At 52.9% G+C, this 275,088-nt stretch overlaps 18 protein-coding genes and 1 pseudogene across 30 annotated transcripts in view; 10 read left to right on the forward strand and 9 right to left on the reverse strand.

The window, feature by feature from the left end:
• Window positions 1-8,017, forward strand: part of LOC308224854 (semaphorin-3B-like) — a gene marked incomplete at its 5' end in the record, with an annotated part of 13,317 nt that extends 5,300 nt beyond the window's left edge. The window contains 20 exons of the mRNA XM_080625155.1: window positions 447-530; window positions 766-1,029; window positions 1,131-1,295; window positions 3,044-3,177; window positions 4,049-4,206; window positions 4,282-4,344; window positions 4,429-4,548; window positions 4,630-4,723; window positions 4,812-4,931; window positions 5,235-5,380; window positions 5,463-5,577; window positions 5,666-5,735; window positions 5,817-5,961; window positions 6,073-6,292; window positions 6,374-6,465; window positions 6,619-6,660; window positions 6,761-6,918; window positions 7,030-7,085; window positions 7,165-7,304; window positions 7,382-8,017. Coding sequence (XP_080481281.1) covers window positions 447-530; window positions 766-1,029; window positions 1,131-1,295; window positions 3,044-3,177; window positions 4,049-4,206; window positions 4,282-4,344; window positions 4,429-4,548; window positions 4,630-4,723; window positions 4,812-4,931; window positions 5,235-5,380; window positions 5,463-5,577; window positions 5,666-5,735; window positions 5,817-5,961; window positions 6,073-6,292; window positions 6,374-6,465; window positions 6,619-6,660; window positions 6,761-6,918; window positions 7,030-7,085; window positions 7,165-7,304; window positions 7,382-7,822 — 2,827 coding nt within the window. The 3' untranslated portion in view covers window positions 7,823-8,017. The remainder of the gene's footprint in view (window positions 1-446; window positions 531-765; window positions 1,030-1,130; window positions 1,296-3,043; window positions 3,178-4,048; window positions 4,207-4,281; window positions 4,345-4,428; window positions 4,549-4,629; window positions 4,724-4,811; window positions 4,932-5,234; window positions 5,381-5,462; window positions 5,578-5,665; window positions 5,736-5,816; window positions 5,962-6,072; window positions 6,293-6,373; window positions 6,466-6,618; window positions 6,661-6,760; window positions 6,919-7,029; window positions 7,086-7,164; window positions 7,305-7,381) is intronic.
• A 1,175-nt stretch (window positions 8,018-9,192) lies between these two features.
• On the reverse strand, window positions 9,193-11,398 carry LOC308225007 (2'-5'-oligoadenylate synthase 1-like). Its single transcript, XM_080625453.1, has 6 exons — window positions 11,162-11,398; window positions 10,682-10,976; window positions 10,427-10,602; window positions 10,103-10,344; window positions 9,883-10,015; window positions 9,193-9,804 (listed from the first exon to the last, which is right to left on the reverse strand). Exons 1-6 carry the CDS (start codon window positions 11,354-11,356, stop codon window positions 9,280-9,282), a joined length of 1,566 nt encoding a protein of 521 aa, XP_080481579.1. The 5' UTR covers window positions 11,357-11,398; the 3' UTR covers window positions 9,193-9,279.
• Window positions 11,399-13,562: 2,164 nt separating this feature from the next.
• On the forward strand, window positions 13,563-17,246 carry IFRD2 (interferon related developmental regulator 2). Its single transcript, XM_080625490.1, has 12 exons — window positions 13,563-13,704; window positions 13,865-13,981; window positions 14,067-14,151; window positions 14,282-14,406; window positions 14,489-14,646; window positions 14,864-14,914; window positions 15,234-15,403; window positions 15,498-15,603; window positions 15,821-15,958; window positions 16,103-16,231; window positions 16,319-16,414; window positions 16,559-17,246. Exons 1-12 carry the CDS (start codon window positions 13,677-13,679, stop codon window positions 16,637-16,639), a joined length of 1,284 nt encoding a protein of 427 aa, XP_080481616.1. The 5' UTR covers window positions 13,563-13,676; the 3' UTR covers window positions 16,640-17,246.
• A 403-nt stretch (window positions 17,247-17,649) lies between these two features.
• On the reverse strand, window positions 17,650-19,436 carry LSMEM2 (leucine rich single-pass membrane protein 2; the record flags this gene model as incomplete). The annotated part of the gene is made up of 4 exons (XM_080625653.1): window positions 17,650-17,786; window positions 17,878-18,075; window positions 18,158-18,298; window positions 19,415-19,436. The coding sequence occupies 4 exons, from the start codon at window positions 19,434-19,436 to the stop codon at window positions 17,650-17,652; spliced, it is 498 nt and encodes a 165-aa protein (XP_080481779.1).
• Window positions 19,437-19,957: 521 nt separating this feature from the next.
• On the reverse strand, window positions 19,958-21,556 carry LOC308225046 (hyaluronidase-3-like; the record flags this gene model as incomplete). Its single annotated transcript, XM_080625507.1, has 3 exons — window positions 20,645-21,556; window positions 20,447-20,536; window positions 19,958-20,311 (listed from the first exon to the last, which is right to left on the reverse strand). Exons 1-3 carry the CDS (start codon window positions 21,539-21,541, stop codon window positions 19,958-19,960), a joined length of 1,341 nt encoding a protein of 446 aa, XP_080481633.1. The 5' UTR covers window positions 21,542-21,556.
• Window positions 21,557-23,003: 1,447 nt separating this feature from the next.
• NAA80 (N-alpha-acetyltransferase 80, NatH catalytic subunit) lies at window positions 23,004-24,709 on the reverse strand (the record flags this gene model as incomplete). Its single annotated transcript, XM_080625520.1, is given in 3 exon segments — window positions 23,004-23,713; window positions 24,624-24,661; window positions 24,663-24,709. Coding segments are annotated over 3 exon segments (774 nt in total). The 5' UTR covers window positions 24,689-24,709.
• A 15,434-nt stretch (window positions 24,710-40,143) lies between these two features.
• LOC308225146 (putative G-protein coupled receptor) lies at window positions 40,144-41,373 on the forward strand (the record flags this gene model as incomplete). The annotated part of the gene is made up of 1 exon (XM_080625666.1): window positions 40,144-41,373. The coding sequence occupies one exon, from the start codon at window positions 40,144-40,146 to the stop codon at window positions 41,371-41,373; it is 1,230 nt and encodes a 409-aa protein (XP_080481792.1).
• A 1,787-nt stretch (window positions 41,374-43,160) lies between these two features.
• On the reverse strand, window positions 43,161-47,037 carry PCBP4 (poly(rC) binding protein 4; the record flags this gene model as incomplete). Its single annotated transcript, XM_080625895.1, has 12 exons — window positions 43,161-43,476; window positions 43,781-43,950; window positions 44,385-44,437; window positions 44,793-44,868; window positions 45,025-45,069; window positions 45,232-45,306; window positions 45,565-45,693; window positions 45,932-46,060; window positions 46,145-46,261; window positions 46,521-46,553; window positions 46,632-46,655; window positions 46,942-47,037. 12 exons carry the CDS (start codon window positions 47,035-47,037, stop codon window positions 43,161-43,163), a joined length of 1,263 nt encoding a protein of 420 aa, XP_080482021.1.
• A 2,994-nt stretch (window positions 47,038-50,031) lies between these two features.
• LOC308224952 (putative protein-lysine deacylase ABHD14B) lies at window positions 50,032-51,175 on the reverse strand (the record flags this gene model as incomplete). The annotated part of the gene is made up of 3 exons (XM_080625349.1): window positions 50,965-51,175; window positions 50,549-50,790; window positions 50,032-50,214 (listed from the first exon to the last, which is right to left on the reverse strand). The coding sequence occupies exons 1-3, from the start codon at window positions 51,170-51,172 to the stop codon at window positions 50,032-50,034; spliced, it is 633 nt and encodes a 210-aa protein (XP_080481475.1). The 5' UTR covers window positions 51,173-51,175.
• Window positions 51,176-52,158: 983 nt separating this feature from the next.
• Window positions 52,159-53,677, forward strand: ABHD14A (abhydrolase domain containing 14A; the record flags this gene model as incomplete). Its single annotated transcript, XM_080625436.1, has 4 exons — window positions 52,159-52,406; window positions 52,559-52,674; window positions 52,990-53,225; window positions 53,495-53,677. 4 exons carry the CDS (start codon window positions 52,159-52,161, stop codon window positions 53,675-53,677), a joined length of 783 nt encoding a protein of 260 aa, XP_080481562.1.
• A 391-nt stretch (window positions 53,678-54,068) lies between these two features.
• LOC308225008 (aminoacylase-1-like) lies at window positions 54,069-59,391 on the forward strand (the record flags this gene model as incomplete). Its single annotated transcript, XM_080625454.1, has 15 exons — window positions 54,069-54,101; window positions 55,169-55,301; window positions 55,926-55,990; window positions 56,554-56,658; window positions 56,772-56,866; window positions 57,092-57,168; window positions 57,411-57,500; window positions 57,743-57,799; window positions 57,895-57,968; window positions 58,070-58,119; window positions 58,316-58,460; window positions 58,541-58,609; window positions 58,704-58,783; window positions 59,059-59,119; window positions 59,227-59,391. Exons 2-15 carry the CDS (start codon window positions 55,193-55,195, stop codon window positions 59,389-59,391), a joined length of 1,242 nt encoding a protein of 413 aa, XP_080481580.1. The 5' UTR covers window positions 54,069-54,101; window positions 55,169-55,192.
• A 1,630-nt stretch (window positions 59,392-61,021) lies between these two features.
• On the forward strand, window positions 61,022-71,524 carry SEMA3G (semaphorin 3G; the record flags this gene model as incomplete). The annotated part of the gene is made up of 16 exons (XM_080625491.1): window positions 61,022-61,121; window positions 64,396-64,556; window positions 65,494-65,556; window positions 67,002-67,121; window positions 67,787-67,877; window positions 67,984-68,100; window positions 68,330-68,472; window positions 68,552-68,666; window positions 68,772-68,841; window positions 69,045-69,189; window positions 69,449-69,680; window positions 69,790-69,881; window positions 70,119-70,160; window positions 70,333-70,558; window positions 70,818-70,957; window positions 71,060-71,524. The coding sequence occupies 16 exons, from the start codon at window positions 61,022-61,024 to the stop codon at window positions 71,522-71,524; spliced, it is 2,322 nt and encodes a 773-aa protein (XP_080481617.1).
• A 3,128-nt stretch (window positions 71,525-74,652) lies between these two features.
• Window positions 74,653-87,305, forward strand: BAP1 (BRCA1 associated deubiquitinase 1). 3 transcript variants are annotated; one of them, XM_080625758.1, is made up of 17 exons: window positions 74,653-74,747; window positions 78,160-78,189; window positions 78,285-78,339; window positions 78,536-78,668; window positions 78,992-79,111; window positions 79,584-79,645; window positions 79,729-79,871; window positions 80,734-80,812; window positions 81,456-81,579; window positions 81,887-82,004; window positions 82,374-82,561; window positions 82,908-83,041; window positions 83,615-84,087; window positions 84,214-84,374; window positions 84,967-85,059; window positions 85,590-85,662; window positions 85,967-87,305. In XM_080625758.1, exons 1-17 carry the CDS (start codon window positions 74,711-74,713, stop codon window positions 86,098-86,100), a joined length of 2,157 nt encoding a protein of 718 aa, XP_080481884.1. In that variant the 5' UTR covers window positions 74,653-74,710; the 3' UTR covers window positions 86,101-87,305. The 3 variants fall into 3 exon arrangements, 2 of the variants coding, with proteins under 2 accessions (XP_080481884.1, XP_080481885.1); XM_080625759.1 differs by having other exon boundaries at window positions 84,214-84,320; XR_013957682.1 differs by lacking the exon at window positions 85,967-87,305 and having other exon boundaries at window positions 84,214-85,059; window positions 85,590-85,636.
• Window positions 87,306-87,541: 236 nt separating this feature from the next.
• On the reverse strand, window positions 87,542-157,924 carry DNAH1 (dynein axonemal heavy chain 1; the record flags this gene model as incomplete). The annotated part of the gene is given in 88 exon segments (XM_080625156.1): window positions 87,542-87,619; window positions 87,621-87,664; window positions 87,991-88,069; window positions 88,073-88,225; window positions 88,649-88,752; window positions 88,755-88,854; window positions 89,321-89,443; window positions 89,619-89,789; window positions 90,576-90,665; window positions 90,669-90,709; window positions 90,712-90,730; window positions 90,819-90,992; window positions 91,413-91,583; window positions 91,764-91,895; window positions 92,309-92,467; window positions 92,901-93,045; window positions 93,441-93,637; window positions 94,138-94,289; window positions 94,918-95,056; window positions 95,060-95,113; window positions 95,506-95,625; window positions 96,040-96,165; window positions 96,413-96,544; window positions 96,968-97,026; window positions 97,029-97,146; window positions 97,791-97,955; window positions 98,415-98,599; window positions 100,573-100,762; window positions 101,870-101,967; window positions 101,970-101,979; window positions 102,497-102,688; window positions 103,009-103,143; window positions 103,147-103,180; window positions 103,984-104,192; window positions 105,347-105,482; window positions 106,322-106,518; window positions 107,870-107,935; window positions 107,937-108,101; window positions 108,944-109,122; window positions 110,220-110,258; window positions 110,627-110,673; window positions 110,675-110,798; window positions 111,377-111,534; window positions 112,169-112,329; window positions 112,783-112,923; window positions 114,137-114,235; window positions 114,535-114,693; window positions 115,339-115,458; window positions 116,133-116,165; window positions 116,169-116,204; window positions 116,208-116,327; window positions 116,591-116,768; window positions 118,397-118,431; window positions 118,435-118,551; window positions 119,018-119,062; window positions 119,066-119,109; window positions 119,221-119,407; window positions 119,534-119,620; window positions 120,110-120,265; window positions 120,585-120,698; window positions 121,730-121,835; window positions 122,894-123,082; window positions 123,660-123,773; window positions 124,469-124,487; window positions 125,108-125,309; window positions 126,429-126,534; window positions 131,422-131,543; window positions 132,248-132,412; window positions 134,605-134,817; window positions 135,644-135,897; window positions 137,747-137,945; window positions 138,949-139,104; window positions 140,237-140,378; window positions 141,834-141,916; window positions 142,712-142,831; window positions 143,479-143,704; window positions 145,025-145,218; window positions 145,777-145,927; window positions 146,936-147,234; window positions 148,377-148,588; window positions 149,393-149,550; window positions 150,807-151,062; window positions 151,587-151,745; window positions 153,173-153,305; window positions 153,839-153,995; window positions 154,475-154,649; window positions 157,060-157,132; window positions 157,679-157,924. Coding segments are annotated over 88 exon segments (11,637 nt in total). The 5' UTR covers window positions 157,892-157,924.
• On the forward strand, window positions 99,017-99,987 carry LOC308225064 (annotated as a pseudogene). The gene is made up of 2 exons: window positions 99,017-99,419; window positions 99,565-99,987. The product of its transcript is annotated as an uncharacterized misc_RNA (transcript).
• A 51,320-nt stretch (window positions 157,925-209,244) lies between the features above and the next one.
• Window positions 209,245-213,219, reverse strand: GLYCTK (glycerate kinase; the record flags this gene model as incomplete). Its single annotated transcript, XM_080625547.1, has 4 exons — window positions 209,245-210,144; window positions 210,757-210,932; window positions 212,438-212,589; window positions 212,933-213,219. The coding sequence occupies 4 exons, from the start codon at window positions 213,217-213,219 to the stop codon at window positions 209,245-209,247; spliced, it is 1,515 nt and encodes a 504-aa protein (XP_080481673.1).
• An 8,924-nt stretch (window positions 213,220-222,143) lies between these two features.
• WDR82 (WD repeat domain 82) lies at window positions 222,144-244,571 on the forward strand. Of its 4 annotated transcripts, none has more exons than XR_013957617.1 (10): window positions 222,144-222,554; window positions 227,646-227,743; window positions 230,964-231,030; window positions 231,226-231,325; window positions 233,897-234,013; window positions 234,776-234,931; window positions 235,056-235,125; window positions 236,906-237,048; window positions 237,534-237,675; window positions 243,827-244,571. XR_013957617.1 is itself a non-coding variant. In XM_080625267.1 (9 exons), the coding sequence occupies exons 1-9, from the start codon at window positions 222,394-222,396 to the stop codon at window positions 237,561-237,563; spliced, it is 942 nt and encodes a 313-aa protein (XP_080481393.1). In that variant the 5' UTR covers window positions 222,144-222,393; the 3' UTR covers window positions 237,564-240,865. The 4 variants fall into 4 exon arrangements, 2 of the variants coding, with proteins under 2 accessions (XP_080481393.1, XP_080481392.1); XR_013957618.1 differs by lacking the exon at window positions 243,827-244,571 and adding an exon at window positions 238,640-240,865; XM_080625267.1 differs by lacking the exon at window positions 243,827-244,571 and having other exon boundaries at window positions 237,534-240,865.
• Window positions 242,616-249,539, reverse strand: PPM1M (protein phosphatase, Mg2+/Mn2+ dependent 1M; the record flags this gene model as incomplete). Of its 3 annotated transcripts, XM_080625258.1 has the most annotated exons (10): window positions 242,616-242,893; window positions 243,170-243,318; window positions 243,619-243,726; window positions 244,578-244,641; window positions 245,122-245,240; window positions 245,525-245,609; window positions 246,417-246,529; window positions 247,047-247,301; window positions 247,957-248,080; window positions 249,325-249,539. In XM_080625258.1, the coding sequence occupies 10 exons, from the start codon at window positions 249,537-249,539 to the stop codon at window positions 242,749-242,751; spliced, it is 1,377 nt and encodes a 458-aa protein (XP_080481384.1). In that variant the 3' UTR covers window positions 242,616-242,748. The 3 variants fall into 3 exon arrangements, with proteins under 3 accessions (XP_080481384.1, XP_080481385.1, XP_080481386.1); XM_080625259.1 differs by lacking the exon at window positions 243,619-243,726; XM_080625260.1 differs by lacking the exons at window positions 242,616-242,893; window positions 243,170-243,318; window positions 244,578-244,641 and having other exon boundaries at window positions 243,334-243,726.
• Window positions 249,540-249,629: 90 nt separating this feature from the next.
• TWF2 (twinfilin actin binding protein 2) overlaps window positions 249,630-275,088 on the forward strand; it is a 37,041-nt gene continuing 11,582 nt past the window's right edge. For 2 of the 5 annotated variants that reach the window (XM_080625263.1, XM_080625262.1), the window contains exons 1-8: window positions 257,768-258,271; window positions 260,000-260,077; window positions 264,016-264,194; window positions 265,695-265,790; window positions 266,368-266,472; window positions 271,390-271,515; window positions 271,604-271,754; window positions 272,133-272,254. In XM_080625263.1, the coding sequence (XP_080481389.1) occupies window positions 257,992-258,271; window positions 260,000-260,077; window positions 264,016-264,194; window positions 265,695-265,790; window positions 266,368-266,472; window positions 271,390-271,515; window positions 271,604-271,754; window positions 272,133-272,254 (1,137 nt within the window). In that variant the 5' untranslated portion in view covers window positions 257,768-257,991. Of the gene's footprint in view, window positions 249,793-256,110; window positions 257,169-257,767; window positions 258,272-259,999; window positions 260,078-264,015; window positions 264,195-265,694; window positions 265,791-266,367; window positions 266,473-271,389; window positions 271,516-271,603; window positions 271,755-272,132; window positions 272,255-272,426; window positions 273,772-275,088 lie in introns of those variants that run through there. The other 3 variants (XM_080625264.1, XM_080625265.1, XM_080625261.1) reach the window with 3 other exon arrangements.

Raw genomic sequence — 275,088 nt, forward strand, 5'->3', positions numbered from 1 at the left:
GTGCACAACCCCGTGGGGGCCACCCAGCCCAAAGTCCTACTGCTGTGCCTGGGCAAAGTCTTAGGGCAGAGTAACCCCTGCCATCCTGGTGTCAGTGGATCACCTGGCATCCAAACCATCACTTGCTGTTCCTATCCACCTTGCCACCTTGGATTCTGGATTGGCACTCGGCACCGTGGCAGAACTAGGAGGGGAACAAGCAGTGGTGCTGGGGCAGAGCCTGCTGCCAGCATACCAGTGAAACCAGGCCGGCAGGAGGAGGGTTACCAGCAGTAAGACAGAAGGGCATTGCCCTGCCTGGCATGGCTCCTCCTGCCTGCTGCTGGCCTGCCTGTACCTGCCTGCACCCACTGTCTGCCTGCACCCGCTGCCTGCTGCTACCTGCTGCTACCTGCTGCTGCCTACATTCTCAGCCTCCCCACTCACCCTGCACCTGTCTGCACCAGCTGCTGCCTGCACTGCCTGTCTGCCTTCACTCCCTGCCTCCCCACTCATGCCAGACCTACCTTCCCTGACGCCTGCACTCACAGGTAGGGACAGCCAGTGACAAGGTGGGGACAAAGTAGGGGGTGGCCCCAGGACAGCCGTTGTTCCCCCCCATCCCAAGCCCTTCCTGCCAAGACGCGCGTGGCCTCGCTGCCGGCACCACTAGGCACTTGCTATTCTTGGCAGCCGCGGCTGGAAAATGGGAGGCAGCAGAGAAATTTTGTTTGCTCCGGGCTGGGCTCGGGCCAGACATCTGGGCTGCAGCTGAGCGGGGTGCAGTACCGGCCCCCCGCCGGCCCCGACACGGCCCCCGGTGCCCCCGGCACTGCCCCAGCACACCCCGGCACCCCACACGGGGACAGCCAGCACCCTGCCGGCAGCTGCCTGTCCTAAGGACGAGGTGTCCGAGGCCTCCGCATGCCGAGCCCCTCGTGTGCTGAGCGCGGCGTGCCCTGAGGACAGCGCGTGTCACTGCGGGCGTCACCGTGGGCCGTATGGACTCTGTGTGTGCATGTGCGTGTCCCTCAGTGACTGCGTGTGCTTGTGAGCGGCTGTGTTTGCACGTGTCTGTGCGTGTCCAAGCGTGTGCCTGCTCGCACACGTCTGTTCGCACACGTGCGTGTGCGCGCGTGCCCGCGTGCCAGTGCACACGAGTGTGCGTGTGCCCTCACGTGCGTACGCGCGTGTCTGCGTGCCCGCGCCCCGGGCCGCGCCCCCGCCGCCCCGCCCCGCCCGCAGGGGACGTCCCGCTCCCTCTCGGCGGACGCGGAGGGCGGGGTCGGGCCGGGCCAAGCCGAGCTGGGACACAGGTGGGTGCCGGGGAAGTAGGCAGGGGGTGATTCTGGTTGGGTCCCTGCGCTGCCGTCGAGAGGGTTTGCCCGAGGTGGCAGCGGGGCACTGGCGGTGGGGTCCGTGTCCCGGACGGTCACCGGGAGGCTGGCGGCTGGGGCTGCCCGGCGGTCTCGGGGGGACTGGGGCCCTGTCGGAGCTGGCACCGGGGAGCCAGGGGCTGCGTCTGTGCCGGGGCTGGCATCGAAGGAATTGAGGCTGTTGGCACCGGGGGTCTCGGGGCTGGAGCTAACAGTGCTGGCACCGGGGAGTCTCTGGTGCTGCCGCTACTGGCGCCCCCCCCCCCCAACCTGCCACCCTGTGCCGGCATCAGGCCGGAACAGTCGGCGGGAGGGTCCGTGCCCAGGGCTCTGCTCGTGCTCCTTGGCGGCGCTGGCAGGTGCCGGGCGGGCGGGAGGACCCTGGTGCACCCGGGGCATGGCTGGCAGCAGCCGGAGGGGCTGGCAGGGCCTGGCGGGTCCGCGCCTTGTTCCGGCGCCTCTGGAAATGCCATTAGCGCCTGCTGCCCTCTCACCCGGCCGCCGGGCAGCCCAGCCGTGCGGCACTGCTCCCGGCCGAGGCCGTGCCCGCTGCCTGTTGCCCGCCCGGGACTCACTCCCCACGCTTCCCGCCCGGGAGCTGCGGCCGCTTCCCGTAGGAGCCGAGGGCAAGCCCCATCCGGCCGTGCCGGGCAGCGGGCAGACGTGCCCAGATCTGTGCTGGGCAGTGCCATGAGCACGGGTCCCTCTGCCCGTGCACCCACCTCGGCCTAGCACACACCTCAAGACCTGGGGCGGTTGCACTGAGCCCTGGTGCAGCGGTGGGGCTTTGGTTGGCAGCGGTGTCCCAGCTGTGGCACAGGTGAAACCAGCCAGCTGTGTCCAGGGCTGGTGGCCGGGCTTGTGCTTTGCACGTGGTGCAGGGAGGTCCTGGTTGGCAGGTCCCGGCTGCCTGGGGGTGCTGCAGTGTGGCTAGCGGGCAAGGTGGGGAGCTGTGGGTTGGCACAGTGTTCAAGATAACCATCACCTCTTGCTTCTCAGAGGAGAGGGTGCCAGAGCTGGAGGAGTTCTTCCTTGCTCTGAGTGCCCATGAGGGTGATGGCGTGGCAGCATGGGCCCCTCTGGGGACTGAGGGCACCTGCTTGGCTAGACCCCCCCAAACCCAGCTCCTGTTTGCAGGGTGGTACAAGGAGAGCCTGGGGCTGAATGGCAGGGTCTGTAGCCTGAGGGAAACTGAGGCAAAAGACCCTATGACTCCCATGATTCCCATGATGGCCAGGTTGCGCAGTGCTCAGGAGCCTTATGTCTGGCCAGGGTGCCCTGGCTGGCTGGCACTACCCTGATGCTTGCCCTGTCCTTGTCCCTGTCCCCTCACAGGACAGCTCTGTGCTTGCAGGCAGGAATGGGCAGGTTTGGGGATGGCTGGTTGCTGCTTGGCCAAGATGCCTCTGTTTCCTCATGGGCAGGAGTCGGAGAGCTGCTCCCAGAGCCCGTGGTTCAGGGTTGGATTAATGGGGGTTAAAACCATGAGGGATGCAAGCTGGCCCGTGTCCCCAGCTGCAATCACCAGGTCGAGCCCAGTGGTGGGTCCCCTCTTGTGGTGTCAGGGCTGCCCTGTGCAGATGCTCAGGGCTCTTCGGATCCCACCAGCAGTGCTGGGGAGGGATCATGGTTTGGGGGTTGTGGGGAGGGGGCTGTAACCGAGCTGAGGTCTCGCTTCTCTGCCCCAGCCACCGCTTCGGGGCCCCCAGCCAGGCCCCAGCTATGATCCCCATGCTGCTCCTGCTGCTGCTCCTGCTGCACAGCACTGCCGCCGGCCGCCCTCTGCCTACTGCCAGTCCCCGTCTCAAGTTGGCTTTCCCTGGTGAGCATGGGCCATGGACAGGGGGGATATGGGTGCTCCAGTTCATGTCAGCATCATCCCAGGGGATAGGAGCAGCATGGTGGGGGCTGGCATGGCGGGAGGTATACAAAACCCCTGCAGTGCTGCTGCACTGGCACTGGTGCTGCCCTCCCTGTGGGCTGCCAGGCATTGGCAGGGGCTGCCAGGTTCCTACCTGCTACCAGCCCCACCAGGACCACCTGCCTGCCCTCGGGGCTGTGCGGGCACTTGAGCTTTCACTCTGCCTCTAGCATGTGCCAGCTCAGGTATCCATCCCCGCACAGTGCACCATGGTGGCACTCTCAAGCCACGCTGTGCCATGCCTGGTGGGGGCCACTGTGCCAGCCAGCAAGCTAGTGCCGTCTCCCCACTTGCCACTCTGTGGGTTCTAGCACGGTGCAGAGGGCTTTGTCCAGTGGTGAGTCCCAGCGAGCTCTCTCCTCCCACTGGACAAAGGGCTGTTTGTTCCTGCTGCAGTGGGATTAGCTCTGTGGGGCAGGGAATGGCCCCTTCTGCCCCACCAACTGCCACCGGGGTGGGCTGTGCAGGGATGAGTACAGAGAGCACAGAATGGGTTCTGGGAGGAGCATGGGATTGGTGCTGGGGGCATGGAATAGGTTCTGGGGGGGCATGGGATGGGTGTTGGGTGGTGTGGGGATGGGTGCTGGGCCAGCACGGGGTTGTGAACCTGGTCAAGCCAGTGGAACAGGTTTGGGGGAGGAGGTGGCACAGCGGGGCGGGGGGGCCCATGGCCAGCCCCAGGTGTCCCTGGATGTGTGTCTGAGGCAGGGGAGTGTGCTGGGCAGCAGCTAGTGCTATGGCGGGGCTGAGCAGTGCCGGTGGATCCTGGCAGAGCTGCGGGCTCGCCATGGGCTGCGCCTCTTTGCACTGGAGCGGTCGTGCTGTTACGAGGCCCTGCTGCTGGATGAGGAGCGTGGCCGCCTCTTCGTCGGCGCCCAGAACCATCTCCTCTCCCTGGCCCTGGATGACATCAGCCAGCGGGACAGGAAGGTAACGGGGTTGGGGGGATACGGTGGGACAGCCCCGAGTGCATGGGGCTGTGAGTGTCCCTCTCTCCCCCTGCAGATCTACTGGCCAGCACCTGTGGAGTGGAGGGAGGAGTGCAACTGGGCCGGCAAGGACATCACTGTGAGTGCCAGTGGGTGCTGGGGGGTACCGTGGGGTGCTGCGGGGCCACCCCAGTGCCACCACCCCATGCCCTCTGTCCCCCAGGCCGAGTGCATGAACTTTATAAAGATCCTGCACCCCTACAACCGGACCCACCTCTACGCCTGCGGCACTGGTGCCTTCCACCCTGTCTGTGCCTTCGTGGAGGCTGGCCAGCATGCGGAGGTGAGCCCCCACCTCCCTAGCATGGCCATAGCCCCCGGCTGCTGCTGCCTGCCCACCTCTGGTCTTTACCCCTCTCTCCAGGAGCCCATCTTCAAGCTGGACCCCCGGCACGTTGAGGACGGCAAAGGGAAGAGCCCCTATGGCCCCCAGCATGCGGCTGCCTCCGTCCTCGTGGGTAAGGCAGAGCTGAGCCAGTGCCGGGGAGCAGTGCGGCAGTGGGGTGCTGGGGGGTCCCCCATAACACTTCCCTTGGTGCCTGCCAGGAGAGGAGCTCTACTCCGGGGTGGCCACCGATCTGATGGGCCGTGACTTTACCATCTTCCGCAGCCTGGGCCAGCGTCCCTCCATCCGCACGGAGCAGCATGACTCCCGCTGGCTCAACGGTCAGTGCTGGGCAGTGGGAGGGTGGCAGAGCTGCGGGACCCCAGCACGGCATCATTGTTCCCTGGAGGCATGGGGCCATGAGTCCTCCAAGCTTGGCCTGTGATGCATGTGGAGGGTGATCTGGGGGGTCCCCATGCCATCTGCAGACCCCGGTGCTTGATGGGGTCCCAGCCTTACCCTGCCTCTGCCCTGCAGGTGGGCACAGAGGGGTCTGCACTCCCCTAGGACCCCAGCAGGTGCCTCAGGGTCCCAGGGGAGCAGATCTAGCAGGGCCACTGGAGGCAATATCCCTCTGCCCCCAGAGCCCAAGTTTGTGGCTGTTTTTTGGGTGCCGGAGAGCGAGGACCCTGACGATGACAAGATCTACTTCTTCTTCCGCGAGACGGCAGTGGAGCGGCAGCAGGGGCTGGGCAAGACCAGCTTTGCCCGCATCGGCCAGATCTGCCGGGTGGGAGCAGCCCCAGGCAGGGGGCTGGGGGGGTCAGGCATGCCACCCTCCGCCGCTGACGCTGGTGTCCTCCTCCTGACAGAATGACGTAGGTGGGCAGCGCAGCCTGGTGAACAAGTGGACAACCTTCCTGAAGGCTCGGCTCGTGTGTGCCGTGCCAGGACCTGACGGGGCAGACACCCACTTCGATGAGCTCCGTGAGTATGGGAGGGGAACATGGCCTTCCGAGTGGCCATGGGCTCCCCTGGCACATTGGAGTGGCACTGGTATCCTCCCTGCTTGCAGGGGACGTTTTCCTGCTGCAGACAAGGGACAAGCGCAACCCCCTGGTCTACACTGTATTCTCCACCTCCAGGTCAGGCCCTCTCCTCCACCCCTCCCAGTACCCAGCGGTGCCCCACTCACCCCTCACATCATCCCCTCTCTCCCCCACCAGCTCTGTTTTCCAGGGATCAGCCGTCTGCATTTACACCATGGCTGACATCCGCCGGGCTTTCCTGGGCCCCTTCGCACATAAGGAGGGTCCCAATTACCAGTGGGTATCATACCAGGGCCGTGTGCCATACCCCCGCCCAGGCATGGTACGTGGTTCAGGGGTATCCCAATGGTGCTGCTGGTGGGAGTACTTGCCAGTACCCAAGATGGGGTGGTGAGGAGTGAGACCTAGCTCTGTCAGTGCTGCCCCCCCACAGTGCCCCAGCAAAACCTTTGGCACCTTCGGCTCCACCAAGGACTTCCCAGATGAGGTGATCCAGTTTGCCCGGCACCACCCCCTGATGTACAACCCTGTGCTGCCCCACGGCCTGCGCCCCCTCTTCCTGCAAGCTGCCATGCCCTACACCTTCACCCGCATCGCCGTGGACCGCGTCACTGCCACTGATGGCCGTTACGACGTCCTCTTCATTGGCACAGGCATGTAGTGACTCAAGGGTTGGGACTGCTGGCTCAGCTGGGGGATGCCAGGGCTGGGGTCTCACTTCTCCCTGCCTGCAGATGTGGGCACGGTGCTGAAGGTGATCTCTGTGCCCAAGGAGAGCTGGAACCACATGGAGCCGCTGGTGCTTGAGGAGCTGCAGGTCTTCCAGGTGAGGAGGGGTCTCCATGCCCCACCAGTCACACCCACTTTGCACCCCTTTATGCTGCCCATGCTCTGGGTTATGCTGAGGCACTCCAGCTTCTGCGATGTGGAAGCTGGCAGCACAGGCACACTCCAACTCCTGCCTGCACTCTGTCCACAGAATGCCTCCCCGATCACCAGCCTGCAGCTCTCCTCCAAGCGGGTAAGGAGGGACCCTGGATAGGTCCTCATGTCCCACCATGGCTCTGCCTGGCCCCATGCTGTGATGCAGGGGTGTTCAGCTCTGCTTCTGCCCCCCCCAGCAACAGCTCTATGCTGCCTCAGCCACTGCACTGGCACAGCTGCCCTTGCACCGCTGCAGCGCCTATGGCAAAGCCTGTGCTGAGTGCTGCCTGGCCCGGGACCCATACTGTGCCTGGGATGGCACTGCCTGTACCCGCTATGTGCCCAACACCAAGAGGTAGGTGATGTGCTGCGGTACGGCACTGGTGTGGCCAACCTGCCCTGAGGCCGCAGTGAATGGTGCAGGTTGTGCTGCCGCAGCCCCCGCTCTTCCACCACCTTCCCCCAGGCGTTTCCGCCGGCAGGATGTCCGCAATGGTGACCCCAACGTGCTCTGCTCCGAAGGTGAGATGAGACCTGGGTAGGTGTAGGAGTCAGCCCTGCTTGGAGCAGTGGGCTGACAGCCAGGCTGTGTCCCCCCCAGACCCCCGGCGGGGTAGTGTGCCCCAGAAGCAGCTCTATGGGGTGGAGGGCAGCACAGCCTTCCTGGAGTGCATCCCCAAATCCCTGCAAGCCCACGTGTTCTGGACATACCAGCGCACTCGGGATGATCCCCAGCGAGAGGTAGGCTCTCCCCAGCTGGGTGCCACCAGTGGGACCGTGCCGTGCTGAGCTGATCACCCGTTCCCGTGGTGCTGTAGGTGCAGATGGACGAGCGGGTGGTGTGGATGGAGCGGGGTGTCCTGCTGCGCAGTGTGCAGCATGCCGACGCAGGCCTCTACCTGTGCCACGCCACTGAGCACGGCTTCACCCAGCCGCTGCTGCGGCTCTCCCTGGAGGTGATCGGCGCCCGGCAGGCAGCAGGCACGGCACCTGATGGAGACCCCCAGCTCGCCGCCGGGGTGTCCAGCCGCAAGGTCTGGTACCAGGACTTCCTCCAGCTGGTGGAGCGCCCGCCGTTAGGGGCTGCTGATCGTGTGTGCCAGCGGCTCTGGACCCGGGGCAGACCCCTGCCACCCCCCCGCACCCAGGCCGGACCCCCAGGCCACGGGCAGGGCGAGGAGCCGCGCAGAGCCCGCCGCCGGCGCACACACGAGGGGTCACGGGCCGAGCGGGGCCCCCGCAGCGCATCGCCCTGGTGACCCCGGGGCCGGCCCCGGGTGCCGGGCTCTGCCTAGGAGCGGGGCCGCGGGCAGGGGCAAAACCCCCGCCAGTCTCGGCCGCCCGCCGGCAGCACCGGGGTGGGGCACAGGCAGCAGCGGGGAACTGCGGCCCCGGGCCCAGGAGGGCAGCCCGAGTGACCACCCCCCCATGAGGGGCTGCTGGCCACCCTTGCCACCGGCTCCAGCACGGGTGGGAGCACCCAGCCGGCTGCCAGCACCGCGGAGTCACCGAAGTATGTATTAACGACTGTTACGGTTGAATATAAGCATGCCCTTGGTGAGAGGTGGCAGGGCCAGGCTATGCCTCACCCCCGGCATGGCACCGCGGGGGGGCAGGGCAGCAGGGCCACCCTCGGGTCCTGGGTGGCTGCAGTGGACAGCGGGATCCTGGAGAAACGGTGTGGGCAGCAGTAGAACGAGGGGGCTGCAGGAGGAGGGTGCCCAGAGGGGGAGTAGTGGGGGGCACAGAGGTGGCACTCAGCGGCCCGGGTGCAAAGCAGTGGCGTGAAGGAGCTTGTACTAATTGAGCACAATAAAGCAGAGGATTCAGCTCAGGATCTGATGTCTGCCCCAGGGGAGCACTCAGGGCGGGGGGCAGCCCGGTGTCCTGGGGTAGGGACCCCCACGGGCAGCCTGAGCCAAGAGGCGTGGGGGAAGCCAAGCCTTGCAGGTACATGGGTAGACGGAGTCCCCCCCCCCAGACTTCCGCCCCCCCCACCCCGCCCACTTTCGTTTCTGGAGCAGGAAAACCGAAACTCCCCAGTGCCGACAGCCCAGCGCTTCGCCAGTGCCCGGGAGATGACCTCAGTCTGCTGCTCCCACTGCCTGCGGTGGCACCAGGCTCCTGGTGACGCTGGCATTGGCCACATCGTATTGCCTGAGCCACATCGCATGAGTCATGTCCCAGCGTTGGCTGCGCCTCAGCCCAGCACCTGAACTGCGGTGTGGGCACAGGCAGGGACCCCGGGCAGGGGTTCTGTGTGGTGGGACACTGCCTCCAGCCAGCTGGCACTTGCAGAGACCGTGGGCAGGACTCCCCAGGGAGCTGGGGCAAGGTGGAGTCCTGGAGACTGGGCCGCCCTAACTGCCCAGTGGTGACCAGGGGAGGGACCTGGGAAGGTTTACAAGCTGCTGCAGGCAGGAACAGGCAGAGTGGAGGCAGAGGATGGAGCTATTTTCCTGAGGATCAGCTAGCACTGGGCTGGCATCACTGGCTCTGGCATCACTATTGCTCTGCACCTATGTATCCCTATACTGTCCTAGCATCTGGTGGCATTGTGGACCCCCCTCATTCCAATGGGAACCCCCCTAACCACCCTTCTGTGCCACTGGGAACAGAGAGCAGCACAAAGATTTATGGAGACATTTATTTCCAGCATGATGAGAAGGGAAGGAGGAGTACAGGGGCAATATTCAGGATTGGGGATACAAGAATGCTAGTGCCAATACTCAGGGAACTGGGGGTGCTGAGGGTCTGCACCCCCACGGAGCCGCAGGAGCATGAAGATTGTGCTCCTGGGCTGGACATCGTAGTGTACCAGCATGTGCCGGTCCTCCATCTCCCGGGAGCTGTATGTCAGGCGCTGCTGGTCAGCGGGAGGCCCCTGCTGTCTGTGGATCTGCTCCTTCAGCTGCCGGACGGTGGTGGTAGGCAGCACTGTGTAGGTGGTGGTCCGGTTCTTGTCATCCTTCACAAAGACTTCCATTGCTTGGGGCTCTGTCTGCAGCAACAGCAGAGTGGTGCTGTAGAAGATGCCATGGGAGGCCAGGGTTGTGCCATCCTGTAGTACAACGGAACTCCTGCCCAGCTCCTGCTGTGCCAGGCGCTGCTGGTACCAAGGGATGCCCCACTCCTGCTCAATCACCTCCTTCAGTTGCCGGATGGTGGTGCCAGGGCTGATGGTCCTGCTCAGGCTGGTGCCCAGCAACTGCCTCACCTCTATCTTCACAGGACGGGCTGGCTGCAGGGATACAAGAGCAGGTGGGCAAAGCTGCAGGACTGGGAGAGGGGGGGAATGCTGCAGGGCAGGCAGCCTTACCTGCACAGCCCAGGGCTGGGCAGTACTGATGCAGGGCAGGGAACGGTGCCTGGCAGCTTCCCGTGCCACCAGGTTCCAATTCTTGCCTTGGCCGAGGATCCCTGTTGGGTCAGCAGGGTCCAGGATGATAGGGCTGCAAACACATAGTGTGAAAACTGCTGTCAGCCCTGGGCAGCACTGTGGGGCACATGGCACAGATCCCACCAGGCACAGTGCTCACCAGTGGCTGTGCAGCAGCGTCTTGATGTGGGCACCGATTTGGTTGTGCTGGAGTGAGTAGTACTTCTCCCAGTAGATGCAGATCTCCTGGTGCCGGCACAGCAGCTCCAGCACCGTACAGAAGCCATCAGCCGTGACAAAGGAGTCAGAGGAGCCTGTGCCCTCCTCCCAGGCATAGATGGTCAGCAGCTCCAGGGCATACTTGGGGGGCAGGTCTGCAGTGGGGTACAGTGGCTTCAGCAGCTGGGCAGAAGAGAGCAACAGGAGTGAGAGCTGGCCAGGATGAGTGGCTGGTGGGTGCCAGGGAAGCTGGGCAGCCCCTCACCTCCTTGTACCAGTGCTTCACCAGGCGCAGGAGATTCTTCAGCTTGGCAGGGTAGCGCTTCACAAACTTTTTCTGAAGCTCAGTGAAGCAGGGGGAGAACTCCCCAGGGTCACTGCTGGCTTTCAGGAGCCCTATGTACACACTTGCATCCGGTGGGGCATCCTGGCTCAACTGCCCTGTGGGGTGAGAAGGAGGGTGAGAGCCATCCCAGTGCTGACACTGCAACCCAGCCCCACACCAGCCTGCAGCCCTTACCCAAGGCATCATAGGCAGGCAGGATGTCCACCTCGATGGACTCCAAGGTGTCCTTGGAGCAGAGAGTGAGGCTGAGGGAGCGCGGTGTATCACCAGGACCCTTGTACCGGGGCTCACTGATGTCCACAGTGAACGTCAGGCTCTGCCTGCAGGTGCGCAGTCTCTTCTCAATCAAATCCAGGATATACTTCCTTTTCTCCTTCTGCTCCTGGTAGCTGGAGAAGCAGCTTAGGAAGAGCACCACGTCGGCATCAGAGTTGTTCTGCAAAGCTGTGCCCTTGCCTGCAGAGCCACCCTGCAGAAAGATACCCTGCCTGCTCAGCACTGCTGCCCCTCAGCACGGGAATTGCCTGTCACCATTCCTGGAGCTACCATTCCTGGAGCTGCCATTCCTGAGGCAGGACAGGAGCTGGAGCAGCAGGACAGAGAGAATGGTGATGGTAGGGGTGCTGGCTGGTCCCTGAGCCGGGCAGCACTCACCTTGACAGTCTTGTGGACGCGGATGCCAGTCTCGAAGCAGTCCTCCTTCAGGAAATCACAGATCTGCTTCACTGTTTGCTTCACCTGCCTGCAGAAAGCCGGGCTGGGTTGCAGGGTATTCATGATCCAGGCGTCCAGCTTGTTGCTGGCCACCGTCTTCAGCCCGTTCGTGAATGTCTCCTGCTGCACATCCATGCTGCCAGGTCTGGTCACTGTCTCTGCCCCTCTACTCACTCCTGTCCGCAGCTGCTTTCCCCTGCCTGCAGCAGGTTTTAAACCTTCCCGGGCCACACCCCCTCGATGGCGTCACCACCAGGCAGTTAAGGTGGCTCCAGACGCGGGGTTTTGCCTCTCCACGGGCCCAGCTCCCCGGGGAGCTCCTGACCGCGGGTACCTCCGATGCCCCCGCCGCGGGGGCAGGCAGGGGGGAGAAGGAGCTGCGGGGCACCGCCGTTACCCGGCACCAGGTGGAATCCACGGGAACCCTGCCCGAGGGCTGGAGGTGCCCTGTCTGCACCAGCGCCTGCCTGTGCCCACACCGGGGGCTCGAGTGTTCCAACCTTGGGACATGGCTGGTAGCACGTTGTCACCGTGGGCAATGGAACATGGTCAGTGCCAGTGTCACGGAGAGCTCTGGTTTCACCAAGGGCAATGGGAAGTGGTCGGTGCCAGTGTCACCAGAGACCTTGGTGTTACTGTGGGCAATGGGATGTGGTCGGTGTCGGTGTCACCGGGGAGCCTGGTGTCACCGCGGGCAATGGGACGTAGCCGGTGCCAGTATCATCCGGGGCCCGGGTATCACTGCACGCAGCGGCAGGCGGTACGGGTAGGACTCTGCTGTCCGCGCTGCCTTAAGCGCCGGCTACTCAGGAGCCGGGAAACGGGAGTTTCTGTTTCTGCGCCGCTTTCGATTTCTGATTCCGCTGCCTGAAAACGAAAGTGCGTTTGGCTGGAAACGAAAGCCCTCGGCGGCTCCAGCCCCCTCGTCCCTTCCATTTCCCCCCGGCCCCACCTGCCTGCGCTGGGAAACTAGGAAGAGCCAAAAGTCTGAAACTCAGGCCTGGAAACTCAGGGTAGGGTCAGGCAGGAACATGAAGAGAGGAAGGCAATGGGGAATGGAGGCAGGAGTGGGAAGGGAAAGGCGGTCAGGACATGGGCAGGAGATGGGCAAGGGGTAGAGAAAGGAGGCAGGAGGGGGCAGGGATGGGGCAGCAGCAGGGGCAGGAACAAATATAGGGATGGGGTGCATAGGCTGCATAGAGTGCAGCCGGGGTCGGGGATAAGGTGACAGACAGGGCAGGGGGAGAGACAGGCAGGGACAAGGGAAGTGGCAGAGATGAGAGCAGGGACAGGAGCAGTATTATGGGCAGGGATACAAATGGGAACAGGAGCAGGTATTTGGGCAGGGATACAGGCAGGGGCAGGGACAAGGACAAAAGGAGGGATATGGGCAGGTATGCTGACAGGGGCAGGGATGTGGGCAGGAATGTGAGCAGGGAGAGGGGAAGGAGAGGACCAGCAGCAGGGGTACAGGCAGGGGCAGGGCTGTAGGCATGGAGAAGTGACATGGGCATTTCACATCTGGCCTGTGCAGCTCGAGGAGCAAGACAAAGACACCAAGGCAAGAGCAGCAAGAGTCATTCTTTATTTGCACCCCTGTGTGTTCCAGACAAATCGGGGCCCCCCAAATGTGTTTTCACACGTGGCTCTCACACCTTTTGCATGCCGAGGTACAGCACAGTCTGATCAACCTCTACTCACCACACCACCCCGCTGCTCTGCAAAGCCACTGCAGTCTCCTAGGGTGGGATCATCCTTCTTCCCTTAGCCGGGTATCCCTGGAGTCACTACAGTGCCTGTCTGTGAGGCTGGGTAATGGGAGGGCCACAGCTGGGTGTTGGAGGGGCTGAGGTGCTGCAGTGGCCTTCATCCCTCGTGGTGGCGCTCTCTTCTCTCCTCTTGTTTCTTCTCCCAAAGACCTGTGGTCCTGTAGCCACCAACTGTACACACAAAAATCTGCAGATATACGTGCCTTAAGAAAGTTCATGCACCTTCATAGTATAATGACTAATTGGTACAATAGTTAGAGAATGAGGTTTTCCTAATGAGGTGCAGGCAGGGGCAGCAGAAGGGATTGGGTGGGGACAGCGATGGGACAGGGAAACAGCAATGGGACAGGGGCACGAGCACAGACGTATGGGAGATACAGGCGGAGACATGGACAGGGACACTAGTAAGGATATGGGCAGGGATAGGGGCCGAGACACGGGTGGGAACACCGGCAGAAACACCGGGAATACCAGCAGGGACGGGGCAGGGTCACGGGGGATACCAGCTAGACCAGTCCCTGCAGCGTGGTGGCGGTGCGCCCCCTGGCGACGCGCGCCAGCAGCTGCAGTCCGCATGCGCAGGGGGCGGTGGGCGCTCCCAGGGGGCTGCGCGGCGGGCCCAGGGGGCGGGTCCAGGGGGCGGGTCCTCCCGCCCGGGGCGGGGCGGGGGTTCGCGCGCGTAGGGCATGCCGCGGGTCCGCCGAGCCACGCGCCGTGAGTGGGGTCCCGGGCGCGGGGCAGGAACGCAGCGGGGTCGGGACCGGGACCGTTCTTCCGTCCCGTCCCGTTAGGGGGGCTCCGCACAGGCACCGTGCCTCTCTCATGGCCCCGCCGTGTGTCTGGGCTGACTGGGGCTTGTCCCCACCTTCCGCAGGTGGCCCCGGCAGCGGCCGGGCGGGCTCTCCCGCTAGCGAGGAGGAGACCTGCAGCGAGGTGCTGAGCCACTGCATCAGCGCCAGCGAGGAGGGCAGCCCCGCCGAGGAGCCCCCAGGTGAGCGCCGGTGTCCCCGCGGTGTCCGCGCTGCTGCGTTGTCCCCCACCAGTGGGACCTCCGTGACACGGTGCCACTCCAGCAGGGAGCGAGGCGGCGGGGGAACAAGCCCAGGAGGAAGAGGCGGAGGACAGGCTGAAGGAGCACATGGACAACCTCCTGGACAAGAGGTAACCAGGCGGCTGTCACCCCGGTGCACACCTGGCACGCTGCTGGTCCCCGTTTGCCCTGCCAGCCAGCGGCTGGGGCATGCCCTGTCCCGGGCCACCTCACCCCATGACCTCCCATGGTCTCTCCCAGCGCCAAGACGCGGCTGGCGGCACTGCAGAGCTTGCGCCTGGCCTTCTCCTCCAGAACCCTCTCCGAGTTCCTGCTGGAGCGCCGCCTCACGCTCACTGACTCGCTGGAGAAGTGCCTCAAGAAAGGTCTTGGCGCAGGCGGGCACGGAAGTTGGGGGTGGCGGGTCCATGGCCCGTGTCTGAGGGAGGTCTCCCGTGCTGCCCGCAGGTAAAGGGGAAGAACAGGCGTTGGCGGGCACCGTCCTCACCCTCCTCTGCCTCCAGATGGGCTCTGGCCCGGAGGGGGAAGAGGTGTTTCGCAGCATAAAGCCCCTGCTGGTCAGCGTCCTGACAGACAGCATGGCCAGCCCTGGCGCCCGGCAGAGTGTAAGGCCTGGACCTTTTCCTCCTGGGCGCAGGGGACACCTCAGCTGTGAGGAGAGCCCAGGCAGTGCCTTGGGGGTCCCTGCAGTCACAGGAGGGTGGCAGAATTGGAAGCAGTGGGGTAAAGCAGGGACAGAGCAACCCTGCTTCCACTTGGCTGGGTGCTGGATCTGACTTGCACTGCTGCCTCTGACTGCCTTTTCCTCATGTCTCTTGCCAGTGTGCCACGGCCTTGGGCATGTGCTGCTACATTGCTGCTGCTGATCTCGAGGTAACTGTGCCTGAGTGTTGTCTGTACCCTGCTGGAGGGCACCCTGAGGCTTGCTGTACCACCAACCCTCAGCCCATAGTGCTAGGACAGCCTGGAGCTGAGCTGGGGAAGGGGCACAGGGACATCAGTGACAGCCCAGGCCCCTTCCATGAGCAGCATGGAGCTGAGCTGGGGGGAAGTCTGCCTTATAGAAATGGGGTGTCCTGGGGTGGAGGAGCCTCCTGGTGCTATAGGACAGGGTGGGTCCCTGTTGGTCCCCTGCTGTGTGGCTTCACTGTGGTGGCAGCTGTGCTCTGACAGGTGGCTTTCCCCCTTCCAGGACCTGGTCTCATGCCTGTCCTGCTTGGAGAGCATCTTCAGCCCTCCCAGCACATCTGAGGGGGGCTCAGCACCCTCCCAGCACGGCCCTCTGCACTGCAGCGCGCTTCAGTCATGGTCCCTGCTCCTCACCATCTGTCCCCCTTCCCACATCAAGAGCATCTTGGACAAGTGAGTAGGGTTGGGGGCAGCCGGCTGCAGAGGGGGGAGCCCCTCTGGAGCGGCACCCAGCCCCTCTGATTGCCTTCCGGCCTTCCTGTCCCAGTGGCTGGCTGAGGCTGCCCCCGCTGCTGGCCAGCAGCAATGTTGCGCTGCGGATCCTGGCTGGGGAGACCATTGCTCTGGTCTTTGAGCTGGCTCAGGACATGGAGGTACATTGGGGTGTGGGTGGGCAGGCAGCAGAGCAGCAGGGAGCTGCTGGCACCAGCCCCCTGCCTGTGCCCCAGCTGAGCTGGCACTGATGGCATTGGGACACTTCAGACTAGTGTCACCAGCAGGTGCCCAGGCAGAGGGACTGGCTCTGGTGATCCTGGTGATAGTGGTGGACAGTGCCTGGCCACATCCCCTCCAGACCCCCTATTTTGGCAGGTGGACTTGTGCCACCAAGATACAGCGTTCCTGTGTGCCCAGCTCAAGGTCCTGGCTACTGAGAGCAACAAGTACCGAGCCAAGATGGACCGACGGAAGCAGCGCCCCATCTTCCGGGACATTCTGCACTTCATTGAGGTACCGGAGGCTGACGGTACCCTTCCTGCTGAGCCCCTGCCTGTGCAGCTGCTGCCCAGCTGCCTGGTGATCACCATCTGCTGAGAGCCAGGGACACACAGGGCTGGTGCCCAGGTTGCTGCAGATGCCCCTCTTTCTGCTCAGAGCAGGGAGTACCAGGAGGAGACCATCCGTTTTGACCTGGAGTGCATGTACCTGGATAGCTGGGCATGCCAGTGCACCTACCAAGCCTTCAAAGAGGTGCTGTCCTCTGGCATCTGCCACCACCTCCAGGTAGGGCCTGGGTGGTTGTGCTGGGGGGGGTGCCAGGGGAGTGCCAGGCCAGTGCTGGTGAGTGCTGACAGGCCCCTGCTTCCCCAGAATAATGAGCTGCTACGGGAGATCTTCGGCCTTGGGTCTCCCTTGTTGCTGGATGCAGCTGCTCTGAAAGCCAGCAAGGTCTCCCGCTTCAAGAAGGTGGGTGCTGCCACCCACATTTGTGCCCACAGTGCCCTCCTGTGCTGCCATGGGCTCCAGCTGAGTGCCTAAGCATGGTGGGTGCCAGAGGGGAGCTGGGCAGAGGAGTACCCGGTAACCCCTCTCTCCTTCCCTCCCCACCAGCACCTCTACAACTCAGCTGCCTTCAAAGCCTGCACGAAAGCCCGGAGCCGGATGCGGGACAAGCGGGTGGATGTGCTGTGACGGATGGAGGGGGCAGAGCCCCTAGCCTGCTTGGACTGCAGACCCAGCACTGGGAGGGGCTGGCGCCCCCAGCCCTCAGGCTTTTATTCGCATACAGCGAAGTATTTAATACCTGGAGCTGCCCCGCCAGGGGCTGCCCCCTCTTTTATTTTTTTTAAACCAAAGCAAAAAGAAGGATCAAAGAAGAGCGGGGGGAGGTGGTGGCATGCTGCTGTGTGCCTGCTCTGTGGCTGGGGCTCTGTGTGCCATGGTGGAGGGGGTCTCACAGGACTCCTGCAGCCCCTTTCAGTGGGCAGGGCTCATGTACCCCCTCCCCAGTCTCATGGATGCCTGGCACAGCTGGAAGGGCTGGGTGAGAGGGCAGAGCCATGCAGGGCAGCTGGCAGCACAGTGCCTGTGCTGGTGGCCTGAGTGTTCCCCACTGCCACGCTGGGCATAGCCTCTGCCTCCACACCCAGCCTGGCATCTGCGAGTGGTGGCAGAGCAGTGTGGGGCATCAGGCTCTGCCCAGCCTTGCCAGCTGCCTGCTCTCAGCCCTTTTCCAGCCAAGTGCTTTATATGAAATAGTTCTCTTATGGGAAATAAATTACAGGGGCATGGCACAGTGGGCAAGTCCTAGTGCCCGTGCAGCCTCAGAGGCTGCTGCCTGCATGGGCATGGGGCTGTGCCATCTGGGAGTGCCTTTTGCCCCAGGAATGTATTTGTGGTGGTGATTTTCTAAGACTTTGATTACAGGAGGTAATTAAAAGGCTAATTGGAGAGTGCCTTCTGCCTTCTTGTTAGGAGTAAGGGCTGTCACTGCCTGGGTGCCAGTCGTTGCAGCCATGTCCCTTTGTCTCACAGCCTGGGATAGGGGCCAGAATTGCCTCTGGTACTACTCTGCACCACATGGGGTGATGCTGTCAGGCCTGAATGGGGTGTGGGGCTGGTAGTGCTGCCCACTTCCACCTCCCGCCCTTCAGTACCCCTTTCCATGGTGACCCAGTGCCTGTGGTGGGGCCAGGAGCAGGTCAGCGGTGCCCACCAGGCTTGGCGCTGGTGTTGAGATGAGCCCAGAGCTGCCCGTTGGCTGCCTGAAGCTGGTGCACAGCATCCTCTTGGGTCTCCAGCCATTGGGCCAGCGCCTGCATCGACTGGCTCTGCAGGACTGTGGGGAGAGGATGGGGACACGCTAGGGGTGGGGCCTGGCCCTCCTGCAGCATCCCTCAGGCCCTCCCGCCATACCCAGCACCACGTACCACTCAGGTATACAGCCAGTGTGGCCAGGACCAGGCTCACCAGGGCCAGGAGCCCCAGCAGGGCCAGGAGCAGGGGGTGGCCAGGGCAGAGGCTAGCAGTGGGCATAGGGCGCAGAGTGGGCAGCAGCGGCAGGGAGCCAGGGGGTGTGGGATGAGGTGGGAGCCGGTGCAGGCTGCTTGGGGGAGCCGGGCCATTGCCTGTGAGCAGGGGAGAGAAATGGTCAGAGCCCAGCTGTGGGCACGGCCAGAGTTGGTGTCACCCCCCCTGCCCTGTGCTCACCCTCAGTACCCTTCTGCCTGCCTGAGGCCCAGTGCAGATCGCTGATGGACTCCACAGGGCGCAGGCTGATGGCTCCAGGCTCACCGCTGTCAGGGTCCCCAGGCTCTGCTGGTGAAGCACTGTTGGCCCGTCCCATGCTGTCTGCTGGGAGCAGAGGCAGAGGGTGAGCGGGTGTCCTGCCTGCAGCCTCGCACCCTTGGAGAGACCAGGCTTCTCCCGGAGGTGACCCCACTTTGACACTAGCTGGGGCTGTGCTGGGGCAGGCAGCCAGTGCTGTGGCATGGCATGGTGTGGTGGCCACAGGCAGGTGAGTGCTGTCATCACAGCAGTTAGCCGATGCCTGGTGGCCACGATCCCAGAGCCTTATTAATGGGGGTGGAATCTGGTCCTGGCTTGGGGGCAGGAATGTGCCACCCCCCAGTCTAGGTAGCCTGGCCACTGTGGGGCTGGCCAGGGCTCTCCTGGGCCAGCTGGGAGCCGGCGAGCAGGGCTAGGACTGTGCCAGCTCCAGCCTGCGGCATGGCTTGGCTTGCCCCATGGGCACCATGCTCATGTGCTGCTTAGGGGTGCATGGATGGATATAGGGTGTGTGCTATGCTGGGGGTCCTGGTGCCCACCATCCCCCTGTGAAAGCAAGGGGGCTTTATCAAAGCAGGCATGGGCTCCAGCACCATCTGGAGACACAACCATGCCCACACTGGGGTGAATGGAAGGATTTCGTCTATGTGTTCGCATGTTTTTGTGTGTTGGGCAGGGCCCGGAGCTGTGCCTGCAGCAGAACAGGGTGTACTGTGCCAGCTCCAGTCCCTCTTGGGTCAGTGGCCTGTCGCAGGGCAGCCTGGCACCATGCCACTGCCGTCGGGGTGCTGCGTGACACCAGTGGGGCTGGCAGGTGTTGGAGCTGGGAGGAGGCTCAGCTGGTGCCAAAGGGACCCCCGGACCCTCCCCAAGGCCCAGCCTTTGCCTGGGAACTGGCTTGTGGGTCTCCCCATCATGCTGCACCTGAGGGGCACAGGGGGTGGTGGAGGTTAGGTGCAGGGGCTGTGCCAGCCAGCTGCCTGCCGTCTCCCCAAACCCAAATCCTGCTGCCCTGCGCCTGCACCCCTTCAGGAACCCCTTTTTGCCCAGGCGGACATCGCTGCCCTCAATGCCCAGAGCAGAGGGCAGCGTTTGGCCACTGCTTCCATCCTAACCCCAGGACTTGGTGCCACCAAGTCCCCCCAGATGCCAGGCCCCCCCAGCCCGCTCCCAGCCTACCTTCTCCAGCCTCCCTGGGCATGGCTCCCTGTGCCCGGGCAGCAGGAGTGGGCAGTGAGGTGGTGCAGGGCCCTGGGAGCCGGGCACTGGGTTCCCAGTGCGCCAACTGTGTCGCTTAAAATAGGACAGTGAGAAACACAGTTGGGGGGAGGTAAAAATAGCTGTGGGGAGGGGGGCCCAGTGATGCAGTCAGGGCTCCAGCAGCATAGTGCCAGCATGGCAAAGGGAGAGCAGGCTGTGGTGGTGCCCATGGACCCTTCCTAGGGTAAAGGGGCTGACACTTCACTGTGAGATCAGGACAAAGCCTGTGCAGGAAAACTGAGGCACTGGTGGGTCCATCCAGAGCCAAAATGGGGTCTCTGCTGCCTCTCAGCAGCAATAGCGATTGCGCCCATCCTGGGGGCACCACGGAGCCCGCGCAGCTTTGCCCACAAGGACCATGCCTGCTGTGCCAGGAGGATTTATTTAAATTAATAAAATTCGTAAAAAGCACGAGGCAGCAGCACTGCCGGGGTAGGGGACCACTGTGGTCCCCTGCCCTTGTCACCAGCCCCATGTGCCCTGCAGCAGGCAGGTGTCGGAAGGTGGGAGGTCATTGTGCCTGTAGAGGCCACGAACATGGGTGAGCGCCGGGCAGGAGGTGGCAGGGCTGGGCTGGACACGTCGGTCACAGCCGTTGCCAGCCCATCCACGGTAGCAGTGGCAGCGGAAGGAGGCCAGTGGGTTGGCACTAGGGCCAAGGAGCAGGAGGCTGCCCAGGTCATGGGGCTGCCGGCGCACACAGCGCCCATGCCCATGGCACTGCCTGTAGCTGCACTCTCGGGCTGCTGCTGTCACATTGGCCACATAGGGACCCAGGGTGGACACGATGTAGTGGCGCAGGCTGGCACAGCTCTCCTGGTGGGGGAAGAACTGGTGAGAGCCCACCCTGGCACCGAGGCCGCACTAGCCATTCCTCCCTGGTGGGCACAGGGGATGTGGCTGTCCCAGATAGCCCATGCCAGCTCCGACGCAGCAAGGTGCCATACTCACAGCTGAGCGGGAATATGACATGTCTCCCCAGAGCACAAGTCCAGCCACACCCAGTGCTGCGCTCTCCCCGATGGTGTGCACCAGGTCAGCCTGCCAGAGACAGAGAGACGTGAGCAGGCTGGCGGGCACAGGCTGTCCCCTAGTGCTGAGCAGGACCCCTGGCACGCCTGCTGCCAGCCCCATCCCTTTGGTGCTTACTGGCTCCAGGAACTGCGGTGAGTGGCGGAAGGACAGGCGAGAGTAGGCGACCACGGGCAGGAGGCTGCTGGTGCTGAAGGCAGCCACACGCAGCGCCTCGCGCAGCCGGTGGTGCACGTAGAGCTGGCGCAGAGCAGGTGGCAGCGCTGGGGGCAGGTAGATGCTGGGGTATAGAGCAGCTGAGGCGGCCCAGAGCCAGCGCAGCCGGTCATTGCGCTGCATGTCTGCTGCACGGCACTGCCCAGTGTAGTTGGCCACCTTGGCCCAGTTGCTGTTGAGGCAGTCAGGGAAGCGGTAGAAACCCCAGAGCCCTCCCGGGCGCAGGGTCCGGCCCAGCAGGAGCGTCTCCTCCATCAGAGCCTGTGCTGCCCGCTCAAACTGCCGCCGTGCCAGCCGCAGCTGCCATCGCCGTGGCAGGAGGCCATGCTGGTCCCGCACCCACTGCTCTGAGGCCGCCTGGTAGATCCGCTTGTTCCCCCAGTTTTGGGTCCAGAGAGGCCTCCACTCCTCCCAGTCCACCACGGCCAGGCCATGGAAATTGGGATGCAAGAGGTCACGGATGTCCTCAGCCACCCTGGCGAGGTGAGTGCTGAGGGAGACCCGCTGGGGGATGCCCCCATTGTGGGGTATGCCCTGCTGCGACAGGTAGGGGTACAGCCCAAACTTGTCCTTGTAGAAGATGGTCATGTTTTGGCCAGCAAAGCGGCCATCCTGGTTCTCCACGATGCCATAGTCGCCAAGTGGCAGCCCCATGCCGAAATGTTGCTGGCAGCGACTGGTGGGAACGTTCCACACCACTGCAAAAGGCTGACCACCTGCCACAGGCTCCGGTGCCGGGCTCTCCCTGCCGGCTGTGCCCAGCACCAGGCAGGCCCACAGCACCAGCACCAGCACCATCCTGCTGGGTGAGCACCCTGCGGGGAAAGGAGAGCAGTGGGGCACAGTGCCATGCATGAGTACCCTGGTCATGCTGACACTGTTGCTCTGGCATGTGGGATAGATTGGCCACATGGGCCAAGCTGTCCCACAGGGGCATGCTGCGAGCCCCAAAATCCCACGGGACCCAGAAACTTGGGGATTTTGGACACCTGCTGCCTCAGTGCTGCCAGTGGGCACTTCAGCCTGCTGTGCCCTGGTGCCCAGAGCTCTGCCTGCACCACAGCCACAGTTCTCACATGGCACTGCAAGCCACCAACCCCAGGACATCAGTTTCGCTGCTGGCTCCTACCCCTGCCTGTAGCAAGGGCACAGAATCACAGAATCATTGGGGTTGGAAGCGGCCCCTGGAGGTCATCCAGTGCAAACTGCCTGCCAAGGCAGTGCCACCTAGACCAGGTCACACAGGAATGCATCCAGGCAGGTTTTGAATGTCCCCAGAGAGGGAGACTCCACATCACTGGGCAGCCTGTTCCAGTGCTTTGCCACGCACAATGTAAAGAAGTTCTTCCCTAGATTGAAGTGAAACTTCTTGTGTTTCAATTTATGGCCATTGCTCCATGTCACTAAAAAGAGTTGGCACCATCCTCCTGGCACTCGCCTTTGAGATATTTATATGAACTAATGAGATACTTTCTCCCCCATTTCATAGCAGAGCCTACCCAGGCCAGGCGCCCTGGTGAGAGACTGAGCCCCCCAAGAACCATGGTGGAATCAAAACAGAAACTCTGTGCCCTGAATCAGGGCAGCGCTGGAAGGGGCCGGGTGCCCCAGTGCTGGCCAGTCACTGGGGTGAGGGATTAGGCAAGGAACAGGCCCAGTGACGCAGCAAGGACATTGCTAATCCCCTGGCGCAGCACAGCCGCTCGCTGACCTTCCAACGCCATGTCTCTGGCCCTCACTGCTACCAGCTGTGCTGGTGGGGGGGGACCTGGCTGCCCACCCCACCAGCAGCGCTCTGCAAGGGGCCTTGCCATACTTGCTCGGTGCCCATCCAGCCATGCGTGCCTCAGTTTCCCCAGGGTGCTCAGTGGGAAGAGCGGCAGCCACGCTAGTGGACATAGACTACTGTCAGCCCCAGCTGCCCCACAGTGAGATCCATGGCTGCAGGACACACTGACGAGACTGCGCAGAGCTGTTGAGACTGGTTGTACCCTCAGAGGACGGATGGGGCTGGCTCCTTGCCATACTGGCGGTCCCAGGGCCCCAGCCAGGCGAGCTGGGGGCCTGGTGGGAGCAGAACCAATGTGCCCAGGCAGGGCAGGGTGTGGGACCACCTCCCCACCAGCACCCACCCCAGCAATGGCGCTGGGGAGGCTGGAGGAGGTGGTACCAGACCTGAAGAACTGCAGCAGCCAGGCAGTGCGAGGGTGGGCAGCTCCTGCCCGCACTGCTTTAATCACCAGCTCAGAGGCCAGACTCCTCAAATGTCCTTCTTCATCCAGAAGATGGGCAGCCCTTTGGCATCGCGGTGGGGGGTCTCCAGGAGGCTGTGCCCATTGCTCTCAGCCAGGACCCCCCTTGCCCAGATCACATTTGGCAGCGGGGTGGGTGGTGCAGGAGCAGCAGGGGGCGAGAAGGGAGGTGGAGGGGCAGGAGGCAGCCTTGGCCTGGTGGTGGTGGTGTTGGCACCAGGACAGGTAGAGAAGAGCCGCAGCACCTCAGTGGGTATGCTGGGGCTGAGGAAGGCCACACTCTGCACCGGCTCGCCCACGACAAAACCCAGATGTGCATAGAAATGCTGCTTGTCATGGGTGGTGAGGTGCAGGCAGCTGAAGCCCCGGGCCCGGGCCCACTGCTCAGTGGCTTCCATCAGCCGCCGACCGTAGCCCTGGCCCCGCAGCGCCCGGGCCACCACCACGCTCTCCACAAAGAGGCCATGGGGCCGGCCGGCCACGCGGGAGAGCCGGACATGGCCCACGAGCTGGCAGGTGGCCTCGGCGGTGCCCCGGCTCTGCAGCAGCAGCAGGCAGATGGGGAAAGAGTCTGAGGAGCGCTGGAGCGTGTGCAGCCGCGATGCCCGGCTCTTCCCCCACTCCTCACGCAGCAGCTCAGCACAGGCCTCCAGCAGCTCTGGCCTCTGGTGCAGGGGGACCAGGGTGAGCTCCTCTGACACAGAGCCCATTCTTCTCACTGGTGGGAGACCAACAGGTCACAGCTCAGACACAGTGGGGGACAGATGGTGTGTTTCCCCCAGCCCACTCCAGCCCCAGTGCAGCCATGGCTGCCCAGCTCACGGCAGGATGGGTTCAGGGGGGTTAACAGCAGGTCTGAGGGTGACTGACAGCACCGCAGCAAGGAAGTGGCATGTGGGGCTCTGCGGTGGGCCCTGTCAGCCTCTGAGGGGTCAGAAACGCCCTACTACAACCTGTGTGCTGTGGGGACCCCTCTCCCAGCCCAGTGGTCATTCTTCTCGCAAAGAGAAGCCACAGAAGGCAGGAGGAAGTGCCACACTGCTGTGTCAGCTGGGGATGAGCAAACTGCTCCACTTCTCCCTCTGGGGGGGCAGGGACAGCCTGGCCCTGCTCCCCACACTCTCAGGATGTCCCCAAAGTCACCCTCCAGGCCTAAGACCTCTGGCTCCCAGCCCAGCCTCCATCCTGCCTGGTTTGGAGACCAGGCAGCACCCCAAGGCCCCCTCAGCACCCCCAGGCAGGGGATGTTTTTTCTCCCCAGCAAACCCACACTGGGGACCCCACCAGCAGCATCTGCACCCTGGGAGGGCCTTCAGTGCCAGGAGGAGCCCCCTTCATGTCTGGCCTCCTGCCACTTCTGCCTGTGGTGCCCTGTCATGCTTTGCCCACCCTGGTGCCCAGTTTCCCCCTATGCCTGCCCCTCTCCAGCCCCAGCCCACCCTGCCTGCTGCTGCCCATGCTCACACTCACCCTGCCTGCTGCTCTCCCTGCCTGAGGCTCTCCCTGCCTGTTGCTCTCCCTGCCTGCTGCTGCCCATGCTCACACTCACCCTGCCTGCTGCTCTCCCTGCCTGAGGCTCTCCCTGCCTGTTGCTCTCCCTGCCTGCTGCTGCCCATGCTCACACTCACCCTGCCTGCTGCTGTCGGCTCCTGCACCCTCGGTGCCCGCGAGGCAGGAAGCAGCCCAGGCTCATGGCCAACCGCAGCGCCTGGTTCTGCTTCCCCAGCGTGAATGACACGTCTGTTCAGAGCCCCACATGGCACCCTCCTGCCACAGCACCCAAACTACATCCCCCTCATCACTGCAATCCACACTACAGCCACACGAGGTGCACAAACCTGAACGGCATCACCCAGCTGATCACTGCCCGCCCATCACTGATCCATCACTGATCTGTCACTGACCCATTGACCAGGTTTCCCCTGGTATCCAGTAAAGGATGGAGGTTCTCCTGGGCCCTCCTTTTATGGCTAATGTATTTGTAGAAGTACTTTTTATTATCTTTTATGGCAGTGGCCAGCTTGGTTGGCTTTCCCCCTCATCTTCACCCACAAACATTCAGCCTTCTCACTCACAACACTGAGCCGGAGGCAGCCGAGGCAGCCCCTGACATACAACACAACCCCATCACCTCTTCTTCCTTGCCTATCCCTTCTGAAGAGCCTGCAGTCATCCACTGCAGCACCCCAATCATGCAAATTGTCCCACCACGTTCCTGTGATGATGTCACAAGTTCCCTGCTGTACAATGGCTTCAGGCTCCTCCTAGTTGTTGCCCATGCTGCGGGCATTGGCACTGATGCACTGAAGTTGCTCTGTGGATCTGGACTCCAACAGTGGCACTGCTACCCCCTGGCTCATTTCTAGTGAGCCTCGGGTTATCCCTCCCCTACCTGCTAGGTCCCGTCCATCTGCCGAAATCTTCTAACCTGCATGATCCCTTACCTACTGCATCACCTTCCTCAGTTTCCTGACCCTCAGCTCCCAGGACCTCGAATCACTTCTTGAGGGGTACTTGAGAAGGTGACCTGAGCTGGGGCAAAATCCGTGTGTACTACGAGGAGTAACCTGTTTCCAACCTCCCCTTTCTCCCAGGTCCTCTCCATCTGCTTGGTGGCAAGAGGCAGGGGTGAGAGGGGGGCACACAGCAGGGCAGGGGGTGGCACAGGGATTTCCCCCCAAAGGCCAATGTCAGGGTCAGGAGGGGTTGAGTTGGTCCCTATAACATGGGGAACAGCCCAGGTCTCCAAGCCCTGGATCTGCCTCCTCCTTGCCTCCTCCAAAGAGCTCTTCCTTGTCCCTGCAGCAGAGCAGGAGAAGAACAGCCTCCTGGAAGGCTGCTTCTGCAGCATCTTCCACCTGCCTCCGCAGGACAGCCAGGGCCCCGAGGCTTGGCTCTACTGCAAGTTTCTGACACCCTGCAGCTGCAAAACACCTTCTGGGTCTGGCCTTGGCACAGGGGCCCCACGGGCAGTGACCTCCGACTTGAGCGGTGCCCCCCCCCAGCCCCTGCCTGCAGGCTGCTGCCACAGCCCCTTCTCCTGCGCCAGCGCTCCCTGGTCCTCGCCCACTGCCTGTACTGCACAACCCTCCAGACGCAGCTGCCTGTCTGGAAAGGGGAGCCCAGCCCTGGCGCTCTCCCCCTGCGGCTTCACGGGCCATATCCCAGAGCCCCACCGCAGGTCCCCAGGGAGAGGTCACCCCAAAACCTCGGGGTCCTCAGGGGCAGCGGGTGGAGGGAGGGACCTTTTCTGAGGGGCGGTGAGTGCACAGCAGCAGGGCGGCAGCAGCAGCAGTGGGATGTGGGGACCCGCCTGGCCACAGCCCATTGCTGCGAGGGGCAAGAAGGACACGTACCCTGTGTCAGGCACTGCCGAGGTGCTGTGCTGTGCCACCCCACCTTCGGGCATGCCAACACGTGCACCTGGGTGCCCACCCCACAGGCAGCACACTGCAGGGGGCCCTGCCATACTCGCCCGCTGCCCATCCAGCCACGTGAGCCTCAGTTTCCCCAGGCTGCTCAGTGGCTACTGTCAGCAGCCCCCTGCCAAGGCACCCAACCCGGACTGCATCTCCCATCACTGCAATCCACACTGCACCCGCACGAGGTGCACAAACCTGAACGGCATCACCCAACTGATCACTGCCTCCACCCCATCACTGATCCATCCCTTAGCCGCCATTGACCCACCACCGACCAGTCACTGACCCGTCACCCATCCCCTGCATGATGGGCCCATTATTGACCCATCACTGGCTTCATGACTGACGCCATCACTGCCCCCTCCCTGCCCCGCCTCTGCCCATCACCGACCCCCCTCTACTCCCGCTCCGCTCGCCCCCCGGGCCGCTCCTCCGGACCCACCGCTTCCGCCGCCGCGGGGTCACTTCCGCCGCCGTCACCGCTCGGCTCCCGCACCGCGCCCCTTGGCGGCCGGAGGCCGCGCTCCTCTCCCCGCCGGTTGTGGCGCGCGCGGTGGCCGGTGGCCGGTGTCGCGTCGCCGGGCGGAGCTCACCGCCACTGGCACCACATGAAATTGGGGTTTCTCTGAATACAGAGACTTAGACACAGACAGGGCGACGAGGATGCTTAAACTGGTGTTTCACTGTCTCTGGAGGCTACAGTTCTCCGGGTAAGGCAGGCTGCAACAGCAGAACCAGATGTCTTCTCTCACCCCAGTGTAGGTTCCTCCTGTTGCTAAGCCTGAGAAACAGGTACACGGCTGCAAAAGAAAACACCTCGAGGAGCCTCTCAGGGTCGTAAATTAGAGCGAACAAGAGCATGTAGTTAGTTGGAAAGACTAAACACGCATTCCAATGCCCTTGACTAAGGGATTTCCATAGAAGTGTAAAACGAGTCAGGGGATTTCTCCTCAGACGAGCAGCACAACCCCCAGAGACCACTCCTCAAGTGCCCAGCGCCTGCGCCACGGCCTTACCCGCCCAAATTACCACATGCATCAGTAACGAGAATTGGGTGGGCATTTCACACGTTACAATGAGTACGGATGTAACGATGATGTCTGAGCTGTAAACTGCCCCTTCTCGGTCTGTGTGCGTCAGGCAGAGTGACTCCCCATGCGCCCGGTACCCTAACAAAGTAATGTCGGGTTTCTAACCTGTCATTCTGGTTAGAGAGTTTATTTCCCGGATTTCGGTGACACGCTCACTGCCATGGCGTGTCCTGCTGACCCACGAGGGGTCCTGGTGGCAGAGGAGGCAGCGCTGGCCTTCCCCAGCCCCGCAGCGGGCGGCTGCCCACTCCAACCCGCTCCTTGCCGCGCCTTCCCGCTCCCTCCTGCTCCAGCCCGCTCCCGCTGCCCAGGGCTTTGCCAACCGGGCCGTGTTTCCGGGGGTGAGGTGAGTAGGGATCCCTGGCAGGGGCCATCACTGACTCATAATTGACCCATTACTGATGGCCCTGGCAACCGTAACCGGGGGACCGGCTATATTAGGGGGACCCCAGCATCCTCAGGTCAGTTGCGGCTGCAGCAGTGGCCGAGTGCACGATGCGCACCCGGCATCCCTGTGTGGGCAGCAGCCTTTCTGTGAGGGGAGACCCTGGGCCGTGTCCAGGGCCTCCTGTGGAAGAGAGAAGAGCCTTCGAGTGCCTGAGGGCCACGGGCTGCGCCCCAGCCCAGCCACAGGTGAGGGTGGCCCCAGTCCTCAGGAGCAAGGGGACAGTGGGGTTGTGACAAGGGGGTGCTGCAGCTCAGATGAACCCCAACCCTGTGCCGGGAGAAGGAGGGAGGTGGAGTCAGTGCCACCGCCCTGGGGCAAGGAGGGCTCCGTGGGGCTCTGGGGTCACAGGAGGGGTGCTGAGGAGGGGGGGATCAGGAGCTTGAGCGGGGGTGACATCAGGGCGCTCTTGTCACCCAGCCCTGCCTGCAGAGTGTCTCAGGGACATGGTGGGAGCAAGGAGCCCCCCAAGCGCTCTGCCCCGCCACTCCTGGCAGGGCAGCTCTGGTGGTGGGGGGTCCCCTTCACCCCTTTCCTCCCTCCCTCTCTCAGGATGGAGACGAGACCCCCCAGCCAACCCAGGCTGGCCTGGGTGGAGACGGATGAAGCTGGCCCGGCTCCCAGCTCCGGGCTGACCTGCAATGAGATGGGTAAAGGTGAGTGTGCGGGTGCTGCGGGCAGGGGCTGCCCACCCTGCCCTGCCCTGTCCCACTCTTACAGTCCCCAGCCAGGCATCGGTCCTGCAGCGCAGAGCCCAGGGAACAGCCCCACCACAGCATCCCTGGGCCAGGAACTCCCTCTTCCCCCTGCTGCCGGGTGCTCCTCCGTGGGGCACGCTGGGGCTGCCTCCCCTGCTGCCCTGCCGCATCGCACCCTCGCCCCTGGGGTGCACGGGGGGCACCCGTGTCCCAGCCTAGAGCCAGGGCTGGGGACATCTCTGAAGCTGGGCAGAGGGCTCGTGTACTCCCCACTGCCTGCCCTCCAGCCCTGCCTGCTCTCTCTTGGCCAGGTTCACGCATCTCTACTGCGGATGTGTCCAGTAAGGAAAAGAACAGCCTGGACATCATCGTAGCGTCCATCAAGAGAAGACCAAAGGTATCCACGGCCACTTCCATGTGGCTGTGCCTGTGTCTCCTGCACGGTCTTTCTGCCCTTGTCCCATACTCAGAAGGTGCTGGGGGCTCTTATGGACCCCCCATCTGTCTTTCCCGCCCGACAATGTCTGTCCATCTGTCACCTCCCTGGCTGGCAGCAAGAAGACCAGAAGCTGAAGTTTCTGCAGGCCGTTTGCACCATCTGCATCACCACCAGCATGCACTCCTCCCTGTGGGACATGCTGTGGTTCTTCCACCCTGAGCTGGCAGAGACCCTCGAGGTGAGGGGATGGCCGGTCAGGCTGAGGCAGGGGCAGCGGCACAGCCGTGGGGCAGGAGAGGGCTCAGCCAGGCAGGGAATGCGAGGGGAGTGAGCGCCGCTCTGGGCCTGCATCATCCTTGGCGATGCTCCGGAGCCACCTGCATGGCCCGGCTGCAGGTCCCTCGGGCAGCCTGTGCTCTGTGATGGCCGCAGCCCTTCCTGCTACGCGGCTGGGACCACTGCTAATGGTTGGGGGTGCCAGGACGGGCTCTGACAGCCCCACGGGCTATTGCTGGATGAAGGAGCTGCCCTGTCCTGACCCATCCACACTGCTGTGCCCCTCAGGTGCTGCTGCATGAGGAGCCCATTGATCGCTTGGACACCACGGTGCGGCAGCAAGTCATGCTGACCATCGCTGCCATGAGGTACCTGCCCAGCCCCAGCTCGGCGTCTCCAGCGCCCAGTGCCCTGCCAGCCCTGTTCCAGGGGCACCCACAGACCTGGGACTGAGAGGGGGGCACACAGCAGGGCAGGGGGTGGCACAGGGATTTCCTCCCAAAGGCCAATGTCAGGGTCAGGAGGGGTCCAGATGGCCCCTGTAACACAGGGATCAGCCCAGGTCTCCAACCCCTGGGTCTGCCTCCTCCCTGCCTCCTCCAAAGAGCTCTTCCATGTCCCTGCAGCAGAGCGGGGCTGCTTCTGCAGGAGAAGAACGGCCTCCTGGAAGCCTGCTTCTGCAGCGTCTTCCACCTGCCTCCGCAGGACAGCCAGGGCCCCGAGGCTTGGCTCTACCGCAAGGTATGCCCTGGTGTGAGCCACAGGGAGTTCCCTGTCCCGAGGCCCCTTCCTGCTCAGAGCAGGGCCACGGCTGCGCTGCTCCCCCAGGCTGCCAGGGCTGCCCTCGAGACCCTGTTCCCTTGCAGACCCTGTCGGCAATGGACAGCATGTTACAGGTGCTGGTGTGCAGTGCCAGCACCTTCGGCATCCAGGAGCTGCAGAACATCTTCAAGGTCTGGCCTTGGCACAGGGGCCCCACGGGCAGTGACCTCCGACATGAGCGGTGCCCCCCCCCCAGCCCTTACCTGCAGGCTGCTGCCACAGCCCCTTCTCCTGCGCCAGCGCTCCCTGGTCCTCGCCCACTGCCTGTACTGCACAACCCTCCAGACGCAGCTGCCTGTCTGGAAAGGGGAGCCCAGCCCTGGCGCTCTCCCCCTGCGGCTTCACGGGCCATATCCCAGAGCCCCACCGCAGGTCCCCAGGGAGAGGTCACCCCAAAACCTCGGGGTCCTCAGGGGCAGCGGGTGGAGGGAGGGACCTTTTCTGAGGGGCGGTGAGTGCACAGCAGCAGGGCGGCAGCAGCAGCAGTGGGATGTGGGGACCCGCCTGGCCACAGCCCATTGCTGCGAGGGGCAAGAAGGACACGTACCCTGTGTCAGGCACTGCCGAGGTGCTGTGCTGTGCCACCCCACCTTCAGGCACACCGACAGCTTTTCTCCTCCCAGCTCCTGCTGCCCTTCATCTGTTCGGAGGCAGCCATGGTGCAGGACAGGGCCGTGGCACGGATTGCCCAGCTGGCCAGCTTCTTCACTACCTGCCCCCTGCCACAGGTACTGAGCTCTTGGTCTGGGCAGCCCCAGTGCCCCAGCCCTGTGCCCGTGAGCCCCAGCAGCACTCGGTCTGCAGGAGCTCAGGAGCAGGGGCTTTGCTCTGCCCTGTCCGTGCTCTTTCCCAGGGAACAGGCAGCAGCCTGGGGCCAGCATCCCTGCCCTGCTTTGGGCTGCTGCCTGGCTGCTCTGGGAGCGGCTGAGGCTCTCCTTGTGCCCAGGTGACCTTGTGCCCATCTTCCCCCAGTTCTGCTCCTGCTCTGTGCCAGTCCCAGAGCTCCAATGTCAGTGCTCGAAGACTGCGGTGATGGGGAAGCTGGTGGGGCACCTCACCCTCTGCTGCACCGGCAAGAACAAGGGGACCTGCGATGAGGCTATAGAAGCTCTCTTTCAGATGTACTGCTTCACCCTGCAGCATCTAAGTAAGAGAAGCCGTGTGGGGCTGGGTTCCCCGGGCATGGGCAGCCAGGGGCCACTCTTCTTGGCAAGAGAAAGCCAGATCCAACCTGCCTGCCCGCAGCCCAAAGAGCCATTTCCCCTCGCCCACACTAGCACTAGCCCTGGACCTGCCATGGGCTTTCTGGCCCTGTGTGGGTCCAGGCCTCTCGTTGCCAGCGACTTTTCAGCCCAGCACTCTCAGCTGCACCTCCAGCTCTGCACCCTCTCTCTGAGCACCCTGGATTTGCTGCTCCCCAGGAAGGTACACCTGTCTGCCGAAGACAAGGCGGGAGCAGCTCCAGAAGACCTGGGAGCAGATGCACAACTGGGAGCTGTTGAAAACCAGAGACATGAGACAGATGTTCTCGGTAAGAAGTGCCTTTGGCTCCTGGCTGGGGCTCAGCATGAGTGAAGGGACACCCGGTGCATGGGAGTGACGGGGCTTGTGCTGTTCCTGAGCAGGGGCCAGGGGCAAAGGCCCCAGCGAGCTCGGGTTCCCCGCAGGACCCTGAGCCCCACCGCTGGTCTCCTCCCAGCACGGCCTGGCTCTGCGTCCCGCTCCTGCTGCACAGCCAGGATGCTCTAGGTGACGGTCCTCCCTCTCCTTCATCCCGCAGATGTCTGCAAATTGTCTCCAGCTCTCTGAGCAGACAGATATCATTCTCATGGCCATGAAGACCTTGACAAGCCATGGGGCCTACAGCATCAGCATGGCTGCCCAGATGGTGGACGTCCTTGTGCCACACGCTGACTTTGAGACATGGCAGGTGAGCAGCCTGTGGTGGCACGGCTGAGGCACCGACCCTCCGGGGACTGTTCTTGTCCTGGCTCTGTGCCTGGCCAGCAATGATGCTATCTCAAGCTGGCATATCACACTGGGAATGGAAGCAGCACCCAGGTGGCGCTGGGGAAACAGCCACGCTCACCCTGCTGACATCACTCCCCACTGCCACCCATGTGTCCTTTGCAGGTGCGGAACATCACGTGGGCTATCTACAGAAACCTGCCCTCCATCAGCACAGAAATAGCCTGCAACAGCCTGAAGACGGCCCTGCTGGTGCTGACACACAAAAATCCCAGAGAGGTGGTGGCCAGCGTGCTGCAGTGCTCCCCAACGTGCAGCAGGTATGGGGCCCAGCAGCCTTTGGGGCTCCTCTCACACTGGGACGGGGGCCCCAAGACTCTCCTGAGGGCCTGCAGCCCACCCATCCTCCAGGGTGTCCCCGCTGACAGAGCCCCATGTCCCTGCAGTGACGCCATGGCCATGTGGAAGATGATGCTCTCTGAGCCCGAAGCTGCAAGAAAGGTGCTGGGGGAGCTGCTCAGCACACTGATAAATCAGTCACTGCACAAGGTCTCCCCCGCCACCGTGGACAACCCGCGCATCCTGTCCCTCGCCGTGAGTTGCTTGATGAGGCCTTGCTGTCCCCCGCAGCTGCTCTCAGCTGTACGGGGCTCCCCCACCTCTTCCCTGCCCACCCAAGCCCTGACCCCCCCAGGGATGAGAGGACGTCTCAGTTTCTGGGTGTCTTCTGCAGGCATGCAGGACAATACACGAAATCCTCAGGCAGTCCCTCTGCCCAAAGGAGGTGGAGGAGGTTTTCCCTCAGCTTTTCCTTGCACTGCTGCTCCAAGTGTCATTCACAACGGAGCTGACGCAAAAGGAAGTGCTCATTTGCTGGAAGAAGAACGAGCAGCATCAGCTCACTCCCATCAGGTGCTCTGTCCCTGTCCTCTCATCCCTGCTGGCCACCCGGAGCCAAGCCAAGGCTCCCGGTGGCAGCTGAGCGTCTCTCCTTGTGCAGGTCAGCAGTGCAGTCCATGAGACTGTTGCTCTGGAAGATGGGCTATGAGAGCGAGGACCTGGCCATCAAGCAGCGGGGTGGCTGGGACAACCTGCTCCATGTCCAACACCACCTCGAGGGAGTGCGCATCGTGGCCCGGTGAGAGCCCCTTCTCCCCGCTCCTCGGGGAACGCGCGCCCCACAGCACCCGCTCCCTTGGGGCTGATGGCGGGGGGGTCCCCGCGGCTCAGAGAAAGTGCTGCAGACTGGTGATGTCCAGGCTGCTGCAGACCCCAGGGAGATGAGCCTGCCCGCCTCAGGCCTGACAGTGCCTCCTTCCCCCTGCCAGGGAGATGATGAAGATCCCAAGACACCTGCGCTGCATGCTATTCGACCACCTGGTGAATCTCCTTACTGTGGAGGACCCCCCATGGGAGATGGTCGCCATGGTCACCTTCACTGAGGTGAGCCCGACGCCAGCGCCCCAGGCTGCCGCTGATGCTCGGCTGTCTCATGCCCAGCACAGTGCTGCGGGCAGAGCTGGGGTGGTGGGTGGGCTTTGGTTGGTACCATGGAGAAGCAGGCAACCAACCAGTGCAGTGTGCTGTGGGTCATGGGAGCTCTCTGCAGTCCCTGCCACCTCCGTCTGAGCTTGCTCTTGCCCCAGCATCCTTGCCATGAGCTGATGGTTGGAGCCAGCACCGCACCTCACCAGCTCCTCCTGTGTGTTTCAGATGCTGAAGCGCACGAAGAGCATTGATATTCTGGACTATGCTGTGGACATCTTCCCCCCGTACCTGCAGAGCCAGCGCATGGGGATGTCAAGACTGGTGCTCCGGACTCTCTCTGAGCTCTCCGAGAGGCGTGACATGGTGCGCAGGGGTCACCGGGGCAGCAGCACAGGGCGCAGCGGTGCTGCTGGGTAACACGGTGGCTTCAGTGTTTCTGGGCATCGGGAGAAGTACCAGCTCTGTGCCTGCCCAGTCCACTGCCCCATGGCTGTGCCCTGCAAGAAGAGAGGCTGTGGTGTGGGAAGGGGCTACCATTGCTGGCACATCTCGACAGGGGTGCTGGCAGCACAGCCACCAGCCTGAGCATGGGGTCTGCAAAGCCGGGCTGTGAGGTGCTGAGCCGTGGGGTGAAATGCAGCACTCGCAGCAGGGGCTGCAGCACCTCTGGCAGCTTTCCAGGCAGTGCCAAGCACCCACCAGCCTGCCCAGGGGCTCTGCTGGAGAAGGGGCAGCACGAGCCCGTGCTGTCTGTCCTTCCCCTCTGTGCCCTGCTCTTCCCCTGGCCATGCCGGTGAGCCCAGTCTGCTGGACTCATGCTCGCCCTCATAACCTGTGCTGCCTGCTGAGAAGCCAGCGGGGAGGCCGGTGCTTGCAGAGAGGGTTTTCACTCCTGTCATCGGTCACTGCGTTACAAAAACGAGGTGCCATGTCTCACACAGGCAGGGAAAATCCTCACCCTGATGCCAAACATCGTGGCGTGCCTGGACAATACCGATGACAATGATGCCATCTCTCTGGCCATGCTGGTGCTCGGCAACTTACTCCCGCTGCTGGAGGGGAAGACACGCATCCTCAGTGCCCTTGCCATCGCTCCCAAGCTCCGGTTGCTCTTTGACAACGTAAGGCTGGGGGAGAGACTTGTGCCCCTGCACCGGGCACCTCCATTCACACCTCCCACCCCAGCCTCATGCTCTGCAGGGGGATGCTTTGCCCCACTGCCCCATCGCTGCCCTCGGCGGCTCTGTGCTGTCCCCCATCCCCTCCCCGCATGGAGTAAGCCTGGCTTGGCCTCCCTGCTGCAGGAGTTGGTGGTGGCAGGATGGCAGCAGGGCTGCTGAGCCCCAGCCTGCCCTGGCAGCATCTCTGAGCCCACTCGGGGTCTCCTGCTGTGTCCCCCAGCCCCGCTGGGCAGACGTTCTGCATGCTGCAGCTCGCTTCCATTTGAAGCAGGCCGTTTTGGGAACATCCATCTCCACGTCAGCCCCCTGCTCGCCATGGGCTTGGGGCTGAGGTCCTTCTCCCACAGGAGTCAGACGCCGTGAGGCAGCTCTCCATCTGCTTGTTCCAATATGTGATGGGGCTTGTGACGGGTGCTAAAAAGAAGAAGATGAAGGAGGAGGTGTGGAAGAGCCTGCTGCCGCTGGTCTTTCACCTGCACGACCAGAAAGAGAATGTGGCCAAGGTGAGATTCCCAACCAGATCGGTCCTTTGGGCATGGTGCTGGTGACACTGGAGCCTTCAAACATGTGTTACCATGAGGTCTAGCTTGCTGAGGCCCTAGGACCAGCCAGAGCCCCCCCTCACCCACTGCTGCCTTTCTCCTCCTGCCTCCCGGATGAAGAGGGTGGTGGGTCTCTTTCCCACCCAGCTCCCTCCACACAGCCCCTGCCACAGGGCACAGGGCCCTTGCAGCCCCAGAGACAAGGCTATTGCTCCACAGCAGCCTGGGGCCACCAAGGCCAAAAGCTTGCAGCCCCAAGGGGCTTCCAGGCAGAGAGGGTGGCTGGCCTTATCTTCTCCTGTGGTGCTGAGCCTGGAGGCAGCACCAGTGCCCAACTCGCACATCTTCCCTACGGGGACTGGGACAGGCTCCGAGCCCTGCTAAGAGGGAGGACAGAGGGTGCTGTGCCTCCAGGGCTGGGGGTGGCATCTCTTCCTCTTCTCAGGCCGCCCAGGAAGCCCTCTACTTTGCTGGCTTGCTCTTGAAGTGGCGGGAACTGAGAGAGCTGGTCCTGACTGCGGAACCACGGGAGATCAGCGAGTGCCTGGTGAGCAGAGCCCCAGCGCTGCTGGGATCCGCACCGGGACAGCCCTGCCCCATGCCCAGCGGGGAGGACGCAGGGCTGTGTCCCGCAGCTGTATGCACCTTCCTGGAGCAGGCTCTGTTCCAGGCTGTCCTCATCCCCAGGGTCCCAAGGGGGACCCTGCCACCAGAGTGGCACCCCAGCCTCAGTGGCGAGCCCTGTGCTCCCTCTGAACCCGAAGGCCACACGGTGGAGAGCTGGGAATGTCCTGCTGGGGAGAAGAAGGGTGGCCCTGGATGGAGGAACAGCCCAACACAAGGGGCAGTTCTGTGCCAACCCTGCACCCTTCTCTCTCCAGCTGCAGAGGAAGAGGAGGATGACCAAGGACTTTCTGCACCAGAGTGAGGCCTACCTGCAGAGCCCACAGGAGACCCTGAGGCAGGACGCTGTCAGGTTCATCGGTGAGCCGTGAGCCCCGGATGCCTCCCTCTGACAGGGTCCCTGCATCCCAACGCAGGACCTGCGCAGCATCCCTTGGCCCCCTCTCAGCCACTCCTGCCTGCACACGTTGGGCTGGCAGGAGGCTCATCCCCTCCTTGACACAGCACCCCAGGGTCAGCCCTCCCTGGGGAGCTGTGTGGCCAGGCGGGCTGGGTGCTGGGGACCCCGACAGGCAGCGGGTTCCCCAACATACTGCGTCCCCCCAGGGCTCATCGGACAGTACATGGATGAGAGCAAGATGACAGAGTACATCAAACAGGGTGAGCGAGGGCAGTGGGGAGCAGGAAGGAGTCTGGCACACAACTGCCCCAGGCGAGGGGGGCTCTGCTCCCAGCACGTCTATAGGGAGAGCGTGCTTGTGGAGGGGGGTGTTCCTGACCAGCAGCCTCCAGCTGAGCCACCTACTCCCTGGCTCCCTCCCAGCCCTGGGCATCATGGGGTGTAATGTGCCCTGCCTGGAGGGGACACAGGGCTGTCACCTCACCTCTCCTGCTTTGTCCCTGCAGTCCTTGAAGGCCCCAGAAAAGACACCAGCCCCCTGGTCTCCTCCTTGGCGACTCAGACCGTCCTTTTGCTGGAAGAAAGAAGGACGAGTTCAAGGTGGCTGCGCTCATTGCTGCCGAGGGCATGGAGGAGGTGGCGCTCGGCCCCCAGCAGAGACCTTTGAAAAAAATAGAAAAAAGAATTATAGACTAGATATACGCCTTTTCTTCAATGGGATCAAAACTTAAACAGAATAAACAAGGACACTTTCTTAAATCATTTTCTTGACAAAATAAAAATTCTAACAAACAAAGGGAGTGAAATGTAACTAAATCCCTTAAAATATAGCATGGACACAACACCGACTTATGCTCAGAATACTTTAATTTACAACAGATTTTGTTTTGGCTTTTTACTGCAGCTAACTGCGAACTTAAAATCTGTAAGTTATTTTAATTTATGTCTTCTGTGAAACTATTCATGAAACTTTCTCCACCTTCCATCAGTTCACTTTTTATTTGTCTTCCAGAAGTCACTCAAACACAGTGAATGTGAACTGGGCAAATTACATAGCAGCCTTGAATGTGCTTACAGCATGTCTCCATTCATACTTGTTTTCACGTGCTTTATAAAATAACTTGTTCAGCTAAGTATGGAGAGAATTTTCCTGGAGTTAATTCTCCCAAAGCCACATGCCATCTCTGCATCTCAGCACTGCAAACTTTTACAGTGGATTCAAATGTGATGCCCAAACAACTACAAACAAGTCAACTTTGGTATCCCAATTGACTGAAAAAAGTAACATGGAACATGAAGGAACACAGAAGGCATGGAGGAGGCGGTGCTGGGCCCCCAGCAGAGACTTGTGAAAACCTCGTGAAGTTCAAGAAAGCAAAGTGCAAGGTCCTACACCTAGGTCACGGCAATCCCAGGCACAGCCACAGGTTGGCTGGAGCACCCCCCATACAAAGACAGGCTGAGACAATTGGAGGTGGAGAAGAGAAGGCTGTGTGGAGACCTCACAGCAGCCTTCCAGTGTCTGAAGGGGCCTACAAGGGCATCCAAGTCCCTGACTCTTCATCAGGGACTGTAGTGATAGGACAAGGGGCAATGGGTTTAAACTTAAACAGGGGAAGAGGCCCACCCCCACCTCTCTCCAGCCTCCTTTCAGGTAGTCGGAGAGAGAGAAGGTCCCCCATGAGCCTTCTCTTCTCCGGACTAAAGCCCCGCCAAGCTCCCTCAGCTGTTCCTCATCACACTTTGCTCCAAGCCCTTCACCAGCTTTGCTGCCCTTCTCTGGGCCCACTCCAGCACCTCAGTGTGCTGGAGGTACAGTAGTGAGAGGCCCAGAACTGAATGCAGGATTCAAGGTGCAGCCTCACCAGTTCCCGGTACGGGAGGACAGTCACTGCCTTGGGCCCTGCTGGCCACACTATCGCTGATAGAAGCCAGGATGCCATTGCCCTTCTTGTCTGCCTGGGCACACGCTGGCTCATGTTCAGCTCCATCAATTAGCACCCCCAGGTCCTTTTCCATGAGCAGCTTTCTGGCCACTATTCCCCAGGCCTGGAGCGTTCCATGGGGTTGTTGTGACCCAAATGCAGGACCCAGTACTTTGCCTTGTTGAGCCTCCTACCACTGGCCACAGCCCATTGATCCAGCTGGCCAGCTCCCTCTGCAGAGCCTTCCTCTCCTCCAGCAGATCAACACTCCCACCCAACTTGGTGTTGTCAGCAAACTGACTGAGGGTGCCCTCCATCCCCTCATCCAGATCATCAGCGAAGGTACTAAACAACACTGGCCCTAACACCAAGCCCTGAGGGACACCACTTGTGACCGCTCACCAACTGGATGCAACACCGTTTACCACCACTCTTTGGGCTCAGCCATTCAGCCAGTTTCCAACCCAGCGAAGAACATCCCGACCCAGGCCATGAGCAGCCAGTGGCCCCAGGAGAACCCTGTGGGAGCAGACACTGTCAAATGCTTTATTTAAACTCCAAACAAACAATCTCTACAGCCTTTGCCTCATCAATTCGGTGGGTCTCCTTGTTGTAGAAGGAGATCAGGTTGGTCAAGCAGGACCTGCCCTTCGCCAGCCCATGCTGACTGTGAGTGATCCCCCCGTTTTCCCGCTTGTGCTGTGTGATCTCACTTAGGATCATCTGCTCCATGACCTTCCCCGGGACTGAGCTCAGGCTCACAGGCCTGGAGGTTCCCCCCTCACCTTAGCAAGGCATGTAGCTAATGCCCGTTGCTATGACATTAGAGCTACAGAAAAGTAAGATGTGCTCCCCAACCTGGGCATGGAGGATCTCATCCATCCTTATGCGTGCCCTGTAAACATGTGTTTGGGTCCATGGGGTGCAGGGCAAGGGCCACTGCTGTCTGCATTACTTAAGTGCACTGTGGATACTCCAAAGCATCCCCATGCGTGGGGGGAGGAGACCTGCAGACCTGCCTGTAGATCTGTGTCCTGAGCCCTGAGCACCTTGAGGCTGAGCTGTCCTTGTGGAAGGACCAGGCCACGGGTGACTGTGCTGATGGAACACAGGGCTCGGGGACCCTGGTTCCCCCTTGCTGAGCCCCCACTGGCTGCTAAGAGCCAGCAGCTGCCTGTGGGACCGCCACAGTGCAGGCAGTGCCGGGAGTGACAGCTGGTGCCATCCGCAGCTGGCGGGATGCAGGCAAACAGTGTGAGGAGCGGGTGACAGTGTGGGAAGGGGAGTGTGGCCTCACACAGAGCCAGTGGCCCCATTCTGCTGTGAGAGCTGCACCCTGAGAGAGACCCCGGGAGAGGAGGAGACGTCACCCACCTCCGCAGGAACAGAGGTGAGCTGAGTCCTCTCCCTAGCCCCAGAGTGCACCTTGGAGGGAGCAAGGAGCAGGGATGGGGCAGGCAGGCTCATGCTGTCCCTCTTCGAGGGGTGCTGGTGCACTGGGGCAGAGGGATGGGGTAGCCTGGCACGGGTACATGCAGGTCCTGGCAGTGCCATCCGTGGCCAGGCTGGGACAGCTCAGATGCCAGCCCAGTGGTAAGCAGGGTGCCATGACCTTGCCAGGCACTTCTCCCTGCTTCAGCATCTTGGAGGGGTTCAGGTTTCTCTGTGGCTCTCACTCATTTTGACTCTCCTTTACACCCTACTCCTCCCCTCAACAGGTGAGGAGAAGACAGTGGCCATGGATGTGGTGGGGTTTCTCTCTAATGGATGCAAGAAATGAGCCCTTGCTGCCCAGGCACCAGAGCTGCTGGCTTAGCCCTCGGGGGGATGGCAAGCCAAACGGGGCTGAACACCACGGACAGCCTAAAGCTGTTCCCTGTCCCCGAGCAGTCCATTGCCCAAGAGGTGGTGGGCCTCCTCTGCATGGTCCTGCTCACACTCACCGCCCTGGTGACCAACACTGTGGTGATGGTTGTCATTCTCAAAACCCCGCTTCTCAGAAAGTTCATCTTTGTCGGCCACCTCTGCATGGTTGACCTCCTCTCTGCCATTTTCCTCATGCCTGTGGGAATCATCTCCAGCTCCTCCTGCTTCAGCAGGGTAATCTACAGCATTGCTGAGTGCCAGGGCTTGATATTCCTAAATGTCTGCTTCATCAGTGCCTCCATCCTCACCATTGCCGTCATCAGCGTGGAGCGGTACTACTACATCGTCCACCCCATGAGGTACGAGGTCAAGATGACCATCAGGCTGGCGGTGGCAGGAGTGATCATCATTTGGGTCAAGTCTGTTCTCATCACTGTCTTGGCACTGGTAGGCTGGCCTCAAGACAACGGGGCCACCAGTGCCAGCCACTGCACAGTTTACTGGAGCCCTGGGGCCCACAAGAAGGCTTTCCTGATCATCTTCAGCATTGCCTGCTTTGTTCTGCCCACCATCATCATCTTCGCTGTCTATAGCAGTATCTACCGTGTGGCCCGGATGGCATCCCAGCAGCACACACCTGTGCCAGCACAGGCAGTTGCACCAAGACACCGATCTGACTCCATTGCCAGCCTAGTGGCCATCATCATCACCAGGAACCTGCCGGTGCCCAGACTGGTGCCAGAGCGCTTTTTGGGAAGCAGCAAAGCCATCCTCACCTTGGTCCTCATTGTGGGACAGTTCTTGTGCTGCTGGCTGCCCTTTTTCGCTTTCCACCTGCACTCCTCTGTGGCCGCTGGCACAGAGGCTGGTGGGCATGGGGAGACGGTGGTCACCTGGATTGCCTACTCCTCCTTTGCCATCAATCCCTTCTTCTACGGATTGCTGAACCGCCAGATCCGGGAGGAGCTGGCCCGGCTGCGGCGGAGCTGCTTCAACCAGCCACTGGGCCAGGAAATCTGTCTTTCCATCTCGGAGGCTTCTGTCCAGGAAAACTTCTTGCAGTTCCTCCAGAGAGCAACTTGCACACTGGAGACCCATGCCAGCTGCATCAGCCCCAGCCCCAGGGACAGGCTGGACCAGACCGAGGTGAGCTTCCCCATCCCAGGTCAAGTTCCTGAAGAGAGCAGCTGAGAAGTGGGAGGCCCTGTCCCACTGTGCTGAGCAGGAGGATGGGCAGGGAACCTGCCAGGGACCCATGGAACTGCTTTGATCCAGCCCCTTGGATTTGGAGGGGTCCTTGTTCAGGTTTTGCCTCTTCTTTGAGCTTATGGTGGAAGATGGCTTCTCCATTCAGGAGAAGGAAGATCTGGGAAAGCCTCATCTCCCTTCCACAGGCTGGCACTGTCTCTGGCTCCACCAGCACATGCCAGTTGCATGGACCCTTCTCAAGACACAGGGTGCCAAGGGGCTCCTGTGCAGAGGCAGATGAGAGGGCACCTCCATCTCCATCACCCTGCTGGGACCACTTGTGGCCAGCGGGGAAGAGCAAATGTCCCTTGTACCCTACCCAGGAGCAATGGACCAGCTAACACCACTAACACCAGTAATCCCCACTGCGCGTGGACAGCTGTCATGGAGCTCTCCATCCCTGGCTGCTTAACCCAAAACTAACATCTGGGTGGAGGGGCTCCTGTCACTGATGGCACTTACCAGCGGGACAGTCCCGAACAGTGGGAACAGCCACCCTTGGGGCTGGCTCTGGCCATGTCTGCGTTTATCCTGCTGGTATGGCAGCATGTGATGCCTGTAACCATGCCCTCCATGGGGAATGCTGGCCAGCCAGGGCCAGTATGTTTATCGACACAGCTGCCCAGCTGAAGCCCAGCCAGTGGTGCCACGTGCCAGACAAACTGGGCTGCTGGCCAGTGGTGGACATGGTGGCACAGGGTGGTGGTGGCGCCATGTGGGGTACCCCTAGGCAACAGTAGTGGGAGAGGACCAGCTGCTTTCCCCTTCCAGTCTCATTGCTTCTGGGGACCCTCCCATGGGTTCCCCAGCACAAGAAAGAGGATTGGACACTGTTAAGGAATGCTGGAGGCATCGCTTCTAGCCCTACAAAGGGCCCAGGAATTGTGCTGGCTGGAGATGCCCCTGCCCCAGTAATAACTGGTGGGCTGGAAAAGAACTGCCCCATGGCCTCTCAAACTGCCCCATGGTGCTCCAGGAAGACCCCCAGAGAGGCTGGGGCTGAGGGCCAGGGGCACCCCTGGCCACAGGGATGCCCCTCCAGCCACCACCCATATCCGCAGGAACTGGTTCTGCCCCTTGTGTTGGGGGTGTCTCCACCCTGGGTGGGGGATGTTGTTATTTGTTTTCTTGTAAATTTTATCTTTTTATTAAACTGTTGAAAAGTTACAAAGGAGGAAAAAATATAGACTTATATATACAGCATTTCCAAGCCAGCAGGGACTGGCTCTTGGATGGGGATGCTGGGAGGCGATTGCCCCAGGGTGGCCCCCCCACCAGAGCCAGGGGAAGTGGGACCCCCAGAGAGGCCAGTCAACCCCTCATCCAATGTGACCCAGCATTTGGGTGCCAGCCAGAGGGTGGGCAGGAGCAGGACAGCAGGATGGGCAGGGTGAGGGGCAGGTGGTGGGGGTCCTACCCTGGCACAGGGCACTGAGAGAAGGGACCACAGGCCAGCAGGGACAGCTCCCCACCCCCAAGTACCAGGGCACGTGGTCCCCATGCAGGAAAACTGGGAAGGGGGACACAGCACTGCCGGGATGGGCAGCAGGCAGCAGAGCAGCCTTTTCCTCCGTGAGCATCTGCCAGGAAGACCCTTCCCCGGGGCAGGGGGCAAAGGGTCCACCCCGGGCATGGGGTGCCTGGCAGGGGCTGGGGACAGGGTGGGCATCAGGGGGTGTCCCTGGCACTGGGTGGCACCCCGGCCCCCCTCACCCACCTGCCGGCAGGGCTCAGTAGGGTGAGAACTTCTGCCGATCGGCTTTCTTGGTGCCACTGGCAGCCGAGATCTTGGTCGTGTAGGTGGCAGTGCCGCCGTTGGGACCCGCCACAGAGGACGGGGACAGCGCCAGGAAGGACATTGGCTTCAGGCCGATGAAGTTGGAGAGGGAGATGGTGTAGGGGGTGCCCAGCAGGGCTGGGTGGGCCGGGGCAACAGCGGGCAGCGCTGCACCAGAGCCTGGGGTGAGGGGCTGGTTGAAGCTCACGCCGAGGTCCATGGAGCCAGGGCCTGGCGGCACCTGGGAGGTAGATTTAGCCGTCTCTAAGCTGGAACCAAAGGTGGTGGTGAGGTGGCGAGGACCACAGTGACAGAGCAGGTCCCTCACCCCAACCTGCCCATCTTAGGGTGCAGGGACTGCATGCCCCATCCCTTCTGGCACAGGTTTTCAACCTGGCATCCTGCTGAGGAGGGCTAAAAAGCTGGTGCTCAAACCCTGTGGGGTCTAGGATCCTGCACCCAAAATCTCAGGACCTCAAAGCACTGCCCAGCTCATCCTTCCTGAGGATGCTGGGGGGGCAGTGTCCCCCCAGAGCTGCATTGGGGTGCTGGGGAAGTACACCTAGTACCTACCAGGTTGTTATGAGGTACTGAGCCAGGGTGATGCTGACAGGGGTCCCTGTGATGGTGATGTGCCGCTCGCTGGAGCCATCAGTTTGGTTCCCAATCTTGATGTGGGCACCTGACATCTGCCGGATCTCGCTGATCTTGCTGCCGTGCCGGCCAATGATGCAGCCGATGAGCTGGAGAGGCAGAGGCTGGGGTGAGCTGTGAGCAGCCGGAGGGGCCATGTCAACCAGGGAGCTCCCAGGGGCTCACTGGCCACTCTCTATGTCTGGGAGTACTGGGGAAACTGAGGCAGGCACCGGGAAGGCAGGGTGCTGCTTTCCTTGGGCAGACGCTGCTTTTTGTTCTCACTCAAGGCCCTCCCTGGCTGGCATCACTGGGCTGACACATCCAGGGCTATTCTTTGGTGTTGGCCAAGCCCTTTCCCCTTCCCATGTCTTAGTTTCCCTTCCAGCTGCTTCTGCCCCTGAAGCCTCTCCCGAGCTCTGACAGGCAAGGCAGAGCCTCCCCTCTGTGGGCCAGTGCTGGCCCCTGCAAAGTGGCTGTGGGTTGGGACACATGGATGGGGACAAGCTGTGGTCCCTGTCACCATTCCAGGACATACACGTACGTCATTGGGTACGAGGAACTCCTGGGAACTGCTCTGGGAGCTGGTATCCAGGCCTGGAGAAAGAGATAGGGATGTTAGTGGAGGATGGTGGGTCTCCAGCAGCTCTGTGCCCGCACCCCAGCCCCATGCTGGGACAGTCAATGTCCCTGGGGACAAACTTGAAGGATCCCTGGGGAGACACGTAACTTGGTGCTGGTGCTCCCCCACGGCAGGGTTGGGGGTCTCTGATGGGTGCAGGAACCCCAGGAAATCAAGGACAGGGTCATCCAGGGGGCAGGTAGCCATGCTGGGGGGCTGGGACCAGAGAGGGTGCAGGGGATGGGGACCCCTTCATCAGGGCTAGGTGGCTGGGTGGATCAGGAAGGGTACCTCACATCCCAGCCCTGGAGGGGCACAGGAGATGCTCACCTGGCACCATGGGGGGTGCGTGGCCCAGGGAAGCAAAGGGAAGTGAGTGCCCTGAGAGCTGCTGCAGCTTCGTCACCTGTGGGAAGTGAGAGGAAGAGGAAGGAGGTGTTATTCCCTGTCGACTCCTGGGGCTGGATCCTGGCACCCACCACCTCCCAGGACAGGCATCCCTGGCAGGCACAGACACAGTACCCATGGGATCAGGGATGTGCTGCCACAGGGACAGACTCACCTCTGCAGGAGAGACCCCATTGTACTGGCCCTGCATAGGGAAGCCCTGGGGGGATGGAAAGGGGCATCAGTAGGGGGCCAGGTGGTGCCCCTGCCTCAGGCCTTACCCCATGGCAAGGAGGCCACCCCAAACCCACTGGAGTTGCCCTGCTGGGCAGAAGCTGAGCTCCCTGGCCACCCTGTGCCGGGGGGGTCTGCAACCCCTTACCTGGTTGGCAGAGAGCAGGATGGTGCCCAAGGAGAGGCCAGGGTGGTAGGGGATGGTGGCCCCCTTTGGAGGCGACTGGAGAGAGAGGGAAGGAGGTGGAGGGGATAAGAGATGAGGCTGAATGTCTCCATTGCCCCACAGGTCCCCCTGAACCCCCTCTGCCACCCCCATGCCCCCAGCAAGCTGGGCACAGCCCCCAGCACCACTGAGGCAGAGTGCTCTATGGACTTCTGTGCAGAGGGATGCCAGTGCCTGGGTGCAGGTGGGCATGGGAAGCCCTGGTGAGGGGGGATCAGGCAGCATGTGCCCCTTTGGGCTGTGCTCAGTGGGTACCTCCAGGATGACAGCGCAGATCTGCCTCACGCACTGGATGATGGTGTCCGGCACCCCCGAGACGGTGACGGCCCGTTCAGTGGAGTTGGGCAGCAGGTCAGCAGCCACCTGCACCTGTGCCCCTGAGCTCTGAGGGGCAAAGGGAGATGCTGGGGTCCCTCAGCCGTTCCACCCCCAGGGCTCAGCACCTCACACCTCCCCTGTACCCTCATGGGCCCCCAGGGAGCTTTGCAGGGCCCACAGGGTGATGCTCCACTCCTGCATCACCTCCCACAGCCCCTGAGGGACCACGGCAGCCCCTGTTCCAAGGGCTCTGTGATCTCTGGGGGAAAAGGGGAGCCCACACCCAGAGCACCCCCAGCCTCACCTCCCGGATCTCCCGGATCTTGGCTCCTGCCTTGCCGATGAGTGAGCCGCACTGGCTGGCTGGGATGACCAGGCGCAGCGTCACCGGTGCTCTGCCTGCTGCTGCCCCATCACCCCCTGCTCCCAGGTCCTGCGAGGAAATGGGGATGCAGTGTTGGATCCCCAGGAGCCCACAGGCGTGGGGGTACCAGGTGGGATTGTGGGGTCTGCCTACCTCCTTCAGCTTGAAGGCTATCATGGAAACGGCACGGAAGACAGCGTCGGTGGAGCCGGTGATGGTGGTGATGCGCTCAGGGCAGGACCCCTCCGAGATGGTGATGCGTGCGCTGCTCTGGGGACAGTGTCACACCCCATCAGGGATGGCGTGGGCCCTGTGCTTCATGTCCCCCCACCCAAGGAAGGGTTCACCATGGGAGGGCTCAATGCCTGTGGACCTGGGCTTTCCCCTTCCCACCTGCAGCCCTCCTGGGAATGAAGCTGTGTTTCCCCTGGGTCCATCCAGGACTGGGGGGCAGGGTTGGGCTAGTGGGAGCCATCAGGTGCGGGCAGGACAGGCATCAGGACCTGGCAGCCCCCCAGCATGCCCTTACCTGCTCTCGTATCCTCTTAACAGTCTCTCCTTTCTGCAGGGAGAGGAATAGGGCAGGTGGTCAGGTTCAGGGAAGCCCAGGGCTGGTGGTGCCCTGGACCCCAAATCTTACCTTGCCAATGATGCTGCCGATCTCCTGCAAAGGCAGAAACAAGGGTGGCCCCATCAGCAGGCAGCTCCCTGCCTGTCGCATCCCTCCTCTGCCCATAAGGAAACAGGCAGGCCCTGCCCCATGGCCACTGGCAGCCTGGTGACACTGGGCCATGGGAACGTCCCCTCCCCAGCTTAGGATGCAGGAAGAAACCCTTCTGGGAATGCAGGGGAAGAAACCAGGGTCTGGTGAGGAGCTGGTGCTCCAGCACGGTCCCCCACCCTGGGCACTGCTGACCCCCCCGAGCAGAGCCAAGCTTCCCCGCTGTTACCTTGCCATGCATGAGCATGCGGAGGGTCAGGGTGATGCTGAGCTCCGTCTCCTCGTGGCTGCTGCCCAGGCTGCTGGCTCCATCCTGCGATGCCATGGCAGGAGGGCGAGCTGAGCCTGCGGGATATGGCGGTTCCAGAAAGGGGGAGGCCCCAGCTACCTCTCCCCTAAATCTGCAGCCTGAAAAGCACCCAAGGCTGGGAAGCAGCGAAACTGAGGCAGGGCAGTGCTGTGACTTCCTCTGGCAGGGGAGGCTTGCACGGCCCCATAGTACCCCATTGGCACCCTGCACACCTTCCAGGAGCTCCCCAAAACGGACTCACTGCTGTGTGTCTGCCTGAGCCTGCGGGCAGCTGTCTTCAACCTGACCCACACTGGGCCTGGGCTGGAGCTGGCACTGCACCTGCATGAAGCCAGGAGCTGGACGGATAATGGGAGGGAAGGGGGATGCTGTGGGATGGGGTTTGATTTGCAGATGCTTGCTGGGGTGGTGCCACACAGGGCAGGGGGAGCAGAGGCGGCCTGGGTCATCTCACCGGCCATGCGAGCCTTCCTCTTCCTCCTCCTCCCTTCTCCTGTCCATGCACAAAGCCCCAGGGGAAACTGAGGCAACCTCCCCGATGGGGATCCTGAACCCAGTGCCCGGACGGAGTGATGCCAACACACAATGCCGCTGCACCCTGTCCCCCTCCCGAGCACCCCAGGGCCACCCCTCGGCCCCTGTGCGCTGTGCCCGAGGGTGGCTGCGGCCCCGGGTGCCGGCGTCGAGGACAATCGCCGTGTGTCCGGGTAGGGGTGGGCGGCTGCGGCACCGCTGGCTCCCGGAGGGCCGGGCAATGCCAAGCAGCTCGGAAACAAAGCGCCCGAGTTGGGGCTGGGGCCGTGTCTGCGGGCACGGCGGGGGGGTGGAGGGGCGGTTATTTTAGGTGCTGGCAGGACACTCGCGGCTGCTACGGCACATCTCCTGCATGAGGGTGAGGGGGGCGGGGGACAGGTTGGGCGCTCCGCACCCCCGAAGTGCCACGGTTTGCACCCCCTGGGGTGGTTTGGATGCTGCATCTTCATCCCCCTGTTACCAGTAGCTGGGGAATGGCTGGGGAAGGGGAATATTGCTGTTCCCGATGGAGGGGAGGCTGAGATAGGGTGTGTTGGGGGGTGCACCCCCCTGTAATGCGCCTCCCCGCAGCCTTGCGTGGTGCCGGCAGGGGCGGGCAGCCTCTGGGGTCCCCCAAACCCCCGGAATGAACGGCAGCGGGGACAAAAGATCCCGCCGGAAAGAGAAGGATGAGGCTGGCAGTGGGGCAGGGGGGAGGCAGCAGGGCCATGGGTGCCTCCCACCGCCATAGGCAATGTGGGGGCTCCGCGGGCAGGGGGGTGCTGTCCCCCAGGTGAGCCACGCCAGGGATGCCAAAGACCGCGGTGATGGGCGCAGGCCACCTGCCCCTGCTGGCGTCGGGACAGCCACAGGCTGGGCACCGCCCGTCCTTTGGGGCACCTTCTGGTGGCAAAGGGAGGTGAGATGTGGGAGGACACATAGGAGGAAGACCCCAGCCCGTCCCAGGGGGATCCTCTCTCCGCTCGCCCCCCCGGCCGCCCCGAGTCCCCGGGCCTGGCGGGTGGGTACCTTTCCGTGCTCCTCGTCCCTTCGCCGCCGGCCACCCCGCTCAGTGCCACATTGTCCCCGGCGGCGCCCAGTGGCACCCGGGGCAGGAACAATGAGCCGCTTGACAGGCCAGGGCCGGGCTGGCAGCCCCGGCCCCCACCCCGGTCCACGCCGGGGCCCCCCTCGCTCTTCCCCTCTCCCACATCCCTCCCTCCGGGATCCTATTACAGCGGATAAGAGGCACTAAAAGGAACAATGCACCCTGGGTAAGGCCATCTGCCACCGCTGGGGACATTCCTGCCCCCAACGGCCCCCCCCCTTGGCTCACACATCACCTCTCTTTGTAATTGCGTGTTTTTTTTTCCTGGAAGCCGATCAGCTGGCAGGGATCGAGGGCTCAAGGACACCGGAGCAGGCAGGGACAGGGCAGCTGGCACCCCGGAGCCCTCCAGCACTGGGGGCTGTGCTTGGAAGGCTAGAGGCACCCCTGTATGGGAGGCTGGGCTCCCACAGGGAGCCGGGGGGGGGTGGGGGTAAGGGATGCTCCAGACAGAGCTCCTCCTTGGACCATCTCCTGCACCCTGGCACTGCCCTGTGCCCCCTCCCTGGCATCCTGCGCCCACAGACAAGTACTCCCCCCGCCCTGTTATCTCCCCTACTAAATCCTCCTGGGCCCTGGCGTAAGCAGCTAAAGCCCAGGCAGGCTTGGAGAAGGAGGGGCAAGGGGGGGCACCCCACTGCCGGCTCCATCTGTGTCCCCAGTGCAGCAGCAGCGAAGCGGGGGGAAGGCAGGCGGTGGGCAGGGGGCTTGTCCCCCTGTCTGTCCAGCTAGATGTCTGTCAGGCCTCCCCACCCACCCCTTCATCTGTTCATGGCAGCCACTTACGCCATAAATCGCCCCCCGCCTCCCTGGGGCGCTGGGCAGGAGCCTGTGGGGCTGGCAGCTCCCTTTTAAGCTCCCGTGGATTACACCAGGAGGGATGGGAGGAGAAAGGAGGATGAAGAGGAGGCTGGCAGGCTGGGGACATGGGTGCCACCACCCTGGGGGACATACCTGTTCCTGAACACAGCCCCAGGGCTCCCCAGCACCTTCTGAGGCTCCCAGGGGTCCTGCCAGAAGTGATGGGTGGGCTCCAGCAGCCTCACAGCCAGCACTTACCCACCGGGAAACGCTCCCCAAACATCCTGTCCCTCTGTGGCCACACCTCCCCTGTTGTCACCCCTCAAATGTGCATGGGAGTGTGGCTGTGGAAGAGGTGGGGATCAGGGAAGGAGGCAGGGAAAGTGGAAAGAAGCAGGAGGAAGGTGGCAGGAAAGTGGTGGCAGAGCTCAGGGCTTTATTTGGTCCCAAGGGAGGTGGCGGCATGGCGTGGATCCAGCATGGTGCGGCAGGGCTGGGTTGGCACATGGGTGTGTGCACAAGTGGAGGGGTGGGAGGACTGGTCACATCCCCCTGCCTCATGGATCCCTCCATAAAGCCCATCCTGCTCACTCCAGCTGCTGCAGGAAGGCCAGGAGCCCATGATGCCACTCAGCAGGCTTGTCCAGGTAGCAGGGGTGCCCGGCGCCCTGCAGCATCAGCACCTGGTGCTTGGGGAGGTGCTGCAGGTTGTTCAGGCTGGTCTGCCCCAGCTCCACGTCCTGGTCCCCATAAACGATCAGTGTAGGGGTCTGCAGAAGGGGAACACACCCTGAGCTTGCCAACTGCACCCAAGCACCTGCTCCTCCTGGCCAGTGACATCCTGGTGCAGGAAATGGAGGGGAGACACTTGCCTTCTCCCCCACCCACCATGACAAGGAGAAACTAAGGCTTAGACTCCTGGGTCTCATAATGCCCCTTCTTTCCCTTCTGGCTACCCGTGGTCACACTCCTTCATCAGCATGTTCCCCGTTTCCAGTGGCAGAGGCCAGTTTGGTCTTTCTCCTGTCTATTCTGGTTGCAAGGTCTCTTTCCCATCACTCCCTCCCAGTCCCTAGCCTCCCTCAATGTCCTTCCAGGCCATACTTTGATCTGGGCGTATTGCTCCGCAGTGAATTTCTCGGTGCAGATGGGTGCCACAGGCACATATGCCTTGAGCAGGTGGTTGTGCTGGAAGAGGAAGGGCAGGGAGTACATGCCACTGAGCGATGGGCTGATCACCACGGCTGGACCAAGACACAGAGCCTCCGAAACAGCTCTCAGGAAACCCCCGGGCGCCGGCTGGCCCGCGGGTGCTGGAGCTACAGCATTCTTGGAGCGGCCCAGCCCTGAGCCATGGGAGACAGAAGTTGCTCTGTCACTGTTCCAGCCGCCTAGTGACCAGGAGAAGCCAGCACAGCGGGATGCCGGGGTTGCCATCCTTGCACCGCAAACCCGAGCAGCTCTATCTGCTCCCCCTGGCTCCCACCTCGCTCCAGCCTGTGCTCACCACTGCGCCTTACCCGGCAGGTCGATAGCCACAGCTCGGTAGCCGTTTTCGGCTAGCGTGGCAAGCGTCCGCAGCTGAAGCCAGGTGTCGGAGGAGAAGCGAATGCCGTGCAGCAGCAGCACGGGCAGCTTCGGTGCCTGCTGGGCCGGCTCAGCTTGGCGGTAGAAGAGGGTTTGGCCTTCCACTGCGATGGTGCTCTCGGTGAGCCGCGGGGCTGCCATGCCTGGGGTCGGGAAGGCTGCTGGGGGGGTTGAGGAGTGAAAAACCACAGACGCATGCCTAGCAGGAGGAGTGACAGGCCTTGTCCCGGTGTCGAGGACAGCGGTTGTGGGAAGGCAGGGGCTGGGGCGCTGGCACTGGGACCGGGGACTTACCCTCTTTCTGGGGTCCGGCACCGGGGTGCGTGCGTGGGGCCGCTCGCTCACGGGCCCGGCCCCCGCCCCTGCCTCAGTTTCCCCGCCCAGGGCTTGGCCGGCGGCCCTTACCTGCTCCTCCACCCCCAGTGCCGGCCGCTGCTCGCCTCCCGCTCCCCGCAGCGCTCCGTGGCTGCGGGTGCCGCGCCCCGGGTCCAAAGGGCGGTGGAGCGGAGCGGGGGGGAGCAGCGGCCCCACTCCACCGAGCCCCACCGAGCTCGGGTCGAGCCGAGCCGAGCCGAGCCGAGCCGGAGCCGAAGTATGTCGAGCCCTAGCCAAGCCCTGGCCGAGTCGAGCCGAGTGTAGCCGAGAGCCTCACCCGAGCTCTGCCGAGCTTTGCCGAGCCCTAGCCAAGCCAGCCGAACTCTGCCGAGCACCACCGAGCCCTTGCCGAACCGACTCGAGCCCTGCCCGAGCACCGCCGAGCCCCGTCAAGCCGGGGCTCCTCTCCTGGCACCAGCCGTTCTTCCCCGAGCCCCGGCACCGTGCGGCGGGCACGGCCCCGGCTGACAGCTGCTGCGGCCTCCCGCTAGGCGGAGCCTGGGGCAGCGGGCGCGGCGCCGTGAGGGCCGGACCGGGGGAGCCGCATGTCCCGGCTGGAGCTGAGGGGCGGCAGGGACGGCGGCCGGGGCCAGCGGCGGCTCGGGAGGCCGGGGCCGAGCGGGGCTGCCAGCCCCTGACAAGGGAGGCGCAGGCCGGCCCGGAGCTGAGGAGAGCACTGCGGGTTGGGGCCTATCCCCCGTAGCAGTGGGGTTTGGGACTCCAGGTCCCTGGCTGCCGTTTTTCTTCTCCGGATGCCGCTCACCCGCAGCCGCCTGGGGCTTCTGCTCCTCGGGGTGCTCTTCACCTTCCTCCTCTACCTCCTGCTCCCGGCTGCCCATCACGAGCAGCGCTCGGCTGGTACCCGGCCTGACAAGGCGACGCGGAATTGGCCGGTGGCCAGCGCCATCGCACGAACGGGAATGGCTGCGGGAGAGCCCCCTGTCTTCTACAGGGAGGTTTCTGCAGGGCCCCAGGGCAGCGGCGCTGCCGGCCCCGGGAGGTGGGTCAGCCCGTCGGCTCCCGTGCCACTGCTGGAGGAAGGTGGGGGGTGACAGGCCCTGGGATCAGTCTACATGAGCCTTCCTGGCTGCTGGACGTCTGCAGGCATGGCATCTTCCCTGAACCCCTTCCCGCCTGTCTTCCCCACTGCAGGCCGGATGTCCTGCTCCTGCATGGCCAGGCATTCACCTCCAAGACGTGGGAAGCCTTGGGCACACTGGCGCTGCTCGCTGGAGAAGGCTACCGTGCAGTCGCAATAGATCTGCCTGGTAGGACCATGGCACTGCACATAAGTTGATCCCTCTGGACAGCTCCAGTCCCTCACCTTAGCCACTGCTGGGCTCTGAACCTCTTCATGCTAGTGGTGGTCCCTGAGGCAGTGTGCTGGGGCATTGGCCTCTGTGGCCACCTTTGGCTGGGGTTGGCTCAGGCTGGCTGGAATGTGGCTGTGGCTGTAGAACCACTGTAGCTTGATCGGGTGCCCATTTTTTGCCAGGCCAGCTGAGCCTTGGGGGAAGAGACCATTGCAGGCTGCACAATCCACCCTGCCCTGTGCCCACTCCATGCTCTCTGCCCCATGCCAGGCTATGGGGATTCACCTCCAGCGGAGATGGTGGCTACAGTGCAGGGCCGGGTGGCTTTCCTGGACCATGTCCTCCGGGAGCTGGGCATGCAGAGGCCTGTTCTCATCAGCCCCTCCATGAGTGGCCGCTTTGCCCTCCCCTTCCTCCTGGCACATGGGGACCAGCTGGCTGGCTTCGTGTCCATTGCGCCCGTGGGCACCAAGGACTACACTGCTGAGCAGTACCGGCAGGTCCAGGTGAGGTGGGTTATTGAGCTGCTGGGGGGTCCCTGTATGCTGGCAAGCCTTGTGGACCAGCTGGCTGGAGGGTGGCATGGAGGGTGGCCCTGTTTTGGGGTGAGTGAGGGGGACCTGTGCCCATCCAGCTCATGGGGGAGCTAGCTACTGCAGCCTTGGCTTTGTAGCCCCATATGGTGACAAGATGGAGGTGGGCACAGCCCAGGGGAAGCATGGTGGCCAGTTCCCCCTCTCACAACCTCTCTGGTTTTCTCACTCCCCTTACCAAGACACCCACCCTGATCCTGTATGGTGACCGTGACACAAGGCTGGGTTCCCAGGCCCTGCAGAGCCTGCGGCACCTCCCTGGGCACCGTGTGGCTGTGGTGCCTGATGCTGGCCATGCATGCTACCTGGACAAGCCGGAGGATTTCCACCGGGCCCTGCTGGGCTTCCTGCGCCAGATGAAGTAAGCACTGCCTCATTCCCTGTCAAGCGGAGGACTGGGACACACAGGGGGGTCTGTTCTCTTTTGGGGTGTCCCCAGGGTGGCAGGGGACAACGACTGAGAGTTTCTTTTGCTGGCAGGACAGGGTGTCGTCTGTCAGGAGGCCAATAAACTGATGCTGCTCTGGTTTCTGCGTGTGTCTCCAAGCGCCGCGGGGCTCCAGCCCCATCTCTCTTCCTGCAGTGTGGGACAGCACGGTGCACTGCCGTTCCCCTGCCTGCCCCCTGCCTTCAGTCCATTCGCTGGCCCCGCTCCTCCTCTGCCCGCCTCCTTCCCGCCTCCTGCCAGCTGCCGGTCGCGGGGCGGAGCGGAGCGGGACCGAGCGGGCGGAGCGCCGCCAGGCCGGGCCGAGCCGGGCTGGCGCCAGCAGCAGCAGCAACAGCGCGGAGGTAGGGCCGGGACGGGCGGGTGTCCGGGGGGCAGGGTCGAGCCAGCAGCGCCCGGCAGCCCACGGGGTCTGACCCCGTGCCTTCGTTTCTCCCTGAACACGCGCCACTTGCCGCGGTACCCCACACCCTCACGTACCTCCGTGCACCCTTAACGACGGTATCCCGCACCCTTCCTGCACCTCCTTATCACGGTACTCTGCACCCTCCTGGATCCCTTCACCACGGTACTGTGCACCCCCCCCGTACACCCTCGTACCCCTAATCATGGTATCTTGCATCCCCTGCACCCCCAGCCACGGTATCCAGCACCCCTCTGCTCTCTTGCTTGTGCTACTCCTGCACCCCAATAATGCAACTGCTACATCCCAACCCATGCAGCCCTTGAACTCCTAACCATGGTACCTTGCACACCCCTGTACCCCTAAAGGTGGTGTGCTGCCCCCCCCTTCCTATTCTCCACCCCCTTAACCACAGCCCGCTGCACCCCTACCCATGGTACCCCACACTCCCATAACTCTAACCATGGTGTCCCTGCGTCTCTTTGCACTCTAACAATGATCCCCTGCACCCCTACTCCCGTACTCCCCCAGTGTTCCCCTTCACCCCTCATTGCCTCTAAGCACCCCACATCCTCCTGCTCCTCCAGCTGCCCAGCACCCCTCAAACACCCAATAGCCTGTCACTCTCGTGTACTCCTGTAGCCCACAGCCCCTCTGTCCTCTGTAAGCACCTGATCCCCCTTCACCACCCCATTTCCCTGCATCTCCAGCATCTTTCCTTGCACCTCTCCTGCACTCCCTAAGCATACAGTGTCCCTCTTTCCTTGACTGCACCTGCCCTGGCACTGTGTTTGAGGGAGGAACATGTGCTTTGGGGGGAGAATGAAAGGACACATTGGGGGCATCATGCCTCCATACCCAAGTAGGGGGGGATTTCTCCCATGGAGGTGGTGTCCCAGGACTTGTACCGGGAAGACCTTTGTCCTGTCTCACTTCGGTTTCTGTGAGCTTGCTGCGGACTTTGGAGGGGCCGGTGGGTGATTAACCATCTTGTGGCTCTTCCCCCAGAGCTTTGCAGCCTTTGTCCCTGCCATGGCACCCGGAAAGCCTGGGAAGAGCGCAGGGGCCTCAGAGGACCCCTCGGTTACGCTTTTCCGGGAGTACCTGAGGATCGACACTGTGCACCCCAAACCTGACTATGGTAAGGATGGGGGGGGGGCAGGATAGGGAGCTGTGTTGGGACCTGGCAATGTGACTTTATGTCTCTGGTCTTTGGACCCAGGTGCCTAAATCCTGTGCCAGGGCTGTTTTGATTGTGGTATTAAGGAGCAAATGCTTTTGCACCTTTTCTCTGCTGGTGGCTTTGGTTAGGGCAGGGTTGCCTTGAGTTCTCCCAGAGCTGCTGTTCAACTCCTCCAGCCCCATGCCCCAGGGTCCCCCTTTTCCGTGCTGCCCTGGTTGTGGGCAGCAACCTCCTCCTGATGTCTTTCTGTTAACATTTCTATCCTTCCATGTACTAAGGTACGTCAAGAATATTTTATTGGTGAGGAGCTCCCAAACTCCTATGGAAGATCATCCCCCTGACTCGCCCCCTTCCATTTTTATTTTTTCATGTTCCCCCAATCCTCACCCAAAGGGATGATGATGGGACACTCCTGTCCCTACTCCTGGTCACCTTTTGTGCCCAGGACCTCCATCACCTGCCCTCTCTGGTCACCTTTTTCCTTGGCCTTGGAACCCCAGGGAGGCCTTAGGTCCCCGGGGGGGTGTAGTGAGAGGGGAGGGAAATCCCAGTGTAATTCCAGGCATCCCCACTCCTCCCTAGATGCTGCTGTCCGGTTTCTGGAGCACGTCGGCACTGACTTGGGCTTGGCCTGCCAGAAAGTGGAGGTGAGAGAAGGAGCTGCCCCTAGTCTGTCCACCTGTCTGTTCATACCTCTGTCCATCCATCCATCTTTGCCCAGAATCTTAGTGACCGGGCTGTTCCTGCATGCTGCCTGGAGCTGAGCAGGAGCGAATCACCTCTGCCTGTAATCCTGAACTGACCTGAGCCCTTCCTTAAGCCCGTATTTGTCTGGTGCCTGCTGATCTCTGCAGCTGCCTGTGCTATCATTAGCCAGGGCCCTGGCAGGGTCATGTTGGCTGCAGTGTACTTCTTGCTGGGCACTAACTGACCCAGGGAGCTCCTTGGCTCTGGGGGAAGACTCTGGTTTGTCTCCTTTCCTGCATCTGAATGGCAGCCAGGTCTCGTGCCTGCTGCTGGGCTCTGGCTGGCTGAGGGGGGTGGCGTGGGGTGTGCAGGCATGCCTGCACCTGCTGCCTGCCCTATCCCAGCAGAGAAAGGGGTGACCTGCCAGGTGGCATCAAGAAACACTTCTCAGGATGATGCTTTTCAGCTCCAGCCCCTCTGTCCCCAGCCTGGACCCCAGTGACATCCTGTGCTCACCCCACAGGTGTGCCAGGGCCGTGTGGTGCTGGTCCTGACCTGGCAGGGCACGAACCCCCACCTGCGCTCCATCCTCCTCAACTCACACACCGACGTTGTGCCTGTCTTCGAGGTGCTGGAACAAGGGGAGGCGTGGGATGGGCATGGTGGGAGGGATGGGGTGTAGGAGAACGGGAGCTGTGTCCCACTGTGTCCCTCTGCCATCATGGCTGCTCTTCCCTGCAGGAACACTGGACCTACCCACCATTTGAGGCTGTTAAGGATTCTCAAGGCAACATCTATGCCCGCGGTGCCCAGGACATGAAGTGTGTCTCCATCCAGTGAGTGGAGGGCTCTGTGCCCACCGGGTGGGCATCGTGGTGGGGGTGCCTCTGATAGGTGCAGGACAGGATGCCACCATCCCCAAGGTCCCCCAGAGACTGAGGACCGTCCCCAGTGGTCCTCAGTAGGGGCTGAGAGTGCCACTGCTTTATCCTCCCTGGGGTTGCTCTGAGCACACCAGCCCCTCTCTTGAATGATGACCTGGCACCACCTTCACCCTGCAGGTACCTTGAGGCCATCCGGAGGTTAAAGGCAGAGGGAAAGTGTTTTGCCCGCACCATCCACCTCACCTTTGTGCCTGGTGAGTTTCCAGGGTGTCCCCTCTTAGGGGGATAGAAAGGTCTGGCAGCTCGGTGATGCTCTGGAGTTCCCTGCCAGCCTCTACAGATTTTGAGCTCCCTTAGCTCAGGGCTGGAGGAGTTTCCATGTCCAAGGGCATCGGGTGCACTGGTGGCACCCAGGCTGATGTGGAAGGAGGACTGGGGGGGGGGTGGGCCAGGGAACACCCTGGTTCTTTCCTCCATACCAGGCTCTTCCCTGCAGATGAGGAGGTGGGTGGACACAAGGGCATGGAGATGTTTGTGCAGCGCCCAGAGTTCAAAGCACTCAACGTGGGCTTCGCCCTGGATGAAGGTGAGTGGTGGTAGGGCTGGCACAGGGATGTGTCTCCTCTTGGCACACACCTCTCTGCCTATTGGCATCAACCCCTGGGCACTGACACCTGGCACAGCTTCCAGGGACCCACTTGGGGTCTTCCCCAGCAGTAACGCAAACGGTGCCAGCCTGGAGGGGAAATGCTGCCAGGGCAAACAGAGCAGAGGGGGCTATATCACAGCACTTCTGCCCCACTGATCCCCTGTCTGTGCCCACCACAGGCCTGGCCAGCCCCTCTGACACCTTCAGTGTCTTCTATGGTGAGAAGAGCCCATGGTGTGAGTAACTACATGTTCACTGCCCCATCCTGGATGCTGAGACACTGGTGCCACCCGGGCTTTCTGCTCAATGCCTTCTCTCCAAACTGCCGCAGGGATAAAGGTGAAGTGCACGGGCAGCCCCGGGCATGGATCCCGCTTCATCAGCAACACAGCGGCTGAGAAGTTGGTAAGAGAGGGGGTACAGCCTGTGCACTCCCCTGCCTGCCCTAGGGCTGCCAGGCACCTTGCCGTGGGGCAAGTCCTCACCTGTTGCCCTTCCCTCCCCAGCACAAAGTCATCAGCTCCTTCCTGGCCTTCAGGGAGAGTGAGAAGCAGAGGTAGGAGACAGGCAGTGGGATGGCTGTGGTTTTAGTTTGGTCCATGGAGAGGGTCCTTGGGTTTCCCAAGCCAGGCTCTGATCTGGCACGACTGCGCTGTGCCTCAGTTTCCCCGTTTGGAGCTGGCAGTGGGGTGGGGGAGTGCTTCTCTTCCTCCTTAGGTTGCGGAGGGTGACTCTCCCTTGTGTCCCTCGAGGCTCAAGTCCGACTCAAGCCTGACCCTAGGGGACGTCACCTCACTCAACCTGACCATGCTGGAGGGGGGTGTCTCCTTCAATGTGGTGCCCTCTGAGATGGCGGCCGGCTTTGACATCCGCATCCCACCCACCGTGGACCTGAAGGTGGGCACTGTGCCGGTCCCACTGTCTGGGAGCGGGTTGGGGGTACCCTGCTCACACCCCTCCTCTGGTGTCTGCCTCAGGCCTTTGAGGAGCAGGTAGCTGCATGGTGCCGGGATGCTGGGGATGGTGTCACCTATGAGTTTCTCCAGGTGAGGGGGTTTCAGCTACCTGGGTACATCGTGCCCATCCCTTCCCTGCCACGTGCCCACCCTCTGCCCATCACCTACTCTGTCCCTCCTTCAGAAATGCATGGACCAACACATCACCTCCACTGAGGAATCAAACCCGTGGTGGAAAGCCTTCAGTGGGGTCTGCAGGGACATGTGAGTAGTGTCCCCAGGAGGGACAGGACCCTGATAGGGACATCCTCTGGTGGGAGTCAGGTGGTCCACAAGGGTCTCTGGGGTCATGGCAGCGATTGGGAGGGTGTGCTCTGTGCTGTGCCAAGGCATCTCCCTGTGCCCCCCTGAAAGGGATGGGACTGAGTGTACTGAAGGGTATGACCTTCCTGGCGTGGTATCTTTGCCCATGGGGTGGCAGGGGGACAGGAGACCTGGCTGCCCCTGTGCTCATGCTGACACAGGACCTTGCTTGCCAGGAAGCTGCAGCTCAAGCTTGAGATCTTCCCAGCTGCCACCGACAGCCGCTACATCCGAGCGGTGAGTGTGATGCCAGCCCAGCCATGGGCTCCACACCACGGTGAGACCTGCAGCTCCAGGTGGGAGCCCAGCATAGCCGCAGCCTCACCATGTACCCTCGTCCCCAGGCAGGACACCCCGCTATCGGCTTCTCGCCCATGAACCGCACCCCAGTGCTGCTCCATGACCACAACGAGTTCCTCAACGAGCAGGTCTTCCTGCGGGGCATTGAGATCTACACCCGCCTCCTGCCCGCCCTGGCATCGGTGACCCCACTGCCCTCCGAGGGCTGAGCGCCCTGGCAAGGGGTGGGACAGGGGGTGCCAGCAGTGGGAAACAAGGCTTTAAAAGGGGGCAGGGTGTGGGCACAGCAGATGCCTGCCAGCATGCCAGTGACACAGATGGCATCATGCCACATGGCTGTGCTCAGTGCTGGCCCAGTGGTGATGCCTGTGCCGAGTATCCTGGCTGTGTCCTCGAAATCCGGGTCCCAGACACCCTTCCTAGGGGTTGTGCTCCTCTTGCCCAGGTGCCATTAGAACCTTCTGCCCAGTGCCTCCTGCCTTTCCTGGTCTCAGTGATGCCATCTTGTCCCTGTGCCACCTCTGGCTGCGCTGGCTCTGGGGTAAGAGGCTGGCTAGTGCCTGGCTCTGCCTGCCCGTGCCTTGTCCTGCTCCCTGCCCGCTTGCCAGGGGAGCTGGGGCCAGTGCTGCGCATCAAGTCAATAAATCTTGGTAAGCACAGCCGGGGCAGAGGTCTGTCTGTCTGTCCGTGGCATTGCCTGTGGGGTCTCAGGGAGCCCAGGCACAGCGGATTTCCAGTGGGGTCTGCTGAGTGCTCCCTGCTCCCCTGGGGTCGCTGGGCTGTGGGACAGGGTTGCAGGCAGGATCCTGCCTGGGCAGGCTGTGGGGCTGCCTCAGGGTACTGGGGAATGCAGGAGCGGCTTGTGGTGCTGGGTTTATCCTGCTCCTTCCCTTCCATTAGCTCCTGCTGCTGTGCTGCTCCCCCAGACCCTCAGGCCTGGGCAGGCAGTGTGCAGGTACGGGCAGGAAGCCTGTGCTTATCTGCCAGAACTGCTGTAAGCTGCATCTCCTCCTTGCTCTTTCCCAGCTCCACACGGCTCCCAGCACCCAGAGGTGCTGGATCTGTCCTGGAGCCACGCTGCTCCCCAGGAAAACTAGGGCAATGGCCAGCCCAGAGCTTGCTGAGCTGATTTGAGGTGGTTTTACTCTGGGTTGCAATTATTCCATTACAAAAATGGGAGTGTTGTGTGTGCCATAGGGTGCTGTGGGGTCCTGCTTGCTGGCTGGATCCCCATTCAGGGTGCAGATGAGCACCCTTGCAGGCAGACAGCAGTGCATCCTTGCTGCCCTGTCCCTTGCTCTGTGAGTGCACCAAAACTGCATGTGGTGCCCCATGCCCCCCGCAATCCTGTGCAGCCCCCTTCCCAACCAGCCTGGTGTCTCCAGCTTGCCTGGCCTCTGAGATGGGATCCGAGAGCCCTGCTAATGTTTGGAGGTCACCCCATGCTGAGCATCCTTCTAGGGGGACAAGCCTGTGTACCCTCTCCTGCTGCTTCAGAGGGCAAGGCTGGGGACCCCAGCTCCCCCCACCCCCCTTGCTCCTAATCCTCAGGGATGAGCCGGAGGCGTTGGTGGGGTTACTTTTGGAAGGGGGGTGCGCAGCAAAGGTTAATCTGCTGGTGGCAGGTGATAATTTGTGGATGCGCAGAGCTCTTACAGCCCCCAGGGTGAGAGGTGAGGTTCGGGCCGTTGCGGCTGTCGCGTCCTGCACGGCACCCCTCGCACATCCCCGAGGGCCGGGACCGGGCCGGGGCGGGTCCGGCCGGGGCGGGCCATGGGCGGTCGGATGTCGGCCCCATAAATGCTCGGTGCCACCATCAGCCCCGGGAGCTCCGGCGGGATGCGGGCGGCGGTGCCGGTGTTGGTGTGCGTGTGCTGGCTGGGGGCTGCGCTGCTGGCGGCGGAGCGCAGCCCTCCCCGGCTTCGCCTGCCCTACCGCGGTGAGTCGGGCCGGGGGCACCTTCAGCGGGCATAGGGGGGGCACGGGGGTCCTCAGAACCCGCTCCACGGGGGCCGGGAGGGGCCAAGTGCGGGCTTGGGGGGTGGTTGGGGGGCACCTTGCGCTGGGGGCTCGGTTTGGGCTGGAGGTTCGGTGCGTGGCTGCTCTGCCTTTCACCATGCGGGATGTGTGTGGGGAGTCCCGAGGAGGAGGAGGAGGAAGGGGAGAGCCGGTGATGGGAGGAGAGGATGCGCCGCGGGGCTCCACGCCAGCCCTGCCGTTTCCCATGAGGGACTGTGTCCCTCGTGGAGGGGGGGGGAAACTGAGGCACGGCGCTGCCCTGGCACCGGCAGGGTCTGGCATGAGGGTCGGGTGGGTGTTCCCCGGCGTGGGCATCCCCGTGCGTGCTCCACGTCCTGCCCGCTGCTGAGTGGGAGCCGAGTGCTGCCCGGCAGGTCCCCTTGGTGCTGTTGGCCCAGGCACCCTGGGAGCCCCCCCGTGCGAGGCCGCGGGTGCTGGGGTGCCGGGGGGCTGGGGCGCAGCACGGGAATGCTTGGTTTTAATTACAGCTCTCCCTGTGATCCTGCTCTGGCTTGCTGCATCCCCAACTCTGCCAGCTTAATCCACAGGCTGCTTCCAGCCAAATTTGACAGAAGAGTCTGGAGTGCTCCAATCTCCTTCTTGCCTAAAAGCAATGAACCTGCTCTAAAAACATTTTAAATAGAGTAAATCGCATAATGCATATTTTCCCAAGGAGGGGAAAAGTCTGGGATAGCCCAGCTCCTGGAGAGCCCTGGGAGCTGCAGAGCATGTCGCTGTGCCGGGGAAAAGCTGTTCTCCGTCCTTGTACTGCTCGGGCTGCGGGTCTCCTGCCCTGTGGCACGGGCTGGCCCCAGGAGCTCCCTCCCTGCTGAAAGGGGGAAGGTGAGGCACGCAGTGGCCCAGCTTATCCTGGGAGGCAGCAGGAGCCCAGGGTGGCTCATGGCTCTGCCCCATGGTGGGAATGGCAGGGTGGGAGGGCGGGGGTCCCGGCAGAGCCTGATGTAGGGCTCAGGGTCTGGCTGGGTGTCTGATCTGCTCCAGCACAAAGTCCATTCGTGCCATTCCTCAGGTGCGAGGGGCTCCCAGGGCTCCGCAGCCTCCCGCGGGGAGTAAATAACCTTTTGAAGCTGTTTTTATTTCCTTCTTAAGCTGATTATTCTGTTCTTCTTCCAAATTGGAAACAGAAACAGTTTTCCCATGAAACAAATTCTGCCACCGCCTTCTCCCTGGGGGGCAGAAAAAGAAAATTGCAATTAAAGCCGTTGGAAGCCTCTGAAATGAAAACCGGGGTGAACTGAAGCTGCTTGTGCCCAGCTGCGCCTCTGACTGCTGGGTGTTGACTGGGGAGGGGGATAGGGGAAGGTGTTGTGCTGTGGGTGCAGCGCATCCCCAGCTCTCCCTCTCACTTAGAGCCACTCTTTTCCTTTTGCTTCGACTTCCAGTTGCTTGTGTAAGAGGGGAAGGAGCATTTTGTTGTTGTGTGGACTGGGAGCACTGCAGCACAGCCCAGTGCCCTTCTAGCTTCCCGCTGTCCCTCCCAAGGGACACCCCCCCAATTGAGGGATGGCTCCTATAGGACCCCCACCCTGGGGTAAAGGGGTATCGGTGACGGATGGGGCATGGAAGGGTGCTGTTCCCTGGGGAGGTGAAGCCAGGGAAGAGGAAGGGCCTGGAGCCGGTGTAACCTGAGGAACCAGGAGGAATTTGCCGGGGCTGGGGGAGAAGGGGAAGCCTCGCCTGAAACAATACAAGGAGCCCGCTGACTTTGCCAATGTTATTCTGAGCTGGGAAAATATTATTGCTGGGCAAGAATAGGAGGAGGCGACAGAGTTTTCCCGGGCTGTTCCCGGCGATATGAGAGGACTGGAGACGCTGGGAGGGCACAGGGAAGAGGGTGCCCTCCCCCGAGGAGATGGGGTGGAGGGGCCCCTGGTGCCAGCTCTGCTTGCAGGCACAGGGATCTTCCCAGTGGGTTGCTGTAGCTGTGTTCCTCCATGCCACCAGCATCACCAGTTAGGGCACTGGGACTGCCCTTGAGTGACTTGATGTGATGGAAGCTGTATGTGATGGGGTGGAAGTGGCTGTTGTCCCGCAGGGACTTTCTCTTACAGGTCCCAGCAGAAGCATTTCCCGCCAGATGGGGCATTGCGTCACTGGCCACCTCCTCACTGGAGGTGATAAACGTCCCTCCAGCAAGAGCAGGGGTTGGTATCCCCCTCTCATGGGGACATGTGTGGGGCTTGCTCGGGCTTGGAGTTTCCCTGGGGTCAGCAGTGGCAGCATTCCTCAGAGAGGGTGTTTGGGGACACGGCTGTGCTCATCAATGGTGCTTTGTCTTCCTCCTCCCCAGCCACTGGACGGGGTTTCAGAGCTGGGTGAAGCTGAGCTGCTCCCTCTTGCCCTCTCTCTCTGCAGCAGCTGGGTGGGCGCCACCGTGACGGGGTTTTCAGCTTGCTGACCCTGAAAGTCATTTCCCACCAGGCCCCAGTCTCGCCACTGCCCCTGTGGCGGCATCACTGCGAGGGTGCTCTTGGCATCTGATAGGATTCAGGATTTGACCTGCCTTGGGAGCCTTGACTGTCAGACCCTGTTCTGGAATGTGATGTCCACCCCAGGGACACAGTGTCCCCATGCCGGTCCAGCTTCTCCCCAGGTGCTGTCCCCATGCCATGACAGGGAGGAAAACAGTGAGGTCTGGTGGTGCCATCGAGGTCTGGTGGTGATGGTGGTGGGCTTTGTGTGCCGGTTTCCCCATGGCACTGGCTGGGTGCCTGCTATTGTGTCCCTGCCTGGCACCTGGTGGGGGCAGTACCTGCTTTCTGCCCACCCTGTGCCTGTTCTTGCCACCCTCCAGGGCTCTGTGTGAGCCCAGCCTGGAGCTGACAGCATGGCACAGCCTTTGCCAGGCTCTCACACACCTGACTCGCTGTGCCACAGACGTGGTAGAAGCCTGGGGTGGCTCAGCCAAACCTTGCTGGGCAAGGTGAGGTGGGGATGGAGGTGGATGCTGCTCTCCGCAGCAGCTGGGAGCAGCTCTTCTGCTCTGAGTTAGTCAGAACTAGCAGCTCAAAGGGACCTTCCTGTCTGTGCCCATCGCAGCCCTCCAGTTGCCCCTTCAAAAAGCCGGGAGCCCTTGGTGTGGCCACCAGGGTGGAGGTCTAAGTATCCTCTTGTGTTTCCCAAGAGGGTTTGAAGGGTGTTAGGGGGCTGACATTTCCCTCCCTCTCTGGCAGACCTTTTGGGCACCAACCGCTCTGTCCTCTTCTTCGGCCACCGAGGCTTCCTGGGCTTCCGCTCCCTCTACCTGGATGAGTACCGTGACCGGCTCTTCATTGGGGGGAAGGATGTGCTCTACTCCCTGCTTCTGGACAGGGCCAACGCAGATGCTAAGGAGGTGAGCTAGGTCCTGCTGAGCACCCTGGGGGCTCCATCCCTGCCCTGGCCTCTGTGCAGCCCTCACCCCTCTGAGTGAATGGTGCCCAACCAAACCAGTTGAAGTCACCCTGAAGCAAGACTTGCCCTGCAGATGTCTGCATCGCAAACATGCTGAAATATATCAGAACATTTGCACACTGGTGGTGCAGCCCCACTGGTCATTCCTGGGTGCTGAGTTGGGTCTTGGACCCCACTCTCCTAAAAAGCTACCATTGGGAGAGCAAGTGCTGCTCATCGCCATCTGGGCATCCCCTTCACAGGCCAAATATACAGCTAAAAGCCTGCAGAGACAATTTGCTAATAGCATCCCTCATTGCAACAAGCTGTGCCAGGGCTCAGCTGGCAAAGCTCCTGGCTGGGAGAGGTGATGGACCAGAGTGGATGATGCTGGTGGTGGTTCCCCTCCTCCTTCACACTCTCAACTTTGACTTTGTTTTTTAGACATGGATCTGGGCTGTTTCTAGCCAAAGAAAGTGGAGAAGGAATGAAGTGCCCCTTGGTGTGCTGGGTCACTGCAGTGGGGTCAAGGGCTTGTGTATCCAAGCTGCCCTTGGTCTGAGAACAGCCTAAGGCTGAGGGGGATTTGGGGGTCCATCACTCCCTGCTGTCACACAGCACCCCTTCCCAGGCCACCCGCAAGTCGACCCTCTTCCAAGCCACCTCCAGCCATCCCCTGCATGACCACCTGAATCCAGCTGTGGATGTGACCGCCGGGGAGCATCTCCTCAGCAGGAAGGGTCCTGCCCTGGGCTGCAGGGTGGGCTCTGGGGAGCTGTTGGTCCCTCTCACTGTCCCTCTCTCCTTCCCCATGCCATTGACAGCCTGGGGACTTGTATTTGCAAAGCTGGGTCCCTGCTGTCCCCTCTCCTTGCTCCAACATTTACTTTGTGTTCCAGATTTACTGGCCGCCGCTCCCTGGGCAGACAGAGGAGTGCTTTCGGAAGGGGAAGGACCCAGGGGTGAGTCTTGCCCCATGTGTGCTGTGCTCTGAGCAGGGGGGTCCTCTTGTGTGGCTGAGCAAGGGACCATCCCTGGGATGAGGGAAACTGAGGCAAGGAGTTGGCAACCAAGCCTGGCCGTGTGAAACACTTGCTCTGGAACCAGTAAATCCCACCTCCAGGGCTCTGCTCAGCCTCATGGCTGCAGAGTGGCTGCCAGTGTGCCCCAGACGTGGCTGCACTGAGCAGGTAGGGACAGCCGGGATCCTAGACCTGAGCTCAGAGGGATCAGATCCCCGAGCTGTGCTCCAGGCCCCAGTGATGTGGTCTCCAGAGGTGGGAAATCTGTAACTCACCCAGGTTCAGTGACCTCGCTCCCCAAACCTCATCCCTCTTTGCATCCACCCTGCCCCGATATGAGACAGGACGATGGTGGGGACAACCCCCCCGGCTCCCCCTGCCCAGACGCATTGCTCACAGAGGCCCCGTCCTGCTCTGTGTGTTTTTCCAAGCTCTCACAGACAGATCTGAGCTGGGCCAGACCTGAGCCTTTATTTTTCTTGAACATATATTTTTTTTTAGCTTGCTATTTTAGAGGCTCTTTTCTAAGGGAAAATAAACAGTGGGAAGGCTGGGAACCCCCAGGGCGGCTCAGTGGTGGTGTTCCCAACAGACGAGGGGCCTCACATCCCACCAGGGAGGATAATGGGGGGCAGGCGGTGGCTAGGGGCAGCTGGTGATGCTCAGTGAGAGAAGGAAGGGAGCCTTTTTCCAGTGGGAACTACCAGGAGAGACTGCGCAAGGTCAGAGGTGCACGTCTGCATCCCCAGGGATGTCAATGCTACCAGTCCCTAGCAGCAGGGGACAATCCCAGATCAGGCCTGTCCTGGAGGCAGACAAGGATGCCTGTAGGTATCCGTCTCCGTCTGCCGTGTTTCCTCCTTTTGTTTCATCCCTGCGTAAGCAGGAATGGGACATGAAAGGACATCCCTGCATCTGGTCACGTCCTGGGCGCTGGGAAGAGGAGCATTTCCGGGGGTCTGGGGCTGGGTGTAGGAGCTGCTGCCACTGCGATCTGCTGGGCAGGTGGCATTTGCTCCCGTGGCTGGCAGGGGCTGTGTGATGGTGTGAGCACTCAGGTGCCTATGGGCAGGAGGTGCCCGCGTGCCGGCTGGACCATGCATGGTTCTGCTGGGATGCTCTCGGCGGCAGGCTCAGTGTTTTTGCAATGTCCTTTTGCAATGGCTGGGGCCCACCCAGGTGAAGTTCATGCCAGCCCTGCCAGTGGGTGCCAGCTGCCATCTGGCATCCCTGGCACTGGGGTGAAGGCAGAGGTGGGTGTAACCCAGTGAGCCAGGCCTGGGACTCACCCATTGTCATAGGGCCCCAGGCAGAGACAGGGAGCTGGGTGTGGGTGAAGGATCAAGCCCCCCCCCAACCCTTCTCCTCCCCTGCTGTCCCCCCAGACCGACTGTGCCAACTACATCCGTGTGCTGCACCCCTACAACCGGACACACTTGCTGGCCTGCGGCACGGGTGCCTTTCACCCCGTCTGCGCCTTCGTCTATGTGGGGCACCGTGGCGAGGTAGGGCAGCACCACGGTGGGGTGCCCATCCTGAGCATCCCTGATAGGACATCCCTGGGAGGTAGATCCTTATAATCTGCCTCCCTCCTGGGAGGCTTCAGGACTGTGTGGGGATGTTGGATCTGGTGTCTGTCCCATGCTGAATACTGGGGGTGCGTGTCAGGAACCAGCTCCTTGTTGTCCCTTTGCCCTTGTGCTACTCCCTCCCCAGCTCCTCCACCTTTTTGGCCCAGCATGGCCTTTCCAGACATGTCCCTGGGTCTGGTGTCTTGCCAGGGTAGTGGTGTGAGTGGCGCTTCCTCCTCTCCCAGCTCCCTGCTCATAAATCAGGTTGGCCAGGGTGGAAGCACAGGGACCCTGTTCCCACCTTGCAGCTTCGTGCTGTGCAGGCAGTGGGAACCCTGCCCTGTACCATGATGCCTCCAGCCAGGCTGATGGGGAAATGGTGGGCTGGCAGGTCCCTCCGGCTCGTGCACATCCTATTGGGATCAGACTTGCCTCAGAAAGCACAGATCCTGCTTCCAGACAGTCCCTTTGGGGCTGCAGCTACTTGCAGCAAGGTGCCTTTGAGCTGGGCAGGGACCAGCGCCAGCCCCTGCATTCCCAGACATGTCCCCACTGCTGGGACATGTCTCAGGGCTCACCTGCCTGCTCCCCCTCTCCAGCACACCTTCAGCATGGACCCCACCAGCGTGGACCCCGGCAGGGGCAGGTGCCCGCACGAGCCCAGCGGTGCTTTCGCCAGCACCCTCATTGGTGGGTTGTCTTCCTCAGGGGCTGAGAGCCTTTGGGGTGCCAGGACCAGGGACGGTCCCTGTGCAGCCAGGGCTGGTGCTCAGCACCATGAGGGATGCTTATGCAGGTGGGGAGCTGTACACCGGCCTCACCGCAGATTTCCTGGGCCATGATCCCGGCATCTTCCGCAGCATGGGCACCCGTTCTGCCTTGCGCACCGAGGTGGACCAGCGCTTACTCAATGGTAACAGCACCCGTCTACCCCTTCATCCCCCCTGGCTGGCCTAATTCTGGGGATCATGAGCCTTGCAGTGGCTGGGTCATCCCCCATCCCAGGTATGAGCAAGGGAAGGCATCGGGGCAGCAGGGTCTGGGGGTCCCTCTGGCTGGCATCCAGCCACAGCGTGGTGTGAGGGGTCCAGAGATGGTGGCTGTGCACTCTTGCCCCTGATGTGGCCGGCTCTTGCTCGTAGACCCCAAATTTGTGGCAGCCCACATGATCCCAGACAATGATGACCGGGACAACGACAAAGCCTATTTCTTCTTCACGGAGAAGGTGGTGGAGGCAGACAGCAAGGAGCACACCATCGTCAGCCGGGTGGTGCGGGTCTGCGTGGTAAGATGCTGGTGGAGACTGCAGGGGATAGGGATGTGCCAAGTCACAGCAGTGACTCTGATGCTCCCTGTCCCTGCAGAATGATGCTGGTGGCCAGAGGGTGCTGGTCAATAAGTGGAGCACCTTCAACAAAGCCCGTTTGGTGTGCTCTGTCCCTGGCCCTGGTGGCATAGACACCTACTTCGATGAGCTAGGTAAGGGGTGCATGGAGCTGGAAACCTCAGCAGGGCTGGTCCCATAGTTGGTGGCTTCAGGATGTCCCTGGGCTTCCAGGAGAAACCCTATGGTTTCATCCTCAGAGGATGTCTTCTTGCTGAGGACGAAGGATGGGAAGAGCCCGGAGATCTACGCCCTCTTCAGCACCACCAGGTGAGTGTTCCAGCCCCAGCCTCTGCAGACATCCAGCCGCAGCTACCCATGACCTGCCCTGTCACTATCACCATGTGGCTGCTGGCTGTCCCGCAACTTCCACCAGCTCTGGTCCATACAGTGATGTCAGTGTTCCTGTGCTCCAATTGATGCTGTTGGTGCCAAGCATGGCTCTGCTCACCTCATTCACTGTCCCCTTTCAGCCACGTCTTCCAGGGCTCTGCTGTCTGTGTGTACCGCATGGCCGACATCCGGGAGGTCTTCAACGGGCCCTTCGCCCACCGAGAGAGCCCCCACCACCAGTGGGGTGCCTACGAGGGCAGGGTGCCCTACCCACGGCCAGGCGTGGTGAGCGGCTCCCTAGAGCTCTGGGCCCCTTCTGCTCCTCTGACTGCTCTTTGGGGGTGGTGTGGAGCTAATCTCTCACCTACTCATCTGCTGGGATGGGCTCCATATGGGATTCACCACAGGACAGCTGGCAAAGGGATGGAGAAGATGGGTCCCAAGTTAGAAGGCAGGGAGGGACCCAAGCCAGCTCTGCAGGGTGATGGAGGGGGAGGAGGGATGGGTGCTGGGGTGGCTCAGCTGGTCCCTTCTCATCCCACAGTGTCCCAGTAAGACGACCAACCAGCCCCGGCGGCAGTACAGCACCACCAAGGACTTCCCCGATGAGGTGCTCCACTTCGCCCGCGCTCACCCTCTCATGTACAAGCCCGTGTACCCCCAGCACCGCCGACCTCTCCTGGTGAAGACCGACCTGCCCAATCGCCTGCGCCAGCTTGTGGTGGACCGGGTGGAGGCTGAGGACGGGCAGCACGACGTCCTCTTCCTTGGGACAGGTGAGCGGCAGGAGCAGTGCACAGGAAGGAGCCTTGGTGGTGGGGCTACCAGCGGGCAAGCTGCTGGGGTGTCGATGGCAGAGTGCTCACACCTCTGTCCTCCCCACAGGTGCTGGCTCTGTGCTGAAGGTGGTGGTCCTGCAGAAGACAAGCTTGTCCACAACTGAGGAAATCGTCCTCGAGGAGCTGCAGGTTTTTAAGGTGCTGTTTGCTGCCCCACTTGCAAGGGAGGGAGGCAGTGGAGCTTGCTTGGGTTGGGGACACACATGGGCTCAGGGCTGTCACCACACTGTTGGGCGCTGGGAGGTCTCAGAGCTGCAAGGGCAGAGCATGGCTGGCACATTCCTGTGCCCTGTGAGAGCCCTGGAGAAGCTGCATGAGTCGGGCATTTCCTGGTGAGGTTTATGCCAGCCTGATGTCTGCTCTCCTCCCCTGCAGGCACCTGTGCCCATCACCCAGATGGAGATCTCTGTCAAGCGTGTGAGTACAGACACAGCTCAGCCACGGGGCTGGTGACAGAGCAGGTGACCTGAGGGACTGAGCTGTTGTCACCAGCCCCTCAAAGCCCACATGGTGCTTGCCCTGGTGGGGGACCCTGGGTGCTGTGCCCGTGGGGGCTGCCAGCATCATCATCTTGGTGCTGTTCTTCCAGCAAATGCTCTACGTGGGTTCCAGCCTGGGGGTGGCCCAGGTACAGCTGCACCAGTGCGAGACCTACGGCACGGCCTGTGCCGAGTGCTGCCTGGCCAGGGATCCCTACTGCGCCTGGGATGGCAGCGCCTGCACCCGGTACCAGCCCTCCAGCAAGCGCCGCTATCGCCGCCAGGATATTCGTCACAGTAACCCTGCGCACCAGTGTCTGGACCAGAACCTGACCGGTGAGAGACTGGGGGGCCCACAGTCCAGGTGCCCTGAGATGTCCCGGCACCCACAGCCCTTGGCATGGGCTGGGGCACCCTCATCTCCCCATCCCATAGACCAAGGGGTGCCCCAAGAAAGGGTGGGTGCTGCAGGACTTTGTCCCCAGGGAGAGGGAGGAAAAGGGGACTGGAGCCACATGAGTCCAGGGTGGCTGACACCCAGATGTGGGAGCCTGGCACTGCCCTCCCTGTGAGCCCATGTCTCTCTTTGCCCCAGTGGATGATTTTGAGAGCGTTGAGGAGAAGGTGCTTTACGGGGCAGAGAACAACAGCACCTTCCTGGAGTGCGTGCCCCGGTCCCCGCAGGCCAGCATCCAGTGGTTCGTCCAGAGGCCCCCCGATGAGCAGCGGGATGAGGTGAGGCTCCCCCTGCACCTCCCTTGCTCCCTGTGTAAGGACATGGGGGTGACACAGGGCTGGACCTGGACCACCTAACCTCACTCTGGTCAACACCGACAGGTGAAGACGGACGATCGGATCCTGCAGACCGAGCAAGGGCTGCTCTTCCGCAAGCTGCACCGGCATGACGCTGGCATCTACTACTGCAAAACACTGGAGCACGGCTTCACTCAGACGGTGGCCAAGACGGCTCTGGAGGTGATTGCAAGTGAGCAGCTGGCGCACACCTTCCCCCGGGAACACTGGGATGAGCCCCCACGCCTGCCTTGTCCTGAGCCCCGGCTGGCGCCACACGCTCCCAAAGCCTGGTTCAAGGACATCATGCACCTCATCAGCTCCCACAGTCTGCGGCGGGTGGAGGAGTACTGCACCCGCTTCTGGTGCGGCAGCCGCCCCTACCACCGCAAGAGCAAGCTGAGCCAGGACAAGCACGCCCTGGCTGGTGTGGACACAGGCAAGAAGGGACGGATGGCCAAACCCCACGGTGAGAGGAACCGTGTGCCCCGACAAGCAGTGGCCACTTAGAGAAGACAGGGTAATGGACATGGGGTGGCTGTGGGTGAGGACCAGCTCCCCGTGCTGCTGGCGGCCCTGGGGGCCTCCTGCCCCGGTGGTATTCCTGGCCACAGTGGATGGGGTGGCAGGGCCAGCTCCTGGGCAGGTCCCTGTCCCCTCAGTTGCTGCAGAGCCACCTGAAATGGGTGGCATGATGGGATGTATTGGCCAATCCCCTGCTCTTGCTGGGTGCTGTGGCTGATGTGGGGCTGTGGACACCACGGCGGGTTGGGGCTCAGGGCATGCGGTGCCACCACAGTCCCCGTGTCACCCAGGGAGCTTGCTGGTTGGCTTTCTCTGCAAATAAAGGGCCCGAGTGTGGCACTGCAGGGAGCAGCTGACGTCTCCAGGCTCTTTCCATGCCAGCTCTGGGCCTGGGACAGATGATGCCTGCTCCTACAGCGGCAGGAAAACTGAGCATCACCCCAGAAAGCCTCCGTGCCCAGGACGAGCCCTGTCATCCACTGCACATGGGTTGCCAAAGCTGTGGCGGGGCATATCCTGTGGACAGGGCACCTTCCAGCCTTCCCAGCAACACCAGGACACAGTCAGCTGTGGCTGGGTGCAGCTTCCCCTTCCCCTCTGTTCCCCTTCCAGCCACAGACCTTTTTAAGGCTGGGCAGGGCCAGAGAGGAAAGCAGATGGCTGCGGGCAGGTTGAACCCGTTCATGGGTAAACATGAGAAGCACCAATGCCACCATTGTCACTGTGCCCAGGTGGGAGCAGGGACATGCAGAAGAAGGTGGCCCCAGCACAGTCTGGTAGGCTGAATCCCAGTCCAGGTGTGTTTCTGGTGGTTGGTGGCCCTGGATGGGACTAAGGTGGTTTGGGTGAGCTGATGGAGCTAAACCAGCACCCAAGGCCTCTCCCAGATGCAGGGTTGGGGGGTGGGTGTGTGGACAGCACCTGCAGGCTGCAGGCACCATCCAGGCTGCAGGCAAGGTGCTCGCCTGCTTTCCTCACCCGCGGTGAGCTCACTCCTCTCACCCAGTCAGCCTGGGGTGATAAAGATCTCCCCCTTCCTGAGGCAAGGCCACCCCACACAATGGTGTGAACCGCAGCCCTGCTGGGACGGGCATTGTTCACAGGCAGAGGAACGGGAAAGAAAAAAAATAATAATAATTAAACCCCCTAAATAGCTCACAAAAAGCCAGGCCATGATATCATCGATCCTCCCTCCATGTGTGTGTGTTTGTGCTGCAGCAGTGGAGCCACAGTGTCTTTGATGGGAGCAAAGTCCCTCAGCAGAGCTGCTTTGTCCATGGCGCACCTGTGGAGATGAGCTGTGAGTCCTGATCCTCTTCTCCAGCAGCCTCAGAGTGCCTGCATGGGGTGCCTCCTGGGGTGGGAGCCCTGTGGTGGGGCTGGCAGGCTGGGACACGTCCTGCAGGGAGGGGAGCAGAGCCGAGCGGGTAGCACTTATCTGCGTGCCAGACTGGAGCCAAGCACACGGATTTGGTTAATTGCAGGCCTGAGGGGAACAGGAGAACTATAGGCAACAAGTAAAGACATGGAGGGACATGCGTATAAAGCCAGATATAAGAGACAGAAGTCTGACTCCTCAGGGCCTAGATTTAATGGCTCTGCACGTGCTTCAATGAGCCACACCACTGAAATGCCTGCGCTCTGTTGTCTCTGAGTAAGAGGCAGAGCAGGGGCCAGGCTGCACATCCTGGCGGGGCAGCGAGAGGGGGTCCTGAGGCCTTTGCTGCATGTGCACCTGGCCCCAGGGTGAGCTGCAAAGGCTGGAAGTGATGCAGTGCCCAGCGATGTTTCAAACTGAGAGGGAACAACGACCAGAAGAAACCGGTCCCGAAAGGGCCTCCCCCTCCTGCTGAACCTCCATCAGTCCCTGCTGCAGCCTGGCCCTCTGGGGCAGATGTACATCAGTGAGGCTGAAGTAGGAGGGCTTTGCCAGGGATGCAGGCACGGTTCTGCACATCTCACATTCCAGCCTTGTCTCATGATAACCGCTAACAGAGGCAATTTGGATCCCTCGAAATCTCCAGGGGCTGAATGAACACAACTCACCCACCCCAAGGGGGTGGAAAGAGGCAACTTGGGAGGCTGGTACCGCGCTGCTGCTTCCGGTCTCCGCTGCATGAGGCTCACAAGCCTTACCTGGGCCACGGCGCTGCTGCCCCAGCGGGGCGAGGGGCGCGCTGTGGGACGGGGTGTGTGTGGGAACAGCCGCAGAACAAAGCCGTGGCGGGGGCCGGGCGCAGCGCGGATCCGGTTCCTATTTTTAGCGCGCTTCCTAAGGAAGTGCAGTGCAGGGGCTTCCGCGAGCTCCGGGAGCGCCTCTGGGGCGGCACCAGCGGAGCTGCCGGCGGGGTGAGGGCGGTGCTGCTGCCGCAGCCTCGCCGGGAGCCCTCGCACCGCAAAGCGGGGCAGCAGAGCTCCGCACACAGAACCGACCAGCTTGGGAAAGACCTCTAGTCCAAGCGTTATCCCAGCACTGCCAAGTCCATCACTAACCCACGGCACTGAGGGCCTCGTCTACACAGTATGTGAACACCTCCAGGGACAGTGACTCCAGCACTGCCCTGGGCAGCCTGTTCCAATGCCTGAGGCACCTTCTCTATCATATCCAGTCTAAACCTCCTCTGGTGCAGCTTAAGGCCGTTACCTCTTGTCCTGTCACTCGTTACTAGGGAGAATAGACTCACCCCCACCTCTCTCCAGCCTCCTTTCAGGTAGTCGGAGAAAGAGAAGGTCCCCCCTGAGCCTTCTTTTCTCCGGACTAACCCCCCCACCAAGCTCCCTCAGCTGTTCCTCATCACACTTTGCTCCAAGCCCTTCACCAGCTTTGCTGCCCTTCTCTCTCTTGTAGTGAGAGGCCCAGTACTGAAGCAGGAATCGAGGTGCGGCCTCACCAGTTCTCAGTACAGGAGGCCCAGGCCGCTGACACAAGCTGCCCGGGGCAGCCCAGGCGCGGCCCTAGAGGAGGAGCGGCTCCCCGCTGCCGGCTACAGAGCCCTAAGGCCTCCGCGGGCCACTCCGGCACCAAGGCTTCCACCTCGTCTCGGAACACACGTGACGCGGTGCGCTCGGCGTCACGCAGCGTCGAGCAGTGATGACGCGCCGGGGCGGGCGACGACGCGCCGTGCTCGGAGTCAGGGCCGGACATGGCGGCGCGGCCCGGCCCACGGGAAGATGAATAAGGGCTGGCTGGAGCTGGAGAGCGATCCCGGTGAGCCCCGGGGCCGGCACCGGGGCGGGAGGCGGGCATGGACAGCCCCGGTGTGGGCCTCTGAGGGGACGGGACGGGGGTGGAGCCTGGGCCTGGGGCTGTGAGAGGCAGGCCGGGGGCTGGGAGGGAGCTCTGAGGAGTAGGCTGGGGCTGTGGAGTGTAGGGGTGAAGTGTGTGTGGGGGTTGTGGAGGCAGGATTAGGGGGTGCAGCGCTGGAGTGGGCGGGCAGAAGGGCAGGGGAGGGTGTAGGGCAGGAGTAGTGGGTGCTGGGGGAAAGGGGACAGTGCAGGGTTGATGTTTACGGGACATAGCCCATAGGGGGGTAGGGAGAGGTCGTGGGGGTGTAGGGTAGACAGAAAAGGGGTGTCAGGAGGTTGGATGTAGGGCTGAAGACAAGGATGGGGTGAACAGGGCTGCAGGAGCTCTGTGAAGGCTCAGAGTGGGGCCTGGGTGCTGGTAGCATGGGTACAGGGGGTCTGAGGTGCCCCAGATACCTACCTCTGTGTGTGCATAATCTGGTAAATCCACACGTGGGGGCTCCGTGGAAAACATCTGAAATGCCACAAAGGTGTCGCATGGAACATTCCTGTCGTTTGCAAATGAAGCCCCAAAACATCATTGAAATACAGGGAGGGGAGCCGTGTGGGGTGCCCCTTGTTACAGAAACAGCGCTGGCTGGCAATTGCCCCAGAGCTTCATGGGCAATTGAGAACAGCCTGCGTCACTTGGGGGCACGTGAGGATGGCCTCTGTGTCCCCTGCATATCAGATCCTGTCAGCACTTTGCAGCTGAGCAGGTGGATCAAAGCCTCTCTCACAGGGAATCCAGGAAGGGTTCTGAAGAGCCTAGTATAGTGCCTGAGCAGCTGGGAGCAGGATGGTCATGGGTGTCCCCTTCCTACTGTGTTGGAGGTTTCTGTGGTGGAGTCCCAGAGTTTGGCATTGGTAGAGAATTGTTTTAACACCTCTGAGTTGCTGTAGTGCTGTGTGGGGTTGTCCTCCTGAAGGCTGAGAGCCGCTCTCCAGGACGTGGTGGTGTATTTTTGAGGCTGTGGGTAAGGAGATTGGAGCCCTAGCATTATACTCATCTTCCTGCGCTCAGCAAAGGACTCTCTGCTGTTGGTCTCTCAGTCCCCCCAGCTTTTGCTGCTGTTAATCCTATGTTTACTGATACTTGGTAATTGCTCAAGTTATTCCTGTCCTCCCCCTTCTTCACCACAGTGATGCTGAAGACAGGATGCAGTTTGAATTCTCCCACCTGGGAGGGAAGGTTCTTTGCTTGGAATATAATCTGTCTGGGCAGAGGTGAGCTCTCAGCATGCTTCCGATTTATGGAGGTTTGGATGCAGAGGTGACAGCTGGGACAGCAGTTAGGAATGTCTCATGTGCTGCTCTCAGCATTTGGCACATCCCATAAGCTGCCCAGCCCCTTCCACAGGGCTTGAGATTGGAAGCTCTCAGTGCGTTAGTGATCAGGAAGGGTTGGTAGATCCAGATTTGGGCTGTCTGTTATGGCTGCTGGGTGGAGAAGGCAGCTGTGGGAACCTCCAGGCTGCTGGTGTAGCGCTGCATGTGCTGGTGAACACCAGAATGTTTCCTCCAGGCAACCCAAATACTTTGGGATGGGGGTTTTGAGTGTTCCAGGAGTGATGGCAGCAGGACTTTGCCTTTTGGGATGCTGAGGTAATACAAAATACTGAAATGAATTGGAGAGAAAACATGGTTGGAAGGGACTCCTGAAGTCTTTGGCCCAAAGCAGAGCTAACTTCAGAGGTAGTTCAGGTGGCTCATGGCTGTGTCTGGTTGGATACACCCAAGAAGATTTCTGCACCCCAGTCTCAGGGCTGACCATGCTGGTGGTGAAGAATTGGGTTTTTCTGGGTGCACAGTGAGAATTTCTCTTGCTGCAGCATGTTCCTATCATTTCTTGTCCTTTCATGGTGCACTCAGTGAAGTTTGGCTCCATCCTCTCTGCCCAGTGATGTTGCTCACACTGGAGCGAAACACACAACAGCTGAGTTCCCACACCCTTTGGTGCAGTCCTGCTGGTCAGACACAGTCCTGGAGGACTGCTGTGGAGGTATAGGAGTGCTCCAGGCCACGGTGAGCTTGGAAGTCGTGCTTGGTCATCTCCTTCTGGTGGTGCCTGCAGGAGCAGCGCTGCTTTTGGCATTTGGTGTTGTTTGTGTCCACAAGGCCTTGTTCTGGTGCAGATCTTCACTGGCTGCGAGGCAGAGCTTGAGGTATGGTTCATATCTCACGCCACACGTTTTGCTGTCATCAGTTGACTGTAACTGTTGGAACTGGAGAGTGGCTGAGGCCTTCGACCTTTGCAGAAGCTTTTACACTTGAGAGACTCTATCTGTAAACAGCTGTGACTCCTGCTTCCAGCTAAAGAGGGAACCAAAGCCGTGGCTGCAGTGAGCATCTTGTGGAATGCAAGGACCACTTGCCTGAAGTGGATTGCTGCACAGAAGGCAGCGGTGCTGCCTGAAGTCTCTGTAGATGTCACCTGTACAACACAACCTTCCGTGGTATCATGAGAGCAAGGAGGCTGTCATCAGTTTGAAGCATGTCATTTCTACAGGGCATTTCTTCCCACTGGCAGTTGTGGTTTTTCGCTCCCAGAAGTGTCCTCCCTGTTTTAGTCATTTTAACTTTGGTGTGGAAGCTCCTCTGGCTCTTCCCTTCTTGACTGAGCAACTTCCAACAGGTTCCTTAAATACGTTGCTTACAGGGATGTTTTTTGGGATTGAATCCTTGTTACTGATATTCCTTAGACTTTCTCCCAGGCTTTCAGCAGCCTTTGTATGGCAGCAAAAGAAGCAGATTTATTATTCCAACAGGGGGACTGCCTGGAAACTAGGCTGACTGCCTTTGCATGGCAGTGGAAGCTGCTGCTCAGTTCCTGATGTCTAATCATCCTTTGGTCTCTTTGCTGTTGTGTGTGTATCCTGGTTATGTCCTTTTGTAATGGGAATTTTGTAGTCGCTGGGGGCAGGCTTTTGGTCCCCTGGGAGACAGGGAGATGAGCTAGAACTGTGTGTGTCATTTAGGTGCTTCCTGCTGCTGTTCATGGTGGGGGGTTATTTCTTGGCAGGTCATCAATGGGTCAGATGCTGAAGGTGGGTCCAGCTTCCTTGGCCTCTGGCAGGAGAGAGTTTGTTCAGGTCCCCTCGAGGAAAGGGATGATGAATGGGATGGAGGGTTGAAGTGAGCCGGAGCAGCTCTGTGGTGAGCCAGGACTTAACAATCTGCTCCTGGGGGTTAGCATGATCCTGGCGTTGCTCTGCTGTGTTCTTCTGACTGTACCTTGGCCTGGCATCACATGGGACCTTCCTGGATCAGTAGCAGCAGGTTTTCTTCCCCCTCTCTTCCGTCAGAAGTAACCTGTTGGGTTTGTTCCTTTCCAGGTCTCTTCACACTCCTGGTTGAAGATTTTGGTGAGTGCAAGAAACATTCCTGAGAAGTCAGTTTTGTGTTAAACCGTGTGTCCATTCTGGTGGGCTTTACACTAGCTTCTGCCCTTTGTTTGCAGGGGTCAAGGGAGTGCAGGTTGAAGAGATTTACGATCTGCAGAGCAAATGCCAAGGGTAAGTCACAGGTGTGAAAGCGTGAGTTTTATTAAGCAGAATGTGTCACTGCCAGAAAGATGGGGCTTGTGGTTCTCTTTTCCTCTCTGTCTTTGCTCTGCTGTAGTTTGAAACCGAAGGTTTCTGGTGCTGGGCAGTGCAGCCCCACTGTTTGTGGTTCATCCAAAACGATGCAGCTGCTGACTTCTCTCCACAGCCCTGTCTATGGGTTTATCTTCCTGTTCAAGTGGATTGAGGAGCGCAGGTCACGCCGGAAGGTCTCTACCCTGGTGGATGAGACATCGGTGATCGACGATGACATCGTTAATAACATGTTCTTTGCTCACCAGGTAGGCTGGAGCCAAGGGGAAGCGTGTGTGTGTGTCTCATGTGACACCTCAGGGAAGCAATGTGGTGCTGAGGGCAGCTCCTCTTTCCTGAGAGTCTCTGCCCTGAGCTGTAGGTTGGAGGGACTCCAGGGAGGGCTGTGAGCTTATGGGGCATGGTGAACCCTCTGCATAAGACTCTTGTCCTTTGAGAGCCCAGGTCTGGTCACTGCTCTCACAAGTGATACTTGTGTCAGTACTTTTCAGTTGATTATTGTCAACACTGGGGGTTGTTGAAGAGTTGCCTTTTTCCTGCTGGTTAAGATGGTCCTTGTGTCACCCTCCAGCTGATCCCCAATTCCTGTGCCACCCATGCCCTGCTGAGTGTCCTCCTCAACTGCAACAATGTCGACCTGGGCCCCACGCTGAGCCGCATGAAGGATTTCACCAAAGGATTTAGCCCTGAGGTAGCGGCAGGGATGTGCACAAGGGGCACATGGGAATCTGCCTCTTGCTCCCCTTGGGATGATGCTCTAATGGGCTGGCTCCTTTCCAGCCCTTTGCCTCCACGCTACATCACTATTGCCTCTTCTCTGTCATCTTCCTACTTTGCGTTGTTCAGGGCCTTGGTCCCCTTACACTGGGTACAGCTCTGAGCTTTGTGTTGTGTTCTTCCCTAGCCTCGATGCATTCTCTAAGTCTGGGATCAAAGTTCCTCTCTCCTACCTTCAGACATATCTTGAAGTCTGTGTTTCTGACTGTAATTTCTTTAGCAGAAATTGTGTGTTCTTTTTATCTTGGGTTTCACCTCAGCAGAGCAAAGGGAGTGCCTGAAAGCTGCTCTCCCAGTCCTGGGAGGGAGGGATTGGGGAGCCAGTGGGTGAAGCATTTTGTTCGTTTCCTATTACTTCTCAGTTGTTTTCCTTGCTGTCGCTGCAGAGCAAAGGCTATGCCATCGGCAATGCCCCAGAGCTGGCCAAGGCCCACAACAGCCATGCCAGGTGAGTGAAGGGGGAATCTCCAGCTCACTGGTGCTGAAGGAAGCAGGCTCCCTGCTCACCTATTGCCTTTCCTGCCCTCGCAGGCCAGAGCCACGGCACTTGCCAGAGAAGCAGAATGGAATCAGCGCTGTGCGAACCATGGAGGCTTTTCACTTTGTTAGTTATGTCCCCATCAAGGGACGGCTGTTTGAGCTGGATGGGCTGAAGGTCTATCCCATTGACCACGGTAAGAGCCTGCCTGTCCCTACTCATCGCTACAGTTGAACAGACACCCTGGTTTGTCCAGATGTATGTGTTATTTTTCATTGCTGTGAGGCATTAGCTGATGTTTGTGAAGAAACACTCCAATGGCTTTGTCCTGAGTTTCTGCAGCTCACTTTGGAGCCTCTGCTGGGGACTGTGTCTGGAAAGCAACAATTTCTAAATGCCTTGCATTGCTTTTTCCGGCCTTGCCATTATCCTCCCCAGTGGCTCATGGTCACAGGGTCCTTCTGCAGCTCTGACATAACTCTGTATTGCGAGAATCTGCCTCCTCCTTGATCTCTTAGTGTGCCAAATAACTGCTGTGTGTTGAGGCACAAGGTCCCAATGCAGATCCCAGCAGGCTGCTCTGGATACTCTGTTTATCTTACAACTTGACTGCTCAGATCTGTCTTCCAGACACTTACTTGTCACTGCTAGGCCTTTACTTCTGTCTGTCTGGCCCTTTGGTAAGGTACCCACTTGATGTGCTTGGGTTACTTAATCATAGCACCAGATCCAGTGGCAGGTAGATCCCAGCAGGAGCTGGGATTTCCTTGGACTTTGGGAGCCCAAGCCTGTGAACCACTTACGGTTGGCAGGGTTCAGAATTTGCTTTTCTGCCCTGCAGATAGCTCATGTTTTCCACTGGGAAGGCAGAGGCAGGAGATTCCACATATGGGCTGAGAGCATGGTCCTTCTGCCTTCTGGGCCCCTCTTGACTTGCTTGCTAGTACATAAGGGAGCTGTTGGATTGCCTGTGGTGTGAATGGCAGGATCTGCTCTGTGTGTCAGCAGCAGAAGCCTGGCTCTGCCTTGTTGAGTCCAGCTCGCTCTTGTTCTCACAGGGCCATGGGCTGATGATGAAGAATGGACGGACAAAGCCAGGAGAGTAATCATGGAACGCATTGGCCTGGCCACTGCAGGGTAAGGTCCCGGACCATGGTGCATGCACTGGCCCATTTTTCCCTGGATTATTTCTACTGTGGTCTCTGTGCAACAAGTTGTGCAAATGGGGGTGGAGAGTTTTGCCTGGGAGAGGTGCAGGTGTACTGCCTCTTTGCCTTCTCTTGCTTGCAATTTGACTGCCTTCAGAGTATGTGGAGAAGCTATACTCTCCATGTGATGCAGAGTCCTTGCAGATGGATGTGAGTGATCAGATGAGGTCCCTGTAAACTGGAGTCCATAGGAGAAGGAATGGAGCTGCACCTCTTGGATGCTTGGTCTTGAGGGTGACCAGGGAGGTTCTAGAGTCTCTGTCCTTGGAGATACTCAAAGGCCACATGGATGTGGTCATGGACAACCAGCTCTGGATGATCCTGCTGGAGCAGGGGTTGGAGCAGATGAGTTCCACATGCCCCTTCCAACCTGCGAAGGGTGCTTTGTGTTATGGCTGAAGCAACCTTGCTCACACCAGCCAGTGTGAGGTTGACTTGACTTTGGGGGAAAAGCCTCCTGTGTGGTGGTGTTAGAGGCCAGGGCAAGGGAGGTGCTGCCTGGAAGGAGGTGGCAGGAGCTATGCACGGCATCTCCTTGCTGGGAGCCAGGCTGATGTCTACTGTCCCTGCAGGGAGCCCTACCATGACATCCGCTTCAACCTGATGGCCGTGGTGCCTGATCGGAGGATGAAGTATGAGTCCAAACTGCACATCCTGAAGATGAACCGCCAGACTGTGCTGGAGGCCTTGCAGCAGGTAGGACAGCCCAAGCCCTAAGGGAATGTGAGCCTGAGGTGGGAATAGGTTCTGTTTCCAGGGCATCTCCATGTGCTTTAGGGGCCTCTAGATTTTGGTTTGTTTTTTGTCCTTGGGAAATGTCTTCTGGAAAGAGGAGATAGCCAGCCTTGCTGCCTGGCCTTTTGCTGCTCACCTGGGAGATTATCCATGGCATTGTCCATCGATAGTGCACACCCTCATCAGTTCTGCAGTGCTTGAATGGGAGGGATGTGGCTTGGATCACCCCAGTCCAGTGCTCAATTTCCATCTGTCATTTGCTTTCAAGCTTATCCGAGTAACTCAGCCTGAGCTGATCCAGACGCAGAAGTCTCAGGATTCTCAGCCTCCTGAAGAGGTGAAGCCAGCCAGCAGCAAGACTGTGACCCTAGAGAGCACCCATACAGGTACAACCCCCCTATCAGTGTTGTTGCCAGCCAGCCTGCTCTGCTGTGGTGTGACAGTGGCTGCCTTGACCTAGAGCTTGAGGCAGTTTTATGGTCAGCTTTGCTTTCTTTTCTCCATGCCCAGCTCCATGCACATGATGCTGGGGTGTGGTAGATACCTCTGTGCTTGGTAGGAGAGTTGTAGGGACGTGGAGTTTGAAAATGGGAGGGCTTAAGCTTGGGGACACAGGTGACAGCTGGAAGTGGAATGGGAAGTGGGTCTGATGAAGCATAAGAGCTCTTCTGTGCTGTGGGCAAGGGGTGGCAGAGGACATGGAATAAAAGGTGATGGTACTGGTCATGAAAGGCTGTGTTGTGTTTGTGTGGCAGATGGCACCGATGAGCCTGCCACCCAGAGCCACCTTGCGGCCATGCAGAGCCCACCCACCAAATCCAAACCAGTGGCAAAGGCATCAGCAAGCAGCATCAATGGGGCACCTCCAGGAAACCCCAACCCCATCGTGCAGAGGTTGCCAGCCTTCCTGGACAACCACAACTATGCCAAGTCCCCTATGCAGGTAGGCTGCAGCTCTGGGGCAGTAGTGCCTGACTCGAGCTGAACTTTTTGCTCCCAGTTCCTCACCTCTGTGGGTGAGGATTGTAAACCTTGATTGGTTTAAGCCCTTCACCTGCCTTGCAGCCTGCCTGCCCTTGCACTAACCCAGACTGGGACGTGAGAGGGCAAATAAGGACTGACGTGGCAGAAGATGTTAGTATCGATGTGGGTCAGCTGAACAAGCAGGGGAAGAGTCGTCTCCTCTTGAAAAGGGCATGCTCTGGTGTTCGGCTGGACTGAGGATGTATCTGCTGGGCTCTTCCTCCTTCCTGCACTGCCAGCAGGCCATCAGCAATGGTGTTTTGCAGGAAGAGGAGGACCTTGCAGCAGGAGTGGGTCGCAGCCGGGTCCCAGTCCGACAGCACCAGCAGTACTCAGACGATGAGGATGACTACGATGATGATGACGAGGAGGAAGTTCGTAACACCAACTCAGCCATCAGGTGACTGAGCTGAGGGCAGGGAGCTGACCTTAGCAGAACTGCCAGTGGTGACTCCCAGATCTCTGAGAGCTGATAGTTGTGTAGAGCCTGTGCCTCTGTGTGCAACTGGGGCTATTCTCTTCACCTGCTATGTTACTGCTGGATTTTGTGAACCCCTTCTGGAGCTCTTCACTATCAACCGTGAATTTTGGCTGCTCTATCTATAGCTGCTTATTTGCAGCAGGCTTTGAGGAACCTTTGTTCCCCAGTGCAGACTGCCAGATTTGCTCCTGGTGAATGTTGGTGTGCTTGGACTGCTGTGAAGATCAGGAAATGGGGTCACAGCGAGGGTGCTTTTGGGGCTTGTGGAGAAAGAGTAGGGGTGTGTTCCAGCTGTGTAGGGGTGCCCGCAGCAGAGGGGTTCAGTTTTGAAGTGCTGCCAGAGAAGCGAGCGGCAGTGGGGGCAACCTAGAAATATTTCCTGCCTTGCTTCATGCCAGCAGACAGCGAATACTGATGAGTGTGGAGCTGGCAGTGGCTGTGCTGGGCCTCCTTCCACCAGGTACTCACCTTCCCTCCTGTGTTCCTGGGCAGGTACAAAAGGAAAGGGCAGGTGAAGCAGGAGCACATGGCAGGGGCTGTGGATGGCCAGCTCTCCGTCCTCCAGCCCAACACCATCAACGTCCTGGCTGAGAAGCTGAAAGAGTCTCAGAAGGATCTTTCCATTCCCCTGTCCATCAAGACGACCGGTGGGGGTACTGCTGTGGCGGTGGTCACCCACTCCCAGCCCTCTCCTACCCCCAGCAACGAGAGCACAGACACGGCCTCCGAGATTGGCAGCGCCTTCAACTCCCCGCTGCGATCCCCCATCCGCTCGGCCAACCCCACGCGCCCCTCCAGCCCCGTCACCTCCCACATCTCCAAGGTGCTCTTTGGCGAGGAGGATGGGCTGCTGCGGGTCGACTGCATGCGCTACAACCGTGCCGTCAGGGACCTGGGGCCTGTCATCAGCACCAGGCTGCTGCACCTCACAGAGGATGGCATGTTCTGCCCGCTGGCTGTTGCAGGTAGGTTCCCGGCAGCTTTAGGGGTGGTGGCATCTCCCCTGGGGTGACTGGACACTGTCCTTTGACTTCAGGAATGGATACCAGTCCTTTGCCGTAGCTCCTAACACTTCCTTCCCCTGTGTGCAGATGGGGGGAAAAGCTCCCCCCCTTCCATCAAACCTGGTGATGAGGCCCCGATCACAATCAAACTGGACGAGAAGGAGGGCAGTGAGGCCAGTGACAGCAAAGAGAAGGTGGGACTTGGCAGGACCAGTGATCACCCTGGGGGGGAAAAGTATTCTCCCAAGGTGAGTTTTGTGCTGTGGCAGCCCTGGGGACATGGAGCCGCAGCAGCGCTGGCAGTGACTGAACCGCATGTGCACGCTGTCCCGCTCGCGTCGCCGCAACTGTGCCTCGAGGTGCAGGGCAGAGCAGGTTCTGTGCCTTGTGTCACCGTGGGGATGTTTCCCTCAGCAAGTGGGCAGAGCCGCTGCCTCCTGCAGCTGAGATGTCCAGGGTGCTGTGCTCTCCGTCGGGCCAGAGGGACCCTGCACCCCCAAGCCCCAGCCTGCTGGGAACTTCGCTGCTTGTCTGTGCCCTCCAGCTCAGAGCTCGGGCAGCACAAGTGCATCAGGGGCTCCCTGGAGGAGAGGTGGCGAGAAACTGTTACTCAAAAGGGAAGTTTGCAGCCTCATTGCTGGCTGATTGATCACCCTGACTCAGAAACTCACTACAATGAGCTGGTCTCTGGTTTCTTCCCCCTCCCTCGCAAGTATTTTTTGGTTTTGATGAATCCTCCCTTTCCCAGTGCAGAGAGGAACATCTGCCAGCTCACCCCACTGGCTCCTGGGCTGCAGCAGGGCTCCGCCTGCTGACGTTTGCTCTGCTTGGTCCTGGCAGGAGCTCCTGGCACTGCTGAAGTGTGTGGAGGCAGAGATTGCGAACTACGAGGCCTGCCTGAAGGAAGAGGTGGAGAAGAGGAAGAAGTTCAAGGTGTTTGTCGATGGCTTGTTTGTGTTGCCAGTTTAGCTCCCCGAAGGCTCAATCTGGGTTGTTTTTAAGTCAAAGTGGAAGCAGAGTGTTCAGCTGAGAATGGCCCTGGGGAGCATGTGGGGCCCTTTCCTATTACCAAACCACCCTATGGGGCAGAGCTCCTGCCAGGACAAACTGAAGCCCCTGGGTAGCACTGATGAGCTTGAGGTGGGTGGAGCATTGCAGCTGGGCCACAGCTTGACACAGCATTGGCAGGAGGAAGCGGGGATTGTGCTTCAGGACCTGGCAGGATTCCTCCCCTGCCCACCGTCACCTCTTCCCAGCTCTCCTTTCTGGAAAATGCTAGCACCTGAACTGGGATGGACACAGTCCCAGCTGTGCATTGGCCTGACCTGGCTGGGAGGTGATCATCCTGTTCTGGTCTCTTTGGCCTGGGAGGTGGGTCCTGTCATGTCCATTCTTTGTCCTTGTTAGCCTTGAGCTCTCCTTCCTCCCTGACACCCATTTGTGGATTTGTCATCTCTTTGTAGATTGATGACCAGAGGAGAACCCACAATTACGATGAGTTCATCTGTACCTTCATCTCCATGCTGGCCCAGGAAGGTGAGCTGTGCTCTGTGACTGAGAGGATGGAGCGTGAGGCTTGCATTCAGCTGAGGGAGCCGCACTGAGCATGGCAAAGTGGCACCTGGGAGCCTGGGGAGCTCACTCTGCTCTGCTCCCTGTTTCTGCCAGGCCTGGGGCACGAGGTAGAGCTCAGTCTGTGGAGCCAGGTTTCTCTGCTCAGTGTCCTTCTGGTTTGATAGTCCCAGGAGGAGCCTACTGAGGGGGCTTGGGTAGGACAGGGAAGGCTGTGCTCCAGCGTGGGCAATACCAACATGGGCATGTGTGTGCCTATCCCCTGCAGGCATGCTGGCAAGCCTGGTGGAGCAGAACATCTCCGTGCGCCGGCGGCAAGGGGTCAGCATTGGCCGCCTACATAAGCAGAGGAAGCCAGACCGACGGAAACGCTCTCGCCCCTATAAAGCCAAGCGCCAGTAGCTGGGGAGCCAGGACTGGGAGAAGCAGCAGCTGGGCCTTGTGCCTTTGGGCAGTGGCACTTGGATCTACATTCCCTCTGCCCAAGGAATAGGACCACAGCGACAAGCCCTCAGCTGAGGTGGAGCCTAGGGCCAGAGAGAAATTGGGTTTTCCTCTGAGGCCGAGTTGTGAAGGGCAGGAACACACAGTCCTGAGGGGAGTCCCTGCAGCCACTAGCCAGCTGGAGCATGCAGCTCCCTGACTGTGCTATGGCAGCACCCACACACCCTAGGCCTGTGTCTCGGCACTGTGGCTGAGGGCTGTGGCAGGAGGGGAAGTGGCTAATCTGACATTGTGAGAATGCCAGCAATGCCACTGTGAGCCTGAGCTGAGCACAGGGGGCTGTGGCTTGTGTCCTGCATCCAGGCCTTCAGCTCTCTGCTTCCCCAGGACATTTGTGTCTCTGTTTTCTGACCCTCTCCCTCCCTCCCCCAAAGTTTTGATTCTGACTCACACTTTCGGCCGTTGCTGAGCAAGGTGGCTCCTGGACAGAGCCCATTCTCCTGCCCCATTCCCAGAGCTGGCCCGTGTGCGGCCAGGCTGGTCCTGCCTTGCCCTGTCCCCTCACCACTCTAAGTACACAACCCCCCTGCCAGTGCAGCCAGGCTCCTGGGGGCCCTGGGCAGCTCTGGTGCCAGGTGAGGCAGGGTGAGCTCATCCCTGGAGCTAGGCCTTGGCCCCAGCACTCTGTGTGGCTCTGCTGCCATTGCTGCTCTCCTGGCAACCAGTTCTGTGGGTCACACAGGATTACTCCAGGCCCTGTCCTCAGAGAAACCCTGTGAATTATAAACAAACCAAGTTCATGGGGTGGCTTTGGTGCTGCTGGGCACAGCGCCGGGGCAGATGCTGCATGTGGAGTCCCTTGGTGGCCTTGGCAAAGCCTTTCAGCATGGGGAGAGGCAGCTGGTTACTGCAATGCAGAGATCATGCAAGCCAGAGGTCAGCACCTCTGGAGGTGTCCTGAGGTACAGCTGGGCCGAGGGGAGCTGCCACAGAGATGACTCAGTTTTGCAAGTCTGCAGATTTGTACAGATGACTATGGAATGAAGCAGTTCTTTTGGTATTTGTTGAAGGGAAGAAAATCCTTCTGTCTCTTGCCATGTCTAATATCAAGTGCTGTAAAAAATGGATCTGTCTGAAGGAATAAAGCTATCTTGGAACAGCCACCCAAGGGAGAGGTGCGTGTGTGGCTGGGAGGACAGCTCTTCTGTGTGCTAGAACCTTGAGGTAATTGTGGGGATTGCAACACTACCAGGGGAATGTGATGCTGGTGGAGCTGAGCTCCATTTATTGACAGCTCTGGGGGTAGGAGGAGAGGGGGAGAGGGGCTGCTGCCTGCCTGTGCTGCCTACCTATGTGCTGGACAGCAGAGGCCCTGGCTCAGGCGGAGGTGGTTTGCTGCCTAGAAGTCCAGGGCACAGATCAAGGCTGTGCCCTGTTTGATCCAGTGCTTCTGTGGCTTGTCTGTAGGGATCTCCACAAGCAATCCCGTAGTTGGTGGAGTGGCCTGTTGTTAACAGTGTGCCTGTAATGGGGGAAGCAAGGGTAAGAAGGGGGCACTGCAGCCCTAATGCTGCACATGCACTGGGAAGTCCTGTCCAAGTGACCCTCTCTGATATCCCCTGTCCCGTCCCTATGCTAGGGGACAGGCGGAGTGGGGCTGGGGGAAACAGGCTTGTGCATTTTTGGTGTGGGCTTGAGGACAGCCTGGCCAGAGGCACAGCTGCATAGCCAGGGTGCTGGTGCTTCATCTCCACAACCAGAGCAGAAGGATCTTTTCCCCCATGGATGGCCTCACCTAGTGTGTGTCAGGAGGAACTCCTGCCCCCTCTCCTCTCCTCAGGCACCTATGTGCATGAGTGAGTGCCTTGTAGATGGGGCACAGGTAGGAGCCGGTGGCTGGCGATGTGCGGTGCAGGACAGGCAGCAGTCAGATGACAGCCATCTCTGTGTACAGCTCCTTGGGGTGCAACTCCACCAGGTGGAACGCAAGGGGGTCCCAGCGGGCACCCTCCAGAAACAAGCCATGGATGTAGCAGCCTTCACTGGGAGGGCTGCTGGGCTCACCCATAGACTCCTTCATCACCTGCTGAGGAGAGAGGGCCCAGGGCCCTTATTATTTCAGGGGTGTCCCTGGAGGCTCAGCTCCAAGGAGCTCCTTCAGCTGCTCTTGGTTAATTCAGCACTGCCAAAGGGGAGCTTGTCCCAGATCTCAGGGAAGCTGGGCTGGGTTTTCTGGCATCTCACATCCTGAGGCCATGGGGCAGCCTGTGTAGGGGGATGTGAGCATGTCTGGAGAGGCAGAGAGGCCTCCGCTTGCCTTGTGTATGGATCTGGCAGTGTGGGTGGATGTACCTGAGCACAAAGGGGATGATGGGTCCAAGGGCAGCAGTGCAGCCAGTGGCAAGTCAGAGCTAGAAATGCTGCTTTTGTGGCTTTGTAGCAGCAGATTCCAAAGAAATCCAGGAAAATCCAGGGCCTGGAAGTGAACCCCACTTCACTTACTGACCATGAAGCTAACCGAGATGGTGTCAATGGAGATGACAGACTTCCTGGCAAAGTTCTGCAGTGTCCCAGTGAGGAAAGTCTGGGGGAAGAAGAACCCACTGATCAGAACACAGAGGGGATCCCGTGGTTGATCCAGTTCTTCAGGAATTCAATCTGCTGCAACAAGTCATTCACCCAGGATGCCAAGGGCTTCAGCAATGGGTAGGCCTGTGGGGCACCCATAGAGGAATGTGTTGAATGCAATCAAAGACATCCTAGACCTTGTGCCCCAGCTGCTGACAGCTGCTCAGAGCCCAGGGATTCACCCAGCCCCAGACTGGGAACAATCATGAGCTGCAACAGGCTGGAGACATCTCCCTGCCGGGGGAACACAAGCCAGCTCCCTGTGAGACAGCTCAATGTAACCCCCATCCTGATTCCTGTTTGGTGGGGTCTCATAGCTGCCCCCCAGCCCTGAATTGCTGATGGTAGCAGATGGAGACACTGATCAGTTTCCACAGGACAGGGATCAGCTGGAACAACACAATTGTTAGCATGGCTGCCAACCCCACTGCCATGCTCAGCAGTGAGGTTCCTCAAAAGTGGTTGGGAGCAGGGGCCTCTCTGCTGCTCCCCAGGGAACCAGCCTGTTGCTGACCCAGGACATGATCCCATAGGGGTTCTACCTGATCACCTCCTGCACCAGCACTGTGTTCATGGACTCTTCATAGAGCAGTGGGTATTTGTGGATCACCTCCTGCAGGCTCATGGGGGCAGGCACCTTTTCCAGGATGTCCCTGGCAATCTCCTCCACGAGCTGGAAGGAAAACAGCAAGTGGGTGAGCATCCTCCTGGCCATGGCTGCCGAGAAGGGGTGAGCTATGGCCTGCATGGCAGCATCACTGCTGGCACCCAGCAGGCAGCTGGTGTTTGTGCTTGCTGCCTGTGCCAGGCACTGGCTGGCAGAGCACTGATGGGATCAGGGCACCCACCTCTTCCCTGCTGCGGCCCCCCACCATGAGGATCTTAGGCTGCAGCTGCACAATAGTCCCCAGCAGAGCAAAGCTCTTGTTCTGAGTGAAAGTGATGTTGGCATTGCCGTGTAAACCGAAGATCTCTGGGCTATCATTGAATGGCAGGCTCTTGATATACTGGAGGTAGCCCTGGAGAGGAATCCATACAGGTTGTGAGGCCAAGAGTACAAGGATAAAGCTGTGATGCCCCTCTTGGCTGCTATAGGTCTGGCCCAAGAGAAATGACTAAGCCAGGCTTGCTGGATAAGCTAAACCCAGCAGATCCCAGACTCAGTTGGGAGAATTCCTTGTCTTGGTGTTTGAGATTCGCCCATCCAATTTCTACACAGCTCTTAGTCCCAACACAGCCAGGAAATGCAACTCACAGCTTTGACTTTGGGGCAGCTTATGTGTGCCCAGAGCAATGCTTGCTGATGCAGGACCCAGGCTGTTGGGGAGGCTGATGGGGTGGCAGTTCCTCTGGGCTAGGTTTGGTGGCTGCATGGGGCCATGGCCACGGTTTGTGGTCTGGCTGGGGAGTTTAATTGCACTTGTACAGAAGCAAGCATGTGCTATGAGAACAGACAGCTTAGCAGTGAGCTTCCTGCTGTGTCTCCTGCAGAGCTCCTTGGGTACTTTAGGCATGTGACATCAAAATGATTCAGAGCACAAAAGCTTTCAGCTGGGGAACCCCAGTGATAGCTGCTACCAGCTCCTATGCACAGAGATGAGATTTTCCTCCTGTTGCTTGAAACAGATGCAGTTTCCTGAAAGCATCTGAAGATCCCCCAGGTTCTTACAGACTTCTATTCCCTGAGGAAACTGGAACTGTGCTGGGTTTCAGGGAGAAGTAAATCCGCTTTGCACTTTGACAACCCCCCTGGATCTATAAGCTGCAATTTGTTACTCAAGTACTTACATTGAGGCCAGAATCACTGCTGGTCTGTAGATCCCTGATTCAGAATAGGCAAATTCAGGAGTTATAACCTCATGGAAGTAAAAATCTTCCAGAATACTCATGACGCATCACCGGTCCCAGTTGTCGGTCACTCGGCCGCCGTAGTTGATCTCCCAGCTGTGTACTTCAGAACCTGTGAGGACCCCACACCAGGGCTTTCTGACCTGCACGTGCACCATGAGCCTGTTCCCTGCACAGGAGGGGGCAGCTCAGGCACTCACCTTGTATGGAATGTCTGCATATTCACTCAAGAACATCTGTAGCTGACTGATGCAGAGGTCCCCATCTGTGAACTCATAGGGGATGTTGAACCCCAATGGCCCAAACTTTCTCCTCTCCAGCATGTTCCCACGGAAGAAGCAAAGTGACAGCAACAAGGACTTAAACTCTGTGACCTGTGGGCAGGGAAGCAGGGAGATAAGATGCTTGGTTTGGGAGGAGGCATCCTTGGATGGGGTCAGTTCCTGCTGGGACCCGGCAGAGGAGATGTGCCAATTCAGCATTACCAGCTGGAGCCTGGAAGTGGAAACCTCAGTCAGGCTGCTGTACTGGGGAAGGCTGTGTCCACTCCCTTGCTTAAAGAGAGCTGCAAGTGGCTACATCAAGCCTCTGCAATCCCTTGCTTCCATTTCTCAAAGTGAAACTTCTAATTGGCTCAACACAGATTAGAAATACCACCAGCTCTTCTCTAGCATGTGAGAGTTCTAGTGGAAAGGAAGATCTATGTCTGAAGAGGAGCAATGTCCAAGTAGAGAGCATATATAGGAGAAGGCACTAGCTGGGGACAGCAAATTAAAGCACGACCTGTGTCTTACCTTGGGGCAAGAATTCAAGAAGTCATCACTGAAACTAGTGTAGGACTTGAGCAGGTTGGCTTTCACCCCATGGGAGGGTTCAATGGTCATCTTGAAGCCATTCTGGAGGATGGACACAGGGAAGTGGTTGCTCGGTAGACTGGTGAGCCAGAGGCGAAAGTCCTGATGCACCTGGAATTCCAGGAGGCAAAGAGTGCTCAGAGGGTGCAGAGACAGAGCCACTGCAGCTGCTACTGCACTCACCCTCTGGTTTACAGAGAACCACCTGTACATGGGATCCAAGTAGATGTAGGCTCCTCTCAGGGCTCCTTTCCCCTCAGGGTGGGCAGGGCGCTCAGCAGAACAGCTCACCTGGCTGGGGTCAATGCCCTCCATGAGTCTCTCCAGTGAAGGCATCCAGCTGGGGGCCAGGTGGCAGTTCTGGAAGAAGACCCAGTTGCCCTGCTCCATGGCACTGCGGATCATGGCTTCAGCACAAGGGCCCTGAGGAGGCAGATGAGAAGAGCTCAGAGACCCTCATCCATCGTGAGCTGTGCCCTGCTGAGCTGGACAGGGAGACAGCTGCTGGGTGGAAGGTTCACTTTCCAGAGCTAGTCTGGCTATATCCCCATGGCTCAACTGGATCTTTGCTGTCTAATGCAAGCTGTGTGGGAGGGTGGAGGGAATGCAGGAACTGGGGATGGACTTGGCAAGTCAGAGGGTGATAGAGGGGCAACCACTGCAGCCTCCCCACTATGCTGGCTTCTCCAGCTAGCAAAAGATTGGTGAGGAAGGGCCTGGAGGCAGGAGGGTGTTTGCACTGTGCTGCAAGGGTGTTTATTCTACTTGGAGCTAGGTGAGATCACTGGGAGTGCCAGCAAGACAGTGCTAACCCCAGATGGGCACCAGCAGCTTACCTGGCCTTGCTCCAGAGAAATGGCAGACAGCTTTTGGGAGAACTTCATTTCTTCAGCAAATGTGTAGAGGTTGGCAGCAGGGTCAGTGCCTGGGGACAGCACAAACACCAGTGGGGTGGTAGCAGTGGACTCCTTGAAGATGACTGAGAGGTCAGTGGTCTGCAACACAGAAGGTTGGTCAGAGCAGAGGGGCTGCAGTGGCCTCACTCAGTACCCTGCCTGGCCCCTACCTGCTCTCCAAGGCACCGGCACGTTTTTTGGGTGCCAAGGCTGGAAAAATGTTCAATAAAGGCCTAGTACAACTCTCCTCCTTATTACCATCAAGGCAGTAACCACTTTCCTGTTTGTCATTCAAACTCTTCCCTCCTATGCCTGTGGTATCTGCCCCTTCCCAGTGTTGTTTAATGAGTGGACATTAGGTAGGAGATCTGTTGTATAAGATCAGTGTTTCCCCAGCTGTGGGAACACTGCAGCTGCAGAGAAACACATATGCCCTCACTGCAACTGGGACATACTGACAGCCCATTTACAGCAAGCTCAAGGCTTCCTGCTCCACTCCTGGCCCCACCATCACTTCCTGTAGAGTGGTTACCTGTGGCTCAATGAAGCTCTGATCCAGGTGCAGTGCCACAAAGTCTTGTACGGCACTGGTGATCTTATCTCCCTGCAGACACCACTGAACCAGCAGCTTCTGGAAGGCATCAAGCTCAGCTTTCCACTTCCCGGGCAGGGACACTCTATAAAGCAATGAGGTGCATGCTCCCCAGGAAGCACCCAAGCTGCCTGCAGGCAGCCACTGGGGTTTCAGAAGGGACAAGGACCTTTCAGTCACTCAGTTGAGGTTGTTGTCCGTAGCTTTGAAAACATCCTCAGTCAAAACAGAGGTGCTTCCACTGGGGAAGCACCAAATACTGCTGTCTAAGGCACTGTGTGGCTCTGCCTTGGGTAAGCAACATGCACAGGCAAGGGCCACCCTTGAGGAGACAAGGTGATGCCTTGTCCTGTTCCTTGCATGGCACTGCACTGGGAGCAGAGCTGGTACTGTGGCTGTGTCTGCTCCTCCTGCTCTATCAGGGGTGCCATTATATTCTGGGTGCAGTACAGCTAAGCTGAAAGAGTGGGGGGCACTTGCCTGTGAGGCTTGGGGCTGTGAAAAATGGCCCTGAACTCTTCAACGTTGTCTACAAAATCATTGGCAAAGCTGGAGAAGTTCTTCAGGCTGCTCAAGGCCAGAATGTCTCCCCATGCTCTCTCATACAGCCAGGCTGGAGCTGAATTCTCCTTCTTCTCTTTTATGATCTCTCCTGACAGCAGGTACCTCCACTCATCCTGGGAACAGGATAGGACATGGTCATGTATTAGAGCCTTTCTGCCTGCACCTGAGACCGTGGGTTTGTGCCATATACAACTAAAGTCCTGTAACAACTTTATGGCTGCCTCTCCTGTCAGGTGTGTGTGTATCATGGAGTTAAGTGAACTGGAGGGTCTAGCGAGATCAGCCTCACTGCTCAGCTACCATTAGCTTTTCTCTGTCCTCTAATCCCTGCCTGTTTCTTCCAAACTTACTAACCTTTGCAGCAGTCTGGCAGCAAACTGGCAAAAGCTGCAGGTTACTCATGCTAGGCAGCTCTGCATATAGACACAGGGAGAGATTTGAGAACTGAATAAAAAGAGAAGCCCTGGGTTCACCCACCAGCCTGCCAAGCCTACCCCCAGCCCCAGGGAAGAAGGCTCCTTTTCCACCCTGGCACACTATTCTAGAGAGCTGAACAGCTGGGCTTGAGTTGCCCTGATGGGATCCCATCAAAGGGCCAAGGAGTCCTGCTCACTATATCGATCTGCTCATCATTCCTCAGAATCTGGACACAGACCAGGAAGGCAAACATGAGCTTGTATTTCTCAAAGAGGCTATGGCACACATTGCTGTAGAGACTGAAGGTGATGTAGTTGTTGATGTTCAAAATCCGTTCCTTCAGGATGTCTGAGAAAAAGGCAACAACCAGACAAGCATGGTGGGTGCTATGGGTGATGTGGAGGGTGTTCTCCGTGTCAGTGGTCAGTTCACCCTGCCCAGGAAGCACAGATTCTGTTCTCTAACATAGATTTGACACAGAAACCCCTGTGAAAGCACAAGACTGCGTGATACAGCTCACACACAGAAGACGACACAGCCCAGAACTGTGAGGGAGCCCACACTGCGCCACGGCAGCCTACCTGGGCCCATCCACCACCACCCTGGCTAACACGTGCTGCTGCCAGGGGAAGCTGCCCCCAGTGTGGCAGCAGCAGCCAGGACCTGTCCAGGGAGGTGGCTCTGTGACAAGCAGAGCCACACTGTCACCAGAATGGCATGTACCTTGCCTGTCCCCTGCACTAACATCTCTCCCACCTGGTCAGGCAGGGCAGCAGAGAGTACGGGGGAAAGAGAACAGAGGGCAGACTGTGACCACACATTCCCTTGCTGTGTGGATACAACTAGGGGCAGCTCTGGAGCGTGCTGAGAGACAATGCAAGCAGCCACATTTGCATTGATTCTGCAGGTGTGCTGCTGCTAGAGCAGGAATGTGGGGTGAAGAAGAGGATAAGAGGGGGCTGTTATGGGCAGGCACCTGATTTCTCGAGGTTACTGATCCCCATTAGGAAGATGCTGAGGAACCACTCAAGGGAGTACTGGTACATGGGGTCCACATTGGAGAAGTCTGACACACAGAAGTAGAGGATCTGTGAGTGGACAGCCACAGGCAAGTATTACAGGCGGGTGATGTTGACGTCCTTTTCTGTCTGCTCTGCAACCTTTACCTTGGCCTGGAGAATAGAAAAGACATGGTTAGTGCAGTGCTGGCAAAGGATGCACAGCTGCAGGGAGAGAGCACCTTTACTTCCATTATGGGACATGCTAGTGCCATTCCCTGTGGTTCAGGGTGTGGTGAAGGATGTAAGGCCCCTAGAATGCTAGTGGAGAACCAGAGTAGGAATCTGATGCCTCACTTGCTTATAGCAGGGCCCCTTCTGCCTTGTGCTGATTTCCCCAAGCATGGAAATCCACATGGGATTAATATGGATGTGGAGCCTGTCTGGTGCTGGGGAGGCTGGGCTGCGCTCTGCAGCCCAAAGCCTGAGGCTACTTTGTGCAGCTCCTACCAGGAAGCTGCTTTCCCTATCCTAGTAGACCTGGCTTTCCTCCCCACAGCTCTTACCAGATTTTTGATCCACCTGTTTGCTTGTCCTTGGGGATCTATGTAGGGAGTCCAGCGCTGGGAGAATTGTGCTATTACCCCATTCTCCACAGACAGGGTGTCATTGGGTAAACTGGCAATCTAATGGGGTAGAAAAAGTAATGGGGTAGCCCTTGCTGCCCTGACCCTGCCTGGTGGGTAGGGGATGGTGGTGAGGGTACCTCTAACAGCAGCTGAGCCCAGAGCTGCAGCTCTGCCTGAAGCGGCTGAGACATGGACAGAGCTGTTCTGGCAGAGTTGGGCAGGCTACAGCCAGGGCTTTGCACTAAGCCTGTGGTTTCTAAAGGGAAAGCCTTACAGGTTAAGGCTGATGCCTTCAGAGCTGCTGCCCTGGATGCTGCCAGCTCCTCTCCTGCTCATTGTGCAGGAAGCCCCATCAGCAATTTCAGCTCTTTGGGTTTCGGGACAGGTGATCCTAGTGTGTGTTGAGCTGGGTGTTTAAGCCTTTGCCTGAGGCACCTTCAGCCTGAAGTGTTTGGTTCTTCTGCAACTTGCCTTCCAGGAGCGGATTTCCACAGGGTCTCCAAGGGTGCTGATGAGGTTTGGCTCCTGAGTGTGAGGAATGTTGTTCTCTGACAGCTGTGTCAGCCACTCCTTGCACAGTGATATGCGGTAGTCTCCCTGCCACAAGAAACACTGTCATAGCCTTTCTTCTAGTGAACCTAGTCTGCTGTGAGCATCTAAACCCTCTTGTTTCCATTCAAATAGAACCATCTGCAGCCTCTGGCACAAACGGAGAGAGATCCAAGAGGGATCTTGCACCCTTTTGCTCTATTTCTTTCCCGCAGCAGATCAGGCCGGCACCAGCAACAGGCCAGGAGAGCAGAGCGGACAACTGAGCCCCTTGCAGGGACCATTGCACACTCACTGTAAAAGGGCCCAGGTAGGCCACAAAGCCAGCTGCAACCAGCATATCCCCACTGATGTTGTTGATCTTGACATCCAAACTGTCTACAGTGTCCTGCCAGTGAACCTTCTCATTAGCCAGGCTGTTTATAAGCTGTGGGATAAGTTACACACATGAGAACTGCTGTGTGGTCTAACCTCGTGGCCTGGACCTGCTGTTCTCTGGGTAACGCAACAGGTGACTTTGGCAGCCAGAGGTTGCAGAGTGGCCCCTGCCATGTCCTGAATTCTGTCCCTAGCTTTGAACACTTAATCCCAGGATTACTGGGCTGTTCTCAGCTGTCCTGGAGAGCCATTGCTGGCTGAAGAAGCTGTGCACCTGAGGACAGCAGCTTTTCATACCCGTGCCTGGCTGACTTAGCCTCCCCAGTCCTATTGTGCTGCTGAGATCTGGCCAGCCAGCTTCAACCTAGGCTTGTCCTTAGCCGCAAGCACGTAAATGTTTTCACCACCGTGCTCCTTGACCTGAAATCATGTTGTCCCATGTAAGCAGGCGGAGGCCAGCTCTGCCCCTTACCGTATCGGCACGGATCAGTCTCTGCTGACACTGCTCACACTTCATCTCCAGCTCCTCCAGCTCCTGTACTTGTCTTGCAGCATGGCAATGCCATCTTTGACCTCCTTCAGGCGTGCCTTAGCTTCCTCAAGTACCAGCTGAGTGGCACACAGGTCCTCTTCTGCCTCCTGCAAGGCTCGCTGGGGAGATGCACAAGGAAACAGTGGCTGTCTTGGGCATGTGGCCCTGCTCTTCCAAAAAAAGCCAGGGATCTTGGAGCAGGAGTTGGTTTTCCATAAAATCACTAGCTGATAATGATAGCCTTCCCTGTATGACAACACTGGATCTGCCTAACTCCAGTGGGATGTTCTGCAAGCCCAGGACTAAAAGCAGGGGTGAGAAGGGCATTTCTGCACAGCTCCAAAAAGCCAAGAGCCTGTGCTAGCTTACAGAAGCTCAGGGCCACTGTGCTAGCTTACAGAGGCTCAGAGGAGGAAAGACTTCCCCGCTTGCCCCAAAGTAATAACAAAGGAATAGCTAGGTTTAGTGAGGATTAAGGCTTAAACACTAGTGAGATGTGGGAATGCTTCTGCAAGGACAGTTTGCGCTGAGCCGGGAACTCAGCACTAAGAACAAGGTACCACTTCTGTCCCAGCATACTCTAGGCTGATTTCTTCTACTTTATTACATTAATGGGTTTTGAGGCTTTGGCTTTGCTAAGCCTTGATCTGAACATTACGTCCTGACCTGCAGAACGTGGTCACTTTCAGCATCTCCTGCACAAGGCAGCTGCTAGTAATGTGTACCCTAACACCTGGAGCAATGGGGTCTTGCTGCCTCTTACACGCTTGGGCTCCATGATGGCCACAAAATGGTACCTGTGCATGGCCCGCCCCCACTGGTAGATGGAGGTGCAAGCCTTGAAGAGCTTGGTGATGGCAGCTGGCTGAAACTCCTGATGGTCAATGTAGGGCTGGATGGCCTTGATCACAGAGTCTGGAATATCGTCCTGGAATATTGTCAACTGAGAAAGTTGATCAGCGATGAGGGTGCTACAGATCTGACTAGAAGGGTTTCAAAGGGCTTCCCCCAGTGGCTGCAGCCTGTCCAGGACCTGGCCAAGTGGTTAAACCATCGTACTGCAGCAAGAGGAATCAAACTGCAGTGTGTTGAGACCTGGGAGAAATGCCTGTGGGACTGGGTAAATCCCTTCCTGTACCATTTCCATCCAGTGCCTCCACATGGAAAGAGTAGAGGGACAGAAGGGGAAGACTTGTGCATCTGGGACCCATTTCCCAAGGAAATGAAGTGCAGCCAGCTGACATGAAGACTTCAGGCCAAGAACGTCCTCATCCTCTGTGCTGCTGTAGGGTGTTGCCCACAAGGAGCTTTAAGCTTCACTGCTATGAGCACGATCTCTGAGGCAATACCTGATCCCTGGTCTCAGCCTTCCTCTGCCACCACTTACCTTATCATACTTAAACAGGCTGTCCAGGAACTTCCCTGGGTCCTGCAAAAGAGCCCTGCCTGGTTCCCAGTAGTCATCCACCTTGGAGCCTAGCTTTTCTCCTGCCACCTTTTTGGGCTTGACTCCTTTCATAATGCAGACAGCTTCAATCACCATCTTCACACCAGGGGGAGGCCTCTGCATTGCTCATACCTTCAAAACCCAAATGGAGACAGTGAATTGGCCTGGTTCTCAGTGAGATGGGGATGCTCATCCCTCAGCTGGCTCAGGGAAGGCTGGGATCAGAGGCAGGACATTTAGAGGATGCAAGACAAAGACAGCAAGGACAGAGGTATTTGAAGGGAAATATTATCAGGACAGGCATGGAGCAAACTATAGATAGGCTGAAAAAGCCTGGCCTGATGCTCTGATAGGTATATCTTACAGGCTGAATATGTCTTAGCAGAGGAGCTCCCCTGCTCCATCAACTCCCATTTGTCTTGTACCCTACTGTGCTGCTGCAGTACCCTTGAGATGGCTGTGGGTGTCAGGACCCTCAAGGATAACGCCTGATTTTTGGGTTTTGGTTTTGTCGTGTACCACTTCCCCCCCCCCCTCCCCTTCTAGTGCTGACCATTCTCTCCATGTTGAGCCAGAGATACTCCCAGGCCTTCCCACTGGACACAGCCAAGGGGGGCAGAGTTTGTAGTGATGCTGGGGCTGGTTTACCGCCCAGCAACAGAAGGACTTTGACTGGCTGTTTGAGTGTCCACAGACAAAGCAGCTTCTTGAGTGGTTCTGCAGCATGGTGGGTGAGGAGAACATGCTGAGGTGGAGGCTTATAGTGCCCTGCTGGCTGCTGGCAAGCCTATCCTGGAAAGCAATGACCTCCAGCAAGTGTTGCAGATGTGCTACCAGGTCCCACAGCCACCAAGCATGATATCAGATAATAAGAGGTCCCTCTCTGGAGGCCCTGCAGCAAGAGCTTCAGGAGCTGAAGAACTACTGTGATCATCAACTCTGTCAGTACAGCAAGTTTGCAGGTTTGGGCAGTCAGCCTGCAGTGCAAGCTGAGGTATTTGGAAGAGGAGGAGAAAGCAGTGAAGCAGGACTTAAGGAAGGTTTAGATGGATCTGGAAGCAGAGATCTTCCAAACCCATGCTATCCTCAGCCAGATCAGCAAGGCTGCAAAGCACCTGGCACAGTGGCATGAGGACATGGGGAAAGGCCAGATGCTGGCACTGCTCTCCAAGATGGATCTTGCTCCTTACATGAAGCTAGAGCAACAGGCCACTGACATGTCTGAGAGGTTCATGCAGCAGGTCCTACCAGGGAGTGTCCAGGGTCCAGGTGCTCAGGGAGCAAGTGCACAGGGAGAGAGCAGTCTGAAGAAAACACACTGGAGGCTGGGACACAGATGGACTTAGACTAGGAAACACTGGAAGAAGAATAAGCCCCTTATCAAGAGTGTGTCAAGACACCATGGGGAGTGCCACCAGCAAGTTGGGGAATACTGGTCCAAGGCTCAAGGGCAGAGCTGCTAGGGGAGGGGAGGAATGGGAGAGAGGTGTTTTATATGTTTTGTGGGGAATAAAAAGGTCTGTAATTCACAGTTACAGAGCAATAAATAAGCTTGTCCCTGTGTGGTGAACTCTTGTACTTGCTGAGTTTGCTCTCTAGGCTACGAGCTGTGACATTTGCCAGGCTCAGAATCAGCTTCTTTTCTCTATCTTATTCCAAGCCATTATTCCCTAAAGTCAGCCCACGAGCCATGGTCTCTTCCTCTTCTCTGCCTGTAGTTGATCTCCTTTCAAAAGAGCCTGTTGGTTCAGGCAGTCTGCTGCTAGATCTGGCCTTGTGCTGTGCCGCCAATACTCAGGGTTGCATTGTGGTACTGCCTGCTGCTGGGCCGCATGGGGTGAGCCCTCCTCAACAACCTCTCTGACACAATTGAAATGACACACAGGAGCCAGCTGCTGCCTCTCTGCCCTTCAAAACTCTTTGGTTCAGGAGTGAACCTGAGAAGCTGCATGGGCAGCTGCCCAAACTGTGAGCCCAGTGAGATGGATGGGTGGATGGATGGATATGCTGGAAAAAGCTTGGGATGCTGCAAGCCTATAGAAGGGGAATTGTTGCAGAGGACCAGTCGCAGCTCTGCCACCCTCCCCCCTCAACCCACTTACCTCAGTAACATCACTTTTGTTGTGGTTCCTCAGGTTGGCAAGAGCAGCGTCCAGGGCTGGGAGGGCTTCATCCAAGTCCCTCTGAGCATCATCTGCAATGGCATGGGCTGTCTGAGCTTTCGCTTTGGCCTTCGTCTCCTCAGCCTGCACAGCACTCCTTGTCTCTTCAGCCAGAGCTGTGATCACCTGCAACACCAGAGACAGCCTCAGCAGCATGCTGGAGCCAGAGCACCCTTTGGCTTGGCTCAGCACTGCTAGGTAAGGATCACAGCTATCCTGGTAGATCATGTCTCTTTCAGCAGAGACATGGTGGGGCCTAACTGCTGGAGGGGATCCCTTTCCCACATTAAACTGGCAGCAGGTATTTCCTCAGCCCGTAGAGACCATCAAGCAGCTGCAGCTCTAGCTGTGCCTGGAGTGGTGTTAGTCCTCCAGGAATTAGCCATTCTACCAATTTTTCCTACTGGTGAGGGGAGAGGATGCATAGGGATGCAAATATGTAGGGAGATGGAGGAATAAGAAGATATGCTGAGGGTTTTGTTTCTAAACCTGTCATTTCTACCTACCCACAGGGTTAAAACACTACCAAGTGGTGTAAATGGAACGTGGAATATAGCCAAATCTGTATCTGCTATGTGGGAGCTTGGGAGATTGCAAACTCTTTTGCCTTTGCATGCAGAGCTCCATGATGTTAGAGTCTCTGTTCCCTGTGTCTGGCCATCTCACAGTAGGATGCAGGCAGGAGCACAAATAGGAGGGAAGGTACGGACAGCCAGCATAGGACATTCTGCAGTGGGATGAGTGACTGTGTGTGGTGATCCCTGAGGTTTGGGCTAGCAGGGACAGGCTGCAGCTGGATCAGCTCCCTGGTGATGGGATGTGGGGGAATGATCCCTTTCAGCCACAACAGTGTGAGCTTAGAACTTCTCTGGCTACTTGAGGATTGCATTAGTAGTGCTGCTACTCTGTGTGTGCAAGGATCTAAACCAGTGAGGAAAAGGAGCTGGTGGCTTGGCTGACTGACCCGTGGGTTGTGATTTCAAAGAGGGGCATGTGAGCCATCACTTCTGCTAGCAACTGGCTGGTATGTCGTGACTGGCTCCACCAGCACCACAGCAGGGACTCCAGCAGAAGGCGATTCTCACTGGCAGTGCAGCTCTGCAGAAATACCTGCTGTGCTGATCTAAGGCCTTTTTACTGACAGATCAAATAACCCCTGCAAGGCCTCCCCAGGTCCTGTGTCCAGTCCGAGCAGTCAGACTTGCAAAGCGCAGGGCTGTCCAGCAGCAGTACCTGCAGTTGATCCATGGTTGCCAGCGTGTCCTTGGCGGCCTGTGCCAGGAGGGGGCGCGAGGACTCCAGCTCCTCCTGCATCTTCGCTACAACGTCTGCGTTTGCAGGAGCTGTGGGAGCAAAGGAGAGTAAAGCAGAGGCAGCAGCCACGAAAAACCCAGGAAAAGGTTGTGCTGCCCTGGGGGGGGCTCCTTGCCCAGTGCCACGTTGTACAAAGCAGGTCTTGACCCGGTCCCCGCTTCAGTAACAATCTATCGCTGTGGTGTACTTATAAACAGTAGTGCCTAATGGTGCCTGCACATGATGGCCATTACTTCGTAAGCTCATGACAATCAGTCAGCAGAACAATGTTGCTGTTATAGGGCTTTAATAGGAACATCCTGCGAGATGATGAGCTACAGAAAGGTCTGCGTCCCCGAAGACTGGGGATCATAGTTCTTTTAGAGCTGTTACAGACTCAGACCTTCAGAAAGACTGGCTGTGGCAGAAGGTATAGTTCTCATTTGATTTAGCATCAGTGTTCTCCTGTTACACAGGAGATGTGTAGGGTATGTCTCTGCAACTATAAATACACTGCTTAGAGTACGTAAGGGGGGTCCGAAGTTCTCTTGGGTGCAAGGGTCAAACCTTGTCCAGGCCACCTTTCATCCTCTTCTTTGCTGTATTCAGTTCCTGTTTCTTCTTTCCAATCAGGGAACTGAAGATGATGAGGAACTCGAGGTAGCTTTTGGCAGTGACATAATTGTGTCTGGCCAGCTCTGCTAGGTACACTTGGCACTTCTTTGCCACACTCTGGTGGATTTCTACACATACTTGAATCTACAAGGAAAAAGGAAAGAAACAATCTTATTCAATACTGAACATGTGGTAGGCAAGTCTATGCGATGCTCACAGAGAGCACAAGGGGCTTACAAACAGCTTAAATCACAGCATGGCTTATATATGCGTGAGGGCTTCAGTGCCATGAGGTGACAAATGAACATGCATGTTAAGGCATACAAAAGCTAACCAGTTCTGTGTTTGCTTTTCTGCTACAGGGTAGGGACCTTTCCGCATGTGTGCCCTGCACCCATTGTCTGTGTGAATACAGAGACACAGCACACTGAACATACAGGAGCTGTTCTGAGTGTGGCACCTACCATCCCATTGACATTTTCCATACTGGCACCAAGACATGAGATCTCAAGCAAGAAGGAGGAGGCCAGGGACTGCAGGGCCTCAGCAGGCCACTTGTTAAACCAGTTGATGGTACAGCAGTTCACAAGAGAGGGGAACTATCTCAAGCATGCCTGGAAGACTTCTCCAATAGGGCTGAGGGAAAGACACATGCAGAAACAAGATGTTATAACTAGCTATACATACAAGGATAAAATAGCTTTTCTACTTCCCTAGAGTCATCCTGGACTCTTACAGAGTAAGAAGGAAGGGAATATACCCAAGGAAGAAGAAGGAGAGAGGCAAATAGGGAATGAAATTTCAGGCAGTGAGCTGCGTGTGTATGTCCAAAGGTGCACGTCATAGCTCACTCCTTGAAAGTCCTGGGTATATTCTGTGAGCATAAAGATAGTAGTGAGGTCCTGTTTTGCAGGTTCCTCCCTAGGGAGTACACTTAAGGAGTAAGAAATACATGTGATCTGAAGTCTATTTCAAGCAGGTGAGCGCAGAGATTGCATCACCAGACCAAGATCATGGCCCTGATTCTTCCACATGTACTTGCACCAAGAAGACTCTGTACCTTTTGGCAGCCCTCCTGCAAGCAAGAAAGCTGCTCAGGGACTGTGCACTAGATGCACGAGTAAACATGGTACAACTGAGCCCCAAATTCAAGCAAGATATCTTTGTAAGAAACAGCTCAATGGTGCATGAACAAAGAGGAATCTTGCATTTAATCTGGATCACAGGAAATCATATTCTTAAAGTTTTCAAACTTCTCCTTGAAACCAGCCAAGTGTAAAAAACCATATTCAGTATCCTATGGGAAGATAATTCGCAAACTGTAGTCCAGCAAAGTCAGGGGCCTGGAAACAAAGGCCCCATGACAAAGCGATGCAAGGCAAAGGACAAGGAAGGAGTAAGTAACATTGACAGCATGGAGTCCCCCCCCTGCACTGTACCTCACGCACACGACTGTGTGGATATTGCTGTGAACCCATCCTGTGTGTGCAGCCATCAAATTGGCCTTGGTGGCCTGCTGCCCTAGATCCTGAACAATGGGCTTTATAGCTGCCATGATCTGTTCTTCGTCATCAAGGCTGTAAATGTTGGGAATGTCACCCGAGTTGAGCAGGTTGTTGATATCCTCCAGGAAGGATTCATTTTTAATCTAAGTAGATGATAGAGGGAAAAAAAAAAAAAAAAGCAGTTTCCTAGGGCAATCCTGTCTCCACACACATGGAGATCACTTCTGGATGAATACAGCCATCAGCCTCTGGTGAAAGAAATCATTTCTGTGATCACCCAGCTCCACTAAGGCATCCTCTGAGCTTTGTTTCCAATAGAAAGCCATGTTCAGCATCTCAGGGGCAAGGGGTGTGTGTCTGAGAACAAACCTTCTACTTCCCCTTTATTGTTTCTATACAGACAAATTGAGCTCAGGGCCTTGCTCCCTGCCTCGCCAGTGACTGCAATCAGACCCCAGGTCCCATGTTGCTCTGGATCTTTGTTCCTCCAGTAGACAACACTTCACAATTAGGACTAAAGCTATTGATGTGGGAGACAGTAATTGTAGGGATGTGTCACAGTCTGTGGGACCATCTTCCTCCAGAGCTACACTCACTTCTCCAGTTTTGCTAAATCAGAAATACACAGCATCCTTCTACTTGACTAAATGCACCCTCTCATGCCCTTCTTCTCCCATATATGCTTCTCATTGCAGGGAAAAGGATGCAAGAATAAGCAGCATTTGATAGATCCTCATCTCACTGTTTAGGGCACTGTCAGAAGGGACTTGGTTCCTATAACAATGAAGGCAGTAAAAATCCCTATGAGGAACATAACCATGAATTCCAGAACTTGGCCTAGTCATTAGCAAGTTATAGTTTACAGTAACAAGCTAATGTTATCCTGTGGAACCAGCAGGCTTAAGGCCCTAAATTTACTGGTATCTTTGAAAAGAAAGAGAATGATGTTACTTAGGACTTCTAGTATCAATGGTCAGAATAGTGCTCAGCTTCAGGCAGCTGGCTCTAAAATCTCTGATCCTATCAAACCCTTGGATGGAGCTGAAGGAAGCTGCCTTGAGCAACAGAAGAATCAGCCCACTCCCACACAGCTCTGCAGTACCTCTAGCAACATATGCACCACCTTCAGTTTCCCTGGGGCTTTTCTGTAAGATGATGAAGGTGGGCTACTGAAGAAATACAAGTTGTACTTGGTTTGTATCAGGCTCCTCTATCCTTTTTAGGGGGATTTATTGAGCTTCGAGATGTTTTTCTGACTCCTTTTGAGATGGAGTCCACCATGCTAATACTCCTGTACCTGTGTGTATACGAACAGGAAGGTCTTGGGTAGATTTTCAATGCCTGCCTTCATCATGATCTTCTTCACATCACCTCGCCATTCAGTCATGCCCGAATTTTTGGACAGTTCAATCTGGAAACACTCATAATCTGCCCTAAAGAAAGAGAAGCCTGTGGAGTTACAGCAAATTGAAATCTCCTCTTTTGTCACTCTTGAGCATGTGTTGTGGATTCAGGGGGAGCAGACTCAAGCAAATTGTTTTTCTGCAACGTCCTGAGCACACGCCTGTCTCTGTGCATGTTGAGCCACCGACTCCAGAGCATGTTTCACTCAAGCCAGAGATACCTGAGCTAGCTAGAAACAAGGAGAAGTACAACTCCATGATCCAAGAGTCACACTGCTTCTTGTGCCCAGTGCCTCAGAGTAGAGAGTACAACTGAACATGGATGGCTTTTTTTTGTGATGCTGCCCTCAGAGGCTGGTGCACCTGGGAACTGCGGTTGCATTCCTCTAGGATCATACCCTGTCTACAAAGCTGGAAGAATTTTCTTCCTCAGCCTCATTCTCTCTTCCACTTAAGGCCCCTTGACTCCCAAGACTCACCAGTCCTACTTGACAGGCTGCCAGTATCACTTGGTCACTAGTAGCTCCTGTCTTTGTCTTTCTACTGCTCAGCTCCCAGGAAGAAGCCCCTGTCTATCCCCCTGAGTGCTGAGTGCTGCACAGGCCAGCGAGCTGACATGGACCATGCTGCTTTTGCTCATTCACTGCGTGCCTGCAACAGCAACCCAAGCTACTAGCAGGCAAAAGAGTCCAGTTTTTCTGTTGTGGATGTGCATATTAACAGAGCCCTAGCTCTTGAGTGTTAAATCTGAAAAGTCAGCAACCAGAAAAATGTGTAACCAGTAGCAGGAAGGGCAGGAAAAAGAGATTCTCTGGAGGCAGCCCTGATAGAGCTGCTCCACATTATGTGCATAGGAACACATTACTTACATGTGAGATGCCAGCCTGGTGAGAGACTGTCTCCCACTTCCTCCAAAACCCAGGAGAAGAGCATCCCCTGGAGCCCGCTGCAAAATCCGACTGATTCGGCAGATGTGCTGTATCGCATCCATGAACAGCACAAGCTTCAGCTCTGAAGTGTTGACTTGATTATACTCCTCCAGGTAATCCTCAATCACAGCTTTCAGCTGTGGGCAGAAAGAGTCAATTGTGGCTACCAGATAAAATCAATGGAGAGGGGGTGGGTTGTTGTCTGGGAGAGCAGATCCTGGTGCTCAGCAGGGTCTGTGAGTAGCTGCCTGTGGGGAGGTGATGGCTCTCTTTGCTTCATGCTCCTATAGCAACTGCCATTGGACTGAGCTGAATTTAGCTAGAGGTGGTGGCAGCAGCTGCTGAAAAGTGACCTTAAACTAACTCAGGCAAGTGACTGAGGTCTGCTGTTCCCACCAGTGCTGTTTGCTTGGAGAAATAGCAAGGCAGAGTTCAAAATAAAATAGCTTACGGCTGCCTGACCCATGCTGTTTCAGGGCCTCCCTATGGGAGTGAGCTTCCTCACTCTATAGCTGACCACTGCCTGCTGCTGCATCCTGTGGTTTGGATCCTAGACGGAAAGGGCAAGTGCTGGAAGGAAACGCTACTGGCTGCAGGTGGGTAGAGAAGCACACTCCTCTCCTGGTCCTGCCATTGCACAGAAATAGCTGCAGGATTAGTCTCTCCTGCCCTTCCCAGGACTCTCTTCACCAACACCCTCAAGCCAGAACAGGCGATGAAGCATGAAGACATCTGGGATTTGGTCCTACCCCTTCAGCAATCTCACTGTGAGCCTGGGCAAGCAACATCAGCTGGAATTTATACAGTGCTGAGATCCCTGCCTAGATGCCAAAGTCTTGTGCCTATCAGTGGACTGTGCAGCAGCTCGGTAAGTCTGGCTGTCTCAGCTGTGCTCACCTCAGTGGGGGACAGACCTAGCTACTTTGCAAAAGAGATTGGAAAGCTCAGTTAATTACCAGTGCCTGTCACACAGCTATCACAAGAGCAGAGACAACAGGATAATCATCTGTTTCTGATAATGAGTGCAAAACGCACTGCTCATTGCTTTTGCTTAATTATTATTACCAAAGTACTAACTGTATCTTCTCCAAGAGGGAATCTGGCAGTAACGTTAATTACTTGTAAAGGTCAATTGTGAAGTCTTTAATGGCAAAAGTAGTATTGTTTGGGAGTAATGTGCCATTTTTTTCCAACAAATTTCACTTTTCAGTCCCAAGTGCAGTTCATTTGGGAGACTTGGCACAGCAGGCTGCCCCCAGGATGGCAATGCACAGACAGCTTGTTCCACCTCAAGTTCCCATCACACCAAATGCAGCCACTATCCATATCTGGGGTAGCATTTCACAGGAGAGCCCTGGGAGCGTTTGTGATTCCAGACACCTCCAATTCAAGCAGCCCCATGGTTACTGTTAACTGTTTTCATTTGTTTGCAGAAGACATGGAAGATGCAAACATAGATCACATCATAATGATTCCCACGGTTCTTACCTTTTCTTGGCTGTCAATTACTTTGTACAGTTTGATATGGGCATCTGGATCCATGAAGTCCCCAAAACAGAACTGGCTGGGAGGGGACGACCTCCTCAAAAGTGGTGTCTAACTCCTCCATCATACTCTTCATCAGGTTCTTGAACCACATGCGGTCCTCCTTGCTGACCAGGCAATCACAGAACACCCGGCAGCTCTCATGGTACCACAGCTTCAGCAGCTGCAGTTTGTCCTGGTAGGAAACCCCAGCAAAGAGCCCCCATGGGAGAAGCAGAGAAGTACTAAGAGCCCCACTGTCAGGAAAGCTGGTTCCTGCCTGGCATGTGGCCAGCTTCACTCCTGCTAGAAGGCAGCTGGAGTGGAGAAAGAACTAGGCAGAAGAAGCTGCATTCCCTTCTCCTCTCAAAATCAGCTCTTGTCAAAACAGCAGCTTTGCAGATAGCTCATTACAGCTTCAGCTAATCCTGCCTCTATTTGTCCATGTCAGGCTTTCTCTCAGATTTAAATTTCATGTTGTTTGTCCTTATCTTTCCCTCAGTTTGATTTAATTTTTACTGTTTTCAGAAGTTCTTGTGGGGTTTTTGGGGTTTGTATTTTTTTTTTTTTTTTGGAAAGATCTTTTTTTCAGCTGTAGCACAGAACCAGGGTCCCAAGTACTTCCTGTCATAAGCCACCTCTACTGACTAGGCTGGAGCCAGAGCAAGGTCCTAGGAGAGCTGGAGGGGCAGAAGCCTCCATTGCTATGGGCTGGTAACAGGACAAACCTCTGCCCCTATCTGGTCCCCTATGGCTCCATCCAGTCCTGAGTGGCCAAGCTGTATCACACTGACTCCCTGTGGCCATTCCCCTGCTTCCATGCCAAGGAAGGGCTGTGGTGGTGGTGGGGGATGTCTGCATACTACTGGTACTAGGCAATATAGCCAAAGGGAAGGTTATCACATTCATTGAACAGTACCAAAACACAGTTCCAGCAGGAAATTGAGGCCTCTTTGTAGGCCCACCAATGAGTTCCTTACACTGGAACATTTCTGGTCTTCCCCTGGGTGGCATGACTATGCTGATGGGAGGACTCACCTCGATGGTGCTGAGCTCAACCATGAGCATGCCCTGGAACACTTTGGAGAGATCTTTCAGGTTGAAAGTGTAATGTGACTTGGCTGGTGTGGGCATCAGCTGGGATGTGATGGTCAAATACATGACAATAGTGGCATCAACCAAGGGCTTGTTCAGGTCTTTCACTGCAAGTGCTCCTGCTGCAGAGACAGAGGAAGGTGGAGAGGATATAAAGGTGGTCACTATGGGTTGAGAAGGTCCTGACAGTGCAGACAGGTGGGACTGAGTTGCAGAGGTGTTCCTAGGACTTTGTCAGGAACACACTTTTCTGCTTTCTTACACAGAGACTATGGGGGGGACCTGACCAAGCATCTGCTCACTGCAGTGGACAGTTTGCCAATGAGTTTTCCAACCAAAAGGAATCAGATTTGGGGAGGGAAGAATGCATCACAACAGTTCTGTGGGGTTAAGACTTCATGCACCCCAGGGAGAGAGGAGGCCTTGCAGACCGGTAATTGGTGCCTACCTGAAATACTCCTGAGAGGATTTCCTTCTCCCTCTTTATACTCCCACAGTGGAGTCTCAGCTACTTTTAAGCTAGAAGGGCTGAGTGCCCTCTCACTAAACTGCCTGGCAATTTATTGAGATCAGCAAATGCAAAGCCACTGAGGAATAATTTCTTATGCAACAGTCTGGCAAGATTTAAACACAGCTGCCAGTTTTAGTGCATAAAATACTGTTTTTTGCTTTTCTCTCCCAGTTAAGTTTATTACAAGCAATGCTGGGGAAGCAGAGCTCTGTGACACCCCAGCACTTCGCACTTTCCAACTCTTCCCAAAATTCTTTAATTTATTTTTAAATCACAGTTAGGTGCTTCAGTGTGTCCCCAAGCTCACAGTCAGGTACTGATGCTTGTAAATATTGCAAGCACTCAGAAAGCTCTGCTTTGCTTCTTTCATAGCTCACTATTCTTGCTCCTTCCTATTGGCATATTTGCAGATGAGGGCACATTTGCAAAGATGATCCTAAATTCCCACCCTGTCAAATATAAGAGGACTCACTACGGTCCAAATGAACCCTTTTTTTTCTGGGTGTCTGTAGCACCATGCTTAGATCCACCCTGCCCAGCTCTCCACAGGCTGCAGCAGATGGAAAGAAACAGAAGGCTCTGCTTTCACAGAAGGCTGTTGTCTGGGCAAGTGTCTGTCTGCTGAAAGCACAGGTAAGCTATGCCATGCTGTGCCCATCAGCTTGTTCTGTTCACAGTCTCCCTCTCTCTCTGTCTTCTCTTACTTACACACTGGATCTCTGTAATTTTTTTCTTCTAGGAGTCCATCTAGAAAAAGACAAAAAACATGAGTCACAGCTTTACCTGCTGAGGTGAAGGACATCTACATCAGCCATCACAAAATCCTATCTGAAAGGCCTAGACCATAGGATTCCTTACGAAACTATGAAAGACAAAGCTGAAGTTTGCTGATTGGCACCAGCAGAGTTTGACCCTGAGACTAAACTGTATGAGCTTCTCTGTTTGCTAAGATTCAAACAACACTTTCCCAAAAGCATCTTCAAGCAATGACTGCAAGTTCCAGCTTCCAACACTTTGATCAGATCATCAATACTAATTTCTCCCCTTCAAACCTCCATTATTATCAGGCTGACTTGCAACATGAGGAGAAGGTGGCAGCTGCCGGCAGAACTTACCCATCCAGCTGCCAAGGATGATGGAGAAGATAGCCTTCCTGCTGAATTTCCATTTCAGTGAAGGAGAGGTAGTTGAAATGGCGAGTGAAGTGTGGAGTGACAGCATTCCTTCCACCTCCAGGAGGCCCCATGGCACAGACAAAATTAATATCTACCAGCTTCTTAAAAGCACCTTGAAGAGTGCAAGATTAGAAATGAATGTGAAGTTGTAGCTCGAAAACCCTCACCACAAATCTCCACAGCGGGTATGCATAGAACCATAGAATAGTTAGGGTTGGAAAGGACCTTAAGATCATCCAGATCCAACCCCCCTGCCATGGGCAGGGACACCCCACACTAAACCATGTCACCCAAGGCTCTGTCCAACCTGGCCTTGAACACTGCCAAGGATGGAGCATTCACAACCTCCCTGGGCAACCCATTCCAGTGCCTCACCACCCTCACAGTAAAGAATTTCTTCCTTAGATCCAATCTAAACTTCCTCTGTTTAAGTTTGAACCCATTAGCCCTTGTCCTATCACTACAGTCCCTGATGAATAGTCCATCCCCAGCATCCCTATAGCCCCCCTTTAGATACTGGAAGGCTGCTATGAGGTCTCCATGCAACCTTCTCTTCTCCAGGCTGAACAGCCCCAACTTTCTTAGCCTATCTTCATACAGGAGGTGCTTCAGTCCCCTGATCATCTTATCTATCAGCATATCTATCAACAGGCCAACTTCTGCCAAGACGGCAAAGGATCTGGGTCCTATCGATCCGCTTCCTGTCATACCAGCCCCGGTGGTCCATCCACTGCCGCAGCAGCTCAATGGGTGGCTGAGCGCTGTATGTGTCCAGCATGGACAGGTTCAAGACATCAATAAAAAATATGCAGTACCACCCAACTGGAGGCCCAAACACACCCTTGCGCCTGTAAGGACAAAACTGTGTAAGGGCACAAAACAATTCCTATTACAAAGGTACTTTTAGCTTGACCCAAAAGCAGTTTTTTCTCCAGAGGCTTCCTGGGGCAGTGGTTTCAGCTCTCTACACTTTCACTCCATATAACTCTTTATATGGGCCCTTGCACAGAAAAGATCTGGTGCAAGGGTTGGGGCATTGGCTTTTTTCCAAACATGAGTGAAATTTTGCCTGCTTATGCACGATGTCAATGAATGTCAGCGCTGTTGGAAACTTCAAACCAGTGGTTGACCATGGAGGAAAAAGGGACGCTGTTAACCATGGGGAGTGGGATTGGGGTCAGCAACCAAGTGTTCTCCTCTCATCAGTTCCTATACATCTCCCACACCAAGGTTTGCAAACACCTGTGCTGTGAAACGGAGTATTTCTGGAATACCCAGAATTGGAGCAATTCTTACAGACCCTCACTAATCCTTCTCACTTTATTGCAAATGTATCAAGTTATTAGGGGCTCTCACAATCCCAGCTCAGATTTGCTGTTTGCTTGGGGCCCCTTCAGGTCTCAGGATGAAACTAAATGGCTAAGTTGATAGAAACACTGAGCTCAGGGATGCTGCCTTTGCAAACACAGGAAGGAAACTTGCCTCTTATCCAGTTTGCTGTCAATGAGATCTTGAGTTTGGTTAGCAGAGGTAAGTGCCAAAAACATCAGGAAGTGGGTAATGTACTTGAGAGGCAAGTTCTTCAAAAGCTTGTCTGTAATTGTGAGAGTCATCCCTGTGCCAGTGGGACCAATGCAGAGAACCTAGAAACACAATCAGCAGCATAACCACAGGTATACAGACTATGTTTCTCAGCTCTCTGGCATTTGCTGGAGGAAATGCAGTTACTGCTCCCTTAGGTATTCAAAGGCTGGGAGAAGACAGAAGGCTTGCTCTTGACAGCCGTTCAACAGATCTCTTGGTGGGGAAGGAATCCAACCAGAGAAGTAGGAAATGGAACTCTAGGAAGCAGGTAGAATTTGATGGGCAGCAATCTAGCAATTGCTGCATTTTGATTGAACACCTGAGTGTTGACATTCCTTTGCAGTGCTGGCATGGTGCCTGAGGACTGAATGGAGAGTTCTTGTTGTTTAGGCACAGCTTTTGAGCAGAGAAACACAAATCCGTGGGAGTGGGAAATAATCTCAAAAGTATCAGGTAGCTGTTGATGAGAACAAGGATAACTCTAAAAATCAAAGATAAGGCTGGGCACATACTGGCTTATAGTTGATGAGCAACAGCTCCAGCAGATGGGCCACTCGGACTGTGTTCATTATGGGCACAATAATGTCACAGAAGTTGGTATCAGGAACCATGGTGAACTCTGCTGTAGAGTCCAGCCACTTCTCCCAGCACACCTGAAAGGTATGGGTGTGTTCAGAGGCAGCTGTTGCATTTATCCTCTATAGGAAAACTATATCTGCTGTATTTTTCCTGTCACAGCTCCTTGCGTAGTAGCTCAGATTCTGAGGAGGAATCCAGGTTTCCAGCCCCTCTGTCTAGTCTTGTCACCCTCGCCTTTCTGTATGGCAATGCTGTGAGGCTCTGACTCATTTCATGTGGGAGGGAGGTAGCCCAAAAGTTAGAGATTATTGCCCCAGCAATAATATACTTGCTCTCCCTTCTGAAAACTGGGATCAAAGGGGGATGGAGCACTTGCAGTGTTTGCACGAACTGGAATTCTGTCCTAAGCTGACTCACCCTGTAAGTGCCCCATGGCAGAGTGCCACTGAGGGCTTAGCTGGGATCCTATCTTAACATTTGGTGCCATCATCCATGTTGCATTCAAAGACACATGGAAGTTTTGTACTTGTACAAGACATGGATGACCTGTGCTAGAGTCAAGCCACAGGCAAACCTCCCAGAGGCCACTATACAAGTGAGACAGGTTTTGTCAGGGATGTGCTGGAGAACACTGAGAAATTGTACATTCCTGACACCCCATGTGGCCTTCCCACAGAGACAACACTGGCAGCTTTTGCTAAACATCTGATACTCATGTAAGGCTCTTTTCTCTGCTTTGATTTCAGGAGGGGGAAGCATTTTTCTTCCTTTATTTTTCCTGTGGTTTTTTTTTTCCAGCCCAGAGGGTGGTGACTGTCAATCAGATGGGCCTTGCATGCCCCACTCCTCTGCTGCCTCCTGTGAAAAAGGTGGCATGTTTGTCTGCCTTGCTCCTCCTCCAGACTCTACCGCACACAGCTTTTCTGCTGTTGTGCACTGCTTTCTAACACTGACCAACCTTTCCATCTGAGCTTCTCCCTGTCCTCCTCCAGTGGCCACACTTGCAGAGCCCTCACACTTTCCTGAGCACTGGCAGAGACACTCAGGTCTGAATTGATCAGCGCTTGGCTCAGGTTTGAAAGTTCAGCTTCACAACCCTGAGGGCAAGAAATTGCCTTCTTCCTTTAATGAAAAACTTACTTTAACTTTAAACATTCCCACTTGGTTCCTATAGGCCTTCCTTGTTTGCCCTTGATGACAAATCCTATCAAATCCTGCAGGACTGTGTCACTTTCTAGTCCCTCCCCCACAATTTCTCGGCTTGAAGTTGTAGGTGAAATATTTTACCTCCCTAACGACCTCCTCATCCAGATCATCTTCAGGACTGCTAAGCCCAGCATCATTCAGTTTATAGTCATAAACCAGTCCTTCTTCCGTGAAAAGTAACTGGATCAGTGAGAATAAAGCTGTTGGTGAACCTGGCCGCCACTCAGCTGAGTTCAGAGAAGGATCTGCACTGCTGCAAGGAAGACTTTATTAATGGGATGCTGCCCAGACTAGTGTGGGTCAGGCCTCTCTCCCAGATCTTCCAGCTCCAAAGATCCCTTGAAGTTTGAGGCAGACATGGTATACCAGATCCCAAGAGGAAGTCCATACAAAGCCTCCAGGCACTCAATAAGCTTTGCCCCCATTCCTCATTACCAGTTTCTCTATAATGAGAGAGGATCTGTTTTTCCTTTACTCACCTTTTCCTTTTCCATCTTCTCCCTCAGCCACAAGCTGAAGGCTGTGTAACCTTGGGAATCTCCAGTAGCACCCACACTCCAGATCAAGGCAAATATAGACCAGGGTTCAATCAGCTCTTTGATATGAGCTGTTTTCTCCTGGGGAACTGTCCTAATTCCCTGAGAACCAGAGAAGAGCAGAAGTAAAATTCTCAGGCATGGTTAAGGTACATAAACCCCAGACTCCTCTTAAAGTGCTTGTAATTCTTCCAGCTTCTATGTAAGTTTTGCTAGCCAGTTTTTCACAGGCCTTGTTAATGTATTCTGTGGATTAGAACTTGCTATTTCATTAGTGTACTTGAGAGACTCCCCCTGCTGAACTAATGTCACTCAACAGGAGCTAAGAGAAGAATTTAGTCTTTGGGTTTTAATTTGAAAATCATCCAGCCTTCCACAATACTAATTCTCCAAAGATCTGCAGTCTGAAGTGCATCACTGCTTAGCTCTGATCTCTGCTTTCCACTCCTTCTCCAATTCCCTCTGCTATAAATAAAAGTGAACATCTTCCCTCCAGCCTGGTAGGCATGGAGCTTATCTTTGGCTCTTTCAGTGGGCAAAGCATAATCCTTCCAAGTTTACCTGTGTTTTACAGGATGTTGTATTACCTTCTGATATGTACATGAGCTATAGCATGACCTTTCTGCACCAACACCTCGTTCTTTGGTGTAATAACCAACACTTCATTCTCTGGTGACTAACTCTGCATGACATGATGCCCTTAAGAGTTACAGGCATAATATGGTGATAGAGGTAGCAAAATCCTACCTCAATGGGAATGAAAGGCTGAAAGAAACATTCCAAGAGCACAAGGAGGCTCCTTGTGAGGTTACTGTCTGTTGAGGCAATTACCTCCTTCACAAACCTCCGGACAAAGCCAATGGCTTCCTGTAAGGAGAAAGAGGAACAACTTGGTGTCACTATTCAACACGTTTGACTTCGCTTTTATCTTCTTAGGGTGCTAGTTTCTCCTCACCTGCCTGCAGGCTATATTTAACAGGGAAGGTATGACTGAGAATGCTGCCATTTCCCACCATGTCCCATATGCCACTGTTTTGACTGGAGAGAAGCAAGTCAAACCTCTTCAGTTCAGTCTTAACCCCAAGAAACCTCTGGGCCTGCCTGTTGGTTCTGTGCAACAATGGTGTGCACCTTTTTCCATCACTGCTGTTAAATCATTTGCTCCCTTCAGAGCTTTCCTTTGCAGCTCCATGTTATTCAATAAAATAGGAGCAGAGTAGAAATAACAAGACCTGTTCTTACAATTTTCTCACTGAAGTTCTTATAACTTACTCCACTGTAAGCAATGGTGCTGCACCAGTGATGATTTTGTCCAGGAGATAATTTACAATTAAATAAAACAAACTATAATGACCAAAAAGACTAAGTCAAATCTATAGGGATCAGCAAATAACCCATATTAAACCCAGGAAATTTACATATCAGTTTGTATACTGGTAGTATGAAGTGTTTAAATCCAGGCCTTGACAAGTCTGGGCTGATTGATACCTGAGCTGACAACCTCCAAGCCATGGAAAGGCTGGAACAGTACCATAGCTCACCTTGAGGAATCTCATGAAGAGAGATGATAGCTGCTATGAGAAGGGCTTCATGATGCCTGGAAGTTTTTGCAGTCAACACTCAATGAATGGCTCCAGCCCCAAGATGTTGGGTTTGAAGTAAACCATGCCACAGCGAGACACTGTAGCAGGGGAAGCAACAGCCAGATCCTGGACTTCAAACATCATGGTCATACTCAAGAAATTGCAAAAAGAAAGCAAGGAGGATAAGGACTTGATCACTTCCAAGATACGTTTCAGCATAATTTGGCAAAGATGAAATCTTTTCCTTTGTTGCAGAGGCCCTTTTTGTTGTTTCTGGGCAGTTCAGGGCTACTACTGAGACACCAATGTCATATAAGTCCACCACAGACATCAAGAGGAAAGTAAAAGGCAAGTTTGTTCCAAGAGAGAGGAAGGAAAACAGTCAACAGGCAGCAAAAGCATGAGAGATGAGTTACCTCTGACAGCTTGATGATTTCCCCTGAGCTGAAACACAACTTCTTATTGTCATCTAGCACTGTGTTCATGTTCTCAGTCCACAAAGCATCAACTGGGCCATCAAACACGTACCACTTCTTGATGGTGTCAGTGGTCGCAGCTCCCCACCGGATGAGTGAGGAAAGGATCCCATCTGTCCTGAAAGTGGGAGGAAGGCTGGGCTTGGCCCATTCTGGTTTTGCTGAAATTAATGGCAAAGCTTCCATAACCTAAGGCAACAGTCAGAATCTTACCCTGGTTCCTGCGCCCAAGGATACCTGTGCCTCACTTGATGAACTGCCTAAAGGTCAATTTTGTTATTTCTTATACTGAGACATACATCCCAGTCTGAATGACATCATGAAACCATTTCTATGGGCATTAGGATCTGTACTTCATGTCATCTAACTGTAAAATGCCAAGTTTCCCTTTAACATCTCCGCCCTCAGTGAAAAGCAAAGAGGCCTTGCTAGCATCTATTTCAAGTCATAGGTGGGTTAGCAGCTCTCTGTGCCTCTTCTTCTCCACCAAGTGTTTTCAGGACAGCTACTCTGCTAATTCAAATGCTTCCATTGGGTAACTGCAGGTTATGAAGATGAATCCAGGCTAAAGAGCATGACTCTACCCTCTCTACAACTGAAGTTCCCCATCCTCAGCATCCATCACCAGGTGAACAGGGGAGCAGACATAAGGAATGCTGGCTGTTTGCAGCAAGAACTTAATCTGTACATGGAAACCTGGAATGCAATTTCCATTCAGGCCCTAGACTTTACTTCCATTATTAATTATTTGTTATTTTTATAGTGCTTGTCAATTCCAGGGTATTGTTACTGAGATCAAGTGAAAACAGTCTGTTCAAAAGCTCAGCTGATTAAAACAGATGGATTTGTCTGTAAATATGTTTTACACGGCTGCAGTATTTTTCTCCTTGTCATGTTGACATGTCTGTGTGCTGCCCTTGGGTACAGTCACATCATAAATAAACTGTTGAGCTTAACTGGAACATCCTAGAGAATGTCCTTCAGTAAAGAAGCACCAGAGCCCAGGGTAGGAAGCTCTGGGTCTCTGCATCAGCAGTGCTTGCTTACTTGCATTTTTCCTAGAGGTAGTTAGTTTCACATTTATTTAGTTTCCCATTTTACAGAACACAGTCTTTAGCTTTGCCCCTAAGCAAGTGGTTGGTAACAGGGCTAAAGGGAGATTCACACTGCTTCCCACACCTTAGTTTCTGGATAAAGTGAGCTGCAAATTCAACCTGAGGTCACATATGGAAACATAAGCAGTAAGACCTGGCTGTCAAGAGGGCAAACAGGCTATTGGTTCTTGCTTCTAAAGCGTGTAAGCAAGCAGGAGCCCTGGTAACAGCAATAAAATGCCTCTTTATGTCTGAAAGTCATTCCTCCTCATTCAAGGCCACCAGTGTATTTATATAGAACAATTCAAGTGCTTTTGTCAGAAGCAAAGCAAGCGTTTTTAAGCTGCTGCATCTTAGAGCAGGGGTATGTGCTGCAAAGCAATTTAATTATTCCTTGTTACGCAGTTAATGCTGCTTACTGAGCTGCAGTAACTGTCTGGCCATGTGCTGGCAGCCAAGCCAAGCACACAATAGAAGATGTCAGCTTAAATAGCTGTGACTGGCTATTGTGGCTTGGTGAGGATAAGGACTTGATTGCTTCTGGTTTCATGCCACTACCCTAAACAGTTCTCAGCCGTGAAGAGAAGATGCTCAAGACAAGAAGAAAACTGTTTCCAGTCTGGAAAGAAGGAAAGCAGATTTTGTACTTTACCACTCATGCGTTAGCAAGTTGAACTCTCCATAAAGCTAGCCCATTGTGATGGATTTGGGATTCAGTACAAAGTATCTGACTGCCTCGTAATTCCCACCACTTGCTGCAGGCAGACCTTTCAGTGATGTCATTGCAGCTGCCAGGACTTGGTAACACTGCAAAAGCAGGAGAGCAAGAGATTTAACTGCCATGGCTCCACTTGCTCTCACAGCAGTTGCATTCAAAAAGCAGTGAAAAAGGAGATATAGTGAAGGATAATATGACAGTAAGGAGATGCCTGGCTGTATTCACAGAAAGCAAGCATTCTAGATGAAGAGGGGAGGAAGTTAGATCTCCTGTCCAAGAGGCCTGAAGCATCTCAAGATGTCAAAGCATGTCTCAGCCTTAGAAATCTGCAGCAGAGCTAATAAGCCTCGGTCTAATCTCCCAACTTGAAAGAGTGAGCTAGTAATATACTTCCCCATGGCTATAGATCAGTACCAAAAGGCATCATCTTGGTGCCTTGACTTTTATCTGACAGAAGGTGGAAACGCTGGAGAGTGAGTCTTCTGTGAAGTTTAACCCTCTGAATCTGTAGCTAGGCAATGGTTTACTGGTGCCAGCAGAGTCTCACAACCATACCTTTGTCTTCCCAGAACCTGTTGGTCCCACCAGCATAAGGCCATGTCAAACCACAGTAGTTTCATAGAGCTGGGTGCACTTAGTCACAAAACCTGCAGAGGAAGACAACGTGCAGTGGGTCTGGAACCAGCTGTCTCTTTTCCTAGGGCAGAGGACTAAAAGCCCAGGCCCACATGAAGCTTGTGGAGAGCTTTCTCGCTCACCATCAGTATCCTTCAGGTTCTTTTTGATGCAGGATTTGAGAATGGCTTCTTCCACGATGCCATAAGCAACAGGCTCTTCTTTGATCTTAGGAAATAAATCTGAGACAATACCACTGAAGAGCGTGAGGTCATCCTTCAGAAATTTGGGTACATTGGCATCCCTGATAGCCCGCAGGCAGATCAGCTCCTGCAAAGATTTAAGAAGTTCCTGCAAAGATTTAAGAACTCAGAACTTCAGAGATCTCACCTCCCTTATGAGGCTGCAGAAAAGGCCTAACAGGTCTGTGACAACGTGAAGTCTTAGCACATTTACCTCATCCATAGTAGGATTCTCTCTTTTTAGGTTGCCAGCTGTTGAGATGACAGTCTTCACAGCTCTCATCGCAAAGCCATAGTGGTCCTGGAAAAGGCACAGAGAAAACAATGACATCAGGTACAGGAGCACCACCTAAAATAGAGTGAACCTATGCATGCACTCAGTTAGCAGGTAAGAAAAGAAAAATGAGTTATGCCTTCAGAACAACTGCTTTCTATCGAAGTTTGCTCTCAGTATCCTTCAAACAACTAACTAGTCCTCAGCTGTACAGACTACAAGTAAGGAAGACAAGAATATCTGGATGATAAAAAATCCTAAATGGTAGGAGAAGTAGACAGGGCTGCTTAGCTCAACTGTCCTGCCATTGTAATTCTAACTAGCACTGAAGCTGAATGCAAGTCCAGCCACAGGAGGAAAAATGAGAATCAGAAAGGAGGGAGGTAGATGAAGAATGGGTACTGTGACCTTTCTGTGATATGCGGTCACAAGGCACTGGGAGAACTACCAGGTACTTTGTGCCTAGGCTGAAAATCTCACGTTTAAAAAGACATTCATGGACATTAAGGCATTTACCTGGGAGCTGAGCTGCTCTGACAATAGTTTGAATGTTGTGGTGACCTTCTTTGCAAGGATTTTGGCTTCATCAAACCCAAAGGAGTAGAGTGAGAGTGAGATCTCAGCAATCATGGAGTAATCTGGGACCATCATAGCCACAGGACAAAAGAGAGCCTGAAACATGGTTCCAACACAAGATTAGCACACTTGTTTCCTGCTTTTTCCAGCAAACTGAGAAGGCTGGGTATCTATCCCAGACTGTTTAGAGGACACAGCCCGAGTGTGCCTGACACCTGTCAGGATAGCATCCCTGCAGACTGCTATCTGAGGAGCGTCATTTGCTTACAGATGTGATTCAAATCTCAAAATGATCCTAGAAGCTTTTCAAAAGCATCACTTCCTAATACTTGTCATGGACACAGCAGTGGTAGCATCCAGCACCTGTACTGCTCCCTCTTCTTTTCTTTCTGTCTATGCAGTCTGTCCTCCTTACCTTCAGGTTATCGGGCAGTTCAGTATGCCCAGCATACCCTGAGTTCATTGTGATGAAGACTGCACAGGATGGTACCAGTGGGATCTCTGTGCCTTCAAACATGAAGTGATCCACCTAGAAAATCAAAAATATCATCCTCCTTGAAGAACAGAACCTGACCTGAAAATCAAGTAATATAGCAGAGTCTTCCAAGAGGAAAACAATGGCTTTCAGTAGTTAAATTATGAAGCACGGACACACAGAGGTGCCCACAACTGTAGTGACTCAATGTGGGCCCACTGCAGGAATCTAGCATTACCAGCAATATTTTTCCCTGTTTAAGAAACTGGGCTCATGGAAGATTTACTGATAGGCTTTTTTTTTTTTTTCTCTTGAACAGACTTTTATCCCTCCAGCTGTAAACAAACATCTTTCCATTTATTCTGCAGTAGAGTTTGGACCTGAATTAATTCGTGGCAGAGAGGGCAAAGAGAAACCTAAATCCTTTTTAAAGCTGTGTAGGTAGTAATTTCAGATGGGGGATAAGGTACTGCAGAAGAATTCATGGACAGCAAGTTTCTAATTCCAAGCCAAAGTAAAGGAGATTCAGGTCTTAACCCCTCTGAGCCCCCAGACAACAAAGCAGAGGCTGGCTGTTAGACTGGCTGACATGTAAAGCCAAAATTTCACTTTACATTACAACTCTGGGTATGCACAAGTATGTATTTTCCTGAACACACTGGGTTTCAAGAATCCACTAAGGCTTTGATAACACATTTAGACAATGTGGTGCTGAGCAATTCATGGCAGAACACTGACTGTCTTTATCTCAGCTCCAATTTGTATCAGTGGATCTGTATTGGAGTGTCTCCCACACCAAAGTCTGCTGGCACTGCAGCTCAGGCTGAGATGTACTTGAGCCTGTGCAAGCATGGGCAACTACGGTAGCACAGACTAGGGTGAAGTTACAAAACCCACACAAGGTGCTAACTGTGTAATGGCCTGATATGATGCTCCCAGCTAGGGCATTGCTCATGCCTCTCCAAGCTCAAGTATGTCTGAGTTGCCCCTAAGCAGTGAAGCTAGTCTGAAGACAAGGACTTGCCTAGACTAGCTCAAGTAGAGATTTTTTTGCCTGCCCTTGCACCCACCAGTTCATTACATACCCTCTGCTGCTGTGCTTTCTGAATGGTTGTGATCTGCTGTGCCACCACAGACAGCACCTTGATACCAATGCAGTTGAACTCATCAAAGCAAGCCCATGAGCCAGAGCTAGGCAAGGAAGGAAAACTGAGGGGAGTCAGGAACATCTTACAGAAGCAGACTTGCAGTCGAAAGTTCAGCTAGATCTAGAAGTTGTAAATTCACATACTGGGGAGGCAGCACAGAGACAAGAAATGAACCTAGAAGGCTCCTGATGCCCCACAGCTACAGTGTACTGGCACAGTGGAAGGGATTTTAGCCCTCACCCCAGCTGTGCATCCCAGGCCATGGGTGAGTGAGAAGGTGCATGGTCCCTACAAGACCATGGCAATGACTGCTCCTACAGCCTAGGACAAATTCTGCATGTTAGAGATTTGGGCTTGAAAGAGTTGTCATGTTGAATTCCTGTTTTATACCTGAGCTGTAAATGTAGCAGACAATTTAGACATCTCTTTAGTCCATTTTTCAGAGCTTGGATCACTAAGTATAAAGCTGGAAGCAGGTATATGAGGAAGACGATCTTTCCACAAGGCACAGTTTGAGAAATAAGTTAAATTACTGACAAAGAAAACATCTGAGAAGAGTATCAGCTTTTCTTGGGATAACATTCAGATTCACCAGTGTGCAACAGACTAATTAGACCAGCTCTGTTTGAAAGGTAGAGAAGAGAGAAACTTCTCTGAGAGGATCCCTCAGGGCTTAGAGCAGCCTCTCTTGGCTGCTCAATTTTGGATACACTCAGCAGATTCTCTCTTTCTTAAGATTAAGCAGCTTGTAGGCTGAATCTCAGCCCAACATGTATGATATTAAAACAAAGGCCAGAGCTGCAAACACTTGCACAGTTGGATTAGTGCATAGTGGATTGGCGCAAAGCATTTTAATTTTGCCTTAAATGAACAGGATCTCTTTTATCCCCCAACCCCCCCCCTTTTTTTTTTTGTTTTAATTGGCTCAGCTGTAACAAAATTCCCACCAGAAGGAACTTTGCTCATTCTGGAACACGGTAACCCCTTACTGGGGCTTTGCTTAGTCTTCTGGGCTGCTGTGAAAAATATCCACCACTTCCCAGTGGCTGGCACCCCTGTACCTGACCCACTCCTCAATAATGACACAGCATTTCATTGTACCTGGCTAGTCCCTCGAAAAACCTTCCCATTGCCATAAAGTCAAGCTGGTCAGAGCAGCTGAACACTACAGTTTGGATTGCTAGTGCTTTGCCCAGGTCTTTTGTTGTTTCCGTTTTTCCTGTTCCTGCCGGTCCTGCAGGTGCTTCTCCAAATTTCAGGTGCAGAGCTCCTGTAAGTGTCAGGTAACACCTATGACGAAGAAGAAACCAGATGATGAAAAGCATTTCTACGACTGGTTTCAGTAAGGGAGACATATGATCCATGCAGCTGGAGACAAGCAAGAATCCATCCTTTATTATTGGAACTGCTTACATATACAGCATTCTGCAAAGGAGTTAGCTTTGTGGCCTTGATTAGTATTCGTCTGGGTCTGAATGGATAAATCCTTCTGCCACCAGCTACAAATTCACTCTCCAGAAAAACAACAGTTACAAACAGGTAAAACTATTATTGCTGCTGCATATTCTAGGGTATTAGATGTCCATATCTTCTGGTTTGTAGAAGAGCTCCTTGGCTATAAGGAAGACATTTTATGAGAGTCAGAGCACTACAATAAGAATGAGGGGAATGAAAGCAATCAGTTTGAGCACTGACCATGAGGAATACAGTAGAACCAATGCCAGGATGTTCCTGTGTCCTAATCTCAGTTAGTCCTTTACCGTACAAATGGTTTCTATTTACATGCCTAAAGTATGGTCAGATTCCCAGTGAGGCTTGTTCATCCAGGAAAAAGATATACTTATTACATAGAAAATAGTCTCCTTACCTGTCAGTGAGGGGTGTAATAACCAGATGGCCGGTGTTCCCCAGGTACTCATAGCCATAGAGAAATTCAGCATTGACTGCTCTCATGTATAGGTCCCCCTTTGTCCAGTAGTATCTAATGATGAGTGAACATGACATCAGAAAGATAAAACACTGTCTGTCAGAGAGTACAGCAGCTCTCAAGACTACAGCCTGCAGGTTTAGAGACCTGCATATCAAGGGATTTCCTTCTTGAGAGAAGAAGGGATAAGGTGACACACTAAGATGGACAGGAGTTCTCACAGGACCTGAAATTAGGTATTTGTCCTGGGTTCAGCAGTAGCAGTCATTTTTTCTCCTTCTTAGTAGCTGGTGCAGTGCTGTGTTTTTGACTTTCAGGCTGGGAACAGTGCTGATAACACCGATGTTTTCAGTTGCGGCTCAGTAATGTTTACTCTGACCAAGGACTTTGTGAGTCTCATGTTCTGCCAGGGAGGAGGGGAAGCTGGGACAGGATACCTGACCCAAACTAGCCAAAGACGTATCCCACACCACAGCACATCATGCCCACTATATAAATGAGGGGCGGGGAAAGGAAAGAAAGGAAGGAAAGGAAGGAAAGGAAGGAAAGGAAGGAAAGGAAGGAAAGGAAGGAAAGGAAGGAAAGGAAGGAAAGGAAGGAAAGGAAGGAAAGGAAGGAAAGGAAGGAAAGGAAGGAAAGGAAGGAAGAACTGAGTTCTTGTTTAAGAGGCTTTCCTTTTTTTTTTTTCCTCCAATTGCTGTGAAGAAATCTTCAGGCACAGGCTCTCCAGCACTGGCTACTGCAGGTACCTTCTCTCCGCTATGCCGCCTGCAGGTTAGTAACAAGTGGCCAGCAGCAGGTTAAGAAAAGGAATCTGTGAGACCCAAGAGAATATTTTGCTTCCTCTCACCTGTTCCAACTTTTCTAGTTTTAAATTTTCACACAGAGGAGAAAACAGTAACAGGAATATCTGAGGCCTTTTCATTTTTCAGCCTTTCTCCTTCCATAGACCCAAACAAATGAAAATTTAGATTTTCTGCAAGTACATCTTTTACACAGAAATCAGAGACAAGATGCATCCCCTATGCATTGCCTGAATAGTTTGTGTGCCTTGGTTTCTTTTACCAGTCCCTAGCACACTGTGTAAGACATGACAGCTACAGGAGAAGATCCTTATAAAGAGGAAGTTGCCTGGAGAGAGGAATAAGTATGGATGCATACAGGGCTGTTTTATGATATTGGGAAGTGTTCTGTGGCTGTTGAGTGAGTGTGCAGAGTTTGCATTCTTTTGGACCATGAGCTGCTTGCTCGACTTCACATTCTGCGCTTGACTCACACACAACTGGATTAAAGGTTCTAATTTAAAACTAATAGAATATCACAAATTCATCAGTGCCATCACTGGTGGCCTCTATGGCGAGCCTGGAACCAAGACATCAGAGACTTACAAGTCTGTGATAAAACTCTCACCTCTGGATAAACACCAATTGATCTTTCTATGTTGTCCTTTACACTGGCCTTCATGGTTTTCTCCATTTCCAGCAGCCAGTCCTCTACATTTTCAGTGGGATAGATGGGAACAAACAGCTTCACCTCTTCTCCTTCAGCAGAGTACATGTCTGTAATCTGAAGATCCTCCTGGAACAGTAGCTAATAGAAGAAGTGCAACAGGAGGTGTGAATGGAGGATTTCCTTTTTATCCCTGCCTTCCTGCCACTGGGGTACAGCCAGGTTGCAGCAGTGTATGCTCACTATAAATGTGGTGCCTAACCTGGTTGTCAGTAGTGATAATAAAGTGTGTGACAGATGTGCAAAATGACCTCTCCAAAAAATGAAGGATGTTTGTATGAAAAGAAGAGATTTACGTCACTGGTTTTAACTTCAGTGAAGCAAATAAAATTATAGGTAGGATAAACATTTCTCACTGCCTGTCTAGGATTCAAACCCTTGATTCCTGTTTATTCCTATAGATTCAAATAATTTCCCTTGAGGTCACAAGGAAGTGACCTCAAGGGAAATTTTAGAGTAAAATTTTAACAGTTTCTCCAGTGCCCCAGCATATCACTGAAAGTCCACTTTTCATTCCAGTGGTTTTGCACCAGGTTTTCAGTTCAATTTCCTTTCTGTTTTTCCAACCTAATGACTAGGAGATTGGTTTTAGTGCCTGAGTATTGCGGTGGTGCGAGCTGTGCCTAGCCATCAAGTCTGAGGTCTATTAGGAATAATAAAGGGGAAAAAAAACCAGGCTCAGCACCAGCTCCTAAGTAGGGATGAAGGCAGAAACTTAATTCAGTTCAGGCTTGTTCACTCCTTGTCCCTCTTGAGGCTGTCAGCAAAAGCAGAATTGCATCCTAACCAGGTGTCTGTGAGTAGACAGCAAAGTCTGAGCTATTTCCCTTGGCTTCCATGGTGGATGGACAGACGTCTCCAGACGAAGTGTCCCCTCCTCCTAAGATGGGAATCTAAGAGAATGTCTCTAAATTGCCTTTTGCAGATGTCTATTCTCTCCCCATCCGCATTGTCTGAAGGGCAACTGAGGGTGCCCAGTTCGTAGGCAGACATCTGGCTTTGAAATGTCTGAAGTGAGCTTGCTTGAATCCCAATCCAGGGCAGGCAGCAAATGCCTACATACAGTTACAGATTCCCGGGAGATACATTTCCACACAGCAAGAATGTGAACACTCCTCCAGACTTCAGAACACCTCCAAGTTCCCATGACATCAGCTTTTCAAAGGTGGGGCAAGCCACTGGTGGGCTTGCTTTGCCTACCTGTGTGATGTTCTCAAAGCATTTGCGGAGATGAGGGTGTACAGCAGTGGGGTCTTTTATCTGAGATAGTATTTCCAGGAGCTTATCATCTGAAAGGAAATAGAACCTAGAAACACAGAGTGAGGCATGAGGGGAGGCTCTTTTTACCGTAGAGTCAGGGTCTAAGTCCTGGCAAGATGAAGAACAAACCTATTTCTAGAGACACTGTTTCTGACTGCTCACTGGTCTCTTAGTTTTGTGTAGGAGAGTAGCAGCCACAGTCCAGCCATCTACCTTTCTGTAGAGACAGACTTCTCCATCTGCAGTCAGCTAATCCCACTCAAAGTGGAATTGTTGAGGTGAGCGGGTCGAGAGAGGACACCTTCAACACCGGAGCGGGGGGAAGCTCAGCGTCCAGGAGCCTCAGCTCAGAGTGGCCAGAGCCACCGAGGGAGCCTCAAGTCAACGACAGGACTTGCCCAGGAGCCGGCAGCTCAGCTGACGCGAGCAGGGACTCACAGGGAGCGGAGCCAGGAGGAGCGGCACCAGCCCTGACCGGGTAAAAACCTGCCCCAGGGAATGCGGGCGACCAGGAGCGGGGCGAACAGGGTGGGTCGAGGCAGTTCGCACGGGCAGGTGACTGCCCGTCGTATGGCCAGGGCCCGCTCTGGGAGCTCTGCTCTGGCTGCCCAGGCAATGGCCAGCATAGGCACCCAGACAGAGCCGATGAGAGGGGAGGCTGCAGTGCAATGCTCAGAGTGTAGAGAGTGCCTGCACTGCTCTCCTGAGGGAACGGTGCACAATGAGCACTTGGTGCTCCCTGGTGCAGGTCCTCCTGCAGCAGGTGGCTGAGGTGTGGGATGCTATTAATAGGCTGAAAGATATCAGGGAAGCTGAGAGGAAGCAGGAATGCTTGCTCCAGGCCCAAACTGTGCAGGGGCCTCAAGTGTCCACTGTAGCTCATGGAGGAAAGAAGGAGGCTGTTAGCCCAGGAAGCTGGGAAATAGTAACAAAGAAAAAAAGACAACAAAAAAAGGAGGAAGAGGACAATTAAAAGCAAGGGTCTTCATCCTAAATCTGTTGTCCCCACCCAGAACCGCTTTGCTGTCCTCCAGGGGGCTAATGAGGAAACACACTTGCACCACGAACAACCGGCTGGTGTGCCGGTAAAGATGATCTCTACTGATGCTGCCAGGAAAAAGCAGCGGGTCATAGTGATAGGGGACTCTACTTTGAAAGGGACAGAGGCTCCCATCTGTCAGCCTGATCCAGTCTCGAGGGAGGTGTGTTGCCTACCTGGGGAAAGGATCAGGGATGTTGCAGAGAGGCTGCCTGCCCTAGTAAGTCCCACAGACTATTACCCACTTCTAGTGATCCATGTGGGTGCCAGTGATGTAGATATCAGTAGCCTGGAGAACATAAAGGACTACAGAGCCCTGGGAGAGGTGGTTAGGGGCTCTGGAGCTCACATAGTCTTTTCATCAGTTCTCCAGGATAAACGGAAGGACCTTAAAAAGGCTAGGAGGATTGGTCAGGTTATGGTTAGAAGGGTGGTGCCATAGTCAGGGGTTTGGGTATCTAGAACATGGGACTCAATTTGGGAGGCTAGGTCTACTGGGGACTGGTGGAGCTGGTCTGACAAAGAAGGGGAAGAGCGGTTTTGGTAGGAGGCTTGCCAGACTGGTCAAGGATGCTTTAAACTAGATGTGTTGGAGGAGGGGGGCATCATTCCATCCCAGCACTCCCAGTCAGTTGCCAGCACCTATAATAAGTGCTCGGAGCAATGTAGAAATATTCCAGCCGCTCTAGCCAATGAGCCAGCTTCATCTGGAGCTCAGCTCAGATGCCTCTATACAAATGCCCATAGCATGGGGAACAAACAAGAGGAATTAGAGATGTGTGCACGTCTATGTATGATATAATAGTATGATATAGTAGGCATCACAGAAACATGGTGAGATGGCTCCTACGACTGGAGTGTTGGAATGGAAGGTTACAGGCTCTTTAGAAAAGACAGGCCTGGCAGGCAGGGAGGGGGAGTTGCTATTTATGTTAGGGATAGGCTGGAGAGTATGGAACTCTGTCTGGGACAGGTGTGCAGTCAATAGAGAGTTTGTGGATCAGGGTAAAGGGAGAACAGCAATGGGGGACATTACTGTGGGGATCTGTTACAGACTGCCTGATCAAGAGGACTCTGGATGAAGTGCTCTATAGACAGACAGGAACAGCCTCACGCTCACAGGCCCTTGTCCTCATGGGGTATTTCAACCACACTGGTATCTGTTGGAGTGACGGTACAGCCCGGCACAAGCAATCCAGGAGGTTCCTCAATTGTGTGGAAGACAACTTCCTTCTGCAAGTAATAGAGGAGCCGACAAGGAGAGAGGTGCCATGCTTGGCCTCATGCTCACCAACAGGGAAGGGCTCATTGGAAATGTGATGCTCCAGGGCAGCCTTGGATGCAGCGACCATGAGATGGTCAAATTCGAGATCCTCGGGACAGTGAGAAGAGCGTGCAGCAAGCTCACTGCCCTGGACTTCAAGAGAGCAGACTTTGGCCTCTTCAGGAACCTGCTTAGTCAGGTTCCATGGGATATAGCCCTAGAGGGAAGGGGGGCCCAAGACTGCTGGTTGTTATTCAAGGATCACCTGCTACAAGCTCAGGAGTGTTGCATCCCAACTAGAAGGAAGTGCAGCAGGAGAGCGAAGAGGCCTCCTTGGATGGATAAGGAGCTGCTGAGGAAACTTCAAAGATAAAAGGAGACTTATAAAAGGCACAAGCAAGGACAGGTGGCCTGGGAAGAATACAGGGATGTTGTTCGGGAAGCTAGGGACCAGGTTAGGAAAGCTAAGGCCCAGTTAGAACTAAACTTGGCTAGGGATGTTAAGGATAACAGGAAGGGATTCTATAGGTACTTTCCAAATAAAAGACAGATGAGGGACAACGTAGGCCCCCTCCAGCAGCTATCAGAACTGGCTACCCTGAATTTGGAGAAGGCTGAGGTTCTTAATGACTTCTTTGCCTCAGTCTTCACTGGCAAATGCTCTGACCGCACCACCCAAGTCTTGGAAGGCAGACACACGGACTGTGAGAATGAAGATGTTGGGCCTACTGTAGGAGAGGATCTGGTTTGAGACCATCTTAAGAACCTGAATGTGCACAGGTCCATGGGACCTGATGAAATCCATCCGCGGGTCCTGAAGGAGCTGGCGAATGAAGTTGCTAAGCCACTGGCCATCATATTTGAAAAATCATGGCAGTCAGGTGAAGTTCCCAACGACTGGAAAAAGGGAAATATAACCCCCATTTTCAAGAAGGGGAAAATGGATGATCCGGGGAATTACAGACCAGTCAGTCTCACCTCTGTGCCTGGCAAAATCTTGGAGCAGATCCTTCTGGAAGGCCTGCTAAGGCACATGAAAAACAAGGAGGTGCTTGGTGACAGCCAGCATGGCTTCACTAAGGGGAAATCCTGCCTGACCAATTTGGTGGCCTTCTATGGTGGGGCTACAGAACTGATGGACAGGGGCAGAGCAGTTGATGTCATCTACCTGGACTTGTGCAAAGCGTTCAACACTGTCCCACACGACATCCTTGTCTCTAAACTGGAGAGACATCAATTTGATGGGTGGACCACTCGGAGGATAAAGAACTGGCTGGATGGCCACACACAAAGAGTTGTGGTCAATGGCTCAATGTCCGGCTGGAGACCAGTAACGAGTGGTGTCCCTCAGGGATCTGTGTTGGGACCAGTCTTGTTCAACATCTTTGTCGCTGACATGGACAGTGGGATTGAGTGCGCCCTCAGCAAGTTTGCCGATGACACCAAGCTGTGTGGTTCGGTTGATACGCTGGAGGGAAGGGATGCCATCCAGAGGGACCTCGACACGCTTGTGAGGTGGGCTGATGCCAGCCTTATGAAGTTTAACCATGCCAAGTGCAAGGTCCTACACCTGGGTCGGAGCAATCCCAGGCACAGCTACAGGTTGGGCAGAGAAGAGATTCAGAGCAGCCCTGAGGAGAAGGACTTGGGGGTGTTGGTCAATGAGAAAATGAACATGAGCTGGCTTCAGTGTGCGCTCACAGCCCAGAAAGCCAACCGTATCCTGGGCTGCATCAAAAGGAGCATGACCAGCAGGTTGAAGGAGGTGATCCTGCCCCTCTACTCTGCTCTTGTGAGACCTCACTTGGAGTATTGTGTGCAGTTCTGGTGTCCTCAACATAAAAAGGACATGGAACTGTTGGAACAAGTCCAGAGGAGGCCACGAGGATTATCAGGGGACTGGAGCACCTCCTATATGAAGACAGGCTGAGAAAGTTGGGGCTGTTCCACCTGGAGAAGAGAAGGCTGCGTGGAGACCTCATAGCAGCCTTCCAGTATCTAAAGGGGGCCTATAGGGATGCTGGGGAGGGACTGTTCATTAGGGACTGCAGTGACAGGACAAGGGGCAACGGGTTCAAACTTAAACAAGGGAAGTTAAGATTGGATCTAAGGAAGAAATTCTTTACTGTGAGGGTGGGAGGCACTGGAATGGGTTGCCCAGGGAGGTTGTGAATGCTCCATCCTTGGCAGTGTTCAAGGCCAGGCTGGACAGAGCCTTGGGTGACATGGTTTTTAGTGTGAGGTGTCCCTGCCCATGGCAGGGGGATTGGAACTGGATGATCTTAAGGTCCTTTCCAACCCTAACTATTCTAATTATAGATTCTATGATTCTAAAGTGGGTTTAAATGCCTATCAAAGAATAGTATTCCTTCATTTCAACCCATCCTTTCTAGACAAATCATGAGGCACAGATATGCAACAAAGAAATGCCAACATTTATGTCTCTCTGTTTTATCCCCATCAGATGGCAGCGTTGAAAGGTGCAGCCTTGCTTATGTTTACAGTCTCATTACAATATCCTAAGCTTAGATTGTTTTGCTGTTTCTTCACAGAGAGAACTGGAGTGAGCCTCTCCTTTCATGTTTCCTGAAACAGGGAGTGTGATCCAGTCCACTGACATTTCAGGTTACCTAGGAAAAGCAAATCTCTTTGTCTCCAGATATTCACTCAGCCCTTTCTGCACCAGTTCCAGTAGCTGGTTACATTTTTGGAGCTTCTGTAGTAGCACAGGATCAGGGCACAAGGAAATCACCTACAGACAGAATGGAGAACAGAGGAAGCATCAGTATTCTGAGCATGTGGCAGATAAGGCAATGGAGATAATTGGGTTGCCCAGTGATGTTACTGGTAGGATTTAAATGACTCATTCACAGGAGTACTTTCACAGGGATCTGGAGAGGTGTGAGCTTTGTGGGCAAGGAGGGGAAACAGCACTTATGGATGTGACAAGCACATTTCTGGGTTCCCCTAAATACCAACATTTGTAATACGGAATACAAGTGGTGGTGGAGTCCTGGAAAGTGAAGACTGGAGAACAGAAGAGTGCAGAGCACTGCTACGAGGACACAGAAATGGGTGAAAACAATGGCTCTAAATTTAAAGGATCAGGCTTGAGAAGGAATCAAATGAGACATATCTTATGGGTTATGATTATAACAGAGCTGGTTACAAGAGTTGTAGGAGGTAGGACGTATGTGTTAAGGAGAAGGTATCTGGTGTGGTGGACAATTTGGTGCAAGGCATCACAGGGAATAATAACTCTATTTGGACACCAGAAATAAAGGCCAAGTTCCAGGAGGAAAAACCTAGCACACCGCCCTGGACAAGGCCTCATGGTTTAAACACTGCTGTTCAAGCTCACACCATTACTAAAACAACAATTCAAAGGCAGCCCTTGTATGAGCACAGCTCCAAGGAGTTTGAGATACCTGCACTGGCTTTCATCAAGGTACACACCTCAAGGTTTTCATTAGCACTCTTCATGATGTCCCTCCAGTCCTTATCCACTTCCTGGTAGAGCTGGCTTTCCAATGAGAGCTGTCTTTTGATGTTCTCTGAACTAAAGATTGGCTCCAAGGAGAGCCAAGAGAGCTGGCACTTCAGCCATTCCTCTAGGACATCCTAGTGGGAAGCAAGAAGAGCGGCATATCAGGACACCATGCTAGGAATCTGTTGACAAAACCATGCAAACTGCACACCAGAATGGGTTTGAAAAAATCCACAACACCCACTACTTTAATGGGGGTAGTTTAGACATGTGTAAGCCAGTACGAACACTCAAAGGGACTTTACAGTTCTAGATCAAACTTCTGCGGCTAGTGTTTCTGTATTTTACAGAAAATAGCACAATGTAATCACACACTAAGATGGCGATTTTATTTTGTGAGAATAGCTTTTTGGGGAAGAAGAATGACAATAAAATATGACAGAATTGCAGATAGAATCATAGAATAGTTAGGGTTGGAAAGGACCTTAAGATCATCTAGTTCCAACGTCCCTGCCATGGGCAGGGACACCTCACACTAAACCATGCCACCCAAGGCTCTGTCCAACCTGGCCTTGAACACCTCCAGGGATGGAGCATTCACAACCTCCCTGGGCAACCCATTCCAGTGCCTCACCACCCTAACAGTAAAGAATTTCTTCCTTAGATCCAGTCTAAACTTCCCCTGTTTAAGTTTGAACCCATTACCCCTTGTCCTGTCACTACAGTCCCTGATGAACGGTCCCTCCCCAGCATCCCTGTAGGCCCCCTTTAGATACTGGAAGGCTGCTATGAGGTCTCCACGCAGCCTTCTCTTCTCCAGGCTGAACAGCCCCAACTTTTTCTGCCTATCTTCATACGGGAGGTGCTCCAGTCCCCTGATCATCCTCATGGCCCTCCTCTGGACTTGTTCCAACAGTTCCATGTCCTTTTTATGTTGAGGACACCAGAACTGCACACAATACTCCAAGTGAGGTCTCACAAGAGCAGAGTAGAGGGGCAGGATCACCTCCTTCAACCTGCTGGTCACGCTCCTTTTGATGCAGCCCAGGACACAGCTGGCTTTCTGGGCTGCGAGCGCACACTGCTGGCTCATGTTCATCTTCTCTCCTGCCTGATATACCTCAGCCCCAGCCTTGCCTACAGAATAAACCATGAAAAGTTCTCTAAACAACACTCCAAATGAGTGAGAGAATGAATGAAAAGCTGAACATTCAAGCTAGACATCAGGCAGGAAACCCTGTTTGTTAGCCAAGGACCAAGAGAACTAGGTTGAAAAAACACCTTCCTCCCATCCTTTTAAGGCTTAGGACATTGGAAGGTATGGGGAACCTGCCCAACACTGCAAAGCAGCTCAAGCGTTTGGCTCCCTTTCAGGCTTCCTTAGTCACAGGGTGCTACCTCCCACTCTCTGAGCACAGGCAAGCCACCTGACTTAGCAAGAGGTGGGGTTCTCCAGTAATACAGGCAATGATGTTTGCTGTACTCCATCAGCTAACCCTGATAAGCCACTTCCGAGAGGCAGATTCATGGGCCCTTAGTGACAGGAATGAATGCAATCAAAAGAAGGGGTAGGAAAAGCAGGGTGTAAACATGGACAACATCACAGGCAAAACTACACAGTAACTAATTGAATTTTCCCATGTCACCTACTGCCTTAGGTCTTAAAATAGCATTTCTGTATGTTCATGAGACAAAGCAGCCCATGGCCCAAGCACACCCAGATGGTAAGCAACAATAAACAAAATTAGGTAGTTATGAGTAACAGATAACAATGCTGCTATGCATCAAAGACCAGCATTTGCACAGAGTTCTTCAGCCAGACTTGTACTGGCATTTTTCTCCTGTGGCAAGGTGCTATTTTGCTAGCTGAGTCCTGCTGGGTGCTGAGCATTCAGGTTCTGGTTTGATGAAGAAGTGCTGGCATGGTGTGACAGATCTTGCTCTAAACAGCAGTCTTCCTTGTGATTTCCTACACTGAGATGCGAATGCTTAGCATGGATCTCACAGGGCCTACAAGAATCTGTAAGGTCCACTTAGTGTAATATGGCTAGAGATGCCAGTAGGACTATTCGCAGCAATGGGACAGTCCTGACCCCACCTAAAAGTGTTACAATAGGCAGAAAAAAAGCTGGAATTTCATCACTGCTGTTTGGAGAATAAGGCTGAGTTTATCCCCCCTGTTACTAGAGTCCTCCCTTAAGACTGATTTTCTCCTGATAGTCTTCCTCCCAGTTCCCTAGTAGCAACTGCAGTGCCCATGTGTAAGCATGGCAGCACAGCCCAGCTGCCTGCCTCTCCCAAGTGTGTGCAGGTAAGAAAGCAATACCTGTGTAATCTTCAGCTTATTTTCCCATGCGTTCATCCTTTCCTCAAAAGGTTTCTTGAATGGTGAGAAGGACATGCTCTGAACCAAGACAAGGTGATCATCTAGGAGCTGAGAAGCTTCATCGGTGTTTTTCAGAATAAAGGTTCCTGTGTCCTTGTAAGGGTCCACAGAAAAAAATACGGAGTTCCATTCGCTCTCCATCTTGTTGAGCGCCTGAAACAGAGGGACATACAATTGAATTTTCAGATACAATGTGCAGTGGTTATCCCAGCTTCTAGAACTCTCTTAATGCCCCTCTCTAGCAAGTGATTTTTGCTCTTGGATTCCACTGGAAACTGCAGCTGTGTATTTAATGCATGACATACTCAGCAACAGCACGTTTCATCTGCATTGCCCATGGACTCAACACTTCAGTGCTGTCCCGAAAGAAACACCTTGAGGGGAAAAATGTGCAATTTCATCTCCAGGCCCATTTATGCTACTAGATGCACAGAGGCTGCCTACGATAGCTTTGTGAAAGGGGTAGCTATCCATTGGGAACTTGCCTGAGATTTCAGAGAACAAAAGCTGCCAGAAGGTAATGACTTCCAATCAAGACCTTAGGTCACATCATAACTGGTGAACTGAAAGACTAACCTATGAATCTCTAGAGCCAGCAAGCCTTCCCTGAACATTTACTGTGTTAAAGGATTTGCCACCTCCATTTCCAGCCACAACTGATCTCCCGGATGTAATGTTTGAGTGGCAGAATGCATTCAATTTATTTTAACTTAAAGAGTCACTAATCCCATAGTAAGGTGTCAGACCCAACCAGTAGATCATCAGGCAGCACTGTTATGCTACAACTGAAACTCTGTGCAAGGTGACTCAACTGTGTGACCACTGCTCCCCTCTTGAAGCACAGCAGTCTTTTTACTTTTGCTGCAGAATGTGTCTCATGCTCTAGGACAACAAGAACATCACCCAAGACAATGACTACTTGCTCAACAGAAACATATTTAAGAAGCAGCCAAAGACTCAGCAGCCCCTCTCTCCTCACATTCTCAATGGCGTATTCCTTGCCAGCTGCCTCAGCTACTTCGCTGATGCTCTTGATATGGTCCAGCAGGTTCATTTCCAAGCAGCGAGAAACTGTCAGACTGGGATCTATCTTGATATCCATCTTAATAGATTCTGACAGCATATCCCAGTGCCGCTCTCTCATACCAGGATTGCACAGCCCTTGAATTAAGGGGATGTACAGCTTGAATTCGTCAATCTTGTCTCGAAACTCCATTGCCACACCCTGGCAGGCTTTCAGGGAGAAAAACAGAACATCATCAGCAACAACAGTGTGTGAGGAAGTTGCCTTAAGGAAGTTCCTAGAAGTTGTCTAAAGCCTGATGTGCTTGTAGATACATGGTAGGTAAGCAGCATGGGAGAGCACTGAAAAATGCAGGCTGAAGTAACGAGGACACAAAGGTGCTCTCTAAGCATGGCTACTAAGCAAGGATTCAAGCCCACTCCCAGAAGCAGACCTCCTTATTAGCCAGAAGTCTGTTACAGACAAGTTCATGCTAAGCAGAACTGTTCCTTAGCCTAGAACTCACCAGAAGATGAGAAGCAAACAAATTTAGTCCCTTAATATGGGCCTCAAGCATGACAAAGTCTCCTCTGCCAATTGGTATTTTAGAAGATCTGATCATCATTCCAAGATCTTAACTCTCAACCCAAACTTGTTAATAAACTGATCGCACACCCCCCTAAATAGAAGATGGACATTATATCTCAGAGATAGAAGTAAACTAGGATCAGAGCCAGCTATGGACATGAAAAGCAGGCAGGAAAGGCTCTGCTACCCTATGGCCACATTAAAGCCAAAGGTACTTCTGCCTCACAGAAAGGACACAGTCAAGGAAAAGGATTTGATCTTGCGGGGCATTCTGGAAGCCCATGTCTCTACACTGTTCACATCCTGCCCTTTTTCAGCTTGTGCTATTGTGAATAAAGCAACGGACAGGCAAAGAGCATGGGACTTGATTCCTTTCCAAAACCTGGCTACAGTATGTGCCTCCTTTTATTGCACCCTGTGTGGTCGCACCACACAAGCACAGCAAGGATTTGACCACCTCACACTCCCTGCTGGGTGGTATAAAAAGAAAAGGCAGCCTCAAGGATGAAGCTCATATTTAACCAGGTGCCAGGGAATATTGAAATGAATATGAGCAGGTATTCTTAGTATTTCTGTTTACCATAATGATTCATAGTTACTCATGCATCCACTCATCACCTCCTCCATTGGGGCTGATTCATGGCATTGTTTAAGAGCAAGTTCAAGTTAAAAAGGATGAATCAAAACTCTCCCACTGCAAAATATATTTCAATCTAAGCCATCTGGCAGGAGATTTTAGAATTAGCTCTAGAGAATGACCAGCACATCTCTGAGAATCGTGGAATGGGAAGTTAAGCTACAACTGAAGTCTCCATTCCAGCTTTACTAGGAGGCATGATTAAAAAGGCCTTCACGTGAATAGCAAGGGCTGGATGTGATCATCTAAACTTCATACACATTCAAGCAGGCAGGAAAACAGTTATTACATTCCAAAGATCATTTCCAGATTTTGCAGTCTCATTTTATTCATAATGAAATCAGGAGCTCCTCTGGCTTTCCATTAAATTCATTGGCCAATAGAGAAAATAAGATTGGCCAAGAAAATGGCACCCAGAAGACCCAGATTCGAGTTCCTTTGCTGTGCCTGACTTGCGTAAGGGCTTAAACCCACATGTCTAGCCAGTGGGCTACATAGTAATTCTCTATGACTAATCTGGATTCTTTTACTTTATATGAATAAGTAAATATTAACTGCAAAATAAGAGGGTGGCTTTTATTTCAATACTGTCTTAGGAATCGGGTATAAAAGGGATTTGCAGCCTGATTGTTTCCATGTCAAACTGGTACTTCAAGCAGCAAACTAACATCTAGATGTGAATCACCATAGTTCCATAAAAAAAGTGGAAAATGACCACTAGCATTTTCTCAACTGGCTCTAATACACACAACACATCTATGTGACATCCTGACAATCCCTGTTCGGAACACTTCGTGACATGCCTCACAAAAAATGCTGATATGCCCCAACTTTTCTCCAGACCATGTATCTACCTGGTGAATCCTTGAACTGCCTCACGCATCTCTGCATTGTCTTAAAAGAGTCATTGACAATCTTTTCTATCTGCTCAGAATCAATTTCCATGAGAGGATCATTCATCCATTTCTCATGCTGACGCATCCAGTCTGACACTGTTTCCCAGAGGTCATGGTATGGCTGGAAGTCCTTAACCATCCTGGATAGCCCACCGTACTTTGGAAAGAGAGAAAAAGCAAGCATAAGCAACAAATGTATTCTGCTCAGCATGACAGCTTGTATGTCAAAAGGCCAAAAAAGGCACAATTCTTTTTTGGATCTCATGCAAGCAATGAGAAAATGTGTACTTCAAGAAGCTGGATCATACTACATTTTCCTGGGACCGCAATGTAGATTTCCAAGGGAGAGCAACTAGCAGAGCTGGGCTTACACAGGCCAAAATGTATCTGGTGGAACTGTGCCTGCACCATTTGTCGGGCATGAAAAGCACTCTCTCCACTTGCTTCTACACATGCTCTGCTGCTGAATGAGATTTTGATGGGCAGTTCACACACAATCAGTGAAAGCACACATGCTTTCCACTGTGCATCATATAGAAATCATATAGAAACTTGGCTCCTTACAGTGAAGGAGAAGGAACCACAGACTGAGGGGTAGAGGAAAATATCATGTGAACTGTACTTCTACCCTGCAGCCAGCCTGGGCTGAAGGTAGATGATAATGATTCATTGGCAGCTGAACAGCTACTGGCAAAATGAGCGTTTGCAACTATGTGAACTGTTGCCTTAGGAGAACATGCTACATAGGGAGCCCAACCAGCTGCCAGCACAGCACTGTGCAACCCCTCTCATTCACGTCTATGTAACAGCAGTAATAGCCTTACAGAAATTGATGCATCTCAACTGCTGTTTCAAGACACCCCCCATGCAATTTCTCCTCATTAATATCACTCAGATCTAAGCATGGCCACACAAAGTCTCTCATGGTGGCAGTATCAGGCACATAAGCAGCTTTCCACATTTGTCTGGCATCAGATCTTCTGTGGCACAGTGGAGTGATGGAGCAGTGTGGTCACCTTACACTCTACAGAGCACCTAATCAGATAAATCAGAAAAGCATGAAAGATTCCTTCCTGAGGAACTGTGTCTCATTATTTGCTCTACCACCTAGAAAACCCAACAAAGATTAGAGTCCTGTAGGTACAGGACCTGACACTTACATTAGTAACTTTGATCCCAAAGAGTCTTTCCCTGTTGTTGTAGACAGCTGCCAAGTTCCGAAGCTCCTGCAGCTGCTTCCTGACCTCCCTTGCTTTGTTAGCCAACTCATTAGCTTGGCTAGCATCCGCTTGGATGGAAAATCCACCTACAGTCAGCTGGAAGAGAAAAGGCAGGCATGAGATGTGGTTCTGAAGCTAAGTACTGCCTCTGGAGATCTCAGCTTCCTGGTGTGCTTCATAGAATCATAGATGCTCTTTGTTACATTCAAAGGCAAGATTTTTATGCTCAGAATTTCACCTCCCCCAGTGCAATTCCAATTCTGTTTAGACCACAACGTAAGCAGTGAGGAGAAGCTATAACCACTGCTCAGGTGGTTGAAAGTGGAGATGTGATGACCAGATGCTTTCGTCTTTGTGACAATAGTTAATCCCTGAGGAATAGGAGCAATAAGTCTGTGCCCAAATTTCTTGCCACAGCATTTATACTGTCATTAGTTACAGAATCAGTGAAGTGAAAGTGATAGCTCCACTAGGTCACTGGGTTTGTTTCCAAGAATTGCTTAACAGCACATACCCAGAGCTTCTCTAATAACTTTCCTGTTTTGTTTTGGCGGCTTGGTTTTGTTTGTTTGTTTGGGGGATTTTGTTGTCAGGTTTTTGTTCGTTCCTTTTTTTAAGCCAGCGTTGCGGTATTATCATATTGGGAAGCTATTTCCAAGATCATTTACGTCACTGACTAAAGCCTTTCCAAAACAACATTTTTTCTCTGGATTTAAAAATTTCTGGTGAAAAAAATAAAACTCAAACTGTTTCAGCAGAAACCAGAAACCAGCTCAAAACTCTCCCTCTGTTTCAGGGTTTTTCACATGAGTTCCCTGACTAAATGCTGTATTCTCCCCCTTGATGGCAGCACATCATGGGAGATGCTCTGCAAGAAACTGATTACGCTGGTAAGAAAAAGGAGGCGTATGTGTTGCCCAAGCACTGGGAATTAGAATATTGTATCTTCATGAACACTTTCCCAGTGAAAATTCAGGATTTCTGCAAATAGTATTGCTTTTTACACAAAAATGAAGCTCTTAATCAAAAGCCCAACTTCCAATAAATTACAATGGGTGTGTGAGTGTGAGTGTGTGTGTGTGTGTGTATATAATAACTCTTGGTCCAACAGTATATTGACCTAAAACCTAATCTGACTTAAATATCATCTGAAAGTTTCCCACCTGACTGACCACAAGAGCTTCAGGGCGCCTTTCTCTAGACAGTTTATTGTCAGGGGCTTATTTACCTCCATCTCCTCCAGTTTGTGCTGAAAGCTGTTCTGATCCAGGACATGGTTTTTACGAAATCTGTCTTCATCCTCCTGGTGCTGCTGCCGAAGGGACTCAGCTTGCTTACTTATTTTCAATGGCCAGAAACTTGCAGTCCACCTGCATTCACATGGTGTAACAAAACAAACAGCAAAACCAGCGAGAGAGAGAGAGAGAGGAGCTTTTAGAGCATATGTTTGAAATGCTGAAAATAACAGAATGACAAAGCCAAATCCCACCAAACAAGGCAGCTTTACAACAACAGCAACACATGTGGTTTCAACAAAACATTTTTTCCAGCTTGTCTTGTTGATATGCAGTCCATGTGACTAGGCTATTCAATTGGAGAGGGCTGGGGAGAAGTGAAGGGCCTTTCTAAATGGAACAAATCCACTATGTTGCTGAAAAGCTAGGAGACTGCAAAATAACAGTTGGCATCCAGAGGGAATGTCTGGTTTTGAATGTATTCACAAGGATCTGAAAAAAATGAGGTCACAGTCTTGGCTTATGGCTTTTCAGGGCTACTGAAAAAGCCAGTCTCCTGTTGAGCAGGGCAGTGAGGGGCCAGGGTAACCCAGATACAGCAAAGTCCTAGCTAGCCAGGCTCCTGCAGAGTGCCCTGGGGAGTGCTGTACAGATACAGGAAAGGCTGCACAGAGTGGCTGCTCATTCCAAGGCAGGCTCCTTGGCTCTTGCTCAGCCATAGCTCACCCATTACTTAGGGGCTATATGTCTATCAAGGGCTCTGCATTGCCATTTGGACTTGTTAGCTTGTGTGCAATGCTAGATGCAAGCCGTACAGCATTACACTCGAGCTCACACCCCTTGCAGTGCCTGGGGATGCAGCAATCTTCTACTAATTCTGCATGTGCCAGGCCTGGTCAGTGGCCATACAGCTACATGCATGCTAAGGTGTCCTAGAGCTGAGCTCCTTTCCTGGCTTTTTTGCACTGTGTACCTCATGTTTCTAGTTTCAGGTGCACTCTGCAGAAACTCGCTCAAACTGCAGACACACTGGACCAAGTCCATGCCATATCAGAGCTGCATCCAGGGCTGAGCTGAATTCAGAAGCTGTGTTGCTCTGTTTGTGAGCTGCCTCTGTTATTGGGGCACAGTGTAACACAGCCAAAGATAAAACTAAGAGGAGACTGCATGGGAAAGAAATGCAATAATAATACAGGGTTCATGTTCCTTTCTAGTCCTAAGAAAACTCCGCAAGTGTTCCTACCTTGGAAGTGTTCATTTCACTTTCAGACACAGACTAAATTCTGCATTTTGAGACCTTACAGATGTCTCAAAAAAACCCCCCAAAAAACCACCAAACTCCAAGAGAAAATATCTTTAATACATTTAACAGGTTAATAGCTACCAGTTTGCCTTGCCCCAGGCCAGAAGGCAGCATGAATCCACACTTCTCTATAAACTTCATTTCAAGAATTCAGTGCTCATATAGTCTGAGAGACACTTAAAAGTTCTGCTGGAGCCCTTGCTAGACACATAGCCCCTAAAGCGCTAAGAATGGTAATTGCTGCAAAATGTCCCACTTTGACAATGGGAGAAATGCCTTGTGCTCACTTGTCACTGAAGTCTTCGTCAGTAAGGTTGTAAAAGAATTCCTCCATGATCTGGTAATCTTTCGTGACTTCACGAATCAGCTCCTGCACAGGGTGAGAGAAAGAGACAAAAAATAGACACCTGTAGACTATACTGATTCCAACCCTCTTGTCTGTACCCCATTTTCATGAGATGCCTTTGAAGAGCTTTAGTCGCACAAGCTTAATCTGATGCAGGCTACTTCTCTGCTGTGTGAACAGTGGGAATGGATTTATAACCCCTTGTTCTGCGAATGGTCACACCATCATCACTCTCTGTTCTACAGGGATGAAAAGAAGTATGACCTAGTGGATAAAGTGCTGGACAGAAATTGAGTGGTTTGGGTTATCTTCCAGGTTCTTTCCTTGGTATGGGCAAGTGAGCTTACAGCTTGAAGCCTTTGTTTCCCATTTGTTCAGCTGGGAGAAGACCTACACTTCAAATAAATTTGAAATAGCTCAGCACTAGACTGTCCTATTAGAAGAAATAAGTTACCAGCAAAATGAGCATTTGGTAGCAGAAGTATTTTCTTGAAAACAACATTAATTTTTAGAAGGCAGCTATTCAATACACAATGTGGAATGGATCATGAAGGTAGCAAAAAGCATACATAAGTCTTCTAGGCAAGATTTTTAACTGCTATTTTGTTTTGAATAAATATTTAAATTCATGATGTGTTATTTAAATATACAAATCCTACAAATTATGAAAATACAAAGCCAGAAATCTTACAGCATCGCATGCAAAGACATCCAAGTAAAAAAATTGGAGTTCTGCTTCTGAGACACCACGCATTGCATTAACAAATTCCCTCCTCACTTCCCTTAGTGCTCCTTGCCCAGAAGGAGAGCAAGCCCTACCTCCTGCACAGTCAGCTGCTCGGGGATGCTCTTCATCCACTCCCGTAGCTCAGTCAGCTCCTCAATATTGTTTGGTTTCTCATGCATTCTGCAGCTGGCAGCTTCATACGCGTTGCAGATCTGCAGGAGGTCACAGCAGAGAAAAGACCATCAAAAAGTCATTAACTGCAAATGGGCAAACTGGAAAACCTGCCATGATCTAGCCAGTTCCCATTATGAACTTGGTCTAAAGTGATGACTACACAGCCCTGTTCTGTCTTTTCTTTCTGTTCTGTCTTTGTTTTTCTCCATCCATCTCATTTGACCTCAAACAAAATGAGGACAAAAAAAGAGGAAGAGGAACAGCAGGTAAGTAGTTGAAACTATGACAATAACAGATTCAGGCAACCCTCTAGCATATGCCATTGTCTATATTCCAGTTACGCTCAGAGCAAGCAGAAGGACCTTGCAGTTGTCTACTAGGCAGATATTTTCAATCCACCAATACTTTTTTATAAGGTCAAGGTGTTGAAGAATTTTGTCTCAAGAGATATCCAGCTTTCAGGCCCACAATTTATTAAGTATATTTAATATTTTATTTGGTTGAGTCTCTGTATCTTCCTCCGGTCAGGTTTTTTTTCGTAAATAATCACTTTGATGCAGTCTTTAAAATGTCTTTATTAATGTGGCCTCAGTTGCTGTCTTTTGGCCATTTCACAAACACAGCAACTCCAAAAGCAGGACAGGACAAGACACTGACAGACAATCTGTTGAACCAGGTAACTTACACTCTCCACCTGCAAATGGAGGTTTTTAGCCAGTATATCCAACATGGAAGTGGCAAGCGCTTTATATTTTGCAGTCAGATTTTGCTTAACAACTTCTGTGCTGACATGGAAGGGACCAATGACAATAGAAACAGGTAGAGTGTTGTCCAGGTTCTCCTTTTCTGACAAGTACATGTTTACTATATTCCTGACCTCCTGGGCAGATGGACGTTGCTCTTCGTAGCCTCTGTAAATAAAACCACCAACAAAAAAGGTAATGTAGAACCATAAGATTATCTGAGCATCCAGGATGTTCAGAGGATGTCCAGACATGTCTGCCCAAAGGATTAAGACAGTAAATTAATAATATGTTCACTGTTATTAAAACATGCATTTATTTGAATGTATACAACTTTCTGTAAACACAGACTGAGAAGGTACCAATGCGTTCTAGACTTTGCAACCAAAGATATGCCTACATAGGAAGTGTTTGTATCTGTCAAGTACATGAGCTCTACCTTTAACAGAGCATGAAAAGCTACAGTAGTAAAGACATTCCATGTAAAGTCCACCCATTTAGGTGACCAGCCTGCACTGAAGGCTTTGCTTCAGTGTCTCCACTGCTACAGTTACCAATGCCAACCAGAGGAATCCAAGCTACCTATGCCTACCTGAACTGCAGCTACACCCATGCAGCAGCACAGACAAGTCCCCAGCTTCAGATGTGTATACAAGAAGACATGGCACTGGTATGTAGCAGAGGAACACTATTGGGATGCAAGGGAAGGGACAGACTCAAATCTACAACAGGTTTTAAAGCACAATAGGTTTGGAGTGGAATAAGAGCAAAAAATATTTAGCTGCAGAAAAGCAATGGAAGAGACGAAAAAGGTAGTAAGACAAGAGGAAGGTGAGAGACAAAATGAAAGCATGGGTATGAACAGGCCAAGATCAGGAGGCTTCTTGGTGGAAGGCAGGCACTTCTGTGTGTTCTGGGAAGAGACAGGAATTTATCAGATAGGACCTCATAAATTAAGCTCAAATAACAAAAAAGTGCTTAATTTCCACTGTTTGTAGAAAACATGAGGCCTAAAAAGAAGACCATTCAAGTAACAGAGGCTAAAGGACAGCATAGGTGCAGAGAGTTTTGGCAGTGAAAACAATGAGGCTGAAACAAAAGAAAACATTACTTTCTACAGAATGTTATCAGCCTGAACAGACGCTATTTGAAGGAGGTCAGAGTCAAGTATGCTAACTGTATTTTCAAACAGGATGAGTCATTTTTAAGGCCATTAATATCTCCAATTACACTTGCAAACATGACAGGAATGTGACTGCTGTCAGAGGCAGGAAGAAATTCTCACTGCCATCATCAGTGTTCCTTAAAAGCACGGACCACTTCCCATGGCTGAAGTCTGCCTCTGACAGATGCCTCATCTCACATCTGGGGCACGTCACACACATTCATGGTCTCAGAACAAGTCCCACATTCTCATGCCCATTCACACAACAGCTTCTGAAGAGGCTTCCATTTGGATTAGAGGTGCCTTTGTCAGAAGCCACTTACCTTAGCAAGTACTGGATGTCATTGTTATTTAGCTCCAAGTACTTCTCATATCTCTTGGCATAGGCATGGAGAGGGATCATTGCCATTTGAATGGCAGAGCGCATAGTCTCACATAATTCTTCCACTTCTGGTTCATGCAAGCCCACCGAGTCAAGCAAAGGTGTGCCTGTGATAGCTATGTTCTCCAGCACATACTGGAAGAGGAAGGAGAGAGATCTTTCAGGACCAGGAGAGATAACCATGCCTGCAAGGGGTGAGACAATCACCCATGGCACCTGTGGGAGCTCATGCAGTCCGTTTTTCTACACTCTGTCAGGAATTGTTTTATTAGTTGCCTCCACCAAAAAAGGAGGCTCTAGGGAGATAGGTCTTTCATGGTAACAGGCAGGATGCATATGCAGAAGAGATGTGCACCAGACTGACAGCATTGGAAAAGGTGCTATTTCCTTTATGAATCTGCTTTTACCAGCTGCCATTCATTAGGGTAACCAGGCTACTCAGGACACATCTCCACAGAACCTGCAGCACCAAAACAGAGATTGCAACCACTTAAAATAGCTACAGGGTTGGGGAGCTTGCAGAAATCCTGTCAGAACAGAACAGCATTAGCACAGTGCTGTGCCCAAATTAATTTAACTGGATTTCCAACTACCTACTTCTACAACTCTCCCTCAGTACAAGCTCAGGGGTGTCTATGCCAAACTGTAATGCACTGAAGCTTGCACAACTGTATCACTGGGGATGCAGTTCACCTTCTCCAGCTGTGGGACAGTGTGTGTTGCCAGGATTCCCTCATCAAACAGAGAAACAAGGGACTTCTCAAAGCTCCCCACAGGGGGGCTGAAGTGAACACCGCTGGTGTCTACCACAAGGTCTGTTAGAAAAAGTGGATTCCTCAGAGGCCTGCAGTGGGAAGAGACGAGGAAGAACAGGAATGTTTTGTGAGACAATGGCACACGATTATATTGCTCCGGTTCTGATATTAAAATGCCTACTTGGACAGGAAAGCAGAGAAGAGGTAGACTGTCCCATGCAGATTAAGGTATGAAACACTGCATTCTGAATTTACCAGCAAAGACATTTAGAACTTTTGTCTCTGAAAGGCAAAGGAAATGTCAATCATGACATACTAAGACCCCCAAAAGTCACAGCCTTATCTTGAGAGTTGGAGCTGCTTTATAGAAAAAAAAACAATGCAGGTGCTCTTCAAACCAAGCATCCAGCATCTCAAATATACTCCTAAAATGCACCTTCTAGAAGTTATACACAGTGTCTCCCAATCTGGTACATTACCAGTGTGGCTCAGGATCAGCTGAAGTCAGTGTCAACTTCCACAGATCTCAAGGTAAGAGCTCGCATGTGAGTGGCAGCTTTTTTTGTATTCTTCCTGTTTTCAATTTCTAAACCTTCCTTTTTTCCTACCATAAAGAACCGAAATCCTTAAATCGATACTCAGTGGAGCAGAATTCTAGGCACTGTGACAACCCAAATCTGGTATTCTTTACAGATCTCAGGCTAGATCTTACGCCTGAAACAGGCTGGATGCTACTCCTGAAATAAGCAGCAATGCCTCCTGGTATTTTTCCTGGCCTCCAGAAAAAAAAAGCTACTAGTAATTATTTGCTCATCTGAGAAAGCTGAAAGTGGCTGATCTTCAAAACACTATGTCAAAGTAGCAGACCTTGGTTCTGAGGGGCTGCCTCATATCACTAACAGCAACTTGAGATTTGTACTAAGAGAGCAGCCAGCTCAGTATCATTCTTCCACACTCAACCAAATGTGTCAGGTTGAGGACTGGAGGAAACAGCCCAGCCTAAGGTCCTCACACAGTACAAAGCTTGCTTGTACAAACAATAGTTAGAAAGACAACGGCTCTGTTCTCTCCACCCCTTTTTTCTCTCCCTTCCTTACCTGTAGGGACTATTGATGAGGTCATCTCCCCATTTCATGTCCTTTGAGCAATTCAGGACACCATGGCAAGCATCCAGCACAAGCTGGGTGAAGCTGATCAATGAGTTCTGGATCAGGTACCTCAGAGAGTCCTGAAGCATGAATCTGATGCGGTTCATCAGCTTACGCAGTTTGGACAGCAGGTAGACATCCCAGTTGGTCTGTTCCAGTTTGTACCAGTCTGTGCCTGCTTCTCTCAAGTTGCTCATTATTGCAGTCGTTAGAGTATCGATCCAAGTATCCTGGAGAAACATCCGAACCTAGGGCAGAATAAAAAGCAAGCTGTGTAATCCCCCAAGGATGATGGGAAAGCAGTATTGCACGGTTAGCTGCTAGCTGGGGCTGCTGGACCTTTCTCTGCTGTGAAAGGCAACCATTCTTTCAGAACTGTAGCAGCTAAACAGTAGCTTTCAAATCCATGCACACAAATGTGGCATCTGAACCTGACCATACAACTCCTTCACTGACAAAAGACCTACAAAAAAACCACCTGATATTACAAAGCAGGAGTGTTCTATTCTTTCTTTTTATACACAGTGTTTCCTTTTTGTTCTTTTTTCTATAGAGCAGTATTCCCGGAGCTGCCTGTGTCAGGGTCCCTTAAAAAAAGTTGTGTAGACAGTATGATGAGCAGGGAAAGGACAGAATATGGTCTTCTCTTGACAAGTGAGGAGAAAGAGGGGGAGAAGCCAAGGGCAGCAGCAGTCTGCAGTGTTTTCATTTACAAAAATACCACCAAGTGGTAAAAATACCACTTTTGCTCCACAGGCAGCTGCTGTTTGTGGGTAATAGAACAACCTCAGTCACCAAGTGGGTGACAGCGCTGCCCAGCTATAGCAGCATGGGACTGGGAAGGACCAGCTCATGCCCTCTGCCACTGATTTAGTGTGCAACCCTGTGCAAGCTCCTCTGTGTGGCCACCTCCAGAGTGCAATGGACTGTCTTCATTTAGAGGGCAAAACGATCTTCTGCTGAGAGCACAAAGTTGCGGATTTTTGTTCTAGTCTGTTTGCTGGCATTGCAAGTGGAGTAATTAAATACATAAAGAACATAGGGTGTAGAAATGCATTACCCCCATGAGTGCTTCAGGGGAAATCAAAGCTCTTGTGACTTGCAGCTGGACAGACAGAGAAATAAAAACAAAACCAAAAAGGACTTTTGAGTTCCCGCCAGGATTGTTAGCTGCATGGAAACCAGGAGGAGGAAAGCCCGTTACTTCCCACATCCCAGTGAATTTGACACACATATGCAAAGTCCTCCCTGCTCCACCCACAGTATCTCATTTGAAAGCTCATCCATTTCCATCCAGGCAATTGCTCTGCAGCTGCTACATCTGCCTAATACACATTGATGGCCCTGCTGGCTGCTCCACGTGCTCACCCCCCATGCTTCCTCTGCTCACCTCAGTGAAGGTCTGGGTCTGGATCTGTTCAAATTCCTTCAAGCAGACATACTTGGACAAGGCTGTGTTAAACAGAGACATCATGGCTACCTTGTTGCACTCATCTTGCACCTCTGTAAGGAGAAGGATGACTTCTGGCCTCTTCAGGAGTGAGACAAAGTTGAAATCTTCTTCTTGTTTCTTAAAAGGATAGTCTGGGATACAGACAAGCCCTGGCACCGAGAAAGAATATTATTGCCTGCAACAGCCATCCCAGCTTCTGTTTTAGAGGAACAGTACAGCTCCCTTTGGGACAGTGCTTGGGAAAAGGACTCTCCTCTGGTGCACAGGCCTTATCATGTAGCAGCTTCAGCAGATAGCTGAGTGAAAGGGAGTCTCTGCTCTGCAGCAGACACTTTCTGCAGGCTCCCATCAGGGGCTGAGGGACTGTCTTGGTTTCTGACCTTCCTATGGCTTTGGCCACGAAAAAGATCACAGCACTTGATCACTTCCACCGAGGCTTCAAGACACAGCCAAGTCATCTCATCTGTGAGAGGCTACCTGTGGACCACCTCAAGGCTATCCAACGTTGGGGAGACTGAAGTGCACAAAATACCACCCCAACCCCTCACCTTTTACTGTGGCCATTATCCTCCAGTTTGAGACTCTGGAAAAGCCTGAGCTCTCTTCCACATATGAGGTATGGCACAGCTGAGCCAGCCCAAGCATAGTGCAGAGCAGAAGGCAGTTAAGCTAATTACACTGCCTGCATTTGGTGTCATTAAGGGTACACCTGCAGAGTTACTACAGATTAGCTGATGGATGGTAATATGTTATACTGAGGTAACACAAGCATGCAAATATACCCTAAAAAAGAGCAGACATACTCAGGTCTCATCTAATCACCTGACACAGCCCCTTATGAGCCCTAACCATTAACATGAACTTAAAAGTTTCTACAACAAAGTGTGAATCCTATCAAAGACAAGAGGTCCCATAGCCATGCTGAATTCCAACTGCTTCACTGTGCTCCATACCTTTCTCTGGTACTTTCTCCTCCTCTTTGTCTGGCAAGGTGACATAAGAAAACATCTCAGGTTTGGAAGCGACAATTCTGTCAAAACTAATCTTGTTCATGGTACGTTCATAGTCTAATGTCACTTCTTTCTCCAGGCAACATATACGGTCTAATATCCTATTACAAGACATGGAAACAATGATAACTCAAGGTGTCTGAGCAGAAGTATGCCTGGAGCTTTACTGCAAACCCCATCCTTCACTCCCTCCCCCCTGGATTTGCTAACCCTGAAGCTCACCTACTACTGAATGCATTAGGAGAGCTATGCAGACAACAAAGCAGGCATCAAAGCTATCAACTAGCCATGTAATGACAGAGGTGAGCAGGAACCTGGGAACTATGACTGCAGCCTTCTCAAGTGCCTTTTCAACTCAAAGCAAAATCTCCACTGAGGAGAAGCATTACAATGACAAGGGGAAATTAGCAAGAACTGGGGAAGCTAGCTGGTAGTTCTGGAAAAGCCGAGCTATCCAAACTGTCCTCCCAACTGCCTCTTGCTGAACACCCCTTGACATCAATTTCCTCAGCCAGAACATGTGTGTAAGTGCTAAAAACCTGCTTTATTTGTAGGAAAAGCAAATAAAGGAAATCATCATCCTCCAGCTCAAGCAGAGTACTCTTCTCTAAGCCTATATTTCTGCTCAGGGACTGATTACTCTCCTAGTCTCTAGCTGAGGCTGGCGGACCATTCAGCCCTTCACACCTTCCTGTCTCTGAGCATGGCAATCAGTCATGGCTGATTCCCAGTGACACCACCAATGGCTCATGATTCATCAGCGCAGAGACTCTTAAAACATCTTCCTGATATGAACTGCATCTTAAAGAGACACTCAATTATATCCAGGTGGAAATATCCTATTCTATCTGCTTCACCCTGTGCAGATCATCTTTTGATTTGTTTTAGCAGCTATTAATAGACAGAAGAGCCACTAGCAGCCAGCTCTCTGGAGACAGCTGGTGGTCTGCAGATCAATCCAGCAATGACTGATCTGTTCCCTGGAAGCACAGGGAGACAGCAAGGCCAACCATGCCATTTCTGTCCAACCTTCCTGCTGTTGAATGCCACTTAATTGCAGGCCTAAGCACAGCTCATGGATCTGCATATGAAAAATACATCTACTTCACCTGGGAATACTGACAGATCACCCACCCTGTACATGTGCTCCTGGGGCTCTTGTCATACCTACTTCTGATGACACTCTGGGCAAGAGGGTGGTGTGCATGTGCGCAGGCTGGAAGGCAGATGAGATCCATGGTTTATGAGCTGGACACTCAAGATTTGCCTCCCTTGCCACTTGTTTTGTAGCCCTATAAAGTCCTACAGTGCTAATGGACTGAAGGCTGAGATTCCAGACATGTACTTTACACCTTACCTCTTCTCTGCTTTCCTCAGTTCAGGAGTGTTCATAGCCAAAAATTTCATTCTCTGCAGACTCTCCTCACTGATGCTATTTAGACCATCTGTGGGTATGCAGTCCACATACAAGTTATACAGAAGCAGCGCCTGTGTCTTCTTACGCAAGTTGTCAGCAGAAACTACTCTCTGTGCAAATACCAGGGGATCTTCAGCCAGAAACAACAGGCAAACACGTGGCACCCAGTACTGACATGGCAACAATGGGGCTCTTCCTGGGAAATGAAAGCAAAGCTTACAGGAGTCTACAGGGAAAACAAAACTCAGAATGGCTTGGATTTCAGACAGCAGCTTTTTGATGGGCAATATAATTGGGCTGGCTTACCAGAGATCAAACTGGAGGGCCAAAATTGAAGACAGCAAGAGGCAAGGAGCACAGAATTAGCAGTATCTCCAAACCTTTCAAGAGGGGGTATTTCATCTTAATCTGTCCACGTTCCCCTTCAAGATGGTACTGGCCTAGAAAGACCATCATTTAACTGTTCTTGCAGGCAGAAAAGATGGGAGACAGAGAAAAAAGAAAGATACCTCCAAAGGGAAGACCTCAAATAGGTTGTCAAATTAAGGTGTGGAGTTCTCTCCCCTGGAGGTTTTTTCCTGGACAGGTTGAGCAGACGTATCAAGAGTGATAACAGGGAAAGGAAATAAAATGAGGTCTTGATGTCCTTCCCATCTCCACCTAAGATGGTATACTAAGATGGTATATGCCAGGTCCCAAAAGACCCTATTCAAAACACACCTTCTGAAGTTACTCCTCCATTGAGGATGGGTCTTCCTTCTTCATTCCGCACCATCCCATTCTTGGTTTTATGGACCAAGTAGAGCTTTGTCTTCTTGTCATAATCCAGAACACCAACATCAATCCACTGGTAGATTAATTTTGGGTTTTTAGGGTCCTCTGAGAGAATCAAGGATTAAAACAGGCTTAGTCCATTCTCCTGGAGGCTACAGCAAAAGGACCTTCCTGATCAGAGTGGTGATGCTACATTTACTAGTTTGAATCTCGGTCAATCTCTTGTGATTTCTGAGCGATCAAGTAAATAACAAACTCAGATCCTACAGCTTACCATTTCCAACTGTTTGCACACACCAGACCCCTTGGTTTTCCTCCTCTTATCTCTGTGGTTTCCTTGTGGAACACCTTCCCACCTCCTGCTTCAGGCACTCCCACTCACTCTTTCCAGCTATAGCCTCATATTTGGGTCCTGTGTGTCCCTAACATCTTCTTTCAGCCCATACTTGGGGAACTCTCTGCTTTCTAATTCCTTCACCCCTTGATCTAGGACCTCTTATGACCCACATGGGCTCTGTGGTGATCCCATTTCCCTTCCCTATGGGTGGTCTAGCCCTGTGTCTCCACAAGCTCTCATTCTTCTAATTGGGAGTGAGTGTAAAACCCTGTTATTTCTTCAGGTCATTCCCAAGACATCTAATTCTTAAATATTCAGATCCTCTTAAAAGCTGGGAGGTGCTAACCAGACAGATATATATCGATATCAATATAGATACAGGTCAGGATAGTGTTACATTGAGGTTGAGAAGGGATGCTATTAACTACTGGTCTGAACTACAGGAATTTGCAACAGCACTGGCACTATACAGATGCCAGTTGTCCCACCTTCCTCAGGGCCCAGGGGGTCTGAACACAGCTGCAAGCTGCACTCAGCCATCACATGCTGGCTGCCTGAGATTCCATACAGGTTCTGTTTTATGCTTAGGTTTTGCAGACAGCCCTGCCTCTGGAGGTTGCTCCAGAGCTGTAGTCAATATGCATGCCAGTTCCTATGCTTTAAAGCTAGTGCACTTGTGATGATATCAGCTGCAGCCATAACTGGACATTCGTACAGCTGTACCTAGTGATGCCTTCTCATTGGGAAAGCTCTGAGTGACAGGAAAACAACGTCCACATCACTTAATTTGCCTCAGATTTACTACTTGGATTTTCACTGCTGTCTGAACTTGACTTCTGATCCTGCACTTGCAGTGAATCCAGGCAGAACACACTGCATGCAAGTTAATCAACTTTATGATGATACCTACACATCAATAAAGTGAAATTTTGACTGTACTGATTTCCAGGCACAGAAACAGGAGGGGAAAAGGCAGAAGATAGTACTAAAAATATGGAAGCAGTCAGTCCTGGGCAGGACTGAGAGTTGACGAGACCCCTGATCTCTTGCTCTGACTGTCTGAGCCTGGTCAAGATGAAGTATTGCTTTCTGCTATTCAGATCTATATTCATCAGAATCTAAGTGCTCCCTTTTCTGAACAGGCCTGAAACTGTTAACATTGTCTCACTTGAGTGCTAAGTCATTCAAGCTTTACCGTGTCCAAGAACATCATCTGTAGGTAAAAGTGCTTTTCCAGGCACTGGCTTTCTATCATGAGATCCTGGTTCCAGTCCTAGTGAGATCCACTCCTCTGAAGTTCGACAGTCATACTCCTCATCATCAAATATCTAAAAAGCCAGGACATGAGTGAAATTAAGTCTTACTTCAGAGGGAAGAAAATACCCCATACAAAGTTTCCTGAGAGTAAAATTAACAGCCAGGTCCTAAATGGCTACAAAAATGGGAAAGAGTCCCAGTGCAAAAGCTGTGCTCATCTCAGACAAACAACAATATCTGTACCTCTAGCCCTTTCCTAGGAAGCACAGACCCTAGGAAAGACCCTCACCACCTGGAGAGATCTCATGCAAGAATACTGCTGACTACTGCATTCGGAAGGAAACATGGAACAACACCTTTTCTTCGGACACACAAATGACAGTGAGGACCGCCCTGAAGAACTATTAGTTCTGATGCAAGTTGCGGGCCCCCTGCAGAAGACGCTCAGCATCTTGCGGAGATTCTTCAGGGCACAAGCCTGCTCTAAAGTATTTCCTTGTTCTATTGCCTGTTGTATCAATAACAGCCAAGTGTCCTGCAAGTCTGAACTGTCCTGTGGTATAAGCAATGAGATAGATCACAAGTGCCAAATGCGCTCTCTTACCTTTAATGGGAGGTAGATGGGAAAGAGAGGATCTTTCTTATCCTCAATTGTTGGCATATTGTCAGGATCATGGTGCCTTGGCATGAGCTGATTGGAGTCTATCCCCTTGCTGCCTAAAAGCTGTGCAATATCAAAGCTGAGATATAGCCGTCTCCTCCTGTTTTGAATCGGAATGGGAAATAACCACTTAATGCACCCAGAAGGGCTCACATGCTACAACTCCACTTTCAGATCATGTATTCCTATCAGTAAAGAAGTTTTTAAACACATGGAGCTACATACATGTCTATTTCTACCTTCACTTATAGAATAAATACCTACAATGAACATCTAGTCCAATTTATAAATACACTATGCCAATATTTATATTCTAGAGCATACACCAAAATGGAAATTAAAAACTGTGAGAAAAAGATAAAATAAACACTCTTTAAAAATATTCTTTCTTCCTGCATCCCAATGAATTGTCTTGTGCACCCCTTGCAATGCACATCCCCCACTTTGGAGACCACTGCCTTACAGGATAGTGTTTTCCTAAAGATTTTTGACATGTCAAGTCTTGAAAGCAGAAATTAACACCCTAATCTGCTCTGTCCATTCCATAATGATGTCTATAGCCACTTTCTGGTTACCTACCTCTCTACTTCAATGCTCCGAGGACATTGCCCTGGAAGCACTTGGTAAGGAACCTGCACTTTGGGGTTATATGATTGTACTGGGAAATCTGACTTGGTGGGGTTCTCAGTGGTTGGTCCCATCACTTGCTTATCCAGCACACTTCCAAGATCCTCAGGCATCCTGAAGGTTGTGACTAAGAGACAGAGAAACACACATCTGAAACCACCAGCCATCACTCTGCTTTACATTCACACACACAGGAGAACCGTGCTGTCTCCTGGGTTGTCTGCATAAGTCATTTCACTCAGTTTATGACAGAAATCAAGTAGATACCAAAAGGGAAACAGAAAGGAAGACCTTTTTTTCTGCTACAACATGTCCTTATGGTTTTCCAGTATCAAAGTGATGGCACAGAAAAAGCCTTCACTGAGAATTAATGTGATGCACCTTCTTAGGAGGTAGGGCACCGACCTGGCTCTAAGGAGCTCTGTTCTGTTCCCAGCTTTGCTACAGACTCTCTACAAGATCGTAGGCAAGTTACTGTCTGTACTGCACAGCTTCCCTCCCTCTCAGAAAGGGGTGGGATTCTCCATGTGCTCTGGGGGGCTCTGAGACCAAGAGTCAGTCCTAGCTCAGAGGACTCATTTAAAATTGTGGTAGAGGAATGCTGCCGGAGAGAACAGGCTGCTCAGGTCATTTTTAGGTGCTGAAGTCCCTATTTACACCTTACTTGGGACTAACCTCTCCTCAGTTTCTGCTCAAGCAAACCTCCCACTCACATCTGCAGTGGTGTGAGAAAAAACTGAGTTGAACAGCCACCAATCTCACGATTCGGCCAAATGTTTTGAATGGAAATTTGGACTAAGCAGAAAGTATACATTTCCAAGAGTTGGCTGAAATCAAACCATGTCATTTACCCCATAAATAAACCAAACTGTTCATATTGCTAAACAAGCTGCAAATAATAGAACAGCAGCAAACTGGGAATTTGAAGCTTAACCTAAATTAAGTAATTGCATGCAAGCTTTAAAAAGCACCATTCCCTACACAGAGCTAAGCATTGACCTAAAAATAGATTTTAGTGGAGAGCCTTCCATTTGATGAACTTTCACACTCTACTGAGCATAAACTTAAGGTTCTGGCTCATAAGTAGGTTTTTTGGAGGTCAAGCTTTGGACCCAATCCTTCACCTTGCTCCATGTGCTTCTGCTTGCATGATGCAACCCCTTGATTTCAAAGTAGTTGTGCAGAGCAGCCAGTAATACTGAAGCCAGACACATTTCCGGATGATCAGGTACAGAAAGGGTCCTCTAAGAGGTCATTCCCTTTACCCTTCTAAATGGTCCCTGACTCAACCCTTGTAGCTGTACTTTGTCTGCTTAGGGAGTAAAGGAAATGGCCTCTGAACTGGCTCCTCTCTACTCATCTCTCTTAGGAAGGGTGCCTAGCTTGCAACAAATATGATCCAAACATTTGCATTGTCCATCCCAATATGCACCATTTACAATAAAGTCAAGGAATTCCTAAAATGCAGGTCCTTAGCTTCATACATATCTCTTGCTTAGGGTCTTCACAGAATGACCCTGATTAATATTTGTTGTCAGGGAGCACAGCTGTTCCAATTTTGTCACCTCACTGTTGCAAAATCTACGGCCCCATCCATTATGGCTCTTCGTGCACTATCAACTATTTATGTCAATACTTAGTGTTTCATTTGCATTTACATTTCAGCTTGATAGCTTCTTCCCCCTTGAAGGAGCAGCAGATCATAAATAGAGATCTGTCTCCACTTGTTAGGGAGGAGTCTAGCTTGTCAAGATTCACTTGAGGATGCAGTCATTTGTCCTCACTCATGAAAACAAATGTCACTTCCATGCACAGGAAGGTGGTAAATATAGTTACCATCTTTCTCTAAGACTAAAATCCTCTCACATGTATGCTTTCTCCCCACCTGCTGCCAGCTTATGATCCATATACTCAAGAGTGTTCAAGGGGCCAGGAGAGTGCTGGCAAACTTTTGTTTTCCTATTTTTGAGCATCCATGATACAAGCTCTTGTAAGCAGGTGGGCCCAGCAGCTCTGTATACACAAAGACCCCTTGCATCTAGAGAGACTAAGCTGTTGCAGGGTGCAATTGGAAGGAGAATGAATAAACAAGAGAGTACCATGATTCTGGCTATGGGCATCTAGACTCTGAATATAACTCTCACATGCAGGTCCCAATTTAACAGGAAAGGGGCACCGATAACTCCATACGCAATGACAACACAAAGAAATAGAGTGCTCTCCTGGCATACAGCCCATAAGACCATAACTCCCGTAGGCAGCAACATAGTCCACCCTGAACCCTGGGGGAAGTGCATATATTCAGGAAAAAAGCAAGCATGGTTTTACCACCCAGTCAGATCACTTTGCTCCACCTCTAAATTCACTTTTCAGAGACATTCATGCACCTAAGTACCATTCCTGGGCACTGAGAGGAGAAGAAAAGCAAAGCATTAATTTAGAGTCATCAGCCTAGTTCCCAGCATGCTCATTATGGCCAACCTTAAGAGTTATGGCTCCATTTCCTGCCACATCACATTTCCTCTCAGTGTATTTACCTTTAGGGGTGTGCTGCTCGAGGACCGCCTCTTTTAGCAAAGCGTGGTGTATTTGGGCGCCAGCACAAACATCCTGAAATGCAGCATGTGAGGGAAGTGTCAAAGATAACAAAGCACAGTCAGAGGGTGGGTTAAAGAGGTCCAGAGAGACAGTGAGACTGTAAAATTGACTTCATCAGAGCTTTAGGGATAATTGAGACTGTGAGTAATGGTCAGAAAAGGCTCAGAGAGACACAAACAGCTGAAACTTCAGCCCAATGCACCGAGAGGCAGGGGATTTGTCAGCAGAGCACAGCCTGATGTCAGCTTAAGATGTGGACTGGGATATTAGGGTTTTACTTCCAAATATCATCTGCAGTCACAATCACATGCCTGTCCTGCCATGTTGGCATCCTAAACCTGGGTAACATCATGACAGCAATAGCATGGTCCACTGAGGAAGGCAGCACAACTACCATCAAGAAGAGCCTTATGGCTTCACTTTGTAAGAGTCAAGGTCTTGACCAAAATGAAGTGCTAGGACCCAGGGTGAAAGTTGTATTTCTCTATACCAGGTGTGCTATAGGTATTTCCACTTTAGAAGGACAGTGGTAGGAAAAGAATTGCTCTTTGCACTTACCCTTGAGATGCTGGAGGCTGCTGGAGTGAGGACATCAGCAGAATACATCTTTCGTCTAAATGCTAAGTATTTTCTTGGCCCCTGATTGCTGCTATCAGAAACCAACAAACTTGTTCCTGCACTGCAGTCTAGGCATGAAGCCTCACTGTTGGTATCTGGAGGCCTGGGGCTCCCACCCAGAGAACTCATCAAATCCTTCTTTGCTTTATCCATCTTCTTTGGAGAACAATGCTGTGATGCAACCCTGGGCTTGCTAGATTGGAAAACATTAAAAGCCTGTTAAATACTGTAACTGTTAAATACTACACACCCTCCCACCACACTGGGGATCGTTGACTTGCTAAGATGAGTGGGTAACAAGGTAAATTCGATCCCCTGCTTCAATACCAAGCTTTGCTTTTATGACCTGGGGTCCGCTGGTCTCACGTCACTGACTCGATGATTCACTAACCCTGGGGAGAGTGTTTTGCTGTTCCAGATGGATTTTGGAGGGGATAAACCAGCAGTATACACATGAAAAACTACTTTTCTGAAGCAGCAGGGGCTTCCTGGATCTGTGGCAGCATTCAAAAGGCTGCCAGGAGAATCTGAGTAAACTGGGACTACAAGAGAAATGCTTTTGCTGTACCCAAATCCTTTAAAAACCTTGTCACGCTTGACTCCAGTGGGAGTAGGCTACAGCCTAAATACTAACACAGCTACTCCCAGGTTTAAGTCTGACTCTTTCATTTAAATAATTCAGGAGAGATGTTTAAGAATCACCTAACAAATATTAAAATACAGCAAGAAGGTCCCCTCTTTCCTCCTGCAGGGGGTATTTTTGCTGGTGATCTCAGCACTTCCACCACGGGAGAAGCAAGTCCAGGCAAATACCACAGCTCTATGGCTTGATTTTAGAAACGCCTTCATGTGCTGAGAGAAACTAATTAAGAGCAGCCCTTGGACTTCTGGCACAACAATAGTGAAACCCCTGATTTTAGGCTTGTCTAAACAGAGAGACGACTACTCTAAGTAATTAGTACATTGTGGCTCAAGTACCACAAGCCCCTCCAGCCTCCACACATGCGTGCCAATGTAATGATGTACACATACCTGCCTAGCTTAGTCCTATAAATTATGAGTCAAAGCTGTCCTTGAGGTCTCTCAAAGCTACTCCAATACTCTACACAATTTATGCATCAATTCCTGCTCAGGGCTAGACCCGGGCTCCTCATCTAGCCCTGCCTGACCAACGGTTTGTGTCTTCCACCCTTGCTGGGACCCACACATCTGCTTCACTTACTTCTGGAGGCCAACCCCTGCAGCAGGCTGCCATGTGGGGGTCTTCCAGCTTGCCACAGCAAAGCACTAGAAAGACCTGGGTTGGTCTTGCAGGCTACAGCTGGCACAGTACCTGTCTGGAGCCTCATCCTGATGTGGAGACACTACCACAGTGTCCTTTCCTGCCATGCCCTCTCTGCTCTGCTCCTGAATGGAGTCAACACTCTGCCTGTCCTATACGCTTGGTCAGAGAGGGCAACTCTTTCTCAATTTCACCTTGTTGCCTGTCTGCAAGAATGAATCAGGTACACACAGCAGAGAAAGCATTACATGGATGCTGAAGATAAGAGGGAATAACTGTGCTGGTTTATTGCTGCAGGTTCAAGCCAGCACACAATTTTGAGAGGTTGAATCGAAAAAGAAATCAGATAATAAATCACAGTTACCATGATGCGAATCCTTTAAGTGAAACGGAGTAAACGAACAGACTGGAGAGACCTGGGAGACAAGATCAATAATACCCCCTCCCCTCCTTCAAGCTAGAAAATCTCAACTCAGTCTCAACTCACTCTCAGCTTCTCTTTGGCATGGCAACTGGAACCTTATACCCCGAAGAATGAATTTTCCATGGAGGATTTTGTTTTTATTAGCTATTTTATGCTCTGGCCATATCTATTTTAGCAGCCCAGCAGGATTGATTGGTATCAGCCAAGATCCAAGGATTCCTGATGAATCACTGCTGGACTCTTTTGTGCCTGCTGCACCAGCACAGAGAACAGCAGCAAAGCAGAACAACCCTGCTGCGGCTCTCCTGATATGTCACCTGAGCATCCTCTTCCTGGGAGCAGGGCTGAGGTGGCAATGGGATCTACCTGTACTTTTATCTCCTGGACCAGAATCCTAACCCCATCCAACTCAAAAAAGCTACCTCCAGGACTCAAAGTTCATCTCAACCTTTAGTAGGGTGAGTGATGGAGCCCACTCCCAATTCAGCAACACTGGCAATCTCTGACTAGAACCAAAATAACACGGCTTCTGCTGCTGCTGACAGCCGAGTTCCTGTGATGGGGGAAGTGTGTACCCAGCCTGCCCACAGCAGGCCTAATTCTTCAATGCTCTGCTCCCTGTGTGCTCACTCACACCTCTGTAAAGTCCTTCCTGAGCACTTATCTCAAAATAAAACAAACCCCTACTCAGTGTCCAGCTCAAAAACTTCCATCTGTCATGATCTCCCAGCTACACAGAGGGAAGGTCTGGTGTTTGTAACTGCAAAAAGCTTGACATACACCACCTAAAATAAATAAAGAAAACAGGCCTCCAAAGTTTTCCCAGCAATTCCCCAGACAGACAAGTAAAGCAGCTTGTCTGAGCATGATAAAGCTAATCCAGAGATGGAAGAACTGCTAAATACAAAGGGAATCCTACTCTCCTGCCACCCCAAGCTGCTGGGCTGTGGCCAGGGCTTCCAGCAAGGAGATTTCCCAGAGCATGGTGAGAAGCTCGCTCCAGTGCCAGGTGGGTGGTTAAGTGCTCTCATCCAGCCCTCAGGAACAGCCTCCAGGTTGGTTTAAATGATGATAAGAGAGACCCTCTCTTTTACTCAGCCTAGCTACTGAGGGAGTTTACTGCACAGCAATTAACTCTCCCCCAGCCTCAAACTCCACCACCACCACCTTCTGCCTTCCCACTTGCCCCAAACGATGAGCAGTGTGTAGACTCCAGGGCTGTCCTCCCCATCCTCCATTGAGGGTGACCCCAGACCCTCATCCATGGGCAGCAAAGCCCGGTGTAGATTGCCAAGGCTGTTGCTACCTGGGGAAGGGAACACCTCCCATCTTGCCGTGAACACACAACAGCAGCTTTCAGCCAGCTCTACTAGAGCAGCTGCCAACAGTGTGGAGTAGCTCATGCTTGAGGATTTCTTCACTGCCTAAAGAAAAGCAGAGAAACTGCCCAGCGCCCTGTTAGTGTCACACTCTGGGCAGGAAGCCGGCTGTATGCCATAGAATGATTACAGTTGGAAAGGACCTTAAGATCATCTAGTTCCAGCTCCCCTGCTATGGGCAGGGACACCTCACATTAGACCATGTCACCCAAGGCTCTGTCCAACCTGGCCCTGACCACTGCCAGGGATGGAGCATTCACCACTTCTTTGGGTAGCTTCTTCCAGTGCCTCACCACCTTCAAAGTGAAGAACTTCTTCCTTATATTTAACCTGAATTTCCTTCCCCTGTTTTAAGTTTAAACCATGTTTGTGGTCTTCAATCCCTTCCTATTAAGAGCACTTTCCTCAGGGCAGGAGCTCCCCTTTGATAATTTGAGGTCTAAAGACGGGGAAAAAGGAGTTCAGCTCATTGCAAGTAGACAAGATGTCTCCCTGAAAGCAGATCCTTTGCCCACCTCAGTAACTCTTTGCTCTACGCTGCCCTTGTGCATCTGGGAGCATCTCTCCCCTCTTCAACATCTGCCTGGCATCAGCCATCTCAGTTTTAGCTATAATAATCTTTGAAGATCTCTTCCTGACTGCTGAAACACCTATCTTTCCAGCATTTCAGACATGCTCTCTCACACCTGAAAAGCATGTTTCCTAGACATGCCAGGTATGTTGTACTACACTAAATTGAACTACTCAAAATGAAAGCACATTGTAATGGCACTGCTGACACATTAGGTACAGCGTCTGTGTGTCATCGTGGCAAAACTATAATTACAATTTCTTGGTAAATTCAGGCTTTACATATCCAAGAAGTCAAACTCTCACATGTCTTGCTCAATGTCTGCTATGAGCTTTTTGATCTGTTGCCTGCACTTCAATTCTTTGATGCAAAGCTAACAAAATGGGCTCTTTTCTTTCAAATAAGGTTCAAAAAGACTAAAATTGCAACAGAAAAAAAGGTACTTTAAAAATAATCTAACCCCTAAACAAAACTGCAGATTGAAATCTAGTAGTCATTTATCTGAAATCATTTACCTGCGACTAGCCAGAAACCCAACTACCGCACTATCTGGGCACCAACACACAGAAATTCTTTCTTCCTATCATTTAAGCCATATAAGCTCAAACAGGGTGATGCGCTCTTCACAAAGCACTTTAAACATTATCCTGTACTTCAAATCTCTTCTACTTTAAAAAGGGAGTTGGAAGTAATTTTGAGTTCTACAGCAGCCCATTCCCTCCAAGGATCTGTGTGGTTCCAAAACTGATTTTCCTCTGCGCTTTTAAATGCATTCCCTTATCTATGGGAAAGCACCACAAAACCTCCACGAGAACCTGAGGACACAGGGGGGAACAGCAAGACTGATGGTGAGCAGCACCGTTCATTGCACAGAGCACCTTAATGACAAGGATACACCACACATTTTGAAGTTCTAGCCATGGCGGGTGTAATAAGACACCACACAAAGCATTTAGACCGTGACTCCAACAACGTTTGTTTCATTTATGAAGCACAACAGCCTCTGTCTCTATAGGCATGCAACCCAAGGGCAGCCACACACTAACTTTGGAGATGGGATAGCACAAGGCACCCGCGCCCCACTTCTCACGGTCTGAACAATCCAAACCCTGCCCATTTCCACTGTCTTGTACAGCACGAGGGGGCTCACACCCTCGTCACCCACAGCAGCGTGTCCCCCTCCGGCCGCCCGACCGCCCACCCCGCATCCTTCCACGCTTCTTGCCCTCCACCACGGCGAGGCCCCCTCCACACCGCTCAGAGCCCGATGTCCCGGAACCACTCCCGGCCGGGGGCTGGCGGACCTGTCCGGGCGGGGATCGGCGGCTCGCCCGGCCTGGCTCATTCCTCCCTGTCGGGCAGCTGCCACCACCCGGCCCGCTGCGCCCCAACAGCCGGCGCCCGGCTCCGCGCTCGTTGCTAACAGACGAAGGGGCGGGCCCAACTGTGCTGTCGGAGGGGGCGGATCGGCTGGCCCGAGGGAGGGGCCGGGCAGCGCGGGCCGGGCAGCACCACGCCCCGGGCGGACCGGGTGCGGCCACGGTGAGGTCGCTACAGGGCTCTCGCTGCCGCCACTACGGAGCTGCCACCGCAGGGACACCACAAAGAGTGCGCCGCGTCAGAGCCACCACTGAGCATCACCACGGGGCCACCACAGAGCTACCAGCAGAGGCCACTGCTGTGGGGCCACCGCCTCCGCAGAGCCACCATCAGTCCTCATCTTCCAGCGCTGCCACCCGCAGGGTGAGGGGGCTTGGCCACCCCGCCACCGAGCACCCCTGGGGACACCCCCTGTGCAAGGGAGGCGAGGGGCTGGGCTGCTCTGGTGCCACCTTCCATGCCGGCTGGCCACCAACGCCACCGGTGGCTGTGCAGGGAGGTCTGGCAGATCCCTCCTTTATACCATCCCCAAAACCACTGTAGTCAGGCAGATTGCAGGATGTAGAGCTACACAACGGCTTGTCTCTGACCGAGGTTATGTACCCATGAAAGTCTTGATCAGATACACCTAGGAGGTTATGTCAGGTGGGGATGTGTGACTTACCACCACTCGATGTCATCATGAAGAACACATCGTGCCCTGCAGTCAGAAAGGTGGCACAAAATCCTGTTGGGAAGGATGGTGGGGAAGGGACAAGGATTTTAAAAAAAAAAAAAAAAAAAAATCCCAGAAAAAAAGAAAAAAAAAAAAAAAAAAAAAAAATCCATCCAACCAACACCCCCCCCCAAAAAAAACCCAAACCAAACCACAAAAAAGCAAACAAACAAATCACCAACCAACCACACACCAAACAAACAAACTCAACATAAAAGCCCTGTAAAAGAGATACAGTGTGAGGGAGAGCTAAGGGCAGAGAAGGAAGAGGAAAGAATGAAGCAGACTGGAGTGCAGGTTCCTGCAGGAGGGGAGCCATAGGCAGGAGCTGCTCCATAGCCCCTTTGACCCCCCCATGCCTGTCAGCCCTGTCCAGACAAGCAGAGAGCTGAGAGCAAGCCCTGCTGCTGCACAGCTTTGCACCGGGACAGGTACAAGTCCTAGAGAGCAGGGCCAGAGGAGCAGAGCACCGCGGGGCTTCCTGAGCACGAAACAGCCAGCTGGCCCAAGGACATGGCCTTGCACAGGGCCAGTCAGGCAGGGTGGCACCAGGGGGGCAGGGAGCATGCCATGGGGAGGCAGCAGAGCCCCAGCAATGAGCTCCTCTCCCTGCCTGGTTTGCACTGGGTGCAAAGGGCTTGGGAGTCAAGGGTGGTAGAGGCACTTGTACCATCCAAAAATGTGGGAGCAAGGGGATGCGAGGTTTGGGCAGAGGGAGGTGGAGGCTGGGCAGGCAGAGCCTCAAGGAAGAAACACAAATCCTCCAAATAAGAAAGCTTCCTCGCAGCACTGCTCAGCTCTTGCCAAGGTGCTCTCCAGCCCAGCCCTGTGCAGGAGGGACATCTCTTTGCAGATTTGCACCTCATGCTGGACTGCCCCTGGCCCTGCTCAAAGCAGCGGCTGCTGGAGAAACTCCCAAGTGTAGGTTCTCTGTCATACTGCTGGCCTCATTGCTCTACTTTAGACAGGAGCACGTGCTGGCTTGCTTTGATTAGGTTTGATATAATCACAGCTCTCACTGAAGTCCCCTTGAGTCGCATGCCAGATGCTCTGGCTGGGAGGAAGTGATGGTGAAGCCCCTTTGCCCTCTGCATGGGAATAATACCCATCTGTTTCACGCCAGCTCCGTCTCCCCTGCAGCAGGTTGGGATTCACAGCAGGTCTTGCTGTCCCTGCGGTTAGTTGTGCTTCATTTTTGGCCAGGCTTTCAAAGTTCAACACAAAATGCTTCAGCGAGTCAGGAGATGAAAGCTGAGCGGTTTCGACTGGCTGGGCCTTCACAAACGCACCAGGCCAGAACAGAAAGCAGACAGGTACGAGAGCCACCTTGCTCCCCAGCCATGGGCTGCCACAACTGACTGATATCCTGATCTGCCTTCAAAAGGGCTTTCTGGTTCCCCAGAAACTGTCTCCCAGGGCGTGCAGCAGGGTCCAGCGACACCATGTCCTGCTTCCACGGGTGCTCCTTTAGGCCAGGATGGCCAGGCAAGGGAGTGTGAGATCTAATCACTTGCAAAAAGCAGGTGGCAGTTGGCACAGCTGAGCACCTCCATGCTCTCTCCTTCTCATATCAGTCTGAGCTGAGATGCTGTCCCCAGCAGGGTCAGAATGAAAGGTCTTTCTCGTGACAGCTCTCCTTCCTGCTCCTTTTCTGCTGTGGGCTCTTTCAAGGCCACAGGTCTGCCTGTAATTGCAGGTGATGCTTAGTTCCCCAAAAAACATTTGTCCAAGAAGAGGTTCCCAAGTCCCTGCTGAAACAGGCAGATCAGTGACTTAACATAGGATTTTTCCTTACTGCAAGGCTGTTTTGGGAGAAGAAAAGCAGAGCTCGCAACTGTTTCAGCTGCAATAGAGTAAATTTTCTTCTTAGTTAAACAATTATGTCCATCCAGTCAGCCAGACCACTGGTGTAGTGAAAGCATGCACAGGGTTTAGCAGAGTCTGGACTCAACAGTGAAGGAGACCTCGCATCTCACCCACTTATCAAACATGAGAATCAAACCAGTTTCAGTAGGTGTTAGGATGTGAGCTGGCACGGATGTGAGCTGGCACTGGGAAATACGTGACACGTGCTAATGGTTCATTCCTGGCTGAAGAGCCCAGCATCCCTCTTTTATTGCCTACGAGCTGTTGCAGCCACCTTTCATACCATCCGCTTTCACTCCTTTAGATCTTATGCATCTATCCCAAACCGATACCTCAGGAAACACCATTGCCAGGGCAGTTAATCACACCAAAGCTTGCTTCTACAGAGAACAGCCTTACTCTAGTTATGGGAAGAATAATAAAATATCAAAAATCCCAACTTTGTGGACCTCAGAGATGATGCACGGGTTGTTTTGTTTCATCACTTGCACTTACCCAATGTGGGTGGCAGGCCCTTCAGATTTAGCAGTATTTCCATACCCACCCCACACACATTTTGCTGAAGGTGCAAATGATCCTCCAAGCACAAGGCCACTGAAGAATGAGGCCCCAGATTTCTGTCTCCACACCTACATATGTTCCCACACACAAGATACAGCATTAATCTAGAGTAAAACACCACATGTTGACAATGCTAACAGTACGTTTGACAGAAACTCCTTAGACTTGAACCTCAAAATGCAAACCCATGAGAAAGTCACAATGCGGGGAGAGTCAGGACAAGGTCTGTCTTTATGCTGCCTGCTCCCTTCTCCTGAAGAGGCAGTTTGATTCTGGGAAGGAGAAGCCAGGTTCACCTTATATTCCTGCTCCTTTCAACAGCATACTCAGCACAAGGCTGTTACCTTGAATTCAGTCAGGCTGGGACTGGAAGAGCAGCTCATACCAGCCAGCAGCAAATTCCGTCCTTTGCAAGCACAGTTTTCACTGCAGCCTCGAAACCAAAGGAGAATGACCCAGGCAGTGACATTTTTGTTGATGAGCTTTCTCTCTCATCTTCACCACTGTGCCACAACAAATCATCTCCCCAGGGCACAGTCTTTCACATTTGGGATCACACCATCAATCCAGCCAGAAGGCTTCCCCAAGGAATTTGCAGGCAGAGGTTGCTTCTCCGAGGAAGGTGTGGAGAAAGCATGGAGCTGGCCAGAAGTAGGAAGATGACAGTGAGGATTACCAAGGCCAAGCCTGAGCAGGCAGGGAGTGGTGGTGATGGTGGAAAAGCTAAGCAAGCCTCAGTGAGGAGATCTCAGTAGTGGTGGGCAGAGAAGCTGGCAGTAGGCATTTCTTACACAACTGATTCAACAGAATTGGCCAGAATGGTCTCAAATGCAAATCTGGCATCTTCTGCATAGGGCTGCAGGTAGAAAGAACCTGTCACCCATCAGTGAGCTGGGAGATTTTTCCAAGAAGAGCCTTCTTCTTTAGAGGGACCTTGATTTTAGAACAGGTTAGTGGCAGAGATGCTCCCAAATCCCCTGGGATTAGACCCTTAGATACCTCAGAAGCCCAGCCAGGTAAATGACCAGATTTCATGCAGCCTGAGATGACGTGCTGACAGGAGGCTTTGAGCTCTGTAGCTCCCCCAGCAAATACGGTACAGACACTTCCCCATCTTCCTAGATGAAAGCATCAAAATGGAGCTGTCAGTCTAACCACTGGTACACAGGAGCATAAGGGGAGGCTGCTCTTGCTGAGAGGGGGCTGTTGACCTGTGGAACACGAGTCATGCCACGTAAGAGTACCAGGGCCAGCCTCACAGGGAAGCCAATATACCCCCAGTCTGCACTGGGGAGGATGACATTTCCTGGCACTCTTCCAAAATTGCAGATTCACATAAAAACACTCTTCAAGCATACAAAACACTCAGGAGGCTATAGATAGAGCCTGCTGTCTTCCAGGAAATTTATCACCCAACCCTGGTGAAAACAATCCTAAACAAACTGCAAAACATTTCTGAAGAGCTACTAGCAGTCTTGCAACTCAGACATTCCCAGACAACATACAGGGAATTGAGGTCCTCAGCCAATTAATTCTGCATGCTTCCGGGAGTTCAGGGGAACATTTTGGGGGTTTTTTTAATAGGAACAGGAGAAATTACTTGCCCCTTCTTAGAAAGGCTGGAAATTTTCCCTGAAGCTTCCAGATGAACATCAAGCTTTTCATGAGAAAGACAACACCACCTCAGCTCCCTTCCATAGGGGCACTTGCTGGGGGATACAGGGAGCTCTGCTTCAAATTTGTCATATGGAACAGATCATTAGGCTTAATGGTTTATGTCCTTTCAGCAGGTAAACATCAAAGTAATCTATTTTGAGGGAAAAAGAAATAAATCTGTCCTTTGCTGACAAACCGTAACAGATTCCTGCAAAAAGCCTTTCTTGCAACCGACTGGCGTTTCATCAAGGAATCCCTAACCTGTTCCGATTTTTTCTCACTAGAAAGCATATGCCAAAAGCTGGGTTAGATCCTCACCTGAACACCACCATTTCAGAAGCTGTACAGAGCAGAGTCTGAGCTGGTTGGCTGAACAAAGTAACAAAATCAAAGCATATATTTGTGCCAGGCCTTAGAAAAAGTGTACACCATCAGAAGCAGAGGTTCAAGCATGCGAATGTGACAGAGCAACATCTTTCCAGGTAAGAGGACAACTCAACATTTTTGGATTTAGAACAGCTTCAAAACATACCTTCTTGACATTTGTTTGTGAGCTGATTTATTGCACCAGGTGCCGGCCTAGACTTCCTGCCATCAGTAACACGGCACCATCAATATCTGGGCATTTATATCATTTGTCTGGCTGGTTCATCTACTCTTGAAGTACCTTCTCACTTAGCAGTGACTATTCCCCATAAAGAGCCCTCTCAAACACAGAGAAATCATTAAAAATTATCTGTTGAAAGCAAAAAAAACTCAAGTGGTTTTTTGTTGTTTTCCATCTGATTTTTGTAGCAATATAAACATGAATGTGAATACCAATGTGAAACTCAGAAAATAACAGCTGAGTTTGGGTGTGATCTTTTATTGCAAGTCAGCCTGCCCACCTCACACTCAGTGTAAAGGGAATTACTGGTGTGGTTGTCCCCCAAAGCAGGGCAACATTCCTGGGGATCTCAGCAGGAAGGAGATTCCTAAAGCTTAAGATTGAGCTGCTTCTCCCCAAAAGAAATGTTTCCTATTTAACGGTTATCAAATCTTTTGTCTCTTAGCTGGGAGCAGAGCTCAGAGTTAGCAAAATCCAAAGGAAGCCATGGTTGTAGCGTAGACAACTGAGAGAAACTGGACAATCAAGTCAGAAGAATTATAGCTTCAAATGTGTATTGTCATCCTGTTAATTCCCAGCTCTCCCCCTACTCCCTCCTCTGCTGACGCTCCAGTCCCCACTTCAATACCTGCCAGGTCCTTTTAGAAAGCTGACATTTCCATTCCTGACATTTTCTGCAGCTCCATCTGGGAATTAATGGCCGGATATTAGCAGCAATGGGGCCGTTTATCATAATTAGTCTCATGAAGCTACTAAGCATCCAACTATTTTTCATCAGTGCTGAGGAAATAAACTGCAGAATCCAGCAGACGAGACGGACGATTTATTTATTGATTGATTTATTTTGGTCTGTCAGGATGCAGCTTTAAAGTTTGCCGAGATGAGCAGTCTCAGAGGCAATGACGACAGCAGGGCTGGCTCACCTTGGGTGCACAAGCAGCAGAGAAGAGGCGCCCAAACCCCCTGGGACAGTGAGGAGGCTTTTGTTATCCTACATCTGCTCTAGCCTCCTGCTGATAGGAGGCGACAAGTTGTGACAGGTTGCGGACAAGCTCAGGAAGAGACAGCCACCAGCCACACGATGGCATTATGAATGAAAGCCATCTCCAGGCATGCCTTTTGTTCCCCACCAGGAGGGTGCTGTTTACCTTACAGGAGGTGGCACCTGGACCAGCAGCAACAGGACTGTCATTCGGCTTGGGTGTGCTAGGTTGTCCTTGGACCTTAATGCTGAAATGAGGATGCTGCAGACAGCACACGTCTGTCACCTTCCAGAGGTGCCTTGGAGCAGGTAAAGCTGTTCTTTCACTTGTCATCCCACGTGAAGCAGTGTAAAGTACTAGCTGCTGATCTCCTTCACCAAAGATCAACAGAGAATACTGAGGAGGCAAAGTTTCATAAACAAAAGTTCAGACTGGGTCCCCTGCAGGCAGGGGAAGGCCCCTTGGAATGGCTGGGGCTCACCACCAGCCACCTTCTCTGGCAGAGATAAGGTCCACCCTGTCACAGCTAGTGCTTGCTGTGCTCTCAGTCTTACTTTTTAAGGGCTAATGCAGCACATTGTCTGTTTCTGGGAGCTTGGGTACTCAAGGAACATGCCAGAGCCTGTGCTCCTCTGGGGTTAGCTGGACAATGAGCTGTTGAGATCCACCAGACATTGTTATCCATCCTGGTGGCTCCTGCTCTGGGCAAGGAGCCTGTGCTGATTTCAGTAGCTTCTCTATTGTCTTGCAAGTACCGCTCCGCATGGCTTGTAGCCTGCGGTTAGAGCACCTCTGCCTGCAGCTCCTCTCTATACAAGCAAGAAATGAGGATTACAAGGCTGTGTGGAGCTTCTACCTGGAATGAGCCATGAAGGCATCCTAGGCTCAGTGTTGCTTTTCCTTCTATCCCCAGGAAAATCCACAAACCTTGCTACAACCCATAAACCTCAGTGCTCACCTGCAGCAGACCCACCTCCTCTCCTGCAAAGCTGATTATCAAGGGCTTTCCATCCTGAGGTTTGCTATGCAAACATTAAACATTTGTGTTTAAATATTACACTCTTCTGCTGATGTGAAGCTAGTAATTACAGCCAGATGGGACCTGGCTCACAGGCAGACACAGGGCCCACATACTGCTGGATGATGGCTTTTGTTTTTTGCAAAGCCATGTGGCCGACCACCATCAGGAGTATCAGAAAAGCTGGGTGTAATTAAAAACAGTAATAAAAGAAGTCTTCTAAATATATCTTGCAACATATTCCAGGTGAGCACTAAGTGTTCCTGGCTGCAGTGCCTGGCAGCCTCAACACTATACCTGGGACATGATCCAAGCCACCATGCTTGAGCCATACATCTCTCCAGGCACAGCAATGACATACACTAATTTGATATTAGCACCTCCTACACAGTCTGATCCCACAAGGCCTTCCTGAGCTGAGTGAGACCTCTTTTTGCATAAGGGTCTAAGCCAGCCCGTACTCTAGTCCATCAAAGTGGCCCCTACAAGTGTATTGGAGTCTCAGGGCCACCATATCACCAGCACAAGTTTACAACTGCTGCTGCCTCCTCACCTGCTTAGTTGAGAGATCATCTTCATTTCAGATGCCTGCACACATTTCTGCTTGCATGAGCTGCCCAGAATAGGAAATTCTGCACTTTCTGTTGCCTGCAAAATTCCAGATTTGAATCTGTTCAAGGCAAAACAAATGCATGGCAGCAAATAGTGGATTTTTTCCCCCTGAAAGATAACCCATATTCACATTCAACATCTAATTTTTATTTTAGTATATAATCTTCTTCCCCATTGCCTTTCCCCTACACAGCAGACCCAAAAGGTAAGCAGGAACATACCAGTTTGAGCAAATACCTCAATGCTTATCTTACTCATCACCTGTGTTGCATTTATATATATACACACACACACACACACAGAGTACCAAGTGCCCAGAAAGCAATATCTAGCCTTATACCTACAAATTTAATTGAGCACTTGTGTTCTAGCAGCTACAGTGACACACACAACAATCACCATTTGCTGCCTGAAAAAAGCTAGAGCTAGCACCTCATGCACAGTTTAAGTAGCCCTGGTAAAGGAGCTGCAGGTGATGCCACTGAGGGGAAATGAGCTATAAAGGCTACAGCCCTTTCCCTGAAAATCAGTCTAGCCCTGTTTAATATCTGTGTTCTTATGAGCTGTTGATTCTTCCTCTTTATTATGAATACCTTGGCATACTTTCAGGATGTTCCCAAAGTAAGTGGTAGAAAGTCAGAGCTTGGTCTCCTGCCTAAGCAACCAGGTATGCTTAATTCTCTGGGACAGCTGCTGAGGTGTGTTCTCTGTATTGTAACAGTCAGCATTGTATTTCTACCTGCTCATCATCCAGGTGTAAGAGGTGTCCTGAAGCCAGCCTGACTGACAGGAGCCAGTGTCTCTGGTTACAAGGGGAAGAAAGAGGGAAAGGAGCAAACAGGGGGAACAAAAAAAAAAAAAAAAAAGGTCTGTCTAAGAGATGTAATAGAAATCATTGTTTTGTGAGACACAGCAGAGCCAGAGCAAACATGTGCTGTAATCTGAGATAAGTGCCAAGCCCTGATAGGTTTCCCTATCGAGGAAATCAGGATCAGCCTTGGTGAGAGGCTGAGAAGGGGAACAGGTAACACACATGGAGAGACAGGAAGCTCTGATGCAGTCATCTAAAAGCCTGTGCCAAAGCTCTTGAACCCCATTCTCTGAGCTTTGGCTCTTCATCTGGCTAACCAGAACCTTGTGGCTGTGTGATTTGCATTCATGTTTCATTTGCTTCTCTGCTACCCTGATCTCACTTGTCTGCCATCTCTCTTGCTTCTCCCTCTTCCTGTGCTTTATTGGGCATCTAACTTCTAAGTCTTCATCAGGGACCATAGGTAGAGCTTCCAAAGAAGCTTGTTTGTGCTGTCATATGCATCAGGAGAGTGTTACGAGAAGGGCAGGACTCAATGCCTCTCTGCTTTCTGCACCCAAGAAGCAGAGCTTTGGCATACCATTACCAACCCTTGTTTCTGCAGTAACCTTATCCAAGGCTGCATGGGTCTGTGGAGGCTGTGTTGTACTTCTGTTGCCTTCATGAATAATGGATCCCCTTCCACTTTCCCTCTCCTCTTCCCTGTTAGATCCCATTTCATGTTGAGCACGCCTGGTATGTTTGCTGTGTCCCCTGGAAACACTTTGATTCCCAGCTTCACTTCCCCCTCTTCCCAAGATGCAAGCAATATGCAAGAGGGCACCAAGGATAATTCAGGTGGTTATTAGCAAAGGCATGAGCAGGATCTACCTGTTGGGTTTTGTTTAAGGTATTTCTATTGCTTCCAATGAGGCTGCGCAGCTCAAACTGTCAGGGCCTGAGGGCTTTAGTGGTCCTGACCAATCTTGCTTAGGCTGTCCTTGCACACACCTCTGCTCCAGGAGCACCAGTTAAAACTCAGACCTGGACCCCTTATGCTTGCCTGAGCTACATTATAGGTGTATCCATCTCCAGTTGGGTCTCTGGCCCTGCCTTCTGGAGGGACTTAAGACCCATGTGTAGCCTTATCTCCAGTCCTGTCTCCGGCCCTTGTGCTCCTAACAGGGCTCTGTGGACAGACTCTGGAGCTGGTTCAACAAGAAGCTCGTGTTCTTCCCAGCTCTTGCTGTCCCTTTGAAATATACTCGAATCTGGCCAAAATAAAAAACTTTTTGGCAAAAAAGAACAGTATAGGTGCCTATTACAGAACAAAGCATGCAAGGTAATTACCCAAAGGCCAATCTGATTGCAGCATGAGAAATGCTATTTCAAAGTCATTTGCACAAACCTTAACTTTTTTATGACACCTGATTTTTAATTTTAATGTTAATTACACAGTTGAGCTGCTTTCCAGAGGACCTCTGTTCATCCCACGCTCAGGACAGACATTGCATGGTTAGCACAAAGTCCTGCACTGTTCCCTTTCCATTGTGTTGTTCAGTGCATGAAGCCTTAGGCAGGATTTACTGCACATTATTCAATCTCTGCTAGGGAGGTAAGATTATTAGTCTCCTAAAAAGCTTTTCAATTGAGTTCACTAAAATAGCTGAATGTTCTGAAACTGTTAATGATTTTAGCTTAGCAGCTCCCCTGCCTGAGGACGGGTCTGTGCTGTGGCTGTTCTAGAGAGGACAAAACTGCAGCCCAGAAGGGCTAAAGGGATGGGATCTCTGGGGCCCTGCATGGACACACCTCAGGCAGGGTGTTACAGAGCACTTAGAAAAGCATAGCAGCTTCCCTTCAAGACAGGAGTCTTTCTGAAAGCCCCATGGCAGTCACCTGGAAAATGAAGATCACACCAGTGTGGAACGAGCTGCATAACCAAGCTACTGCATGAGGAGCAACACTGAGCCTGGGTGGTAGCAGAGGGCTCTGTACCCAGCCACCATACCACCTTTATGTGCTCCCTGTGCAGCCCAGAACGAAAGAGGGTATCAATCTTTCCAAATTAGAAGAGACTGAGGTTGTCCAAACCTGGACCTATGCACTTTGCATGGGGGGGAGGGGGGAGGGTGAGTTGAAAATAAAACACCTCAAGGGTCAAGCTTGGGCAGAAAGGTAGCACAAAGCATCTGGCATTTGTCCTCCTGGCCCTGGGACTGGAGACATGTAGCCTTCATCACACAGGTGGTGGCTAATCCCTGCTGTCCACAGCTGTTTCTGTAATCCATGGTGGCACTAACCTGCTTCTCTGTACCCAAGGAACCTTTTGTCGTTGGAGCAGAGATCACTGCAGGGACTCTCTTCCTGATTACCCCTAGGAGGGGGATTTGGCTTTTGTCTGGGCAAATGCTTTCCTGATTCAGCATGGGAGTGGGGGAACATGACACACGTCTCAGGAATTAAATCCATTGCTGGAACTGAAAAGATCCTAGTCCCCAAGATGTTGATCCACGGTGTCAAACAGGGTGGGGGGAGGAAGAAAGGAAGGTGGACAAAAAGGGGTTGCTGAGCAGACCAAAGGCAGGTCTGAGTTTCACCCGGCACAGATGACAGTGGAGCCTCCCCTCCCTGTCTGCCTCCCTCCCTCTCTTCCCCTCTCCCCCGTCTCCCAGCCCTTCCCTCTTCTGAACACAAGCTGCAAGTCCCTGGGAGGCCCCTAATCTGCTTTGCTGTACAAAAGGCTCAGTCTACTGGCTTTCCTTTTCTTTTTCCCTCTTTAAAGTTGAAGTGGGGATCGGTTTCCAGACACAAAGGTAGGGAGGGGAAAGGAGCAGGGCACAAGCGGTTGCTCTGCAAGAGAGATCCTTTGGAAGGCAAAAGCACAGGTGTCTTCAGGTGGGGTGGAGACACAGGGTCTTTGGGGTTGTCAGGATTCTTGCTTTCTAATTACTTTTTCTGGTGTGCTTTGGTATCACTTATTCTCGTGCCAACATCACCCATTATTTTATACGCCTTTTCTTCCTCCCATGTGCTATTTTCACCACCCTGATTAATAAACCAAGGGAGAAGATAACTCCTTCCAGCCTTTGTTTTACTTGTGAAATAGGATCTCCATTCTTCTGATCACACTCAGAGAATTTTTCTGCATTGCTTCTGGCGTGAATTCAGCCTACCTGCCCAGGACTGCTACCGATGCTAGACCAGGTCTTGTCAGTACTGTGCAAACACTATTAATAATCTTCTTCTTGGAAATATCCCAAGCCTCTTGGGTCTCGTTCGCCTTTTTTGTGCCTTTAGCTCATTGGTGGTTTGTAATCACCCATGACTGCTACAACTAAGTTCACCTCCTCCTCAGTCATGTCCAACTGACACACTGCCTGTCTAGCATGAAAAATCCCCAACCCTGTGATTAGTCTTGCATTTCGTGCTGGTGAATTTCAACTCCTTCCTGTGTCTCCATGCTCAAGGTTGTCTGCTGCTTTCTGTTTGATCTCCCATCTCCTCTGCATTCACAATGCCTCCCCGTTCTGCGTCATGAGCTGGCTTAACCTAAGCGCCTCCACTTCTTATGACAACATCATTCATGGAGAGAATAAACAAGATCGATCCCAGGACTGATTTCAGAGAAACTCCAGTGATGAGCTCTGTTCACCATGCTACTGCCTCTGTTCAGAGGAACAGCTTCTGTCCCCAACTTCTATTTCTTCCACCAATCCCATCACCTTCAGTTTAATTAGTAATTTCCCTGTTACTCTATTGAGCACAGCTTGCTGCATGTGTCTAGAAATTTGTCTAGATAAATTGAGATGAGCAGGTTGACTCGGTTGAATGCATTCCATGGCATGCTGAGCTGGTTTTCCTCCAGCCATTTAACCATGCTGGTCTGCAAGTTTTGTTCTAGGTCTTTGCATTCTACTGACCTATCCTAGAAACTTCCCAAGCCCACAAACAACAAAGGAAGAATGGGTATTATGTTCACAATCTTCAGTGTGGTTCTTTCTCTTCTGCGAGAGGTTTAGGTTTTGCCTCTGGAAACCTTGCCGCTACACCAGCAGTTTGGCACGTTATTTTGTTTGGAAGCCACAAATATGTGCTTGTCCTGGCTGCAGTGCATCAGCGCATCTGACTGTTGTCTTTTTTATGTTATACCATTCCATCTTTATATTGTCGTCCTCTATCTTGCATGTTGACCCTACACCCAGCACTGTCATCTCCTTCAGATTGATTGGGGGCCACATCATAAACATCCTTGACACTCAATAAACCTACTGTGTTGAGCTGGTGCCTGAACAGTATTTTCCTCTGTGTCATAGTATCCTTTATAAGGTTTATCTTAGTTCAGCTTGCCATGTTATCCTTGCTACTTCCAGGTCTCTAAAGTAGCATCCCTCTTGTCATCTAAACTGGTAGAGAAGTACATAGATCCAGTTAGAACTGGATTTCCCATAGCTAAACTCTTCCTTGTCAATGTGAGGCAAACACATCTCAGATGTAGTCCTCAATTAGGGGCTCAGACAGATTTAAGGTCTTACATTCGCTTTGCTAAATGACATACCAAGAGGACCTGGCAGTCCTGCTTCTTCTGACTCTCAGGCTTTGGGTCCCAGACGTTCCTACTGCAATCCAGGCCTGTCAGAGGCAACTTTAATGCAATCTGGGGATGGACCAGATCCTCTCTAGTGGGGAAAATGCTAGACCTGGGAGTCTGCAGCTTTCACTGGGAAGGAAAATAACAAAGTGTGTTCTGATTAAATTGTAAAACCTTCTCCATCAGGCTACTGAAAACCAGCTTTCCCCAGTTTAATTCAACCTGCTGGGGCACTGGGATTCCTGAGCAGGAAGAAGGGGGTAAATTCATCCTCATTAAACAGAGGAGTGAGCAGGCTCTTTGTGTTGCAGAGGAGGCTGGGACAGAGTCCATGTCCTGTAATGGGCAGGTGGGATGGACCCGCTGGAGGGTTACGACTGGTTAACCTTTGCAGGAGAGCCCCTCGGCATCGCTTTGCTCCCTGCATCTCCCAGGGTGCTGCCGGCTGTCTGAGTATGTGGCTTCCCTGGAGACTGTGTCAGTTGCTCCCAACTCACCTGCCCTGCTGCGAACACTAAAGGCGAAGCCGGAGCCTCACTACCCTGCCCTCTAAAGCCTCTGTCTTGTGGTGGAAATAAATTGCCTCAGATTCCTGTAACTCAGGCAGAAAACCCAGGCCCCTTGCTGATAAAACCAGGCGGCCTGGACAGCGTTGCCCTGGCAACCTGCACTTTCTTCCCCATCCTTTTGTTCTGCCTCGGACCCAGACTTTTGTACCCAGCCATAATGGGGCCAGACTCTAGGGATGTTTACGGGGTGAGGTGAGAGGAATTTCATTCAGCCGCGTCTTGCTTGGCCCGTCTCCTTCCGCAGGGCGAGGGAGGAATGTTATTGACCAAGGCCCCATGCAGCGACATAGGCACTAAAGAAAAGCACTTTAGACTTTCGGGCAAAGAAAAGAAATTCCTGCCCTCCCCCATGCAAACATACCCCCTCTGCCCCAACGCGCCTTTTGTTTCCTTATTTCTCTTTTTGTAACTCCCCTGCTCACCCACTCCTGCCTACAGCTGCTCTCACCGGGCACAAACAAAACCCTTTAGCATGCCCTGTGTGCCTGCCAGCTCTGAGCTGTGAGACATTCAGTCCTCCTGGATCAACATCCTCCAAGGCTCCTTGCCAATAAAATGAGGCTGTAGGTGCACTGAGTTTGCAGGAGCAGAGGTGCTGTGCAGCTGAGGTTGGGGCATGGAACAGCCAAGCCCAGCAGAGAGCTGGAGCAGGACCCCCAGCCCACTCTGAGACCCTGCCACACTCAGTCCTGTGCCCTCTGGTTCAGGCTGGAAAGGGTTAAGCACATCAGGTCCAACTGCCTGCTGAGAAGACAAAAGACTGCCTTGACATCCAATATTGAAGCTCCCAGGGACACCACTGAGGAATTCCCATTAGCTGGTGTTTGTGGAAAGCTTATATCAAATGCAGAGGACAGCCGGTTTGCTTTCCTCGTGCCAGTCACTGGGAGAGCAGCAGCACCTTCTCAGTGCTGTGTTGCAGGGCAGAAGCAATGCAGGTGCAGCGACTTGTGCCTTTGTGAAGGAAAGGAATGTCTTTTGTCTTGTCCCCCTGCACTGCTGAGCAGCTCCAATAGCAGCCAAAATCCGTAGAGAAATTGGCCTGACTTGACCTAACCTGTGCCTGGGTTCAGGTAGCTCATTTCAGAGGTGGACCCCATAGCATCACTCTTTTCCTCACATTCAGACCTTGTAGTGTCTTAGGAGAAGGCAAATAAGCTCATGGTTTTGGGCAGAAGACTTTAAGGACCTGTTACTGGCAAAGCAGTGTTTTTTCCAGTGTACTCTGCCCTTCACTGCTCTGTTTTCAGGGCAATGTGCAAAGCAAAAGGCATAGGCAGAGACGGGATGCTGGGCAGGATGGGCCCTGGGTTTTCTTCAGTTCTGCTGTGGGCATAAACAGGAAATAAAGCCCAAGTCAGTGTTGTTTGGCTGAGCAAGGATGCATTGAGAAGTGAGTAGCTCCTGCTATGGGCAGCATCCCACAACTGTCCTCCTTCAGCAGTCAGCCGTTCTGGAGGACTCCCCTACCTGATCTGGCATCAGAGAAGAGCCTTCAACTGTTGGCAGTGACACTGAGTGTCTTATGAGTGGTGAGAGGCACTTCTGGAAGCTTATATTTAGCCCCAAATGGATTTATATGCTATTGCTCTCTCCTAGTTGGATTATCTGAAGTCTAATTAAAAGTGAGCTCAGGCATTGTAGCCTTTCAGTTCAGTTGGAGGAAAGCAAGAAGTTGGAGGAAAAAGACCTGGATGCCTGTGTTCGTAACACTTGTCTTTGAGACTCCTACTTTTCCATCAGGTCTAGTTGAATACAATGAATCAGCTAGTAGAGCTAAAAAGTGATTAGTGAGCTGGGCAGGGGAGTGGAGAGGCAACACAGACAATTGAAGACCACAGACACCTTCTTCTAGGATTAGTGCCAACAAAAACCAAAGCCCAGGGCATGCCCACTTAGCTCTTGGCAAAGGACTGTCACACTGGCACCATTTCAATATGGCTTGCCTCGAAGGAATGAAACCCCAGCTATAAAGTAAGCTGGGAACCAAGTGAAAGCAAAATGCACACCAGCCATGAATAATGGGACAAATGTGTCAACGCAAACAGAAACACACAGCAGCCCTTCCTTGCCATCATCCAGTCTTGGCAAGGTCTTTCCAAAAGCTGCTGCTAAGGCAAGTCTTCCTGGATCAGAGTATGCCCACAGGCATAATCCCTGAGCTGGGTTTGACATATGTGTTTCAGGGGTTAATGGTTCTGCTGCAGTGAGGGATCATGCACAGGCCTGGAGGCACTCTCGCATGACTCCTCCATCACCTGCGCCTCCCTCACACCAGTATGCTGACCCCTCAGTTTTGGACAGGTTACCTGATCATTGATTTACCTTTTCAAAAGATGCAGAGCTGCGGATTTCATCATGTGATTTGAAGTGCTTGAAAACAGCTTCTGAGCAACCCCTGAGACATGAAGCCACACTGAAGAAGTCCGTTCTCTTGCATTTTAAAGCATTAGCATTCATGTTTCTTGTGTTTCCTCCTTGTGGGACTGAGTAGGGCTCAGGGCAGGTAGGAGGAAGCATGCTCAGGTATACTCACAAATAGATCTCTATTAGGAAGTGCAGAAGAAGAAAGCTGCTTCTGGACAAGAAGAAGGAATGAGAACTGAAGTTCTCACCACTGGTGGGAACAGAGTTCTTGGAAGGCTGTGAGGAGGCAAGAAAAGCTGAAAAGGAAGAGCAAAGGCTGAGACAGGGATCCTTAAAGCACAAGAGGGAGAGAAAAAAAAGCAGTTCTGTTAGGGAAGGTTTTAAGGCACAGGAAGAAGTGACATAGTGTACAATTGCAATCTGGTAAGTGATCCTGTGAGCTTTCCTCTATTTACCCAGTTAACAATTTACAATTTTTATTTGCCTGGCACAGGGGCCAGGACAATGGTAGAGAGAAGGATGTCAAATTCCAGCTACCCCTTTTCTTCCATGTGCCACACAGCCCAGCAGAATGGCTCTCCAGTAATCATCTAGAGACATCCAGAGAGGTGATTCCTCTTTAGAAATGTGGGCTGTTTCATCTGAGGCTTTCTCTGAAAGAGAAGATTTGTTTGAGCAAGAGGAAACTCATCTTCTGTAGCAGCCTCTCCCTCCCCTCTGATGATACGAAGAGCCTAACTGATGAGTTCAGCACTAGGCTCCTAATCCTTTAAACAGCAGAAATTAATTTCACCAAGATTTACTGGTCAAAAGTTACTTGCTCCTCTACCTGGAAATACAGCAGAGGGATTGATCCTAGATCTTCCAGACCAGGTTACAGCCCAGGCCACTCTGGGAAAGAGCACTATGTGGTAGCTGGTCTTGGGACCTGCAGCATCAAGGCAAGACCATCACAGCCCTATAGAAAATACTCCCTCCAGACCCAATCCCAGCTCTTTCAGGTATCTTGTGGGCTGCTTCTCACCTTCACAAAGAAGGTCTGTGAAGTAGGGATGCCCCGCGCGGGAGGGGGTGCTGCAGGGACCTCTGTGCATGGAGGAACTTGGGCACCAAATCTCTGCTTAGGTGACCCTGCATCCCCCACACATGCTGCCTTAGTCACACACTGCACCCAGCCTCATCTCATAGAAATATGTTTTGTTTGTACATAGTTCACAACCTCCAGAGCACTGCGTTCGAGGTCTCAGTGAGGAGATGTGGTGCAGTGACTTCAAATGCTGCATTCAACAGCAGCTGATCACTGGACATCTGAATTATAGGAGTGAGAATTGCAGCAGGCTGGCACAAGAGAATTTCTGCTGCTAATGTCTTGTCAAGTCATGTGGGCTTAACCTGTCAGGCAAAGCAAGAAGTGGTAGAGACAGAGTACCAGTTAATAGGCATTAGGACTTACAAATCAGCAGGAAACCCATTTATCTCCAACCACCCACAACTCATACTGATGTAGCCTTGGGTATTTTTTGTTTTCAGCTGTGTGTTGGTGGAAACAAAAGCATGTCCCTTCTGAACCCATTTGAGCAAGAAGAATGAGGTACAGTAGAGGCTCCTGGGGAGGCTTCTTTTATCAGAGATGCTGGTGTCAAGGAGGTAGAAAAGACACCAATAAGGCATAAATGTTGCATTAAATTTTGGGCTGTCAGGGATGCCTCAGTGGGGACAGGAATGTCACTGCATTCCCTCTTGCCTTGGTGCAGGTGGGTTTGTCCTGTCAGTGCCATGGAGGGTTGACAAGGCGTTAGCTGTAATGCAGCTCCTCTTTTTAGTGGCAAATGAGGGCCAGTTTGCCACAGCAGCAGTCTTTCTGCATCCAGCCACACTCAGGGGTCACCAAGAGAGGCTTAGGTGCAGATGTACAAGATAGTTCTTCCTCATGGGGCCTGTGGCAGATGTTCAGCGCTGCCAAAGCTTTTATAAATCTGATGAAGTCAAATGGGGTTTTATCTCTTGTTTCAAATGTTAGGTACTTTGATGCACATAAACCACCTTGGATTATCTCTAAGTAAGAGACTTTTGTATGGAAATATTTCCTTGGGATCATTTCTAGCGAGAAAGAGATCTTTCATCTGAAGCTCCCTTTTAAATACCAATCCATAACCTCAATTTTCAGATCAATGTTAAAAAAGGAAAAAAAAAAAAAGGGTTGTTAAAAAATCTATCAAATGATTTTCTTCCTGCTTTCTTCTGACAATGCTTTTCTCAGCACTCTCCTCCTCCCAGCCCGTTAGCTGGAGGAGCAGTACAGGGTGCTCCAAGGTGACAGGAGACAATTTGATTACAGCAGTTCTGAGCGATGTCGGTTCCTGCCTCAACCTGCACGGCAGCTGTGTCCCCTCCCAGAGGTGGACATGCATTGCTTTGGTGGGTGGCAGGAGATGGTGGAGGTGCTTTTGGAGTAAAAGGCTAATTGTCTGTGTCATTATTAATGAACTTGAGTTGTGTCACTGCAGCAACAGAAAAAAATAGGGACAGAAAGAAAAACCAGCTGAATAAATTCCTAGATTTGCTTTTTCTGTCTGAAGAAAGGAGATAAAAATATAAAGGGGCTCAAACAAATGGAAAACACATCAAGACAAAGCAGAAACAGTGTCAACTTTCCAGCAAATTACACACTTGGCGTTTAGAGACCACAACTTTGATTTCCAGTCCTCAGGGATATTCCAGTGCATCATCTTCAAGCTGGCTTCCTTGTTCAGCCGTGGTTGGGTCTGACGGCTGGTGTGGGCTCTAAAATCATGAGGGATTAGTGTTAATAAAGGCAACATCCCCCCACCCCCTTGCTTTATTTTAGGAATGGCCTTGTGCTGGAGATGGCACATTGTTTCCCTTCTACAACCATCCATCAAGGACAGTTCATCTCAGTCTCTGATAAATCCTATTATTTCAGCTGCGCATTTCCACTGCCTCCAAATCAGCAGCTGATGATATGCAGAGTGTTGCAATAAATGTTTATGACTCTGCTTTTCCTCAGCCTTTAATTTCAATGGTTTGATGTTGATCAGCCCGTTGAACGGAACCCGTTCACATCATTACTGGTGTGTGCAAACAGCTTGCGCTGGGAACCAACGCCAGCTCAGCCACCGCGCTGATTTTGGCTTGTTAGAGGTGTTTCCAGATATGATCTTAACTCATGAAAATGAATTATTTCCTCCAGCCTTGAGCTAGCATTCTGCTGTACAAAAAGTGCATGCTATGGCTATATTTATGCATGGGTGAATGCCCTGGGTGTATACATAGCTTGGGATTTTATTAAAACATATACCCACCTCGGTGCTTGTGGGCAAATTCACAGCTGAAGTGCACCATCAGTTTAGGAGCTGCATGCAGGCTGTGAAAGCCAGTAATTAAACATTCCCCCAAACCAGTGAGCAGCCATTTCCCTGCCAGCCACCTGCCCTTGCCCATGGAGCAGGCAGATGCAGGGGAGGATGTCACCGCTCTCCCCAGCCTGAAGCATTGCAAAGGCCAGAGGACACTGCCATGGAGCTCAGGAGCCACTGGTGCGAGGTGATGCACGAACACCTATTTTTAGCCACATTTTGGACCTAATAGGTGTGGCTTTGAAGTTTTGATGCAGATTTTGGGCAAACAGGCGTACAAGGAGTCCGCAGCAGAGCTGAGCCTGCATCCCTCAGATCCTTATCCAGGGCAACCAACCTTCTACACATCCTGGGGTGGACTGAGATCCCTTTACTGACCTCACCTTGTGTCCCACTATGGACTAAGCCAGACTTTCTCAGCCAGACGTCCTACCAGGGTACACAAGCCAAACTACTAGGCCATGTTGCTAGCCAAGTTGAAGGACAGCATTTCACAGTTCCATGGTGGAGCTTCCATGTGAATTTGCTCCTTGCAGGAGCAAGAGAAAGGCTCAGGGCAGGAATACCTGCTGGCCCAAGGCTCAGGAAGGGGGTGAGGAAGATGATCTGGGGCTCTGCTTGCCAGAAAAATGAAGTTCACAGCTCGCTTGTCAATGCAGATAGAGGAAGGGGGGGCTTCCTGGGAGAGGGATAGAGCTGGGAAGAGTGGGTCGTTAGCCTTCTGCTCACATCGGCGGGGGAAAGCAGTTTCATTTGCTGGCCTGATTGGACTGATGAGATTTCCATATTCTTCATTAAGGGGCTGCCAGCAAGCGCGGCTGGGCTGCCATTTCCCATTACTCACAGCCTATCCATTATGCAAAAGGCAAAGGGGAGAGGGACAAGCCAGTGGGCCCAGATAGGAGCTGTAATGATCCTGTCAGCCTCCAGGCTCAGCTCCAGGGAGAGGGCAGCCTGAGCTGCCTCCGAGCGTGTCGCCTGCTGCTTCCTCTCCTGCTCCCTCCTGCACGGGCACATGCTCGCTCCCGCAGGTGCCAGTTTGGTGGCATCACACACCATGTCTCATCCTGGCATCTCCGTGCCAAACGTGCAGCTCTCCTAAGGGGACAGATGAGTAAAGCCTCACTGGAGAGGAGGGGGATGAAGCCCTTGCCAGCCCCAGGATGTGCCCACCAACCTCTCAGCCGTATAAAAGGGCTGCAGGGCACCCCCTCCCCAGCCTCTTCATCATAGCAGATGAAGTGGTCTGCCTGGTGCTCCTTGCATCCCTGGTGTACTAGGATGGGGTAACAGGGAGCAGGAGGAGGAAGGTGGAAAAGCCTCCTTTGGTCATGGAGGCATAAAGGGCAGAAGCAGGTCTGTATGTGCCCCACTGACCTCCAGGTGGGCACTGCTTCTGCCTGGGTGGGCTAACTGCCATCCCATGAGAGCTCCAGGGCTTCAAGCTTGGTACTCTATTACTCCCCATCCTTCCCTGTGGGTCACAGCCTGTGTGTAGGGCTGTTGGATGGGGCTGCATGGAGTTTGAATGCAGGGATACCCAAAGGATCACTGCCTGGACCCTGATCCATCCAGAGGGAGCCTGCACTGGAGGAGATCAGGAAAATTGCCTCTCAACCATAGTATTGAACTGGGTTGCTACAAGGAGGCCTCAGAGCTGGGAGCTCTTCCCAAGGTATCCGTCATGCCTGACCTCAGCTGTCACCGTCAGGCAATTATCTCAGCGCTGAGACCGCAGCAGGGCTGCAAGGACCCAGCTCTCCTCCTGCCTCCCCTTCAGCCCCTTTTTTCCCATCGTACTTGCCATAGCAGCACAGGCAGCAGTCGCTGCTGGCTGGAAGGCTCAGGCAAGGCAGCCCCCGGGATGCTGGCTGTGCTCCGCAGCATCCATCCCAGGTTATGGATGGGGCTCTCTGCCCTGCTCCTGCTCATCAGGGACTGAGTCACGGTGTGGGGAGAGGGATGGAGGAGAGCTGCCGGTGCCTGTGCGGCCTCTCCGTCCCCTCTGTGCCGTATTTCATGGGATTGTTTATGAGTCTCGCCACTCCAGAGGGAGCACAGGTCAGCTCCGAGCAAGGCTGCTACCTGGGAGCTGCGCTCAGGGGATGATGCCAAATGTCCAGACGCTGGAAGGAACAGGGACACGTGGCAAGGGACAGTCTCCATTTATTAGTAACAGTAACCTTAGCAAAAAATAGCCTGGTCTTTGTCACATCTTCACCCCTCCAGTGTCTCTGCAGGGCACAGGCAGAGTAGCTCTAATTGCTCCTGGCTGTGGAGAGCAGAGATCAGAGCCTGGCAGCTCTCTCCTCACCATCTCATGCTTTCCTCTCGCCTTTCTCTCATCCTCTCCACCCTTTGCCATCCCTCTTTCATTTGCCAGCACTGATACAACCAATGCACTCAGCTGTCTTTGCTCCTTCATTCCTGCCTGTATTTCCCTTCAAATACCTTCAGAGATCTCAGTCCTGGTGACCCTGCTGGGCCCTAGGGAGATGTTGTCTGCTGCTGTCCCTGGCCTTTCTGGCTGCTTTTGGGGACCACTACGGCAAGCGCTGTCATCCCTCCCTGCATGGAGGCAGGAGGAACACACTGAGAGGGACAGGAAGGGGCTGTGCATGTTGCCCCATAGCCAAGCCTTGGTTTTGGGGTTGGAGACCCACCAGGGGGGATGGGGAGAGAAGGGTTAATTGTCCACGGTGTAGTGCCATCATTCGGTGCCCATTAAGGCTGTGTTGCACCAACACAAGGCACTGAATACCTTCCTTGTTGGCTTCCATCCAGCCTGGGAGGAAGCTGCTGAGAAAATGCAATTACAGCAAACAACAGCCACACGCGAAAGCACTGCAATCCACACCTGGCACTAATTAACTTAATTAGCCCTTAATGAGCTACACTGGTCGGAAGGCCTATTTTTACTTAATTATCCCCTAATGCGCTTGGAAGAAAGTGTGGGCCCTGATGGATGGAGAGGTTTACCTGGCTTCCTCTGCTCTGGCAGGATACTCCATCATCCCAGCATCCCTAACGAGCTGAGCTGCCCAGGAGTGGAGTGGGATGAGGCTGGGAGGGATGGGAGCCTGGCATTTGGTGGTCATTTGCATGGCAAATTTGGCTGTGCTCATGGGGGACTGTGCATCCACCTCCCCCAGGTCTGGGTGTCAGTTAGGAGGGCCAGTGGCAGTGCACCAGGTGGGTGAAATCTTGCTGCCAGTGCAGAAGGTTTTCCTGGGGGCATAATGGACTGGAGGTTGCCCCATGCAGTGCCTGGATCCAGCACCCCAGGTGGTTGAGAAGAGAGATGGTGGCCAAGGTCCAGTGCATCATCTCCCATAGAAGGGAGCCCTGTGTGAGGAAACACTATATGCACAACACAGGTGAGGTGAGACAGGGTGCCCCTGCCTACCTGGGGAAGGTAGGACTGGAACAGGCTGGGGACAGGGACAGCTCAATGCCACCAGAATCACTCTCCTGTATCCTATGCTCTTCAGCCACAAACTGGGAGAGAGGAGCTGGTTGCGGGTACAGGGAGGATGCTGCGGTCCCTGGATCCGGCCCTGCCGTTTCCACAGCAACCAGCATCATCCAGCCCAGCCCTGGTAGATGTGGCATCCCTCTGGGGGCTTCCTAAGAAAATGTGTCCTGATGGCCTGAGTTAAAGACGGAGGAACCAGCACCTCTGAGCCGTGCCCAGGGAGGCAAAAAGGGGGATGTGAGACCTGCTGTGGCAAGCCAAGGGGGGTGGTGGTGGCAGGGGAGGGAGTTGATGGCACCTGACACCATCCCTTATTCGTTCCATCCATCCATGTAAAGATGTTTTAAATGAAAAGAAGAGCGTGAGCCGAGAGGGCAGCGCTGCTCTCCCAGGCTGCTGGAGCTGCTCCCCAGACAGACGTGTCTGTAAATTATAGATCAAATTCGCTGTGCTTCCCAGCAGCAGCCGAGCTCGTGACGTGCGTGTGAATGGAGTGGCTGCTCCCCACAGCACGGCACGGCTGGACACCTCCAGCTGGTGCTGCTCTCTCACCTGCCCTACTGCTACTGTCACCACACAGCCAAGCCTGTCCTTACCAGCAAGCGGCACTGGGCTGCACCAAGGTGGTCAGGCAGACCTTTCTCCTCACCCTCCTCCTCTTCGCCCAAGCAGGTTCAATGAATGGTGCCATGACAGATATTGCTTTCTCTTGGATTTTGTCCCTACACTTTCTATTGCTCCTCATCCCATCACTTTGGGGGGATGATGTCCTAATGCTATTTTAATGAACTTTCTGATTTCTTCCTTGCCAAGTTACCACTGCTTAAACCTCAGAAAAAATCGTGCCTGTTGCTTTTCCATTGCAGGCTGCAGTGTGGAGCCATGGCAGGTCCCTGGCTGCTGGGGCCACTCTCCCTGCTCCCCGTCCCACAGGACCTCCTGCCCACCTCCCTCAGTCCTCTCTGGGCTGATGGATGCTTTTGTGCCTCTGGAATGTTTGTTTAACAGGTTTAGGACCAACAAATTTGTCTTTACTCCCCTTTCTGGGTCCCAGAGGATTTTGCTGGATATGAGGAAGGTGCGCAGTCTTTTCAGAGGTTTCTCCTGATCTGGACTTTGGTTTATTCACTCTGTTCTCCCTGATGACTGAAATCATAAGCATGAGGCCCTTTATTCATGCATTAAAGTGTGTTTGGTGTTTAAAGGAGGGTTTAGAAGCAGGTGATGGGAGCGGGGAGGGCTCCTGTATCCTCAGCCGAGCTCCACTGAGTGTTTTCCACCCTGCTCACACCATGGCACAACTGGGCACCCATGGGCACTCCAGCCTCCCCTGAGGGACCCAGCCTTGCCCCCCCCAGCAGCCTCACAACACCTCCTGGCATGCTTGTAACACCACTTTGCTCAGGAAAAGGGGTCTTTGGTTGCTCAGAGGAGCGCAGCGGGGGGCTGGCAGCCATTTCCAAAACCAGGGCTGTTATTTTGTTGTTGTGGAGAGAAAATAGGGCACTGAAGTGCATTTGAAGGTGAGCTGATGCAGATTTATTGGTGGCCAGGTCTCTTTGGGAGACACATTTAAGTAGCACTAAGAGGATGCTAGAAAAGCGTTTCCAGCAGTGAATTGTCCCTAAATGACATGGGGGGCTTCAGCCATACAGCTCACCTGAAAAGTACCCAAGGTGGCTATTCTAACTATGAAATGAAGCCTTCAACTGCGTTCCCATCTCCTTCTGCTCGTTGTCAGGTTGTCAGGTCCAGCATCCCTGCCTTTGACCTCCACCTGCCCCACCAAACAACGTTTTGGCATCTAAATTCAACAGAAAGAAGCTTTTTCTCAAAGACACCTTGCTCCTTGTGGCCCAGAGGTGCTCCCTGGGGATGGCTCCCATCTCACCTGGGCACTGTCTCCCCAGGGAGGGAAAACCTCATGATGGGGCACAGGCATCACCCCCCACTTGGGCTTTATAGTTGTTATTTTTGAAATCTCTCATCTGTAATGGATACAAGGTGGGGAGGGGGAGATAAATTAGTCCCATTCATCTGGGAAGAATGAAGTGACCCTGCAAGGCGAGGGACGGTGGTGATGCTGGCCCCAGAGGCCGAGGCAGAAATGCTAATTTCTCCTTTCCTCCACCAAACCCAGAACAAAAAATGCTAATGGGGCTGACGGCGGGCTGAAGATAAAAGTCTGTGTGTCTGCTGCGCGCACGCAGATGGGTTTGAGCTCCGCGATAAGCTGGCAAACAAGGTAATTAAAATAATTAAAATGCTAAACAAAGAGGAGGATGGAGGAGAGCGGGACAAAGGGCTGGGAGGGACGAGCGGCTCCCGGGAAATGGCAACTGGGTGCGGGTGCGGGTGCGGAAGAGGAGAGCAGAGGGATGGAGATAGGTGATGGAGTGGGCAGGGTGTCCTGTGGGAGTGGAAGGGCTGGGGGGTGCATCAGGGAACCCAGCCCGTTGCAAAGCCTCATCCCCGGGATGCAGTGGGCTCTGGCCATGGGGACGTCTGCCTTGTACCCATCCACTGCCAGCCCCTGCCTGCCACAGTGTCCCTGTCCCATGCAGGCACCTCTCAGCAGGGGAGGAACCTTGTGCAAAGGGAGCATAGGCAAATTCCTACTGGGTTGGCAAATTTCTCTAGTTCAAAACAAACTACCCCCAAACCAGGCATGTTCTGCTGCTGGAATGGCTATCTCAGTGTCTCCCTTTTATTAACAACATCCATTAAAATTAAAACAGAAAATAAAAAAAAAAAAAGTGAGCTTGAAATTAGAATTAATTTTTGTTTCAGGCCAAGGCAAACATTTGGTATGAGCAAAGCAAAGTTTTATTTAAAGCAAAGTTCTCAGGTGTCAGGCAGCTTTCCTGCATGAGGAGTGCCAGAGGCTGGAACTGCTCTAGACACCTCTGTGCCATGCTCAGGCCAAATCCCTGCAAGTCCACGATGGTGCAGCATTTGATGGTGGCCAAGGTTATGCTTGATAGCAGGTTTAACCCTGCTTGGGTTGGTGGCAGCTTCTCCCTGCTCAGTGCAGTATCAGCCTTTACTTTTACCTAGTGGTGTCCCCAGGCCTGGCACAAGGGACAGTGCCACCCAAGGTGCTTTCACCCTGTGGTGTGTCCCTCTTCCCCAGCTGCACAGATCCACTGTGCAGCCTGCAAAGGGAATGTGTGATGTGCAGCAGGGGTGGCCCCGGTGGGCTGCCACCACCGTGCCACGTGCAAGATGGTGTGTGAAACATGCAGCTTGCAATGGGGACATCCCTGATGGGCTGCCCTCACCGTGCAACCTGCAACCTGCAGCATAAAACAGGGATGTCCTTGCCAGGCTGTGCTGCCCCATGCCAAGTTTCTGGATGCCCTGGAGGAGTGTGTTCCTCCTTCCCCAAGGCTGTGCATCCCTGTTGCTTGTCCAGTGGCCATGCCATTTTTGCCGAATCAAGGAGCCTGTGAGATGGTTTCAGCAGAAGCCATGGAGGGTGTGGAAAAAGCAGAAGCCCTGTGAGATGCAGGGGGGGAAGGGGGGGTAGGGACTGAGATTCCCCCCCGCCGAGCTTCCTGCTGCAGAGGAGCTGTAGCCAAAAAGCGGGCCGGCGGCTGGCAGCCTGCCCGCCGCGAGCTGAATCTCCGGCTGCAGTTTGAAGCTCGCAGACAGCTATTTAACACAAACAGCCAAGCTGTTATCTTTTCCCTTAGGGCCACCATGCCTTTCGCTTCTCAAATGCCAAATTACAGCCTACATTTAATTTCAATGCCACGGGGAGATGCATGTCAAGGGAGGGCAGCTTCGTTTAAAATTAGCCACATTAGCTTAGTGGTGATACAGCTGGGGAGGAGGGTTTTGAAGAGAGAGGCTGCATCCCCATGAACTTTGGGGGAATTCCTCTGAGCACATCGAGGATTTGGGGTCTGGCAGAGTCAGGTCTGTCGCATCTGCTGCATTCCTGGCTCCGCAGGGTTGCTGGTTCCAGCTGGGGATGTCTCACATCACACAGGGCTAGGGAAGGGATATAGGGCATGGGAGGCATGATGCAGAGAGCTGCTGCAGAGAGATGTGGGTCACAAAGCAATGTTTCCAGCCACCAGCTGCTATTTAGTTGACCAAGGGAAATTTATAAGGCCCTCTAATGAAAATAACATATCCCACCTCCCCACCCCACCCCCAGCAGCACTGATGGGAGCAGGGCACAAGGTGATGATGGCTTTCCAGCTGCAGTGTTGTCACTGGTGGGATTCCTGCGAGCTTTTTGCCAGTAGGTATACAGGAAGTGAGAGGGAGAAGGGCCATGAGCCCCTGCTAGTGCACAGCTACATATTGCTCCTGTAGCCCCCACAATGGTGTTCTTTGGTGGGGGAAACCATCAGAGGAGTCTGAAACCAGCCATGTGCATGTGAAAAGTGTCGGCCCAAGTCTCAAAATTATTTTTTCCTTTATAGTGAAAGGCAGAAATGCTAAAATTGTGGGCAATGCATTCACGGGGAATAGTAGTGACAGCCAGAAAAAAAAGGGAGCCTGTAATTGCAGGCTTTCACTGACAGCAAAACAACCCTTTAATAATAACTAAATACAAGGAGTGTGCAGAGAGCAATCTTCTCCAAAAGAAACAAACACTCATTTCTCTTTTTTTTATCTTCCTTACCAGAAGCATCTCTGCTACAACAGAGCTGGCCTCCTCTGGCCCCATGGTCCTAGCTAGCCCCATCAAGGACTTCCAGCCTCACTGATGTGTGGCAGGGGAGGGTGAGCCCCAGCCATGCTCCTGCTTGTCCACGCTGGTACCCAGCCATGCTGGCCCAGCCACTTGCAGGGGGTGTGATGGGTTCACAGCAGGGTTCAGCATCTCCTGTGCTGCAGGAATCAACCTGGATAGTAAAACTACTGCAGCCTCAAAATCCCCTGGGGTAGGACTACATTAGAAGGAAAACAGGAGCAGGACATGGAGTGAATCAGAATATGGACAAGGTGTCCAGGGAGGTCTCTGATGGGGCGGTGGGCAGCAGTGCCATGAGGCAGTGCCACCCCTGCTCTGCTCCATACTTCAGGCAGAGCCCTACAGGCAGGCTGCAGCGGAAATCCAGGCAGGCACATGGAATCCCATGGCACAGAGATGCTGCTGCCTGTCCCTGTCACAGGGATGCTCTTGCACATCTCCCATTGCAAAAGTGTTTCTTCATGTCCCCATCACATGTCTGCTTCTACACAACTCCATCATGGGGATGCTCCTGCACAGCAATGCCTCTGGCTGGCCACATCCCTCCAGGCACTTGCCCCAGCTCACTCCAGGTGACATGGGGACCAGCATGGCTCTAACAGGGCAGAGGAGATGCTGATGGGGCTGTGACCAGTCCAACGGGGATTTCAGCAGCCCCTGTCTCTCACAGCATGCCAGGACCCTCCAACACTCCCACTTTCTATGGACCATGCTGTCTGGCCCTGCCCCACACAGCAGATCCAAACCCCTCATTGTGGGCAGCTCTTCCCCACCCGAAGACCACACAAAATACGGTTTGCCATTCAACCAGCCATTTTTACAGCAGGTGAGAAAGCGGCAGCGGAGGAAGCTGAGAGCAGGGCCGGGCAGAGCAGCATCAACATGCGGAACAGCGTGCCAGCTCAACCGTGCTGGACGGCGTCTAGCTCATCCAGACAAACACCGCAGAGAAAGGTGGTAAATTCAGCCCCAAAAATAACAGTGGAGAAGGAGCTTGCTCACTTCGAGCTAGGGACAGCAGGCTGAATCCCTCCATGGGACCTGCTGGCAGCAGCTCTGGAGGTGACCGGTAGAAATAGTTAACGAAATGGATCCAGGCGTTATTGCTCTGGTCCGGCTTCTGGGTACGGTAAAGAAAATATCAGGTGCTGTTGCCCTGGACGGGCTCAAGCCTTGGGAACGGTGAAGAAAACACCAGGTGTTAATGCCCTGCTCGGGCCTAAGCCTTGGGAACTGTAAAGAGAACAATGAAGGGTAAAGATCAGTTAGCAAAACAAAGCAGGCGGTTTGCAAGATAAAGCAGGATGTACATCTCAAAGACAGACCAAACAGTGTGAATATTTGTAACCCTTAGTAGTTTTGCTAAATCGGGATGATAAGAGAGTAAAAGAGTGGAAAGTTACTGCTTAGCACTTAGTAGACTATAAAAGGGATGCGAGACGCGAAATAAGGGTCTTCAGATTTCACCAGAACTGAAGTCCGTCTTTGGTACGCCACAAAGCTCCTCGTGGCCCCATCTGTAATTAGCCTATAATTTAGGTGCTACCTCCAATTAGATAGGCAATGTCACATCCTCAGCTTGCATAAATCAGCTGCATAACCCCGGAGCTGAAGCCACCCTGCCTGTTCCCTCCTCCTCCCCGGGGGTGGCATTTGGAGTGGGATGCCGCTGTGCTCAGTCCAGACTGACCAAGCCACTGATGCCAGCCCTGGTGCTCGGGAATTCGCCGCCTCGTGGGGCTTCAACTAATGTGACTTGCATCTGTAATTTATTTTTAAAAGGGGATTCTTGCTTTCTGTCTCTCCAAGCCGCCTGCTGCCTGCTCCTGGATTTTCCAGGCAAAGGGAAGAGGAAGGGGGTATGAATAAAATATCATCATGACAGCTTTTATATATATACATGAACCCACTCCGCCAGGCTGCAAGCTTCATTTTTAAATAAGAAGCTTGACTCCGTTCCCAAGAGGCCGGGAAAACGCAGCGGGCTTTTAAGAGAAGGGACCAAAACAGAAGAGCATTTTCCTCTTCTATCACATCAGACTGAAGCTGGGTTAATTACGCTTCTCTGTCCTGATTTAAGCACGGGAGCTTTTTCAGTACAACTGTTCCTTTATTAATGAATTGCAACCCAATTTTAACCAGAGGAAGCTGGTGAGGAGGGGAAAAGAAAAAACTGGAAACCTTTTGCCAGCATGCTCTGTTTGCCACTGCCTTTCATTTACATAACTGCAAAGTGATGCATTTTTTAAACCAACCTATTTTCGGGTTGGTCTGGACTGCATGGGTGCACGGACATCCGTGCAGATGTGCCACCCAGCATCTCTCCTCTCTGTGGGAGCCTATTCCTGCCACAGGGTGCAGCGTCTCATGGGCACGGGAAGGACCTGGGCTGGTATGTGGCTCTCCCAGCGCTGCTGGCTCACTCGGGCATGCATTACTGTGAGCTTACGACTGGTGCCAGCCGGTCCCTACCTCCCAGCGCCCCAATCCTGCTCCAGCCCATCCTCCCTGGGCTGGGCCAAGGGGTTCGGGAGGGTGCCCCAGTGATCCGGAGGACACCCTGCCCCTGTGCCAGTCCCACAGGGCACTGCTGGCACCTCGGGGTCCTGCTCTGCCTCCCTGCAGCACCGAGGGACCCGCGGGCATCGCTGCCTGCCGTCGTGCTCTGTGGAACCGGGGACATATGCTGCTTGTTCACACCGCGGAAACAACACCTGCTCGGCTTCCTGCTCAGCCCCAGGCAGGCGCGAAGGGAACCCATCACTCCGGTACCCCTCAGAACGTCCTCACCAGCCCTCTGCCCCCAGCAGGGCTTCTCCACCCGCTTCCAGCCAGCTCGTGGGTGGCCTGAGCTCTGGGGCCTCACGGAACAGCACAGCCGCTTCCCGGTGCCATGTGAGCGAAGAGCCGAGGGCAGCTCCCCAGCCCCGCCGTGTGCCAGGACTCAGCCCAGAGCTGGCACCCGCCACCGGCGCCCGGCAGCGGCTCACTCTGCACACGGGAGAGGTGCCGGGGTGGGGGGACTCATGGATATTCATGAGCAGAGAGTTCGCTGATCAAAAGGCGCAATCCTGTTTTCCTTTATAATATATCTGGTTAATACGGACTTAATGAACGAATGAATAATAAATTAGTCCAATTTTGTTTTCTTTCTTCTTAGAAAGGCAGGCGCGAAGGGGGACTCAGTGCGGGTTTGATTGATAGCAGGGGCTTGCTGGGAGATCTGCTCCTCAAGCCCTTATTAAATATGAAACAAATAACGGAGCAATTGGTTTAATTTTTTGCAGCCGCAGATGCCGGCTGGGTAGGGGGAGAGGAGGAGGAAGATCACGGGGAAGAAGAGGGATCCAGCACTGCCTTTGCTCCATGCTGAGGCAGGGCATGGGGTCCTTGGGCAGGGTGCTGGGCAGCTCAGCATGGTGGGGTGCTCCATGCTCCAGCACTGCATGGCACCGGCACGGCACGTGGCCTGGGGTGTTGAAAAAGGCACCGCAAGAGGATGGATGTAGTCTGTGCAATAGCAGTTGGATCAAAGCAGGGTCTTCTGGGTTTAGTGGGGTGATGTCTGAGGAGATTTCAGCAGAACAACAAGGCGATGAGCTCCATCAGGGAGATGAGTTGTGGCCACCCCCTGTCATGGCCACAACCCTGGTATGGAGAGGGGCCATGGGTCCCTGCACAGCAGCACAGCTCACTGAGCTGGCACTGCCTCCGCCAGCACGGCTCATTACAGCCTTTGGGTTCATTTCACATCCCACCTGCTGATGCGAAGCAGCAGGAGAAGGTGTTGAGTCACGGGCTGCTGGCACATCCTCCACACAGCCAGATCATGAGAAGGCGGCTGCCCAGGGCAAAGCCCATCCTGGCCCGGGGTGTTTCACTGGGAGGACTGGAGTTGGCATTCAAGCCTTCAGGGACACAGATCCCTTCAGGGACACCCTCCTGGCTGCTAACAGGCTCCAAGGTCTGGGCTCCATCCTGGTGCGTCCCAAAATTATCCCAACAAGATGCTCAAATCACCTGGGAATGGGAGCATCTTCCTGTCTGTGGTCTCTTCCTGAGCACAGCACCTGCCTTTACCCATGCTGGGTGAGGGACTTGGGTGTCATGGGTGGCTTTCCCACTCCCAGCACCTCTCTGCCCTGCTAGGAGAGGCCAGGCAATGAGTGCCACACAAAGCAGCACCCTGGCCCTGCTTACAACACAGGGTCGCCTCTCTGCCTCCTCTGATGCTGAGGATGCCTCAGTTCCCACAACCTTTCCAGGCAGGAGAAGGTGGTCGGTGTGCCCTGCTCCCTCCATCCAGGTGGGTGCCAGCCCCCCAACCACCCAGCGATGCCTTACAGCACCCAGCCTACGCCAGTGCAGCAGGAGTTTGGTGTGGAAGCTGCTCATCCCCAGGTAGCTTTCCGCTGCCATCTCTTCGATCAAAGACCCCAAGCGATTCACAGCTGCTGCGAGCTTAGCGCTGCTCCAGCTGCCTCGGCCCAGCCTCGCCGCTTCCCTTTGAGGCTCAAAGCCCCTCGCTGGAGTTCCAGCCGCGGTGGGAAGCTGGGCTGGGGATGAAAGCGCCGCTTACCTGCTTACTTCTGCTCCAGCGCTCAACGAGCAGCAACGCACGGATTACCCAAAATAATTCCCCCTAGAAAAGAAGGGGGAAAAAAGAAAGAGGAAAAAAAAAAAAACCAACAAAAGAAAGAAATAAAAAGACTAAAGAAGCCTGTGCTGTGGGAATGGCCAGCTAACCTCAAAAGCCTCTTACCTGGCTAGATTTAACTGCCTTTGTTGCTGCATCAGCCTGAAAAATTCCCTCTTGCATGGTGTCGGTGTTGCTGGCAGCTCCGAGATGCTTCCTGGCCCTTTGTAATGAAAGGCGGCTCTGTGCAGCCCGCGGCTGGGCTCCTCTGCTCCCGTTTGGGCTTTTCTCCTGGGAAACCCAACTCATCTGTCTCGTTTTTTCTGTGCGGGCCTGTGCTCGGTGTGCGCGGGGCTTCAGAAGCGACCCGGGGAGGGTTTGCCTATATTAAACAGCCACCCTGGCATTAAAATGTCTTCTGCCTCCTTGAGCCCGCTTACCACCGCGATCCAAACTGAGGCGCTTGCAAAGTGGCATTTCTATTAGTTAATTACTGGCTTTATTAGTGCTAGAGAAATGGCATGGGTTGCACCCTGGTGCTCTGGACACAAGGGGCTGGGGAGCTTGGGTGATGCTGCGTGTGAAGGCAAAGCCTGGAGCTGTCCTGGGGGTGCTGGCACTGGTGGGATGCAGCTCCCACACATTTCCATCCCCATCCTTCTCCAGGGCCATCTCTGCCACTGCGGGTCAGAGCCCAGCAGTGGTGACATGCTCCAGCCAGCAGTAATGTGGTGCTGGAAGCAGACAGAACACGGTGAAAGGGACCGAGCCTGGGTGCCATCTGCACATTCTCTTTGATTTTTCTGCTGGCTTGGTCCTTGGAGGTGAAGTGAGACACGAATTGATTGTGAGACTTCAAAGGGAGAGGCGTGCATGTGGATGGGTTACACCACCAGCTCTCTCTGAGCTGGCACCACCCAGGGGTTAGGTGGCAGCCACCTTGCCCAGGCGCAACTGGCAGAGGTGGCGATATCTGTCTTGAGGATACAGGGGAGTGCTCATGTGTGCGTAGTTTTGGGTGCCTGTTTGTGCCCCAGCACTCAGGGCTGTGGCATCGGTGTGGGATGCACCCGCAACACCCCACTGCCATGTGTCTGAGGGCAGTTGCAGCCGCTTCCCTGGACCTGCGGTGGCTTAGTGCAAATTAAGGTCGGTGACGATGCTGGGTCCTGGCTGAGACGGTTTTGGTCTTTCTCCGAGAGTGGGCATCCCTATCCCAGGCTGTGATCTCCTCTCCTCGGCTGTGCCCCCCATCCCGGGCTGTACCCCTCTTTGCCCCAGATCTGGGCTGTGCCTCTCTGTGCCCGGCCCCAGTGCGGCCCCCGGGTGGGGGGGTCACGGGAGGGCGCAGGGCAGGGCCGGGGGAGCTGCGGAGGGGCGGGGGCTGCGGCCGGCGCTGCAGGGGCGGGGGGCCGGGGCCGGGGCCGGGGCGGGCCGGGCGGACCGGCGAGGCCGGGGGAAGGCCGGGGGCGGGGAGGGGGCGCTGCCCCCCCCCCCCTTCCCGCTGCCCGCCCCCGCGGCAGCGCGGCTCGGCGGCGGCTGCAGAAGGGAACGGCGGCGGCGCCGCGCAGGTAGGACCGGCACCGGCAGCGCGGCCGGGCGGTGCGGACCTGGCTGCGGGGCAGGAGCGCAGCGCGGGGCGGGTGCAGGGGAGGGCTGCGAGCGGGGTCGGATCCTGCCCGCTGGGAACGGCCCTGGCGGGAGCATCCCCTGGGATAGGGAGCGGAGGAGCCCGGCACCCCGCTGCTTCCCGCCCCAGCTGCCGCTGGCCGGTGGCGCTGGGCAGGAATCTGGGACCGATCCCGCTGCCGGAGGGTGCTGGAGCTGGGAGCAAGAAGGCGGTCGCCTGGCCGGCCGGGGAGGAGGGCTGGTGGTCCTGGGAACTTCTCTGCGTGATTGGGGAGAGCCCACGGAAAGCGGGATCGTGGGATGCCGGGGTCTGCCACGGGCGTGGGGTCGGTAGCCGGCTGCCTAATGGCAGGTGGATCCGCGGGAGAGCGCGGTGGGATCCCCCGGCCGCTCGCCGTGTCCCCCGAGTTTCAGCGGTCACTGCTCTCGCCGCCGCGGTGGGGACGTGGATCCTGGTGGAGAGCCCACCCGGGTGGGAGCACTATGGGGAAGCAGGAGGAGAGCCCGGGGAGGGGATGGCCGAGCCCTCGTGTCCTCTCAGCCGCCACCAGGTACTGAGTCCCCGTGGGTCGCGGCATCCCCCCGGGTGGCCTCGGAGAGGTGGCCGCCGGCTCCGCGGAGGTGCGATACGTGTGATACGGCCGAGCTCCCCGCGCAGCTCCCGGCTGCCGCCTCTTCCCTCTGCAATTTTTTGCCCTCCCATCTCCACGTCTATCTCTGCAGCCTCCGGTTTCTTTTTTATCCTTCCCTCTTGTTTCAAGAGCCGTGGGTTTGTGTGGGTTTTCTTCCAGTCCCCCCCTCCCCGCCTGTTTTCTCATCCGTGCTCTCGCTGTAGCCCTCGTCTTTGTTTCAGATGGGGAGGAAAAAAAAGAGAAGAAATAATTGCTTCCCTTGTAAAGTTGGCCCTGGTAGAGCGAGCCCCTGGAGATCGATGCTGCCCGAGTGGCGAGGGAGCCAATGGCAGCCGCGGTCCCCAACGCGGGGGGACAGCCGCTCACCCCAATAAATACCTCTCATCTCCCAGGGCAGCAGCACTGGGGTGCCCCGTGGTCGGGGGGCACCATCGGTGTGGCTGGGGATTGCAAAGGTACCTCCCGGCGCTGCTTCCCCCTGGGTGGGCTTTTCTCCCAGCATGATTTTCATCATGGGCCCCCTGTCTCGGTTTGGGCATCGCTGCCACTCAGGTCTGTGCGTGGGGCTGGTCCCCAGGGGTGCCATGGGGCTAGGGGAGCCTGGGCCAGCCTGGGGTCTTGGTGCGGTTTGTGTTTCACATGTACCCAGGTTTGCCTTTGTCTGGAGCAGGGATGGGGATGGGGGACGGAAGGGTTGGTCTTTTATTTTCCCTTTTGCATGTGTCTTTGATACTGTCCCCAGGAGGGGATCCTGTTTCCCCAAGCCGCCCTCACTTCACGTCGCTCCTCCTGCACCACTGGGATTCACGCCGGCCTCAGGTAAAAGGAGAAGCCGGAACTGATCCGTGCTTCCCGCTCCCCAGACCGCGGGCAGGCTGCCGGATTCTGGTTGCGATCCCTGCATAGAGCTGCTTTGTGGCCAGGTTTGGCCTCGCTGGCTCTGGTACCGCCTGCCGATGCTGGCAAGAGAATCTGGCCCCTTGTTTGTAAGCAGAGGAGTAGTTTTGTCCTTATCTCCATCCACGACGGAGCATGGCGCTAGAATTTCAACTGAATGCTGTGGATTGTCCCGGGTGGCAGCCAGTGTGGGTGCCTGTGGGAAGGTGTGGGCACCCCACATGGGGCAGAGGAGCGAGGTCTGAGCTCAGAGCTGGGCTGTTAAGGATCTTGGGTTTTATTGTCTGGTGTCTCTGTGTCCCCTCTGCTCCATCTGGTTCCTTCTCTATCTCAGGTCTGGCTCTAAAAGGCAGCAAAGAGGTGCTCAGGGTGGGTGGCACACAGAGGCCATGCAGGGTGTTTCAGGGGGTACGTGCATACAGTGGTCTATAAAGTGCCTGCAGAGATACCTCATCCCCAGAAGTTTCTTTGGGGGATGCTGTTGTGGTGTTGGGCCCCCGATGCTTTTGATCAACTAAATAAACCTGGGCAGCGTGGGAGCAGAGCACGAAGGCACCGAGCCCTGCTCTGTGGGGTGCGGTGGCCGGGCCCCCTTTGGCTCCCCGGTGTCAGCAATGCCGACTACATGGGCTGTGTTTGGAGGAATGACGTGTGCGGTGACAGGAGGAAGCGGATGAGCAGGAGCTGGAGCCCGGCTGTGACCCAGGGCTGGCGTGGGCAGCCACAGCGGGGATGGAGAGCCAGGGACAAGAGTGCACAAGGGACAGCATCTCCCTCCGATCGGCCCCTCTGCCTGCTGATCACCAGCACATGGTGCTGTGAGCCCCTGCCTGCCTCTGCTTGCTCTCTTGAACTGTTTGAACTCGGCCATGGGGAAAGAAGGCCGGGCATAGGGTTTCCTCCCACCTCCCCCCTTCTCTTTTTTTGTGCTGTTAGATATGAGACATTCCTGAGCGGATATTCGTTGCCGGGGCTGGGACGCCTCCTGCCAGACAGAACTAATGGGAAGTGAGGGAATTGGTTTGGGTTTTTTTTTTTCTCCCGTGTGTTGACCCTTTGAGTTATTGAAAAGCCAGCTGCAGCTCAGCCCCATACAGCGATTCCCATGTGTCTCCAGCCAGTCATTTCAGGTCTGAAGGTGGCTTGCAGAGAAATCATCGTGAGTATGGGAGAGGCAGCTCATACTGTCGTTGTTCCTGCGGTGGGTGACATGGGTTTGTCTCTATTTCCCCCCGCCTCGGATCAGATGTGTAATTATCAGAACCAGTGAGGTGTGAATTATGAAGCAAAAAGCCCCCGTGAAATATTCATAACTCTGCCTTAGTGAAGGGTCAGCCTTCGGCGCTGGGGAACTGCTGCTGTCCCATTGCCTGGCCACCATCCCATTGCCCACCCAGCTGGTGGCAGGGCAAGGAAAGGGGAGATGCAGTGAGGCAAGCAGGGGGTGGGTGACCTTGTGACATCCCTGGTGTCCCGCTCTGCTCCACCACCTCTCATTTTTGTCCAGGCAGTGTAGACATCTCTGAAAGCTGTAATCTGCAAAGCCCGGGGGGGGGCTCCACACTGCGCTGTGTGCTATTATCCCTGAGACAAAGAGGGACAGGCAGGCAGATTACCTTGGCCTTTATTTTTACATTTGGGAGCAAAGAAAAGCCTTAAATGAGCTTGCTGCCGGGAGGGATTGAACCAGCAGATCCCCAGCTCACCCTCGTGCTCCTTCTCCTCTCCAGAAGCTGCAGGACCCCATCCCTCATGCCAGCAACAGCTGCTGTTGCCCCATTGCTCCCTGCTCCACCTCGAAGCCACAGGGTCAGGCTCAGGGCTGGGGCTCCCCTGTGCACCCTTGTTTTCTCATGGCAGCTGGGGCTGAGGCGGCCAGGAGCAACCTAATGCTTGTACCCATCTTATACCATCACCTATGTGCCTGGTGGTTGCATTTCCAGGCTGGACTGGCAATGGGCAGAGGCAGGGCTTGGATGGCCCATCCTACACGGCTCAGCACCAGGCTCCTGGCTGTGCCAGGGGCTGTTTCCAGACTGGCCACATGCTGAGATGTACCACCGCAGCCAAGGGCAGGTCCGCTCCATATGGTGCCCCTGGCCGGCTCCCAGCCCTGGGGCAGGTGCTCTCGGCTGGGCTATGCAAAACCTCATTGTCAGCACTCTCAGGATCTCCCTCCCCAGGCAGGGACCCCCCCTCCAGCCCCTGCGGCTCCCCTCACGCCAGGACCACCAGGGAAATGGCTTAGCCTGAACAACTCCCCACGGCTCCCTGCAGAGGATGCTCTCCCTGCAGCCCCTTCCTGGGCAGCTCCACTGCCCACAGCCATAGGGCTGGGTGGGCTTTGTCAATGGGCCACCGAAGCGCTGATGGTTTTATGCCTGGCACTTAATTATTCCCCCGATTGCCACCACCATGTGCTGGCGAGCGGCCCTGGCTGTGACCCCGGCGAGCCCGGCTCCACTGCTGCAGCCTGGGGAGCTAATGGCAGAAGCACGCCCCACGTGGAGTTTAATTATTGGCTTTCTTCCTTAACAGAGTACATTGGCTGACCTTAATGCAATTAATTAGGGCTTAATCAACTTCTGGTGGCTCAGCACAGCACACAGCGATTCCTGCCTTTCCAGGAGGGTTTATAAGTGGTTAAAGCGGCTGAGAAGGGTTGGGATGTAGTCTGAGTGGGGTTGTGCTTGCAAGTAGAACTCAGTTAGCTAGGCAATGGGACAAGGCTCACATGTCGTTCCAGGTTGGGCTTGTTGCTGGAGCTGCTGGTACAGGCAGAGGTGAGTTGGACCCTGAGTTGTACCTCTGCACGGAATTGTCTCTGTTCATTGGTTTTGGCATCACCCTAAGTTTGGGTGTAGCTTTCCACAAGGCTTATCTCTGTAGCCTGTGCTGGGCCAGGACTGCCACACTCTTTGAGTGCTCTCTACTAGTGATGGGGCTGTGGATAGGTTGTACATCCAGCAACAGCTGCTGGTGAGTGGCTCCCAGGGTGCTGGGGGTCAACTGTGGGGAGCTCCTTCACCCCTTCCTTAGGAGGTGTTTGTTTAGAGACAAGAAGGGAGCTGTCAGTCACTGGCCCTCCCTGAGCAAGAGGGAGGCTCCTTTCCCTCCCTTCCCAGCAGCAGCTAATAACTAACAGTGCTAAGTAATATTGCAGGATGTTCCCAGCATCCCTGGCTCTGCATCAGTGGCTCCTCTTGGTGTACTTGTTGGATGCCCAAAGGGATTTTGGAGTCCTTAACTAGGCATAGATGTCCAGTGTAAGGACTTATTTGCACACCTTGTGTCTCCAGCTGCTGGCTCTTAGGTTGCTGATCCAGCAGGCATCCATCAGCAATGCTGGTGATGGGGTGCCCCATCCCTGAGCTGCTGGCTTCATCTGAGGACAAAGTGACTCAGCCTTGCTCTTGCCACTGGCAAGGTGGGTGTCCCTGTGCAAGCAGTGGCATCTCCCAGCAAGAGCTGTGGTGATGGGGACCAGCACAGTGGCATGCCCTGCCATATGCACTAGCATCCCTGGTGCTTTGCATCCTCTCTGGTCCATTGTGCCTAAGTAGCTCCTCTCCCACAGTGGTGTGTGTCCCTCTGTTCATTTGGATCCCCACGTCCCAGAGGCTGCCCCCAGCCGAGGGGATGCGCTACCAAGCCCCTTGTGCAGGCAGCCCTGTGCTGGGACTGGGAGGTGGCAGCAGAAGCTGTGCCAGCCGCTGTTGCCAGCTTGTTTGCTTCAGTGCCAATTCATTAATATCAAAAAGCTAATTAGGATTCCGCAGCCCTTCCCACCCCTTCGGAGGCTGGAGGATACTTGTTGTCTGTTGGATTTTGCTTAGTCCTCTGTTAAAAGAATTCAGCCCTGGTCTGTCCCAGCCTGGTGGTTTGTGTCCCTCTCTGTGCTCCCAGTTAATCCACGTGGCTAAAGCCCCTTGAAGCCTGTCAAATGGGAAGTGATATTTGCCAATAATCCCTCTGTTCTCCTGGGCAGGCTTTTCATATTTCAGCTTATTAAAAAAAACCCCAAACCCAGGCAGCAATAACAGTGGCTCGGGGAGAGCCCAAGCACAGACTGCTCCTGGTCAAACCCCACCCAGCAGAAGAGCTGCTGGCATGACATGGCACAGCCGGATCTCATGGAGCATCTCTAAACAGAGCCCAGTCCTTCTTGCAAGCAGAAGAGGAACAAGCCACAATCTTCGTGCTTCCTGGGGAGCGACTGGGGATTCCCTTGAGTCACAAAATAAATCCTGTTTCTCCCTGTGGAGGCTGTGGGGAGACCTGGAGGAGGCGGGATAAACCCTGCTATAGCTCACCTGGGCTCTCTGCCCCAGCCTCAGCACCTTCCCCACCACTGGACTGGGCAGTGGCAGCTCCTATGCTGGCATCTTGTGGGGACAGCACAGAGCCAGCACCACTCACCTGCCACCCCCCAGGGCACAACCAGCCTTTACTCCCAGGTTTTTGCTTTGCTTTGCAGGGCTTTAGAGAAAATGTGCCCCAAACTGGGGATGCTGCTTCCACTTCCGGGCCCGGCAGTGGTGCTGCTCCATCCTTTTCTGTGCAGGTCTGGCAAAGAGTGGCCCAAAGCCTTGCTTCCTTGAGGACAGGTTTATCCCATGGGAAATTCGGTATGCAGAAGTTCTGTAATTACTTGCCATTTTGTTTCTTTTTTTTTACTGCAAAAATACCAATTTCCCTGCAAGGAATCTCATTGCAGCTCAAAGCATTTCATTGCATGGGCTGGGGGTTTCCTTCTGGTTTCAAGACAACATTTCCTCTTAAAATATCACTCAGGGAAGGCTTCTTTTTAATGCAAAAGTCTGAGATGACATTTTAAGTGGAGAAGAAAATTGCTGCTTCCTTTCAAAATGTCAACTTTGAGTGGGGTGCATTTGGTTTTTATTTTCTCATTCCAGTGTTTCCCAGGGGAAAGTCAAACCAGTTTTGTAACCATTGCCCCCTTGTCAACCCTAAAGTAAATCTTTTTTCTTAACCTGATGGCGTTTTTGTATCAGGGAAACTTTTGCCAGGAGAAACTGTGCTCCCTTGGGATGCTGCCTTGGGAAGGGACAACCTTGCTGTAGCCAAACCTGAGTTCTCTATGGCTAATCCTCTGCCACTGAACTCCAGTGGGGACCGTGGGCAAGCCTCCACCGCTGCTTATGGCTTCAATTGCTGTGAGAGGGATGAACAGCAAGACCAGGGTTTGAAGCTCCCCACTTTCTGCTTTCCCTTCACCTTGTGCTCCTGATTTATTTCACACAGCTCGCCTTGAAAATCGCTTGTGTTAGATTAGGTGAGAGACTGGAGTTCTCTTCCTTTTATTTATTAGGGTAATTATACCTAATGATTCACATGCTCGTGGAGAGCAATTAGTCCCAAATACAGCACCGGCAGTGTTCTTACCCAGCCTGGGCACAGTGATTCACAAGCGTGTCTTTTCACACAGTTCATCAGATCATGATCCCTTGGTGTCTGATCCGGTTTGGAGGCAGTTAAGAAGCGATCGAGGACCCGGTGGCACCATCACTGAGCCCAGCTCACTCTGGTGTGGTCACTGCCGCTCACTTCCTGCATGGGGTTTGCTGGGGATTTTGGTTGGCTCGAGTCCCTGGAGCTGTGAGATTTGTGCTGTTTAAAGAGCCACAGGGTCTCATCTGGCAATGGCTGTGGCACAACCTGAACAAGGGAGAGCCAGGGCTGCCCCCTCCAGGCTAGGGATGACCCCTCCATCCTCCCAAACCGTGGCAGTGGCATGGCTTGACCCTCACCTCTTCATAGCTCTTGGAGCAGGTGGGTGACAGCCTAGGAAATGCTGATGTGGACAAGAAACCCTCCAGGTTTTGCACTGAGCAAAGGCTCCTCAGTGAGTGCTCATTGGGCAATAGCTCCTTGGCCCCATTCCACCCACCTCCACCTTCCCAGCTGAGGATCACTGCTCATGCCAGTGCCTGGCCCCTGTCAAGAGCTCCTGCAGGCAGCTGGGAGCTGCTCTAATGGGCTGCCAGTGGACTTGTGCGCTGACAGCTCCCTGCAACCCTCTAGGCTCTCTTTTGTCAGACAGTACAGAATGCTCTGACCACCATGGGGAGGCGGCTGGCCCCTTTTCAATCCCCCCACCAGGCATTTCTGATGGTGCTGGGGGTTGCCCTGGTGGAGCTGATAAAGCTCTGTGGACAATGGTGTTGGCAAGCAGAGTCCCCAAGCTGGAGGAGCCCCTGGAGGGTGATGTTTTGGGATGGGCAGAAGGGGGAGGTGTGGGTGTACCACAGGGTAAGTCTTGTCTCAGCTCCAAGGGGCGCTGGGGTGGGAGGCCCCGGTTAGCTGACAGCAAGTTCTGATACCCCACAGGGATCCCTCTCCAGTGGCTCTGGGGCCTCCCATGCTTCCTGCTGGCTGAAACATCGCCTCTCTTCTCTGTTTGATGCAGGGCTCCTCTGTCTCTCCATGGACCCTGCACAGGGGCTGGGGGGGGTGCTCCCCAGGGCACAGCCACATCCCAGCGGGGCCTATGGCAGCCACTGCAGAGGGACTGGCCAGCACAGAGCAACTTGCAGCCTGCTGTCTTGTATGGCTTTTTATTCCTATGTGATTAAACATCCCACTTCATATAGGGATTGAAGCCGTGCAATACGCCGGGGTCCTACAGCGGAGAGCAGCCCCTGTGCCATGGAGCCAGCCTCGGAGGAGCCACCAAAGCTGTATCCTGGGGTGCTGGAGGAGGGCTGCTGACCTCAGCCCGGGCTCTGTCCTGCACCCCAGCTCTCATGGGGGGCAGGTAAGGGGTCCCAAGCTGCTTTGGGGTGAGGCCAGCACAAGCCCACTCCTTGCATTGCACCACCTTGCAAGGACAGGCCTGATTCCGCACCGGAACTATCCCAGGAGATGGGTGACAGCATCTGGGTGCAGACATTGGAAAGAGGCGATGCCAGCAGGACACGGTAAGAGGAGGAGGAAGAAAAGGAGGAGAAAGGAGCCTGGGAATGGCCATGGCAGCAAGTGTTGTCCCAAGCATGATGCTCTTCGAAGTTTCTCAAGAGGCCCCAGCCGCTCTTCCAAGGTTTGCGTTAAATCTGTCACATTAGTGAAAGTAGTGACAATTGTGGCTTGTGGAGATGAAAGGCAGCCCCCTTCCAGCCCTCCATAAAGGAAGGAACCCCTTAACACCTAGTGAAATATTAGCCATTAATCAGGCTCCGTGAAAATAAAACCATCCACATCTATCATTATTGGATCCTTAATGAAGTGATAATGGGAATGCTGGGGAGCTGTGATATTAATGTCTCCTAAGAGGCAAGAGCAGAGCCAAGGGCTGCAGCCAGGATTTTTAATTTACTGCCAAAAGCCCATGCTGTTAATAAAGCTGTTACTTCTTCTGGCCATTAGCACTGGCTGTGAGCAGCCCACTTAGGAGAGCAAATCAACCCCAAACACACCTGTGATTTACTCCCCTGCTCCCTGCCCAGCAGTGGGTTGTGCTTTTCCCCAGTGGTAGTCCCTGTGTTCCCTGTCAGGGAGCTGTTGGCCATCCCCACCCATCTCGCTCCTTCCTGGAGGCTGGCTGGTGTAGAATATTGCCCTTACATTAAAGAGGGAAGGGACTGAGAGCATCCAAATGAAGCAGCTCTTACTGTCTTCACTGTCTGTGACTTGTCTCCCTAGGCACAAGCACATTGGAGCAGGGATGGCACGGAGCTGGTTCCAGCATGGCCTGCATGCTGGAACCCCTCATTGTGTGTAACCATGGTTGCACTCCGGGTTTCTTCATTTGCCTGGGTATGTTCACATGATGCCAATATCCCATCCAGGACAGTGCAGCAAGCCCAAAGCCCTGCTCAGCTGCTATGACTCACTCAAGTTCCCAATGGGAAGCTCATTGCTGCTCCAGGCTCTGACAGTCCAGAGTCAAATCATCACTTGGCAGGTGAGTGATGCTGTTGTGTCTTTAGATGCAACTGTTATCTCGCAAATCCTTGCCAGTCCTGACCACTGCAGCCCAAATGTGTGCTGGGTCATGCATGGGGTGTTTTGCTGTCAGCAAAGGGACTGCAGGGCAGAGGGAGCTGGCTCTGGGCTGGAGCAGTAACAGGCAATTCTGTGCTAAGCATTGACCATAGGAATAAACCTGTGCGTTGTTTATGAGGGCTGCACGCAGTCCAAAGCTCCTTTCCTCCCTAGGTAGAAGATGCACAGGGTTCACCTAAAGAATCCCTCAGAAATGGAGTTTTGATCTGTCTAGGTAGAAGCATCAGAAGAGGAAAAGTGTTTTGGTAACCTGGGTGTTCTTGGTCAACCTCCCCTTGCCATCTTCTCATTAGAAAAGGGGACAAGAACAAAAACCATATACAGAGGCCAGGCAAATGTAGATGTGAAGTGCACTTCAAACAGCTCCCACCTCAAACAGCTCCATCCTTTCAACAAACCTTTTATTAGCCTTTTTTCCTACCCAGCACAAACTCTTTTTAATCACTAGTGAAAAGCCACTGTTCTGAAGGGAAGGACAGTGTACACGTAGTAGGCATTTCCCAGGAGAAGCCAGCAAATGAGAGCCCAATGTCTTATGGACTTGACAAGAGATGCAGCACAAGCAGCAGCTCCAAGGACTAGCACAGTGCTCAGCAATGAGGCAGAGTGCAGAGCACAGGGTATGGTGGCCCTGTGACAGCATACCTAGGCTGGCTGGAGATGCCAGCGACCCTTGTGCCAGGCATGCCAGCTCAAAACTGGAGTCACACTGGATTTCATTGGAGCAGTACTGGACAGGAAGCATTAACAATATTTTGGAGCCAGCTTTAGCCTGTTATCCTGGCTGCAGCCCGTATTTTTTTGCTGTATCAGGGCACATGTTAGTGCCCCACAGTGCTGGCATGCTGGGCACGGAGGAGGTGACCTGCCAGCAACCTCTGGACTAAAACACACAGCACAAAGCAGCTTCCCCTGTGCAACCACCACCTGACATCGCAGGGGCACCGTGAGCTCTGTAACACTTGGCAGGTTTTCCCCAGCAGATCTCAAAGCTGTTTGCCAGCATGAGCAAGTTCAGGCATGTTACAGAAGACCTTCAGACTCACAGGACAAATGAGATGTGTGGATGAGTTTTAACCCACCGGGATAAGACCAGGGTTTTGAAATCTCCAGGCCTGTGCCTTGACACTGCCCCTGGACTGTGGCCCAGACAGTCCAGCTGCCAGCCTGGCATTGATACCAGGCCCCATGATGGTCCTGCTGATATCCCTACTTGTTAGAGATTGGCTTCAAAACCAAAGCAGGAGGTGTTGCATCCTCCTCAAATCTACCCTCCGATCCATCTTGGAGCAGGGCGCAGAACGACTGCAGTGAGACACCACGACTCACAGTGTTGGCGCAACAGTGTATTTATGTCACGAGATGAGATCAGCCACAGAGAGTCTGGAAAGAGTTGGAGTCAAGTGTGTCCTATTAAATTAGGGCTGGATTTTCAAAGGAGCTCAGCTCCTACTTAGGCTCTGTAACAATCAGGCAGATATTCAGTCGGACATGTTGGGTCATACTGGCTGCTGAGCTGAAGTCCTTTGAATATCCAGCCAAAACCATCACCATGCCTGTTGCTACAGGCAGAACCCTTCTGAAATCCAGTCCCACCGTGGGCTCCATGTCCTGGGAAACCCAGCTCATCTCTGCTCTCCCACGTATGTGCTGCAGTAGGTGATGAAACTGTGATAAACACCTCATCCTCATACATGCGGGGGAGCGGCTCCCTGTCAGAGCACAGCTCCAGCAGCTTTGCCCTTTGATCAGCTCAGCAGCATGGGTCAGGAGAGCTGAGCATGAAGGTTTTCTCGCCTTTTGTTCTGTGGAATTAGCAGAGTTAATCAGAGTGACAGCGACTTCTGCCTCGGCACAGGAGAAAGGTCAGTGGCTCAGACTGGGTGCATGACTGTTTTCTAGGCAGTTGGAAACCAGCACCCTGGAAGCTCACAGCACACATGCTGCTGGCATGGAGGCTCTCCTAACAGGGATCAGCAGGGATGATGTTCCTGCAAAAGGAAGGAGGCTGGAAGAGAAGGACCCCACTCAGCTGGCTTGCTGCTGCAAATCAGCCATCCCCATTCTTATGCTGCACAGTGAAGGTACACCACCCTCTCTCACTGTCCCGTGCACTGCTTGTGTCATGTGTCTAGTACCAAGCACTTCTCTGCCAATGTGCCCCTTAGCTACACAGGTGTGCATCATGCTGGGCTTGAGGTCTCTGTTGAGGTATGCTGGTGTGGGAGGAGCTGCAGGGCACTGGAGTGGGTGCTGGGTGTCCCCTTCAGCATGCTCCCCCAGCACCTCCTTGCCTTGAGCTGGGCAGGCTTTGCCATTGCTTTTACATCCGTTGGTCTCTGTAACACACTTCTGTGAAATTGCATAAGCCCACTGCTGAGCTGCTCTTGACGTGCAACAGCCACGCTGAGGGCTCTCCCTGGCAGCCCTACCATGGCCTTCATTTCCTCACATCATCTAACTACAGTTGAAGCAGTCACAAGTGTGGTGGCTCTCAGCAGTAGTGTTAAATCTGGCTTCTACGTCTGTAATGTGACCTCTTATCTCCCTCTGATCCTAATTACAAGTGCTTGCTTTTGCTGTGGATGTCCACTCCTGTGTCTAATTAGTGGACTATTTCTGTCAAAGACAGTAGCACCCTCAAAAGCAAGCCCTAATTTAAGTAGTTGACATTTGTCTGCAGTGTTGATGCCTTCCTTTACCCCTGATCCTAATTAAATGCATCTGGATATCTGCAGAGGGACCTCTCAGGATCATTCCGTGGCTCTAATTAAAATGGCCTGGATGTCCATGACATTGGTGCCTGTCAAGCCTGTCACCAGGAGGTGATGTCCACCTTGGAACTGGCTGAAGAAGGCATAGGAGTTGTTGCTGCTAAGGAAAGCTTCCACATCAAGGCCCTCCTGCAATGCCTCAGTCACCAGCTCTGGGCTGCAGAAAGCTCCTGCTGCCTCCGTCGGCCCATCCTGCCCGTCCGTTCCACCGCTGAGGAAGATGATCTCACACCTCCCTGGGGAGCTGCTGGCTTCCATGGCCTGTGCCCTGTGCAGCCCCAGCCCCACACGCAGGACCAGCTCCTGGTTCCTCCCTCCCTTCCCAGTTCCTTGGAGCTGGACTGTGGTTTCTCCACCAGCCAGGATGCACACTGGTGTTTTAGACCCTAATCCTCGCAGGGCCTGTAGAAATTCAGCAAGGTTCAAATCTGGGATCTGTAGCTCTGCCACAAGCTGCAGAAGATCCCGCCTCACCTCATCACTCTGGGGCCCTTCTCCAAGGCCGGCAAAGCCCAGGCAGAGCAGCCAGATGAGGCGGCAGTACAGCGTGGCAACGCGGCCAACGTCCCCACAGATTGCTGCGCTCAGAACCAGCGTGGTGTAGCCCAGGCCCTCAGCTTGGCGTTTGGCCTCATCTAGAGCCAGCCTGTTTGACCCAATGATGATGTTGCAAACATGGGAGAAATCTTCTGGAGCAGTGGGCTTGGTGGGAGAGCTGGACAGGACCGTTTCCACTGACTTGGGCAGATCGTGCAGCAGGTTGTATTTGGTGAGTATCTGAAGGCAGTCTTGGACAGTGTGGGAGCTGGCAGCAGTGGGGCCGCTTGCTATGATGTCCAGGGGGTCACCAATCACATCAGAAAGGATGAGGCTCACCACCTACAAAAGAAATGCCCACAGATTATTGTGGGAGGCAGAGCATGCAAGAGCCCTGGCATAAGCTGCTCTGAGTTACACTTGTGCCACCCTCATGTCAAAGTAGATGGCAATGGGTAGATGTTGGATCATTTTTGGTTTATGGTCCTCTGAGTGTCACTTTGCCCTTGAATCCACAACTCTACAACATCCTTTGATGCTGGACCATCACGCTGGAAGATGTAACCTGTGACGCTGCACTTCTCAGCGCACTTACAGCCTAGTGTGGGTTCAGCAATGGCATGTGCTGAGAACAGCCCCTGGGGAGTGCCATGTTGGACTCTGTGGTGGAGCACCAGCACACTGGAAGTGCCTGCTGCATGAGGGCTGGAGTCTGCTGAGAGTGGTGTGATGGGACAGCCAACACACTCCAAGTCTGACATTTGCCTCTTTCATCTCTGTCTCCCTGAGAGTTTGGATCCTTGGTGATATCTGATCCACAGTACCCAAACAGTGTGTAAAGGCTGTTCACTCAGGGAGGAGAAAAACCTCCAAGTGCTTAGGTCAGTTGATTAAACCCCTATTTCAGGGGCCGATGGGTGATCTCTGGGAAAGCAGGGGCTTCTTCTCCATTACCTGTGCAGGATATGAGAGCCGGGCCAGCCCTCCACCCTTCAGCAAGGAGAGAGTCTTCCGGACAATGTTCAGCTCCTGTATGGCAGCTCCTCGGGAAGCCAGCATCTTTGTGAGTTTCTCTTTCTCTTTGAGGAGGATGGGAGGGATGGGAGCAGGCAGTAGGGCTGATCCACCCCCTAGGATGCAGAAGAGATGGCAAGGACATCAGGATAGCAGGAACACGACAGAATGAAAGCAAAGCTGTTCAACACTTGGACATTTCCTCTTCCCTCATGAGTGCATAGAGAGAAGGCAAAGGTCACTGGGGATTATGCTAACATCTCTGGATAATTCAGTCTTCACTGATGGGTTTTAATCAGTTGTCCTGCACTCAGATACATTTCATCTGGGCAGTGTAAACCTCACTGCACGCCTGCAGTGGTGTGGGGACAACAAAGAAGGGCTACCAATTACTATCCCCACTACATCACACATAGTGAATCATCTGATACAAGCGGGCATTGGAAATGCAGGAAGAAGGTAGGTTCCAAAGGAAAAGTGGAATGGATGGAAAATATGGAGTAGAAAGGAGCAAGATCTGAGCAGAGAATGAACATGCACAGAAGTACAGCTGAAAGCTACTGTCAAAAGGCAAAGCCTGCTCAGAGGTTTGAGACAAACCAGCATCAATAAAACATGATGAGCAAGAAAAACAAATGCAAATGCCTATGTTTCAGTCAATAGCCAGGGATCTAGCTGAGAGGCAGGAGCAGTTGGGGACCGGCTGCTGTGTGGGAGTACACATGCATAGGGAGTCGCAGCCACGGGGGGATCCTGTACAGGCTCCCTGAAGCGCTGAGGAGTCTCTTGGAGATTCCTGTAGCCAAAGAACAGGAGGAAGCCCAGCAAGTGCAGCTAGATTCCAGTCGCTTGGGTGTTTGCCTAATGCCACTACTCTCTCTGCACCAGATCAGACTCCAGCATCCACAGAGAAACAGTCACTGAGCAGAGACCAAGGTGTTTCTCAGAGCTGCTCCAAGCCCCTGCATGCTTTTGACCTGTGACACTTGCTCACCCAGCTGAGCTCAGGCTGGGGTAATGTCACTGCATCCCTCTGATACACAGTATCTGCCTTTCTTACACAGCCCTGGACCCAGCAGCCAGGGCCTGAGTGTGTTAAGGGCTGACCCTGCAAGGTGTGTAGCTCATTGTGTTGGAACGTGGGGGGCCTTGTTTCTACTTGCCAGGAAGCAGTAAAGCACTAGGAAGGGTCAGTCCCAAATCTCAGTTTACAGACTTGCACCCCTGTACAAGTTTGGAGCATGCAAGTACACCAAGTGCTAGCTTCTCCAAGTCTGTATACCCAGATATAAGAAGGGGGCAGTAGGAAAGCATCTTCTTGCCAAGGGGTGAGAGCAGCTGGCAGGCTGTGCCCAGAGGTATCATCGCACAGTGGTGGCATGACCTCAGTACCCAGCCTGTGCAGCCAGTGCTGGGAGGCAGCATGTCCACTGCAGCAGCAGGTAGCTCCATGCCCTCCCGTGCTGCATCCCTAGAGAAAGGCTACACAGGAGAAGGGAGAGCTGAAATGACAGAGGTGCAAGTGTCAGTGCTGAAAGGGCTGGCACAGCACAGTGCTCGCACGTGGGCAGGCAGCTAGAGGGCCCCCAGCAGAGCCCATTCCCCAGGATCCTCATGCTACCTGAGATGAGCACAAGCAGAAGGTCATCTGCAGTCAGACCCTCTGCCAGTTCCTGGATGGCAAGTGCTCCCTTCAGAGCCTCTGTGTCTGGGAGGTTGTTCTTGGCACCTTCAATGACCTGGATTTTGCTGTGTGGCTTCAGCAGCATCTCCCTGGTGAGGTAAGAGAGACAATCACATCACTGACATGTGCACCTTCACAGGCAGCCGGGCGGTCGCTCAGTAGAAAAATGGGCCTGCTGTGCCAGAGGTGCACAATGAGTGACCAAGAGAGGGAGGTGGCCTTTGCTGAGGCAGTGCATCCAGCACAAAAGATGGGCCGTGTCATTGGTGACACAGGGACGTGATGATGGTTGAAGACCAATGTGGTGTGGTGGATGGGGTGAGCACCAGAGCAAGGGTAGTTGGAAAGGACTGAATGGGTGACAGCAACATCGCACAGAGGATAAATCTGCCAGCCTCCCCCCAGGAAATGTCCAGGCATGGTCCCCCTTACTGCATTCCTGCTCGCTGCAGGCTCTCCTGGATGCCCCGTGGCACATTGATGATCCCCCGAATGAGGTGGTCTCCCAGGATCTCTTCTGCTGCCGCAGCCATCCCAAGCACAGCTTTGCCAAAACCTACCAGGTACAGGTTCCTCTTCACTGGGAAGGCCCTGTCCTTCACCAGCAGCTGAGGGCACCCATCTTTCTGGAGCTTCAGAGCCCTCTTCAGCATTGGAGCCGGCCGGACAGTGCCCACTGCACTGCAGAAAAGGGTCAGTGCGTGCTCACGGAGGGACATGCTGCACAGGTGGCCAGGCTGAGTCAATCTGCTCAGTGAGGAAGCTTGGACACGTTCTGCCAATGCTGGCAAGGCCTTAAGAGCTGGGGCCACTGACACCCTCCAACCTGCAAGAGAATGTGAACAGTTTTGCTAGTAGAAGAGCCAGGGCTGACACAGAGAGAGCAGGGAGGGCAAAACATCAACCATGGAGCTCTAGCTCCTGTTTCCTCTAGGTTAAGGTGCTGTATCAACAGCACTTTCAAACCTCTCTCCAGTCAGGTGGGAGGCAAAGGCAGTGTCACATTCAAACTACTTGTCAGCTTGTGGTTCCCTGCAATCCCATCACCTCCCACAGGGAAGGTGAGTCCTGCCAGCCAGCTTCTCCATCACTGTACACTTGCCACTGGCAAGCCATCATTTCTATTTGTTCAGTGTTTGAGGCCTTTCCAAACTGTGGAAGATGTTCTCTGTCCTGGAGAGAGCAGGGGGTCTGGGTGGAACAGCTTTTCACTATGTTAACTCCCCTGCTCGTGCCAGCCAAATGCTGATGTCATTCTCTGGCTGCACATTGCCCCATGTGTCCCTGCAGCATCAGGCGTGGACTTCAGAGAAACAACAGGCTTGCTGGCTGCCTGATCCCTTACTGCTGGTGGCCGCAGAGAAACAAGTAATGAGGTTTCCCAACTGTCCACCAAATTAACACAAGGCTTCACTTGCCTTTACTTTTTAGTCCTTTATTATCCATTAAAACCACATTTAAAGCCCAAGTAAGACCTCAGATCATGCAAAGTTGCCAGCCGTGTATGCAAAAGCCCATTTGAGCTAGTTTCCACTGAGTATTAGCATTATATGCAACAGATCTGCATGTGGACAGAAAGATTTCAACTGCTTGAGGGCAGGCACTTGTCTTGACAGAGGAAAGGCAGCCCCTGCCAGCACACATTCATCTATTCCCTCCCAGCATTTCTCCTTCTTTCTGTTAACTGGCAGCAAGTTCAGTGCTGCTTTCTCAGGATCAAAGATCCTTGTGATCTGCATCTCTTCTGCTCATGGTAATTATGGTGCTGGCAATTAAGACAGGGTGCCAGGAGGCTGAAGCAGCCTAGCAACACACGCGATCACAGACCCATTCAAATTACCTGAGAGAGTTAATCTTCCCTCTAGTAAATGGATGTGTTTCAGTGCAAGGCCAGTGGCTGGCTTCTTCTGGGAGAGCTCATGAGTCCAGAGGTCTCTTTGTCCTAATACTCTCATAGCACTGCAAGGTGTTAATCATTAAGCCAGGCAAGCTTCCCAACAGCTCCTCTGGATCTAAATCTGCCTTATTTTGCTGCAAGGACCCAAAGGCTCTGTGAAAACCTCTATGCAAGCACCTTCTCAGACAGTGAAACCTGGACACACTCCGAAATCTAAAAGACAAAGGACTTGCAGGTAAAACCATATGGAGAAGCACAGGTTTGCCAGAGAAAAAAAAAAATCCAAGAATCATTTAAGTTGTAAAAGACCCTTAAGATCAAGTCTAATTGTAAATGATTCAATGCTTAGGAGATTTTAAAGGTAAAACCCCAAAGCATATAAACTACCGGACTATACTCCCTTTAGATACTGGAAAGAAAGAACTGGCTTTTCAGTCACAAAGAATAAAAGGCAGAGTTCCTGACCACTTCTGTGACTAGATCCTTAAACTTCATGGCAGCTGATGCTACCAGCAGGTCAAAGCACAGATCCTCAGCCCTCTTACAGTGAGGGCCAGAGTGTGCTAACACCAGTGACTTCAGCTGTGCACCTCTCAGGAACTGAGATTAGCATCTCCATTCCCAGCAGGTCTCTGATTCACATGGCAGCACAGTGCAATCAGGAAGGTGTTACAAAACAGAGGTGCATCGCACCCCAGGCTGCCTCGTCTGAGCTGCGAGACAATGTTTGCAGAAGTGGTTGGAGAAAAAGGCTTAAATGGAGCCAGGGGAGTTTAAAAAAAATAATCCCCAAAGCTTTTAACAGGCTCTGTCTCTGCCTTGATGTTTCTGTGCGTGGCTGACCCTGAAGAGCAGGGGAATTGAGCACAACCAGACCTGTAACTGCGGCTCCTGTCACACGTGCCCTGCCGACGGCTCTGCTCAGCTCCGACTCCAGACACGACACAGCAGGCGTGAGTTGTTTAAAAGCAATCCTCTCCTACTGGAGCTGAGAAAAAGAAATGCCAGCTTAATTCAGCTGGCACTCATGTGCATACTGCTAATGCTTGCTCTGGAAAGCGTTTCACTACAATAGCAGGCATGTAATTTCTTTTCTGCACTCTGAACTCAGATTATATTTTAACCAGCAAGGCCTGATCCAGAGTCTGTTGAAGTCAGCATGCATCTTTCTATTGCTCCTAAGGATTTTACGGCATGCTGCCTGATGCTGATCTCAGTGCACAGGTGTAAACATAGAGTAAATCTGATGTAAAACCCCCTTGCAGTTACCAGAAGTTACCCAACTTCACACCAACACAACAGGGAGCTGAATCTGGCACAGGCCCATTAGCCTTGGAGGTCTCAGTGGTTAACTCTGCTCCTTGTCAGCTCTGATTAGACACACAGGCTCACTGGAGGCTCCCCTTGGAATGGAGGTGCTGTTAATGATGCCACAAATCCATTTTTATGTAATTCATTTATACAGTCTCAGGCACTGGGTACTAAACATCATCAGGAACCAGCTATAAATCAGTGCTATGAAATCCACTGTAGATTAACAAAAATTAAAACTCCTACTCATTTCTCTAGGGCTTTTAAAACAAAAATCAAGAGAATTGAACATCACCCCACACCAAAGCATAGGCAGCCTTGGAAAGAAAGACAATCCAAATAGCAGATCTTGAGCTACCTCCAGGATAGTGAGTCTAGAATTTATGTTATTGTCGGTTAGCTGCTCTGTATTGCACATGGAGAAATTACATCCTCACATCCCTGCATTTTCCTCTTCCCACTGCTGGATGGGAAGAATCTGGGTTGGGAGAAGCGGCTGATGATGTAGCTCATGTTGCTTCACGCACTAATCTTTGTTCCTCGGTTTCTCAGGGAAATCACATAGGGATGAATGAGCCCTCTTCTATACGGATATAAGGTGGCATACTATAGGCACCAGTGGTGCTCAGGTTTACACCTTCCCTTTGTCCCTGCTCAGAATAATTTGGACTTTGGGTATAGGCAGTCTTCCGAAAAGTTGGGAGAAAAATGATGCTGAGAATTGCCTGTTCCAAAGACAGTAGGAATACTATAAGGGGTTTAGATAAATCCCATTTAAATGAAAACTTTTTCAGCTTTCTTTGATGAATAATGTTCTCCATCTACATACTTGCTTGCATGCATTACCATTAGAAATTCTCTCTTCATAGAGCTCCTCCTAAGCCTGCACTGTTAACTCTCACCACAAAAAGCAGCAAACCCCCAGCTCCTCATTTTCACTTTCTCTGGGAAAGAGGGAGGGAGAGGAGCTGGACTCTGATAAAATACAGGCAAAGTGCTCGTTTGCATTACCTTTCATTAACTTTTTAATTAAAGCAATTCTGCAGGCAAGGAGCCAAATTCGGAAGGAGACAGAAACAATCAGCACTGGGGGCAGAAATGTGGTAAGCTGCCAGGTAAATTGGATGGTGGCATGAGACCAAAAGCATGGACATAGGGGGGTGTAGTCTGAGCCATAAACTTGGAGTCACACTGGGGAAAAAAGATGGTGAACAAATGAGCTGGCCATGCCCATGTGGTGAGAAAAATGAACCAGCACCTTGCTCCATGGCATGTATTTGAAAGTCAGAAAAATATTGCCTTCTAGGAGCCAGCCTGCCATCGCTGGGCAGAGCTGAGCTATTCCAGGTGCTGTGGTTAGAGGTTTTTTCAAGGGTTTGCATCAGGGGCTTGTGGTTTTCTTGAAGCTGGAGCAATTGCGCTTGCTGCAGGCCAATGCAATCACACATCCCAAGCGTTTCAGGTGCTGCAAGATCAGAGGATGCTGTACATTAATGCTCCAGGATGTCTAATTGAACTAAGATCTTCAGGGGCCTAAATTAGCTTCTTTTTAATGTCATCAGGACTTCTCTGGAGTTCCCCCAGTGTGGCAGTGGTTGGTGGCTGGCCCACTGTGTACAGGGTCGACTTCAAAATCCCTGAAGGGCTCAGAAAGTATTTGTGATGTTGCTGGATCAAATCCCAAGTGTTCCAGGATAATTTTGAGCTCAAGCTCTAAAGACAGATCACATCTTTGTTACAGTAGTAAACTACCAGACACAGCAAGTTTTAGCAGTGTCTCTTGCTACTCATTTTTCTTGTTGCACAACTTTCTTCTGGCCTCTCAGTAAGTAATTTACTGTTAGGCTCACCAAGGCTCACAGCTTCCATTTTTCATGCCTCGCCACGGGAATTTACCTATGAAGTACAACAGAGCGGAGATTGTACTGCTTTAAATTCCCCTGTTCCCACTTACTGACACATCTTTTCTATCATTTGATATATCAACTTTAATTTGCCTGGTGAGCCCTGCTCAAACTCAAAACTTGCTGCTCCAGATGGTCCCAAAAGCATTACAAGAAAATTTTCCAGGAGATGCACTGAACCCAAGAGGAAAGCAAAGCAGTGAAGGTTTGTTCCAAGTGACTATTCTGGGAGGATTAGAGGGGGATTTTTTGAGACTAATCTCTTTAAATGAAAATTTCAGAATTTGATTAATTTTTTAATCTTCACATGGATTTGCATAAAATTACTGCACTGCCTCATTCATTGTGTGAAAGAGAAAACGTCTGCAGCCAGGATGGTCAGCTATGAAGTGTCCAGCACACAAGTGGGTGTGCAGTGACAGGGTGAAAGGTCCTTTTGCTCCCACTCCCTGTGGTGCTCCTGCATCCATAACTGGGAAAGAAGATGAGGGTGGACAGTAGCAAAATTGTGAGACCAGAGAGCTGCCCTTGCAGGCAGGCAAGGGAGAAAGTAGGATAGCGTCTGAATACCTTTGTTTCAAGAACATGCTGAGCTCTGGAAAACCCAGGAGTCCTAATTTCCAATACATGGCCTTCTATATGTTTCTTGGAAAAGAAATATGTTGCTCTCATGACTGATTTACTCACCAGGAAAGTGTCAACAACATCTCTTTGCCTTTGACGGGGAATGTAGCCTAAGGCCAAACACAGGGATGATAAGTGTTCTGTTCAGCATTTTATAGATATAGATCAGTATATTAGTAAAAAAAATTAACTGGATTTGACATATGCATCTTACTGGTTTTTCTAGGTCATACTCCCTTCACTCCCTATATACCTTTTGGAAATGATTTTCCCATGCACTGGGGATTGCAGGGAGGAAATATTTTTCACTAAAAAAATCATTCTGTAGCTCAATGCAGACCAGCACTACCCTGAAGCCAAGTCCATAGCAAGTCTACTTCCTTTCATGCTGTAATTTCTCAAACTCCCTATTCTGAGTGAACTTGCAATCAAAGTTGAGAGCCATTTAAAGTACAGGGAAGGATCAGAGTATTCTAGAGAAGATGAAAAGATGCCAGCCTTGAAGACTGGAATAATAGAAAGGGGTCGAAATTCAGTACTGCAAAATACAAGGTCATGCTCTCTGGGATTAATAGCAAAAAATTATGAGCTCTTCAGTTGGAAATAACATAAGAGGAGGAAGAGCCAGGAATATTAATCAGTCACAGAATGACAATTACAGCTGCCCTCTAGGCTGAGACAAGAGGCTATGGGAAAAGCAGAGAGCAGCAGATGTAATCTACCTTTACTCTAGTGAGGTTTTTGACACCATTTTCATGAGCACACTGAAGAAGCGTGGGCTGGGCATACACACTGTTGGATTCGTTGAAAAACAGCTGCAAAACCGGGCTCAGAGGGTAGAATCAGTGGCTCAGGGCCCAGTTGACAGCTGGTAATCAACAAGGACTCTGCTGGGGTTCACGTCACCCTACGGCTTCATTACGGAAGGTAGCACAAAGTGCTTGATTTCGGAGAGGTGCTGCTGGAGCCACCTTCCAAAGGAACTGTGATAAACCTGAACTCAGGGCCAACAGAAACTTTGTGTCACTCAGCAAGGAGAAGTATGAAGTTTTACTGCTGGAGCAGGATCCCCCTGTGCATCAGGGCAGTTTGGGAACCAAGCGGTGCAACCAGCTATGGAGCAACCCAATAGCAGCTACGACTTGAAGGGTGGTTATAAAGACAGCAGCTACGAACCCTTCTTAGTAGTGGCAGAAAGTATAAGTAAGGAGCAACGGCCAGAATTTGCAAGTCAGGACATTCACATTGGACATGATTGAAGAGTTCTTTACAGGGAGGGTTGCACAGTACTGGATCAGGCCACTCAGAGAAGCTGTGGTCTCCACGCTAGGTGGTTTTCAGGGTTTGGCTAGACAAAGCCGTGGCCAAGCTGATCTTGCGCTGGTGACCATCCTGCACTGAGCAGAGCTTGGAGCAGGTAGCTCCAGGGGACTCTTCTCCCCACACTTCTGCGATTCCATGTGGTAACAGCAGGGTCAGAGTTCAATGGTCCTGAGCATCACGCTTAGTTTCCAGAGCCCATAAAGAGAAGCCAAGTTGTAGGATAGCCCCTCTCCACACAAGCATTAAGTCATAACTGTTACCCACAGAGAATCATCACCCCCAGCGGAGTTCAACAGAAATATATTCACCTGAGCACTGTTGTTTCCAGAAACATCTCTCTAAAATTCACAAGCACCCATCTGAGCAAGCACAGGTCTGTCTGTATTGTGCAGGTTACGGTGGTGTCTAATATGGAAATGCACAGGTAGAATGACTGCATTTGATCAATATTATTCAAGCAACAATTAAGCATTTTTTCCATTAACTAGGGGCATTATCCATAATGCCTACTTAATATGACATTTTGCTAGGAGATCCAATTATCCCGCCACATAAATTCCAGCTTGGTATAAACTGACAAATGAAGTTCCAACCATTAGGAACAAAGGCAGAAGAAAGAATAAAAAGGGAGTGACAAAATATCAAATCAACAACCCACGGTGTTATACAACTCTAAAACTTAGCTAAGTATTGTAGGTGTTTTGAAGTAAATTGTCTTATGATGGTATCAGTGAGTCACCTTCAGGGCCTACATCAGATAATCCAGGCTTTGATCATGCAAGTCACAGTGTGCAAGAATTCTGTGCTTCTCTAAAACCTCCCATCACACAGAGATCAGCTGTGGGTTTTGCACTGACCTGCAATCGTGCAGCTGGCCTCGAGACCTCAGAAGCAACAAAGGTGTCTTGTGTTGAGTGTTCTCAGACACCAGTGTGAAAATCCTGCCTCCATATCAAAGTAACATGGGTGAATCATTCTGATGAGCCGATCCCATCACAGCATGAAGGGGTGAATCAGGTTAGATGGCTAAGCCTGTAACGGTGAACAGTGGGAGCAAGTAATCTGAGAGAAGACTTTTGTTTCACTAAATTGTATCTGCACATAAAATAAATCGGCATGTTTGAAGGATGAGCATGCAGACCTTAGGCAATAGTTCTCAGAGTTACTGTTGTTAGACCACAAGAGGGCAATATTATTCTAAAAGCAAAATCAAACTCTATTCTGGAGACTGAAAGGAAAATGCCATTAGCATTTATGAAGGCATCTACGTTTTGTTGGGGTTTTTTTGATTCTGAGTTTCTGAGACGTAGAAATGACAAAAAAGCTGATGTTCTAAAATGAAACTAGTGGGGCACTGGCAATCTTTGGGGGCGGGGGAGATTCTCACAGCTGCTGTTATACCCCAGGAATAACTTTCTAAGGTAAGAGATGTACAAAAACATGAATACAGAGCCTGACATCGGGATTCATGATAGCAAAGAGTAGCAGTTCCAACGTGTCTGTGTTGGAGCACCAGCCTCAAACGCCAAGGTGCCTTTCTCACAGGCTGTGTGATGCTCATCTGTACCTGACATCTTACGGGATGCCAGCTGTGGTGTTCCTGTAGCACCGCTCGGGGCCCGGGGTTTGGAAGAATAAATACTACTGAGAAATAAAGATGTGTTATAGTTGGGCTGGGGGAGGTTTGGATGGGGTATTGGCAAAAACGTCTTCACCAAAAGGGTGAAGCAGTGGAACAAGTCTTCCCAGGGAAGTGGTGAAGTCACCATCCCTGGTGACATTTCAAACACCTGTAGATGCGGCACTTGGGGACACGGTTTAGTGGTGGACACTTGGCAGTTCTGGGGTAGCGCTTGGACTTGATGATCTCAAAGGTCTTTTCCAACCTAAACACTTGTATGAGTCTATGAAGCTAGGGGCACAAAGTGAGGAAGCCGTCACTGTGGTTTGAGGAGGGGGATAGGGCTCAAACACCTGCGAGACCCGACCCGGGGCAGATCTCTGGGGACACCCCACCCCGGCTTCCCCTGACCCGACGAGGCCGGCGCAGGCCGCGTTCCCCCGATTTCCTCCGTCTCCCCCGGCAGCTGCCGCGAAAAACGCGTTAGATCGGCCCCGGGCACCCTGCAGCAGCGCCAGCCCCACGGCGTCCCGGCGGGAGCGCGCAGCCAGGCGGCGGCAGCGCGGCCGCACCTCACGTACTCAAGCGGCGCGGCTCCAGCACTGCCCGACACCGGAAGTGACGCGATCCCACGCAGCCCAGCAGCTCAAAGCCGTTGCCCGCTCTTCGGGATGATGTCACGCCCTCAACCCGACTTCCCACATCCCGCACGGCCCGGTGGGTGCAGGCCATCCCCGCCGCAGCCCAGCCCCGGGCTGCCCCTTCCCGCCCCGCCCCACACGAAGGACAGGGACACCGACTACCCTCCGTCCGCGGGCCGGGAGGACCTGCCCGCCACACTCAACATGGCGGCCGACCACGGGCCACCCGGACCGCTGCCTGCTCCCCTATCCCAGCAGGCAGTGCGAGCCGCCCGCTCCCCCCTCCTTCCCATGGTGCCCAGCGCGCCGCTCGTTGCCGTTCCCCGAGCAGCAAGATGGCGGACACAATGAGGAGCAGCCGTGTCTCTGCGGCCTGAGTGGGCCAAGCTTAGCCGGAGGGTGCCGCCCGGCCCCGCCGATCGCCCGCTGCCCCATTCTGCTGCCTCCTGCCTGATCCCCGCCGCCCCGCGAGGCCCTGCCCGCCCGCTCCCGCAGCTGCCGCCGTCACTAGGAGCCCCGCCCGGCTCCTCCTCAGCGCCGCCGCCCTCGGCGCGGCCCGGCCCGGCGGCGGGATGAAGCTGACGGACAACGTGCTGCGGAGCTTCCGTGTGGCCAAGGTGTTCCGCGAGAACTCGGATAAGATCAACTGCTTCGACTTCAGCCCCAACGGCGAGACCGTCATCTCTAGCAGCGACGACGACTCCATCGTTCTCTACGACTGCCAGGAGGGCAAGTGAGTCGCGGGGTCCCGGCCTGGCTCACTCCGCCGCCGCGGAAGGGGTGCCTGGGGGAGCTCCTGGGGCGGGGCAGTGAGGGGCGCCGGTTGCGATCGGTTGTGCCCATTGCGGCGTTAGGGGAGAAGCTGTGCCTGGCTCCCCACCGGTGCGGCACACTCGGCCCGTAAGCGGTACGGTGAACGGTGCGAGTTGCAGCTTTTCTTCTGTTGATTTTTAGTGCAGGTTTCAAAGTGGAACTGCAGCGACGTCTGACGCGGCGGGGCCGGAGGGGAGAGTATAAGCAGTTAAATTGGGATGCAAGGATGAGAGCAGCATGGTTTTGTCTGCGGTGCGGGTTTCTGTGCCTGTTATCTCTGGTAGGCTGGATCCAGCCGTGTGGCTGGAGCCGGCGATGGTAATTTCCCAAGAGTTCACTGCCATGAGAACCGAATAGTGGTTTAGCTGAAGGGGCTGAGTCTGGTCACGTTTCCGGGCTTTGGGGAGGTTAGAGGTAGTCAAACTGACATCCCGGCTTCTCTGGGCTGAAGCCTCACTAATTAAAATTGAAGCAGTTGCTCTGAGCAGTCTACAGATGTGCCTTTTTAAACAACCTAATTAGGCTGTAACTTCTTGGATAAATGCTTTAAGCCAAAAGGTGAAGGTGGTGTGGTGTGTGTTTAGTGTAACTTTGAAAAACTCGATGGTGTTTTACTTCAAACTTAGTTGTTAAGTGGTGTCTGGGAATGTTGCAGATAAAGGTGGTCCTTTGTGCTTTTCTCCGTAAAGCACAGCTAAAATACCTGTGTGATTTGCATGTGTCTTCAAAGGTTGTGTTAACTTATATTTAACCCACCAAGGTGTATATTGGTTTCGCTTACTTGAGGGCAATGAATTAAGGTATGTGTGTTTCTCACTGAACAGAGTTGTCCAGTTTATCTTTCTTCTTTCATTGATCACAAGATGTTCATCCTGTTCTGCAGATAAGCCCCCAGAAACTTGCACAGCACTTGAGGTATGGTGCTCTTGCTCAGAGGAGAAAAACATGCAAATAAGGCCACCAGTAACACTTCCAGTTGATGTCTTGGAAAGTATGTAAGAGGCATTTGTATTCTATGAGAGTTGGAACAAACTGAGCCAAATGATGTCATTATTCTATTAAAATCTTTCTCAGTTGGTACAGGTATGCATTTGGCTGCTTTAAATTCTTTTAAGTTTTAATCTTCTTGTGCTGCTTGGTCAAGAGATGTAATTCTGAGGGTTTTGTTTTGTGTTTTTTTAAGATTAGGTCACATACATACAGAAAGTGAAAGAAAACCAAGCATGTGGATTGCAGGAGAGAGAATAAAGTGGATAGGGTAGTGCAGGAATGAAAAAGAAATGGGTTGGGAGTGCCAGGTGGTAAATGTGTCAGTGTCACTATATTTTTTAGTAAACCAGGTATTCTTAACCCTTCTGCTTTTTCAAGCAGGCTGAGACATCATGCTTGCTGTGTTTGAAAGATTGCATCCTGCATGCTCTCCTAATTTTGTAGACCACTTATTTTGCACTTCTATTTAGCTTGCTTGCTTTACACATTAAAGTTGTTTGTCTTCCCCATCTGATAGAGTAAACTCATTTGAAATGATTCAGTTTTTCTTTATGTAAGACCAGGTAACTTTATACATACGGTGTCTGCAATGGATTGTATTCTAGATCCTAATAATATATGATAGTAGAAGGGCTGAGTGATGTTAATGCAGATGGTATTGATTGCTTTTCCCCTTTCAAACTCTCAAAGAACAGTTTGATGGGTTGAGAGGCATTTGGTGCTTTCATCCCTATCTCTGTCTAGACCTGCTGTATGCTTTGCAGGCAGAGGGTTTGCTTTAATTAAGTTAAATGCAGAAGATCGATGGTTGATGCTGCAGTGCTACAGGGCAACAAGAGTAGTTTCATCAAGGTAACCCCTGCTGCAAGAGGCATTTCTCTAGTGGTTATAAAATTAATTTGAAAGTTTCTCACGTACTGTCAATTGACTTAAAAGTGTAGCTGTAATTTTTAGAGGACCTGCTTTTTCACTCACCTGGAAAGTTTTAGCTGTGTGTTGTCACTGGAGATTCATCTAGAGACAATCAAATATGAGAATGAGCTTTGTAATATGGTGGGATTGGGCAGTTCCAGGCCTATAGTTTATGGTTGTGGGGTGCTGGTTTTTTTTCTTAAATCACCATTTCCAGGATCTGAAACTCACTTGCAATATGCAATTTGCTAATGAATATAATGGCCAGGAGGAAATATCCTGCTTGCTGGGTCTCAGTAGAAGATGCCTTGCTTCATCAAATGTCCTGAATGTTGACACTTCCCCATGTGAAAGTGGCAAAATTTCCTTGGTTTGTTTGTTTTCCTGTTAATGAGCAGCTCTGTGGGTATAATTAAAATGCAACTGTTTGGTTGTGCTTTAGGTGCACCCTCACTTGCTTGCTTTGCTTTGCTGTACCAAAACGAGCCATACAGGTACAACAGTCATTACCAGCGTGGCCAAGCCCCATCGCGATGAACTTCAGTTTCTGGAAGTGTCAGAACAGTTTAAACAGTGATGCATAGCCACGGGCTGACAGTACAAGATAATCTTGAAACACAGATTCCCTTATCATGATATTCTGAGTTTAGGCAACAAGCTTGAAAAAATAGTCCTGCTTCTTCATGAGCATACTGTAATTTTGTACCTGAGATTGCATGTCTAGTTCAAAATGTGTAAACAACTAAATTGTTATTATTTTTAACCTGTTCTGCTTCACTGACTAGAGCCAGCCTACTACAGAAGTAAAGTGTAATGAAGAGGCTTACCTGGGACTGTTGTGCTCAGGAATGAACTCTGAAAGCTTTTTAGAATGAAGTTGTGTGCTGGGATGTACAGCAGTCCTTGAGTCTAGGGGCAGGAGGCTCCTTGCTGCAAATTTCCCACTCTGGAATGTTATAATGGTGGACTGGCAAAGGCTTAGCTTGTGGTTTAGTATATTATCTATCTATATATATATTTATATTTAGTATATTATACAAATAAAGAGGTGGTGAATCTGGACTCCTACCAAGCTGTGGTGTTTACTAGACATCCCAGTGAGCCTGGTTTTGGATGATGGGTTTTTCCCTGCAGTAGTAGTGATTCAAACCAAGGCACTGATAATATTACAAACCTCTCCTGTGTTTTGTTTTGTCTGCATAGCATTTCTGTCTGTGATCTTAGGAAGTACTTTTTGGCAATATTGTTTGGCTTCAGGTGTGCTGACTACATTAACCTTAAACTTGGAGTTGCGTTTTGCAATTTGCTTAAAAATACGTGAAGCTTGGTTTTCTTGTTTGTGTATTTAAGTAATGGATTTGGAACAGGCAGTCAATTGCATGTTTAAGAAGTGGATTGGGAACAGGCAGTCAGTTGTGTGTGAAGTAACATGCTTCTGCTTGTATCAGCTTACATGAAAACTTCACCTTTCTTAAAACACGGAAGTTCTTTCTTTCCTTCTTTTTTGTAAGTGTGCTTTTGTCCATCGGTCAGTCTTTATTTTCTGAGCTTCTCCGCTCTAAATTCTCTTAGATAAAGAAGAGCCAGACTAGACATGAGAGTCTTGGTATGTTTTGAGGTTGGTGGGTTTTTTAGTTGTTTGAGTTTTTTTCTGCAATTTGATCAACAGCATAGTTGAGGTAACTACAGAAAGCAGCACTGGGAATTGTGTCAGGCATAATGTTACAGAACTTTAGTGTCTACACTTACATTTGATGTGTTGCTTTCAGTTTGTAGCATGTTTGCATCTCAAAATTGATTTAAGAATCTACTTAAATGGGGAAAGACCTATTGAGATTTGGTCTGAGTGGTACAGCTGGTGTATGGGGTTTTGTTACATGTGCTGTGTTGGCTTTCAGGTAATGGAAGCTTGTCCCCAGCAAGTTTGTTTGAAGTCAAAGCACTGTGGCTTCTGCTGGTTGAGAATTAATCTTTACGAATGAATGCGTTTTTCTGTTCTGATCTGAGAAGTCTCCAACTCATGCTCTTATTTGGGTGTGTCAGTTTGAGGCTAATGAAAACAAGAGAGAGTTGAGCATTTTAGAAATACCTTGTCTGAGGGTGTAGTCTGAAACTTTTCTCTTGGCAGCAGTGTTGGTTTAAACCGCTCCTGCTGTTTATTTCCATTCCGATGCAGTTGTCTTTGGTTTGTGTTGGTAAAATATTCTGTGGGCTGGTGTAATAACCAGAGTTACGAATTTCTGGATTAAAAATAACTCCAGGAAGAGGTTGTATGTTTTCTGGTGTTGATCAGTACCCCTCTTGGTTCATTGCCCAGCTTTGGAACCTCTCTGCTTACCTCAGTTAAGAAGAAAGGGGAAGGAGGCTGGTAGAGACTTCACAGTGCTTAAACAGGCACTGCTGCAAGATATTCTTATTAACCAGCTGCCTCTAAGTTTATTTGCAGTTTACATTTCTAGTACCTGCTTACCAGACCTGCAAAATCCAGCCCTATGTTGCCTTCACTCTCACTAGAATGTCTTTAATGCTGTTGCAAAATGTTATTTATCAGTTTCATGCTTCAATTAAGGTTGGATATGAGTATAATTCTCCAGCAGTCTGAGAGTCCCTGTGTTACCGTTGCTTTTATTGACTACTGGTGTATATGTATGTGTTTGTGTTAATACTGAGAAGCCCTAGTCTGAATGAGACCTGCTGTTCTAGGGTTTGAAGTAACACAGAACAAAAAGACAAATTATTCACATCTAAAATAAGTAGCAGATAAATGAGAGATTTGGGTGGGCAAGGGAATGATGAGGCAATGCTGCCTGACATGCTTCCTCCTTGTAATCTTTTTACAGTAGACATCATGGGAAAAAGAATTTTTGGAGGAGGCACAGAAGTGCATTTTGCAGGTGTTAGAGGAAACCTCAGGCCTAGGGATAGTCTTAGAGAAAGCACCAAGGTGCTTGTTTGAGAATCAGATACAAAAGCTTTTCTTTCTTTGCATAAAAACATCTGACTACTTGAAACAGTCTTGTAATAGCTCAGTAAAAGCAGGCCTTGTTAATGTGGTGAGTTTGAGCTTTTTATTGCAGTGAGTACAATTATTTCTGCTTCCTTCTGACAGACCAAAGAGAACATTGTACAGTAAGAAATATGGAGTGGACCTCATCAGGTACACACATGCTGCCAACACTGTTGTGTACAGCTCCAACAAAATAGATGGTAAGTGATCCACTGGAGTTGAGACTTTTTAATCTCCTTTTGCTTAAAACTACATGCCTGGATAAGTAGCTCTAAAAAGCTGGGGAAAAAAAATATGACAACTTATTAGTGATAAATGCGCTGTCAGAAACAGAGGAATTAATGTTCAACTGTAATGCACAGCTCTGTGATATTCCCTTGGGCATGCTGATGTGAGTTTTGTTCATTCCTGCAATAACTAAGGGATTAAACATTATTAGTGTGATATTCTGTTGTTCACTTTGCTGTTTGATACCAGTGCCATCAGCCTTACTTTCTTACATGTGAAATGAGGCAAAAGAGCCATATGGAAGAAGGTGGGCTACACACTGTCACTCTGGTGCACACACAAGTCAACTGCAGAGGAAGGGAGGGCATGAAGTTCAGATAACTCAGCAGATCACCACCAAACCTGGAGGAAGGAGGTCACAGAGCTTTTCTGAGATTGCCTTTGCTTCTACTAATCTGTTTTTTGCATGTAATAGACAGAACACCTATTTTCATGCTATTTCTACCCAGTCAGTGTCTCTGGTAGCCACACTCGGTAAATCAGTGACATTTAAGAGCTTGTAGAGCTTGTGACAGGCTCTCTATTAGCCTATTTCTGTTGAAAATACAAATTTAAGAACTGGCACAGTTCACAATGATAGCTACATTAATTCTTCCTAAGGTTGGAAATAGCTAGCATTCATTTCAAATTCTAAGTTTTGTTTGTTGTAATCAGTCTCTGAGAGTTTTCCAGTGAACAGATCTCTTAGCACAGCACTTTACAAATGGGTTTTGACACTATTTGTCAGCTCTCAATCATTTCTGTAGTAGTGGTTTGGTTTTGGTTTTTCCTTTGCAGAGATGGATATTGACAGTGGAGATACTGGTGCCTTGTGATGTGTGCTAGGTTACTTGAGGAAGTTAAAGAAATATGAGTTTAGAGCACATGGAAGTTGAGTTGGGAAGTCAGGTGAAGCTAGAACAAGCTGGGCCTGAAACTAGAAGAGCAAGAGAGTTTCCAATGGAATTGGATTTTATGGTGTGAAAGGATTAAAAGTGTGATAGGAGACACTTGCCTTTTTAGTCTGTTTCATAGCCTACTTACTATCTTTTTTATTAAATCATTACTTTTATGCTACATTTCTGACTTGGCTCTAATTTGCAATTAAATAACAACCATTTGATGAAGCATTTTTAATGCGATTTTGAGTTCTTAATTTTTGTTTATAAGCACTGGTAAGCCTTTCAGGAACTAAAACGTAAGAGACTTCATTCTGCAGAGTTGCGTTATGATAAATACTTGATGAGAAGAAAAAGATAGAATGTGAAAGTATTTGTTACTGTTATAAACCATAAGCCTAATAAAACCAGCAGTGTGTTCTGTAGAGGTCCACATACTCTGTGGTCCCTAATGCATGCAGTCTTGGGCAAGATGCATTGTATTCAACATGTTACAGAGTTATCAGGAGGGAAAATTAACCCAGGAGCATGTTACAGGAGTGCTGGTGCTTGCTGCAGGCATTTTATGTGTTGGAGTTTTACTTCTGAAGATTTCCTCAAGATCTTTGAACCCTGTTCCTCTTGCCTGATTCCAGGCTGAGGTAGTAGTTTGTACAGTTTGAGGGTCTATGATACCACCCGGTACAGGAGATAACTGTACAGGCCACTGCCTTGCCTGGGACAGAGCACTGCCAACAAACAGGCTGACAAAGGATCACAGTTCCCCAGTGCTTCCTCTTTAGCAAGGAAGACGAAGTTCTGCATGGATACTCCAGGTAATGACGGTTCTTGAAGGAAGAACTAGAGATATGTTTTAAGGCTTGAAGTATGTTGGGTCTGGCTGTGATGAGATATGATGCTGTCTTGAGGGTTTGTGGTTTGGACAGTCACCTCAGGTCACTTAGAGCCTTTCAGAATGGTGTGTCACCAGCATGTTTTTCCAGTTTGATCAATCACCTTTAGTTTTCTTGTCAGGTACAGGAGGGTGGTCTAGAACTGTGCTGTCAGCTTCATGTGAAACCTCAGGCAAAAAAAAAAAACAACCAAAAAACAACTTGATCTTTCTTTCACAGAAACTAAATATGCTGAATGAGCCTTTCAAAAACTTCTGAACACAGTAGCCTGTATGAGTATGAGAGTGACCATCTTGCATCCTCTTGGTTCTTGTTCTTTCAAGTAAAAAGTAAAAATGTCCTTTTCCCTGAGTTTATCTGTGGAGCCTCAGCAGGGCTTGTTCCAGCAGTATGGAGTCAATGTGTAGTGCAGGTACAAAATGCAAATCTCTTCCATCCAGCAACTGTTTAAACCAGTGTCCTCCAGCTGGTGTGAGATGGGATTTTGCTGGTGCTGCTTTGAGGTTTAAGCTGTGCTCTTCATGTTTCATCACTCAGAGGCATCTGCACATAAAGATTAAAAAGTGGCTTCTGTGCTTTAATAATTGTTTCCTTTCTTTTAATCTTGGATGAAGGTCTCAACAGCATCTTCTAAAATTGTGGGCTACTCTTGGTATGTTCATCTGTACTCAATAAAATTATCCCTTGAGAAATGTGGTGCTGCTCTGATTTACTCAGTTTGTTTTTAGGACTGCTTTAAGTGGACTAAGCTTTAGATTATTCCTTTGTCCTCCTCTTAAAGCTTAGCTGCTCTAGGTGCCAAGACTGTGTGAAGCTGTTGGTTGTCAGTCTTGACCTGGCTTTGAAGTTCAGGTTTTTTTTTTCTTCGCCTAAATGCACATTCACACATTACCAGTGCTTACTGTTTAGTTGGGAGACTTCTTTGCTGGATATGTACATAGATAAGACAGCAAGATTCATGCTGTATGCAAAAAAAAAAATGGTGATAGTATCAACTTCATAATTTGATACTCCCAGTTTTGTGAGAATGATGGAATAAAATGTCCTGGTACTTAAACTTTAGCAACTTTGAAATTAACTTGCATTAATCATCTGACAGTTTACCATTAAGATGTAATACAACTTCAGGCTGTGGGAAGAATCTTTTTCTGGTGCCTGATTTCCATTTCTGCATTGAAAAACAAGTTGTTTTATGTCTGTTTCTAGCTCGATTCTGTTTGAAAGCTTGACTTGAAATCAAATGACCAGACTTACTCCCTGTGGCAAGATTACTGTGTGGGAAGCAAGTTTACTGTGTAACCACTTTGAGTTAATGTTGGATTTGTGGTGTAATGAAGCTTTTGGTTTGTTTCTGGTTTCAGATACAATCCGATATCTTTCCCTGCATGACAACAAATACATTCGCTATTTCCCGGGGCATACAAAAAGGTAAGATGTGGCTTGGAGGCAGTGCAGGAGAAGTTGAAATAGTAATTGTAATGAGCTTGAGTGATGTTACAGTTAGTTCACTCCAGTTTTTGCTTTTTGTTCATGGCAATTACAAGCTTGTACACAGCTGTTGTGTAGGTGTTGTTCTGTTTACTTCTTTTGTGTGTCTAATGCATGTGGTCTTCTGTGTTGCAGAGTTGTTGCTCTTTCAATGTCTCCAGTGGATGACACTTTTATTTCTGGATCCCTTGATAAAACTATTCGACTTTGGGATCTCCGCTCTCCAAATTGCCAGGTAGGATATCAAATTCATGTACGTAGGATGTTGCATTTTCAGTTAAAGGTTGAAAAATGGACGTGTGCTAATTATAAAACAGAAAAACTGCCAGGAATGTCTGCTGCTGGTTTAGTGTTGACACCTTTCTGGAATGCTGTGGGAGCCTGGATCAGAAATCTGCGGTTGCATTGTGTAACACCACTCCTTTTCACCTATGGCTCTGCTTAAGAGGTGCTGGGAAGAGCAACAAATAACACCCACAGCTGATGAAACAAGAGGAGAGCTGGGTGTTGTCAGGCTGCTACCCCATGCAGAATGTCCTCTCTTTGCCAGAATCTCTCCTGGGTTAGGAATGCATCTTACCTGAGTGTTATAGTGTGTGTTTAAAATTGAAGGCTTGATGCAATGAAATGTGAACAAACTGATGACCTAAGGTAACACAGCAGCCACATGGTCTACCCCTCCTTACATCACCTTTGTTTTTCATCAGACCTGTTTGTGAGCAGATTGAACTTTCTAGCAAGGCAAAACTTTTGGGTTTATTTCCTTTTTTGCTGGAGTATTTTACATTGTTAAGTGGAAGCAGGCTTGTGTGAGCTGAGAGAAGTACCAGAGCTAGCTGCAAGGGCGGGAATGAAAGACTAGGATTAGAATCTGCCTTTTATTGATGATGTGTGCACTCACAGCCCAGAAAGCTAACCCTATACTGGGCTGCATTGAAAGAAGAGTGACCAGCAGGTCGAAGGAAGTGATCCTGCCCCTCTGCTCTGCTCTTGTGAGACCCCACTTGGTGTATTGTGTACAGTTCTGGTGTCCTCAACATAAGAAGGGCATGGAGCTGTTGGAGCAAGTCCAGAGGAGTGCCATGAGGATGATAAGGAAGCTGGAGCACCTCGTGTGTAAAGAGGCTGAGAAAGTTGGGGCTGTTCAGCCTGGAGAAGAGAAGGCTGCTTTGAGACCACATAGCAGCCTTCCAGTATCTGAAGGGGGCTACAAGGGTGCTGGAGGGGGGACTATAGGTAATAGGTTCAAGAGGTAATGGGTTCAAACTTAAACAGGGGAATTCAAGTTAGATACAAGGAAGAAGTTCTTTACTGTGAGGGTGGTGAAGCACTGGAACAGATTGCCCAAAGAAGTGATAAATGCTCCATCCCTGGCAGTGCTGAAAGCCAGGTTAGACACAGCCTTGGGTGACATAGTCTAGTGTGTGGTGTCTCTGACCCTGGCAGGGGGTTGGAACTATATGATCTTAAGGTCCTTGCCAACCCTAACTATTCTATGGTTCTATGTAGCATTGTGCTCTCATTTTCCTGTCTCACTAGGACCATTTTGCGCATGAAAGAAGACTGTTTACTTATTCCAGGTGATGTAACTGTAAATGCAACATGAAGAAAAAGTTATATTTCTTACAAAATAGTTTTAACTGTTTTAAAACCACACCAAGGTCTTTCTGACAAGAAATGTTAATTTTGCCTTTCTCTGGGACTTATGCTTTTAATGCCAGTGTGTAAGTTTCCCTTGGGATGAGCCTCAGTCTCAGAGTTGCGACAGGTGAGACAGGGTGGTAAATTCAGTTAGCAGTTCTGTAGCCTGTAGCTGTAAGAGTGATAAAACTAGGACTTGTGACTGGAAGCTGCGTCCTACAAAGTTTGGGACACCGGTTTAGGAAGTATCACTTGTAATTTTCAGTTTGCCCATGAGGTGGCAGCCGTTCTGCCTGGAAATGTCATCGGCAATCCAGAGAGGTGCCACTTGGAAGGCTAGCTTATAGCTCAGCCCTCAGACATCACAGGGAAAAGTGGCTTCAATTGGGAAGATAGTAGTAGTAATGTCTCTAGAGAAGAATGATATTTCAGAAATGCAGAGACTTCTTAAATAAGATCAGATCTTTCTTTAAATTGACAATACGGTTATGTGCATACAGTTACATAAAGACATTTGGCCAATACACACAAACCTGCCAGTCAGGATACAAAAATCACATATCTTGTTGCCTTCACCAGATTTTTGTCAAGTCTTTTCTACTATGTGAGTTCTGGAAAAATTGACATTAAAAATAAGCACTGATAGTAATCTGTCAATTTTGATATGTAAAGTGTGTTGGCTTCCAGCAGGTTTGAGTTTTCATTAAGCAGGCAGGGACAGTTAAGCAGTGGTGCTCTCTGGAGTTGTTTGTACTTGCTTTCAAATTACCCTTTTTTCCCCTCCTTCATAACCATGATTGGTAGAGCATTGCTGTCAGTCCCAGCAGCAGTGTTTTGTGATGCTGTCTGGTGTGGTTATTGATATAGCCACATCATCCTCCCTTCTCTGGGAACTTTTTGAGTGGATGTGAGCTCAAATGAGGTCTTGATTTGGTCTAATGTAAACTTCATCATTGCAGCAAATTGGAAGCTCCATATGGTGACCTGAAGTAGACGGACTTGCTTTAAAGAAGCTGAATTCTGAACCTTAGTAAAACCTCAACATTTACAATTGAAATCAAGTTGTTCAACACACAGAGTGCTGTCCTGCTCGCAGTGGGCTCGAAGGGTGATGATAGAAATGTATCAGTTTCACAAAATAATTTGGACTGCTTCTGGTTTCTAGGGTTTAATGCATCTCCAAGGGAAGCCTGTGTGTTCTTTTGACCCAGAAGGGTTGATTTTTGCTGCTGGAGTCAATTCTGAAATGGTGAAGCTTTATGACCTCCGTTCTTTTGACAAGGTGAGCTACATTAACTTCACTTCTTATGCTTTTTAGCCTCTAAGAAGTAGTCAACTCTGTGTGCAGAGAGAGGCTGGATTTCTTTACTTCAGCTTACTCTCTGGGGTGCCTGCTTGACAGTACATGTCTCGGACAGAAAAGGGTGCATGCTGCCACCAAATCCTGAAACCCATTCTTGAGCCAGTGTTAAAGTTTACTTCTGGTAACTCTTCAGCCTCTTCCAGACTCCTGTTTAGGCTTGTTGTTGTTGTGATGTGGAGTTTGTTTTGTTTTCCTTGTTGCTTTTTCTGGAAAAACACGAGCAAAGATGGAGGGAGAATTGTCAGAATGGAAATTTCAAAGGAGGCTGTAACTGGGTGGCAGCTGAATTGGCTGAGCACTAAGCTTAGTTAGTTCCATGGGTTTCAAAAAGTCAGATGACAATAACACTGGTACAAACTCTTTCTCTAACCTCACTTAGCACCCTCGTGAGAAAACATCCTACTTTAAATTAATTCCTGCTGTTGAATGTGGTAGAGTATGGGATTGTTGGGTGTTGAAGTGCCCCACTGTGGCTCTTTTTTGCTATGGAAACTGTGGATTCATACTTTGAATATTACACATGCAGTGACATATTTTTGCCATGAGACTTTCCTTTGGTATCTTAGAACTAAATACTTTCTTTTGAAAAATCCAACTGTTTCCTCAGCTGAAGGCTAAAATCAGCCTCTTAACAGCAACGCGTACAGAGTCTACATCATATTTCCCATTTTTCCTTTGAAGGGGCCATTTGCTACGTTTAAGATGCAGTATGATCGAACATGTGAGTGGACAGGCCTGAAGTTCAGTAACGACGGCAAACTCATCCTCATATCAACTAATGGAGGGTTCATTCGGCTGATTGATGCCTTTAAAGGAGCTGTCCTGCATACATTTGGGGTGAGCATGCTGCCTGGGCTACCTGCTTGAAACTTGGTTTTCAGCTTTGGGAGCAGGTGCCCTTTGGTTGTGGGATGGCTGTGGACACACTCTCTACTACATATTCTCCTGTTTTGTGCCACAGGGTTATAACAATAGTAAGGCTGTCACACTGGAGGCATCTTTCACCCCAGACTCTCAGTTCATCATGATAGGTAAGATAATTCCTCTTGGAAAGAATTTCAGTGCTCTGAAATTAGGTGTATTACATAGGACTTAAGTTGTATGTGGGAAGCAGAATGTATTTAAATAATACAATGCAGCTGTCAACTTTCCTTGCATTGGCAGTTTTGTTTTGTTAGTTCACTCAGCATTTTCTAGGCTGAATGTAGATGGGCCTGCAAAAATACTTTTTAGTTTTTCCTTTATGTAGGAATACTATTCCAAAAAAGATAAGAAACCAACAAACTGTTGTAATGTGTGGAGACCTGTCATATAAATTTTGCCAGTGATCCTCATTCTATGGCTAGGGTGCACTCATGGGCTGCCTCAAAGCATTTCAGGGCTGTCTGTTGTGGTCTGTCCTCCACTGCCTGATGAGCAGTGCTTGGGTGATGGGTCTCGTAGCCTGATGTGTTTGTACAGCCCTCGGGAGTAGTCCTGCCCCAGTGACATGTGGGGCAGCTGTGTTTTCTTCATGTCTGTGGAACTAGCTCTGCTTAACCCTTGATAGAAGCAGTAGGCATCAGGCTGGTGGCTCTGACTGTATGATTCCTCTGGCCCAGGCCCCTTCCCCACCGCTGCAGGGAGAGGGACCCTTGAGTGAAGTGAGTGGGGAAGAAGCAGTTGCCACTGCTGTAAAGCCTGATGCTGCAGGTTGGTCCCCCCAGGGTAAGCACTTCAGGCACTCTGCTGCCCAGCAGGACCTGTGAACACAAGTCAGATGCATCTGTGTAGTGCTGCCCTCTCCTAGCACTTCTTTTTTGTTCTTATTTATATGGCTGGTACATCAAATATGTGTAACTGTGGTAATTGATATCTGGATCCTCATTTTTCCTGGATGAGTGATGATCTTGGCAAAGCTGCTTTTTCTTGTTCTAGCTGAGAACTTCCTGATTCCAGAGAAGGGTGGGGTTCTTTGTTGGGTCTGTCTCTGGAGAGCACTTTATTGCACATATTTACCTTCCTGTTGTGCCCTTCCAAATGAAAACTATAGTGGAAGAAGTTCCAGAACACTTATTTATGTTCAGTTTTTACATGTGGTTAAGTTATAACTTGTGTTTTTTAATTTTTCCTCCCTGGAGGGCTGTAACTACAGAAGCAGAAGAAAATTCCTTGCCTTTTTTTATTAGGAATCTTATTTAAAACGAGGCTAGAGCAGAATTGAGTTATAAAAATGGTAAGTGCCCAGCCTCAAAGTTTGCAAAATGCCATTTTAAAGGAAAAAAAACTGTCCTGTTGTAGCAATGTGGAGAGTTGACATCTCCACTGAAGCTTCTGGTATTTGGTCTAATGCATTGCAATGTGGTTACCCTCAACAGTAAAGCCTTTGATCTGATTTTGTGCCTACCAAGTGCAATATTATCTCCTTCTGTCTGAACTGGGAAGTTGTGGGAACTGTGACTCTCACACCAGCTTTTGGCCTCTTGCACACTGATGCATGCTGGCAAGGGTCTTTCCTCCTCAGCTGGATGCTGTCAGCTCTCCTTGTCCTCTGGGTGACTGTAGCTGTAAACCCCTTCACCAGAAAAGCATTGCACTGGGATGTGTAGCTGAGTGTCTGCAGTGCAAATACATAAACTGCCATTTGGATAAAGGTGTGTAAACTCAAGTGATTTTTTTAAATGCCCTAGTGATAATTTTTAAGCTTAAGCTATGAAGATGAGCATGCTTGTTGCTGCAGTTCTCTGACAGAAAAGAACATAATGTTCTTCAGTTTCACTGCTGGCTTTTCCCATGTGTCTTCAATATCTTATTTTCCACTCCTGCCTGCAGGTTCAGAGGATGGGAAGATTCATGTTTGGAATGGGGAAAGTGGAATGAAGGTGGCTGTGCTGGATGGGAAACACACAGGCCCTATAACCTGTCTGCAGTTCAATCCAAAATTCATGACTTTTGCTAGTGCATGTTCCAATATGGTAAGGAAAGTGTTTTAAGTTCCTTCTAACTCAGTGAGGTGCCAACCATTTTTAGAAATGGATCTGGTAAGTCCCAGTGCCACTGATGTGGCTTTCCTTGGGCTTCGGTGAGAGCCAGGCCCCTGTTCCCTGCCTTGATTGCACCTCACCTGGCAAGTAGATACATGGGGCAGCAGACCTGGCAAGCCAGTGTTTGAACATACACATGAAAGCAGAACAGCAAATGAATGCACATGCAAAAGTATGAGTTCTTTAGGTTACTACATATGGCTGGTGTTTTCAGTTTATGTAATACTGGCTTGCTCTGGAGAGCATGCAGAGCAAACCTAAGCAAGGATTGTACCCTTCAGCTGCTGGGAGAATAGTGCTGCCTCTTTGGTAGTCTCTCCTTGTATGCTTACAGAAGGTAGCAGAGATCAGCTCCTGCAGTGTGTTGTAGGAAAGATTTGTTTTCTGTAAGATGTTCTCTCTTCCCTTTTCTCTAGGCCTTCTGGTTGCCAACTATCGACGACTAATTCCTACACTGAAGCTGCTGGCAGATGACTCCCATACTGCTAACAGCAGCACATTATTGCAAGCATAGTATTGGAATTGCCTGAGTCTCCTAGACTGCATTCCTGTTCCTGAGTATGTTTCCATATGTCTTACCTTTATTTGCTGCATTCCTTTGCAAGGACTCCTCCAGTCAGCCTCCTAGCATGTTCAAAAGCAGCATGCTACACAACCTTACCTTCCAGTCTGTTCCCAGCAGGCTTCAGCTGAAGTTGGAACTGACACAGTATTATTTCTAAGAGCAGTTAAGTCTGTTTTATTTACAAAATGTTTGTGGCATTTTTTTAAGCTGTAATTGTGTGTTTTCCTTCTGTAAGTGCACAAGGCTGTTGATGTTCAAAGGTGGAACTTGCAATTCCTTCCTGTAAGTGCAAGTTTTTAACATCTGGGATCTCTGGTTTTGCTGCAGTCCACAGATGGGAAGTCACTTCTGTGCCAAATGTGAACACTGACAGTTTTCAACTTACACAGCAGATACTGGATTCTCTTGCAGTGGAACATGCACCAGAAGAGCGGGTGACTGTAAATATACATGATACAACCTGTCATCCTTTCATTTGGTCATTTAGTGTGCAACAAACCATACAGGTTTTGTCCACTGCCAGAGCTTGCCAAAGCCTCCTTGCTGTTTGCTGTGCCAGCATCCCGGAGGGCACAGACAGTACTGATGAGGTCCGGCTGGTATCCCAAGCAATAAAGGAGTCTGTCAGCAGGAAGGTGGAGAAACCAAACCGAGACTGAAAGCACAGACTGCTTGTGCATCTTCCTTATGTATCATCTTGCCTGATCTTATTTGTAAATACGTGGGGGGGGGAGGGGAGGGCAGGGCAGTGGGAATGGGCCATATTTTTTTACTTTTAGATACTAAAGAAAATGATGTGTGCCAGTATTGTGGGGTGCCCAGGCTGTTGACCTCCACCAGTGCAGTTTTCCCCTTCTGGTTTGTAAATAAGCCCCATTAAATTTTTCCCACACCTGGCATAGACCTGCATCCTGTTTATAAAACTGACATACGGTGAGTTCATGCATTTTGTTACAGGTCCTGCAGGTTTTGGGTGATAGCTCTGACAGAGCAATGCTTCCTTGGCAGAATTGAGTTTTACAAATTTCACGTGTAACTGTACTGACTCTGCTCTGCTGCAGCCGTGCTCCGAGGAATACCCCTGTAAGGAGCTGGAAGAGATGTGCTCCCCTGCTCCAGAGGGGCTTGTGTGCGAGTGGCATGGAAAGGTTGGCAAGCTGGTCTTCATACCTGGTTCCAGTTTCTTTTTCCTGCAGTGCTGCAGTGATAAATGCATCTGTCAGCAGGCTGGGACAGGCTCAGCATAAATGTGATATTCATTGTTCTTGCCTTTCCAAACAGACTTGGGTTTATGTGCTGTGCCACAGCTTGGAGAGTCGATTCTTTCCCTCACCCAGTCATGCGTGCTTTCCATGTTCCTAAATGTAATGTGCTGGTAAGGTGACAGGCACAGGAATGGGCGTGTTCTCCCTGCTGTCAAGTGCCAGTCCATACAGGAGAGCCACCCTCAAGCATTTTACCTTGGGTCAGTTATCTGGATGTTTCCTATTGCAGCAAAGTTCATCTCAGCTGAGGGGCCCTGTATATAATTGGAGCATGTCTCCCTGGAAAAGTCAATCAGGAGGAGGAGCTGCTTCTGTTTTACTTTTTCTCCACAGTCCTTGTCAGTGGGAATGTGCTGTGCTAAGAGCTGGGGATGGGGAGTGAGCATTTCTCCACTGCTGGCTCCTTTTAAAGCAGCAGCAGGTGCTGAGCGCCAGCGTTCACCTGTGGCAGTGGGCAGGAGGGCTGGCACTGGGCACTCCCATGTTTGAATCACTCCTGTGATTGAAGCTCCTCCATAGGCTCTGTGGCTTGCCTCTGCTGATGCTGCCACAAGAGAGCCATTCCTGATGGCACAGTTCTGCTGTGTGAGTTTGCTGTCCTCCAGACTGACGGAGGAAAGGGAACAGTGGACTGATGTTTTCCATCAGTGCCAAATAGGCCTGCTGTTGGAGATGCAGATGAGATTCATGCTGTCCCACTGTCACCTATAAATGCCCAGAAGGAAGGGAGATGGTTATCTCTGTCTTCCAGTTGACTGCTTTCTGCAGCTGCCTCTTCAACTCAGTATTGTTGCATTTCAGGCTGCTTGGTGCTATTTTACCTTTGTTGGTGTTTCTGTAAGCAGCCGTATTTTGCAGTGGTTTGTATCATTACAGGTGTTTGGGGTTTGTATTGCATTTTAAGAGTTAAACTTTCAGTAGCAAATCATCTTTCAGGTTTTTACCAAGTCTGTTGCTTGAGGAAGTGAGCAGACAGGGAACCATTTGAAGTCTTATTCTAAAAATGCTCTTTGCTGATGTGGTTTGAGCACTTGTCTAAAGACTGTGCTTCAGCTCTCTTCCACTTGCCATGGTGTAAAACATTGTGTGTTGCAGCGTGAAATCTTACAGAAGAGGAGGAACAAAGGACTGATCTAGGAGGACACGTACATTAAGAACATCAGTGCTTTTGGGAGTGAAGATAAATGTATAGGTTTGTGTACAACATGGCACTAATGCCTAGTTCAAAATTAAAGCCTTCCCAGGGCTGATTGCTGGCCACAGAGGCATCTTGCTTGGTTGATGTAGCCACCTGAGTGTTTTCCACCTGCCTTTACACGTGCCAGATATTGTCAGGGAACTGGAGTATCACGTGTTGCTAGAAGATTAGGTGGGAAAGGCAAATAAAGCTTTTAGCTTCCATGTGCTTCTCTAAAGACCTTTCTTCAGAACAAGGTGGAATTGTGACTGAAGAGACCACCTCTAAATAAGTAGGGGTGGTGGCTGAGCTGCATCTGCATGCGCTGCAGGAGATCTTGGCTGTAATTATCTTCTCAAAAGTTAATCTTTAAGAGATTTCTCTTTAATTGAGGCTCCCATGTCCTGAGTTCATGTCCCAGCCCCTGCTCTGGGGGGACACAGCAACAACTGAGTGAACAAATTTGGAAGCAGCAGTGTATCTTTTCCAATGCCTCTTGACTACCTTTGCACTTTAAGATACTTCACCTTGGTTTTGGGTCAGGGGTGAGGATACTGGTGAGCCTTTTGGAAATTGGTCTCTTTGGTCATGAGCTGGTTATGGGGAGTTTGACTCCTGGGTGGTATCTGCCAGATGGGTGTAAATACATAAAGTCAAATTCTGCTTTGTCACAAAATACTACATATGTGGAGAATTCAGTGTTGTGGCTGTTAATAAATATTTTGTAGAGATACCCCTCAAGTGCTGTAAATTCTGCATTTGTTCTGTGTGATGCAACTTGCTGGTTTCTTAGAGGGGGAATGGGAAAATCACATTTGTGTTTTAAAGGCTCCTTCATTTTGGAATGTCTGAAATTCTGTAGTGGAACTTGTGCGCTATTCCAACATAAATTGTCCACTTAAAGAGGTTTATGTTGCCTAGGAATGCATCAGGATAGGGAACACAGCTACTTGCTGAGTACCCCTAGGTAGAGGGGTGTTCACAGAAGCCTGTGGTATGGAGGGAAGAGCAGAGCCCTTTCTCAGCAGGAAGGTGGGGAAATAGCTGCTTGTTTTGGAATAACAGGAGACTTGGATCACTAAAGTCAATGTGTGTGTGTGTGTGTGTATAATTACAGCAGCTGTTAAGGGGATTGGCAGCCAGCACCAAGATAACATGGGTAAAACCCTGTGCATTGTTTCCAGGTTAAACTTCCAGGGGGAAAAGCAAAACTGGAGAGAAATGTTCTTTGTTCTATCCCTTACTTGAACCACAAGCAGGCAGCTGAAAGGCCTCTTCATTCCTGGGTCCAGGCTTCCCACTGCAGGAAATCATCTATTGACACCTAGTCCTTGGGGTAGTCCTGCTGAGGAACACTTCTAGTGACCAACTGGGTTTTGGCAAAGACAAATCCAGAAAAAGCAGAAACTCCCTGCAATTTTCTGAGGCTGTTTTTCTCCCTCTCAGGAATGTGTAAAACCTCTGATAGGTTTTACTCGTATCAGATTCATGGGGGGGGGTTGGAGGGAAGTATTTTTATTTGGACTTTTCATCCTTGTGCAACTGAAGCATGCACTGGGGTTTGTCTGCTTCACCAGGGAATCTTGCAACTTGTGTAATGAATAATGAAACCTAAAGTGAGGGCTCGGGGAGATGGTAAGCTTGTCCAGACCTGAATTTGCCTGGCTAATGAATGGGTTGAGAAGGAGATCCTTGGAGTTCAAGGCACAAGTCTGGCATGTGTCCTGCTCTGCTGTTCCTGCTGTAATGAGTGCAAGATGCAGCACTGCAAACAAATTTAAACAAACCGGTTTTATTTTACTCCGAACTCTTCTACTACATCAGCTGATGAACTTAGAACACTTTGGTTCTCATTGGAGCTACTGCTACAAAACCAGCTTTGCTGTCAGAAATGACCTGAACAAACAGAGAAAGTGAAAGCAAGTGTTGTGGACTAAGAGTTGCTAGAAATCTGTACATTGCATTATGTACCACTATACTTAACTGCTCTTAAATAACAGTAAGGCACATATCTTTACACAGGAGGCTCCTGTATGCCAATGTCTGGCTTCATCTGCTAACATCCTGTGTTTTGAGGTGGTGCTGCCTACAGATGCCAGGTTTCCCAAGAGGTCTGGGTTCTGCCTCAGCATTGGCATTGCATAGCAGCTCCTGGGTTTTCAGTACATCTTGAGTTACAGCAATGCTGGTGCATCCAGTTTTACACACTGTAGTTCAAGTCTGATTAAAAGGCAGCTCTGGAGACTGGATCTCAAATGATCTTCATTCTTCAGTATTAAAAAGGGAGAAGAGTCACCAGAGATTTGAGTCTCACTGTACTGCAAAGATTGTGGAAGTAGTACCCATTCAGCTTGTGTGGCCCCCCTTGCAATTTCTCCTTGGCCTAACAATGAGAAAGGAGTAAGGGGAATGCTTTGTTGCAGAATGTTCCTCTCTTAAACGTTCATAAGGAGCTAATGTTCTTGTTGATCTTCTGCTAAGCTCTGGCTGTGCATTTTCAGGTTCCACTAAAGATGGTTTTACTGGAAGAGAGTGTACATGCACAGCAGAAGTCCTTCAGTCCTGGCTGATGCTGAACAGCACCACAGCAGGGGACACAGAGAACCTGTGCCTCATGCAAACAGTCAGTTCTCATCTTGGTTGTGCAGTGGGATGACAAACACAGAGATGTCATCATAGGATGCCTCATGGTTGTCATCCAGCATCCACTGGTGGCCTCTCTTCTTTCCCCTTGCTCTGCATACCAAACACTTGGCCAGTTTTGAAAATCTGTAGGTGGAAAAAATGCAACGTTTTGGTTAACACATCACTGTTCCCTTCAGAACATCATTGAGATGTGGCTTTGTTGTCAAAATAGAAGGGTTGTTTTAAGACACCTGCTTTATTTGTTTCTTTAGGATGGGAAAAGACTAGGATGCAGTTTCCAGAGTCACAGAAAAGACTGCTTGGTGGTGCTGTAGCTGACCTAGAACCAGAGTGATCTCAGCATGGTTTTGGTCTGACCAGGGTCTTTGGAAGGGAAAACAATGGCAAAGCTGCCATTACCTATGAGGATCTGTCCTGTTTTCTTCAAGGAAGCTCCTGACCATATGGGCTACCTCTTTGTTGCACAGAACGTCCCAAAGACCATCAGTTGCCATGATGAGGACATCATCTTCCTTAATGTCATGCAGAGCAAAGTCAAATACTTTCACCTGGAAAGCACAGGAGTACATAAGTGACAGGTCCTGCAATGTACCAGAGTGGTAGGAGATGACTTTTCCCAGAGATGACAAAGTGGGAACAGGGTGTTTTGAATCTTTTATATCCCCGTGCTGCTATGCTTCTAGATTCTTCTGTCTGAAGGATTCTCTGGCAGTGTGGCACTCTGAGAGATGGGTGGGGTATGGAAAAAGGACATGGCTAAAACCTGCCAGGTCTGTAAAAAGTGGGTGCTACAGAGGATGAGCAACATGTTTAATTCCATGCTGCAGTTCCCATCTCCTGTGACTGACCTTTGGGATGCAGGAGAGGAAAGGTTTGACTTCAATGTTGGTGTCGATGACTTTGAGCTGGTGATCCCCCAGACCTCGAGAGACAGCCAGAGTCCCCAGCAAGCGAGCCTGGCCCCAAACAGAGCAAAACAGTATTGAAACATAAGAACATGGCACCTTTAAAGGCTGACATGTGGCTGGTCCTGACTGATCTATGTGTTGCCTTTAGGACCCTTCTCCAAGCATCACCCAGAACAGCCCCATGAGACATCAGAGATGGAGGAGTGATGAGAAGCGATGACCATCACAGTGTGAGTGTGGAGACAGCCTGCATGTGGGTGGCTCCTGATGGCCCGTGGTGTGCTCTGGAATTACATGTACTCTGAGTAATGCTACAGACCTCAGGAAGCTTATGGTGGCATCTGCTCTTGATTTGGGGTGGTGAGGAAGAAAACTGAGGGGGGTCCTTTTCTCCTTGCAAAGGTAGCATGCAGATTGTAGTGCTGGAGTAGGTGACAGGGCTTTCTGCTCTACCCCAGACACTGTATGTGTGCAGTCGTTGCTTCTCCCTGTCTTCTCCTTCCCTCTACAGGCTCCTTTTCTCAGCGTCTCCTCGAGGAAAAGGGTTTGTGGGAAAGGTGCTAGTTAGAGCTGGAGGAGACAGTCCAAAGTGCGTATGCTGAAATAAGTTCTCATCTGAAATGAGTTCTTGTGTGCAAGGGGAGATGAGGAAAGGGCAGCCTAGCTCAAGGCTGTCTGCTCTGCTAGCAAGTACTCTGGAGGAGTGTGCAACGCCTCTGCTGTTAGGGGGCTCTGGTTTACACTTACAGGCAGCATGGTTCTAGCAGAGAGCTGCTGTATTGGGGCTGTGGGAGTGCACCATGCTGGAGAGCCCCAGAGTGTGACAGTGAGTGACAGGGACACTGAGGACCCCCAGCAGACTTGCCTCTGCCTTCCCAGTATATAAAGCATTAAGCTACCTGTTTCCCATGACCATGGACAAGAGGATACTTGAGGTCAGCTTTCTCCACTGTCTTGTATCCCCTAGAACAGAGAAGTCACTATTCATTTGGGATTTCTCTGACTTGATGGTACAACCCAGCTGGAGCTGTGATTCACCCCTTGTGCTGCCCCATGCACAGGCAGCTGACTGAGGAAAAGGGTTAAGGTGACTTGCTGAAGCAGGTTAAGTAAAGATGACCCTTTGCTGAATACCCAGCTGTTTTTCCCTCTCCCCTTTCTCCCCAGCTAGTACCTGCACCAGGTTAGGACTCCATGCACTTGCCCCACCTTGTGTGATCCCAGAAGGATCATCTTGGCTATTCCCTAACTGCTCTGCCAGGGCCTCAGCCCTTCAGTCATGGGGGAGGCTGCTCACAGCATCCTTTGCTTCATCTGGCACCACTTCACACTATCAAGGCCACTGCTCTCACCAGTGGGGCATGGCCCTTTTTCCTTCACCTCCCCATCACTATGAGCAGGTGAAGCTGCTCTGTGCTGCAGCCTCAGGCAGAAAGGACTCACCAGCCCTCCATGAAGTAATCCCGGTACAAGACTTTCTGCCCCACATCGTCTCCCTTCAACCTCCGTGGAAACTCAAAGCGCGTGAACTCACCACCCAGAAGCTTGGGGAAAAGAAAAGCCTGGAGGAGGGAAAGAAGATTGAGGATGAACAGGTTCTGCTTCAGCATAGCAGTGCTTTGGGACTGGCACTCCCAGCAGCAGAATGGAGAATTGGGAAAGCACATTCCAAAGAGGACATGAGCATCTCCCATCCTGAAGGCTATTGGTTGAATCTCGTCCCCAGTGACAGATGACATTCTGGCCACACACTGTCCTTTGAGGAAAGCTGGTGGTCCTCCTTGCTACAAGCCCCCAGTGGGAAGCTCACAGCTGGACTCTCTCATGTGTGGAAGGAGTCACTCACCAAGTGCTGGATTCGTTGCCTCTCTGTCTCAGGTGTGAACTCGCAGCTCATGGGCACAACATTGTCCTTCAGAACAAGAACCGCCCTACGAGAGGGAAGAGGCAAAGAGCTGAACTGTGTCTGTCCTTGCAGCCTTCCTTTTACTGTGGCTAACCCTAGTGTTAGCCAGATGGCAGGGCTGAGGGTAACCAAGCAGCAGAGCAATGCCGGAGAATAACTCTGCACACAGAAAAGTTCATAGATGTTGGTGTATTTTAATTCCTTGCAATTGCACTGCTGCAGCAGAGACCTGAGCTTGCCTGGTTTGACAATAACAGAGCTCACTGCTAGAAGAATGGTGGGCTATGGCCCAGTGAGGGAGCTCTTGAGGATCCCTTAAGTAAGCTGAGCTTACTGCTGCACCACACCCCACTGCCCCATGGTTAACGGGCAGCATTAGTCCCCTGAATCTGAAAACCCTTCCAGGAGGCATGAAGAGCACCCATCCTTCCAACAGGTCCTGTGGCAGGCAGGAGGGAATGGCTGGGCTGCACATTTACCTTCCCTAGATTAAATAAGCGTCATGGTTTAACGCAGTTGGTAGGTACACACCACACTGCTGCTCACTCTGACACTCTGGGTCAGCTGTTCTGCCCGTGTGTCCCCCTCAGCCTGCTCACTGGTGGGGTGAGAAACTGGGAAGTCCTTGACTTAGTGTAAGCACAGCTCAGCAACAACTAAAACATGTGTGTTATCAACATTACTCTCAAGCTAAATCCAAAACACAGCATTGTGCCAGCTACTAGGAAGCAAATTAACTCTATCTCAGCTGAAACCAGAACAAGATGCTGGAAACTCTGCTTATCTCCCATTTCTCATCCCCCAGCAACTTCCCTCTTTTATTATGGCTCACCTGCTGTCCCCAGCATTGGCCACATACAGCTTTCCTTGGAAATAAAGGGCAGCCAGAGCGGTGCAGCCTCCAGTCTGGTTCGTAGCTTCCATCTCCTGGCCTATGACTTCATCCTGTTGGTTTAAACAAGTTTGGAAAGTGAATCAGTGGAGCTGCTGATTCTGCAGCTGCCTTATGCCTCCCAGCAGAAATCCAGAAGGAAAACTGACCGCAGATGGGCCATGGGAAACCACACAAGCAAGATGAGGGACAATGTTGCTTTGGTACAGCTAACAAAGCTCTTACTACTGGACTACGGACCACTTTAGGAGCATGATGAGGAAATCTCACACTTGTATGTGCTGTACCAGTGTGACATTAGCCATGGTCTAGCCCTAAAGAAATGTATCTCCATGGTGCAGATTAGCAGAGATGCTGTAGCTTTGAGTTAGCAGATAGATGGGTCAGTATTGCTGATGTGCAATAGATGTGAGGCAGACCTTGCGCAGCTGACCCGGTGTGATCTCAAGATGCTGAAAGATCTAGCTCAATGTTCCTGCCTGCTCCATGAGCTGCGGAACTGCAGACCTTACCCACCTCAGGCAGTGGGGAGGGACAGACTGCCTGGGGCAGCAGGACCAGGGTACTCACGCACTCCTGGAAGGCGTTCTCCAGGGCTCCCACCACCAGCTCTTGTGCGTGAATGTGCTTCTCCTCCACAAACTGGGGGTCACTGTCACAAACACAGCGCCCACTGAGATGCATGGGGGGTTGGGCCTCTGTGATGCCTCCCACAACTTCCTCTAGCTTCTGTTTGATGCAGTAGTGCAAATAGTTGGAGGCGATGATGGCAGCTTCTGGGCCACCGTGGCCATCAAACAGTGCCCAGTAGTAACCAGTCAGAAACTGCAGTGAGGAAGAGGGACAAGACAGTAAACAGGGGGAAGACAGGGGCTGGAGATGGTACAGCTGGCAGGCTCGCAGCCAGGAAATCACTGCACATGTTTTGCCCAGCTTTCCCACCCCAGCTACCCTTCCCTGCCAACAGTTATCTCCTGCACAGCTCAAACTCATGTGATGCCATGTGCTGCTCTGCTAGGCTCATCATCTGAGCTATAGTGGCTGGCTTCACAGCCACCCACCCTCGTGCTCTATTCCTCTGTGATGTAGGGGGATGCTACAAGAGGCAAAGCGGAGTCAGTCCTAGGTAAGTGCATCCTGTGGCTGGCTCATGCTACTGTCCCTGAGTGATGACAATGCACACTGGCCCTTGAAAGCAGAGTGATGACTACAGAAAAGATGAGGGTACCAAGTAAAGGGCTTGGACAACCTCAAATGCTTCAAGTCATGGGCCATGCAAGTAGAAATGGCATGTATGGGCAGACCTGGGTGTTTGCTGGCCAGACATTGGGTACATCTGTCCCCTAAATGTGTCCAAAGAAGGGCTTCAGCATGTGAACATGTAGAACTGATGGGGCAACCCTGTGTTTCCGGTAGCTCAGCCCTTGGGAGCAGAACAGGGCTGGCAGCAGAGTAAGCACAGCCTGCCTGAGGACTATACCTGTGTGGAGCACAGGATCAGCCATTCCTCGTCCTCCTCCAGGCCTGGCTCTCTCCTCCGGATGGTGATCTGGCAGCAGGCTGCCTGGTCCTCATTGAACTCTGACTTCTCGGCATTGATAACCCTGGGGGTGCAAGCGCTCCAGGTAAGGTGTGAGGACACACTGCACCTCACCTGCTCCTAGCCACAGTGCCAGGAGCTCTGCAGCCACAGCAAACAACTGCACCTTGCCCCTCCCAGCCCCATGCTCCTGTTTCAAACTCAAGGATCTCTTTGCTGAGGACCTATATAAAAAGTCCTTTATGTGGGGGAAAGGCTTGGCCACAGACACAGGGACAAGTGAGTGGTTATGGAGCACCCTGGCCTCAGGAAGCCCTTGCCAGCAACCCACGCTGTGCTATTTCCTTGATGACACAGTGAATTGCAAAACCATCACCACTGTTTTTTCTTCCAGCCTTATTAATATTTGTCCCTGGTTGGGACTTTGCTGTTCTTGCACAGCTCCTCTCTCCAAGCTAAGCCATCCCATAGTTACGTGGTCTGGCCAGGATTACGTGGACAGCTCCTGAATGGATTTCTGTCTGATCCATCCCCTAAAATTTGATCCTCCCCATTCCTTTGTTTTAAAGGCACTTTGCGAGGAGCAAGGGGATAGACACCTGGTACTGCTAACCTCAAAAAACTACCCTCTGCCCCAAACATCCCTCATGCAAGGGAGAGCTTCCTGCCTGCCTGCCCAATACAGCAGCCTCATGGAAGAGCCAGCTCCCTGCAGCCAGGCAGGGCAGGGGGACGGGTGACAGCCCCGCGTTAAAGTTATGGTGTAAACACCATTGCATTAGGGGGTGAGATACTTGAACTGAGCTGCTTCTGCTCTCGGGGCTGCCCCCGCCGCCCGTCAACGGCGGTGGTGACCGGTCTGCGGCGGGCAGGGTGCAGGCAGCTCCCCCCAGGCAGGGTGTGGGCAGGTCTGCCCCAGCTGCTACCAGCCACCGGCACGGAAGGAAGAAGGGCAGGGGAAAACCCGCAGAGCATCACACCCGCACCGCTGCTGTGCCCGGAGGAGGAAGCTGCCCCACTCCTGCCGGCAGGGGAAGGCCAAATCCCCGTGCTCGGGCTGGGACTGCAGCGAGGGGCGCGCCGTGGAGCAGATGTGGGGTGCGACCACCTCCCATGGCACCTCCCAGGCCTCCCCGAAACCCCACTCATCCGTACACCCCGCAAGGGCCCTCTCACCCCACGCAGACCTCGGGCGTCCTCCCGAAACTCTATAAGGACTCTGAGAAGCCCTCTAACCCCTCGCCCCCCACCCCGGGGATCTCCAGGAGCCCCCTTCCCGGGGCGGCCTCGCTGCCGGCCCGCACTCACTCGGCGTAGCCCGTCCGCCAGGGCAGGGGCCGCTCGGGCCCGGTGCCCCGCACGACCCGCCTGTCCCGCGGGCTCTCCTCGGTGCCACCACGCAGGAACTTGGGCCGGCGGTAGCGGAGGGCAGCGGGCGGAGGGCCAGGGCCAGTGCCCTGTGTCCCTCCGGCCTGCTCCGCGGGGCCGCCCCGCCGCAGCCGCCGCAGCCACTCGGCGGCCATGGCGGGGCCCGCCCCGGCTCCAGTGGTGCCGCTGAGCTCCGCCAGGGGGCGCCGCAGTGCGAACCTGGCTTCTCCCCGGCGCGGCGGCGGCTCCTCCCCGGGGCGGTGCAGGTGGCGCGGCGCGGGCGGTGGCTTCAGGCTCCGGAAGCGGCCGTGGTGCCCGCGGAGCCGTTTCCTGCCCGGGACGCGGCGGAGCCGGAGCGGAACGGAGCCGAGCCGAGCGGAGCCATGACTCACCAGACCGGCATCCACGGTAAGCGGCGCCCGCCAAGCCGCTGGGTCCCAGGGCTCCTTCCTTCGGGATGGGCTCGGCAGGGCTCGGACCGCTCTCCACGAGCTGGGCTGCTCCTCCGCACCCCCATCGGGAGGCACCTTGAGCAGCCCCCGGCCCGCCGCGGCGGGCTGCCGGGCGGTGTCGCGGTACCGGTGATGGGGGCGATAAGATGAACCTTCCCGAAGGAGCCGGCAGGTTTCCCTGCAAGTAGCCGGAGGGGGTGGGGGATGTGTAGAGCCAGGCTTAGAGCGCTTGGGTACTGGTAGAAGGTGAAGGAGGGGTTTGGCTCCGGGGGGGTGCTGCCTTTGGGAGGCTCTCCTCACCCTTTGTCTGGGCTGATGCTCAGTACACCGCTGTGACACCGCTGGTACAGGCGCCTTCTGCTGCGGCAGCACCTTAACCCCTGCAGAGCTGCTTCGACGCAGCCCCCGGCCACATCTGCCCGCCATGGGGTGATGCTCGGCCCCGGCCCTGCGCCTGCTCCTGGCGGGGATGCAGAGAGCCTCGGGAAATTCCTGTCTGGCTGCTGCCGTGGTGTCTGGGGGGAAGCTCCCCACTCTCTCTGCTCACTCCCTACAGGACCGGCCAGCACCCCGAAACAATAGCTTTTGCATTTATGGGTGCGTTTGGTGTGTGACTGTGCCCGCACGGTATTTCCCTCCTGCTCCCTGCTGCCAACTCAATTAACAATATTAATCAGGAGTAGAGGTGCTGCATAATTTATGTAACCGAATCAATATGTGAGCAGGGATAGGAGAGCAGCTGGCCCTGAAGCCCTGCTCCGTGCCAGTCCCGCACTGCTGTGTGCCCCAGGAGGGGAGCTGGGACGTTGGCCTTGCAGCTCCCTTCCTCACAGCCAGCACCTTCACACAAGGGCGTGGGATTTGTGGCTGCTGTTCCTACATGGCAAGAGCATCCTTATTCCTTGAGTGCATGGTTGAAAGCATCCTTCCTTTCCAGCTACTTGTGGAGGAGCTGTAGTTGAGAAGTGGTCAGTGATGGCATTTAGATGTTTCTCCTGTTTTGCCTGGGAGTGCTGGTAGCTGACAGCTTTTGAGCTCAGATTTGCTGCTGCTGGTTTAAGCTGAGGCCCTGAAGCTGAATGTGCGCCCCACTGTAAAAAAACTATAATTAAAAGAGCCCAGCAGGATGGACCCCCCTGACCTCTCCGTGTGCCAGCTCCACGGAGCTCTCCGGTGGGGTTTGGTGCAGGCAAGGTCTGTCTCACTACCTGTACCCCAGGAGACTGCTGCCTGTTGCTCCCCGCTGTGCCTGGTTGATGTTGCCTTCTCTGGCACCCCCGCGACTGCTGGGGATGCTCTGGCTTAGCAAAGCCAATGAGGTGCTCTCTGAGAGCACGACCTTCACCAACCTTGGTTGCCCACCAACCGAGGCAAACCCCACTGGGATGAGCTCTGGGAGTCGCAGTGAGTTGTTGCCCGAGGATGTGACGTGCCCCATCAGCAGCTCCTAGGAAAGGGGAAGAGACTTCGACTTCCCCTGGGGAGCTGCGGTCAGTGCAGGGTGGAGATAGACCCAACAGCTCTGCCTAGGCAGCAGATCCCACCAAGGGGTGGTGTGAAACCCTCCCGTGGTTATGAAGAAGAACTTGTGTTGGGTGGTGGTTCTTGTAGCGTCTTGGGCATCCCTGGGTGTCTGAGCTCTGGGGTTCTCTCCTCCGTCTCCTGCTGCGTGGTCCCTCTTCCGGGAAGTGGTTGTTTCCTCTGAATGCAAATCTGCCCCTCCAACACCTGCGATGCTGAACTGGGGTGCTCTGCATTTTAAGGCAACCATGCTGGTGGAGGGTTGAAGTATTTCAGTCCTCCCCACCCTGGCATGGTGATCAAATTAAATTTCTCTGCTCAACGGAGAACAGATTCGGTACCGGGTGAGGAACAGAAATCCCGCTGTTACTTTCATCCACTCTGCTGAGATGCTGAGATCTGTTGTTTGCTGAGGAGGAGGAGGGATTTTCTGCATCTTTCGGGTTTCTGGGGCCTTGTTATTTTTGTGTGCACATCACTTTGTGGTTTTGCATTCCCATTTCTCCACATTTGCAGGAAGGCATTTGTTCCTGGTGAATTATGATCGGACCTGCTGCTGGCTGGCTTAGGGGAGGTTGTGGCCAAGCTGGTGAGAGATTTTGGTTGACCCTGTGCTAGATCAGTGAGACCAGGGTGATGGGGTTATGGGGAGCCCCTGGAGCAGCCCCTTCCTGTGATGCTACCGAGTCATCCTGGCTGCTGGGGAGAAGCAGGTTGTCCCCGGAGAGGAGGAGCAATGGCAGTGAACAGCCGCAGATTTGGGGTGTTTTATTGGGGCTGAGCCTTTCACACAGAGGCAAGAGGTTAATTATTATCTTTTTAGGTATCTGTGGCAGCTTCCTTTCAGGTTCTGGTGAGGAAGCAGGGCTGCCATGGAGACTGCTGGGCTGGGGAGGTAGTTGGAAGCTATCGAGGGTTGCTGTGGGCTTTTGGGGGCTGAAAATCTGATTCTTGACTACGGCTGGGAGGATTCAGTGAGAATTTTTGTATTAGATGGGGACAGCTTTCACTGTTTGAGTTTAAAACCTTAGGAAGGCTAGGGCTTCCCTCAGAAAGTGAGCATGGAGAGGCTGTAAATGCAATGAGATCACTGCCAGGGTCTGGCCCTGTGTCCCTGTCCTTCCCAACACTCAAATCAGTGCTGCCAGTGGTGCCTTTACTTGGCAGAGGAAAAGAGCAGCAACCTGCAGGCAAGGCAGGACCATGTGTGCTGGCACCCTGCTTTGCTCCAAGATGCCGTGTTGCCAGCTGGATCCAACTGATGCTGCCTGCAGGGTGGATGCTGCCCAGCCTGGAGTGATGGAAGGGCTGAGTAGCTCCAATCCAAGGTGGCGAAGTGGAGACGAGGCCGGTCCCTGATATGTGTGTGGAAAACCTGGTATTGAGAGGCATGAGGGTGGTGTCAGGCAGGTGGCTGAAAGTCTCTGGGCAGGGTTTTCTATATGCACCAGGAGTCTTCTGCATGAAACCCTGCAAGATACCGCTCAGCCCCTTGGAAAACTGGGGGACAAGCTTTGCTGTGTCCTCTCTTGCCGTTTTTTCTTCCCTCCTCTTTCTATTTTCTTCCAACATCTGCAGCTTTTTCCCAGAGAAAAGATTTCCTGCAAGGACATATTTTTTTCTTTCTTCCATGGTGAGGAATAAAATCCTCTTAGTACTTAAAGCAGCCAGCTACAGCCGTCAGCAGAAAAGCTCTGTGCAGCAGGCGTGTTGAGCAGGCACTGCGTGACGGAGTTACACCGGGATAGACTGAAAAGGAGGAATTTTAGCAACAGCAACAGCTATTTTGTGCCTGATGTAGTTGTGCCCTTTCTTGGATGCCCTGGAATGAGCTGGGCAGAGCTGCTTGTATAGGGAAAGAATTGTAGGTGCAGGTGTAACTGTGTTTTACCCATCAGCATCCTGACTGCTGTCTGGCCAAGCATCCCTGGAGCGTGGACAAGTTTTGCCCAGGTTTGTGGCTGGATTTTTGGCTGAGTTTCCCTGTTGCATCCCAGGCACGCTGTGCCCTGGACAGTGAAAGGGAAGCAGCCACTTGGAGTCACATCAACTTGAAGATTATGGCCAGGGAATGAAAGATTGATGGCCAGAGGCTCGGGTTTCCCGTCGGGAGCGCAAGGTGACTCAATGTATTGAGAGAGGCATCTGTTTCAGGGAGCATGTATTATTGATCTGGGAGCTGGGTACTGTCGTTGGGATGCGGGGGGATAAGGGTCAGATAAGCCAAAAACCTGTTGTTCCCCCAACAAGTGATTGAGAGGATGCAGAAGGGAAAGGTGCAGGGAGGTGATGGGGCTTTCACCTCCATTTCCTGTGCTTCCCTAGGTTGTGCAGGCGGCTCCGCTGGCACCCTGACATCCCTACGGAGAGACCAGCCTGTTGCTGTGGCTACGGCTGTCATTGCGTGGTGCCTCTGTCTCCCTCCAGCCCGGCTCTGCACAGATAAGCTTATCAGGGCTGTAAACACCAGCAAAAAGGCTCAGTTTTAGGAGCAGCTTTGTGGCAGGGTGATACCCATAAGCTGCTCCGTCTTGCAGCATTTTAAGGCAAGCGTGTGCCTTCTCACTGTGAGATCCTCTTCTTCTCTGGCAGCTTGCCTGTGTGGTCAGGGCCACCTAAAGGCCACCACTGGGCAAGCCACGATCTCCCTTGATACCCTGGTGCCAGCTCTGTTCAGCCCTTCATCCCAAATGGGTGTCAGGAGCTGCTGGGCTGGGAGGTTTTGTGGTACATGGGGACCTGGGACACACTGTTAGTGGGCTGCTAAAGGCAGGTGGCTCATGAATAAGGGACAACTCATCTGCAGCCTACAAAAGGTTAGAGAAGGGAGGTGCTGCACGACTCTGGTGGAGGCGATTTTGGGGCTGTCATGGGACGGTGGTTGAGGAGGCACGGATGCCCACCATGTCTGCCAGGAAGGTTGATGGCTGGGGTGCCTTGTAGAAAGGCCAGAAGGTTCCTCAAGATGCCACTGAGCTCACCCTGCCTCCGAACAGTAGCATCCCTGGAGGTTTTCCAGGGCAGGGATGGAGGCATGTTGTCCTTCCTGGGGTTTGGTCACTCCCAAAGGAGATTTCGCAAGTGCCAATTTGGAACCTGATGTTTCTGGCTGGAAAACCACAAGTTGTTTATGCTCTCCTCTGGGCTGACCAGCCCTGGTTCCTTCAGTTGCTCCTGCACACTGCACCTTGTGGCATATGTGCTGTCCAGCCTGTGCCTTGCTTCTTGCAGATGCTGAGCTTTGACGTGCTGTTTGCGCTGTGCCTGCAGCCTTGTCAGCACCGAATAACATGGTTATGCTCTTGTTTGTGCCTTCACAAATGACTTTGCCTGCAGTAACATAAAGCGATTAACCGGAACTTGGCTTGCAACCCACCTCTCTTCTCTGGAGCTGCTGCACCCTGCCCTGCATTGGTGCAGCTGGTCCTTCTCCTAGTTAAAGTGCTTGGCTTCCTATTGAGTTTTATCCTATCTCTTTTCTTCCCAGCCCATTTCTCCAGCCTGCCAAGAGAATGGTGAATTCTCCAGCGTGCATTTCCGTCTCCTCTAGCTTCCCACCTCGCAGCTGCAGGAAGCACTATTGCAGTGCCAGAAGTGTTCAGTGAAATGTGGACTAAACCTGGAGCCACCACCTGGGTCTCCCCAGGAGACTTTGCTTGATCCAACCTCTGGCACCTCCTACACTGAGAGATCACAGAATAGTTAGGGCTGGAAAGGACCTTAAGATCATCCAGTTCCAACCCCCCTGCCATGGGCAGGGACACCTCACACTAAACCGTGTCACCCAAGGCCTCATCCAACCTGGCCTTGAACACCACCAGGGATGGAGCATTCACAGCCTCCCTGGGCAACCCATTCCAGTGCCTCACCACCCTCTCAGTAAAGAATTTCTTCCTTATATCCAGTCTAAACTTCCCCTGTTTAAGTTTGAACCCGTTGCCCCTTGTCCTGTCACTGCAGTCCCTGATGAAGAGTCCATCCCCAGCATCCTTGTAGGCCCCCTTCAGACACTGGAAGGCTGCTATGAGGTCTCCACGCAGCCTTCTCTTCTCCAGGTGGAACAGCCCCAACTTTCTCAGCCTGTCTTCATATAGGAGGTGCTCCACTCCCCTGATCATCCTCGTAGCCTCCTCTGGACTTGTTCCAACAGTTCCATGTCCTTTTTATGTTGAGGACACCAGAACTGCACACAATGCTCTAAGTGAAGTCTCCCGAGAGCAGAGTAGAGGGGCAGGATCGCCTCCTTCGACCTGCTGGTCACGCTCCTCTTCATGCAGCCCAGGATACGGTTGGCTTTCTGGGCTGCGAGCGCACACTGAAGCCAGCTCATGTTCATTTTCTCATCAACCAACATCCCCAAGTCCTTCTCCTCAGGGCTGCTCTGAATCTCTTCTCTGCCCAACCTGTAGCTGTGCCTGGGATTGCTCCGACCCAGGTGTAGGACCTTGCACTTGGCATGGTTAAACTTCATAAGGCTGGCATCAGCCCACCTCACAAGCGTGTTGAGGTCCCTCTGGATGGCATCCCTTCCCTCCAGCGTATCAACCGAACCACACAACTTGCTGTCATCGGCAAACTTGCTGAGGGCGCCCTCAATCCCACTGTCCATGTCACCGACAAAGATGTTGAACAAGACCGGTTCCAACACCGATCCCTGAGGGACACCACTCGTTACTGGTCTCCAGCCGGACATTGAGCCATTGACCACAACTCTTTGCGTGCGGCCAGCCAGCCAGTTCTTTATCCACCGAGTGTCCCACCCATCAAATTGATGTCTCTCCAATTTAGAGACAAGGATGTTGTGTGGGACAGTGTCGAACACTTTGCACAAATCCAGGTAGATGACATCAACTGCTCTGCCCCTGTTCCATCAGTTCTGTAGCCCCATCATACAAGGCCTCCAAATTGGTCAGGCAGGATTTCCCTTTAGTGAAGCCATGCTGGCTGTCACCAACCACCTTGTTGGTTTTCATGTGCCTTAGCATGCCTTCCAGGAGAATCTGCTCCAAGATTTTGCCAGGCACAGAGGTGAGACTGACTGGTCTGTAATTCCCCTTATCATCCATTTTCCCCTTCTTGAAAATGGGGGTTATATTTCCCTTTTTCCAGTCGTTGGGAACTTCACCTGACTGCCATGATTTTTCAAATATCATGGCCAGTGGCTTAGCAACTTCATTCGCCAGCTCCTTCAGGACCCGCGGATGGATTTCGTCAGGTCCCATGGACCTGTGCACATTCAGGTTCTTAAGATGGTCTCAAACCAGATCCTCTCCTACAGTGGGCCCAACATCTTCATTCTCACAGTCCGTGTGTCTGCCTTCCAAGACTTGGGTGTGTGGTCAGAGCTTTTGCCAGTGAGGACTGTAAGTCATTAAGAACCTCAGCCTTCTATCCATGATGCGTGCAGTTCTGTGCCCCTGCCATACAGCTTCACCACCAGCGTGTTTCCCAAACTGGCTTCTGCCACATGGAGACATGTTTAAAAGATGAGCTGGGGTTCCTGAAGCCCACAGGTCTGTGAGTCTTCTGGAGAAAGTTGGGTTGATCTCATGCAACTTGGCCGCAGTAGGTCCCTGCTGGCTATAGCCGAAGTTGGGTTTGTTTCTGGCCTTCTTGTTCCAGGATTTTCCAGGAACCCATGTCTCAAGGGTGAGTTGGACGTGTGGGTTCCCATCCAGTCCTCTGCCTCGTCACTCCTCCCTTTCCCTGATTTGTATGGTTTCCCCACATGTGGCTTTTTCAGCCCTTGAGTTGGGTCCTGGAGACTTCTTGGCAGCAAGATTCTGCTGGTATCTCTGCCTCCATCTCAGGGTAAGGTCTTCTCCCTGTGTGTCTTCCAGAGCTGGCCATGGAATTCTGTATTAATATGGCATGCGAGCCAGCTCATCACGTCCACTGTGCCAGTTAAGTTGTAATCATGCCCAATGAAGCAGTTGCTGAGCTCGTGCTGAAAACCCTTGCTGGCTTATTCCTCTCCCTCCTTGCTGGCTCACTGGCTCTTGGCTCTGTATCACAGGAGACAGAAGGGGATGTCAAAAACACCCCAGTGATTTTTTTATTTAAACGAAAATTACCCTTTTTTTAAAAAAAAAAATTTGGTTTTTAATTTCAGCAGAACGCTTTCTTTTATTATTATTATTTCTTTATTTCAGCAGAATTAAAGCTTGGAAGCCTGCTCTGCGGTTTTGTTGAAATCTTTGCTGCTGCCTCCTCTGGAAAGCATCTCCCTCCTTGGCAGTATCCTTGCAGTATTTCCCATCCTGCACTCAGCTTCTCCGGCAGCATCTGTGCTTTTCCCCATCCCCTTAAGCTCCTTTGTACCTACACAGGCCCCAGTGCTTGGCTGTCACTTGTCAATCACTCAATTGTCAGTCATCCCGGCTGTCAATCCAGTACTTCTTGGCATTCCTAGTATTTCCAAGTGGGGTGGGACTGGAGTACGCAGACTCCTGATTTTCCTGACCCCCTGGTGCCCTTGTGTTCCGGGAAGGATGGGCTCAGGCCGGAGGGATTTGCAGCTAGCTAGCACTGCAGGACATTCATCTTTCTCCTCTGAAGCTTGTGCTGTAGAAACATCCAAGACTGATGTTATTCTCTCCTATTTTGGTAGTCTAATAGCAATCAGTGAAGCTTAATGCTTATTAGGAGCTTTTGTCTCCTGCATGAGGGTTTCTGGGTGTATAAATGCCTCTTTTTGTCCCTCCTCTTCCGCCTCGTGTTGTTTGTAGTAACCACAGATGCTGCCAGAAGGAAACAGCCACTCTCAATGGGGAAAGGGGCTAAAAATATCAGAGCATCTTTGGATGGCAACAGCAGGAGCAGGATGAGCTCCCAGCCGGCACTGGGAGAGGATGAAGGTCTGCTCTGGGAATGGGGAGAGCCATGTGCCTCAGTGCTGATGGAGGGAGAAGGAGGTTTGCTCATGGTGGGGTGATGTCAACATTAACCTCTGTGTGTCCCCTAAAATGCCGTTAGTGACTGATGTGCCTTCACTGAAGTGTCTTTGTGCCTGTTCCCCCTGGGGTGGCATCTCTGGGTTTGTATGGGAGCACTGCTGTTTGCAGGGTATCAGCTGCAGCTCTTTCTCATTTGTGCCTGTTCTGTCTATGGGAGGCGAAGCCATTGGACATCTCTCTGCTCAGGGCAGGCTTTGAGCTGGTGGTGGGGCAGTTGTGTCTCAGATGTGTCACTGAGGGGACAGGCAGGAGTTCCCGGGGGGGCTCCCCAGGGCATCCCTCTGTCCATCTCTCTGCCTGCATCATCATCGGTGTTTGTGCATGGGGACAAATCTGTGCCCACTCCTTCTCCCTGGGGGCTGGGGGGGCCATCTCCAGGGGAGGAGAGCAGCCCCTGCGTCCCTTGGGCAGGTGATGAGTAACATCGAGGCTCCCCCGAAGGTGATGCTGGGGGGCTATGCCAAAGGGTGGTACCCACTGCTGGTGGGGCTGAAGCAGAATGGGTACAGCCCTTGGTGGCAGGAGATGGCTTGTCCAGCACCTTTCAGCTGATGTAGGGATGCCTTCTTTGCAAAGTGCCTTGACCATGGGTGCTCTCAGGCTCCAAGGGACCAATGCAGGGCTCCTTCCTGCTGTGGGCAGCTCTAGCTCGGTGGTCAGTAGTGGGCAGGCAGCACAGCAAAGTGCTGGGAGCGGGGAGCTGCTGGTGGCAGCTCCAAGTGCAGATCCTGGTGTGGACTAAGGGGCCTCTGCCCAGGTCTCTAATCTTTGCAGCGCTGGATTCTTTAGTGTTTCTAACAAGCAGAGAGCTGCCTGTGGCTTTGAACTCACAGGACCCCTTGACTGTGCATCCACATCAGGAAAGAACTCAGGCATGTAAAGGGGCTTTCGGGGGGAGCCAGGCTGGGAGATGCTCCTCGATGGGGGGGCTGTGCCCCTCCAAGTTGCATCTCTTGGACATTTCCTTCCAATGTAGCATGTCACAGGTGGAATGGGAGCTCTGCACCAGTGATGTGTTCAGGATGGGCAGATTAAGGCTCCAACACTGGCTGTGGGCTGCCCCTTCAACGTGCCTGGTGCACAGGGAGGGGGGATGAGGAGGAAGGTGGCTCCCCAAAAGCCTTCTGCAACCAAAGCCCTGCCAGCTCTGGAGCAAAACCCTGGGACCATTGCCTTTCCCTTTTGTAGACGCTCAGTTTCAAACCAGTGCCTCCAGTCTGGAGTCATGCTCGTCCCAGCCACCTCAGGAGCAGCATCCCTGACACGTGTCACAAGCTGAGATGTCACAACCTGTCAGGACATCTTCCAGCCACCCTCCATATCCAAACCCTACCGCTTCATGAAGCGAACAGACTTGTCACTTGAGCTCTCCCTGCCTGCGCTGGCCAAGCCATCATCTAAATTTGGGTGATTATGTTCACGCAGGCCAAGTATCAAGTTCTCTGGATCACATGCGCTCCCAGCTGCTGTTTAACTCTGACACCTCGGGGAGACGCAGCACTTTGCTCCCAGCTGTTTGGGTTTTGTGTTATTATTTTTATTGCCTTTATTTTTTTGGCAAGACAGATTTTTTTTAGCTATTTTTAAGTCTCTCTCCTCCAAGGTGCTCCCCCCCCCAGCCAGTGCCAAGCAGCCAGTGCCTGCTTTCACTGCCACATCTCATCACCATGTTTCTGGTTCTTTCAGCCACCACGGAATTAAGGGACTTTTTTGCCAAAGCCCGAAACGGTTCAGTTCGGCTCATCAAGGTCATCATTGAGGACGGTAAGTGTGGTTTTCAAGTGCTCTGATTTACACCATGTCAGTTCTGTTTCACCTCTGTCTCTCCTCCTTTCCTCTTTGCTGCTGCGCTGCCAGCTTGGTTTTTGGAAACCCCAAGGAAAACACTGCCGGGGCTCCCTGGCACGTGGCAGCCCAGACCTGAAATACAAGCCCAAAATCTGGGTGTGCTGGTGAGCAGCAGCTATTGGAACCCTGGGGCAGCTCCAGGCTGGGGAGCAGCAGCTTTGCTGGCGTCTGGGATCAGTGCTGGGCTCTGGGGGACTTCTGCTGCTGCTGTGCCAAATTGTATTACGGCAGCCGTGCAAGAATGGCGGGTGGCATCGGACCTTGGTCAGGGGTGATAGGTGGCATCTTCCTCCTTGGACATGGTGTCTCTTGCCAGGCAAGGAGATGCTCAGGGCAGGGATGGGTGAGGGGGGTGCTCCTTGGTGTGGGGCTCAGCATGGGACCCAGATTGCATCCCACAAGGGATGCTACACTTTGAAACCCTTTCTGTCCCAGCCTCTGCTCTCATGCATAGGGCTGCCCCTAGCCCAGTTTGCTGGCACCAATCTGCCTATGTTTGTCCCATGCCTTTTGGGGGGCATCTGCATCTATGAAACAAACAAGCGCAGCAAAGCACTGATTGAACATCCCAGCGGGGAGCCTCTGTGGTGTAGGTTTTCCATCACCTCAGCCTCATACAATTGCATATGAATGACTTGTTTCTCAAGGCAGCAGGGATGTTAATGTCCTGCCAAGCTGCTGTCATCACCTCCCTCTGCTCGGCCACCAGGACATCGAGGTAGACATAGTCATTAGGAGCCCGTGCTGGCATTTGGAGGGGCTGCAAAGGCCCATTTCAAAGAGTAGCATGGCTTGAAATGTGTGGGGCACATCAGCAGAGCCAGTGCAGAGTTCAGTGGTGTTGGGTTTGCCGCTGGTGAGGTCTCCATGTGTTAGGATGTGATGTCTACGTTATTTCTCTGACCATCTTTGACACCATTTTTGCTTTCTTGGCTCCTTTTGCTTTTAAGAAGTAGGAATTGGGTTTGCGTTAAGGTAAGTCACAGATGTCCCTAAGCCTGGGCTTAGGGTCCTAGAGCTTGTGCCACTGACTTTGATGCCAGCAAGGGGGAGTTTTTACTTTCAGTTGAAACCACATCCCACCATCTCGACTCAGGCTGAATGGGATGTATTTATCTGTCCAATGTGTCATCATCATGCTGCATGGACAAGTCTCGCTTGACAGTGCTTTGTGCTTCACAGTGTGGTTCTCCCACCCTGCCGGCTCCTTTCCTCTGGTCTGGACCAGCCATGGGCGGTGCTGGAGGAGCTTGGGTATCCGCAGAAGCTTCTGAAATGTGACGGAGCCTGAGGCTCCTGTGGGCAGAAAGGTGGAAAGAGGAGAGGTGGGAGCACCTCTGTGCTGAAGGGCTTGGCCTGCTGGAGACAATGTGGTGGTGGTCCCACCAGCCCAGCACACAGACCTCCCATCTGCATGCCCACATCACTTGGAACGAGGTGCTTGGCCTCTCGCCACCACTGTTCTGTAGCACGGGGGCCATCAGCCTGCTGCTACCCACCAGAGAAGGACCTTTGAGCAGCAGTAAGTGACCCGGCAGATGTCAGAGCTGGATGGACAGACTTGAGCAAGCAGACCCTGGATGGGATGTGTCCCAGGCTGTGTGGGGAGGATGTGCCAGCTGCCCTGCCTGTGCAGGGGATGTGGAAGGGGAACCTCTAGCTCTGCTCGATGGCTTGCGGGGGACCTTCTGCCCTATTTGTCTTGGGGCATTGTGGAGCAGGCATCGGTAGATGGAAGGAGAGGAAGATGGTGCAAGGAGCCTTGTGGCAGATGCTCTGTGTCTGGGGCCCCAGGACAGCAGCTATGCCTGAGAAACCCTTTGGGAACTCTTTGATGTTGCCTTTAGCGACCTGCTGGAAGAAGCTGAGGTTGGAAGGAGAAGAAGTGGGGGGGATCAGGATGTGCACCAAGGGTCAGCAATGATTTTCTGGTGCATAAGCAGCTTGTGGTCCAGCATGGTTTTAGGCACAGGAGCATTTCAGAGGCAGCCTGCCTGCAGTGAGTGCTGGGAGTACCTCGAGGGCCAGAAACATGCTCCTAGCTGCACTTTGTACAGCAGCAGTGCCCTGCAAAAGTGGAGCCTGAAACAGCCTGTGCTGACAGTGATGCCTTGCCCAAGGGCGGCTGCTCTGTGTTTCCCTTTCCCAGTGCTTCCCAGTGAGGAAAATTTGGCCCTAAATGGGCTGAGCAGAACTGCAGAGAGCCCAGTGGCAGGCAGGGGAATAAGTGGCTCCTCCAACCCAGGGGGAAGCAGCCTGGGAATAGCCTGGAGTGACTCGGCATGACTGCCTTTTGGGTGAGGTGTTGGGATGTTTGGCAGATGGAGACACCTATGAACTGCCCATGAATTTCGCCAGATGAAATTCCCTGTGGTCTTTTTAGGATTCCAGGTCTTTGCGATGCACAGATCTGTTTACAAGGCTTTATTTTAGGGGTACATTGAGGAGTTTATACTTCCCTTTCTCAAAACAGGTAATTTTGCTGAAGGTAAAGTGTTTTCAGCACCTTTTTCTCTGCTGTTCTTGTTACTCTACTGGTAGCATGTGCTTTTGTGTGCAAATAATTATGGGTTCAGCGTGTGATGGCAGCTTCCATGGCATTGGGCAGGGAAGGGCTGCGCTGCTGTTGGCAGGGGAATGCCCTGCTTGGATGGAAAGAGCAATTCATCCCAAACTCTTTATTGTTCAACTATTTTCCTTAAAAGCTTTCCTGCCATGGGATTCAGAGCTGCTGAGCTGGATGGGTTAGGAGGGGGAGCGCTTGGCCAGGGGTTCCCTGTCTCCCAATGGGCAGTGGGGCAGAGGTCCAGGCAGGGTGCATGCCAGGCTGAGCATCCCCTCGAGTGCCAACTGTCCAAGGCCCCAGTTCGTTTTGCTTTGGCACCTCCAGACTTTTCTCCATCTTGTTCTGAGTCCAAACATCTCATCTCAAAGACATTTCTACATCTAAAAATAGAATAAAAATACAGGCTGTTTTCCAGCAGCCTGCGCTGATCATCTCCAGCACTATCACTTTCCATCCATCCATCCCAAAGCTTGGTTTGACCCTTGCAAGGGGGGTTTTCATGTTCATAGTTTGCACCAAGGTTTAAATCCCAGCTGAGCATTGCCTGGCTCATGGGGCTCCAAGCCCCAGCAGTGCTTACATAGCAGCTGGAAAAAAGCCCTTCCAGATACTTGAGCTGCTACCACGTGTGTGAAATATGTAGGTCACTTGCAGAAGCTGGGGCTCTCCTGGCAGCATGGTGCCTCTGCAGACTGGGGTCTCTGGGACATCCCTGGTCCTCACAGACAAGGGCTTTGGGTGTCAGCTCTGATTTTCACCCCTCTGTTATGGGTAATTCAGTGAGAGCAGCTTTGGCTCATTGTCCTGGCCTTTGCTATGGGACCTTTATTTTTCTTAGCACCCCAAATCTAGGTGTTTCCTCATGTCCCTGATGAGGTATTCTAGTGCCCCCAGAGCTTGTCCAGGTGAGATGGGGGAGGTCTCATCTTCTCTCGTGAGCAAGGAGGGATGGATGGAGGGAGCAGGGCAGAAGGAGACTATGGATGGTCTCCAGAGAGGAGACCTCAGTGATGAGGAACACGGGAGGGGAGGAGATGGTTGACAGGAGTTAGTGGAATACTGGCAGAAAACCAGCCCCTCCATAGCAGCCACAGCCCCAATGGTATCTGCTTGAGTCATCCCTGGGGATGTACACTCCTGCATATGGCTCGAGATCATCATTTGGTTTTCTGCAGGACAGCATTGTTGTCTGTGCTGGAGCTGCAGCGAGCCCTTAGACAAGGCACCACGTGGTGCTGCAAGATGAGCCTTGCTTTCATCTAACACCACCTTTTCCATCTCTTTCCAGAACAGCTTGTGCTGGGAGCCCACAAAGAGCTGTCCCGGCGCTGGGATGCTGACTACGACGCCTTTGTGCTGCCCTTGCTGGACGAGCAGCAGCCGTGCTACATGCTGTACCGCCTGGACAGCCAGAATGCCCAGGGCTATGAGTGGCTCTTCATCTCCTGGTCCCCCGACAGCTCCCCGGTGAGCACCGCACCACACTGTGACACCGCAGCATGGGGACACGGGTGTGCTCTGGGAGGTGGAGGGTGGAGGAGATGCTGGCCAAGCTGACTTTGCACTGGGGCTTAGGAGGATTGTTCACACTCTCCATCACTGTGCCAGGTTAAGAAGTGGAAACTGCTTTGGGATGGGGGAGGTCTTTAAGACACAGTAAGATACACTGGGACTGTGTCTCTGTTCCCTTTGCAGAGCTGTATGAGGAGGTGGAGGAACTGGGATGTGGAGGGGGAAGCGGAGTGGACCACAGGGCTGGGTTGGAGACGTCCCACTATGGCTCTGGCCAAAAACACCAGGGGGAAGAGCTGGTGCTGGCTGTGACTCGCCTGGCCGTGTGTCCAGCCTGGCCCTGCTCCGCGTGAGGGCTGTCACACAGTGGCTGCTGGCCTGGCTCTGGGCTCGGCTCCAAAATCAGCCTTGAAAAGGGCCAGGCAGGCTGGTTCCCTTGGAGCTGTGCATGGCTGGGCCGACATTGACCCCTGCTGGGTGCCTTGTGGGGCTGGAAATGGTGTTGGAGAGCAGGCACCAGAGGGCTGGTTGGATGGGGGCTGGTTTAGAGGATGCCAGCAGTATGGCTTGGAAAACACAGTCCTCTTGAGCACATCTCCATAATGGGCTTTCAGTGGGATCAAGATTTATTGCTGTATTAATGTGTGCTTGTCATATATGTATGTATATGTATTTATATATACACATACATACCTATATATTGTATGTATTTTGTATGATCTAGATAGATTTATTGTCAAGTTAATATATACGTTTGTCATATATATAAATATATATTTGATATAGACATAACAAATATATGTTGTTATGTATTATTTTCTATATTATAACACATATATAGAAAAGACTGTGCAATTTGTTGAGATATATCTAACATATATATTATTATACGTACACATATACAATTATAATAATAAAGTTTTATGTGTGTACACACCTGTGTGTACGTGTACATATACATGTGTATATAATAATATACATTTTTAATATGTATCTCTCAACAAACTGTGGAGGGTCTTCTTTGCAAAAGAACAGTGCACCGAGGAGCCAGAATTCTTCCCTGCGTTTTACAGAACAATGCAAAAGAAGTGCCAAATGGCAAAAGTCACTTTTAGGTGACTGGTGGTATTTGCCCGGGTGCAGGCAAGAAATGATGTGCTGGAGCTCAGGGATGGGAAGCTAAGCACGGAATAAACTGGTGGATTCTGGGCAGTGCTTGGTGGGGCTGTGCTGTGCACCAGCAGTGCTAGAACCAGTGCTGATGGGTTTTCCTAGCTGCTCCTGGCCTGGAGGTGCTGCAGGTAGAAGTCAGCCTGAGCTAGAAACCAGGTGGTTGTTTGGAGGGGCTGAGGTTTACAGAGCCGGTGGTGGGACAGCTCTGTCTTGTGGGGAGGTGTTGCTCTGTAGTCCCATCATGCTTCTCTGACCATGCTTGCCACCTCTGTCCCTGCGCAGGTGCGGCTGAAGATGCTGTACGCTGCCACCAGAGCAACGGTGAAGAAGGAGTTTGGTGGGGGTCACATAAAGGATGAGATGTTTGGAACGGTGAAGGTATGGTGGTGGTTCCTGGGCAGCCTTTTGGGTTCAGTGCTGAGCTTTGGCAGCCTACTCCAGGCTTGGCACCAAAACCGGGTGGGATGTGGATGCTGCTATTCTGGCAGGGGAACAGCACCAAGGTTTGCCCCCCACACTGTTTTCATCTCCTGGGTGGCTGTTACTGCTTTCTCCTGCCTGCATGGCTGTGGTCCATGATGAAGACCATGGAAGAGGTGGGAGGAAGGCTTCTAGGAGATCCTGAGCTTTATGCTGAGTAGGAAAAGAAGCGCCAGGGGGTGGCAGTGTCACTTCAGCAGCAGTGAGAGCTTTATTCAGCTGCCTTGGCAGGAGCTTTCTCTTCTGACACAGCCGTGGGTGTCTGGGAAGGGGCAGGGTGGTCTGAATGGGCATGGGTGGTCGTGGGCACTGTTTAAATTAAATTTAAAGCATGGGATTTGCATGGAGGCATCCTTGGGTTGATCCTCCTGGTAAGGAGAGAGCCCAAGATCCACTGGGTTGCTCAGATGCAGCCTCAAGGCTGGGGATGCATCCAGCCCTGACACTTCCCCCATCCCTGTCCCTCTACCTGCAGGAGGATGTGTCCCTGAGTGGTTACCAAAAGCACGTGTCATCCTGCTCTGCCCCAGCCCCGCTGACCGCAGCCGAGCAGGAGCTCCAGCAGATCCGCATCAATGAGGTGGGTGTCTGCCGGCCCAGGGAGAAGGAGCCTGAGACCCTCGGAGCACACAGGGATGTGGGATGCAGGGAGCAAGCATCTGAGCATTCCGTGGTGGCTCATTTGTACTGTGCTCTCTTGTACCTCTGCAGTTTAGCCCATTCCTGTCCTTGCTGAGTGGACTGAGCATCCTCATAGTCAAATTGGTGGCATAAAGAGGAATTTACAGACTGATTTTTTTTACACTTGCTAGGACATGAGCTCAGGGCTCTGTCTTGCTCACTGTAACTGGCACTCAGAAAATGGTTTGAGGCTGAAAGCAGGAAGCAGCCTTTAACCTCTAGGTACTGGGGCAAAAGCCAGAGCTGAGTTTGAAGTCGTGGGGGAGGCAGGAAGAATTCAGACTTATCTTTGGGCTGCACAGCATCCTTTCCCATACTCTTCCTCTATGGCTATAAAAATGAGGGATGCTGTCACAAGAAATACAGACCTTAGCTAAATTTGGGGGCTTATGCACTGGAAAAGGATGTGGAAGTGGCATGGGATAGGGTTGGCAGCAGACAAGGCTGTAACAGCATTTTCTCTCCAGTGGCATCTCATGGCACTTGTGCCAACATCTGTGGTGCTGTGAAACATGAGGCAGGGAAAAGGATCCTGCTTGCTGGTTGGGAAAACCACCCGGAAGCAGTATTTGTTGGGATGGGAGGATTTCACTTAGATGCTGTGGAAAGGCTTCTTCTCTAGAGGAGCATCCCTCACTCTTCCACCTGTGCTGGGGCTGTGGGGCTCATGGGTGGTCAGTTGAGAGGTGTTTGGGAGATACTACCAAGGATTGGCCTTCACCGAGTGGGTCTTAGCATAGATATCCCAGCTCCCAGCCAGAAGGGGATTGATTTGTGCTGGAGGATCCAATCTGGTGCCTGTGCTTGGAGAAGAGACAGATGCTGGTGGTGGCTCTGCGGTTTGTTTGGCATCTTTGGACATCTGTGCCATTGCCTTGGCTGGGCACTGCTGCAGGATTAAGTAGTTTTGGAGGGGATTTTTGGCTGTGTCTTGCAGGGTCATACGGCCCAGGTAAGTGGTCATGGTGCTTGTTTCTTGATTGAGCTGCCATGCTCTGCCTTTGTGAGATGAGATGCAGCTCCCAGGTAAAGGTGCTGCTGCCATTTCGTTTCATTGGGCTACAGAGATCAGTTAACCCCAGAGAGAAAAATGGATGTTTTTTTGCCTGTGGATCTAAAGGTGGGAAGCAGCTGAGCAGTGGGTGCACTAAAGGGTCTTTGTGTTGGTGCAGGGACAGCACCTGGGCACAGAGCAGGAGGTGATGGGAGATCAGTGCCATGTGCATCTCCCCAGGGGAAAATCATGGATTTTGGGTGAATGCAGCTTCAAGTGAGTTTTTGGAGCCATGCAAGGCAGCTGTATGGGAGGAGCTCTCAGCCTGTAGCACCCTGCTCAATACAGCAGTGCCCCCAGCCTGCACATTGCCTGCAGGCTTAAAGGGTGCTTCTATATTGTGCATAGGCTGTGAGGTCCTTGCATGTATGTGCACGTTGCAGTTTCATTTCGAGGAGCAGACCCAGGGTGTGAGAGCCAGCAGTGAGGGCTGGCAGCGGCTTGGGAAGCAGTCCCCGTGCAAGCCCTGACCACAGCACTTCCACATGTCTGCCCATGTCCCTGCTGGCAGTTCAGGACCCTTCACATCCCCCTGGGTTCAACCGGTCTGTTAGGATTTGGAAAGTGACATAAGGGACATTGTGTCTTTAAAAGCCACCAGCTCACAAGTGCTTTGCTGTGCCCTCACCTGGAGCTGCTGGTGGTGGTGCAGACCTGCTCTCCTCTAATGCCCTCTGAGATGCTGACCAGGTTTGCATCCTTCACCATGAAGGTGGCTCAGTTTCTAGGCTGGCAGAAGCCCCCTTGGGATCCTCCACAACCACCAGATGAGTGGGGAGAAGAGGTGTGAGGGGAACAGCAGTAATGAAACAGGAGCAGGGAGGTGATGGCTGCATGGCAGGAGCTTCAGGGCTGGCAGAGCGGCTTTTTACACTGATATAGGAAGGACTCGGGTTTGCACATCACCTGGGAGGGTGCTCAGCCTTTGGTAAAGCAGGTTTTAGGCTGCGTGAGCCTTCCCCTTTGGTTTGAGGACTGGATGGGCAGAGGCAATGTTGTGAGCTACCCTCCTGCTTGATCACTGGGTGGGAGCTCACAAAAAATTGTGATTTGCTTTAAATATATATGTATGTATGTATGTATGCATGTATTTTAAATAGCTGGAAAATGCGTCGCCAGCTTCACTGAGCTGGAAGTTGTCAGCTGACTGTGGGCTAAGAAGTGGCTTTGAATTTGGCATTGATCTCCCTTAACACCCATGAGTGGGAAGTCTTTCTAGAAGCATCACAGGCTCAGAATCACGCAGGGGAGCCAGCGGAGGAGAGGAAGGTGGCTTTGGAGCTGGGGGATGAGGCAGAAGAATTAAGAGGTGATCGTGCCATTGCAGCATGTAAGGGAGTGTCATTTGTACCATTCGGTGTTGGTGGGTGGGTAGAGCAGAGGCTTTGCTTAGAACCCCCCCATTTCATTATGAGATAGAAATGGTCGTTAGCCAAGGTCAGCACCATGCCAGCAACGGGGAAAGAGGGGGACAAAGGTTAACCTAAAGAAAAGGAGATAAAATATCCCCCCTGCTGCCAACAAATCCAGGGCTGGGATGAGGCACGGGCTCAGCCATCCCATGCATGCTTCCTGGGCTCTGCCCTGTGTTTCCGTAAGCCAGTTTTTCATGGTTTTGGAAAGGGAAGGAGTAGGTACTGCAGCAGTATAGGGGAGAGCTGGTGTTGCTAGGACAAGTTTCCTCATCTTGGGATTCTTGGATTTCTGCATGATTCATGTTACAGCTTGAGGTCTCTCCAGTTCCGCTATAACCCTCCCAGCCTCATTTTTGTTTTAGAGGAGAAAGATGAGGATCTGGAGGTGTTGGCAGTAGTAATGTCCTTGCACTGCACCTCTCCACAGGGTAGGACCAGGATAACTTGTCTGTATCCTCTGAACCCCTGCATGCTTGTTCTCAGGCCCTTGCTGCTGCCACAGCAGCTGGGGGTGATGGTGGGACAGCAGAGCTTGGGGGTCAGCCGGACCTCCTGGCACTGCATAACCATTGAGCAATTGTTTCCCAAGAGCTGTGCAATCACACCCTGTTCATCCTCCACGATGCTTGGCATGGATAGAGGCTTGGGCATTTTCCCCCCTCCAAACCTTTACTATATGTTGGTCGGCAGAAGATGGCTCAAAATCTATTACTGCAACTGCGGGACCACCTCCAGACCCTGGCTTAGGGCCACCCTGGATGGAAGGAGATGGGGCATAGACATGGGAATGTCAGTGGAGATGCTGTATGCGGGGCTGCCAGGGCCTGGGCCCAGGGCTCTGTCCTGCTCCTGCCCAGTGCTGATGTCTGCCCTGTCATTTTTTGCTGCTGTCACTGCCTGCTCTGCCAGGACCCACCCTCCCTGGCCTCCAGCAGAGCCAGGGTACACCTCCATCCCCCTGGCCTGCCTGTGTGTCCCCCACCCTTCTCGTTCCACACGAGACCCCCTCCATCCCTGCGCGGGGTGCTGTTGACGGTGTGTCTGCTCTCCCCACGCTTGCAGGATTCCTGTTCCCAGGACTCCAGCACCGAGATGGTAGGCTGCTCTGCCCGCTTGATGCCCTTCTTTCCTTCTCCTGGAGGTGTTCTTCTGCATGTTCTGCTCCGGGCACCTGGTGCATCATCTCCCTGGGGTGTGGGTACCACAAAGGGCTGACTGTAACGAAGGACAGCCTTGTGTCAAAATCCACTTTGGCACTGCCGAGCTGGTTTTGAGTTGTGAGCTGAAATTTCTGTGTTTCTCTTGGCATGCCTTGATTTTTCTTCCTTTCCTCTATCAGGGGGAGGGATAAGAAGAAAAAGTATAATAGAAGAGGCTGGACTGTCTGTATCTAAAATCCCCCAAACTGATCCAAATGGAAAGGGACCCACATTCACTGCAGAGCACGTGGGTTAGCACTGCTGGACTGTTTACCTGGGGGGTCTTGAGGCGGGCTGGGCTCCTCCGCTGTCGGGATGACGCCGTCTCCCTGTATTCTGTGGCAGATGGTGGGGGGCTGCTGCTGCTGCCCATCGCTGGTAGAGTACCCTGGCCCCGAGGAGGTAATGCCGCGCCTGCCGTGTCCTGCCCCCCTTCCCCACTGCCGGCCCACGGCACACTGCAGTGCCGGGCAGGGACCCAGATGGAGCTGGATGGAGGCACCCAGGGCGGTGCGATATCTTCAGAATCTCATTCTCCTCCCTCTTTGAAGTGGGGTTTGGTTTCCTGGACCTAGGGTGTTTGCTTGGGGTATGAGCAGCAGCCTCTGCCTGGCAGAGGTTGTGGGGAGGATGGTGGCTGGGATCTTTCCAAGCTGTGGATCTACAATTCCCCAGCTCCAGCATCGGAGGGAATGACTGTCTGCTGCAGTTAAACCCACTGAGGAGGGGCTTGCCCTCCTCACTGTCAGGACCCTTGCAGCTGAGCACTGTGATTTCAGGGCTTTCCCTATCATCTGCAGGTTGTGGTCAGAGATGATCAGAGGTGGACACATACCAGTGTTGGACACAGCATCCCTACCAGGGACTCGCTGGGAAGTGTTGGTTTTGAGCTGGTTTTTGCTGCAGTGAAGTAATGGGGCACGGGGTGCATGGCTGGGGATGGGTGATCTCCCAGAGCAGTGGTGCGGTGACAATTATCACTACCCTGAGCTTGGCTGACTTTTGGCTGTTTAATGCCCTTGAGCTGGGTGTCAGGCAGCTCCTTGGATGAGAAGCCTTTTGCCGCAGGACTGGCCGGTTTTCCTTTCTGTCCCTTCTGCACCCCTTGCTGCTCTCTGCCCTGACGCTCGGGTGGTCTCCATCCCCAGGTGAAGACTGAGATCAGTGTGGAGAGCAAGCACCAGACCCTGCAGGGCCTAGCCTTCCCCTTGCAGTCGGATGCTCAGCAAGCCATCCAGGCACTCAAGCAGAAGAAAATCAACTACATCCAGCTGGTAGGTCCCTCACACAGCTTCACCCCTCGCCTGCCTCGTGCTGCCGCCACTCACTCCCGTCCGCTCCCCCATCCCCTCTGTCCACCAGAAGCTGGATCTGGAGCGGGAGACCATTGACCTGGTGCACACAAGCCCCACAGAGATCGCTGACCTGCCCAAGAGGATCCCCCAGGACTCGGCTCGCTACCATTTCTTCCTGTACAAGCACTCGCACGAGGGAGACTACCTGGAGTCTGTCGGTGAGTGCCTCAGCACTGGGAATGGCTGGTTAGAGCCTGTGCTGGGTCCTGCTCTGCCTGGACCATGACTCACATAGGGAGCAAGCAGGGATGGGGATAGGGATGGTGTGGCAGGAGACCTTGAGTTGGTTTCCAATTGCCATCCTCCCGTGGTGGGTGCTGGCAGGCCCTTTGGTGCTGCCATGTGTGCTGCAGGGCACTCTGGGTGCTGTGGTCATGGCGCTGGGGAGGGTTGATGGATGGGATGGCTCATCTTCTGTCACTGAGTAAACTGGGACTCTCAGGGCTGGGAAAGCCATGATCAGGGTGGGATGCAGCTGCCTGGTGCTTCCTAGCCACGATCCCAGACAGTGGTACGAGCCCTGCTCTCTTTTGCAGTCTTTATCTACTCCATGCCTGGGTACAAATGCAGCATCAAGGAGCGCATGCTCTACTCCAGCTGCAAGAGCCGGTTGCTGGACACTGTGGAGCAAGAGTTTTGCCTGGAGATAGCCAAGAAGGTAGGTGTGAGCCCACCCAGAGGTGATGGAGCAGAGCCCTGTGCTGGGCATCTGCAAGGGACTGTGCTGCAGCCTTGGTCCAGCCCCACTGCCAGGCTCAGGTGGGCTTTGAGTGCCCCAAAAGTGGGTGTCAAGACCCCAGGGAGCTGCTAACCCCCACTCCTGGGCACAGATTGAGATCGATGATGGAGCCGAGCTGACGGCGGAGTTCCTCTACGAGGAGGTGCACCCCAAGCAGCACGCATTCAAGCAAGCCTTCGCCAAGCCCAGGGGGCCCGTGGGGAAGCGGGGACAGAAGCGGCTGATCAAGGGGCCAGGCGAGAACGGCGAGGACAGTTAGATCCTGCAGGACCGGGTGGTGAACGGACAGCATCCCCGCAGCGCTGCCCAGCTTCCTCTCTGCTGACCGGGGGATCTTTCCCTCCGTCTCAGCCTAGATTTATCTTCCCTTTCTTTTTTCCTATTTCATTCCTTTTCTAAACATCAGGATGGCTTCTTGCACCTTGGGGCAGAGTGATGGGGAGGGTTCAGGGGTGTTGGTGTTTCTTTTCTCCATGTCCTTATCAAGCCCCAGGGCTGCCAGTGGGGGATGGGAGCAGCAGGGCCATGTCCCCCAGCCTTGCTCCTGTCCCCCCCCCGGGGTCACAGCTGCTGCTCTCGGTGTTCCCTGGGTGATTGAAGGACATGCTTGCCTGCAGGCTGCTCTATGCAAAGGGAAGGGGCTGGTGCTGGGGATTCCTGTTTGAAAAGAGAAAATGCTTCTTTCCCTGCTCCCCCAGCCCCCAGGTTTTGCTGCCCTGTCCTGCTCTCGGTGTGCACAGCCCCTCTGTGCGGGTCTGGAGTGATCCTGCACCCCCTCTGGGTGCGGGCAGGACCCCTCCCCGTGGGGTGGGCTTTGCTGGCAGGAGTTTGTCCTGGAGGGACCCAGCCAGCAAGAGGTGGAAGGTCTCCCCCAAGGCTGGAGCTCTGCCGGACACAGGAGAAAGGTCACTGCCTTTGGGTGATGTTTGCGTCCCCTTTTTGACTCCCCCTGATAACACTTTTCCCCTCAGAGGGAGCCGTTACAGCCCTGACTCAGCCCCATCCCTGCTCAGGATGGGAGCCAGGGGTACCCCAAGCCCTGGTCCACCCCTCCATGTGCCCCAGCTCCCACCGTTACTGGGTTTGCTGCTGGCTGTGCTCTGAGGCAGCCCCGTGTTAAAAATCACATGGGTTACCCCAAATCCTCATGCAGGGAAGCGTGACAACCCCTGCGTGTCCCCCTGGGGACATCCCCAGCCTCCAAGGGCCGAGCCTGGGGCTTCGAGTTGGGCTTTGCTGAGGGGCTGCAGGAGGGGGAGCACCTTGCTGCTGGGTACCGGCAAGGGCTCGAGAGCCGCCCGCCTCCCTGGGCAGATGGATCTGGGGTCGGTGGAACCTGCCCTCTGCTTTCCTGCTGCGGCGCTGAACGTGCCGATGCTGCCTTGAGCTCGGCGGAGCGGGCGGTGGGGTGAAGCTGGGGCACAGAGCACACTGTACTGACCGCTCTATTTTCTAAAGAATAAAGTATTTTTAAAACAGTTTGATGTTCTGTGGAGGTCCCTGGGGTCCCCAGGCCTGGCATTGAGCAGCTGCTGGAGCTGCAGAGCAAACTGCTCGGACATAGCTAGCTGGGAGTCAGCAACCATCTTAGCCTTCCTGCTGTGGCCACATCCAGCCCTCACCACCCCCAAGGACATTTACACTTTAATCCAGGGATCTGGAACACAACCCTTTAATGTCTGGCAGAGGTTTAATGCTGGACCTGTCCAGCGATGGCCAGAGCTAGAGCCAGCTGTGGGAGATGGCATCCCTGCTCTCGGCATCCCTGCTCTCAGCCTGCCTGCTCAGCCCGGCTTTCCTTTCTTTAATGGATGGTAATGATTTTGCCAGGCTGCAGTGCTTGTGGCTGTTCTCTTGGATGGGGTGAATTCCTGCCTGGTGGAGGTAGGAGGGAAAGCAGGAGGATGCTGAGCGAAGAGAAGAGCTGGGAAGGCAATGGGCTCTGTCCTGTAACGCCAGCTGGGCTGCGGGGTCTGAATTTCTCAACAGCAGGTCCTGATGGAGAAGCAGGGCAGCATGTCCCAGCCTGCGATGGAGCCACCAAAACCTTCTGCTTCCCAGCTCTGTTCAGAGGAGCTCAGCTGCAATTAGGATATAACCTTTATTCTTGTTATTTATTATGGTGTCCCAAGCAGATTTCCCAGCAGAAATTCCCTCTATGTCCTGCACTGGCACAGCCCAGGCCTTGATGAGCTCTTGCCATGAGACCAGTGGGGTTTGCACCAACTCAGGGCTGCACCATATCTTGTCTTTACTCTCCGTGCCCAGGATGAGGAGCTGGAGAATTTGGGAAGCCAGCTGTAATACATTAAAAAAACCCCAAAACCCAACAAAAACCCAAACTAAAACAACAACAACAAAGGTTTAATGCAGATAAAGAGTCACCCGCAAATGAGTTTCCTTTTGGCGCAGAGGAGGATGAGGGAAGATGCTGCTATGCATGGGGCAGCCTCAGCGCAGACGAGCTCCCCCTGGGCTGACACGGCCAGAGCCGTCTGACAAAGCTCATTCACCTTCCCCTTCAGATCCTGCTCCCCTCCTGTGCTCCGTAACGTTTAAACTTGCCCAAATACTGGCAGGAAGTGAGGGGTGTCCCCATGTCCCCACCCCACTGCCCCCATCCCCTGCTAGTGCTGCTGTTCCCAGCTGAAACCCCCCCATGCCAAAGGGCCGCTGCACACGGCTGTGGAGGAGATGGCCAGGAGCAGCCCGAGGGACCTCCAGCTGGGTGCCCATCCCAACCACTCCCATCT

This window comes from Psittacula echo (assembly GCF_963264785.1).
Source record: "Psittacula echo genome assembly, chromosome: 9".
NCBI lineage: Eukaryota > Metazoa > Chordata > Aves > Psittaciformes > Psittacidae > Psittacula > Psittacula echo.

Coding starts and splice junctions, on each gene's coding strand:
- LOC308225007 (XM_080625453.1), bottom strand. CDS start 11,356: ATGGATGTGCAGCAGGAGACATTCACGAACGGGCTGAAGACGGTGGCC. Junction 10,977..11,161: donor GCGTCCACAAGACTGTCAAG/GTGAGTGCTGCC, acceptor ATCTTTCTGCAG/GGTGGCTCTGCAGGCAAGGG. Junction 10,345..10,426: donor TGAAGCACTGGTACAAGGAG/GTGAGGGGCTGC, acceptor TCTTCTGCCCAG/CTGCTGAAGCCACTGTACCC.
- IFRD2 (XM_080625490.1), top strand. CDS start 13,677: ATGCCGCGGGTCCGCCGAGCCACGCGCC. Junction 13,982..14,066: donor CCCCGCCGAGGAGCCCCCAG/GTGAGCGCCGGT, acceptor CCACTCCAGCAG/GGAGCGAGGCGGCGGGGGAA. Junction 14,915..15,233: donor TTGCTGCTGCTGATCTCGAG/GTAACTGTGCCT, acceptor TCCCCCTTCCAG/GACCTGGTCTCATGCCTGTC.
- BAP1 (XM_080625758.1), top strand. CDS start 74,711: ATGAATAAGGGCTGGCTGGAGCTGGAGAGCGATCCCG. Junction 74,748..78,159: donor GGAGCTGGAGAGCGATCCCG/GTGAGCCCCGGG, acceptor GTTCCTTTCCAG/GTCTCTTCACACTCCTGGTT. Junction 79,872..80,733: donor GGTCTATCCCATTGACCACG/GTAAGAGCCTGC, acceptor TTGTTCTCACAG/GGCCATGGGCTGATGATGAA.
- WDR82 (XM_080625266.1), top strand. CDS start 222,394: ATGAAGCTGACGGACAACGTGCTGCGGAGCTTCCGTGTGGCCAAGGTG. Junction 227,744..230,963: donor CAGCTCCAACAAAATAGATG/GTAAGTGATCCA, acceptor TTCTGGTTTCAG/ATACAATCCGATATCTTTCC. Junction 234,932..235,055: donor CTGTCCTGCATACATTTGGG/GTGAGCATGCTG, acceptor TTTGTGCCACAG/GGTTATAACAATAGTAAGGC.